This window comes from Sciurus carolinensis, chromosome 9 (assembly GCF_902686445.1).
Source record: "Sciurus carolinensis chromosome 9, mSciCar1.2, whole genome shotgun sequence".
Classification (NCBI taxonomy): Eukaryota; Metazoa; Chordata; class Mammalia; order Rodentia; family Sciuridae; genus Sciurus; species Sciurus carolinensis.
In genome coordinates, this window is record NC_062221.1 from 86,351,293 (window position 1) to 86,628,600 (window position 277,308).

The 277,308-nt window shown below is 38.8% G+C and overlaps 2 protein-coding genes and 1 pseudogene across 2 annotated transcripts; 1 reads left to right on the forward strand and 2 right to left on the reverse strand.

Annotated features, from left to right (window-relative positions):
• Positions 1–11,818: 11,818 nt before the first annotated feature.
• Positions 11,819–243,564, reverse strand: LOC124992739 (zinc finger CCHC domain-containing protein 14-like; annotated as a pseudogene).
• LOC124992780 (uncharacterized protein C6orf62 homolog) lies at positions 30,000–31,617 on the forward strand. The gene is made up of 2 exons (XM_047564031.1): positions 30,000–30,065; positions 30,869–31,617. Exons 1-2 carry the CDS (start codon positions 30,000–30,002, stop codon positions 31,574–31,576), a joined length of 774 nt encoding a protein of 257 aa, XP_047419987.1. The 3' UTR covers positions 31,577–31,617.
• Positions 35,889–129,486, reverse strand: LOC124992782 (serine/threonine-protein kinase PAK 2-like). Its single transcript, XM_047564032.1, has 12 exons — positions 129,430–129,486; positions 97,614–97,718; positions 88,490–88,597; positions 87,041–87,173; positions 56,111–56,174; positions 54,387–54,435; positions 53,806–53,918; positions 52,348–52,465; positions 47,280–47,379; positions 44,383–44,579; positions 36,533–36,670; positions 35,889–35,975 (listed from the first exon to the last, which is right to left on the reverse strand). Exons 1-12 carry the CDS (start codon positions 129,484–129,486, stop codon positions 35,889–35,891), a joined length of 1,269 nt encoding a protein of 422 aa, XP_047419988.1.
• Positions 243,565–277,308: the final 33,744 nt, after the last annotated feature.

Here is a 277,308-nt window from a genome sequence, read left to right on the forward strand (position 1 = left end):
TTACCCATTTTAGCATGAAAGGAGAACAGGGACATGAGAAAAGAGGAAACCAGAAATCTATAAAAGGTGCAGGACACCCCCACACCTTGGATATCAGCTAGGAACCCCTCCTCTCTGGAGAACTCTCTCACACATACTGTCTCTCAAGCTCATTGTTCTACTCTTACATAATACTTTTTACTCTTCCCTCAGTATTTCTTGGGTGTTTAATCTTCATCATTTTGGAGAAGGGGACCCGATCCTGATTTTCTAAGACTGATTTCAGATGAGGCTATACAGGAATGATCACAAGGATTAGATCCTCCACATCCCACAAGTTACTGAGGTTTGCTTTTGTTCATTCTGGAGAACAATAATGGGTACCCAGAAGCTAAATAAATGCAGTTAGAGCAGGGCAACATTCTATAAGTCTTGACTGATGGGATTCATGACCTAGGTGACTCCTAATCACCAGTCCTGCAGGTCAGGTAAGTTGGTTCTGCCAAAGCCATGTCTCACTGTCCTATAGGCTTGGAGCATGTCAGGAATGAGAACATGGTGCCCTGAATCTTGGTCTGCCTTTGGATGCTTGGAGATGGACAACAGGTTTAAATAACTTTTAGATTCTGACTAGAGCCATTTCCCAGTGAACCTTAAAGTTTTCTCCCCTGACTTCCTGCCCTGACTGATCTTATGGGGTATCCTATGGTGTCTGGTCTATGAAAAGGCACTGTTTAAAACCCCAGTGACCCACACCTCCTAAAGAACCAGACTGCATTCTCCCAAACTCATTTCTCCTGAGCAGTCCCCTCCCCTCTCCAGTGAAGTCACTGAGAGAGGGACATTTTACATGGAATTGTTTTTGAAGAAATGCTTGGTTCCCTTTGTTCACACAGTGAGCCTTCACAATCCTTCAGGGTATCACCCATTGTTTTTGTGCTCCCTGAGTTTCTTTGATTGCAAAAGGGAGGCATATTCTATCCCCTACTTCTGTAAGCTCCTCCAGGAAAGGGATGTTAAGCACCTAAAAACCATAGATCCCCTCCTTATCTTCCAGAGATTCCTTGGGCCCACAGAGCAGAGAAATATACCACAAGTAGGTCTCTATCTCCCCCTGGGTTATTACATTTGGAAGTTCATAGTGGCAGGAGAGGTCAGTCACCTCTCTAAGTCTGAACTCTCCAGGTTCTTTGCCATGTATTCATTCTGCCAATGGAGCCACCAATAGACTTGGCAGAACCATGTCATGACAGACAGGTTTGCTGGCCATCAGAAGCTCATAGGGAGATGTCCCTAAAGAAAAAAAAAAATGGAGTTTTCTCTGGCATGGATACCTGAGTTCTGTTTTCTCATACTCAGATGGTAAGTTCTTTCTCAACAGTTATGTTCCAACACTAGCCTACACATATGTACAAAAAATCAATTGGGATTTTCATGTTGTTCAGAGGGGATCCTTTTCCTCATAAAAGAGGGGTGGAAACTGCTGACCACCACAGGCTCTGGGAACTAGTTTCTCAAAAATGCCTCATTTTCTTCTGTTGCCAGGTCTGGAAAATGACATCATCGCTGTTGGAAAAAGATCTTTCGTAATTTTCTGCATCCAGTCTGGCCTGATTACCAACTGGGGGAATGAAAACTGGTCTCCCGGGCAGACAGAAACCAAAGAACCATACGTTAAAGGACTGATTTTACAACAGAAAAGCAAATGGTTATAGTGCCCTATGTAGGAGGCATTTTTCTCTCAACTCAGGACAGTAGGTTCTCTTACTTGTTACCTACTTGCAGATCTCTATCTCTCCAGGGTTCAACGAAATTCCACAGCTGGCAAAACATACAAGGCTTGCAGAGGACTGCTGTGAGACCTAAAGAAACAAAAAGGTGTCGCTTTCAAATTCGAGTCATTGTAGGACCTAAATGGCTGGCTATCTTATCTGCTCCTATGCTCTACTACCCTGGATTTGTAAAATGTCCTCCCTAAACACTACTGTAGAAGAAGGAAAAATGGAATGATCTCGTATATATAAGCCTCTTTACCTTGGGAATCTTTACCTAAGGATTTCAGGTCTCTCACAGTTTCAGATATATGGGCCAGCTCTATTATGAATCAAATGTGCACTCTGATCTGATGAAGATGTTCTTCATGCTCCCTTTCTCTGGTAACTATGACTGTGTCAGTTTTAGGAATTCCTGTTTGTTTTTTCTTCCCCCTTTATTTTCGAGCTCATGCTTGTATGGTGAATTCACATTTGATCCTGTGTGCCTAAATTAAATCATTTTTCTGATCAATCTTACTTTCTTCAACTATAGGTGTTTTGACTCACTTTCTTTGTTCAGAGATCAATTTTTCGAGGATTGACTCTCAACTACATTGCAAAATCTCCTTCATAAAGTCCTAAGAAGAACATAGACAAGGTGAGGTTAGGATGAAATCATCTGAAAGTCATTGAGGACAAATGGGCACCTGAACCCTTGATTTCAGTGTCCCTCATGGCTGTCAGAATTTATATCTGGTATATGCAACTGCACAGGCCCGCCTTAAATTTAAATCACAATGTAAAAATCTGATAGGCTGGCACATTCTAACAGGCTAAACTTTTTAGAAGTGTTAATAAATATCTGTTGCATTGCCTCCTACCTCTGGTGCACTTCTACAAAAAGCTACAAGATCTCTGTTTCCTGACTATTATTTAGATTGCACACCTGTCCTTTGAAGTGTGAATCTACACATGTGCATTTGTCCCTATATCATGTACATACATAGTATGAAAATTACCATATACATAATGGAGTGCTCATGAATCAGATGTTAAAAGGAAAAAGCCTTCAAATACCTTTCAGTTCACATGACTTAAAAAAAATTTCTGTTTAAACTCCATAAACTGATGAGCGGAAAGATGTCTTTAAAATTACTAACTCATAAGTTATTCAAATTATTCAGACCAGTAATAGATTGTTGATTTCTATAAAATGTCTACATAATATCCATTGCTTCTGAATTTTTAGTCAATAGGGAGAGAAGGCTAGTACTGTTGACTACACTTGTCTGGTATCTTCGTATTTATAGTTAAAACTGAGTTAGGTTTAACATCAATGCAATTAATCATAAATGTGTTTGTTACCCAAGAAATCTGATTAAATTGCAAAGTTATAATGCTAAACCCTCGACTGCTAAATAGAAATCATTCTTAAAGTCCTTAAGGTAAGTTATATAAATTCAGTAAATTCATAAATATTTCTTCGCAATATGAATGTTTAAAAGGGACAACAAGAAAAGGCTCTCGGTATATCAATATATTTTAGTAGTGAAAGTAGAAGAAAAAACATGTTTCTGGATTTGAAAGTGTTTTTGTGGTAAAGAAAAAAGTTGTAGAATGTCTAAGTAATTTGCAGAAGTTTGGTGGAACTTCATTTTCAAAAAAATTGCATAAAATCAAATACTATTGTACTGATATAAACCAAATTTTTTTCTATTTATTGAAGTAAAACAATTTCTTAATACATTAATCTGCTCTTATCTATCAAGATATTGTCTTGTGTGTTAAGTTTTTTAATTATTTTTGTTGAAGATGGACAAAATACCATTATATCACTTATTTATTTATTTATTTATTTATGTCGTGCTAAGGATCAAACCCAGGGCCGGGCAAATGCTAGGGATGTGCTCTAGCACTGATCCAAAACCCCATTCCTTTGTTTTATTATTTTGAGAAACTAGTCATAAGGAATTAGGTTTGTACAACTCTGGTAAAGGCCCACTGTGTTGAGAATATTGTACTACACTAGATTCTGAATTTTTCTTTAAAAGCTAATCTTGTTAAAGACAAGAACATCCGTGTAATTGTGGTGCTATTACTGGATTCATAGTATACTAGATGTATTTGTGATTTGAAGTACACAAATCATTTAAATACAAGGTTGAAAGGATCATTCCACCAAGTTGAATTTCTACAAACTGAACTGTAATGTAAAGTAATTATAAGTTGGTGTTTCTTGAATAACAGCTACTGTACAAACTCTATAGGTTCTAATCTTGCTAACATCATTTTATATTTTCGTTGAAACTTTATAACAATTTTCTGTTAATCTGTGAAATAGTAGAACTTTCAGTATGACAATCTGAGTTAATTTGAGATAATAGGCCATAATCGATATCAAAATGTATAAATGTCATTCTAGTGTCATGTACAAATACTTAAAACAAATAAAAAATTAATTTATAAAAAAGTCAAGAAAAAAATGGTGTAAGGCTCACTCTCAGTACTAACACTGCCCCAATTAAATAGAAGGGGTAAGATAAATGCAAAGTTAGACATTAAAGTTACCTCCCAATATGTCTACCTCAAGACAGGTAAAAATGAATTGTTGAATGTTCAAGACCAGAAAAGGAAAGGCCATATGTTTTCTCTGATATGTGGATGTTAATTCACAATATGGGTGAAGGCTTTGAAAGGATATAGTTACTTTTGAATAGGTAGGGGGAGTGAAGGAAGGGGAGGGATATGGCGATAGGAATGTTTATGGAATGAATCTGACATTATTACCCTTATACATGTATGACTACATAGAACATGCTACAAGACATGATGCCAATTATTTTTTATCCAGTCAGTCACTCTATGTAGTTGCATTGGGATGTTTAATCCATTTCCCTAACTGTAATGAAGGATAGGGTAGTAGTTACTATGGCCATTTTGTTAATTGTGTTCTATTTTGCTTCATTTTGCTTCATTTTTTTTCTTTTCCTCTGTGGTTTTTTCATTTATTTTTCATTGACTTTTTGTAGTGACAGGCCTTGATTCCTCTCTCATTTTCTTTTGTGTGTCTTCTACCAATATTATCCTTGGGGTCAGCATGAGACATACATAAAGCTTCTTACATTTATATCAATTTTATTAAAATGGTTATATACTAATTTTGTTTTGTAAATTCAAGAGTGAGGGTAAAATAAAGACAATTAAGTGCATTCAAAACCAGAGAGAATTTTTCATTCACAGTCTCACTGAGTGAATTACTAAATTTTAATAAGAAATAGAGGGGTGAGACAAGTTGGTGGAACAGACAGATCACTTCCCAGGATGCTCCACCATTGCAATAAACCCAGAGAATCAGTAGGCAGCTTCTCTGCAAAGGGGGTGAATGGACAAAAATTAGGAGGGTGTTTGCTAGAATTCAATACTGTACACTCAAAAAATTGGAGACTCAGAAGATCAAATAAATTAGGGAAGGAATTTTCAGTGTCACAGCTATGGAAGCTACAGCAGCAACCATTGGCCCAAGCCAGAATAGTAACTCCATGAACAGAGTAAATTGATAAGGGATTCAAAGTAACCTGCCTATTGGGGAGGACTGTGGCATATCGGAGTATGGAGAGTTTAGAGACCAAGGACACTGCCTGAGCCACTGCCCAATTACCTTCTGCAGGAAACAAAAAACTGCATCTCTCCAACAGTGCAGAGGGTAAAGGAAGAAACCATCTTGCAGCCTGAGGATGGCCCCCACAGCAGCTGAGGAAGACAATTTCTGGCAGACCAGAGTCAGGACCAATAAATTAGCCTGGCAAACCCCTGCTGCATGACAGAGAGTGGGGCTAAGTGACCACGAAACAAGTCAGCCTGGAGAAAGTTTTACATAGGAGACATCTGTTCCTAGAAACCCACCTGGTTTCCCTCTTCCCCTCAATGCAGCTGCTTGCAGGACCTGCTGAGAGAGAAGGGCCCAACTGGGAATTTGAAAGGACAGGGGAAGGAAACAACGAGTTTGGAGACTGGACCTGAGACGAGGAATCATGGGTTCTGCAGGAAATGAAGTGAACTGATTCTTTGCTCCTACATCACATGAGTGGAACCCAGTGGAGATCCCTGGGGTTCAGACTTCCAGCTAGGAACAGCAATTGCTGGGCCCTAGAGGTATGATGATTTGAAATCTCCTGGACAATTGGCATTCAGCAAACTGACTGAAGCCTACCTAAACCTAAAGTCCACCTCCAGGAGTTCCACCTGCAGGATGAGTCCTCTCACCCTAGCAACCCCACCCTGACTGGAGCAGACATCACACACTCCATGCTCCAGAGAGGGAAGAGGATCTTTTCATGTCCAAGAGAAAAAATTCCCCAACTTTTCACAGAGATTTATTTTCATATTTTTCCTCCCCCCTCACATTTCCACCATTATGGAAAATAATTATTTTTCATAGATCACTTTATTGATGACTAGGATGTCTGATTAGAATATTTCCATTTTCATTGTATATATTTTTTCTGTCAATTATGTTTCCCTCAATTTTCTTGATTGTCTCCTGCTTACACCTAAACTCTTGCTCCCTCTTCCACTCTTCCTTAATTTTCATGTCTATCTTCTCCTTACTCTTAATCATCACATCTTATACTACTTCTGTTCTCCCCTTGTCAACTGCTCAAAAATATAAACCATCTAGCATACTGACATTTTTGTTGTAGGCAACAACTGTACATACCTTTTCTGTTTATTGTGACAAAACTGTAAACATCTCCTCAGGAGATGATTTAGTTGAGGTTGCATATTGTGTGCATTGTATGAGGTTATTATTTGTCTCCCTTTAAGGTAAGGAACATGTGTCTCAAGGTAGAAACTCTACTGCTTCAGATCCATACTGTTGGATGATTAGACACCCAAACAACATGATAAAATAAGGAACAAATTGCCCCAAACAAACCAAGATGATCCAATAACGGAATCCGTTAATGCCACAGTGGAAGCTATATCAGAGAAGGAGTTAAGAATGTACATAGTAAAACTCATCTGCAAGGGAAAGCACAAAATAGGGTGTGACATTACACAGAAAATAAAGGAAATGACACATTACTTCAATAAAGAGATAGATATTCTGCAAAACAATCAAGCAGTAACACTTGAATGATGCAAAAATAAACCAAATTGAAAATTCACTGGAAAGCATGATCAACAGAGTAGACGACATGGAAGACAGATTTTTAGGCAATGAAGACATTTATCATCTTGAAAATCAAGTTATCCATGGAGAGGAAAATGTTGAGAGACCATGAACAGAACTTCCAAGGAATATTGGATAACGTGAAAATACCAAACTTAAGATTTAGCAGGATAGACGAGGGCATAGAGATTAAAACCAAAGGAATATACAAATGTTTCAATGAAATTATATCAGAAAACTTCTGAAACCTAAAGAATGAAATGGAAAATGAAATACACAAGTCTTGCAGGACGCCAACTGTACAAAACTACAGGAGACCCACTCAAAGCACATTATAAGGAGAATGCCTGACATAGAATATAAGGATAGAATCTTAAAGATTATCAGAGAAAAAAAATCATATTACATATAAGGGGAAACCAAATCAAACCTCAGGTCATTTCTCTACCCAGACACACAAAGGTAGGATGTCTTGATATGAAAAAGAAAAGAAAAGAAAAGAAAAGAAATGGATGACAACCAAGAATTTTGTATCCAGTAAAACTATACTTCAGATTTGAAAAGGAAATTAAAATCTTCCATGATTAAAAAAATGGTTAGGAGAATTCAGAACTGGAAATCCTGCACTATAGAACATTCCCAACAAATTATACCATGAAGATGAAATGGAAAAAGAAAAACTGAAAACCAACAAAGAAAAGAACTATAACAAAGGAATTATCAAGGAAAGAGAAATTAAGTCAAATTAAAAACTAGAAATAAACCAAAATGACAAGAAATACAACTTATATCTCAATAATCACCTTGAATGTTAATGACATAAACTCATCAATCAAAAGACATTGAATGAGAGATTGGATGAAAAACAAGACTCAGCAATATGATGTCTCCAAGCCACTCACTTCATAACCAAATACATCCACAGACTGAAGGTAAGAGCATGGGAAAAACTGTATCACTCAACTGGATTGTGTAAAGAAGCAGGAGTTTCTATCCTCATGTCAGATAGAGTGGACTTTAAGTCAAAGTCAATCAAAAGGGACAGAAAAGAACATTCCATACTGCATAAGGCATCCTCTATGTACATCAAACAAAACTTTCTCAGTTTCAAGAGTCAAATAGATGACAAACAGTAATACCAGGTGGATTTAACATACCTGTCTCACAACTGCATTGATCTTCCAAACAAAAATTAAATTCACAAAGTAGAGAACTAAATAATACAATCAATAATTGAGAGTTAGCAGACATATAAAGAATATTTCATCCATCAATGAGCAAATACACTTTCTTCTTGGCAGCCTATGGATCCTTCCCTAACATAGACCATATCTTATGCCACAAAGCAACTCTTAGTAAAAACAAAAGGAGTGGATTCTATCAGATCATAATGAAATTAATTTAGATATCAATGATAAAATAAAAAATAGAAGCTATACTAACACCTGGAGGCAAAATAATACACTATATCTAGGTGACTTTTGGTTTAGGAAACCAGGGTGAATGTTCTACAAATTGATATGAGGATGGTATCAAGATAGGTAGACATAAGAGTACAGGTAGGATGTTCTCCAGGGAGGGGAATGATGTGGGATTATGATGAGTTCAGAATTGGAAAATATGGAATCTGAATATCCACGTAACGAAATTTTTCTCTCTACAGGATCAGGAAAAGAATTGTGTTCTTTTGCTTCCATTAAAATAACAACAAGTAGTAGGGCGTGGTGGCATATGCCTAAAATTCCAACATCTTGGGGATGAGGCAGGAAGATCACAAGTTCAAAACCAACCTCAACAATTTGGTGAGGCTGTAAGCAACTTAGCCAGACACCATCTCTAAATAAAAATAACAAAAGGTCTGGTGATGTAGCTCAGTGTTTAAGTGACCCTCGGTTTAATCCGTAGTACCAAAATAAATAAATAAAATCACATCCTGGAATCCCTCATGGTCCACCTGCTATAGGCTTGTATTATATTGTGGTCTTAACAGCTAAGTGGCTTTTATGTATCTTCTCCTTGCACAAAGGTTACCGTTCAACACTTTCTTCAGTTTCACTTCCTGACTCCACTGCCCACTCCTTCAAAACTGCTTTGACAAGGGTCAGATGTGGCTTTCCTACTGACAATCAAATGGTCAATTTCTGTTCTCAATACCTCAAGCATTTGATGGAGTTGATCTACTCCTTAAGTCCACAAATTCACTGATCTAGCAGTACACAGCATAAGAACTGGGGAGTGAGAGAATAATCACACATATAATTTACATTAGTGTAATAAAGATGACACATAAATGAATAATGCAACCTTAGTTTTATGCACATATTAGATGGAAAGTTAAACCATTACAATGAATAGTTCAAAACAACAGTTACCAAAATCATGGCATTTTTCATCTTATTATTATTATACCAAAATCTAAAGCCTTTTCCCATACTTTGATCCTGTTGTCTTCTCAAACATTCCAAGATTTCAAAACAACCTGGTCAAGGGCAATGGCAGAGAAGAGAGTGAAGCTAGTTTTAAGACCCAGTCATCCATTATATCCCTCATTCCACAGCATCTGTGCTCACATTCTTTCTCACTCTGAACTTTAAATAAAAATTAAAACACAATTTCCTTTATATTAACACCCTTGAAATGAAACACTTAGGTATAAACCTAACAATGTCTATATAAGATCTACAATAGAATAACAAAAACTGAACAACAAAATCAAAGAAGTACTAAATAACTAGGGAGGTGTTCCATCTTCATGGAGAGGAAGACTCATTCTTTTCAAGATCTTAATTCTTCCCAATTTAATCTATAGACTCAATGCAATCCCAAATATGTTCTTAGTAATTCATATTGTGGATACTGACAAAGTGATTCTAAAGTCTTTATGAAAACACAAAATACAACAATGCAATATTGAGAAGAACAAAGCTGGAGGACTGATAGCACTTGACTTCAAGACTTACTATCCAGACACTAAAACAAAGACTTAAATAGAATTTTCTTCTTTTGCTATGAGACCCTTTTCAACAATTTCACTATGTTGAAATAGGATTTATTTAAAATATTTCTTTGTTTAAAAAACAAAAAAAATTTAAAAGTTTGGCTTTCAGCACATATCCAGGCCGCTGTGACGGCCTTCAGAAGTATTAAAATTGTAAACATCAATGAACACTCTAGTCTTTTGAACACGACAGGACAAACTCCAGTCTGTTGCTCTTTAAGGCAAAGTTGTTTCAGCTCTTGATAGTTGATGCTTTGTAGTGCTGGATTAAGAGATCCCTGAAGCCAATACCAACGGCTGTCATAAGAGACATCACTGTCACTTCCAGAACTCTATGTAACACTGTGTACTACGAATAGAGAAGAATACAGAGGTCTGTCAATTCTGCATTGCATAGAAATAAAACTCTACTAAAATAATACTACAAAACTCTACTAAAAGCCTTTCATAAAAAATGTAACAACATTCTGCTTTAGTTCCCTTGAAGTTAGAAAACTCATCTAAAAATTTGAAGCCTCATATCTCAATGCCTTAAATTCTAGGACATTTCTTTTGATTTACACCAATTTTGCATGAGGCTGATTGTCCCATTTTAATACAGATGGTCTGAATATTGTGACTTTTCTTCTCAATATTCAATTGGAAAATCCCTGGCAAGATTTTGCCAATCTACGTTAATATTGAAGGCTAAATAATGTCCCATGAGCAGAACATTCCCTTTATCCTTGTAGCCCCTAGATGCTTCCATTCTAGTGGACTGAGATGTAGACGTTTATAGCAAGGTCACTAATTCCTACTTAAACACAGGACTTCTTCCAGTCCCAGGCTGTGTCTGGTCTGTGCGCTCTCTGTCTCTCTGCCTTCTCCTGAAGTTTTCCAGGCAACTGTTAACGGAATTAGCTATCAGTACACAGCCTAATTAAAAAAAAAAAAAAAAAAAAAGTGACAGCAGAGCATGTCAGAGCTTTTGCTCATCAACCACAGGACTGTATTACTGTTGGAAGGCCTGTCTCAAGTGTGCACATCACCAGGAAGCCCTGGGGCCGGGACCTTGGGAGCCCTGTGAGACTGGACAGCCTGCCAGCTTCACTAAGGACGATCGAATGGAGTTGGTAGCAACCGAGCTGCTCTTCTGCTGCAGGAGGTGTTTGTGTGGGGAGCAGAATCGCAGTCACTCAATGGAGCAGTGGGGAGGGCCAGTCTCAAGCCTCCACAACGATTTCCTGGGACTTGGACCCTTAGAAATGAAGTTGAGAATGAACTGTTTCCACTTAGCATCGTTTAAATCTGTCTGCAGGAAAGGAGGACATACTGAGTCGTCCTTTGTGCTTGGGCAAGCGCCAGCTGGTGCCCACTCCCCACGTGGCCGGAGTCTGCACTGATAGGTCTCAGAGTCTGCAGAGGTCTATGTCAGTGACATTCTTCTGTAGTGCAACCCTTAGAAATCCCGGACATTAGGGCCTATCACTTTAGGAAAAAGCAGAACAAAACAAAGTTGACATTTTTCCTAACCCTGGGTGTTGAGTCCATCTGGAGGACGCCACTGGAGGACTGGGACCTGCAGTCTGATCAGATTGTGCGTAGCTGCCCTGGAACTGTGTGAGCCTGGAAGGATCAGTGATGCGATGTTCTTTGGGAGACAGGCGGTCTCTGCACTGCAGCCAGGGTGGGGGTGGCTAAGTCTGGAACACAGAGGTGCCCCTAGGCAAGTCCTGACATCAAGCTCTAGTTCAGGGTTTTGGCAATAAAGTGGGCTCTGATGCACTTCTACGCTAGATTTCTATCCCATCTAGTAAAGTAAAGCCCCTTTGGATCAAAACTATGAAGCTCAACAGCAACTTGACGTCTCAGTTTTGTATTTAACTTTTCTTATGTCTCCATGGCTTAATAATGTTCTGTTGCCAGAGAAAAGTATCAGTCTGTGGGATCCAGACTTTCTGCTGGAGGGGCATATTTCAACTTAAAAGTACCTTGCCTGTTGAAGTCCATGGACGGATGCTTGCAGTCCTGAGCATGGTGCCCTGTGGCCCCACAGTTATAACAGGAGAGATTCCCACTCTTTTTGTGATTGGAACGGTTGCTGCTTCCCAACAGTCCCTGGGTATGATGGACCCCCGCTGTCCCAGCCATGAAGTTCTGCACTGGTGGCACAGCAAACGTGGACTGCCCGGCCAGGACGTGGTCCCACTTCACGCTGCTGCTGTAGGGGGCGTGCACGATGGGGAAGGTGGAGCCATAGCCGCTGCTGCACATGGGGCTGAAGGGCAGGAAAGGGAAGGTGAACATGGAGGACCTGGAGAAGGGTGCTGGAAGTAGTTGGCTTGGCTGACAGTGAGGCCTCCAGAACCGCAGCTGCCGCTGCACCCACAGGTCATGCACAAGATGAAGCCAGGCGGGGACAGCGCAGGGGCTGGGGGCGCCGGGGGCTGCTGATGGTGGTGGTGGTGGTGGTGGCTCTGACTGGAGGCGGGAGTATTTCCCACAGAGCCACCGCCACTGTAGAAACTGCTTTAGAGGACAGAGGAGAGCGCGGGGCTGGAGCTGGGGGCAGGGCAGCTGGGGAGCGAGGCCATGTTGGCGAAGGACCTGGAGGGGTGGCTGCTGAGGAGGCAGTGTTGCTGTTGGCACAGAAGCTGCCCTGCAGGGGGCCCACGGGCACGCTGCTCTCTGCAGAGAAGGCAACTTTGGTGTTGGCTGTGTACAGAGCAGTCCGGGGGTTGATTATTGCAGGGGGCACACTGATCTGCACGTTGCTGGGGCTGGAGGTCTGCCCAGGGACAGCGGTGTCAGCAGCAACGGAGGAGGACAGCAGCAGCTTGATGGGCGGCCAAGCCACATGCAGGACAGTGCTGGGCATCCCAGAGGCGGCTGTGCTGGTCTCGACCGCCAGGGCTGACTGCTGCGCTGTCTTCAGTACCCTGTCCAGAGTGGCTGCCTGCACAACTTTGGCCCTGGGCCCGAAGGAGACAGTGGGCGGCACAGAGCTGCCCTCCGAGAGTCCCGAGAGGACCTGCACGGGCACGTGGGGCGTGGACGAGGGAAGGGCGTCCAGCACAGCACCGCCGAAGCTCTTGTCCACTTTAATGCCGCTCCTGGGGCCGGGCCCTTTGCCCCTTTCTTCCAAAGACAAGAGCTAGTGCACAGAGGACTAGAGGACCTTCCCATCGGCGCCTCCCCTGTTGGCTTTGTGCAAGGAACTCAGCATTCGGATGGGTGACAGGTGCGAGGCTGAGGGCAACAGCTGTGGGGGCAGAGGGTGGTGGCCCACAGGGCCACAGCCAGTCTCGTTCTGCACAGGCAAGACCTGAGCCGTGGGCCGGGCGGAGCTGGAGGGGAAGTGGCTCAGCAGCATCACGGGCTTCTCCTTATCAGAGCCCTCCAAGTGCACACCCACACCTGGAGACGGAAAAGAGCAGTCAGCGCCACTCGGCCCAGGGCGTGCGGGCAGCACAGCAGGAGTTGCACGGGCGCCTTATGTCTGTCTCTTTGGCACTGTCCGAGCTCTCTTCCCGCACCTGCACACCCATGGGGCTGGAGGAGGAGCTGGAATACTCAGCGGAGCTGCCCTCCAGGGGCATCTGGTGCAAGGGCTGCTCCACCTCCACCCGCAGCTCTGCGGAGAAGGCACAGGCCAAACTTCAGGCTGGCACCCACATCCACACGGGGGTTGGCAGGGGGCCGGTCAGCATCACCTGGAGGCGAGCCCTTCGGGACACCCCGAGGAGGCAGGGACTACCTCTGCCAGAGTCAGACAGTCTCACCTGCACCAACTGCCCAAGGCCTCACGGGGAGGCAGGCAGCACTCAGGTGGGCCTCCAGCTCCTCGCAGAGCATGGAAACACGTCTGCAGAGCGGGGCGCCGAACAGCACGGCACCCTCTCGTTGCCCAGGCCCTGAGAACAGCCCTGGCACCTGCGTGCTCTGCCTCTCTTCTCTTGCTACTTCTACTCTGTGAAGGAAAACCCGCCCCACCCTGTGAGACAAGGAACCACCACAACAGGCATCCAGCCCTCACAGAGGGCTGGCTCCTGTGGTCAGTGTGGACCCAGCACGGCCTAGCCTGCTTAGGCTCAGCAGGGTCACTTTTCGTGCTGTCAGCTTGGCAGCTCTGCATCTAATTCTTTTGCCCAAACTTCGGGTAAGGCCCACAGTCAGCTTCCCTCCAGCTCTCCTGCCTGCCTTCCTGGGCTACATCATGCAAGTCAAAACAGAGAAAGACCAGCATGACCATCAAATTGTAAATGGCAGGCGAGCATCTGGTGTGAGCACGCCTCGCCACCTGCACACCCACGACGGCCCAGCGCCAGGCCCTCCACACCTGCAGCATGGCCACCACGCCCAGCCTGCATGGGCCCCACGTGGCTGGTGGGGGCACTCAGGCCACTCCACTGCTGGTGACCAAGGTGGGGGCCCAGGATTTCAGGCACCGCCGCTCTGACTTCTCCTTTTCCAGCTCCAGTTGAGTCTTGAGTTTTTTCTTTGCTCCCATGGTGAGGGACTTGAATTTACTCAGGTCTTCTTTGGTAAGGCTCAAAAACTTGCACAGGAGAAACAGATCACAAAGTCGCTGAGAATCAGGACTGGAAACAAAGGCCTCGGGGCTGAAAGTGACATGTCTGGGGCCTTCTCCATGGTGAGCTGCTTAAAGACAGGGTAGTACTTGTGCAAGCGCAGCTTCCTAAGCCAATCCAAAATTCCGTTTTGCTCCTGGGGCTGCGGGGCCTGCAGACTGGAGGGCATCAGGATGGCAGGCGGGGCGTCCACCTGGGTCCGGAAGGCCAGCGCCGAGCCTGCGCCCCCGGCATGGGGGCTATGAGGCAAGGCCCCAGCAGCACTGGACTAGGGCGGCAGGTGGTGCTGGGCAACGCTCTGGGAGGATGGGATGCCGGCCACTCCACACTCTGGGCTGCCAGACACACCCATCATAGGCACCTACTTTCGGGAGGGAGGGGTTGCCAGGACTTGGACTTTGTATAACTCATTAGAACAAATTTTAAAATATCAACAGTAAAGGAAAGAGTCAATTCTAATTGAATTATTCTTATTTACCTTATTGTTTCTCCTCTTCCTGTAGAATTTATGTCCTACAACAGCAGGGATTTTTGTTGGTTCTCTGGGAAGCAATTTAAACACTGCCTAGCACAAGGCAGGTACAAAATTTTATATCGGCTTAATGAATACAAGAAACTATGGGTTTTGGGAAATTGTTCCGAAAATTATTCTAAATTAATAACCTAAAATCTATTATAATTGCTTACTTGAACTGGAATCTTTGGCAATGGAGCAAAAAGCATTCAGGAAAAAATATCTAAATCCATTTTCCTCTGTGGCTGGACTTTTTTTCTTAGTCTAATACTTTCAAGGGTCAATGTTATACACTCATCAGTACGTCCTTCCCTGTTACGGCCAAAAAATTTTCTACTGTTCATCAAATGACAGCTAATTGGGTGGATGCCACTTTTTGCTCTTCTCCAAAATACTGCTGTGGACTCTTGTTGTAAGTTTGTGTACACATGTGCTATTGTTCCCTTTTTTCTTTTGGCAGTGTTGTGGATTGAACCCAGGGCCTTGTGCAAGCTGGGCACTCTACCACTGAGTTACCTCTCCTTCTCCATGGACATATCCTTTTCCTTCTCTTGGATATATACCTAGTAGTGAAATAGCTAGGTCATGTGGTAATTGACATTCTAAGAATCTGTCAAATTGTTTCTAAAGCAGTTATTTTAAATTCACACCAGCAATAAATGAGAGATTCAATCGTTTTTTTCATTTTAATTTCCGTATTACTAGGAGTTGAACACAGGAGTGTTCTACTTCTAAGCTATATCCACAGCCTGCTTTCTTTTATTGTGAGAGGAGTTTTGTGAAGCTCCCCAGGCTGCCTTAAAACTTGCAAACCTCCTACCTCAGCCTCCCAAGTCCCTGGGATTACAGGTGTGCACCACTGAGCCTGGTCAACAATTTCAGTTTTCCCACATTCTCATCAGCACTGGTAATTGTCTGACATAAGGTGTAAAGTGGGGTTCTCTGGTTTTGGTTTATATTTCCTTAATTTCTAATGATGTGGGGCCAAATCAGACAGGACAATGGGTGAAGTTCTTCACCTCACCAGCTAGAGTGTTTACTTGTTCAAAGTCTACTCTGTTTGAGAATGGACTTGAAAATTATCAGTTACATATCTTTCTCAGAGTTGTGATCTTGCTTTTGTCTTTTCTGAACCTAGGAGGTCAGAGGCTGAAGTTCTAAGTTGATAACATGATTTCCACATCCATGGTACTTAAATGTGTAGGAAAATGTACCTTAAGGGTGCAGGAAAAGCATCTACGAATGGAGGTGTGGATCAGTGGTGGAGGTCGCCTGGCATGTGTCAGGCCCTGGGTTCGATGCTCAGCTACACATATAAGTAAATAAAATAAAAGATCCATTGACAACTAAAAAAATTTTTTAAATAAATGTATCAAACTACGGTACATCAACTATGTACAAAGGTGAGAATATTCTTACTTATACTCCAAACAAGAAACCATACTGCTTACTAATAAAAATCTACACTCTTTGGACCATACATTCTATACCTCAGAAGCAATGTGGTTTGTGGATTCAAAGTAAAGGCAGAGATTGGTTTTCTCAAATGATTCTAAATTCTTGACCAATGAAAAACAGAAGGAAGTTCTACGTACATCTTAAGGAAAAGTATTTTTCTTACATTAAAGTTGCCTTTAAATTGGTCTTACTCTTGAGGGACCTTCCTGAAGGTAGGAATGCTCTCCTTGGACCATCTCAAAAGCCATGATACCCAGAGACCAGATATCCACTTCAGGGCCATAACTTTTCCCTGTAACCATTTCTGGAGCCATCCAGCAAGGTGTTCAGCACAGAAGTGCATTTATTCTGTTCAGGGGATTTTTGAACACAAGAGCCAAATTCTGCTAAGACACAAAAACAGAACATCTAAAGTCAATAGCTTCTAGGAATGGTTTTATACTACAGCACACCTCAGAAGACATAGTTACATTGTGACTATTAAGCCCTTCTATTGTTTTTTTAAAAATAATTTAATAATAAAGTAAGGAGGACTGAGATTGAAATATTTTGATGAGGTTGCATACTGCCCCATTTTGCTTTTTCTTCCTACAACAGAGTGGGAATTATTAGGAGGACATTTATCCTGAATAATACATTTTCTCCTAAAAGTTATGTTAAAACTGAAAGACATCCAAACAGCAGGGAATAATCACCAAAGGTGGACAACAAACCTAAATGCACTGAATCAGGTAAAAGTCAAGACACTGAAACTTCCTTAAAAGAAAATAAAGAGAAACTAAAATCAGAAAGCATATAATTTACAGAGAGCTTAGAAGAAAAAAAACATATTTAAGTGCAGTTGCACTGACAAGGTACTCACCAGCCTTAATCTACTCCAACTAGCTCAAGTATAACTGTGGAACAGAAAGCCTTCTTTAGTACTTGATGCTAATTTTGTGTAAACTCAGGATGAGTATTTACAGTTTTCCCTTCTACTGTTAAAGCCATTCAATTTCTTAGTCATTACTGGCATCAGATCTGCAATCTTCAGAGAGTTTCTTATTTACATAGGAATGAATTACAGCTATGAACTGCTTCATTGGTTATACCTAAGTAGGATGTTTTGTAAACTATTGTTTTCAGAGTTCCTTCCATATTAGTACATTTATGTGCCTCAATTAAAAACTATACTACAGTATATAAATATACCATTTCTTTACTGTTTGACCTTTAAGGTAGTTTTAGTGTTTCTTTACCATGATGCAGACAATATCCTTTTACTAATTATGGTGCACATAAGTCGTCAATCTATACGAGTGAATATGGAAGAGAGTAATGTTAAGAAAAATAATAATAATAATAAAATAATAATAACATTTATAATATGGTGTCATATGACACCAGTGTTGGCACGTTGATCTTGATTCCTCCAGAACTGTAAGATATTAATCTCTGTTCTCAATCTACTACTCACTATAGAGTATAAATGACCCAATTTGAAATATTTTGTTAGAGAAGCACAGACTGAGGCATTTAGTTATCCAGCTCAAAGTTTTCAAATGTGATAATCTTTTTAAGGACCAAAACAAAAAATCATTAATTTTTTCTGTTGTCTATTTTTTTTCCATGATATAATTTTATTTGTTTTCTTCCTGTTAACTTTGGGGTATTTTTTTTTTATTGTCTGTTTTTTGTGTTTCTTTTTTTATTCTTTTTGTTTGTTTTTCGAGTTCCTGAAGGTGTATGTTTGCCAGACTTCCATTTCTATAATAAGAATCTGAGATAACTCATAAGAAAAGAAGGTTATTTTATCTCAGTTTTGGAGTTTCTTCTCATGATTGACCACATTATTTTAACCTGTGGTGAGAAAGGAACTCATGATGGAAATGCATGCAAGAGGAAAACTGCTCACCTCATAGCTGGGACTGAAAGACAGAATAGGCAGGGGCTGGAGTCCCACTACCCTCCTCATTCAAAGTCACCTCCCACTAAGACACGCCCATTACACGTTCCCACATCCCCCTGTAGTATCACACTGGGAACCCTGCCTTTAACCTATGGACCTTGGGAAATATGCAGGATCCAAATTACATCAAGGTCTAAAGTTAGGTTGATTATTTAAGATCTTTCTTCTTTTTAAATACAGGTATAAATCACTATAAGCTTCAATCGTAATACCCTATTTGCTGCATCCAATAAGATTTGGTAAGTTGTGTTTTCATTTTGTTCACCTAAAGTTATTTCCTAATTTCCCCTTTGATTTCTTCTTTGATCCATTGCTTGTTCAAAACTGTGTGGTTCCATTTTCACCTGTTGGAAAAATTTCCAGTTTTCCTTCTACCATTACTTTCTAATTTCATTCCATTAGAATTGGACAATAAACACTTGGTGTGATTTCAATCCTCTTGAATTAGTTTATACTTATTCAGTGACTTATTTAATATATAGATGTCTCTCCGGGAGAGTGTTCCATGTGCCCTTCAGAAGACTGTATATTCTATTGTAGTTGGATGCAAACGGCCTTGTATGTTTCCTAGGTCCATTTAATCTACAGTGTTATTCTAACCCTCTATATCTTTAATGATCATCTGTCTGTATGTTTTTTGCGTATTGAAAGTGGGGTATTAAAGTCCTAGTAATTAAAGTTACTAATGCGTTACTATTTCTCCCTTCAGTTCTCAAAATGATTTCTTTATGTATTCTGATGCTCTGATATTGGGTGCATGTATATTGTTAATTTTTTCCATATGTCCCATTAACTTATCCATTTATCATTATATAATATCCTTCCTTGACTCTTCACGGTTGTAAATTTATTTATTTATTTATTTTATTGTAAACAAATGGGTTACATGTTGTTTCTCTGTTTGTACATGGCATAAAGGCATACCATTTGTGTAATCATACATTTACATAGGGTAATGTTGTTTGATTCATTCTGTTATTTTTTCCCATCGTCCCCACCCCTCCCACCCTCTTTTCCCTCTATACAGTCTTTCCTTCCTCCATTCTTGCCCCCCTCCCTAACCCTAACTCTAACCCTAACATTAACCACTCCCACCCCCCATTATGTGTCATCATCCACTTATTAGCGATATAATTTGTCCTTTGGTTTTTTGAGATTGGCTTATCTCACTTAGCATGATATTCTCCAATTTCATCCATTTGCCTGAAAATGCCATAATTTTATCATTCTTTATGGCTGCATATTATTCCATTGTATATATATACCACAATTTCTTTATCCATTCATCAATTTAAGGACATCTAGGTTGGTTCCACAATCTGGCTATTGTGAACTGAGCAGCTATGAACATTGATGTGGCTGTATCTCTGTAATATGCTGATTTTAAGTCCTTTGGGTATAGGCCAAGGAGTGGGATAGCTGGGTCAAATGGTGGTTCCATTCCAAGTTTTCTAAAGAGTCTCCTAACTGCTTTCCAGAGTGGCTGCACTAATTTGCAGCCCCACCAGCAATGTATGAGTGTACCTTTCTCCCCACATCCTCGCCAACACCTGTTGTTGCTTGTATTCTTGATAATCGCCATTCTAATTGGGTGAGATGGAATCTTAGGGTGGTTTTGATTGCATTTCTCTTAATACTAGAGATGTTGAACATTTTTCCATATGTTTGTTGATTGCTTGTAGACCTTCTTCTGTGAAGTTTGTTGATTGCTTGTAGATCTTCTTCTGTGAAGTGTCTATTCATTTCCTTAGCCCATTTGTCGATTGGATTATTTGCATTCTTGGTGTAGTGTTTTTTGAGTTCTTTATAGATTCTGGAGATTAGTGCTCTATCTGAAGTATGATTGGCAAAGTTTTTCTCCCACTCTGTAGGTTCTTTCTTCGCATTGCTGATAGTTTCCTTTGCTGAGAGAAAGCTTTTTAGTTTGAATCTATCCCAGTTATTGATTCTTGCTTTTATTTCTTGTGCTATGGGAGTCCTGTTGAGGAAGTCTGGTCCTAAGCCGACATGTTGACGCTCTGGACCTACATTTTCTTCTATAAGATGCAAGATCTCTGGTCTGATTCCGAGGTCCTTAATCCATTTTGAGTTTTGTTTCGTGCATGGTGAGAGATATGGGCTTAGTTTCATTACGTTGCATATGGATTTCCAATTCTCCCAGCACCATTTGTTGAAGAGGCTATCTTTCCTCCATTGCATATGTTTTGGCCCCTTTGTCTAGTATGAGAAAATTGTATTTCTTTGGGTTTTTGTCCGTGTCCTCTATTCTGTACCATTGATCCACCTTTCTATTTTGGTACCAATACCATGCCGTTTTTGTTACTATTGCTTTGTAGTAGAGTTGAAGATCTGTTATTGTGATAACCCCTGTTTCCTTCTTTCTGCCAAGGGTTGCTTTAGCTATTCTGGGTTTTTTATTCTTCCAGATGAATTTCATAATTGCTTGCTCTATTTCTGTAAGGTACATCATTGGGATTTTAATTGGAATTGCATTGAATCTCTATAGCACTTTTGGTAATATGGTCATTTTGACAATATTAATTCTTCCTATCCAAGAACATGGGAGATCTTTCCATCTTCTAAGGTTTTCTTTAATTTCTTTCTTTAGTGTTCTGTAGTTCTCATTGTAGAGGTCTTTCACCTTTTTGTGAGATTGATTCCCAAGTATTTTATTTTTTTCGATGCTATTGTGAATGGGGTAGTTTTCCTAACATCTCTTTCTAAAGAGTCCCGTACAATAGCTCCGAGACCCAGAGACCCGCCATACACCTCTTCCTCCAGACAGCCACCCAGTATTCCGACGCAGTCACTAGGAGTCCAAGCAACTCACTTCACTTCTCCTACTCTCGCCAACCACCCACAGCCCTAGGCAGTCACTCGAGTCCAAGTGACCCGCCCTGTTCCTCCTCCTCCTCAGGGTAGCCCCCCGGTTGTTCAGTAGCGGTCGCTCAGAGACCAAGTGACCCACAGTGCTCCTCCTCCAGGCAGGCCACCGGTGTTCAGGAGTGGTCTCTTTGAGTCCAAACAACTCAACACTCGCCTTCTCCTCTAGCAACCACCTGTAGCTCTGATGCAGTCACTCCTAGACCAAGTGACCCACTGCGCTTCTCCTCTTCCTCTTGGCAACCCCCTGGTGTTCAGAAGCGATCGCTCTGAGTCCAAACAGCTCCCCACGCAGCTCCTCCTCAGGCAGCCGCCCGGAGCCCTAGTGGTTGCTCCGAGTCCAAGCGCTATGCTGAGCAGCCACCTCTAAGATGATCCCAGTTGTCCGTGTTTACCGCTCCAGCGGGGGTTGGGGGGGGCCTCTTGTCGAGCAACTCTACTTCACAAAGTTCCCTGCATTCCGGGGCTACTGCCCCATCCAGGACGACTCCCCAACGGGAGAGACTCACCCGGCAACTTTGAGTTGGTCCCAAGTCTCTCACTATCTCCTCTTTTGAATCCTGCGTCCTGGAGCAACAAGAAATGCAGTCGCCCTCTAGTCTGCCATCTTGAAAAACCAGTTGTAAATTTAAATTCTATGGGATATACAAGTGACCACCCAGCTTGCTTATGTTTAATATTTCCATGAAAAATTTTCTCATCCTTTCATTCTGTGTGTTCTTCAATATAAATTCAACTTCTGGTACATATCATGTTGAGGAATCTTCTTTTCATTATTTTTTCCAATCACTCTATGTATTTGCATTGGGATGTTTAATCCATTTCCCTATATGTAATATTGCATAGGGTAGTATTTACTATTGCCATTTTGTTAATTGTGCTCTATTTGGTTGCATTTTTTTCTTTTCCTCTGTGGTTTTTTTCCTTATGTTTTTTATTCATTTTTCATTGTTTTTTTTTGTAGTGACATGCCTTGATTCTTTTCTCATTTTCTTTTGTGTGTCTTCTACAGATATTATTTTGTGGTCGTCCTTTGACTTTCATTTACTTTCTTTCATTTAAAACAATGTTTTTAAATGGGTATGCACTCATTTTGTTCTGTAAATTCAAGAGTGAGGGTAAAATAAAGACAATTAAAAGCAATCAAAACCACAGAGAATATTGAATTCACTGTCTCACTAAATGAATTCCTAAATTTTTAATAAGAAATAGAGGTGTGAGAGAAGCTGTTGGAATAGAGAGATCACTTCTCTAGATGCTCAGTGGCATTAAACCAAGAACGGTAAACAGGCAGCTTCTCTGCAAGGGGGTGAATGTATAAAAATTAGGAGGAGTGTTTGCTGGAATTTAATACTGTATACTCAAAAGATATTGGAGACTCAGAGATTAAATATAATAGGGAAGGAAATCCCAGTGTCACAGCTATGGAAGCTACAGCAGCAAACATTGGCACAAGCCAGAATAGTAACTCTTTGAACACAGTAAATTGATAAGGGATTCAAAGTAACCTGCATATTGGGGAGGACTGTGGCATGTCTGGATATGCAGATTTAGAGACCAAAGACACTGCCTGGGGCACTGCACAATATCTTGTGCAGGAAGCAAAAAGCTCCATCTCTCCCAACAGGTTGCAGAGGGCAAAAGAAGGAACCATTTTGCAGCTGAGCATGGTCCCCACTGCATCTGTGGAAGCCAATTTCTTTTTCTTTAATTCATTTTTATTGTAAACAAATGGGATACATCTTGTTTCTCTGTTTGTACATGAAATAGAGGCATACCATTTGTGTAATCATATATTTACCTAGGATAATAGTTTTTGATTTATTCCGTTATTTCCCCCACATCTCTCTTATCCCTCTATAGAGTCCCTCCTTCCTCAATTCCAGCCCCCTTCCCACCCCCTATATGTGTCATCATCTGATTATCAGTGAGATCATTCATCCTTTGGTTTTATGAGATTGGCTTATCTCACTTAGCATGAAATTCTCCAACTGCATCCATTTGCCTGCAAATGCCATAATTTTATCATACTTTATGGCTGAGTAAGAATTCATGGTATATATATACCACAGTTTCTCTATCCATTCATCAATTGAAGGACATCTAGGTTGGTTCCACAATCTGGCCTTGTGAATTGAGCATCTATGAACATTGTTGTGGCTGTATCTCTGTAGTATGCTGATTTAAAGTCCTTTGGGTATAGGCCAAGGAGTGGGATAGCTGGGTCAAATGGTGGTTCCATTCCAAGTTTTCTAATGAATCTCCACACTGATTTCCAGAGTGGCTGCACTTCTTTTCAGTCCCACCAGCAATGTATGAGTGTCCCTTTTCCCCCACATCTTCTCCAACACCTATTGTTGCTTTTATCTAGATAATTTCCATTCTAATTGGGGACAGATGGAATTTTAGGGTAGTTTTGATTTGCATTTTTCTGATTACTAAAGATGTTGAACACTTTTTCATATATTCGTTGATTGCTTGTAGATCTTCTTCTGTGAAGTGTCTGTTCATTATCTTAGCCCATTTGTTGATTGGGTAATTTGTACTCTTGGTGTAGAGATTTTTGAATTCTTTATATATTCTGGAAATTAGTGCTCTATCTGAAGTATGAGTGGCAAAGATTTTCTCCCACGGTATAGGCTCTGTCTTTGTACTACTGATAGTTTCCTTTGCAGAGAGAAAGCTATTTAGTTTGAATCTGTCCCAGTCATTGATTGTTACTTTTATTTCTTGTGCTATGGGAGTCCTGTTAAGGAAGTCTGATCCTACACCAACAAGTTGAAGATTTGGACCTACTTTTTCTTCTGTAGAAGCAGGATCTCTGGTCTTATTTCAAGGTCCTTGATCCATTGTGAGTTGGTTTTCGTGCAAGGTGAAAGATAGGGGTTTATTTTCATTCTGCTGCATATGGATTTCCAGTTTTCCCAGCACCATTTGTTGAAGAGGCTATCTTTTCTCCATTGCTATTGTTGGAACATTTGTGTAGTATGAGAAAATTATATTTCATTGGGTTTGTGTCCATGTCCTCTATTCTGTACCATTGAACAACCTGTCTATTTTGGTGCCAATACCATGCCGCATTTGTTATTATTGCTTTGTAGTACAGTTGAAGTTCTGGTATTGCAATACCCGCTGCTTCACTCCTCCTGCTAAGGATTGCTTTAGCTATTCTGTGTTTCTTATTCTTCCAGATGAATTTCATGATTGCTTGCTCTATTTCTGTAAGGTCCGTCATTCGGATTTTAATTGGAATTTCATTGAATCTGTATAGTACTTTTGGTAGTATGGCCATTTTGACAATATTAGTTCTGCCTATCCAACAACATGGGAGATCTTTTCATCTTCTAAGATTTTCTTTATTTCCTTTCTGTAGTGTTCTGTAGTTCTTATTGGAGAGGACTTTCAACTCTTTGTTAGATTGATTTCCAAATATTTTATTTTTTTTGAAGCTATTGTGAATGGGGTAGTTTTCCTAACTTCTCCTTCTGAAGATTCATCACTTACGTATAAAAATGCATTGAATTTGTGAGCATTAATCTTATATCCTGCTACTTTACTGAATTCACTTATGAATTCTAAAAGTTTTCTGATGGAATTTTCTGATTCCTCAAAATATATAATCATGTCATCAGCAAACAGGGATAGTTTCAGTTCTTCTTTTCCTATTCGTATCCCTTTAATTTCCTTGGTCTGACTAATTTCTCTCGCTAGATTGTCAAGGACAATGTTGAATAGAACGGGTGAAAGAGGAAATCCCTGCCTTGTTCCAGTTTTTAGGGGGAATGTTTTCAGTTTTTCACCATTTAGAATAATATTGGCCATGGGCTTAGCATAGATGGCCTGTACAATGTTAAGGAATGTTCCCACTTTCCCTATTTTTTCTATTGTTTTGAGCATGAAGGGATGCTATATTTATCAAATGCTATTTCTGCATCTATCACAATGATCGTGTGATTCTTGACTTTAAGTCTATTGATATGGTGAATTACATTTATTGATTTCCAGATGTTGAACCAAACTTGCATCCCTGGGATAAAACGCACTTGATCGTGGTGCCCTATCTTTTTAATATATTTTTGTATGCAATTTGCTATGATTTTGTTGAGAATTTTTACACCAATGTTCATTAAGGTTATTGGTCTGCAATTTTCTTTCCTCAATGTCTCTCTCTGGTTTAGGTATCAGGGTGATATTGGCTTCATAGAATGAGTTTGGAAGGGTTCCCACATCTTCTATTTCATGAAATACTTTGAGAAGTATTTGAATGAGCTCTTCCTTAAAGGTTTTGTAGAACTCAGCTAAGAAGCCATCTGGTCCCGGTCTTTCCTTTGTTGATAGGGTTTTGATGACTTCTTCTATTTCATTATATGAAATTGATCTATTTAAATTGTGTATATCCTCCTCACTCAGTTTAGGTTCATTCATATGTCTCTAGAAACTTGTTGATGTCTTCAAGATTTTCTATTTTGTTGGAGTACAGATTTTTCAAATTAGCTTCTAATTATGTTTTGTATTTCAATTGTTTCTGTTGTGATATTTCCTTGTTCATTCCAAATTTTATTGAGTTTTTTCTCTCCTTCTCTTTGTTAGTGTGGCTATGGGTTTATCAATTTTGTTTATTTTTCAAAGAACCAACTATTTATTTAGTCAATTTTTTTGATTGTTTGTTTTGTTTCAATTTCATTGATTTCAGCTCTGATTTTAACTATTTCCTGACTTCTACTACTTTTGGTGTTGCTCTGTTCTTCTTTTACTAGGGCTTTGAGCCGTAGTGTTAGGTCGTTAATTTGTTCTTAAATTTGGCCTTTTCATGATATTCCATAGTTCTTGTACATTCTGTTCATGATTTCTTACCGTCATCTCTGTTTGGTCAACTTTGTTTTTAAGATTAAAGATTTTGTCTTCAATATATGAGGTTCTGCCTTCCAGGTGTTCTATCCTATTGGTTATGCTTTCGATGGTGTTTTTAATTTGGTTTATTTTTTCCTTCATTTCAAGGATTTCTGTTTGTTTTTTTTTTCAACATCTCTAATTCCTTATTGAAATGATCTTTTGCTTCCTGTATTTGCTCTTTTAACTATCCATTGGTGCGATCATTCAATGCCTACATTTGCCCTTTCATCTAATCCTTTAATACCTGCATTTGCTCTTTCATCTCCTCATTTGCTTCCCTGATCATTTTGATTATGTACATTCTGAACCCCCTTTCTGACATTTCTCTGCCATGCTGTCATTGGATATTATTGCTATACCATGTACGTTTGATTGGGACATTTTCTTCCCTTGTTTTCTCATATTATTCTGGTATCTACTCCTCTAGCAGTGAAACTCTGGGATATTGCAGATTTCCTCTGTTGAATAATATTGTCTCTGTAGATTTCCAATGACTCACCTCTTTGCCTTCAGTAGCCACTTGATAATGCAGTGCTCCACTAGGAAGCTGTCCTCCTATGGGTGGTCGCCTTCATGTGGGGTATATTTCCTGGTGGCTCTGAGTTGGTCCTGAGCCTCTCAATTCCTCCTCTTCTTGGCTCCTGGTCTTGTCAAAGGTCTTCTAGCCTCCTGTAGGTGTCTCAGGAAGGGAGTTACCCTTCCAATGATGATGGTCATGCGCTCAGGAGTAATTCAAAATGCCTGCACCAGCCTATAAAGAAGCTTCTGGCTAACTCCGTGATGGTGACAATCCTCGGTGTGGTAGTCCGGTGAGTTGTTCAGTGGTGGCATCTGTATTTGACCTTGTGGTTGGGAGGTTTGGCAACCCGCCGCCCTGATCCTCAAAGCAGGTGGGTTGGGTGCCCATCTGCTACCTCAACTATGCAAGCAGCCTGACTCGCCTGTCAGCTCGCTCTGCCACTATGATCAACCAGTGATGGCACTGACCTCTGAGGAAGCCAATATCTGAGAGACCCAAGTCAGGTTCAATATAGTAGCCCGGCAAACCCCTGCTGCATGACAAAGAGTGGGTCTAAGTGATTAAGAAACAATTAAGCCTCGAGAAAATTTTACACAGGAGAATGAACCTGAGAAAAGGAATCAGGTTCTGCAAGAAATGTAGTGAACTGACTATTAGCTTCTACATCAAATGCGTGGATAACAAGAAGGTCCCTGGGGTTTAGCCTTCCTGCATGGCCTAGCAATTGCTGTCAATATGCTGATATTCCAGAACGATTGGCTTTCAGCAAACTGACTGGAGCCCACCTAGGCCTAAAGTCCACCTACAGGAGTTCCACCTGCAGGATTAACTCTCTTACACTAGAAACCCCAGCCTGAGGGAAGCAAACATCACACTACATGGTATAGAGAAGGGAAGCTCAGGATCTTTTGATCTCCAATAGAAAAAATTCCCCAACTTTTCAGAGATTTATTTTCACATTTTTTTGTTTCCCCTTCACATTTCCACCAATATTGAAAATAACTATTTTTTATGGATCACTTGATTGATGACTAGGATGTCTGATTAGTATATTTCTCTTTCATTGTATATATTTTTCATTTTAATTATGTTTTCTTGATCTCTCATTTTTCTCCTGCTTACAGCTAAACTCTTGCTCCCTCTTCTACTCTTCTTTAATTTTCACTTCTATCTTCTCCTTAATCTTAATCATCACATCCTATACTACTTCTGTTCTCCCCTTTCTACCCTTCAAAAATATAAACCACCTACCATACTTACATTTTTATTGCAGGCAATAACTGTATCATTTTTGTTTATTGTGACAAAACTGTAAACACCTCCTCAGGAGATAATTTAGTTTGAGGTTGGATATTGTTTGATTGTTTGAGGCTATTATTTGTCTCTCCCTTCAAGGTGAGGAACATGTGTCTCAAGGTAGAAGCTCTAATGCCTCAGATCCATACTGCGGGATTGGTTGACACCCACACACCAGGAAAAATAAGGAACAAATTATCCTAAATAAACCAAGATGCTCCAATAATAGAACCACTAATTCCACAGTGGAGGCTATATCAGAGAAGGAGATAAGAATGTACATAGTAAAACTGATCTGCCAGGGAAAGGACAACTTAAGGAGTGACATTAGACAGAAGAGATAGGAAATGAAAGATCACTTCAATAAAGAGATAGAAATTCTGAAAAATATTCAAGCAGTAATCCTTGAAATGATGCAATCAATAAACCAAATTAAAAATTTAATGGAAAGCATGACAAACAGACTAGAGTACTTGGAAGACAGATTCTTAGGCAATGAAAACAAAAGTTATCATCCTGAAAATCAAGTTGAACATGGAGAGAAGATGTTGAGAGACCATGAACAGAACTTCCAAGAAATATCGGATAAGGTGAAAAGATCAAACTTAGGATTTAACAGGATAGATGAGGACATAGAAGTTAAAACAAAGGAATGCAGAAACTTTTCAATGAAATCATCTAAAAAAATTGTTGAAACCTAAAGAATGAAATGGAAAATCAAATTCAGGGGGCTTGCAGGATACCAAACGTACAAAACTACGGCAGCCCCACATCAAGGCACATTATAAGGAGAATGACTAACAGTATGAGGAGAGAATCTTAAAGACCATGAGAGATAAAAATTGCATTATATATAGACGGAAACCCATTGAAATCTCAGGTCATTTCTCAACCTAGACATTCAAAGATATTAGTTCTGTAATAATACAACACAAGTTTGTTCTTGCTGCTCTCCTCAAACGCGACTCTGCGTCGGACCGGGAGGCGCTCGACGCTGCCGCCGCTTCCGCAGCCACCGGTGGGGACAAGGCTCTGCCGCGGCGGACGCGCACCCGCCTTCCGGCACCCGCGCTCGGTCCGCTCGGCCTCTCCGGAGCCGCTGCGCCTATCTTGGACCGACTTGCGATCAGATGCTGGTACTGAAATAACTTTGCGGGGCTCGCTTCGCGGACAGACTTAGCGCAGGGCTCCCTCCTCTCCTCCACCGCCCTCCCTTCGCCGCCGGCGCGCCGAGCAGACTACGGGTCCCAGGCGGGGGCCGAGCGGCCGCAGCAGCGCGGGCGGCCGGGCCTCCGAGCGCTGCGCAGCGGGCCTGGAGGGGCGCAGCTGGCTGGTGGTATTTTCTTGACATGGCTCCCGCCCGCGCCACGAGCAGCGCCCCCGCCGCCGCCGCCGCCCCTCCGCCCGCAGGCTGCGGCTAGAGGCCGCGCCCGCCGAGCCGGCCAGCCCCCGCCGCGGGTAGGTCGCCCGCCGCGCCCTCGAGACATCCGCGACCCCGCCCTGCACACGCACACTGCCACCATGGTCTGCTGAGCGCCGGGCAGCCGGGACCGGGAGCGCGACCTTCGTGGGGGATGGGGGGCGGGCTGCCCCAGGAAGCCATTGGTATTAACTCGAGTATCTTCTTTTCTTCCCACTGACCCTCCCCACTTCCCCTCTCCCGCCTACTCTACCCGGGCGGGGAGTGTTTCCGCGATGAAATGAGTGCGAGCCCGAGCCATCCCGATCTCCCGTGGTGCGAGTGAGTCGCCGCCGCTGAAGGCAAGGGTGAGGGCGGGCCCGGGGTGGACGGCAGGTGGTCCCCGGCACCGCCGGGATTCGGGAGAGCGCGCCCACGGCCCCGGCCATGCGCTCGAGAAGATAAGCCGCACGCCCACCATCCCGCACGGGGCAGCGTCACGGGGCAGGCTCTCTCGGGGATGTGGGGCTCCTCGCAGGGCTGAACGCGTCGGGTCTAGCAGCAGAGCCGGGGCAGTTAATATCCTGTGACACCCCCTTTTCCCTCTGCCATCATGATTCTCCTTGGCAGCAGCATTAGCAGCCGCCTGAGGGTGAAAAGGTGGGTGATGGGGAAGTTGGTAATGACTCCGCTGTTTTTTCTCATGGCTCCTTTGGGCAACAGCTGTCCGCCCCCGGTATACACTGTAGTTGATTGCAGGGAAATTCTGTACCTCTCCCCTTCTTTCTCAACTGATTTTGCACTTTTCTCTTTGTTCACCACCAAGTGTAATCAATAACAAGCACTGACAATACATAGCAATAGTGAAATCTGAAATAACTAAGAACTAATTAGGTACTACAGCCATGGATCTGGCTGGGTAAAATCCAATTGGATATTTCAGTTTCATTCACCTACCCTGTTTTGGTGTTTGGTTTTTTTGGTTTTTGTTTTTTTGTATTTGAAAAACAAGGATCACACTTTCCCCTCCCCATTCCTTTTCTTAATCCCTTTTCTAAAAATGGGGAAAAATTCGAATGGGTTTCAAGGATTGGACTGGTGTCAGTTGTGTTTTATTGCACACCTAAATCCTGATAATAGGCTTTTCATTTCCCCTCAAAGCCTTTATTTTAGCAGTTAAGCCAAATGTGTTTTCCAGAAAGTTAGTTCAAGTACTTTCTCCTCTTTCTTTTCCTTCCTCCCCTTCCTTTTTCCCACCAATCCCCAAGCATTATTGTCCAGACATGACTGGACAGCAGCTTTTGTTTCTTGACCCTGTAATATGACAGTCTGCTAATATTGCCAGAGGGTGCAGTTTTGGGGTTACAGTCGTGATTTTAGCTATTCAATCATATTAGCAGGAAAAAAAATGACTTGTTTCTGTTGTACTTGAGTCTTAAGAAAAAGTGCCCATAGTTTAGTGACAATTTCCAAAGGCTTTAGTACCACCTGTATTTCAAAATTAGGGACCCAAACTCCCGGAACAAACAAGCGCTGAACAGACTTCGTGCTCAGCTTAGAAAGAAAAAAGAATCTCTAGCTGACCAGTTTGACTTCAAGATGTATATTGCCTTTGTGTTCAAGGAGAAGAAGAAAAAATCAGCACTTTTTGAAGTGTCTGAGATTATACCAGTCATGACAAATAATTATGAAGAAAATATCCTGAAAGGTGTGGGAGATTCCAGCTATTCCTTGGAAAGTTCCATAGAGCTTTTACAAAAGGATGTGGTACAGCTCCATGCTTCTCGATACCAGTCTATGAGAAGGGATGTAATTGGCTGTACTCAGGAGATGGATTTCATTCTTTGGCCTCGGAATGATATTGAGAAAATTGTCTGTCTCCTGTTTTCCAGGTGGAAGGAATCTGATGAGCCTTTTAGGCCTGTTCAGGCCAAATTTGAGTTTCATCACGGTGACTATGAGAAACAGTTTCTGCATGTACTGAGCCGCAAGGACAAGACTGGAATTGTTGTCAACAATCCCAACCAGTCAATGTTTCTCTTCATTGACAGACAGCACTTGCAGACTCCAAAAAACAAAGCTACAATCTTCAAGTTATGCAGCATCTGCCTCTACCTGCCACAGGAACAGCTCACCCATTGGGCAGTTGGCACCATAGAGGATCACCTCCGTCCTTACATGCCAGAATAGAGGGCTGACCAGCAAAATGGAGAAGATCAGAGAATGCAGCAGCAATTGTTTTTCTTGTTTTCTTACTTTATTCTTTCAGAGTTTGAAGAAAATGGACTCATGCACAGAACACTATGCATTTTGAAACTCATTCATCCTGGATTTTTTTTTTTTTTAAATCATTTGTATCTCTGAACTTAAAAAAAAATTAGATGTCTTCTGCACGGACTGTGTGAAAGAAGATGCTTTGCATACTTGCTGCACTGCATCAGCATCTTACTAAAAATGTGAAGTGAAGGACTGTTGTATACTGAAATGCTTATATGTATCTGAAAGCACAAGGTGATACTCATTTTTTATGGTCTTCCCATTTGTGCTGGTTTTGCCTCTTTGACATCTGTCATCAGTATTGAGAGGGTGAGAAGTGAATGTAACAGGTATAAGTAACATTTGAAAAAACTTAATAGCTTTGCTATGATCACAATTGTTCCACAGCACTGTCAGATTCATTCTAATGACCAGAGGTGGTGGTTTAAAAAAAATACAACCGTGGGAAAGAAATCTTAAATGAAAAAACATCTCATTATAGTCATTCTTGCCTCATTTTACTGGACCATGTTTATGTTTCTTGGTACTCATAAATATATGTATTTTTTCCCAGATCTCTTTCCCCAAGTTGCTGTTAAAAAGTATTCTGCTGAGTGTGGATGCATTTATACTCACTAAAGCAGATCTGGAGTCTGAAGTTGCTAAAAGCAGCTATAAAACTGAGAAATACATTCATAGCTGCAGAAACCGTGATAGGTAGAGGACTTTACTTTTGGTTTTTGTTTTGTTTTTTGATGTTAAAGAGAAAGAGATTTTAATTACAAAGAAAATTCCAATTGCGCAGAAATACTGGTTTCTACACCATCCTAAAGAAAAAGTTATGAGGGATTTTGGAATAAGAAAATATTTTTAAAGTTGGGATTTTAAATTGTAAAAATGACCAGAGTGTCAAAGTTCTAAAAGTAGAACTCATTTTGTGAAATGAACATGAGGAAAGACTAAAAAAAAAAAAATAATAATAATAATACAACACAAGATTTGAAAACAAAAAAGAAAGAATGATGAGTAAAGATTTTGTATGCAGCATAAATAACCTTCAGACATGAAAATCGAATAAAAATCTTCCATGATTAAACAAAAGTTAAAAGAATTCACAAGTAGAATTTCTGCACGATAGAACATTGTCAACAAAATATTCCATGAGAATGAAATGGAAAAAACAAATGAAAAGGAGCAAAGGAAAAATGTACAGCAAAGAATTATGAAGGAAGGAGAAACTAATTCAAATTAAAAACCAGAAATAAACTGAAATGAGCAGAAATACAACTTATATCTCAACAATAACCTTGAATGTTAATTACCTCCACTCCTTAATCAAAAGACATAGACTGACAGATTGGATGAAAAAGAAGACCCAATAAAAGGGACAAAAAGTCATTCCATACTGCATAAGGGGTCCTCTGTGTACATCAAACAAAACTTTCTCAGATGCAAGAATCAAATAGATGAGAAACAATAATACCTGGAGGATTGAACTTCCCTCTCTCACTACTGGACGGATCTTCAAACCAAAGACTTCTCCTGAGGGAAGTGAGTCCAGAGCTGGTATCACTTAATGACATATTTTTGTGACACAGTCTTTAAGGTGTTTTTCTGAAATGGCTTGCTTTTTCTCCTCATTCTTTTGATTTCTTTTTCATTTGAGGTGCTGGGTGTTGAACTAGGCATACACCAAACACTTCTGTAGTCCATGTTATTCTTTATTATACTTAGAAGTCAATAAAATAAAAAAAAAACAAGAATCTCATATTTCTGGCACTCATGCATTTTAACTTAAAAATATTAGTCTACTGCCTTCTGGTTTTCATTATTGACAGTTTTTGGGATTACTCCTGTTGCTGTGCTTTGAAATATACTGTTTTTTATTTCTAGCTGCCTTTAAGAGTCTTTCTTCTCATATAGTTTCAACTTGATTTGCTGAGGTATGACTTTTATCAGTTCAGCTGGAAGATATCCTTTAATTTTATAATCTGCTTGCCTATTAATACTGAAAATTTTTGCTTGTTTTATTCTATGATCTTCTCATGTTTGAATTTGTTACTTTTAATAGCATCACTCTACCGTGTTGATATGATTCTATATTATCCTCAGTACCATATTTAGTACTTTGAAAAATATTGACTTTTTGAAACACATTGTAAGAAGTTTCATTTGTTTGGTCTTCAATTCATTTCCTAATTCTTTCCTTGTCTTTCTGATTTGATCTTCATTCCACATTAGAGGATTTAAATTGCAGCACAATATGTTCTCTTGAATTTCCCAGGTACTTTCTGGCTTCAATTTGTAATTATGCCTGTTCAGTGCCGATAATATGTAATTACATTGTGTATTTTGAACTTTGAATTCTATAGCCATTTACTACTAATCATTACATGCTTAGTCTGCTAATTTAAATATAGGAGTCTTTGAGATCTAAATCTGTTGTAAATTCAGTGGAAAAATAAGAAATCCAGAATAAACAAAGCAATTCTTAGCAAGAAGTGTGAAGCAGGAGGCATCACAATACCAGACCTTTAATTATATTACAGAGCTATACTAACAAAAACAGCATAGTGTGGACAATAAAACAGACATGAAAACCAATGGTACAAAATAAACATATGCACATAAATACACTTAATTCATACAAGACAAAAGTGCAAAAATATTCAGTGGAGAAAACATACCCAATTCAATAAATGGTGCTGGGGAAATTGAAAATTTATATGTAATGAAATGAAAATTATCCCCTCTCTCACCGTACACAAACTCAACTCAATATGGATCAATGATTTATGTATTAGAATAGAGGCCCTTCGAATAAAAGAAAAAGTAGGTCCAAATCTTCATCATATTGGCTTAGAATTGGACTTCCTTCACAAGACTCAAAAGTAGAAGAAGTAAAATCAAGAATCAACAAACGGCATAGATTCTAACTAAAAAGCTTCTTCTCAGCAAAGGAAACAATCAATAGTGTGAAGAGAGAGCCTACAGAAAGTAAGGAAATCTTTGCCATCTGCACTCAGATAGAGTATTAATCTCTGGAACATATAAATAACTCAAAAAAACTTAACACCAATAAACCAAATAAGCCAATCAATAAATGGGCTAAGGAACTGAACAGATATTTCACAGAAAAGAAAAACAATCCATCAACAAATATATGAAAAGATGATTCAAAATCTCTAGCCATTAGAGAAGTGGAAATCAAAAGTACTCTAAGAATTCATCTCATTCCATTCAGACAGGTAATTGTCAAGAATACAAGCAAGAATAAATGTTGGTGTGGATGTAGGGCAAAGGGACACTCATACATTGCTGGTGGGACTGCAAACTGCTGAAACCATTATGGAAAGCAGTACGGAGAGTCCTTCAAAAACTTGGAATGGAAACACCATTTCGCCAATTATCCCACTCCTTAGTCTACACCCAAAGTACTTAAAATCAGCAAAGTAGAGTGATGCAGCCATATCAATGCTTATAGCTTCTCAACTCATAAAAACTACAATATGGAATTAACCTCAGTGCTCTTCAACAGATGAATGCATGAAGAAATGTGGTATATATACACCATAGATATTACTGAGCCTTAAAGAAGAATGAAATAATGATTTTACCAGTAATTGGATGGAGCTGGAGAATATCATGCTAAGAGAAATAAGTCAATCCACTAAACAAAAAGTGAAAACTTTTTTCTGATATGTGGATGCAAATTCACAATAACAGGGGTGACTAGCAAAGTATAGAGTTTCTTAGGTTTAGGCCAAGAGATTGAAAGGAGGGGCAGGCTTATGGGGATAGGAAGGATAGTTGAATGGTTCAGACATTACCACCCTGTGTGCATGTGGGACTACATGATGGATATGATGTTCATCATGTAGAACCAGAAACATGAGAAGTTATACTCCATTTACATATAATGTGTCAAAGTGCATTCTATTGTCATGTATAACTAATTAGAACAAATATAAGAGGAATAATAATTAGTGGCAGCCAGGGACTGGAGGAGGAGGAATGGGAGTTATTCCTTTATGGTGGCAGAGCTTCTGGTTGGAGTGACAAAACTGTTCTGGAAGAGAAGGTTGTACAGTATATTGAGTGTAATTAATGCCACTGGGTTGTCTACTTAACATGGTTAAAAAGGCAATTTTCATGTCACATGTCTTTTACAAGAATCATTTTATTAAATGTAGAAAGATTTCCATGCTAGCAAATGTAAAATTCAACATGAACCACGTCAATGATCTTAATGACGACTCCTCTTTTGTGCCTTAGCTGCCAGGATCAGTGGTGTCAATGAAGATAACGGCTTAGCCATTTTCAGGAAGGGGTGCTATCAGGAAATGGGGAAGAGCATGAAGGTTATCAAAAGAGAAACAAAACAATTCCTTTCTACTAAGCCCTGAAGTCTACTTATGAATACAAATTTCTTAAAAAATACATATGTTAATAACTGCCCAAACCACTCCTAATCAGTACATAACTTCCATAGTTGAACAGACAGTTGCTTAATTTTCCTAATTTCCAAACATCAACAGTAAAATAGCTCATAAATACACTCATTCCAAAATTGAATGAATACAATATCATAATATAAAAAAGTACAACTATATTAAACTTTTATGTACATATATATATATATGTATGTTACAGGTGGACACATTACATTATTTTAATTTTATGTGGTGCTGAGAGTCAAACCAATGGCCTCACATATGCTAGCAAGCGCTCTACCACTAAGCCACAAACCCAGCCCACAATATTAATGTAGTAGCTGCATTATTCAGTAGTTATCAATGAATAATGAAGTGTTATTAACACTATGAAAACTTTCTGTTGGGTATTAAAAAAATTCAACATTTTCCAAAATGACATCCATTCCAAATTTACCTGTAATAATTCTGTGGCTGATCCTCTTTTCTCCACATCCTCTTGTAAGCATGATGTTAAGAAATGATGAAATACTGTGGAAATTTTCTCTACATTTGGGAGTTCTGGCATTCCGTTTTCTCTTATAAGTTCGAAAGTCTAAAAATAGAACATCATCTGTGAGCTTTTTTTACGGGGAGTGGGTAATGTGGGGACGATGGCAGGGTTGCTTTATCAGTGAGCTACATCCCTAACACTTATTTTTTTTTTCATTTTTGAGACCTGGTCTCACCAAATTGTTGAGGCTGATTCCAACTTGTGATCTCCTTCTTTGGCCTCCTGAGTCACCATGATTACAGGTGTGCAACCATTGCATAAGGTAGTCCTGACAGTCTTAATGTAGCTCAACAAAGTTATAATGTACTCTATCAAGTTTATGGAACTGTTTTTTTTTGTTTTTTGTTTTTTGTTTTTGTTTTGTGTGTGTGTGTGTGTGTGTGTGAGTGTGTGTGTGGTGTTGGGATCAAATAATCCAGGGCCTTTGCATACTAGGCAAGCACTCTATCAGTGACCATCTCCAGCCCACCTTAATTCTTCAAAGAGAATCACTAAATACTAAAGTTAGGTAGTGATTATTGCTAACCTTTTGGAATTTGTAACCACTCTCCTTCACTTCCTTTGCTCTCTCGCTCGCACTCTCTAATTTTAGTGGGTTCTTAAAGAATTCAACCAGGCATGCTATAGGCAAGTAAGTGCTCTAACACTGAGCTGTACCCCAGCCCTCTCTTTAATTTACATTGAGATAGGGTATCTCTAATTTCCCCAGGCAGGTCTCTAACTTGAGATCTTCCTGCCTCTGCCTCTCCAGAACCTGAGATTACAGATGTGTGCCACCAGGCGGGGCAAGATCATCTTTTCTGTGTTGAACAATGAATGCAATGCATCTTGCTTAAGAAAACATAATCCACAACAAGTATAAAAACACCACCTATGGTACATAAAAATAAAAACAACAGGGAGGTCAATCCTTCTATAAATGTGTACAATCCTGTTAAACATTCCCAAGCTATTTAAAAGTCATATTTCAAAACAGTTGGATTTGCTGAAACTCTCTTGCTAAATTAGCTATATGCCAGCTTCATCATTCCTAGTAACAGATCCTAAAACGGCTAGATTGAACAGTGACTTAAAATATAGGTGTTTTCATAATTGAAACAACCCCTCTTCAGAAAATCTTTGTATTCTTTAATTTTTTAATATTATCCTTAAATTTCAACATATGAAATTATTTCTAATTAATTGACCCTTTTATAGTAAAAGTTTAAGTTTGGAAATGAAGCAGACAACACAGACCATCGCTGAGTTGCCATGTGAGACAGGAGAAACACTTTAATAAATCTCACTGACTTCCTTTAATATTGAAGACACAACTAGAGAGCCTTGCTAATGTATTTTCCAAATACCTACCTGATTTAAAATGTGGATCCTATACTGTTACCATATTAGACACTCATTTTCTTATTCTTGATATCCTGCATTTCTGTACAGTAGACTTCTCACAAATAATATATACATGTATACATATTTCTATATATAAATTCATTTTGTTGCTTTTCTGTGGTGCTGAGGATTGAGCACTGGGGATTCATGAATGCTACTCAAACACTCTACCACTGTGCCTCAACCTCAGCCTAACAAGATTGTAATTTTAAGAACACCAATATATTCCTTCATGGATGGTCCTTAAAACAGTGTTGTACCTAAAAACACTGTGAAACCCAAGGTCACCTAGATTTTCTCCTGCATTAATTTTATTCTAAGACCTCAAGCCTCAGACAGAAATTAATTTCACATTAAGGTCTCAAGACTGTTGGAAACCCCTATACCTCCATCTGAAGGGATAAGCATGGGAGTCCATAAAATACTCAAGCTCAGTATTATCACCCCAAGAGTCCACGCTTGGCTGCCCCTAATCTCCTACCACCTTGACATCTGACTCACTTTACTCTTTATTTTCATTTATGTTAATGATCATAAGCAGCCCAGGACTCCCAGTTCTCCCCCAGTATTTCCACCCTAATGCCCATATGGCTCTGAACATGCTCCTTACTTTCACCAGCTGTGCATTCAGGGGCAACATTTCTTCTCACCCAACTCTAGGTCTAGAGATAAAGCAAGTGTCATTTTGGCTTCTCATTGCTCTCTGAAGTCTTCACTCTTCTTTTTCTCTAATATGCAGTCTTTTGAAGACAAATCTACCTTTCCTTGTTTTCAATGCTTACTAAACCCCAGGTCATTCCCTCCTCACTCCTTTGAGATCACAGCTCTTTGCACTGTTACCTCTCACATTACTCCTGTCCTGATTGGTGGCTACATCAATAGCTGCACAGATGCCTGCTGCAGTTCATTGTCCTCTGCTCTCATGCTCTCAGGGCTTGCCTTTCTCACCTTATACACTATGTCCTTCCCTCTACCAGGACAGATACGAGCAACCACCACCCTTACTGTGTTTTTGCCTCTACCTCCTATCTTTTGTACTCCCAGTACTCCAAGGTCAGCAATCCTCCGACTCCACTGGAACCTAAAATCCCATAGGACATTCAGTGTTCATCCTTCCTTTCACATGTCCCTTCCATGACCCTCTCCCACTCACTTGACAGCATTTATCTGGCTAAGATGTGCTTACATGTGTGGACTTCTTTCCTGTATCCATCAGCTCAATGTAGTGGATAAACACCACTTATCTCCAATGGGTGGCATCACTTACCATTGACATCCACTAACCTCATATGGGCTCCTCGTGCCTTCAGCAGTCACACTACATCTCCCTACTCCACTCACTCTCCTACTCTCCATTCCTGTCCTAAGACACATGCACTCAGTTGTCATGTCTCCTTAGCTGCCTCTTGACTGTTGGGATTTCTCAGGCTTCCCTTGATTTTGGTGACTGTAGAGAGTTTTGAGGAGCACCAGTCAGGTACTACATAATCCTTTGTAGGATACCCCTCCAATACAATGCGTCTGACTTTGGTATGGTTATCTCACAATTATGGGCTTTTGAGAGGAAGGTCGCAGGATTAACAGTGCCACTTTCTTTACTTTCCTTTTCTTCTCTTGTAGTACTGGCGATTGATCCCAGGAGTGCTCTCCCACTGAGTTACAGCCCCTGTCCTTTTCATTTTAAACTTTGAGACAGGGTATCACTACATTGTGGAGTCTCGCCTCCAAATTGTGACCCTCTAGTCTTCACTAGCTTGACCACCATGACTGGCAACACCACTCTTTTCATTGCATCATATGAAGGGGACATATTAGCAACATGATTTATGACTGCTCAGGTTGACCTTATAACCTGACTAATGTCTTGATAAGTGTTTCCATTGGGAAGCGTCTCTTCTCTTTCCATACTCTGCTCACTGTAAGTCACTCTATTCAGTCCACACGTGAGTTATCCTCTACTTCCTGCAGGGTGGAGAATCCACAGAAATGTTAGAATTCCTCAGCATGGGTGATTGTTCTGTCTCTTTTCCCAAATGGATTTATTCAATCATTTTTATCAGCATGAACTCAAATATTTATTTTAAATTTCAAGTTATAATTCCTTACAACTGTGTATTGATGATCAAATTGCGTCTGCTTTGGTTAACCTACACTCTCACTTGCCCCATAAGATATACCTCCCTTGATCTAGCCTCTTTTTAAAATTTAAAAGTTTATTTTTAATTGAGTACTAATAATCATATATATTTATAGGGTACAATGTGATGTTTTGATATTTGTACACATTGCAGCATGGCTTTTTCATTTAATGATTTATTTTGGGGGGCTAGTAGATGAATTTAGGTCCTTACACACTATGTAAATCTCCACGACTGCGAAATTTCCAGCCCAGGAATTTCCTCTTTTTTGTTTTTTATTAATCTGTAGCTTTTAGTCACAGCTTTCAAATTTGCCATTTAATATATGCATCTTTCTATGCCCATACTCTTCCCTTCTATCATCAAGTGATACATCCTGTGACACAGGACAAAACCCCTAGGGTTCTTCCCTTGGCCCTGAAGATTTATTGTCATTTTACAAATGCATATCTCCTGTCTCCACCGTTATTATTTTTATGTAACTAATTTTAACTTTTAAAGATATTCACATAACAAAAATTCATATATTTATCCATATAGTTAGAAGTACATTCAACTTTCATATATTTGAGAAACCTGTTGTTTAGCTTTTGAAAGGTAGATTTCTGGGTTGACTTTTCTTTCAGAACTTCATTCCACATTTACTAAAACACTTGAAACTGTCTTCCAGCTCACTTGTTGTATTGCATTTAAAATTTTTTTCCTGTATCTTTCTGCTTCAATGTGGCTCATTTCTATTGCTACAATAATCTATCACTAATCCAACCAAAAATATTATAGTTTCCATAATGTGCTAGTCAGTTTTTTGTCAAAGGGAAAAAATGCCTGAGGACAAAGCTTAGAGGAACAGGTATTTTGCTCACAGTATCAGAGGTTTAGTCCATAGTACACGGATTCCATTGCTGTGGGCTCAATGTGAAACAGAACATCATGAGACAGGGCTTGAAGGAGGAGTGCTGTTCTGCTCAAGGTGGCCAGAAAGCACAGAGTGGGAGAACGGGAAAACAGAGAACAGGGAAAATGAGCCCTTGGAGGGCAGCCTCCAGGGTCCCATCTCATCCAGCCACACTCCTACAGGTACCACCCAGTGCATTCAAACTAGGAGAGACTGACTGGTGATGACTCTCCCAATGCTCTCATTTCACTTACAAATAGTCCTGCATTAACACAGGAGCTCTTCAGGGACACTTCATATCCAAATCACAACACAAAACTAACTTACATTTGGGTCTTTTAAAAATACGTCTTCCAAATATCTGACTCTTTAATACTTGGGCTATAATTATAAAAACTATTTTACTGACCTTGTGTGCTAATTCTTTTTTCTGTGTCACTTCTGGGTTGTTTCAGCTGAATATTTGCTCCTCAAGATGAACTTAGTTTTCCTACCACTTTGTCTTTCAAAACTTTGGATATCTGGGTGCTTGTTAGTCCTGGCCGCTTCTGGATCCCTATATATATTCTCTTATATTTTCCAGGCTGATCAAAGCTCCTTTTCTTTGAATGACTGACCTATATAACTTTGGAGGCCATACAGGAGGTAGAGTTTTTTTCTGGCTTGCTTCATCTTTGAACAGTCTTGATGATCTCCTCTTCATTTCTTCCCCTCGAGGTGATCTTAACAAATCTTGTGTTCTTCCCTGTTTCACATGCCTGGGCCTCAGCCAGGTCAGGCATGATTCTTACATGTCTTGTCTGCCTTCATCTTGTGGGTGTGTTCCATGAGAATCTGCTTTGTTTTGGGTCATGGCCCTTCATCTTCTGGACAGGCTCTGATACACGTGGGTCTTCTTAGATTCCTGGTATCTTGAGAGCACCTGATGCACAATACTCACCCTTCTCACACCAGATTCCTTTCTCACCCATGCCTGGACAACTGCCCTACCTGCAGGCCAAGGTGCTTTTCCAGATTGAGCCTGGGAATGCACAGTAAGCTCATACATGACCAGCCCATCTGTGTCAGATTCTGGATCTACTGATAGTTGATGACATGTGGGAATTAACTGGTTTCACAGGGGTACAACAAGACTTCTCTTGGAGACAGCAGAAGATGCTGAAGACTAGCCTCTTCTGACGCCTGAGTATAACCATGGTTATAGTTGTGGCCATATAAATATTACTGAGGTGTGTTCTGGGATTAACTTCTAAGCTATTAGGGTCTTATTTCTGATATTTGTGAGGTAAAACTGAAACAGTTTTTAATTTAAGGGTGATTAATCTCCCATCATGGAGACAAGGCTCTTGTGAGTCTTCTACTCAGTGTGTGTGAAAGGCTATGTTTTCCATGGTGGCTGATGGAAACAGACACTACCCCAGGGCCTGCACATGTGGCAGGCGCTTCTCTTTCCCATCTAGTTTCTCTGAGCTGGGGGTCTAACTATGTTACCCAGACTTGAGCTACATGATCCCTCAGACTTCCAACAGGCTGGGATGAGGGTGGGCACCATCTCACCCAGTCCTGGGGTTTGTTTCTAGTGATGGAGGTTGAACTGAGGGTTTTGTGCATGCTAGGCATGTACTCTACCACTGAACTGTACCTCAGCTCAGTCCTTTCCAACCTGATCAGATAATTATACATCAGAGTTCTTCTCACCAATTGGTTCTTCACACCATTCTCTGTTGAATGCTTAAGGGGGGGCCCTCCACAGGTCTTGGGACACTTCAGCTTTCCTCCTATCACAGCTTTTCCTCCAATGCCCCATCTCGCTTATATCTATCTGTACATGGCCTGGAAACCAGGGCAGTTGTAGGGTTGATTTCAGTTGCTACTCACTTTCAGACATCACTGTCCTTCATTCATTGTATTCTGCAATGTCTAGAAAACCACTGATTCATATAATGTATTTTCTAGGAGAAGATCAGGTAGTGGTGTTTATCTGGTCCCTGTTACATGATTTTGATAAGATGATGACCCCATTCCAAGTGTTCACCAAAATTACATCTAAATTGATCAAGGCTCAGTCTTCATCTTAATGGAAGTAACTGTAGTGTCTCCCAAGCAGATCTCTCCCTCACTTTTTGTCTGTGGATTTCAAGGTATATCTTTATCTAGTTTTACTCATATTTCCTACCATTCCTTCTTAGTCTCCTTGCAGGTCTACTTCATCAACTCTTAGATATGACCTGTGTCAGGGTGCCAGCTCTCTTTTTGTCTGTCTATACCCACTTGACCTTGTGTCCTGAATATTAACATCATAAAGACTGTCAAATTGTTTCTAAAGCACTTATTTAAATTCCCACCAGCAATATATGTGAGTTCCAACCTTGCTTTCTTTAATTTTATTTTTGTAATACTAGGAGTTGTACTCAGAAGTGTTCTTCTAAAAACTATATACACAGCCTGCTTTTTTTTATTTTGAGGAGTTTTGTGAGGATCCCCAGGCTGCCTTAAAACTTTCAATCCTCCTACCTCAGCCTGCCAAGTACCTGGGATTACAGGTGTGCACCACTGAACCTGGCCAACAATTCCAGTTGTCCCACATTCTCATCAGCACTGATTGTTGTCTGACATGAGGTGTAAAGTGGTGTTCTCTGGTTTTGGTTTATATTTCCTTAATAATTAATGATGTGAGGTCACAACACAGGTGGGATGATGGGCAAAGTTCTTCACCTCAACAGCTAGAGTATTTATATTTGTTTAAAGTCTACTCTGTTTGAGAATGGACATGAAATGTGTCAGTTATATACCTTTCTTAGAGGTGTCATCATGCTTTCCTCTGTTCTGGACATTAATTTTCAGAAGCTGAAGATGAAAGTTGATAACATGATTTCTATATCTAGGGCACAAAGATGTGTAGGAAAGGTACCTCTAACTTTGTAGTAAAAGCATCTATGGCTGGAGGTGTGGAGAAGTGGGACATGCTTGCCTGGCATGTGCCAGGCCCTGGGTTCCATACTCAGCAACACATATAAATAAATAAAATGAAAGATCCATTGACAACTAAACAACTTATTTTAAAACAAAGGTATCCAACTAGGGTACAACAACTATGTACAAAGTTGAGACTATTCTTCCATTTACTCCTACCAAGAAACCGTACTGCTTACTAAAAAAAATCTACACTCTTTAGCCTATACATTCAGCTTTATAAATAAAAAGTAATTTGATGTGTAGATTCAAAATAAGGGTAGATTAGGTTTTCTTAAGTTTTGATTATAAATTCTTGATCAATGAACAACAGAAGGAAGCTTTACAAACGTCTTAAGGAAAGGTTGGCATTAAAATGGTCTTACCCTTGAGGGGCCTTCCCGGAGGTATGGAGGCTCTCCTTCGACCATCTCAATAGCCATGATACCCAGAGACCAGATATCCACTTTAGGGCCATAACTTTTCCCTCTAACCACTTCTGGTGCCATCCAGCAAGGTGTTCCAAGCACAGAAGTGCGTTTATTCTGCTCAGGGGTGATGTGAGCACAGAAACCAAAGTCGGCTAAGATACAAAAATGAAATATCTAGAGTTAATAGTTCTAGGTATGGTTTTTATAAGAGAGCCCAGCTCAGGTGACATAATTACATTTTGACTATTAGGTGCTTTTATTGATTTTTTAAAAAATGAATTTAATAATAAAATAATCCAAACTGGGATTAAAATATATTGATGATGTTACAGACTTCCAATTTTGCTTTTCCTTCCTTCAATAAAGAGCAAATTATTAGGAGGGTTTTTATCCTGAAGAATATATTTTATTCAAAATGTTATATTAAAACTGAAAGAGATTCAAAAAGCAGGGGAAAATCACCAAAGGTGGACACCAAACCAAAATGAACTGAATCAGTCAAAGGTCAAGACACTGAAACTTCTTTAGAAGAAAATAAAGAGAAACTAGTATGATTAAGCATACAATTTAGCAGAGAGTATAGAAGAAAAAAGCCATATTTAAGTACAGTTGCACTGTCAAGGTACTTACCAGCATTAATCTACTTCCAACTATCTCAAGTATGACTGAGGAATAGAAAACCTCTGTTAGTACTTGAGATTGATTTTGTGCAGAGTCAGGATGTGTATTTACAGTCTTCCCTTCTCCTGTTAAAGCCATTCAATCACTTATGAACTACTGACATCAGGTCTGTAACCTTCAGCCTCTTTTGTATTTACATAGGAATGAATAATAGCTATGAACTGCTTGATTGCTTTTACCTAACTAGGATATTTTGTAAGGTATTGTTTTCAGAGATCCTTCCATATTAGTACATTTATGTGCCTCGCTTAAAAACGATATTAGAGTGTATAAATATACCAAAGTACCATTCCTTTACTGTTTGACATTTAAGATAGTTTTAGTTTTTCTGTACCATGTTGCAGAGAATATACTTTTACTAATTGTGTTGCATAAATGGATTAAGTTATAGGGGTGAATATGAGAAGACTAATGTTAGGAAAAATAAGGATTATAATGAAATGCATGTTTATAAAACCCCAGTACCATTCCAAGTACCTTGTTAAAATATCTAATCCTCATAATAACTATAAGAAATAGGTTATCCCCAGCACCGCAAAAAAATAAATAAATAAATAAGAGAAATAGGTAATTTTTTTCCTACAGGTTGTGGGAAATTTACATTTTCTTTGAATTGACACTTATACATTGAACCACATCTCCAGACTTTTAAAATTATTTTATTTATAGAAAGGGTCTGAGAGAGCTGATTTAGGACCTTGTTATGTTGCTGAAGCTGGCTTTGAACTTTCAATCCCCTGCCTCATCCTCCAGAGTTGCTGAAATTATAGGGGTGTGCCAGGCAAGCCAAACATGGGTGATTTCTTTTGAATTTATTCATTTCTGTGTCTGTGGATGGGTGGGTCTGTGTGTGTGTGTGTGTGTGTGTGTCTGTGTGTGTGTATGTGTTGGTGGTGAATTAATTCCAGGGTCTTCTGCATACTAGGTAAGTGCTTTACCATGATCTGTAACCTCAGCCTCACATACGGTTTTTTTTTTCTTGTTGTTGGTGGGGGGCTTTTTTCCAGGGATGGAACCCACGATTGCTTGACCACTGAGCAACATCTCCAGTGCTTTTTATATATTTTCAGATAGGGTCTCACTAAGTTGCTTAGGGCTTCACTAAGTTGCTGAGGATGGCTTTGAACTTGTGATCCTCCTGCTTCAGGCTCCAAAATCACTGGGATTATAGGCATGCCACACTGTGCCCAGCTCAAGTTATGCTCTCTATTTTTTTTTTAATATCTTTAGTTGTCAAAGGATGTTTTATTTTGTCTATTTTTTTTTATATGCAGGGTTGGGGATTGAACCCACGACCTCACCCATGCCAGGCAAGCTCTCTACCACTGAGCAACAATTCCAGGCCCTGCTTACTATTACAATTATTCTCATTGTCCATTATGGGAAAACAAGGCATATATAGTTTTAGTTAATTCACCGAAGATCATTTATATAGTAAACGTCCAAGTCATCAAAAAATATTATCCAAAAATGGATGTGATTATCTACTTACAACTTTCCCACTAAGAGAATTCAAAGATACAATCTTATATTTTGAGGACCTGATTGAATAACCTTTAGAAGTTGTAGTTTCATAGTTCTACTTGAGACCTACAGAGGGCAGGGCAGGAATTCAGAGATTATGAACACAGCAAAGAAGCTCAGGATGATTTTCATGACTCTATTGTGTCTCAAGGAGAAAAAACTTTGAAAAGTGGGATATGTCCCTTGTCATCTCTGACATCATGGTCATATAGCCTTCTCCTTGATGAGGCTATACTGTACAAATCTCAGATATTGATGAAGAGTACAATCAGAAAAACTAGTCTAACAGATGGCAGGAACAAATTCAAATTAGTCTCTTCAAAATGGCATCAATGCTATGAGAGTCTCAGGCATTGTTTTTTGACATTTTCATCTTTAATCTCCTTAAATATTCTGAAGTTGGTACTATTATCCTCCTCAGTGAATAAATGGGAAAAGAGACACAAAGAGATTAACTTGCCCAACATTATTCAGCAAAGAGTAGCAAATCTGCTGTTTAAACCCAGTCTAGTTCGCAGTTCATGGCCTTTACCACTTCATTCTTTCCCTTTCTTATATAAATTTTGAAAAATGGTAACAAAGAGATTTTACATTAAAAAGGGAGGAAAGTACAAAAAAGTAAATGCTTTTCTCCACTTGTTACTCACTAAGTTTCACTGATCCATCCATTCCCAAAAGGACATTGTCACTTTTGATGTCTCTGTGAATCACTTGATTAGCATGTAAAAACTCCAATGCCTGTAAGCACTGAACAAAAGAAAACACATATCAATGAACATTCCTGAAAAGTCCCAATACCTAGTTCCCAGAGGAGTTAGAGTAGTACTTATGGCTTGAGCACTACCTCTAGCCCTCACCCAAACCCCTGCAACACTGAACATTTATAAAGAAAAATCTCCTCTCAAATGCAAAGTGCTGAAAATATAATATGTTAATTAGTAGCAATATCCCTGCCATACTCTGATCTCATCTGGAGACCTTATTAGATAATTTCCCATCAGGACTTTTTTTCCTAGTGACTTTTTTGTTTGTTTGTTTTAGGTGAGACCTTTCTGTGTTGGCCAGAATGGCTGAGACTGCAGACATATGCCAATTCCTAGGTGGGGATCAAATCCAGGGCAATGTGTATGCTACACAAATGGTCTACAACTGAGTTACAGCCCCAGTCTGTGCCATGGATTTTTAAACTTAGTCTTCAGTACTCTCTTATAAAATGATGGATGAGTCCATACAACCTCTAGGCTTTTCAGGTTTAAATGCCTAACAGCACACAGTACTTGATAAATAAGCATAAATTCTTTAGAAATTACTTCAACAGTAGAAAATAAACTTGCAGTTATTTGCACTTGAACCCTAAGGTACTCAGAAGTCTAAACATATGAGTCCCTGAGAGAAGCAGGTATTAATGAGGGTGGTCTGGTTGCATTCAGTGAATTGTCAAGGTGATGAACCAACGTCCTCTTCATTTCTTCTCTGGTAGATTTTATGTTAACCTATATGCACAATCTGGCATCACTAATGAAATAGTATGTTAGTGGTAGTGCTCATTAGTAAAGAACTTGCCTAGTATATGTGAGACTCTATAGGCCTGATCCCCAGACCTGAAATGAAGAAAAGAAACAGACACACAAAAAAACACCACAATTAAAAGTAAATACATGGAATGATGTCATTGTCTCCATTTACAACAGAAAACATTTTCTTAAAGAAAGTAAGAATGAATTCTTCCTTTCCTTAACAACAAAAAGAAGATGAGATTTTAAAATTTTCTTTGCCCAATGGTTTCTGAATATGAACTCAAAGGATGATGTTACATTTGGGAATAGTTAGTTGTATTTTATTCTTATTACCATTAAGGAAGAACAACAAAGTCTGCATATTATTTCTAACTACTAAAAATCTCATTCAAAATATTATAATGTAAAATAGAAAATATCAAAGACACCGACAAATTTTTAGAGATTTATGATCCTCCCAAACTGAATCACGAAGATGTACACAATTTAAATACATCAATTGCAAGCACTGAATTAGAAGAAGTCATCAAAAGACTACCAACCAAGTAAAGGCTAGGAGCAGATGGATTCTCAGCCGAATTCTACAAGACCTTTAAAGAAGAACTAATACGAGTACTCCTCAAAGTATTGCAGGGAATACAAAGAGGGAACCCTTCCAAACTCATTCTATGAAGCTAGTGTCACTCTGATACCAAAACCAGACAAAGATGTATCACAATAGCTTCAGAAAAAAATACTTGGCAATCAATCTAACAAAAGAGGTGAAAGAGCTCTACAATGAAACTATACTACACTAAAGGAAGAATTTGTAGAAAACCTTAGAAGATTAAATATCTCCCATGTTCCTGGATAGGCAGACTTAATCTCCTCAAAATGGACATTCTACCAAAGGTGCAATGGGGATTCAATAAAATTCCAATTAAAATCACAATGACATTCCTCATAGAAATAGAAAGCAATCATGAACTTCATCTGGAAGAATAGGAAATCTCCAATAGTCAAAACAATCCTCAGCAGGAACAATGAAGCAGGAGGTATCACAATACCAGAACTTAAACTACACTACAGAGCAATAAACATAAATGGCATTTTATTGGCACTAAAATAGACAGGCAGTCCAATGGTATGGAACAGAAGACACAGAACCCACATGAATACAGTTACTTCATACTAGACAAAGGAGTCAAAAACATTCAATGGAGAAAAGATAGCCTGTTCAACAAATGGTGCTGGGAAAAATGGAAATCCATATTGCAGTAAAATGAAATTAAAACTCTACTTCTCACCCTGCACATAACTCAACTCAAAATGGATCGAAGACTTAGCAATTAGACCAGAGATCATGCACCAAATAGAAAACAAACTGAATAATCATCATGTTGCCTTAGGATCAGACTTCGTTAACAAGACTCCCAAAGCACAAGAAATCAAAGCAAGAATCAATAAATGGGATGGACTCAAACTGAAAAGCTTTTTCTCAGCAAGGGATTCAATCAATGACGTGAAAAGAGAGCCTAAGGAGTGGGAGAAAATCTTTTACACATGTGCTTCAGATACACAACTAATCTCCAAAACTTATAAAGAACTTACAAAACTTTACACCAAAAATACAAAGCACCCAATCAATAAATGGGCCAAGGAACTGGACAGACATTTACGGAAGAAGATATACAGGCAATTAATAAACATGAAAAAGTGTTCAACATCCCTAGTAATTAGAGAAATGAAAATTGAAACAACTCTAAGATTTTATCTTACTCCAATTACAATGGTTATTATCAAGAACACAAACAATATTAGATGTTGGCGTGGATGTGTGGGAAAAGACACACTTTTATATTGCTGGTGGAGTTGCAAATTGGTGCAGCCACTCTGGAAAGCAGTGTGGAGAATCCTCAGGAAACTTGGGATGGACCCACCTTTGAACTGATTTATCCAAATCCTCGGTTTGTACCCAAAGGACTTATCATTAGCATACTACAGTAACCCAGCCACATCAATGCTTTTAGCAGCTCAGTTCATAAGAGGTACATTGTGGAACCAACCTAGATACCCTTCAACAGATGAATGGATGAAGAACCTGTGGTATATATACACAGTGGAATATTATTCATCCATAAAGACCAATAATATGATGGCATTTGCAGATAAATAGATGGAATTGGAAAATATCATGCTAAGTGAAATAAGCCAATCCCAAAAAACCAAAAGCCAAATGTCTTCCATGATAAGTGGAAGATGATACATATTGGGGGTGGGGGATTTCGAGGCAGAGAAGAATGGAGGAACTTTATGCAGTGGGAAATGAGCGGGAGTGGGTATGTAAAATGGTGCAATGAGACAGAAGTCATTACCCTATGTACACCTGTGATTACACAAATAGTATGAACCTACATCATGCACAAACATAGAAACGAAATGATGTACCCCATTTGTGTACAATCAATCAATATGTACTCTGTAAAAATAAAAAAAAAGTAAGAGAAATTCTTCCCTTCCATAAGTACAAATATAAGATGAGTTTTTAAATTTTTCTGTCCCCTATGGCCTCTGAATGTAAACTAAAAGGATAAATAATAAATTTGGGAAAAGTTAGCTATATTTTTACTCTTATTAATATCAGAGTAGAAAAATAAACTCTGCTCATTAATTCTAAATCCTAAAAATCTCATTCGAAATATTCTACTGTAATACAAGGAAAAACAAAGATATAAATGGTATCATCATATCATTTTTACCAGGCGTTTACTAAGATTCTTGAAAAGAATGAAGTCACAGAAAATCCCTGGTACAAAAAGTAGAAATAAAATTGTCACCATTTAAATATTTTGGAACTTCAAAGAAGACACAAGTAAATGTCATTAGAACAATTAAAATGATTTCATATCAACTATGAAAAATTTGAGAAAAAAATTAAGAGTAAATAGATAAATTCTTGTAAAAATTTGGTTAGTTTTTAGGGTGTCAAACAACATTTGTTAAGGGATATAATATGCAGAACTATGAAAGAGTCCTGATTTCTTCTTTAACCATTTGGTGGAACACATCTCATAATTATATTTTTTCAGAACTTTGCCTTAATAAAAATAATTCACTACATATTATACAAATTTTATAATTCACTATGTATTATAGAACTGTCTCTCATAAACTTTCTATGTTTGTCATTCATGACAATGATCCCTGTGACTTCAGGAAAAGTCGTGTCAGGTTCCATGACAATTAGCAGACCATATAAAGTCTTCTTTGTAGAAAAGTTAAAGACACACAGATGAAACACTTGTTGTTGGTTAGGACTTGAGCAATTAGGAAAATTCTACTAACATAAGCAAACAATACATCAGGAATGCATTAAAAAATATAAAGAAAGCACCAATTTTTTCAACTTCAGTGAGCTCAATGAAGCCAGAATCAGATACAATCATATTAAAATTAAACATATGTCTTAGATTGTCCGTTTTAGTTCTAGTTTCCATTTGGGGAGTGGGAGAGGATCGGGGGTGAGAAGTGGGGTACTGGGGATATATCTAAGAGAGATTTACCACTGACTACACCTCCAGTCCTTTTTATTTTTTCTTTGGAGACAGGGTCTTACTAAGTTGCTTAGGCCCTTGCTAAGTTGCTGAGGCTGCACTTGAGTTGGTGATCCTCCTTCCTCAGCCTCCTGAGTCACTGGGATTATAGGCATGTACCACCACACCTGGTGAGGGGCATGTTTTTAATAGCATCCCCATTGATTCTCAATTTTCCCTGTCTGGATGGTAAACTATTGTGGTGTCTACAATGAGATTTACCTGTAAATTTAATTCTTCAAAGGCCTTAAACAGGCATGCTTGTAATCCCAGTCCCAACTCACATGGGGGTAGGAGGATTAAAAATTCCAGGTCAGCCTAGGCAACTTTGGAGATTGCCTTAGAATAAAAAAAAAAAGATGAAGATCAAAAGGACTGGGGATGTAGTTCAGTGGCAGAGAGCACCTGGTTTCAATTCCCAGTACCACAAAAAAAGAAAAAAGGGCCTATTCTTCATTCCCAAGTTATCCTACACATGAAATGCTAGAAATGGCATTTAAGATAAAACAATATGGAATTCCTTGCAGAAAATGTGTATGATAAATATTGCCTCTTCAGAAAACCTTTCTTCCACTCATCTCTTGCTCACACAACACCCTACTTTATCCAAAATAGAGCAAACGTACCTCTCTGCACACAGCAGCAATCTGTGCTTCATCCATACAAGTTTCTGTGACGACATCAGTAAGTGGCCCACCAGAAAGGTACTCCATGACTACAAGCAAATCATCTCCTAACAGGTAACTACAAATAGACCATGGAAAACATGTTCACATTTTAAGTTTTCTAAATATGTGGCACTCTATGTTCAACAGTTCAAATGTTAAGCAACATAAGAAGAACACTGGAGAACTGATAGTTGGAGACCTAAGAAGAAAACTGGAAAGTTACTATGTAACAGCACAAACAAGTACTCAGGGGTCATTGTGATATTCATTATGATTTTTATGTCACAGTTTTCCCATAATAATTGTCAATGTGTAGAAATAAGACTTTCCCATCCAAAATAATCCTATCACATGGGAATCATTGGTATTCTTTGGCAGATATGCTGACAGAGGCTGAAGATGTTAGCTAGCTCATATGAGGTCACATAATAAGTGACAGAATCAGCATCTGAAGTCAAGTTCTATGGATTCCAAATCCTATGGCTTGTCTTAACCACCATTCTATGCTGACTTGAAATATTATTTGAAAGGAAGAAAAATATACTTGAAAAGTTATTTCTATGAATGCAGATCCCAGATTTAGGGTTAAAGTATCATAATAGTTTATCATTTCTCCATCCTAAACAAATTTATATGTGGAAGAAAATCTCCTGTAACACCCTAATAAAACCACTAGTATCATTTTTTACTACTCAACATTCATTCAGAAATATGAAGAGTTTTTTAAAGAATTATATAACATACTTAGTTTTCCATTCTGTGTTTTGTTCTTTGTAAAGATCAATTTCTAAATTACATGCATTTTTCTTTGAGGAGGGGCACATACTGGGGACTGACTAGGGGGCATTTGAACACTGAGAAACATCCCCAGCTCTATTTTGAATTTTATTAAGAGACAGGGTCTCCCTGACTTGCTTAGCACCTTGCTTTTTTGCCAAGGCAGGCTTTGAATTCATGATCCTCTTGCCTCGGGTTTCCCTGCCACTTGTATTACAGGCATGAGCCACTGCACTCAGCCTACATGAGTTTTTGATACACATATACAATTTTCCCATGAAGAACAGCATTGAAATAAAAACTCTCCTAAAAGGTTCAGAATTGTGTGCTAGTCACCTCTCTGCTTAAGACATAAATCCCAGTGGACCATTCCTTAATGTTTCTGCTTCTGATCATTTGAAATGAATATTCACACCATCAGCAATGTCCTGCATTTAGCTGCTTTCTCATGTACCAAGTTATGTCCTTGTCACAAAAGCACCATCTCACTTGGAATATTCTGTTTTCATCTCTCCTCTTTCTCCCTTACGTTTACTTCTCAAAATTGACATTGTGAAGTAGCCAGCCTACATCAAACCAAGGGATTACGAATTTCCACATTTTTATCCCAGTGCTTAAAAGAACCTCACACATATTTACCTGTCTATGTATTGTACTGTATTTCGATGTCTCAGGTTCTTCATTATGAATAATTCATTAAGGACCAGATCCTTTCGTGGCTCCTTATTCAATTGTATCCACTTTATGGCAACCTATAATGGAAATAGAATTGAATAAAAATAATGGTTTCCCTCATTCTTTTAAAAGGTAGCCAACACCAACTAGTTAATAATTAATAGTAACACGTTATATGCAGTGAGACCAGAACTGACAAAAAAGGAGTACTTTTACATACACACTGACTATTTTTACACTACACACACCCTAAATATTTTCAGATTGATTTGCAGTGGATTAACCAATCTAGGTTCAGTCCAGTGCCAGGAACTCAGCCTCCTTTTACTGAAACCTGGGACAATATTTTTTAATACTTGCTTGTTCATGACATAATTCCTTCTTTGTTCCCCCTAAGGTGAGAATGGCTATAAAATTATTTTAATGTATTCCTACATCATATCCAACTTTAAAAATACATTTCTATTGCTCTTGGTTAGCTTTATCTAGTTTTTCTCCTAAACAGAAAGCTAATCTAATAACTGGAAGTATACAAAAGTTGCTACCTTCTTTCCCAAGGACACATCCACAGCAGTAAATACTGTACCAGATAGCCTAGGGGAGAAAGACACAATCAGGGTTAATGTTTATAAATCACTACCATTTATACTATCCAGTGACTTTACACTTCTCACAACTGAAAAAAGATCAAATAACACTTCAGATGTAGAGTCTTTGTTTGAAGAGTAAAATGACAGTTTCTTTCTTTCTTTAGACAGAGAGTAAGGAGGGCTTCCACAAGAGAGGGATCCCCAGCATTTAGAATCTTCAAAACAAAACCAGGAAAGAAAAACAGGAGGAAATCCTTGTGGCCAAAATATTTCAGGCCTAAAAAATTATAGGGAAAAAAGGTAAGAGAAAGAGTAACATATGCTCATGAATACAGAGCCCTGCTGAAGAAACAGAACTGCAAATAAGCCTGAGAATTCCGGGTACGCCCTTTCCTATGACTTTCTTCCTCCACCCAAGAGTAACCTGTATCTGGCGTTCATCCTGTGTTTCATGTGCATCCTTTATATGCACTGTTCTCTACTTTGAACTATGAAGTTTCAGTTTCGCTCTTTATTCTGCAATTTCCTTTGTGAATTGGCTATATGCCTGCCTGGGAATGGTGGAATAAGCCTGTAAGAGATCTGAGGAAGTAGCTCAGTGGTCAAGTGCCTCAGGGTTCAGTCTCCTGTAACTTAAATAATGAAATAAATAAACAATGAATTCATAAAGAAATAAAGGAATTCACCTGGATTTGTAATACCTGTCTCTCTATGTAGGTAATATTCATTCAGTCTAAATTATTCAATATATAACATCTATTACCATGTTCAAAATATTCAGGTAAGTTTCAATTTATTATTATTATTCAGTCTGCGCTGAACTGAATTTGTCAAAATGAAACTCATTAGGAAGTTTCAGAAATTCTCATTCTAAAATCCACTAATTCTTTCTAAATCCACAGAACATTTTCCAGAGATTAGTAACATTAGGACATCAAGATACTCATTTGATTTCAAGGAATAGAGGAAAGAGATTAGTTGGTAAACTTTGAAATCAAATTATGGAGCAAAATCAGACAGACAGACTCAAAGATCATACTCAATGATATGATTCAAAAACATTTTATGTATTTGTTTTTGTTTGTTTGTTTGTTTTGTTTTTTGTAGTGTGGTTGAACCCCTTGGCACCTTCCCACTGACCTAACTCCCCAGTCCCTTTTGATTTAAGGATCTAAACTAAATTGCTGAGGCTGCCTGAAAACTTGCAATTCTCCTAACTCAGCTCCTGACTTGCTGGGACTACAGGTGTGTTCTGCCATGCCCAGCTAACTGCAAGGGGTTCTGCTTTGCTTTGTTTTTCTTTGTGAAATGTCAGGGATGGAACATAGGACCTCACATATCCTAGGCAAGTGCTCCACACTCAACAATATACCCAGCCACAAATCAATGTTTTTATGGATTATAATCCTACAATGAAATTGAGTTTTAAATATGTTATGGGCAATTTCTCCATCTAAGAAACCCTTACCATCTATGATTTAAAAAGGTCAAAGAAGAAACATTGATGAACAGTCATTGCTAACGAGTAGGGATTTTTAATAATTGCTTTATATATTTAAACAAACTCCCCCAGGGTACCACTCACAGATTACAGTGAGTGCTCAATCTCAGGGGAAAAGAGAGATAATGCTGAATACCCATAAGTAGTGAATATTAGGACTATGATTATAAACACTTACCCTTCTCCAATTCTTTCAAATCCTGTATATTTTCTCATAGGGTCACCTATGGTCACAATAGTTCCTATTTTGAACAAAAATAACTTTGAAAACACAGTCAAACATTTCTAAAAAATTAATTTTGCTATCATAATTCCTTTTTAGTAAACTCTACTGATTTGAAAACAGTGGTTTTCAAACATATCAAGTTTCAATGATAATTTGTTTCAAAGAAAACACTGAAGAAACTTTTTAAAAGCAAATGATATCAGAAACAAGAAGACACATACTCTCCATGAAGTTAGGACACCTAACTACTCATTTTCTCAAATATCATGACATTTCCAAGCAAACAGTTCTTCTAGTCAGCCTGTGACTTCAGGGATTTCTTAATGACAATTCCACCAGGGTAGGTGGCACATGGCTGTAATCCCAATTGTTCAAGAGCTGAAGCCAAAGAATCACAAGCTTGACACCACTCTTGGAAACCCAGTGAGAACCTGTCTCAAAACAAAAAAGACAAAGGGCTGGGGGATAGCTCAGTGCCAAAGCACCCCTGGGTTCCTTCCCAGTACCAAAAATATACAGGAACTTGGCAACTCCTGGAAAACTGTTCACTCTACTTTTCTACTCCACTGCATGTGTTACACACTAGTGCTAAGTTATGAAACTCCTTACAATTAGTCATAAGAAATGAATGATATCCAAATGACTGATCCTAAAGGGCTTTTCTGGCTATTCCACTGTATCTTCTTTTAATATATTTAGGAAATCACTTACTACTCTATAGATGACTAATAAGATCTAATCATATATTTATTTTTGAATGTTCAAACCTATCACCAAGAAATGGAAATTAGGAGGTTGGATTTAAAATCAGAACTTAAATGCTTATGACCATTAAGTCCAAACATCAGAAAATCACATTAAATTTGCACTTACTAATGAGAAAAGAGGATAGGACATATGAAGGAAACTCAAATAATCTTATGTAGGTACTTAATCTCAACTTAGCTACTAAGGTTCAAGTCAAGATACTAAGGACCAAAGATATGGGATGTGATAAATAAGTTCACAAATGAATAGTCACAAATCCTATCCTAGTTGATATTTTCAAAGCAGCAGCCCTCCTAAGATAAGGACTATTTCATATAAACATCTATAGGATACCACAGTCAAAGCAGTTTTATATTTACAGTACTAAGGAAACAAGAACAAATCAATGTAGAACATGTAAATGCTTGGGACAAACCATCTATAATGTTTTTTTCCATGAGGTCTCTAGGTCATATTGTTCTTTATAAGTATACTTACTGTAGCCTTCTAAACAGACACTATTTTTACCCCCTTCTTGGTTCTGTTGAAATTATTTATAAAGATTGATTCAGGCCACCAATACTTAATGAAATCAAAGGGAGAAGGAAAAAGTGTTTTTCCTTGGAATATATTTTATGACTAAACGTTTCTATTTTAAAAAGCTATAGATTTGGCAAATATGTACAAACCTCCTTTGATGAGGTTTCAAACTATCTCCATCTTCATCTGCTTTTAGATTTGGCTTATAGGAAAGAAGGTCTCCCAAAGAAACTGACTTCCCTATCAATACATAATAAATATGTTCCCACTGCCATGACAAACAAGATGAATGTTAATTAGCCTTCACTGGTTTTGGGTAGTACTGCAGGTTGAGTCCAGGGCACTCTACCCCTGAACTGCCTCCGCAACCATGTTTACATTTTATTTTTTAGAAGGGTCTCAATCAGTTACCAAGACTGACCTTCAACTTGAAATCCTCTGCCTGAATCTCCTATACTGCTGTGATTATATACATGTGCCACCATGCCCAGCTCACTACATGTTAATTGGAGCAAATAGTCCTACAAGATATAAATTTTTCTTTCTGTCATGAGGCAAAATAAAAGCATATAACAATGCAACGGTGACTTTTTTTTTTTTTTTTTTTTGTGCTGGGGATAGAAACCAGGGCCTTGCACACCAGGGAACTGCTCTCCTAATGAATTGTATACCCAGACTTGAATCCAATGTATTAAGAAATGTTAATTCATGAAAAATGTGAAATGTATGTATCTTACTTAGTTTCTTCATAATCTCTTCATCTCTCAAATTTGTCTTCTGTTTCAGTTTGTCTGAAGCCTTGTCACCACTGTCAATAGGTGCAGGAATAGGGTCCTTAACATACCCTATGGAAATCTGCAGACATATAGTTCATTACTGAGTTTTAAGAAAAATAGTTTTCAGATCATCTTACTGGCACTCTATTCAGTTCCTTAATTTTTAACCAAAACTAATTGTCTCTCTTATTGTTCTAAAGAATGCAATAATTTCAGAGTACAGAAAACATGTGTTGAAAAAAAAACTGTGAAACATTTTTCTTTGCCATAGCATGAATGTATTTAAAAGTAGAACTAGCAGCAGGGTGCCAGTTGTAAGGGAAAACAAGCACAGTCCTGTGTGCTGTCATCAGGTTCCGCTGGCAGTCCTGGGAGCACTTGCTGTGCTCTGCACTGTGTCCACCACATCACAGTCCACAGCAAGTCCCCTCAGTAGTTCTCTCTCCCTGGCTCCATTTGACGTAATTACAATTAAAGTTAACCCTCAGTTGGTCAGGCAGGTCACCCTCAAGTGCCTTTTAAGTGATATCGAGGCATCGAGAAAAATAAAAATATGAGAAATGAAATACAAATCAGGAAAAGAGAGAAGAGCCAAGTTTTAAACATAATAGTTTTGCACAATATGAAACAAAAACAACAGAGAAATAGATGAATTCTCTGGAAATGAGGACGAAATATAGAAAGAAAAATCCAAGTGAGTTAAGTATTCTCATTTTAAAGAAGTCGTTAGATTTTTAATTTTCCAAAATGTATGATGAGTACTCTCAAGGTAAAAATCTTAATTTAATCTTAAATTAATTTTGTCATACTAAAATATCTTTTACTAGGGGTTTTGAAATCATCACTGAAAGTCAAACGCAAACAGCATTTGCATTTTGTACATATACATAAAGATGTTTTTTATTTTTTTGTTATTATTCTTATCTTGGTGCTGGGGATTGAACACAGGACCTCCAGCTTACTAAGCACATGCTAAGCACTACAACAATTACACTTCAAATCCCAACATTTTAATATTATGGAGTCAAATGGCTTTGTTTCCTCCTCCATCCCCTGTTCTGGGGATTGAATCCAAGGGTGCTTCACCACTGAGCTCCATCACCAGTGCCCAACACCAACCCACTCCCCTTCTTTTTTTTACAAATTTAGGGAAAAGAGTCTTGCTAAGATCCCAGATCCTGCCTCAAATTTGTGATCCTCCTACCTAAAGCTCTGGTGACACTAGAATTACAGGTGTGAGTCATTCTGACTGGCTTTACAAGTTGTGTTTTTGTTTTTTTGTTTTTTCTTTTCTAGTTCTGATTTTTGAGACATAAGTTGTGACCATTTAATGCAGGCTTGTCTCTAACTCATGGACTCAAGATATCCTTGTGCCTCAGTGTGCAGAGTAGCTGGAATTAAAGCATGTGACACCAAGCACAGTTTTATCTTTTTATTTATTTTATTTTTTTCATTTTTTTCAGTACTGGGGATTGAAACCTGGGACATTATGCCACTGAGCTACCTTCCTGGCGCTTTTTATTTTGAGACAGGGTCTTACTAAACTTCCTGTGTTGCTCTCCAATTCATGATCCTCCTGCCTCAGGCTCCTGGGCTGCGGAGATTATAGGTATATGTCACTATGCTCAGTCATCTTAAAGTGCTGTTTGATATATTGCAGTTCCTATCATGTGTAAAGTGTCTTGTCAATATAAGATTATACTGCCAAGCCTGGTGGCATGTGCCTGTAGTCCCACCTGCTCTGAAGGCAGAAGCAGGGGAATCAGTTGAGCCCAGTAATTTGAGACAATTCTGAACATCACAAGGATTCCCCACCACACAGTCAAAGAAAGAAAGGAAAAGAGATAAAAGTGATGTGTTCCAATAACTCAGAGGGAGAAAATGACCCAAAATTAAATATAGGGCTGCAGGCGTGCCTCAGTGCTACAGCTCTTAGCTAACATCTTCAAGGCCATAAGCTCTCTTCCTTATTCATATTACGCCACAGTAGAAATTTAAATTAATGTGCAAATTCATCAATGTAATGGAATGTACTTACATTTCTTATCAGAATTTGGGGATGAACCCAAGATATTCTACCACTCACCTATATCCCCAGACCCAGCCCTTTTGATTTTGAGAGAGAGTCTTGCTAAAATACCAAGACTGGCCTGAAACTTGTGATCCGGACAAATGAGAGGACTGGCACCACTAGTCACTGCATGGTCCCTTGTTGTGGGGGCTTGGCTTATCCACCCCACTGTACTCCTAATGCTCCACTCTGACTATTTCACAAAGGACTTCAAGTTAAAGTTTCCATTAATAAAAAGGAATCTGCTTGAAATCATTAACTACTGAACTAGTCTCAGTCCTCATTAATAACTGAAAGAAGAGACTGGACCAAGGTCAGCAAGAAAATGATTCAGTCTTTTCTCTTTGTCTACCCAGGGACACCTGGGTGTGCTCTGAAGCCCTGTGACCTGGATAGGTCCATAAACCTCTAGGTCCATAATGTTCCTCCTTATGTTCCAATTGCTTCAGCTTAAGGACCAGTCCCACCCCAGGGAATTCCCCCAGTACCTATGCAACTCACAGACAACCCTGTTCCAATGGCCACCCGCGATTCCTCACCTCCCCTAAGACTGCGGCCTCTCCGCTCCCTTGGGGGCCCTGAGATGGAGACTTGGGCCAAGGGAGGTTTGGGAGTCGCTGTGGAGAATGGATTGGTGAGCCCATGGTGTCCAGTGGTGTCCACTCCGTTCCCTCCTCTCTCTGGAAAACCAGGTCTTCTGACATGTACCTGGGGAACAACAGGTCAAATGCAAGGGGTCACTTTCCACCTTGGCCTGGGCTTCCTGACCATCCTCTCCACTCAGCTTGCAAAGCACAGAGACCAGGGGCTCTTAACCAGGAGCCCATCCACCATGCATTTTCCCTCTACCCCAATTCCCGGGGCAACAATCAACAGAAACAAAGTACAGTGAAATTCACAGGGGACACCAGGTCCCTCTGGAGAAAACCCCAAAAGAAAGGATCAATGTGTGTCAGGGCCTGGGAGCTGGGGTAGAGACCAGGGAAGAGACCCAGCCTCGGCCCTCCCTTCCAGCCCCAGCATCCCCACTTAAGCCCCTGGTTTACAAACTCACTTGGGTCCTAGAGGTGCACAGAGGGTGGTATACCAGTTCCTGGCCCAGCCCTGGTCAAACACGTTGTCATGCTAGAGGGAGATGGGGATGGGAAGAGGAGCTCAGAACCAGCAGGAAAGGACAAGGCCATCTTCCTGGACCCTCCCTAAGTTGCTCAATTAAACCTGGGTCTCAACACAGGCATGTGGAAGACTACAAGGACAGGGAAGCCCAAGAGAGACCCAGAACCTCCTGCCTTCCAGCATTCCTAGAAAGTGTGTCCTCCCTGACCCACGTGTGAGCAGCTCTCCCCAGATGAGTGCTAACAGAGCACAACTCTCCTGCCTCCTTGGGGCTCTCTCATCACCTTTTACCTCCCTCTGCCACATGCTTCTGGGTCTCCACTGAACACATCTGTCCTCCTGCCTCGTCCTTCCAGACCTTTTAAAATCTTCCTTGTGCAACCAAACAGATCCAAAGATTGTGTCTCCACATGCTCCCACTTCACTTTTTTACCTCTCAAATATTTTTGAAATGTCCCTTCATTGAATTGCACTATCAGAGAGAGCCCAGATGCCCAATTATATTTTCCTGCTGAAAACTCACATGGCCCAGGGAAATCTGGGCTAAAGGCCTTTAATACACAAAGCAGTAAAGGTCACACTCAAATGTCAAGTCTTCCCCTGGACACTGACTGGCTTCTCCCCTCCCTTTTTCCACTTTGTCCTTTCCCTGATTTCATTCATCAGATTCACCACCTCATCTTCCCAGGCAAGGGTCAGTCTCACCTCAATTTCAGGAGCTCAATAACCAGTAATAAAAAAATAAGTCCCAGTCACTGCACTGGGGGTTGAAGCACATTGCAAACAGCAGGCTGGCCTATATTTTGTATGGTAAGGACAACTGCAAAACTAGGCCTGGAGCACCACTGAGTGCTCAGGAAAGTGCAGAGAGAGAGGGGATCATGGGAAACATGCAGGCAACCCAGCCCACAGCACCCAGGTACATGCAGAGAAGAAGCCCTGAGCTTTAAGTGCTAAGACATGCAAGAGGACAATTTCAGCTACTTCTGGTTGCAGAGGCTGTGTCCTGGGCAGAAAGAGCAGTCTGAAGGATGTCTTCTGGCTTTGCCCAATGATGAAAGCCCCATCATGACAGCTAGGGCAGAGTCTGGGCTGATGTGGACCAAGGAATGAAGGATGGATCTGGTGAGCAGGATCAGCTCCACCAGGGAATAAGGCATAGAGGGTACAACAGGTGGAGTGGACACCTACGACATGAAGGGTGGGGATCACTTGGATTTAAGATGAGACACAAATATGTTTATATGACAAAAGGAGGAATGATAGTAACAGCACCACTTTTCGCACCATTCACTGTTTTCACACATAAATACATAAATACTGTTCTCATTCATACATGATTCCAGAAAGAGGTAAGCCACAAGCACTTAGGGAGAGAAACTGACAACAAATGATGAAAGAATTTTCTGGGGTAGAGAAAGTGTTCTAACCTTGATCAGGATGGAGAGCACAACGACAGAGTCCATTTGTTAAATTCCCTAAATGTAGACTAAATCGGGGGAATCTTACTGTTTGTATATTATTCCTCAATAAACAAATTTATAAAATAGTTTTACATTGGCTCCCATGTTTCCACTTCTTCCCTAGTGAATTCCATGATTGAATTTCTGGACATTTATAATCTTGACCCCACAGGTTCAACTCATTGCCCCTGCTGGCCACTGCTTGATTTCTAGCCCTTTCCCCATCCTCCTCTAAAGGTCTACATTAAGGGTTCTGTGACTCTTTGCAAAGGAGAGCCTCTCACAAACAAGGGCCTCCTGGCTTCTGCCTTTCCAAAATCGCATGTAGGATACACACAGTGGCATGTCCTATTCTGGAGAGCACGCCTCGCCACACTCAGTTTCTTCAACTCTGCTACACCACTCTCAAGAGAGTTCCTGGGTGTCTGCCAGTATTATTCTTATTGTAGGCTCTTATCAACACAGGAGCAAGACAGACATACCTCCGCAACATCCCTCAAATAACATGCAGCCTAGCACACAGTAGGCTCTCCTTGCAATGTACCCAAAGGGAAAATAGCCTCAGAGATCCAGGGGGAGGAGAGATCTGAGCTGCATCCTAAGAGGTAGGTTTGGAAGGACTCATGAGCACCATCAGGGCCGAGGGCAGTGGAGAAAGCACAGAAAGTGCCTGGTGGCAGGGGTGAAAGATGCCTCCTCATAGCACAAGCACTTGCTTCGTCTTACCTGGCCTTCGTAGGGACGCCTGGCGGTGCTCACCGCCACGACCTGGATGTACAACTGCAAGATGAACAGCAGCAGGAGGCCAAAGGCGGGAACAGCCACTACGAAGCTGTGCTAGGGTTAAGGAGCCAAGACACTGGACAATTCCGCTCTGGCCCCGCCTTTCACCTAGATCCCTCCTTCTCTGGTCTCGCCCAACATGGCCACGCCCACCCATGTTCCTCCCTGGACTGGACTTTTAGTCCAGAACACTCGAGGTGACCTCATTCCACTGTGACATCCACACTCCTATTCTGTACCAAAGTCATTACCTGTTGCGCAGGCCCTGCTCCATTCTTTACTCCACAGTCCATCCTACCCTTCCTCTCACCCGGACCCCTCTGTCCTTCAACATGTCCTTCACAGGTCCTACCAAGTGACTGCTCAAACCCCACCCCGTCAGCCCGCCCTCGGCTACCCGACTCCTCCCTCCTCACCAACCCTCCCTCCCCTCCGCCCCTGTTCTTCCAGTTTGGGGACTTGGTACTGTGTGGATACGCCATGGCCTTGTCCAGGGAGAAAGGTGTCAGTCTTCTCTGGGCCAGGAAAACCACACAACCTGCTAGCACGGTCCCCAAATACATGCAGCATGAGAGGAGGAGGAGTAGGAAACGCCTGATGTTCCTGTGGCCCACGCAGTTGTTTAGCCACCCGCAGTGCTGGTAAAACTCCTAGGGGAAAGGAAGCAGGATTCAGGGTCTATCTGGTCTGGACTCCATCACCACCATATCCTGAGGCCTCTCCAACCTGGCCCTGAGGCCGACTGCCCTTGGCCCAACACACTGGCTCCAGAGTCCAGGAAGAATCTGACATTTCCTTATGTAAATCACAGTTAGGACTCCATGTCTCCTCAGGTCAACTGTCATCAGAAAGTTCTTAGAGACAAGACCTGTGTGGTGTCACTTTGACCAGGACATAAAATAACACTGGGCCTCTATTTTCTCAGACCCTGGATAAGAATGAAAAGAACCCCTTGCCCAGGTCACCTTGTGCTTGTAAACCCATCCAGAGAGTGCACAGGAGAGAAGAGCACTCAGACCCCAGGAAGCCCTCCAACTTAGACACCCAGAAATGGACAGGCAAAGAGTCCCCCAACAGGGCAGCAGCCGGTCTAAAGGTCTAGGTATTTACTAGTATGAGCAAGACAGGGGATGGGACAGGCACTGCTCTCCTTCCCCTGACTCCACCAGGCACAGCACACATGTGGTGCCTTTCTATGTCAGCACCTGTGCAAGCAAGGCCTGCCTCTCAGGACAGGTGCAGACACAGAGGCCATGGCATATGTAAGGGACCAAGAGTGGCTGAGAGGCACTTTCAGCAGTCCAGGAAGAGGGACTCACTCCCCCCCCGGGTCCATGGTTGATGTGATGTTTCTGGTCCTGGCCAGGTGCCCCTGAAGGGGTGGTGAGTGGACAGGTGGTAGGAGTACTCACTTCCACGCAGATGTTACAGGATGTGCAGTGGAAGGTGCGGGGTGGGCGGTGGAAGCCACAGTGTGGACACCAGGTCATCTCATGGGCCCTTCCATTCAGCCACGCGACATAGGGGGTTTCCGGGTCCTGCTCCCAGGAACCTGGCACAGGAAGAGATTTGGGAAGTGGCAGGGGCCTCCATCCCTCTGCTGTTCAGGGTAACCCCATAACATCAGTTGCAACAAGCAGCAGGTAGGAGGTAGGTAGTGGAATTTCGGTCGGTCTCTGTTAAACAAGCTGACCACTCAGATTGGCAGGCAGTGAAACAGAAGTCATGGTCAGCCAGAAGAGCTCTATATGGACTCCAACCTCTGGAAAAGTGCTCAGTACTTGCACTGGAGTGTCAAATGGGAAGGATGAGTGAACTGTGTGGTTTGGAAGAGCCTGCTGGTCTCTCATGTCATCCTGCCCTGTCCTCCCTTCTTAAGCAACTGGAAAACCTCCAGGATTCTGTTTTCTCACACTTCAGAGGCTGGGGAAATGAAGTGCCAGGGCCTAATTGATGATGACATGGAGATAAGGGATTGTGAGGCCACAGGTGTGGTGACCAGTGTAGAATGAGCCCTGTCCACATCAGCCCATGAAGTGCCATCTCTTTCTCCCAGGGTTCTGAGGACTTACCATGATGGAGGATTCCTGGGTCTGACAAATTCAGGGTAACTAAGATGTAAATTGTTACCCCGAATAGCAGGACCGTTGTCACAGGAAACCCCCAATCTCCCTTCTGGGCCAGCCATCTGCACCTGAAAACAAAGCCAGACACAGTTCTAGTCCCCGGAAACCCAGAGTTACCCATGAGGACTACCTCACTTGTGAGAGGACTCACTTCAAGGACACATCTAAATATCCAGGTTATCCACCAAATGTCACCAGCATTACCAGACACCCACAGTTTCCTAAATGCATCAGCCACTCTAGATCTCTGAGCTCCTGACTATATATAAACCTCTTTTTCCTACTGACCCTCTCTCTCCCCTTCCCTGACTCTGCACTATCATTGTCAATTTTTCCCTCCATCTCTTTCTAAGTAACCTGATAACTTGCTTTGGAGACTCACGGGTAAATGAAGTGTAGTCCGCTTAACACCATAATTCCTACCATGAACATGGATGCCCACAGGCTTTCCAAAAGCCATGAGCCTCCCCTTCCAGTTTGTGGTAGGGGCATTACAATCCTTGACTGTGGCATGTCAATGCCTGCCATCACTCAAAGAAATGAGAGCCACAGAACTCTCTTCTGGCTTGACACCCTGGGTGCCATGACTACGGCTAGTGTGACATCAGTATTTCCAGAATGTGAGCTCTAGCTGCTTCCCAGGAATTCTGAGAGTAACTTCCCCCACCCACATACACACATGTTGTTGACTAGAATATCCTGGTCTTACAATATTGGTTTTTTTGAGCTTGAGATGATGTGGATATGGAAGTTTCCCCAAAGGCCTGGAGGCTTGGTCCTCAGTGTGGCAATGTTGAGGTGATAGGACCTGGAAGAGGTGGGGCCTAGTGTGAGGTAATTCAGTCACTGGGGATGAGGCCATAGGAAGGGAGTAATGTACTTAACCCGGGCCTCATTTGTTCCTGTGAGAGTTGGTTGTTATAAAAGAGCCAGACAGGTCCCTCTCCAGGATTTTGGCCATGCCATCTCTACCCCATGCAAATACTTCCACCTTGATGCCATTTACTGTGTTATGATGACCCACACCAAAGGTCATTCACCAGGGCTGCCAAATCTTGAACTCTGACCTAAATAAAATTTGCCTCTTTATAAAGTGTCCATTCCCTTGTTAGAGTAAGGAAAAGCAGGCTAATATAGAGATTAGATAATGTGGTGGCCAGAAGTTGGGTGAGCCTTATCACCCTTTCAGGCTCATGCTAATTGCAGTAGATAGTACTCATTGCCTATCCTTTCTCCACTTCTTCCCTTTTGTTGTAAAAGGGTTCCCATTTGGTAAAGGCGGTTGCAATCTACCCAAGCAAATCACTTCCCAGTTTCCCTCATTTCCAAGGTAGGATATCTGACACAACTCTGATTAGAGACTTGTGCAAATGTCTACTGATGAACTCTACAAAAGCTTGCATCTTTTCAATAAAAGGGAAGACGATGCAGTTGGGGGAGCTCTGTTCCCTTTCTTTCTGTCTTGAAGCTAGACTGCTGGCTGGGATGCCACCTTGGACCATTTAGGCAACAAGTCATGCTAGCCAGACACAACCTGAGCCCCTGTCTTATCCTCAACCGCCTCCCCCTGAACTTTATTGTATGAAAAAAACTGGGTTTTATTACACTGTTGTATCTTTGTGTATTCACAGCAACTGAAACCCTCTGTTTGGTGGATTCCTCCCACCATAAGTCTTTGAGAGGGGCAGAAACCGTTTTCCCCTCCCAATATGAGCTGAAAATGGCCATATACTTGTGGCTTCTCTCACAGAGATTACAGAGGCCTGTGGTCCAGGTGACAGCAGTTTCACTCCAGAACTGCTACCACTGATGACTGAGAAGTTTCTGCTGAGATGCAGCAACTGCATAGGTGTCCAGTGTCCATATGTCCAGTCCCTGCCCCTGCCTGTTTTCTGGACTGGAGATTGAACCCAGCAGCACTGAACTACATCCCCAGCACGTTTTATTTTGAGGCAGGTTGCACTATATTGCTGAATCTGTCTTGAACTTGCAATCCTCCTGTCTCATATACCAATAGTCAAGGACTACAGACAGGTAACACCTTGCCGGACCAAGGAAATGAAACTGATGAAAATAGGTCAGGGCTTGTGCCATTGAGATTGATGCAAATGGCCAGGTGTGCAGATAATGAGTGATTGGGTCAGGAAGATGGGGGATTCAATAGGAAGTAAAATGCTAGTACCTCCAGAGCACTTCGCCCTCCTCCAACCAGTTGCCAAGATTTCCTGCTCCCAGGAATTGCTCCTCCATACAAACAGCTGCTAATGAGCACCCACTGGTTAACTCCCTTCCTTCCTCTCTTGGCAGATATGAAAAATAGGGAGAGGCAACCCCTGGATGGCTCCTTTCCATCTTTTTACCCTTATAGGCAGGGAAGGAAATCAGGGACATGAGAATAAAGAAAACCTGAAATGTATAGAAGGTGCAGGACACCCCCCACCACCTTGAACATAAGCTTTTTAACCCCTCTACTCATAAAACTCATAGGGAAATGTCCCTAAAGAGAAATAATGGTGTTTACTCTGACATGGATGCCTGAGTTCTGTTTTCTCATACTTGAATGGGATAGGAGGTTCCTTCTCAACAGCTATCTTACAACAGTTTTCTTATATATCTTAGTGTATATACAAAAAAAAAAGGTTGGGATTTTCATTTGCATGTTGTTCAGAGGGGATCCTTGTCCTCATAAAAGAGGTGTAGAAAGTGCTGGCCACTAGAACTCTGGGAGCTAGATTCTCAAAATTGCCTCATTTTCTTTTTCTTTTTTTTTTATTATTTTATTGTAAACAAATGGGATACATGTTATTTCTCTGTTCGTACATGGCGTAAAGGCATACCATTTGTGTAATCATACATTTACATAGGGTAATGTTGTTTGATTAATTCTGTTATTTTCCCCCACCCCTCCCACCCCTCTTTTCCCTCTATACATTCCTTCCTTCCTCCATTCTTGCCCCCCTCCCTAACCCTAACTCTAACCCTAACACTAACCCCTCCCAATCCCCCATTATGTGTCATCATCCACTTATCAGCGAGATCATTAGTCCTTTGTTTTTTTGAGATTGGCTTATCTCACTTAGCATGATATTCTCCAATTTCATCCATTTGCCTGCAAATGCCATAATTTTATCATTCTTTATGGCTGAGTAATATTCCATTGTATATATATACCACAGTTTCTTTATCCATTCATCAACTGAAGGACATCTAGGTTGGTTCCACAATCTGGCTATTGTGAACTGAGCAGCTATGAACATTGATGTGGCTGTATCTCTGTAATATGCTGATTTTAAGTCCTTTGGGTATAGGCCAAGGAGTGGGACAGCTGGGTCAAATGGTGGTTCCATTCCAAGTTTTCTAAGGAGTCTCCACACTGCTTTCCAGAGTGGCTGCACTAATTTGCAGCCCCACCAGCAATGTATGAGTGTACCTTTCTCCCCACATCCTCGCCAACACCTGTTGTTGCTTGTATTCTTGATAATCGCCATTCTAATTGGGGTGAGATGGAATCTTAGGGTGGTTTTGATTTGCATTTCTCTTATTACTAGAGATGTTGAACATTTTTCCATATGTTTGTTGATTGCTTGTACGATCTTCTTCTGTGAAGTGTCTATTCATTTCCTTAGCCCATTTGTCGATTGGATTATTTGCATTCTTGGTGTAGAGTTTTTTGAGTTCTTTATAGATTCTGGAGATTAGTGCTCTATCTGAAGTATGATTGGCAAAGATTTTCTCCCACTCTGTAGGCTCTTTCTTCGCATTGCTGATAGTTTCCTTTGCTGAGAGAAAGCTTTTTAGTTTGAATCTATCCCAGTTATTGATTCTTGCTTTTATTTCTTGTGCTATGGGAGTCCTGTTGAGGAAGTCTGGTCCTAAGCCGACATGTTGAAGCTCTGGACCTACTTTTCTTCTATAAGATGCAAGGTCTCTGGTCTGATTCCGAGGTCCTTAATCCATTTTGAGTTTAGTTTCGTGCATGGTGAGAGATATGGGTTTAGTTTCATTCTGTTGCATATGGATTTCCAATTCTCCCAGCACCATTTGTTGAAGAGGCTATCTTTTCTCCATTGCATATTTTTGGCCCCTTTGTCTAGTATGAGAAAATTGTATTTATTTGGGTTTTTGTCCGTGTCCTCTATTCTGTACCATTGATCCACCTTTCTATTTTGGTACCAATACCATGCCGTTTTTGTTAGTATTGTTTTGTAGTAGAGTTGAAGACCTGGTATTGCGATACCCCCTGCTTCACTCTTTCTACTGAGGATTGCTTTAGCTATTCTAGGTTTCTTATTCTTCCAGATGAATTTCATAATTTCTTGCTCTATTTCTGTAAAATCATTGGGATTTTAATTGGAATTGCATTGAATCTGTATAGCACTTTTGGTAGTATGGCCATTTTGACAATATTAATTCTTCCTATCCAAGAACATGGGAGATCTTTCCATCTTCTGAGGTTTTCTTTAATTTCTTTCTTTAGTGTTCTGTACAAAAACATATGAAAAAGATAGTGCACCATGATCAAGTGGGTTTCATCCCAGGGATGCAAGGTTGGTTCAATATCAGGAAATCAATAAATGTAATTCACCATATCAACAGACTTAAAGTCAAGAATCACATTATTATTTTGATAGATGCAGAAAAAGCATTTGATAAAATACAGCACCCCTTCATGCTCAAAACACTAGAAAAAATAGGGATAGTGGGAACATTCCTTAACATTGTAAAGGCCATCTATGCTAAGCTCATGGCTAATATCATTCTAAATGGTGAAAAACTGAAAGCATTCCCCCTTAAAACTGGAACAAGGCAGGGATGCCCTCTTTCACCACTTCTTTTCAATATCGTCCTTGAAACTCTAGCCAGAGCAATTAGACAGACCAAAGAAATTAAAGGGATACGAATAGGAAGAGAAGAACTCAAACTATCCCTGTTTGCTGATGATATGATTATATACTTAGAGGAACCAGGAAATTCCACCAGAAAACTTTTAGATCTCATAAGTGAATTCAGTAAAGTAGTGGGATATAAGATCAATGCACATAAATCTAAGGCATTTTTATACATAAGCCATGAATCTTCAGAAAGAGAAAATAAGGAAAACTACCCCATTCACAATAGCTTCGAAAAAAATAAAATACTTGGGAATCAATCTCACAAAAGAGCCTCATTTTCTTATGCTGCCAGACCTGGGAAATGATCTCATCACAGTTGGAAAAAGGAGATCTTTCATAATTTTCCTTCATCCAATTTGGCCTTATTACCAACTGGGTGAATGAAAACTGGTCTCCTGGGCAGACAAAAACCAAAGAACCATATGTTAAGGGACTGATTTCACAACAGAAAAAAATGGTTAAAATGCCCTATGTATGAGGCATTTTTCACTGAAGCTAAGGACAGTAGATTCTCTTACTACTTAACTTCATCCAGAACTCTATCTCTCCAAGCTTTACTGAACATGCAGAGCAGGCAAAACTTACAAGACTTGCAGAGGACTTGTGTGAGACCTAAAGAAATTAAAAGGTTTTCTTTACGATTCAATCAATGTGGAACCTAAATGGCTGGCTTTCTTATCTGCTCCTATGCTCTACTACTCTGGATTTGTAAACTGTTCCTCCCTAAACACTATTGTAGAAGAAGAAAATATGGAATGATCTCATATATATAAGCCACTTTACCTTGGGAATCTTTACCTGAGGATTTCAGGACTCTCACAATTTTAGATATATGGGCCTACTCTCTTCTGAACCAAAAGTGTACACTTATCTGATAAAGTTGTTCTTCACGCTCCTTTTCTTTAGTAATTATGGCTGTATCATTTTTTAGGACTCCTTTTGATTTTTTCCCTAACGTTTTTGAGCTCATGGTTGCATGGGAATTCAAATTTGATCCTGTGTGCCTAAATTAATGTATTTTCTGATCAATCTTACTGTATCCAGCTACAGGTGTTTTGACTCACTTTGTTCAGAGGTCAATTTTTCAAGGATTGGCTCTCACATACATTGGAAAAACTCCTTCACAAAATCCTAAGAAGAACATAGACATGGTGTGGTTAAGAATAAATCGTCTGATAGCAAATGAGGACAAATGGGTACCTGAACCCTTAATTTCAGTGTCCTCCATGGCTGTCAGAATTTATATCTGGTATATGCAACTGCATAGGCCTGCCTTAAATTTAAACCATAATGTAAAAGTCTGATAGTCTTGCACTTTTTAACAGGTTAAATTTTATACAAGTGTCAATAAATCATCTGTTGCAGTGCCTCTTACCTGAGGTGCTCTTCTACAAAAGATAAAAGATCACTCTTTCCTGTCTGTTTTATTTACATATGCACACCTGTTGACTGAAGTGTGGAATCTACACATGTGCATTTGTCCCTGTATCATGTACATAGTATCAAAATTGGCATGTAGAGAATGGAGTGCTCAGGAATCAGATGTTACAAGAAAAATGGATCCAAATAGCTTTCAGTTCACATGCCTTCAATCCAAAGTTCTGTTTAAATTCTGTAAACAGATGAGAAGAATATATCTTTAAAATTACTAACTCATATGATTTTCTAAGTAGTCATACCACTAACAGAGTGTTGGTTTCTCTAAAATGTGTGCAATGTAATATCCATTGCTTCTGGGATTTTTTTCAACAGGGAAAGAGTAGGCTAATACTGTTAACTACACTTGTCTGGTATCTTGGCATTTATAGTTAAAAATGAGTAAATAGTTTTAACATCTGTAGGATTAATCATAAATTTGTTTGTTACCTAAGACATCTGATTAATTTGAAAAGTTGTGGTACTAAACCATCACAGCTAAATCGAAAATCAAGTACATTGCACTTCCTAAAATCTTTCAGGTAATTTGCACAAGTTTAGAAAATTCATAAATATTGTTTTAGAATATGAATTTTTAAAGGAGACATCAAGAAAAAGTTCTAGGTATGGACATATATTTTATCAGGAAAAGTCAAAGAAAAAAGAAATGTTTCAGGATAAGAAATTCTTTTTGTGTTAAGTAAAATGTCTAAGTAATTTGCAGAAGTTTTGTGGAAATTAAATTTCAAAATGTTTACATGTAAATAAGTTGGTTATATGTAATTAGCAATATAAGTAAAATTATTTAAGGCTCTTCCCTAGGGTCGAATATTAATGCACTGACATAAAAATTTTTTTTTCTATTTCGTGAAGTAAGAAAAGTTTCATAAAACAGTAAGCTGCTCTTCTCGACCTAGAGAATTTCTTGTGTTTGTAAAGTTTTCTTAATTTTTTTGTTGTAGATGGGCAAAATACCATTACATTGTATTATTTATTGATTGATTGATTGATTCATGTGGTGCTGAGGATCAAATCCACAGTCTCACATATGCTACATATATACTGTACCACTAAGCCAACACCCCAGTCCTTAGTTTATTATGTTGAGAGACTAGTTTTATGGAATAAGCTTTGTACAACTCTGGTAAAGAAACACTGAGTTTTAGAACATTGCACAACACTACAGCTTCTTAATTTTTCTTTAAAATGTAACTTGGTAAAGACAAGGACAACAGTGTAGTTGTGGAGTTATTACTTGCTTCATGGTACTCTAGACGTATTCATTCTTTAAGTATACAAATCTTTTACCTACAAGGTTGTGAACAACATCCCACCAAGATGATGTTCTTCAAACTAAAGTGTAGAGTAAAGATATGGAATTATAAAAGTATCTTTCATGGATAAAGTTACAATACAAACTCAATATGTTTTACTCTTGCTAATATTATTTTATATCTTCCTTAAAAATTTATATCTGTTTTCTGTTAATCCCTAACAAAAGCAGAACTTTCAATATAACAATCTGAGTTAATTTGAGATAATAGGCTATAATTGATATCGAAATATATAAATGCATTCTACTGTCATGTACAAATACTTAAAACATATAAAAATTAATATAAAAAAGGGCAATAAAAAATGTAAGGCTCACTCTCATTACTAACCCTGACTCCAATTAAATAGAAGGGGTAAGGTAAGTACAAAGTTAGGCACTAAAGTTAAATCCCTGTACTTCCTCCTCATGACAGGTAAAACTAGATTATTGGATGTTCAAGACTAGATAATCAAAGGCCATATGTTTTCTCTGATATATGGATACTAATTCACAATATGAGCGAAGTCTGTGGAAGGATAGAGCTACTTTAGGATAGATGAAGGGAGTGAAGGGAGGGGAGGAATTTGACAATAGGAATGATGGTAGAATGAATCTGACATCATTACCCTTGTACGTGTATGACTAGATAACACATGTCATGCTACATGATGTCCAACCAGAAGTATGAGAACTTATACTCTAACTATGAATGACTTGTCAAAATGCATTCTAGTGTCACGTATAACGATTTAGAATAAATCAAAAGTAAAACAGTGAATGGTGGAGGCCAGGGACTCAAAGAGAGGAATTGAGCAAATTTTAAATGTGGTGCATGATTTCTCTGAATTTCTTACACAAGAAAACTAATTAAAGGTGAAATTTATAATGAACAGTGAAGGCGGCTTTAATGTTTTGGAAAATTATCGGGGTGACCCCATTATAACACAATATAAATGGTATATTAGGGAGAGCATATCAAGGGAGTGGCTCAGCAATGATTTCTTAGAGATTAATATGGACGGAAGGAAACCAGAAGCAATTCATCAAGATAATGCGACAATGACCCTAAATGCTTTTCTGAGATCTTTAATGATGTCAACTCCACCACAGTCCCAGAATCCTAAGGCATAATAGGTCCAAGGAAGGGTCCAAGAAGACCAACAAATTCTTGGCGTTCAGGGTCTCACTGACTAGCACTGCCTCAAATCTCTTTTCTCTTTATTGTAATGCAATGCTACTATGCCAGCCCTGCCATAGCCCGAGCACATTTAGAAAATATTCAGAACCCTGCTACCAAATCTATAGATTGTAATCCTGAAAACATATGTATATGGCTAAATCTGCAGGCACAAGCATGGAAGAGGGGTAGAGACATGAATTCCCCATCTTTTGAAAAACCTCTCAAAGGGGCTTGGCACCTAGGTAGAAGATTTCCACAGAGGCTGGACTGTGTACACAGTTCCCACTAGGCTAATTTCCAAGGAGTGTTATGGGTTTAAAACCACTATAGTGAGATTCCATTAGGGTAATGCTTAGTGGAACCGTGGAAACAGGGCTCATCCAGAGGTCCCAAAACTGTAGAGCCACTAGCCTGTAACCCCAACCTGGGAGAGTCCCAGGCAGGTGATTTCAACCTAGGGAAACTACAGTCAGTGCTGACTCTAGGAAAACCTTGTCTTGAAATTTGGGGGCCCCAACACCCATCCCTGTGTCTTGAAGATGTGCTACAGAGTCCAAAATCTTATTCCCCAGCCTTACATTTTAATGCTGATTTTCCTCTTAAGTTTTGGATTATTGGTTCTGATACTTTCTTCTTGCCTCTATCTCCCCATTGCAACGGGAATGTCTATCACATGCCTGTACTACAACTGTGTTTGACAAGCACATAACCCTTGATTTTATAGTTTCATACCTGGAGGGAAATGGCCCTCAGGAAGGATCATACATTGAATCTAATTCACATAAGATGTAGAAGATATGACTTTGGATTCAGACTTTTTATGGTGAAAGGAGTCAAAAAGTTTTGGGGGCTACTGTAATAAAATGAATGCATTTTATGGAAGGACAGGAAAGTTAGGGATAAAGGGTGGAAAGGAATAGAGCTGGAATTACAGTGTTCCCGTAAGAATTCATGTTTTAATTTATTCTCCTGTGATCAATATTTAGAAATGGGACAAAACTTTCTCACTTCCACCTGAAAGCTCAGGAAATAATTGAAACAGTTATTCAAAAAATGGCATCAAGTCAAAAACTGTCTTCAGAGCACAGGGAGCAATTACGAATATGAAGAGAAAACATACAGAAGGGGACAAAGTCTTTCAAGGTATTCCTTTTGAAAGGATTAATAGAGATTAAGAACTAAAACCACAAAACCCAACATCAAAAAGAGAAATCATCCAAATAACAAATAAAGAAATGAATTCAACAGACATTTTTAAGAAGGAGAGATACAAAGAGCCAACAAATATATGAAAAAATATTCAAAATCATTAGCTATTAGGGATATGCAAATTAAAAGTACACTAAGATTTTACCTCACACAGAATGGCAGTCATCAAGATGCATAGTATAGTAAATTATAGAGAGAACATGGAGAAGAAAAGAACACTTTTACACTCTTGGTGGGACTGTAATTAGTACAACCTCTATGGATATCAGTATGGAGTTTCCTCAAAAGTAGAGGCATGGAACCACCTTATGATCCACCTATATAATACTCTTCGGGATTCATCTTAAAGAAGCAAAGTCATCATAGTATAGTGATGAATAAATAGCCATATTTATAGCACCACAGTTCATCATAACCAAACAATGAAACCAATCTAGGTGTGCATCAACAGATGAATAGATAAGGAAAATATGGTATATATACAATAGAATTACATTCAGCCATAAAGAAAACTGAAAAGATGAAATTTATATTATTTCCAGTAAATATAGATGGAACTTGAAATCCTTATGTTAAGCAAAATAAGCCAAGCCCAGAAGGTTAAAAGTCATGTGTTTGCAATCAAAGTGGAAGCTAGCAAGTCAAAAGGCAAAGAAAAGTGTAGGGAGGGCTGGAAAACTTATGAAAATCAAAGGGAGATCAGCAGAACAGAGGAAAGAGACCAAGGGGTGGAAAAGAGAAAGGAGGGGAGAGTGATGTGATGCAAAGTGTCGTTGTCCAAATTACATTGTTATATTTTGTGCATGTACAAATACAACAACAAATCCTGTCGTTATGTGGAACTACATAGCACCAATAAAACTTGTGGTTACATAAAACACTGTGGCTTCCAGGATGAGCACCCTTATAAAAGGCTTCAGTGATGAATAAAGCATTCTCCAATTTTTTTGCCTTGCACCTCAAAGGACACAGCAAGATGCCACTTTGGAAGCAAAGCAGCACTCAAATGACACCAGTGTTGGCACCTGAAATATTTTGTTATAGCAGCACAGACTGAGACACTTAGTTATTCCAGCTAAAAGTTTTAAACTGTGATCATCTTTTTATAGGACCAAACAAAATCAATAACTTTTATTCTATTATCTGTTTTATTTTTTCCCTGATTAATTCTATTTATTTTCTTCCTTCTGTTAACTTTGGGCTTATTTTGTTTTCTATTGTCTGTTTTTGTGTTTCTTTAATTGTTGTTTTTGTTTGTTTCTTGACTTCCTGAAAGAGCATGTGAGTCATATTTCCATTTCTATAATAAGAATCTGAGATAACTCAACTTGTACTGGGAGAAGGCTTATTCTAACTCAGATTTTGAAGTTCTTGCCATGATTGACCATGTTACTTTAACCTGAGGTGAGAAAGAAACTCAGGATGGAAATGCCTGTAGGAGCAAAACTGCTCACCTCATAGCTGGGAGTGAAAGACAGAATAGGCAGGGGCTGGAGTCCCACCATCCTCCTCATTCAAAGTCACCCCCCACAAAGACACACCCATTACAGATTCCCACATTCTCCAGTACTATCCCACTGGGAACCCTGCCTTTACCATATGGACGTTGGGGAAACATGCAGAATCCAAATTATATCAAGGTCTAAAGTTAAGCTGATTATTTAAGCTCTTTGTTCTTTTCTAGTACAAGTATTAATCACTATAATTTTTCAATTTAGTATCCCTTTTGCTGCAGCCGATAAGACTGGGTATTTGTATGTTCATTTTTATTCATTTGATGGTATTTTCTAATTTCCCCTTTGATTTCTTCTTTGATCCATTGATTGTTCAAAACTGTGTGGTTTCATTTTCAACTATTGGAAAAATTTCCAGTTTTCCTTCTACCACTACTTTCTAGTTTCATTGCATCAGAATTGGAAAATATATATTTGGTGTGATTTCAATCCTCTTGAATTAGTTTATACATATTCAGTGACTTATAAGATATAGAGATATATATCTATGCTGAAGAGTGTTCCATGTGTGCTGGAAGAAACTGTATTTTACTGTTGTTGGGTGGAAAGTGCCATGTATGTTTCCTAGGTCCATTTAATCTACAGTGTTCTTCAAGTCCTCGGTATCTTTAAAGATCTTCTGTCTCTATGTTTTCGCTCTACAGAAAGTGGAGTATTAAAGTCCCAATAATTAAAATTACTAAAATGTTACTATTTATCACTTCAGTTCCTCAAGATTTCTTTATGTATTCCGATGCTCTGATATTGGGTGTATGTATATTAATAATTTTTTCCATGTGCCCTATTAATTGACCATTTGTCTTTATATAATGTCCTCCTTTGACTCTTTTCACATTTTTAATGTAAATTCTATTTTATCGGATGTACATGTGACCACCCTGCTTCCTTATGGTTACTATGTCCATGAAGTATTTTCCCATCCTTACATCCTGTTTGTCCTTAAAAGGATATTGAAATTCCTGTCGATATTGTTTTGGAAGCTTGTTTTTCTTATTCTTCATCCAGTCATCCATTCTAAGTATTTGGATTGGCATGTTTAATTCATTTCCATTTAATGTAATTATGGATAGGGTAGTACTTCCTAATGCTCCATGGCATTAAACCAGGAAAAGCAGACAGTTGACTTCTCTGTAAGGGGGTTGAATGGATAAAAATTTGGATGATCTTTGCTGGAATTTAATATTGTACACTCAAAGAAATTGGAAACTCAGAAGATCAAATATATTGGGGAAGGAATTTCCAGTGTCACAGCTATGGAAGCTATAGCAGCAACCATTGGTACATGCCAGAATAGTAACTCCATGAAGAGAGTAAATTGATAAGGGATTCAAAGTAACCTGCATATTGGGGAGGACTGTGGCCTGACTGGATATGGACAGCTTAGAGATCAAAGAAGTGCCTGGGCCGCTGTGCAATATCTTGTGCAGGAAACAAAAAACTGCATCTCTCTCAACACTGTGCAGAAGGTAAAGGAAGGAACCATTTTGCAGCCTGAATATTGTCCCCACAGCAGCTGAGGAAGTCTATTTCTCATGGATGTGAGTCAGGCCAAAAAACCAGCCTGGCAAACCTAATGCTACATGACAGAGGTGGGATTAAGTGACCAGGAAAAAAGCAAGTATGGAGAGAGTTTCACACAAGAGACATGGAAACCCTCGTGGCTCCCTGCTCCCCTTCAATCCAGCTCCTTGCATGTCTGGCTGAGAAGAGCCAGACTGGGAATTGGTAAGGGCAGAGTTGGGAAAGAATGTGTTTGGATACTGAACCTGAGACCAGGAATCTTATGTTCAGCAGGAAATGTAGTGAACTAAGTATTTGTTCCTACATCACATGATCGGAACCCAAAGGAGGTCCCTGGGGTTCAACCTACCAGCTTGGACCAGCAATTGCTGGACCCTGCAGGTATGCTGATTTAAAATCTCCAAAACAATTGGCATTCAGAGAACTGGCTGGAGCCCACCTAGGTCTAATTCCCACCTCCAGGAGTTCCACCTGCAGGCTTAACCTCTCACCCTAGCACCCCATCCTGAGGGGAGCAAATATCACACACTCCATGCTACAGAGTAGGGAAGCTCAGGATCTTTTCATCTCCAACAGAAAAAATTCCCCAACTTTTCATGCAGATTTATTTTCTCATTTTTCCTTCCCCTCCCCCTCACATTTCTACCATTGCTGAAACTAATTATTTTTCACAGATCACTTTATTGATGACTAGGGTGTCTGATGAGAATATTTCCATTTTGCAGTCTATATATTTTACTCTCAATTATATGTTTTCCTCGATTCTCTTTGTTTTCTCCTGCTTACAGCGAAACTCTTGCTCCCTCTTGTACTCTTCTTTAATTTTTACTTCTGTATTTTCAATTCTCGTAATCATCACATCCTATAAGACTTCTTTCTCCTCTGGTCATCCCTTCAAAAATATAAACAATCTACCAATCATACATTTTTATTGTAGGCAGTAACTGTACATATCATTTTTGTTTATTGTGACAAAACTGTAAACATCTCCTCAGGAGATAGTTACTTTGCAGTTGTATATTGTTTGGATTATTTGAGGTTATTATTTGTATTTACCTTTGTGATGAGGAACTAGAAACTTCAGGGACAATAATCACTACTCTACTGCCTCAGATCCACATTGCTAGATGTGTAGACACCCAAACAACATGAAAAATGAGGGATATATTGTCCCCAAAAAACTAATATTCAACAATAATATAATCCACTAATTCCACAATGGAAACTATCAGAGAAGGACTTAAGAATGTGCTTACTAAGGGCTCGGGATATAGCTCAGTTGGTACAGTGCTTGCATTGCAAGCACAAGGCCCTGGGTTCAATTCCCAGCACCGCAAAAAAAAAAAAAAAAAAAAGTGCTTACTAAAACTGATCTGCCAGGGAACGGACAACTTCAGGAGTGACATTAGACAGAAAACACAGGAAATGAAAGATCACTTCAATAAAGTCAAAGAGATTGTGAAAAATAATCAAACAGAATCCCTTGAAATGATACAATCAATAAACCAAATAAAAACTTCAGTGGAAAGTATGACCAATAGACTAGACTGCTTGGAAGACAGACTGTAGGCAATGAAGACAAAACTTATCATCTTGAAAATCAAGTTGACCATGTAGAGAAGAAGTTGAGAGACCATGAACAGAACTTCCAAGATATATGGGATAATGTGAAAAGACGGAATTTAAGATTTTCTGGAGAGATGAGGGCATAGAGATAAAAGTCAAAGGAATACACAAACTTTTCAATGAAATCATCGGAAAACTTCCAAAACCTAAATAATGAAAAGGAAAATCAAATAGAGATGGCTTGCAAGACAGCAAATGTACAAAACTACAGGAGACCCACATCAAGGTACATTAAAATGAGAATGACTAACATAAAGAATAGGGATAGAATCCTAATGGCCATGAGAGAAAATCATCAAAATACATTTAGGGGGAAACCAATTCAAGCCCCAGCTCACTTCTCAACCCAGATCCTCAAAGCTTCCATGTCTTGGAATAATATATTTGAAGATCTGAAAAAAAAAACCTAAATGATAACCAGGAATTGTGTATCCAGCAAAATTAAGATTCAGATTTGAAAAAAATTTAAAATAATTCAGAACTAGAAAGCCTGCACTATACAACATTCTCAACAAAACTTTACACCAAAAATACAAAGGACTCAATCAATAAATGGTACAAGGAACTGAACAGACACTTTACAGAAGAAGATATAGAGACAATTAATAAAGATATGAAAAAGTATTCAACATCTCTAGTAATTAGAGAAATGCAAATTAAATCAAATCTAAGATTTCATCTTACTCAAATTAGAATGGCTACTATCAAGAACACAAACAATAATAGATGTTGGAATGGATATGGGTAAAATGGTACAATTTAATATTGCTCATACTCAAAGATTTGCAAATTGGTGCAGTCAGTCTGGAAATCAGTGTGGATAAGCCTCAGAAAACTTGGAAAGGACCCACATTTTGACCCATTTATCCCACTCCTCCATTTATACCCAAACAACTTATAATTAGCATACTAGAGTAATGCAGCCACATCAATGATTTTAGCAGCACAATTCCCAATAGCTAGATTGTGGAACCAACCTAGATGCCCTTCAACAGATGAATGGATAAAGAAACTGTGGTATATAGACACAGTGGATATTATTCATCCACAAAGACCAATAATACTATGGCATTAGGAGATAAATGGTCAGAATTGGAAAATATCATGCTAAGTGAAATAAGCCAATCCCCAAACAACAAAGTCGAATGTTTTCCCTGATAAGTGGAAGATGATATATAATGGGGGTGGGGGTGTGGGGGATGAGAGAAGTTGGAGGAACTTTAGATTGCACAGTGGGAAGTGAGAGGGAGGGGGTATAAAAAATAGTAGAGTGAGACAGATATCATTTCCCTATGTACATGTACGATTATACCAATGGTATGTGTCTACATTGTCCACAACCATACAAACGAAATAATGTACCCCATTTATGTACAATCAATCAATATGCACTCTGTAAAAATAAAGAAAAGAAAGTAAGAATAAATTCTTCCCTTCTTAAAATACAAAAATAAGAAAAACATTTTAAAATTTTCTTTCCCCTATGGTTTCTGAATGTAAACACAAAGGATAAATGATATATTTGGGAAAAGTTAGCTGTATTTTTATCCTTATTAACATCAGAGTAGAACAACAAAGTCTGCACAGTATTTCTAACTACTAAAAATCTCACTGAAAATATTCTTTTGAAAGATAAAGAAAAAATATATAAATAGTATCATCATATCATATTTCCCAGGCATTTAATCAGATTCTTGAAAAGAATAAAGTCACCGAAAATCACTGGTACAAAGAAGTAGAAATAAACTTGTCACAATTTAAATATTTAGGCACATCAATGAAGACACAAGTAAATACCATTAGAACCACTCCTAAAATTGATTTTAATCATCTATGAAAAAATGGAGAAACACAAATTAAGAATAAACAGAAAAATTCTTGTAAAATTTATTAGTATTTAGGGGTCAAACATACTTTGTTAAGGCATATAATATTCAGAACTACAAAAGACTTCTGATTTTTTCCTTTAACCATTAGGTGGAACACAACTCAGAATTATATTTTCTAAGAATGTTGCATAAATAAAAATAATTCACTATGTATTACACAAAGTTCATAATTCACTCTGTATTACAGAATAGTCTCATAAACTTTTCTAGTTTTGTCATTTATGACAATGATCCCTCTGACATCATGAAAAGTCATATCAGTTTCCATAACAATAAGCAAACCATTAACCTGAGTCTTCCATATAGAAAAAAATACAGACCCACAGATGAAACACTGCTTGTTAGCTAAGACTTGGGCAATTCGGAATATTCTACTAACATAAACAAACAGTACATCTAGAAATTCTTTAAAAAATATAAAGAAACAACCAATTTCTTCACCTTTTGTGAACTCAATAAAGCCAGAAGCAGACATAATCATGTTAAATTTAAACATTTGTCTCAGATTGTCTGAGATAGTTCTAGTTTCCAATTTGGGGAAGGGAGGGAAGGAGTGGTGAGGGAAGGGATACTGGGGATTTAACCCAGAGAGATTTTACCACTGACCTACATCTCCAGCTCTTTTTTACTATTTGAGATAGAGTCTCACTAAGTTGTTTAGGGCCTTGCTAAGTTGCTGAGGTAGGTCTTGAACTTGTGATCCTCCTGCCTCAGCCTCCTGAGTCACTGGGATTACAGGCATGTACCACCACACCTTGCTGAGGGGCATGTTTTTAATAGCACCCCCATTGATTCTTAATTTTCCCTGTCTGGATGGTAAACTATTGTGGTGACTACAATGAGATTTGCCTGTGAATATAGTTCTTCAAAGGTCTTAACCAGGCATGCTTGTAAACCCAGCTCCAACACAGGTGGAGGTAGGAGGATTACAAATTCCAGGAAAGTCTTGGCAACTTTGGAGACTGCTTCAAAATTTAAAAAATGAAAATAAAAAAAAAGACAAAAAGTGTGGGGAAGTAGCTCAGTGACAGAGAGCCCCTGGCTTCAATTCCCATACCACAAAAATTTAAAAAGGGCCTATTCTTCATTTGCAGGCAAATGGATGAAATTGGAGAATATCATGCTAAGTGAGATAAGCCAATCTCAAAAATAAAAAGGACAAATGATATCGCTAATAAGTGGATGATGACACATAATGGGGGGTGTGAGGGGTTAGTGTTAGGGTTAGAGTTAGGGTTAGGGAGGGGGGCAAGAATGGAGGAAGGAAGGACTGTATAGAGGGAAAAGAGGGGTGGGAGGGGTGGGGGGGAAGGGAAAAAAAATAACAAAATGAATCAAATAGCATTACCCTATGTAAATTTATGATTACACAAATGGTATGCTTTTACGCCATGTACAAACAGAGAAACAACATGTATCTCATTTGTTTACAATAAAATAATAAAATTAAAAAAAAGAAAAAGAAAAGAACTGAAAAAAAAAATAAAAAAAAAAATAAAGGGCCTATTCTTCATTCCCAAATTATCCTACACCTAAAGCACTCAAACTCTCATCTGAGATAATGCAATATGGGATACCTTGCAGAGAATGTGTACAATATAAATTGCCTGTGCAGAAAATTTTCTTTTATTCAACTCTTGTTAACCACATATCACCTTTCTTTAACCAAAACCGAGCAAAGGGACCTCTCTGCACACAGCAGCAATCTGTGCTTCATCCATACATGTTTGTCTTAAGACATCTGTAAGCGTTCCACCAGAAAGTTACTCCATTACTACAAATAAATCTTCTCCTAACCGGTAATTGAAAACAGACCATGAAAAACATATTCACATTTTTATTTTTCTAAACATGTGGCATTCAATGTTCAAGAGTTCAAATGAGTTATTATGAACACATAATAATTTATGAGTTATTATAAATTATTAACTGGTTGGTGTTGGTTACTTTCTAAGAGAATGAGCAAAACCATTGTTTTTATTCAATTCTATTTCCATTAAAGGTTGCCATCAAATGGATGAACCTAAAGAGAGAGTCAGGGAAGGAACTGATAGTTAATGAGATCTGGGTAATGAAGGAATTAAGACATCCAAATATAGTAAATTTCATAGGTAAATATGTTTGAGGTTCTTTTAAACACTGGGAAAAAATGTAGAAATTTGTAATCTCATGGTTTGATTGAGGCTGCCTACTTCAAAGTGTCAACACTGAGAAGTAAACTTAAGGGAGAAAGAGGTGAAAATAGCATATTCCAAATGAGATGGTGCTTTTGTGACAAGGACATTACTTGGTAAGTGAGAGAAGGTAGGTAAATGAAGGACATTGCTGATGGTGTGAATATTCATTTCAAATGATCAGAAGCAGAAACATGAAGGAATTGTCAACTGGGATTCATGTCTTAACACAGAGAGGTGACTGGCACACAATTCTGAAACTTTTAATTCAGTTTTTATTTCAAATGCTGTTCTTGGGCAAATTGTATATGTCTATGAAAAGTTCAACTTAGCTGAGTACAGTTGTGCATGCCTGTAATCCCAGGAACTGGGAAGGATGAGGCAAGAGGATCATCAATTCAAAGCCAGTGTCAGTAAAAAAGCAAGGTACTAGGCAAATCAGGGAGACCCTGTCTCTAAATAAAGTTCAAAATAGAGCTGGGGATGTTTCTCAGCGTGCGAATGCCCCTGGGGTTCAATCCCTAGTCTGAGCCCCTCTCAAACAAAAGCTCATGTAGTTTAGAAATTCATATTTACAAACCACAAAAGACACAATAGAAAAATAAGCATGTTATTCAATTTTTTAAAAAGTGTTCATATTTATGAACGAAAGTTGACTAGTAAAAGTGGTAGCTGTGGTTGTATTACAGGGTTACAGGTTATTTTCTTCTATACACATTCATTTAGGATGGTGAAATGATAATATATATTGAGACTTCAACCCTAATTGTGGGGCTGCATTCATAGAAATCAACTTTGAAGTACATTTTCCTTGGGTAGTTGGCACATGCCTGTAATCCCAATTATTCAGGCGCTGAAACAAAAGAATCACAAGCTTGACACCAGTCTTGGAAACTCAGTGAGACCCTGTCTCAAAACAAAAAAGAAAAAGGGCTGAGTGAAAACTTAGTGGTAAAGCACCCCCGGGTTCCATCCCCAGTACCAACAATAAACAAAAGCTTGGCGATTCCTGGAAAACTCTTCACTCTACTTTTCTACTCCTCTGCATGCATTACACACTAGTGCTAAGTTATGAAACTACCTACGATCAGTCCTAATAAATGAATGATATCCAAATGAATGATCCTAAAGGACTTTTCTGACTATTCCAGTGTATCTTCTTTTAATATATTTAGGAACCCACTTACTACTATATGGATGATTCTAATATGAACTAATCACATATCTATTCGAGGAAAGTTCAAAGTCACGACCAAGAATGGGAAAATTAGGAGGTTGGATTTAAAATCTTAACTTAAATGGTTATGACAATTAAGTCCAAAATAAGAAAATCACATTACATTTTCACTTACTCAAGATCAAAGAAGATAGGGACATATCAATAATCTCCAATACTAAACTCCAATAATCTTATGTAGGTAATCTCAACTTAGCTACTATGTTTCAAGTCAAGAAACTAACTAAAAAAGGAGTGGGATGTGAAAACTAAAGGTCACAAATGAATAGTCATAACTATTATTCTAGTTTATATTTTCAAAGCAGTAGCACTCCTAAGATAAGGACTACTTTATGTAAACATCTATAGGAAACCAAGGTAAAAGTGTTTTTTTTTTTTTTATATTTCAAAGTATTAAGGAATCAAGAACCAAACAATGTAGAACATGTAAGTGCTTGCAACAACCCATCTATAAAGTTTTTTCAAGAGTCTTCTAAGTCATATTGTTCTATATCACTATACTTACTGTAGGCTTCTAATCAGACACTATAGTTACCCCCTTCCTGGAACTGTTTACTCTACTTATAAAGCTTGATTCAGGTCACAGATTGTTAATGAAGTAAGAGGGAGAAGGAAAAAGTGTTTTTCCTTGGAATATATTTTATGACTACAGGTTTCCATTTTGAAAAGCTATAGGTTTGGACAAATATATACAAACCTCCTTCATGAGGTTTCAAAATACCTCCACATTCATCTGCTTTAGATTTGGCTTATAGGAAAGAAGGGCTCCCAAAGGGACTGACTTCCCTATCAATACATAATAAATATGTTCCCACTGCCATGACAAACAAGAAGAATATTCATTAGCCTTCACTGTTTTTGTGTAGAACTGGAGGTTGAATCCAGGGTTACTTTACTCCTGAGCTATCTCTCCAACCATGCTTATATTTTATTTTGAGAGAGGGTCTCACTAAATGACCCAGACTGACCTTAAACTTGAAGACCTCTGCCTCAATCATCTAAATGGCTGTGATTATACTCATGTGCCACCATGCCCAGCTCACTCCATATTAATTGAAGCAAATATTCCCATAAGAAAATTATTTTTCTTTCTACCTTAAGGCAAAATAAAAGGCATATAACAATCCGACTGGGAATTTTGTTTGTGTGTGTGTGTGTGTACTGGGGATAGAAACAAGGTCCTTGCACACAAGGCAAATGCTCTAATAATGAACTATATACCCAGAGTTGGATCCAATGTTTTTAGAAATGTTAATTCAGGAAAAAAGTGAAATATGGATATCTTCCTTAGTTTCTGCATGATCTCTTCATCTGTCAAATTTGTCTTCTTTTTCAGCTCTTCTGAAGACTTGGTACCACTGTCAACATGTGAATCACCAACAGGTGCAGGAATGGGGTCATTTACACACCCTGTGGTAATCTGCAGAGATATAGTTCATTACTGAGGTTTAAGTAAACAAGGTTTTCAGGTATTCTTTCTGGCACATTTTCAGTTCCCTAATTTTTAACCAAAACTAAGTTGTCTCTCTTCTTGTTCTACAGAATGCAATATTTTCAGAGTACAAAAAACATGTGTTGAAAAAAAGGTGAAACATTATTCTTTGCCATAGCATGAATGTATTTAGAAGTAAACTAGCAGCAGGGTGCAGTGGTGCATGCCTGTAATCCCAAGGACTTGAGAGGCTGAGACAGGAGAATTCCAAGTTGAAAGACAGCCTCAGCAAATTACTGAGGTACTAAGCAACTTTGGAAGACCAAGTCTCAAAATGAAAAAATAAAAAAAGTGACTGGGAATGTAGTTCAGTGCTTTAGTGTTCCTGGCTTCAATCCACAGTACCCCCTATAATCCAAAAAAATAAAACTAGAAAAAATAGCATGTCCATGAATAAAATGTATGTGTGTTCAGATCTAAAATAATGTAACAGTGACTAGGGTGGTAGCTCAGTTGTAGAATGCTTAGGTAGCACATGTGAGGTACTGGGTTCAATCCTCAGTACCACATAAAAATAAATAATGAAATAAAGGTATTGTGTCCATCTACAAATAAAAATATTCTTAAAATTGAAAAGAAGAAAAATAAGACTATGAGAATGTAGTAAAAAAGTAGCACACTTTAAATTGTTTTAATATGATAATATGCAAAAGACTATAAACCTTGATGTTGAAATAAACATTATTGACTTCCACAATAGATTTTACACAAAAATAAAAAGCCAGTTGTAAGGCATAAAAAAAAAATCACAGCTCTCCAGAAATCAGGGTCCACTGGCAGTCCTTGGAGCTCTGCCTGTGCCCTGCACTGTGTCCACCACATCAGAGTCCACAGCAAGTCCCCCAAGTAGTTCTCTCTCCCTGGCTCCATCTGAGGTCATTCCTACTAATATTCTCCCTTAGCTGCTGAGGAAGTTCACGCTCAACTATGTGTTGAAAGACTTCAAGGTTTTGAGAAAAATGTAAAAAATATAAAAATAAAATAGAAAATAGGGCACAACATAGAAAGAAATACCCAGTGAGTTAAGTTTTCTCATTTTTAAAGTAGAATTACAAATTTACTTTTCCAAAATATATGATGAGTACTCTCTAGGTAAAAATCTTAATTTTATCAAATTAATTTCTCATAAAATATCTTAAACTCGAGGGATTTTTGAAATCATTGGTGAAAGTCAAACACAAACAGCTGTTTTTAGAAACAGACATGCACACATGCACACACAGGGTCACGAGTCAATCACTCACTGATTCTGTATGAGGTGGTCCTGGGCCAATGACAAGAAGTGCAGCCTCTTCATCCCCATCATCCTCCTCTCTCACTGCAACTGATGTTTCTGGTCCCTTGGTGTTCAGCTGTGTTCATCACATGAGCAAGGAAGATTAAAAGGTTACAATGTAACCATTTCTTTGTTTTTTAATCTACTTTAAGAAGTTATTATTTCATGAGCTAATGTTTATGTTTAAACCTTACTGGTAACAGTATCATCAATTAAAGAGTTAAGGTGATTTTAAGAAATGAAGAGAAGTAAGTATATGAATTAAAGGTATTTGAAAAATATTCATGAGTACTATTTATATATACATTAAAGAGTTATTTACCTGTGATGGCAAAATTTATTTTAGAAAGCAAAATACAAGCAGATTTGTCTTGGGTAACCTAAATTAGTAGAAGAACTAAAAAAAAAATAAATTAACTTACTCTACTGATGATCCAGAAAGGAAACCATTCTTGTCTGAATATGAAAGAGAAAGAATGCTAACAATTCAAGAAAGAAAACTTTTATATGACAAAAAGAAAAATAATATAAAAGAAGAGCAAGTGAAATTTCTGAAAATGATTTCATTTTAAGTAGAATAACTTCTTTAGTAAAATGTCAGTAAAAGAAAATAATTGATATAAGACTCAGTGAATAACTCCCCAATGTTAATGAGTCCTCAAAATACATTTTAAAAATCCTGAATTGATGATTAAAATGGGTGAATTTTATTGTATGAAAAGTATACTTCAATAAATTTGTTAAAATGTAATGGAATTATACCTGTCAATCTGTATTAAATTAAAACATTTACTGTTTAAGACACTTTCTTCAGAGAATTGCCTACCAAGGAACAGGGGTATAATAAGTAACCAAAAAGACAACTGGGAAAAGCACAATTTTTGACAATGATTTGTTTCTAAAATGCAACTTACTTGCTAGTTCACCCAAAAGTTCTAGGTAAAAGTTTGCCCTTTTCTGAAGGGTATACCAGAATAAAATGTACAAGGACAAGATCGATATTACTTGCAAAGAAGTCTGCTTCTTCCTTGAACAAAGCCTTTATTTCTGTGATGATTTAAACATATTAAATATAATTGATTCAAACTACATACAATTTTCGTTTAATTTTATTATTTTTAAAAACCAGATATAAGACTTTAGAGACAGAGAAACCTATTAAATAAAACTAACAGCCATCCTGGGGATGTAATTGGCAAAATCTACACTGAGATAAACAGGAGACATGATCTTTTCATCTTTGAAGTACAATGCAAGGAAGAGAAAGCAGAAGAACCAGTGTGGGGAAGGAGAGTCTACCTCTCAAAAGACCTTCCTGAGGTGGTTCCACCACCTCTAAAATGGGGACTTAATTCTCATGCTGATTTAAATGAACTATTTTAAAAATCCATTATATATCATTTCTTACCCAATGATATTCTAATTATGAGGTATAAATCCTTTTAGATCTAATATTTATTTTTATGTATTTACATGTTTGACAGATTTCACTTTTTAGTAGAAAACTTTTTTATTCCAAGGTCTGTGTGTCTGTATAGAAAAACTTCCTTCTAGGCCACTGACAATGAACATATTTCTAGCATAAACATGTTCACAAATCCACACCTCTTCTGTCTCAACTGAAAATCATTTAAATCAGTGAAGAGAAAAAAACCCAAGTAAATAGAAGAGCAAATCCCACTGTCAAGTTTAATTACAAAGTATAAAAAATGGAAAAAAATAAAAAACTCCCAATTCCATTTCTAAGCAATCTCTGAGAATAATGAAATCCTCAGACTCCAAATGATGTTGAAGAACCACCCAAAAGTTTCCAAAAAGCAGAATCTCTGCAGGAAAAGGAGGGACAACAAATATGAGTTAGCATTTAGTTTTTTTTCCAGAAATAGTCTTTTTATCTTGCAGTGCTTCACAACTTTCTATGTGATTCCGTTTTTTACCAGTGTCTGATACCTTACCAGGAGGAGTACAAGTTGAGATAATTCTGCTTTACTTTGTTAGACTCACAGAACTTTAAGTCATTCAGCAGAAATCCAGGAATCTTTCTTTGCTCTCCTTTGGTGATATTGGAGGTATGTAAAATCAAGCCCACTGCTCTGGCATTTCCTGACAAAAAGAAATTCAGAAATGACTGGTGGTTTGATTGCTCTAACAAAATCACTTTTCAGAGATAAATATCAAAATACATGAAACAAACCAATATACATAATTTTAGTTTGACTAACTGATCTTCTTTTCTAGAGATCTACTTTCCTTGATTTGCTTTGCAAATGAACAGGAAAGGTCAAAACCCAGTAGTGGGAATGGAGTGCTGGGTTATTTTGGGGAGAGGGACAGAAGTGTAAAACCTGGATTTCCTCCTGTTCATTACCCACTTGAGTAGCTCCTGAATGTAAAAACTTAAGCTGAAAGCAAAAGTCAGGGTACAAGAAGAAACTAGATAAAGGATGCTTGCTTGTCTGGTTCTTCTGTAGTCTTTAGATGAATACAGAACATGGGAGGGCCATGCCATTCCACATTCACCTTTCAGGAAATAAATATGTGGGCTTCACAATTAGGAACAGAACTTTTAAGTGATTAAGATTTCACTCTTTTTTTTTTTTTGTACTAAGAATTGAACTCAAAGGCACTCAACAACAGAAGCACAACCCCAGCCTTTTTTGTATTTATTTAAGACAGGTGTTGTGGAGTTGCTTAGCACTTACCTTTTGCTGAGACTGGCATTCAATTTGCAATTCTCCTGCCTCAGCCTCCTGAGTCACAGGATGACAGGCACAGGCAACCATGCCCAGCCTGTTTCATACCTGAAAACTGATCTGACTATAGCCTTGTGTCTATATTGGAAAATAGGCCCAAAGAAAAATAACAAGTCAAAATACTAGACAAAATGATTTTAAAGGACAGAATTTTTTTTGTGGGTACATTTTTAGTACTGGGATTGAACTTAAGGACACTAGACCACTGTGTCCCATGTTGTATTTATTTAGTGACAGAGTTTCACTTAATTACTGAGCACCTCACATTTGTGGAGACCCACTTTGAACTCACAATCCTCCCATCTGAGTCTCCCTAGCCTCTGGGATTACAGGTGTGCACCACTGTGCCCAGAAAGAACAGATTATATAATAAAAGTGCATTTAAACAACATGATAGTAAGATTTAGTTCCCACCACCTTGACTGAAGCTCCTCAAATAAGAAAGCAGTCTCCTCTACCATGGCCCACCTGAGAGTCAGGTATGGTGACAAAGGCCTGTATTCTGACTGACTCGGGCTGAGGCAGGAGGGCCAGCCCCCTCAATTCACTACATCATTTTTCTCAAGAGATGAGAATGCATCTCAGTGTCAGAGCACTGCTTGACTTCAACCCCAAACCACAAAAAGTGAGAGGGATGAAGCAATGGGAGATGGACCCCAATTTCAAATGAGTAACAAGGAAAGAGGCTTTCTTAATACCAATGTTATTTCTGGGAGGTAATGTTATGGAGAGTTTAAGTTGATATTTGTGTAATTTTGTTTTCACTTGCAGATGATAAACATGGACTCCTTCTGTAGTAGAAAGGCCCTGCAAGGGTGACAATGTCTCACTGATAACACACCCACCATCATCTCACCATAGCAGAAGTAGAACAAAACACAATGAAGAGCACTAATCAAAAGACATGCCTCACATATTTCCTTTACTCCTGAAAACAACCCACTGTGTTAAGATACCAACTCTTCCTGGGCTCTGCATGTGGCTCATGTTAGAGCACTTGCCTAGCATGTGAAGGCCCTGGGTTTAATTCCCAGCACTAACAACAACAACAAATATCCTATCTCTGTTCTACAAATGCAGCTTAGAGAGACTAAGTTAGTACCCGCAGGACACTTAATCAGCACAGAGTAGAAGTAACTTTCTTAGGGAGTTTATGTGACTAGAGAACCTGCTGTTAACTTCTATACTATGCCACATCCTAAACAAGAAATAGCTATTCACAGTCTGCTCCGCTGTGCCCAGTAATACATGACAGTTTTTACCCCCACATCCACTCAAAATGATCCAGTAGTCCATTAAATGGTCATGCCCTATTTTAAGCAATTTCCTACTAATCACCCTGAAGTCGATTTTTATTTTCTTTTTACTATCTAAGTAATGGGACAAAGTCCCTAAATCAGTGCTATTCTATTGTTTCTCTAGGACACACTTGCTAAAAGTTACATTACCCGCTCAAAAGGTATACACACTAAACTAACATTTTCATTTGTAGTTTGGTACATATACATAAAGAGATTTTTAATTTTTTTGTTTTTATTCTTATTTTGGTGCTGGGTATTGAACCCAGGGCTTCCAAGTTGCTAAGCACATGCTAACAACGCCTCATGACCCCAAATTTTAATATCATGGAGTCAAATTGCTTGGTTTCCTTCCCCTTCCCCTGTCCTCGAGATTGAATCCATGGGGCTTTACCACTGAGCTGCATCACCAGTGCCAGGCCCATTCTTGACAAAATACGAGAAAACCATCTTGTTGGATCCCAATGCCTGTCTCAACTTTGAGATCTTCCTACCTGAGACTCTGGAGTCTCTTTGATTACAGGTGTGAGCCATGCTGCCTGGCTTCACAAGTTCTCTACTTTTTGTTGCACAACTCAGTTTGGAAAGCAGACAGCCCAGGGCTCTCATCCAGGAGCCTCATCCAGTCTGCAGTTTCCTGTGCCCCACATCTTGGGGCAAGAACTTAGAAAAGCAAGAAACAGTGATATTCCCAGAAACACCAGATTTCCATAAAGAAAACCCCAAAGGAAATGATCAATGTGTGTCAGGGCCTGGGAGCTGGGATAGGGACCAGGGAAGAAGACCCAGCTTCAGCCCTCCCAACCAGCCCCAGGGTCCCCACTTAAGTCCCTGGTTTACCAACTCACATGAGTCCGAGTGGTGCACAGAGGGTGGTATACCAGTTCCTGGCACAGCCCTGGTCAAACGGGTTGTCATGCTAGAGGGAGACAGGGATGGGATGAGGAGCTCAGAACCAGCAGGACTGGGCAAGGCCATCTCCCAGGGACCCTCCTAAGCAGGTCAGTTTAGCCTGGGCCTTAGCACAGGCGTGTGGCAAGACTGCAAGGGCAGGAGATCCCAAGAGAGTCCCAGGGCCTCCTGCCTTCCAGCATCCCTAGGACCCACTTGTGAGCAGCTCTGCCCAGATGAGTGCTAACAGAGCACACCTCTCCTGCCTCCTCAGGGCTCTCTCATCACCTTTTACCTCCCTCTGCCACATGCTTCTGTGTCTCCACTGACCACACCTGTCCTCCTGCCTCGTGCTTCCAGATACCTTTTAAAATCTGCCTTGTGCTGCTAAACTGATCCAAAGATGGTGTCTCCACCTGCTCCCACTTCACATTCTTACCTCTCTATTTTTTCTAAAGTGTCACTTCATTGAATTTCATTATCAGGGAGGGAAGTGTTTAGCAGGGATGCCTAATTATATTTTCAGTCTCAAAAATCACGTGGCCCAGGGAAATCTGGACTGAACGCCTTCAATACACAAAGCAGGAAAGGTCACACTCAAAGTCAAGTCCTCCCCTGGACACTAACTTGCTTCTTCTATCCATATTCCACGTTCTCTTTTCTCGGTTTTTATTCATCAGCCTTGACCTCTCCTCCTCTCAGAGCAGGATGAGTCTTGCCCCAACCTCAAGATCTTTAGCTACCAAGATGCAACCACATCAAAGTTCATAGCTGCTCAATTCACAATAGCTAGATTATGCTAACAAAGTAAAAGCCCTTTAATTGATGAATGAATAATGAACCTGTGGTATATATACACAGTGGAATATTACTTAGACAGAAAGAAGAATAAAATTATGACCTTTACTGGAAAATGGATGAAGTTGGGGAATATCATGCTAAGAGGATAAGCCAGGTCCCAAAACCCAAAACCAAATTTTTTCTTTGATAGGTGGATGATGATACATAATGTGGGATGGAGTGTTGGGGGTAAGAGAAGTATGGAGGAAATTTGGATGGTGAAGAGGAAAATGGGGCAGGAGGGGTGGGGGAAGGAAAGATAGTAAACTGAGATAGACATTATAGCCTTATGTCTTGGTATGATTACAAGAAAGGTGTGACTCTACATCATGTACAACCAGAGAAATTAAAATTTGTACCCCATTTGTATACAATGAATCAAAATACACATATAAAAACTTAAAAAAAGAAGAAACTACTATACTTCCACACCTTTAATCTCAGTGACTTGGGAGGCTGAGGGAGGAGTATCACAAGTTCAAGGACAGCCCTAACAATTTAGAATGGCCAAAGATAACTTAGTCAGTCCCTATCTCAAAACCAAATATCATAAGGAATGGGGATGTAGCTTCAGTGTAAAGCACCCCTGGGTTCAATCCCTACTAAAGAAAAAATAAACTAATTAATAGCAGAATATTTTTAAAAAGTTACAAATCTGTTAACTTTATAGACATAATTTTTGATTAGATGTGTATAACATATAAAAAATATTGGTTGGACAGAAGGTATAAAAAGGCTTAAAGGAATGATAATTAATAACTTTTTGAGAACTGAGCACTAAATTTGTATTCCTTCCTCTCCGCACAAGGAATCCTATAGGCATGAGTAGAATCCAACAGCACTTAAGCACCCAGACCAGCCTCTCTCCATGGCTCCTCTCCTTGGACTCCTGCTCTAATTCTGTGCCTCAAATGCCTCATACTGCATAGGACCAAAATCAAGTGGCATCTTCTTCTTGCCCCATCTTCTACCCAACTTCCTGCTGACTCTCCTTCTTCCTCTTATCTTGGGAGAATCCGGGCATCAGGATTCTCTCTGTACCTTTACCGCTTTCCTTCTATCAGAAATGATGATTCTTTTGTTTTTCGGTTCACTCATTTATTCAGATTTATTTTGTTTGAGTGCTGGGGATTGAAGAACCTTGGGCCTGGCACATGCGAAGCACGTGCTTGACCTCTCAGATACACCCCAGCCAGAAATAGTTCAGGGCATCAAAATTGCCACAGTCAATGGGTCATGGTGGCACCCATGTGTAATCCCAGCAACTGGGGACACTGAGGAAGGAGGATCAAAATTTCAAGATCAGCTTCAGCAACATAGTGAGACCCTGCTTCAAAATAAGAACATGAAGGGCCTGGGGATGTAGCTCAGTGGTAATGTGTCCCTGGGTTCCATACCCAGTAGCAAAGAAATAAAGTCCAGTCACTGCACTGGAGGTGGAAGCACACTGCAAACAGCAGGGCTGGCCTACATTTTGTGTGGTGTTGGCAACTCTAAAACTAGACCTTGAGAACCATGGAGTGCTCAGGAATGTGCAGAGAGAGGGGATCATGGGAACCATGCAGGGAACCCAGTCCACAGCACCCAGGTACAAGCAGAAGAGAAGCCCTGATCTTTAAGCGCTAAGACATGCAAGAGGACTATTTCAGCTACTTCTGGATGCAGAGGCTGTGTCCTGGGCAGAAAGAGCAGTCTGAAGGATGTCTGCTGGCTTTGCCCAATGATGAGACCAACTCCATGACAGCCAGGGCAGAGTCTGGGTTGATGTGGGTTAGGGAATGAAGGATGGATCTGGTGAGTAGGATCAGCTCCATTAGGGAATAAGGCATAGAGGGTACTACAGGTAGAGTGGACACCTCGGTCTTTAAGGGTGGGGGTCTCATGGATTTAAGATGAGACACAAACATGTGTAGAGGACCAAAAGAAGGAATGGTAGTAATAGAAGCAGCCACTTTCTGGTACCATTTACTGTTTTCATACATATATACACACAGACTGTTCTCATTCCTACAAAGTTCTGGAAAGTGAAAAACCACAAGGACTTAGGGAGAAAAAATGACAACAAATGATCAAAGGCTTTTCTGGGTTAGAGAATGTGGTTTAACCTTGATCATGATGGAGAATACACAACAGTATCCATTTGTCATATTCCGTAAATCGGGTGAATCTTACTGTTTGTAAATTATTCCTCAAAAAATGACTGCATAAAACAGTTCTACCATGGCTCCCAGGTTTCCACTTCTTCCCAAGTAAATGTGTTGTGCCCAAAGGCTTGAGACCCCACAAGGACCACCAGAGACCACGATCAATGCAAGCAGCAAAGAGTCATTTATTAGCGAGTTCGAACTCGGTCCTCTGCGTCCTTAATCAACGACGCTAGGAGAGAGGCCCCGAGCCCTCGTCAGCAGGGTTTTTATAAGGAAAAGCAAGCAGTTTTACAGTGTTCTTCTAATTGGCTAACATTCGAACAGCTAAACCTCCCCTGGTTGGGTCCGGTCAATCTATTTGATTTTCATTGGGTCCGGCCAGAACTGGACGGTCCTAGAGGAAGAAGGGAGGAGGGAAGGGGTGAACTATTCAGGAGCTGAGTCGGGGCTAGGCCCTGCTCTCGTCCTTGACGGATAAGGTCTCCAGGCAACTGCACATTCCTCGGACAAATATCTCTTAACAACCTTGGTAAGCACAGGGGCCCAGCAGTCCTGTTTGTAATGCATACTTGAACTTCTGGGCCATTCTAATCTCGACCCTCACAGGTTCAACCTCATTGCCCATGCCACCCAGTGCTTGAATTACAGCCCTTTCCTCATCATTCTCTTAACACCCTACTTTCTTGTTTCTGTGCATGTTTGCAAACTGTGCCTCTCACAAACAAAGCCCTCCTGGATTCTTTCTCTCCAAAATCACACCGAGGATACACAGAGTGTCATGTCCAACTCTACAGCTCAGTCATCATCAAACTCTCAGTTCCTTCCAGTCTGTGACTCCAATCTCCCCAAGTTCCTGGGTGTTTCCCAGCGATTTCTGATTGAAGGTTGCTTATCAACACAGGTGCAAGATGGATGTACCTCTATATCCATCCCTCAAATAACATGTAGCCTAGCACACTGTAGGCTTTCCATGCAATGCAGCCAGGAAAGAGAATGGCCTCAGAGATCCAGGAGGAGGAGAGATCTGAGCTGCATCTTAAGAGGTTGGTCTGGAAGGACTCATGAACACCATCAGGGCCAAGGGCAGTGGAGAAAGCACAGAAAGTGCCTAGTGGCAGGGCTGAAAGATGCCTCCTCACAGCACAAGATTTGGTTCTGCTCACCTGGCCTTCATAGGGCACCTGGCTGTGCTCACTGCCATAATCTGCATGAACAGCGGCATGATGAGCGTCAGCAGGAGGCCGAAGGTGGGTACAGCCACTACGAAGCTATACTAGGGTTAAGGAGCCAAGGCACTGGACAGTTCCGCCCTGGCCCGGCCTTATGTCTATACCCCTCCCTCTAGTTCAACCCCAGCTGGCCACGCCCACCCATCCTCCTCCATGGACTGGACTGTTAGTCCAGTACACCCAGGGTGACCTCACTCCACTGCACTGTCCTGGCGCCTGTTCCTTTTCAAGATTTATTATCACTCTCTGTGACCCTGCTCCATTCTTTACAGTCCATCCTACCCTGCCTCTCACCCAGACCCCTCTGGCCTTCAACATGTCCTTCACAGGTCCTACCACGTGACTGCTCAAGTCCCACTCCGTCTGCCCCACCCTCGGTTACCCTCCCCCACCCTCCCACCACCCCTGCTCTTCCAGTGTGTACACTTGGGTGTGTGTGGATACGCCATGGCCTTGTCCAGAGAGAAAGGTGTGAGTCTCCTACGGACCAGGAATACCACACAACCCGCCAGCACGGTTCCCATGTACAGACTCAAAGAGAGGAGGAGGAGCAGGAAACTCCTGATGTTCCTGTGGACCACATCGTTGTTCAGTCACCTGCATGCTGGTAAAACTCCTAGGGGAGAGGAAGCAGGACTGAGGGTCTATCTGCTGTGGACTCTGTCACCCCCAAATATTGAGGCCTCCCCAAACCCTGTACTGTAGGCTGCTTGCCCTTGTCCCAACACAAGGGCTCCCACCTCTAGAGATAAACTGGCATTTACATAGTTAAAGCACAGTTAGGACTTCATGTCTCCTCAGGTCACCTGTCATTAGCAAGCTCTCAGAGACAAGACCTGCCAGGTGTCACTCTGAGCACCATAAAGAATATCTCTGGGTCTTTTTGCTCAGGTACTGGATAAAATAAAAAGAACACCTTTACCCAGCTGCCTTGTGCACTTGTAAATGCAAGTGGCTTGTGCACAGGAGAGAAGAGCACTCAGAACACAGGAAATCCTCCTACTTGGACACCAAGAGGTGGACATGCAAAGAGACCCAGAACAGGGCAGCAGCCAGTCTAAAGGTCTAGGTATGTAGTATCAGCAAGCCAGGGGATGGCACTGTCCCTGATTTCCTACCCCTGACTCCACCAGGCCCAGCACACATGTGGTGCTTTTTGCATGTCAGCAACTGTGCAAGCAAGGCCTGCCTCTCAGGACAGGTGCAGACACAGAGGCCATGGCATATGTAATGGACCAAGAGTGGCTGAGAGGCACTTTTAGCAGTCCAGGAACATGGCCTCACCCACTCCTGGCCCATTTTTGATGTGAGGTTCCAAGTCCTGGCCAGGTGCCCCTGATGGGTTGGTAAGAGGACAGGTGGGAGGAGTACTCACTTCCACACAGATGTTACAGGAAGAGCAGTGGAAGGTGCAAGGTGGGCATTGGAAGCCACAGTGCTCTGGCTAGGGCCATTCCACAGTGAACCTTGAAGTTTTCACCTATGACTCCTGCCCTGACTGACCTTATCTGGTATCCTGTCTTGTCTGGTCTGTGATAAGGCTCTGTGCAAAACCCCAGTGATCCACACCTCCTAAAGAACCAAACTGCATTCTCCCAAAGTCATTCCTCCCAAGCAGTCCCCTCACCTCTCCCATGAAGTCATTGAGACAGGGACATTTTACATGGAGTGGTTCATGAAGAAATGCTTGGTTCCCTTTCATCAAATAGTAAGTCTTTACAAGCTTTAAGATATCTCCTCATTGTTGTTTGTGTGCTCCCTGAGTATCTTTGGCTACAAAAGGGAGGCATTTTCAATTCTGCCCTTATGTAAACTCCTCTAGGAAAAGGGTGTTAAGCATTTAAAAACCATAGATCCCCTTCTTACCCTCCAGAGATTCCCTGGGCCCACAGAGCAGAGAAATATACCAAAAGTAGGTCTCTATTTCCCCCTGGGTTATCACATTTGGAAATTCATAGTGGCAGGAGAGTTCAGTCACCTCTCTAAATCTGAATTCTCCAGGTTCTTTGCCATGTATTCATTCTGACAATGGTGCCACCAATAGACTTGGCAGAACCATGTGATGACAGACAGGTTTGCTGGCCATCAGAAGCTCATAGGGAGAGGTCCCTAAAGAAAAAAATGGAGTTTTCTCTGGCATGGATGCATGAGTTCTGTTTTCTTATACTCAGATGTTAAGTACTTTCTCAACAGTTATGTTCCAACACTAGCCTATACATATGTACAAAAAATAAATTGAGATTTTCATGTTGTTCAGAAGGGATCCTTGTCCTTATAAAAGAGGGGTGGAAACTGCTGACCACTACAGGCTCTGGGAACTAGATACTTAAAAATGCCTCATTTTCTTCTGCTGCCAGGCCTGGGAAATGACCTCATTGAAGTTGGGAAAAGGAGATCTTTCATAATTTTCTGCATCCAGTCTGGCCTGATGACCAACTGAGGGAATGAAAACTGGTCTCCCGGGCAGACATAAACCAAAGGACCATACGTTAAGGGACTGATTTTACAACAGGAAAACAAATGGTTAAAGTGCCCTATGTAGGAGGCATTTTTCTCTCAACTCAGGACAGTAGGTCCTCTTACTTCTTACCTACTTGCAGATCTCTATCTCTCCAAGGTTGACAGAACTTTAAGAGCAGGCAAAACATACAAGGCTTGCAGAGGACTGGTGTGAGACCTAAAGAAACAAAAAGGTCTCACTTTAAAATTCGAGTCATTGTAGGACCTAAGTGGCTGACTATCTTATCTGCTCTTATGCTCTACTACCCTGGATTTGTAAAATGTCCTTCCCTAAACACTGTTGTGGAAGAAGGAAAAATGGAATGACCTCGTATATACAAGCCTCTTTACCTGAATCTTTACCTAAGGATTTCAGGACTCTCACAGTTTCAGATATATGGGCTGACTCTATTCTGAATCAAATGTGCACTCTAATCTGATGAAGATGTTCTTCATGCTCCCTTTCTCTGGTAACAATGGTTGTGTCAGTTTTTGGGGTTTCCTTTTTGTTTTTTGTTTTTGTTTTTTTCTTTTTTTTTTTTTTTTGAGCTCATGCTTGTATGGTGAATTCACATTTCATCCTGTGTGCCTAAATTAAAACATTTTTCTCATCAATCTTACTTTCTTCAATATGGGGTTTTGACTCACTTTCTTTGTTCAGAGGTCAATTTTTCAAGGATTGGCTCTCAAATACATTGCAAACTCTCCTTCACAAAATCCTAAGAAGAACATACACATAGTGAGGTTAGGATTTAATCATCTGATAGCCATTGGGAACAAATGGGTATCTGAATCCTTGATTTTAGTGTCCCCCATGGTCGTCAGACTTTATACCTGGCATTTGCAACTAAACAGGCTTGCTGGAAATTTAAATCATAATATAAAATTCTGATAGGCTTCCACTTTCTAACAGGTTAAATCTTATAAAAGTTTGAATAAACATCTCTTACATTGCTTCCTACTTGTGGTGAACTTCTACAAAAAACTACAAGATCTCTGTTTCCTGGCTATTTTATTTAGCTGTGAACATCTGTCTATTATGCTAACTGATAAGTTTTTCTAAGTAGTTAGACCAGTATGAGAGTGTTGGTTTGTATAAAATGTCTACAATGTAATATCCATTGCTTATAGGGTTTTTCATCAATAGGGAGAGAAGGTTAACACTGTTAACAACACTTGTCTTGTATCTTGGTATTTATAGTTAAAACGGATTTAGGTTTAACATCAATGGGATAAATAATAAATGTGTTTTTTACCAAAGTGATCTGAGTAAATTGAAAGTTATAATGCTAAATCCTCAAATGCCTAATAGAAAATCAAATACATTTCACTTCTTAAAGTCCTTAGGTAATTTATACAAATTCAGAAAATTCATAAATATTGTTTGGAATATGAATGTTTAAATGGGACAACAAAAAAAGGCTCTATGTATGGTAATTTGTTTTAGTAGCGAAAGTAGAAGAAAAAAGAAGTGTTTCTGGATTAGAAAGGCTTTTTCATGGTAAAGAGAATAGTTGTAGATTAGTTGTAATTTGCAGAAGTTTTGTGGAACTTAATTTTCAAAAAAATTTCATATAATCAACTTGGTTATATAAAATTATCACAGTGAAAGTTATTTAAGGATTTTTCTTATGCTCAATTATTAATGTTTTGTTATAAACCAATATTTTTCAATTTATTGAAGTCACAACAATTTCATAATACATTAATCTGCTCTTAACTATCAAGATAACTTCTTGTGTTGGTACATTTTTAAAATTTTTTTGTTGAAGATGGACAAGATACCATTATATTCTTATTTATTCCTTTTTTATTTATTTTTGTAGTGCTGAGGATCAAACCAGTGCCGCACACATGCTAGGGATGTGCTCTAGCTCTGATCCAACACCCCAGTCCTAAGTTTTATTATTTTGAGAATCTAGTCTTAAGGAATGAGGTATGTACAACTCTGGCAAAGAACCACTGTGTATGGGAATATAATACTACACTAGATTCTGAATTATTCTTTCAAAGCTAATATTGTTAAAGACAAGAACATCAGTGTAATTGTGGTGCTATTACTGGATTCATGGTATAGATGTATTCAGGTTTTAAGTACAGAAATCATTTAAATACAAGGTTGAGAAGAACATTCCATCAAGCTGATATTCTTCAAACTGAAGCTTAATGTAAAGATATGGAATTATAAAACTTTTATTTCACGGATAACAACTACTATACAAACTCAATATTTTTTAATCTTACTAATATCATTTTATATTTTCTTGAAGCTTTATAACAGTTTTCTGTTACTCCCTGACAAAATTAGAACTTTCAGTATGACAATCTGAGTTAATTTGAGATAATAGGCCATAATTGATATCAAATATATAAATGCATTCTAGTTTCATGTAGAAATATGGACAAAAAATTTAAAAAAATTTAAAAAGCCAAGTGAAAAAACATGTAAGGTTTACTCTCAGTACTAACATGGATCCCAATTAAATAGAAGGGGTAAGATAAGTACAAAGTTAGACATTAAAGTTACAAAGCAGTATTTCTACCTCAAGACAGGTAAAATTGGATTGTTGCATATTCAAGACCAGAAAACAAAATGCCATATGTTTTCTCTGATATGTGGATGCTAATTTACAATAAGGGTGAAGTCTTTGTAGGATAGAACTACATTGGAATAGGTAGAGGGAGTGAAGGAAGGGGAGGGTTATAGTGATAGGAATGATTGTAGAATGAATCTGACATTATTACCCTTGTACATGAGTGACTATATTACCCATGTCATGCAATACAATGTCCAACCAGAAAAATGAGAAATTATACTCTAACTATGAATGACATGTCAAAATGCATTCTATGGTCATGTATAACTATTTAAAACAAATCAGAAGAAAAAGAATGAATGGTGGAAGCCAGGGGCTTGAAGAGGTTATCTAAGCAAATTTTAAATGTGTTGAAGGTTTTTCTTAATTACTTACAAAGGGAACCTAATTAAAGTTGAAATTTATAACAAACAGTGAAGCAGTCTTTAAAGATTTGGAATAGTATCAGCATGGAGTCATTATAAAGAAAAATAAAAGGTATATTTGGGAACAAATATCAAGGATGTGGCTAAGCAATGATTTGATAAGGAGATTCTTATGGACAGAAAGAAACCAGAAGCTATTCATCTGACATTGAGGGAGATGTAGATCAGCCAGGGCAAGATGGGGAGTGAGGAAGTCAGGTCAGGACCAGAACAAAAGAGCACAGATAGGGACTTCTGGTAAGGTCAACTTCCTGGTTGACATAGGTACTTGTGGACACAAGCAGGTGACTCAATCAGACAGACATACTTGTGCTCCTAAGCAAGGGATCCAATAGAAAAACTAACAGACACATGGACACTAGAGCACCAATCAATAATAGTGAGGAGCACGTGGACAGGGAGAAGATAAGGAAAGGAGAAAATTCCAGAGACCATAAAAAGAACAGGCCCAAACTCCCCCCACCGAATTCCCAGATCTAGGGCCCCTTCTCTTCTGAGAAGTCTGTCTCTGATGCTTTTGCAATAAACTTGCTGCTTGTTTAAAAAAAAAAAAAAAAAAAAAAAAAAGATAATGGGACAATGACCCTGAAGGTTATTCAACTCCACCACATTCCCAGAAATTTAAGGCAAGAACAGGTTCGAGGAAGGGTCCTAGAAGATCCACATTTTCTTGGTGTTTAGGGTCTCTCCGACTAGCACTGCCTCAAATCTCTTCTTTCTGTATTCTAATGCAATGCTACTATGACAGCTCTGCCATAGCCCAAGCAGTCGTAGGTATTATTCAGTACACTGCTATCAAATATACAGGTTGTAATCCTGAGAAACATATGTATAATGCTAAATCTGCTGGCACAAGTATGGAAAAGGTGTAGATACAAGAATACCCCATCATGGATTTAAAAAAAAAAACATTTTGTAGACCCTTGGTCAGAGAATTTCCACAGAGACTGGGCTGTGTACAGAGTCCCCACTAGGCTAATGACCTGGGTGGTTATTTGTTTAAAAACACCACATTGATATTCCATTAGGACAAAGCTTAGTGGAACCATGGAATTGGGCTTATCCAGAGGGCCCAGAGCTGTAGAGTCACCAGCATGTAACCCCATCCTGGGAGAGCACAAGGCACATGATTTCAACCTAGGATAGGTAGAGTCAGTGCTCTACCCAGGAAAGACATGAGGACATGATGTCCTGAAATTTGGAGGAACCAACCCCCATCCCAGTGTCTGGAAGGTTGGTTACAGAGTCCAAATAGTTATTCTCAAGCCTGAAACTTTAATGCTGATTTTCCTGTCAGGTTTTGGATCATTGAATCGGATACTTTCTTCTTCTCTCTATCTTCCAATTGGAAAGGAAATGTCTATCACATGCCTGTACTACCATTGTGCTTTGTAAGCACATAAAGCTTGATTTCATAGCCTCATACCTGAAGGGATATTGTCCTCAGGAAGAATCATACATTGAGTTTCATTCACATAAGATGCAGATGATATGACTTTAGAGTAAGACTTTTTATGCTAAAAGGTGTGAAAAGTTTTTGGGGTACTGGAATAAAATGAATGCATTTCATGTAAGGATATGAAAGTTGGGAATAAAGGGTGGGATGCTATATAGCTCAAAGGATGGTGTTCCCTTAAGAATTCATATTGAAACCTAATCTCCTATGCAGCAATATTTAGAAATGGGTCAAAAACTTGCTCAATACAAGACGAAAGCTCAGGAAATAATTTCAAGAGTTACTCAAGAAGAGGTCATCAAGTTAAAAATCTTCTTCAGAATGAAGGAAGCAATTACAAAATTGAGGAGACAGCCTACAGAAAGTCGTTTCTAGCTATCCCCTTTCAAAGGACTAATATAGATAAAGAACTGAAACAACAAAATGCAACATCAAAAAAGAAATCATCCAAATAATAAATAAACAAATGAATAAAACAGCCATTTTTTAAAAGAAGAAATACAAATAACCAAAAAATATATGGAAAAAAATATTCAATGTCATTAGCAATAAGAGATATGCAAACCAAAACTTCACTGAGATTTTACCTCACGTAGTGAGAACAGCAGTCATCAAGAATGTAAATCATAATAAAATGTAGAGAGAATCTAGAGAAGAAAAGAACACTTTTACACTCTTGATGGGACTGTAATTAGTAGGACCACTATGGAAATCAGCATGGAGTTTCCTCAAAAGTTTAGGCATAGAACCACCATATGATCCAGCTATATATTACCTCTTAGGATATATCCTAAAAGATTAAAGTCATCATACTGTAGGGATAAATGCATATCCATGTTTATGGCAGCACAATTCATCATAGCCAAACAATGAAACCAGCCCAGGTGTCCATCAACAGAGGAATGGATAAGGAAAATGTGGTATATACACATTAGGGTTTTATTCATCCATTAAGAAAATTGAAAAAATGAAGTTTATGTCTTTTCCAGTAAATATGGATGGAACTTGAAATCATTATATTTAGCAAAATAAGCCAAATGCAGAAGGTCAAAATTCATGTGTTTGCTCTCACACTGGAAGCTAGCAAGAAAAAAGGCAAAGAAAATTGTAGGGAGGGCAGAAAACCTAATGAAAATCAAAGGGAGATCAGCAGAATGGAGGAAAGAGACCAGGGGATGGGAAAGAGCAAAGGAGGGGAGAGTGATGTGATTTGCAGTGACTTTGTCCAAATTATATTGCTATATTGTGTGCATGTACAAATGGAACAACAAATCCCATCGTTACGTTGAACGTTGAACTGCAAAGCACCAATAAAAACTAGTGGGGAAATGCAGCCCTGTGGCTTCTGGGATGAACACCCATATAAAAGGCTTCAAGGCTGAAGAAAGCACTCTCTTGTTTATCTGCCTTGCACCTCATGACCACAGAGCAAGATGCCACTTTGGAAGCAAAAAGCAGCACTCACTTGACACCAGTGTTGGCACCTTGATCTTGATTCCTCCAGAACTGTAAGATATTAATTTCTCTTCTCAATCTACTACTCACTATGGTGTATAAATTACCTATCCTAAAACATGTTGTTATAACAACACCAACTGAGGCACTAAGTTAATCCAGCTAAAAGTTTTCATTCAATTATGATGATCTTTTTAAAGAAAAAACACAATCAATAAGTTTTTTTCTATTATCTATTTTACTTTTTCCCTGATCTAATTTTATTATTTTTTTTCTTCCCTCTGTTAACTTTGGGTTCTTTTTTTATTGTCTGTTTTTCTGTTTCTTTTGTTGTTCTTTTTGTTTGTTTCTCAGCATCCTGAAGGAGTATTTGAGTCAGATTTCCTTTTCTATAATAACAATCTGAGATAACTCAACTTGTACTGAGAGGAGGCTTATTGTGACTCAGTTTTGGAGGTTCCTGTTGATCATGTTACTTTCAACCTGTGGTGAGAAAGGAACTCATGATGGAAATGCCTGCAGGAGCGAAACTGCTCACCTCATAGCTGGGAAGTGAAAAATGAGGCAGGGGCTGGAGTCCCACCACCCTCCACATTCAAGTCACTCCCCACTAAGACACACCCATTACAGGTTCCCACATCCCCCAGTAGTATCACACTGGGAACCCTGCCTTTAACCTATGGACCTTGGGGAAACATGCAGGATCCAAATTACATCAAGGTCTAAAGTTAGGCTGATTATTTAAGATCTTTCTTCTTTTGAAGTAAAGATATTAGTCACTATAAGCTTCCATTTTTGTACCCCATTTGCTTCAGCCAATAAGATTGGGTATGTTGTATTTTCATTTTTGTCCACCTGACGGTATTTTCTCATTTCCCCTTTGATTTCTTTTTGATCCATTGCTTGTTCAACTGTGAGGTTTCATTTTCGCCTATTGGAAAAATTTCCAGTTTTCCTTCTAACATTACTTTCAAGTTTAATTGCATTAGAATTGAAAAATATATACTTGTTGTGATTTCAATCTTCTACATTTATACTTATTCAGTGACTCAAATGGATATATAGTTATATCTGTCCTAGAGATTGTTTCATGTGTGCTTGGGAAGAATGTATTCAAATGTTGCTGGTTGGAAAACGCCAAGTATGTTACTTAGGGTCATTTAATCCGTAGTGTTATTCTAGCCCTCTGTATATTTAATGATCTTCTATCTCTATGTTGTCTCCCTATTGAAAGTGGGGTATTAAAGTCCAAGTAAATAAAATTCCTAATGTGTTACTATTTATCCCTTCAGTTCCTTCAATGGTTTATGTATTCTGATTCTCTGTTAATGAGCCCATGCATATTGATAAGTTTTTTTCTTTGTGCCCAATTAATTGACCCATTTATCATTATATAATGTCCTTCTTTGACTCTTTTCACAGTTGTTGATTTATTCTATTTTATCAGATGTACATGTGACAACCTCACTTGCTTATGGTTACTATGTCCATGAAATATTTTCCCATCCTTACATTCTGTGAATCCTTAATTATAAATTGAATTTCCTGTAGATATTATTTTGAGGAATCTAGTTTTTCTTATTTTGTTTAATTTATTTCCACTTAGTGTAATTATGGATAGGGTAGTATTTACTAATGCTCCATGATATTAAATCAAGAAAAGCAGAGCTCCTCTGTTAGGGGGTAGAATGCATAAAACTTTGGATGGTCTTTGCTGGAATTTAATACTGTACACTCAAAGAAATTGGAAACTTAGTTGACCAAATATATTAGGGAAGGAATTCCCAGTGTCACAGCTATGGAAGCTATAGCAACAACCATTGGCACAAGCTGGAATAGTTACTCCATGAACAGGGTAAATTGATAAGGGATTCAAAGTAAACTGCATATTGGGGAGGACTGTGGCATGTCTGTGTAATGGAGAATTTAGAGGCCAAAGACACTGCCTGGGCTGCTGTACAATATCTTGTGCAGGAGACAAAACACTGCATCTCTCCCAACAGTGGGCAGAGGGCAAAGGAAAGAACCATTTTGCAGCCTGAGCATGGTCCCCACAGCAGCTGAGGAAGTCAATTTTTCAACAGACCTGAGTCAGGCCCAAAAAACTAGCCTGGCAAACCAATGGTACATGAGAGAGCATGGGCCTAAATGACCAGGAAAAAAGCAGGCAGGTTGTATATTGTTTGCATTATATGAGGTTATTATTTGTCTCTCCAATTATGGTGAGGAACATGTGTCTCAAGGTGAAAATTCTACTGCCTCAGATCCATATTACTGGGTGTGTAGACACCCAAATAACATGAAAAATAAGAAACAAACTGTCTCAAACAGACCAAGATTCTCCAATAAAAAAACTACTAATTCCAAAGTGGAAGCTCTGTCAGAGAAGAAGGAATTAAGAAAGTACTTACTAAACTGATCTGCCAGGAAAAGGACAATTTAAGGAGTGACATTAGACAGAGATCACAGGAAATGAACAATCACCTCAATAAAGACATAGAGATTCTGAAAAATAATCAATCAGTTACACTTGAAATGATGCAATCAATAAACCAAATTAAAAATTCAATGGAAAGAATGACCAACAGACTAGACCACTTTGGAATACAGATTTTTAGGCAATGAAGACAAAACTTATCTTGAAAAGCAAGTTGACCATGGAGAGAAGATGTTGAGAGACCATGAACAGAACTTCCAAGAAATATGACATAACTGAAAAGACCAAATTTAGTATTTAACAGGATAGATAAGGGCATAGAGATTAAAATCAAAGGAATGCACAAATTTTTCAATGAAATTATATCAGAACACTACTGAAACCTAAAAAATGAAAAGGAAAATTAAATAGAGGAAGCTTGCAGGACACCAAAAGTACTAAATTATATCCGCCCCACATCAAGTCACATTATAATAAGAGTGAGTAATATACAGAATAAGCATAGAATCTTAAAGGCCATGAGAAAATGATCAAATTACATATTGTGGGAAACAAATTCCAATCTCAGCTCATATCTCAACCCAAACACTCAATTCTTGGAGGTCCTGGAATGATATATTTCAAGCTCTGAATAAAAAGAAATGGATGGTAAGTAAGAATTCTGTATCCAGCAAAATTAAACTTTAGATTTGAAGATGAAATAAAAATTTTTCATGATTTAAAAAAAGTTAGAATTCACTACTAGAAATCCTGCACTATACAACATTCCCAACAAAATATTCCATGAAGCTGAAATAAAAAACAAAAAAGTGAAAACCAGCAAAGAAAAGAACCACACCAAAAGAATTATCAAGGAAATGAAAAATTAAGTTAAATTAAAAATCATAAATAAACCAAAATGAGCAGAAATACAACTTGTATCTCAATAGTAACCTTGAATGTTAATGGCCTAAATTCATCAATCAAAAGACATTGAATGATAGATTAGATGAAAAAAATAGACCCAACAATATATTGCCTCCAAATGACTCACTTCATAGGCAAATACATCCACAGACTGAAGGTAAGAGCATGGGGAAAAAAATGTATCATTCATATGGATTGTGTTTACGAGCAGGGGTTTCTATCCTCATATCAGAAAGAGTGAACATCAATCAAAGTTAATCAAAAGGGACAACAAAGTACATTCCATACTGCAAAAGGGATTATCTATCTATATCAAAAAACATTCTGAGTTTCAAGTATAAAATAGATGACAAACAACAACACTGGGTGGATTTAACATATCCCTCTCATTACTGGACGGATGTTCCAAACAAACACTAAATGCTGAAAGTACAGAACTAAATAATACAATCAATAATTTAGAGTTAACAGACATATATAGAATATTTCATCCATCAATGAGCAAATACACTTTCTTCTTGGCATCACAGGGATCCTTCTCTAAAATAGAACATATCTTTTGCCACAAAGCAACTTAGTAAAAACAAAAGGAATGGAGATATGACCCTGAATTCTATCAGATCATACTGAAGTTAATTTAGATATCAATGATAAAATAAAAATAAAAGCTACACTAACACCAGGAGGCAACATAATACACTAAATCTAGGATGATTTTGATTTAAGTAAGAAGGGTAAAAGTTCCAGAAATTGATTTGAGTTTGGTATCAAGACAGGCAGATTAAAGAGTACTGGTAGGATGTTCTCCAGGGAGGGGAATGAGGTGGGATTAAGATGAGTTCAGAATTGCAGAAGATTGAATCTGAATATCCACAGGACCAAATTTTCTCTCTCTACAGGATCAGTAAAAAAATTGTGTTCTTTTCATTTCTACTACAGGAAACAACAATACAAGTAGGAGGACATGGTGGCATATGCCTGAAATCCCACCAATTTAGGAGGTGAGGCAGGAAGATCACAAGTTCAAAATCAGTCTCAGGAATTTGATGGGGCTGTAAACAACTTAACCGGATCCCATTTCTAAATAAATAACAAAAGTCTGGCAATGTAGTTCAGTGTTTAAGTGCCCCTGGGTTTAATCCTGATTACCAAAATAAATAAATGAAATCACCTCCTGGAATCCCTCATGGTCCACCTGTTACAGGCTTGTATTTTATTGTGGTCTTCACAGCTAAGTGGCTTTTATGTATCTTCTCCTTGCACAAACTACTATTTAACACTTCTTCAGTTTCACTTCCTGACTCCACCACCCACTCCTTCAAAACTGCTTTGACAAGGGTTAGATGTGGCTTTCCTACTGACAAATCAAATGGTCAATTTCTGTTCTCAGTTCCTCAGGAGCATTTGATGGAGTCGATCTACTCCTTAAGTCCACAAGTTCACTGACTTAGCAGTATACAGCATAAGAACTATAGAGTGAGAGCATAACAACACATGTAATTTACATTAGTGTAATAAAGAGAACACTTTAATGAATAATGCAACCATGCATTTATGGGCATTTTAGATGGAAAGTTAAATTATTACAATGGATAGTTCAAAACCAAGTCACAAAAGGCATGGCATTTATCATCTTATTATTATTATACCAAAACCTAAAGCCTTTGCCTTTACTTTGATCCTGTTGTCTTCTCAAACATGCCAAGATTTCAAAACAAACTGGTCAAGGGCAATGGCAGAGAAGAGAGTGAAGCCACTGGGTTCTCCACTTAACATGGTTAAAATGGCAATTTTCATGTCACATGTCTTTTACAACAAGAAACACTTCATTAAATTTGAGAAACATTTTCATGTTAGAAAATGGATAAAAGGACATGAACCACGTCAGTGATGTTAATGGCGACTCCTCTTTTCTTTCTTAGCTGCCCGGATCAGTGTTGTCAATGTAGCCAATGGTTTGGCCAGTTTCAGGAAGGGGTGCTGTCAGGAAAAGGGGAGAGAGAAGAGCATGAAGATTCCCCATAGGAAAAAAAAAAAAAAAACTTTTCCTTTCAACTAAGCCTTGAAGACTACATATGAATACAATTTTCATAAAAATCACAAGTCAATACCTACACAGAACACTCCTGATCAATACATAAATTCCATAGTTGTACACAGAGTTGTTTAATTTTCCTAATTTCCAAACATAAACAGTGAAATAGTTCATAAATATACTCATGACAACATTGAATGGATACAATATTTCATATATACAATGACGTACTTCAAATGTATTAAACTTTTATGTGTATATATGTATATGTATATAAGTATACAGTTTAGTTGTAGGAGGACACAAGACCTTATTTTATTTTTAGTGGTGCTGAGGATCAAACACAGGGTCTCACATATGCTAGGCAAGAGCTCTACCACTAACCCACAACCTCTGCCCACAATACTAATCTTTCATTCCTGGCAGATGAAACCCTAAAATGTTGTTGCTGCCTTATTGGTAGTGATCAATGAATAATGAAATGTTATTACCACTGTTGGGTTTTCAAAGAGTCAACATTTTCCAAAATGACATCTTTTCCAAATTTACCTGCAACAATTCTGTGGCTGATGCCCTTATCTCCACATCCATTTCCAAACATCCATTTAAGAAATCGCAAAATATTTGGGAAAGTGTCTATGCATTAGGAAGTTCTGGAGTTCCATTTCTTGCAATCGGCTCTAAGGCCTAAAAATAGAACAACATCAGTGAACTTCTTTTGGGGGCAATGGCAGGGGATGGGTTAGTTAGGGAGTGATTGCAGGTTGCTTTATCAGTGAGCTACATCCCTAACAATTTTTAAAAAATTTTTGAGACTTGGTCTCACCAAATTGTTGACACTCGATCAAACTTGTGATCTTCCTTTTTGGCCTCCTCAGTCACCATGATTACAGGTGTGCAAACATTGCATAAGGTAGTCCTGACAGTCTAAATGTAGCTCAACAAATTTATAATGTACTCTATCATGTTTATGGAACTCTCCTGTGAGTGTGTGTGTGTGTGTGTGTGTGTGTGTGTGTGTGTGTGTGGTGCTGGGATCAAAACCATGGTCTTTTGCTTGTTCTACAAGTGAACATGTTCAGCCCATCTTAATTCTTCAGAGATAATCACTAAATACTAAAGTGAGGTCCTGATTATCTCTACCATTTTGAATTTTGTAACCACTCTCCTTCACTTCCTTTATTTTCTATCTCTCTGTCTCCCTTCCTCTCTTTCTCTCTCTCTCTCTCTCTTTTCAGTGGGCACTCCAGTAATTGAACCAGGCATATCTAGGCAAGTAAGTGCTCTAACACTGAGCTCTACCCCAGGCTTCTATTTAATTTATTTTGAGACAGTGTATCTCTAAGTAGCTCAGGCAGGCTTCAAACTTGAGATCTTCCTACCTCTGCCTCTCCAGAAACTGAGATTACAGGTGTGTGCCACAGGGCCTGGAATATTCATCTTTTCGGTGTTGAACTATGAATGCAATGCATCTTGATTAAGAAAACAAAATCAGCAACAACATAAAAAATGTCACCTATGGTACATAAAAATACAAAGAACAGTGTTGTCAATCCTTCTGTAAATTGTACAATCCTGGTAAACATTTGCAAGCTATTTAAGACTCACATTTCAAAACAATTGGATTTACTGAAACTCTGTTCCCAAACTAGCTATATGCCAGGTTCGTCATTCCTAATAACACATTATAAAATAAATAGAACAGTGACTTATATGTGTTTTTACAATTTAAAAAACCCCAATCAAAAAATGATTGTAATCTTTCAGTTTTGATTTTATATTTAAATTTCTGGGAATGAAATTATATCTAATTAATTGACTATTTTATAGTAGAAGTTTAAGTTTTTAAATGAAGCAGACAACACACACCATCACTGAGTTGCCATGTGAAACAGGAGGAACCCTTTAATCAATCTCACTGAACTCCTTTAACATTGTTGACACAACTAGAGAGCTTTGCAAATGTATTTTCCAAATGCCTACCTGATCTTAAAATGTGGATCCTATAATGCTACCATATTAGATGTTCATTTTATTATTAATATCCTTCATTTCTGTACAGAATACTTATCAAAAGTGATGTATATGTGTATATATATTTCTATATATAAAAACATTTTGTTGCTTTTGTGTGGTCCTGGGGATTAAGTGCTGGGGACTCATGAATGCTAGGAAAGGACTCTACCACTGAGCTACAACCCCAGACTAAGAAGAATGTAATTTTAAGAAGACCAATGTATTCTTTCATGGATGGTCCTTTAAACAGTGTTGTACATAAAACCACTGTGAAACCCAAGGTCACCTAGATTTTCTCCTGCATTAATTTTATTCTAAGACCTCAAGCCTCAGACAGCAATTAATTTCAGTTTAAAATCTCAAGACTGTTGGAAACCCCTATACCTCTATCAGAAGGCATAAGGATGGGAGCCCATAAAATACTCAAGCTCAGTATTACCACTCCAACTACCAAAAGTCCCCCCACCACTACCCCAATCTCCTCCCCACCTTGATATCTGATTCACTTTACTCTTTACTTTCATTTAGTTAATAATGATCATAAGCAGACCAGGACTCCCAGTCCTCCTCCAGTATTTCCACCCTAATGCTCCTATGGCTCTGAGCATGCTCCTTACTTTCACCAGCTGTGCTTTCAGGGGAAACATTTCTTCTCACCCAACTCTAGGTCTAGGGATTACACATGTGTCTTTTTGGCTTCTCGTTGCTCTCTGAAGTCTTCACCGTTTTTTTTTTTTTTGTTGTTGATGTTGTTGTTGTTTTTTCTCTAATATGCAGACTTTTGACAACAAATCTACCTTTCCTTGTTTTCAATGCTTACTAAACCCCAGGTCATTCCCTCCTCACTCCTTTGGGATCACAGTTCTTTGAGCTGTTACCTCTCACATTACTCCTGTCCTGATTGGTAGCTACTTCAATAGCAACACAGATGCCTGCTGCAGTTCCTTGTCCTCTGCTCTCATGCTCTCAGGAGCTTGCCTTTCTCTCCTTATACACTATGTCCTTCCCTCTATCAGGAGAGACACCAGCAACCACCACTCTTCTCTTGTTGTTCCCTCTACCTCCTATCTTTTGAAAACCCAGTACTCCAAGGTCAGCAATCCTCTGACTCCACTGGGACCTAGAATCCCATAGGACTTTCAGTGTTCATCATTCCTTTCACATGTCCCTTCCATGAACCTCTCCCACTCACTTGACAGCATTTATCTGGCTAAGATGTGCTTAAAACCATGGACTTCTTTCCTGTATCCATCAGCTCAATGTAGTGGATAAACACCACTTATCTCCAATGGATGGCATCACTTACCATAGACATCCACTAACCTCATATGGGCTCTTGGTGCCTTCAGCAGTCACACTACATCTCCCTACTCCACTCACTCTCCTACTCTCCATTCCTGTCCTAAGACACATGCACTCAGTTGTCATGTCTCCTTAGCTGCCTCTTGGCTCTTGAAATTTCTCAGACTTCCCTTGTTTTTGGTGACTGTAGAGACTTTTGAGGAGCACCAGTCAGGTACTATACAATCCTTTGTAGGATACCCCTCTAATACAATGTATCTGACTTTTTCATGGTTATCTCAAAATTATGGGTTTTTAAGAGGAAGGTGTCAGAGTTAACAGTGCCATTTTCTTTACTTTCTTTTTCTTCACTTGTACTGGCATTGATCCCAGGAGTCCTCTACCACTGAGTTACAGCCCCAGTCCTTTTTATTTTAAACTTTGAATCAGGGTATCACTACATTGTGGAGTCTAGCTTCCAAATTGTGACCCTCTTGCTTCTGCCCCTCACATAGCTTGGCCACCATGCCTGGCAACAATACTGCTTTCATTGCATCATATTTGGGGACATACTAGCAACATGATTTATAGCTGCTGATGTTGACCTTATCACCTAACTAAACTTTTGTTAAGTGTTTCCACTGGGAAGCATCTCTTCCCTTTCCATACTATGCAGTCCATACTTTAGTAATCCTCTACTTCCTGCAGGGTGGAGCATCCACATAAACTTTTAGAATTCTTCAGCTTGGGTGATTGACCTGTCTGTTCTCCCAAATGTATTTATTCAATCATTTATATCAGCATGGACTCACAAATATTTATTTTAAATTTCAAGTTACAATTCCTTACAACTGTATATTGATGTTCAAATTGTTCCTGCATTGGTTAAGCTGCTCTTTCAGTTGCCCCCTATGACATACCTTCCTCATCTGGCCTCTTTTAAAATTCACAAGTTCATTTTAAATTGAGCACTAAGAATTGTATCTATTTATGGGGGACAATGTGATGTTTTGATATTTGTATGCATTAGAGCATGGCTTTTTCATTTAATGATTATTTTTGTGGTGCCAAGGATTAAACTCAAGGCCTTACACACACTAACATAATAGGCAAGTCTCTACCACTGAGACATTTCCTGCCCAGCATTTCCCCCTCCCGTTTTTTAAATTAATTTTAGTTATTAGTCACAACTCTCTATTTACTATTTAATGTTTGAATCTTTCTAGGATCATACTCTACCCTTCTACCTTCAATTGATACAACCAGTGACACAGGACAAGACCCCTAGGGTTCTTCCCGTGGCCCTGAAGCTTTTTTTTGTCATTTCACAAATGCATATCTCTAGCCTCCACTGTAATTATTTTTATATAACTAATTTTAACTTTTAAAGATATTTACATAACAAAAATTCATGTATTTACCCATATAGTTAGAAGTACATTCAACTTTCACGTGTTTGATAAAGCTGTTATTTAGCTATGAAAAGGTAGATTTCTGGGTTCATTTTCTTCTTTCAAAACTTCATTCCACATTTACTAAAACACTTGAAGCTGTTTCCCAGCTCACGGATTGTATTGCATTTAAAATTATTTTTCACCTCTATCTTTATGCTTCACTATGGCTCCTTTCTGTTGCTACGATAATCTATCACCAATCCATCCTCAAATATTATTGTCCATAATGTGCTATTCAGTGTGGTGTCAATGGGACAAAAATTTCTGAAGAGAAAAACTTAGAGGAACAGGTATTTGGCTCACAGTATCAGAGGTTAAGTCCATGGTGCACACACTCCATTGCTGTGGGCTCAAGGTGAAGCAGAACATCATGACAGAGGGCATGATGAAGGAGTGCTGCTCTGCTCAAGGTGGCCAGAAAGTACAGAGTGGGAGAACTAGAAAACAGAGATCAGGGAAAATGAACCCTTGGAGGGCAGCCTCCAGGGTCCCATCTCATCCAGCCACACTCCTACAGGTACCACCCAGTGCATTCAAACTAGGAGAGTCTGACTGGTGATGACTCTCCCAATGCTCTCATTTCACTTAGAAATAGTCCTGCATTAACACAGGAGCTCTTCAGTGACACTTCATATCCAAACCACAACACAAAATTAGGTTAAATGTGGGTCTCTTCAAAATATGTCTACCAAATATTTGACTCTTTAATACCTGGGTTATAATTATAAAAATTATTTTACTGACTTTGTATGCTAATTCTCTTATCTGTGTCATTTCTGGATTGGCTTTAGCTGAATATTTGCTCCTCATGATGAACTTGGTTTTCCTACCCCTTTGCCTGTCTGTTAAAACTTTGGATATCTCAGTGCTTGTTGTTCCTGGTCACTTGTGGATTCCTATAAATATTCTCCTATGTATTCCAGGCAGATAAAGGCTTCTTTTATTTGAATGACTGACCTATATAACACTATGGGGGCCATACAGGAAGTAGAGCTTTTTTTCTGGCTCTCTTCATCTTTGAACAATCTTGATAATCTCCTCTTCTTTTCTTCACCTAGAGGTAATCCTCACAAATCTTGTGTTCTCCCCTGTTTCAGATGATTGGGCCTCAGACAGTTCAGGGAAGATTCTCACATGTCTTATCTGCCTTCATCTTGTGGGTATGCTCCATTGGAATCTGCTTTGTTTTGGGCCATGCCCCTTTATCTTCTGGACAGGCTCTGATACATGTGGATCTTTTTAGATTCCTGGTATCTTGAGAGCACCTGATGCACAATACTCACCCTTCTCATCCAGGATTCCTTTCTCACCGATGCCTGGACAACTGCCCTTCCTGAAAGCTAAGGTGCTTTTCCAGACTGAGCCTGGGAATGCACAGTCAAGCTCATACAAGACCAGCCCATCTTTGGTCAGATTCTGGATCTACTGATAGTTGATGACATATGGAATTTAGCTGATTTCACTGGTGTACAACTAGACTTATCTTGGAGACAGCAGAAGATGCTGAAGACCAGCCTCTTCTGAGGCCTAAGTATAATCATGGCTGTAGTTATGGCCATACAAATATGGTTGAGGTTTGTTCTTGGATGCACTTCTAAGCTATTTGGGTCTCATTTCTAATATTTGTGAGGTGGAAATGAAGCAGTGTTTAATTTAAGGGTGATTAATCTCCCATCATTGAGAGAAGGCTTTCGTGAGTTTTCTACTCAGTATCTTGTGAAAGACAATGTTTTCCATGGTGGCTATTAGGAAAGGCACTACACCAGGGCCTGCACATGTGGCACGTTCTTGTCTTTCCTATCTAGTTTTTCTGAGCTGGGGGTCGAAGCATGTTGCCCAGACTTGAGCTCAGCCTTCCAACTAGCTGGGACTATGGGGGGGCCCCATCTCCCCCAGACCTGAGTTTGCTTCCAGTGATGGAGCTTGAAATGAGAGCTCTGTGTGTGCTAAGATGTAATTGGCCACTGAAGTATACCTCAACCCAGTTCTTTCCAATCTGATCAGATAATTATACATCAGTTCTTCTCAAAATTGGTTCTTCACACCATTCTCATTGTATGCTTAAGGGGGGCCCTCCACAGGGCTTGGGAGGCTTCAGCATTCCTCCTATCACAGCATTTCCACCAATGCCCCATCTGGCTTATCACTATCTGTACATGGCCTGGAAACTAGGGCAGTTGTAGGGTTCACTTAAGTTGATTCTCACTTTCAGACATCACTGTCCTTCATTCATTGTCTGTTGCAGTGACTAGAAAACCACTGATTTATATAATGTGGATTTTAGGGGAAGTTCAGGCAAGGGGGATTTATCTGGTCTATGTTACATTATTTAGATGTGAAGAAGATATCCCCATTCATCAAGTTTTCACCAACATTACATCTAAATTCATCAAGGCTCAGTCTTCATCATAATGGAAGTAACTGTAGTGTCTGCCAAGCTGATCTGTGCCTCACTTTTTGTCTGTGGATTTCAAGGTATATCTTTATCTAGTTTTACTTATATTTCCTGTCATTTCTTGGTAGTCTCCTTGCAGGTCTGCTTCATCAACTCTTAGATATGACTAGTTTCAGAGTGCCAGCTCTCTTTTGTTTGTCTAAACCCACTTGACCTTGTGTCCTCATCTTGCCTTCCAGCTTTAGAAAACATCTGTAGCTAAGGAGCCTCAACTTAGTATCTAACCTGCATTCTAGACCTGCATACCCCACACCCTCACCAACATATCCACTTCACTGTCTCACTTGGTGTCCTAACTATAACGTGTCTAAATACATTAACATGTTGTACTCTAACCTCCCAATATCTCCACTTTTCAGCAGACCTTCCCATCTCAACTAAGGAAACGTCCATTTCATCCTTCCCCTTGCTTAGGTTAAACTCTTAGAACAATCACTACTCTTCTTTTACATAGACTCTCCTATAAAAATACATCCAGAATCTAATGATTTTTTTATCATCTCTAAGATTCCATCCTGATCTATATTACTGTTATTTCTGGCCTGACTTATTGCAACAGCTGCCTAATTGCTCTTCTTGCTCCTCCCTTTGCCTTCCTTGAGAAATTCTTCTTAACAAATTAACCAGTGTGTGCCTCTTAAATTTAAGTGAAAACACTTTATACCTCTTCTTAGAACATTTCAATGGTTTCCCCATATATAGAGTAAAATTCAGAATTCCCATCTTAGATAAAATTCAGAATCCTCACAAAGAACTACACAATGCCTAATTTCCCTGACCACCTGATGTGTATTGTTTGCTCAGTGCAATGTAACTATGCTGAAATCCTTAAAGGTCTTTGAGTGCACCTGGAACTTTCAGGCTTCAGGGGTTTTGTAATTGTTCTTTCTTCTCCCTGGCATGCTTTTCTCTAGGTAAATAAATTTCATAATTGCTTGCTCTATTTCTGTAAGGTACATCATTGGGATTTTAATTGGAATTGCATTGAATCTGTATAGCACTTTTGGTAGTATGGCCATTTTGACAATATTAATTCTTCCTATCCAAGAACATGGGAGATCTTTCTATCTTCTAAGGTTTTCTTGAATTTCTTTATTTAGTGTTCTGTAGTTCTCATTGTAGAGGTCTTTCACCTCTTTTGTGAGATTGATTCCCAAATACTTTATTTTTTTTGAAGCTATTGTGAATGGGGTAGTTTTCCTAATTTCTCTTTCTGAAGATTCATCGCTTATATATAAAAATGCCTTAGATTTATGTGCATTGATCTTATATCCCGCTACTTTACTGAATTCACTTCTTCAACTCTACTACAAAGCAATAGTAACAAAAACGGCATGGTATTGGTACCAAAATAGAAAGGTGGATCAATGGTACAGAATAGAGGACACGGACAAAAACCCAAATAAATACAATTTTCTCATACTAGACAAAGGGGCCAAAAATATGCAATGGAGAAAAGATAGCCTCTTCAACAAATGGTGCTGGGAGAATTGGAAATCCATATGCAACAGAATGAAACTAAACCCATATCTCTCACCATGCACGAAACTAAACTCAAAATGGATTAAGGATCTCGGAATCAGACCAGAGACCTTGCATCTTATAGAAGAAAAAGTAGGTCCAGAGCTCCAACATGTCGGCTTAGGACCAGACTTCCTCAACAGGACTCCCATAGCACAAGAAATAAAAGCAAGAATCAATAACTGGGATAGATTCAAACTAAAAAGCTTTCTCTCAGCAAAGGAAACTATCAGCAATGCAAAGAAAGAGCCTACAGAGTGGGAGAAAATCTTTGCCAATCATACTTCAGATAGAGCACTAATCTCCAGAATCTATAAAGAACTCAAAAAACTCTACACAAAGAATGTAAATAATCCAAATGACAAATGGGCTAAGGAAATGAATAGACACTTCACAGAAGAAGATATACAAGCAATCAACAAACATATGGAAAAATGTTCAACATCTCTAGTAATAAGAGAAATGCAAATCAAAACCACCCTAAGATTCCATCTCACCCCAATTAGAATGGCAATTATCAAGAATACAAGCAACAACAGGTGTTGGCGAGGATGTGGGGAGAAAGGTATACTCTTACATTGCTGGTGGGGCTGCAAATTAGTGCAGCCACTCTGGAAAGCAGTGTGGAGATTCCTTAGAAAACTTGGAATGGAAACACCATTTGACCCAGCTATCCCACTCCTTGGCCTATACCCAAAGGACTTAAAAACAGCATATTACAGAGATACAGCCACATCAATGTTCATAGCTGCTCAGTTCACAATAGCCAGATTGTAGAACCAACTTAGATGTCCTTCAATTGATGAATGGATAAAGAAAATGTGGTATATATATACAATGAAATATTACTCAGCCATAAAGAATGATAAAATTATGGCATTTGCAGGTAAATGGATGAAACTGGAGAAATCGCTGTCTTACATCCTGTGTCCACATGTCACCTCAGTGAAACCCTCCAAATAGACCCTTTTTAAATAGGCCTCTCTCTCTCTCTCTCTCTCTCTCTCTCTCTCTCTCTCTCTCTCTCTCACTCTCTCTCTCTCTCTCTCTCCTTACCAGGAAGAGCATTTAAAGCATTCGTTGTTTTATCCATTCATCTGTGTAAAGGCATCTGGGTTCGTTCCTTAGTTTAACTATTGTGAATCGAGCATGCATTCTTACCCTCTTGTATAACTCATTAGAACAAATTTTAAAATATCAAACATAAAAGAGTCAATTCCTAATGAATTATATATTTTATTTATTTATTTATTTTTATTATTATTGTATACAAATGGGATACATGTTGTTTTTCTATTTGTACATGGAGTCAAGGCATACCATTTGTGTAATCATATGTTTACATAGGGCAATGATGTTTGATTCATTATTTTTTTCCCTTCCCCCCCACCCCTCCCACCCCTTTTTACCCTCTTTACAGTCCTTCTTTCCTTCTTTCTTACCACACTCCTTATCCTCAACCCTAAACCTAACCCTAACCCTAATGCTAACCCCTCCCACCCCCATTATATGTCCTCATCTGCTTATCAGCGAGATCATTCGTCCTTTAGTTTTTTGAGATTGGCTTATCTCACTTAGCATGATATTCTCCAATTTCATCCATTTGCCTGCAAATGCCATAATTTTATCATTCTTCATTGTGGAGTAATAATCCATTGTATATATATGCCACAGTTTCTTTATCCATTCATCAACTGAAGGACATCTAGGTTGGTTCCACAATCTGGCTATGGTGAATTGAGCAGCAATGAACATTGATGTGGCTGTATCTCTGTAGTATGCTGATTTTAAGTCCTTTGGGTATAGGCCAAGGAGTGGGATAGCTGGGTCAAATGGTGGTTCCATTCCAAGCTTTCTGAGGAATCTCCATACTGCTTTCCAGAGTGGCTGCACTAATTTGCAACCCCACCAGCAATGTATGAGTGTTCCTTTTTCACCACATCCTCGCCAACACCTATTGTTGCTTGTGTTCTTGATAATCACCATTCTAATTGGGGTAGATGAAATCTTAGGGTAGTTTTGATTTGCATTTCCCTTATTACTAGGGATGTTGAACATTTTTTCATATATCTGTTGATTGCTTGTACATCTTCTTCTGTGAAGTGTCTGTTCATTTCCTTAGCCCATTTGTTGATTGGATTATTTGTATTCTTGGTGTAGAGTTTTTTGAGTTCTTTATAGATTCTGGAAATTAGCGCTCTATCTGAAGTATGGTTGGCAAAGATATTCTCCCACTCTGTAGGCTCTTTCTTCGCATTGCTGATAGTTTCCTTTGCTGAGAGAAAGCTTTTTAGTTTGAATCTATCCCAGTTGTTGATTCTTGCTTTTATTTCTTGTGCTATGGGAGTCCTGTTAAGGAAGTCTGATCCTACGCCAACAAGTTGAAGATTTGGACCTACTTTTTCTTCTATAAGATGCAGGGTCTCTGGTCTGATTCCGAGGTCCTTGATCCATTTTGAGTTGAGTTTTGTGCAGGGTGAGAGATAGGGGTTTAATTTCATTCTATTGCATATGGTTTTCCAGTTTTCCCAGCACCATTTGTTGAAGAGGTTATCTTTTCTCCATTGCATATTTTTGGACCCTTTGTCTAGTATGAGAAAATTGTATTTATTTGGGTTTGTGTCCATGTCCTCTATTCTGTACCATTGATCTACCTGTCTATTTTGGTACCAATACCATGCCGTTTTTGTTACTATTGCTTTGTAGTAGAGTTGAAGATCTGGTATTGCGATACCCCCTGTTTCGCTCTTGCTACTGAGGATTGCTTTAGCTATTCTAGGTTTTTTGTTCTTCCAGATGAATTTCATAATTGCTTGCTCTATTTCTTCAAGGTACATCATTGGGATTTTAATTGGAATTGCATTGAATCTGTATAGCACTTTAGGTAGTATGGCCATTTTGACAATATTAATTCTGCCTATCCCAGGAACATGGGAGATCTTTCCATCTTCTAAGGTTTTTTTAATTTCTTTCTTTAGTGTTTTGTAGTTCTCAGTGTAGAGGTCTTTCACCTCTTTTGTGAGATTGATTCCCAAGTATTTTATTTTTTTCGGTGCTATTGTGAATGGGATAGTTTTCCTGATTTTTCTTTCTGAAGATTCATCACTTATGTATAAAAATGCATTGGATTGATGAGCATTGATCTTGTAACTTGCTACTTTACTGAATTCACTTATGAGTTCTAAAAGTTTTCTGGTGGAATTTCCAGGTTCCTCTAAACATATAATCATGTCATCAGCGAACAGGGATAGTTTGAGTTCTTTTCCAATTCGTATCCCTTTAATTTCTTTGGTTTGTCTAATTGCTCTGGATAGAGTCTCAAGGACGATGTTGAATAGAAGTGGTGAAAGAGGGCATCCCTGCCTTGTTCGTTTTTAGGGGGAACGCTTTCAGTTTTTCACCATTTAGAATGATATTGGCCATGGGCTTAGCGTAGATGGCCTTTATAATGTTAAGGAATGTTCCCACTACCCCAATTTTTTCTAGTGTTTTGAGCATGAAGGGATGCTGTATTTTATCGAATGCTTTTTCTGCATCTATTGAAATAATCATGTGATTCTTAACTTTAAGTCTGTTGATATGGTGAATGACATTTATTGATTTCCGAATGTTGAACCAACTTGCATCCCTGGGATAAAACCCACTTGATCGTGGTGCACTATCTTTTTAATATATATTTGTATGCGATTTGCTAAAATTTTGTTGAGAATTTTTGCATCGATATTCATTAAGGATATTGGTCTGAAATTTTCTTTCTTCCATGTGTCTCTGTCTGGTTTAGGTTTCAGGGTGATATTGGCTTCACAGAACGAGTTTGGGAGGGTTCCCTCCTCTTCTATTTCATGGAATACTTTGAGGAGTATTGGAATGAGCTCTTCTTTAAAGGTTTTGTAGAACTCGGCTGAGAACCCATCTGGTCCCGGACTTTTCTTTGTTGGTAGGCTTTTGATGTCCTCTTATATTTCATTGCTTGAAATTGATTTATTTAAGTTGTGTATGTCCTCCTCGTTCAGTTTAGGTAATTCATATGTCTCTAGAAATTTGTTGATGTCTTCGAGGTTTTCTGTTTGTGGAGTATAGATTTTCAAAATAGCTTCTAATTATGTTTTGTATTTCACTCGTGTCTGTTGTGATGTTTCCTTGTTCATTCCGAATTTTAGTAATTTGAGTTTTCTCCCTCTTTCTCTTTGTTAGTGTGGCTAAGGGTTTATCAATTTTGTTTATTTTTTCAAAGAACCAACTATTTATTTTGTTAATTTTTCCAATTGTTTCTTTTGTTTCAATTTCATTGATTTCGGCTCTGATTTTAACTATCTCCTGTCTTCTACTACTTTTGGTATTGGTCTGCTCTTCTTTTTCTAGGGCTTTGAGCTGTAGTGTTAAGTCGTTTATTTGTTGATTTCTACTTCTTTTTTTGAATGCGCCCCATGAAATAAATCTTCCTCTAAGTACTGCTTTCATAGTGTCCCAGAGATTTTGATATGATGTGTCTTTGTTCTCGTTACTTCTAAGAATTTTTTATTTCCCTCCTGATGTCTTCTGTTATCCATTCATCATATAATAGTGTATTATTTAATCTCCAGGTATTGGAGAAGTTTCTGTTTTTTATTCTGTCATTTATTTCTAATTTCAATCCATTATGATCTGATAGAGTACAAGGTAGTATCTCTATCTTCTTGTATTTGCTAACAGTAGCTTTGTGGCATAAAATATGGTCTATTTTAGAGAAGGATCCATGTGCTGCTGAGAAGAAAGTGTATTCGTTCTTTGTTGGATGGTATATTCTATATATGTCGGTTAAGTCTAAATTGTTGATTGTGTTATTGAGATCTATGGTTTCTTTATTCAATTTTTGTTTGGAAGATCTATCCAGTGGTAAGAGCGGTGTGTTACAATCGCCTAGTATTATTGTGTTGTGGTCTATTTGATTTCTGGAATTGAGAAGGATTTGTTTGACGTACGTGGATGAGCCAATGTTCGGGGCATAGATATTTATGATTGTTATGTCTTGCTGATTTATGCTTCCCTTAAGCAGCATGTAATGTCCTTCTTCATCCCTTCTGACTAGTTTTGGCTTGAAGTCCACATTATCTGAAATGATGTTGGATACTCCAGCTTTTTTGCTGAGTCCATGTGCATGGTATGTTTTTCCCCATCCTTTCACCTTTAGTCTATGGGTATCTCTTTCTATGAGATGAGTCTCTTGCAGGCAGCATATTGTTGGATTTTCTTTTTAATCCAATCTGCCTGTCTATGTCTTTTGATTGATGAGTTCAGGCCATTAACATTCAGGGTTATTATTGTGATATGATTTGTATTCCCAGTCATTTGACTCATATTTGTTTTTGACATGATTTGGTTTCTCCTTTATTTGGCTATTCCTTTAGGCTAGCGCCTCCTGTTGCTGATTTGCATCGTTGTTTTTCATCTCTTCCTCATGGAATATTTTGCTGAGAATGTTCTGTAATGCTGGCTTTCTTTTTGTAAATTCCTTTAGCTTTTGTTTATCATGGAAGGATCTTATTTCATTGTCAAATTTGAAGGTAAGTTTTGCTGGGTATAAGATTCTTGGTTGGCATCCGTTTTCTTTCAGGGCTTGGTAAATGTTGTTCCAGGCCCTTCTAGCTTTTAGGGTCTGGATTGAAAAATCTGCTGATATTCTTATTGGTTTCCCTCTGAATGTAATTTGCTTCTTTTCTCTCGCAGGCCTTTAAAATTCTGTCTTATTTTGTATGTTAGGTATTTTCATAATAATGTGCCTTGGTGTGGGTCTGTTGTAATTTTGTGTATTTGGAGTCCTATAAGCCTCTTGTACTTGGTTTTCCATTTCATTCTTCAGATTTGGGAAATTTTCTGATATTATTTCATTGAATAGATTGTTCATTCCTTTGGTTTGTTTCTCTAAGCCTTCCTCAATCCCAATAATTCTTAAATTTGGCCTTTTCATGATATCCCATAATTCTTGTAGATTCTGTTCATGATTTCTTACCATCTTCTCTGTTTGGCCAACTTTGTTTTCAAGATTAAGTATTTTGTCTTCAATGTCTGAGGTTCTGTCTTCCAGGTGTTCTATCCTATTGCTTATACTTTCTATGGAGTTTTTAACTTGGTTTATTGTTTCCTTCATTTCAAGGATTTCAGTTTGTTGTTTTTTCAATATCTCTAACTCCTTATTGGTCTTTTAACTGTTGATTCGTGCGATCATTTAATGCCTGCATTTGCTCTTTCATCTCCTCCTTCAATGCCTGCATTTGCTCTTTCATCTCCTCATTTGCTTCCCTGATTGTTTTAATTATGTTCATTCTGAACTCCCTTTCTGACATTTCTTCTGCTGTGCTGTCATTGGGTTTTATTGATGTAGTATCTAGGTTTGTTTGGGACATTTACTTGCCTTGTTTTCTCATATTGGTCAGCTGTCAGTGGGACCTCGAGATATTGCAGATATCCTCTATTGGCTTATAGTGTCCCGGTAGATTTCCAGTGTATCACCTCCCAGCCTTCAGTAGCCTGAAGTCTTGGAGGAACTTGATAATGCAGTGCTTACTGAAGAAAGCTGCCCCTAGTCCCCTACTGGTTCCAGGGCTTGGAGCTGGCTCTGTGCAGAAAGGCTCTCACTGGGGGCCTGCACCGTGCGGCTGGCCAGTGTGAGGAGCCCACCGCCGGAGTGTGGAAGGCTACCTGGGGAAGACTCTAGTTGCCCTGCCCTGCTCTGATAAGCCACCTCTATCTGTGCCTTCCACCCAGGCCAAGTTTCACCCAGTGGGGGTGACTCACCCTGTGACTCTATTTTTGTCCAAGTCTCTCAATGCCTCCCCTTCTTGAGTCCTGGGTTCTGGAGCAACTGGAGATGCAGTCACCCTCTAGTCCACCATCTTGGATCGCCCCATGGAAAGAGCCTGCTGCCGGAGTGGGCAGAGCCACCTGGAGAATTCTCTGGCTGCCGTGCCCTGATCCCAGAGGCTGTTTGCAGATCGAAGCTCTCCGTTGGCTCAGGGACTTGTGGCTGGCTCTATGTAGAAAGGCTCTCACTGGGCGGTCTGCTCCGAGAAGGCAGCGTTGAAAGGCACCTCCCTCCACAGGGGGCCGGGATGCTTGGGGAAGACTCTGGCTGCCCTGTCCTGGTTCCTGAAGTTGCTTGCGGGCTGGAGCACACCACGGTGGCTCCGGGACTTGGAGCTTATTCTGATCAGAAAGGCTCTCAGTAGGGGGCCTGCTCTGAGAACCTAGAGAAGCTGGCTGTGTGGGAGGGGCCCACCGCTGGAGTGCGCAGGTCTGCCTGTGGCAGACTCTAGCTGCCCTGTCTTGCTCCGATAAGCCACCTCTATCTGGGCCTGCCACCCGGGCCGAGCTTTACCCAGTGGGCAGACTCGCCCGTGGCTCTATTTTAGTCCGAGTCTCTCAATGCCTCCCCTTCTTAACTCCTGGGATCTGGAGCAACTGGAGATGCATTCACCCTCTAGTCCGCCATCTTGGATCGCCCCGTGGAAAAGTGAATTATATTTTTTTAACTTATTGTTTCTCTCCATTCAATAGAATATAGGTTCTACAACAGCAGGAATTTTTGTTGGTTCTCTTGGAAACATCTTAAACACTGTCTGACAAAAGGAAGGTACAAAATTTAATATTGGCTTAATGAATATAAGAAACTAGAGGTTTTTAAAAATTGTTCTGAAATTTATTCTAAATAAATCACCTGAAAAGTATTATAACTGCTTACATGAACTAGAATCTTTGGCAATGGGGCAAAAAACATTGAGGAAAGAATATCCAATCCCTTTTCCTCTGATGTCTGGCCTATTTTTGCTTAGTCAAATACTTTCAAGGTCAATGTTACACACTCATCAGTACCTCCTTCCCTGTTATGGCTAAATAATATTCCACTTTTCATCAAATGACAGCTAATTGGGTGGTTGCCACTTTTTTTTCTTCTACATAATACTGCTATGAACAGTTGGTGCAAGTTTTGTGTGCACATGTGCTATTGCTGCTTTTTTCCTTTTGGCAGTGTTGTGGATTGAACCCAGGGCCTTGTGCATGCTGGGCACTCTATCATTGAGCTCCCTCTCCCGCTCCATGGACTTATACTTTTCATTCTCTTGGATATATACCTAGTAGTGAAAATGCTAGGTCATGTGGTAACTGAATATTACCATTCTAAGGATCTGTCAAAAATTGTTTCTAAAGCAGTTATTTTAAATTCCCACCAGAAATATATGAGAGTTCCAATCTTGTTTTTTCATTTTTATTTTTGTACTACTAGGGATTGTACTCAGAAGTGTTCTACCTCTAAGCTATATCCACAGCCTGCTTTCTTTTGAGAAGGAGTTTTGTGAAGCTCCCCAGGCTGCCTTAAAACTTGCAATCCTTCTACCTCAGGCTCCCGAATCCCTGGGATTATAGGCCTGTACCACTGAACCTGGACAGCAATAGCAATTGTCCCACATTCTCACCAGCACTGATTGTTGTCTGACATGAGGTATAAAGTGGTGTTCTCTGATTTTGGTTTATATTTCCTTAATAATTAATGATATGGGGTCACAACACAGGTGGGACGATGGGCAAAGATTTTCACCTCAACAGCTAGAGTATTTATATTTGCTTAAAGTCTACTCTGTTTGAGAATGGACTTGAAATATATCAGTTATATACCTTTCTCAGAGGTGTCATCTCACTTTCCTCTTTCCTGGACCTTGATGTTCAGAGGCTTAAGATAAAAGTTGATAATATGATTTCCATATCCAGGGTACATAAATATGTAGGAAAAGGTACCTCTAACTTTGTAGTGAAAACATCTATGGCTGGAGGCGTGGATCACTAGGATACTTGCCTGGCATGCGCGAGTCCCTGGGTTCCATACTCAGCCACACATATAAGTAAATAAATAAAAGATCTAATTACAACTAAGAAAAATATTTTAAAACACATGTATCCATCTAGGGTACATAAACTACAAACAAAGTTGAGATTATTCTTACTGATACTCCAAACAAGAAACCATACCACTTAATAATAAAAATCTACACTCTTGAGCATATACTTTCAGCTTGAAACTAAGAAGTAGTGTGATTTGTAGATTGAAAGTAAGGGCAGAGATTAGGTTTTCTAAATTTTCAATTCTATATTCTTCACCAATGAACAACAGAAGAAAGTTCTAACTATGTCTTAAAGAAAAGTATTTTTCTTACAGTAAAGTTGGCTTTAAAATGTTCTTACCCTTGAGGGATCTTCCTGGAGGTATGGAGGCTCTCCTTTGACCATCTCAATAACCATGATACCCAGAGACCAGATATCCACTTTAGGGCCATAACTTTTCCCTCTAACCACTTCTGGTGCCATCCAGCAAGGTGTTCCAAGCACAGAAGTGCATTTATTCTGCTCAGGGGTGAAGTGAGCACAAAAGCCAAAGTCAGCTAAGATACAAAAACAAAACATCTAGAATTAATAGTTCTAAGAATGATTTTATAAGAGAGCTCAACTCAGGTGACATAATTACATTTTAACTATTAGGTTCTTTTATTGTTTTTTTTTTTAATTTAATCATAAACTAATCCAAGCTAAGATTAAAATATATTGATGATGTTACATATTTCCACTTTTGCTTTTTCTTCCTACTATAGATTGCAAATTATTAAGAGGGTTTTTATCCTGAAGAATGTATTTTATCCAAAAAGTTATATTAATACTGAAAGAGATCCAAAAAGCCAGAGAGGAAAATCACCAAAAGTGCACAACAAACCAAAATGCAGTGAATCAGCCAAAGGTTAAGACACTGAAACTTCTTTAGAAGAAATTAAAGAGAAACTAGAATTACTAAGCACACAATTTAGCAGAGAGCTTAGTAGAAAAAAACATTAAGTACAGTTGCACTGTCAAGGTACTCACCAGCACTAATCTACTCCAACTATCTCAAGTATAACTGAGGAACAGAAATCCTACGTTAGTACTTGAGTTTGATTTTGTGCAGAGTCAGGATGTGTATTTACAGTCTTCTCTTCTAGTGTTAATGCCATTCAATGACTCTGCACTATGAGTGTCAACTTTTCCCTCAGTCCCTTTGAGGGAAACCTGATAGCTTGTACTGGAGTCTCATGGATATATGAAATGCAGGCCACTTAACATGAGGACTGCAGTCATATTCATTGAAGCCCACCATGATGCCATTCACAATGTTGTGATGACCCTCACCAAAGTTAAGTCACAGGGGATGCCAAATCCTGGAATCTGAGTGTGCCACCAAGTTCATGTTCTTCAAACTAAAGTGTAAAGGTATGGAATTATAAAAATAGGTTTCATGGATAAGAGCTACTCTACAAACTCAGGATGTCCTACTCTTGCTAATATTATTTTATATTTTCCTTGTAAGTTTCTAACAGTTTTCTGTTAATCTGTGAAAATGAAGAACTTCTAGTATGCCAATCTGAGTTAATTTGAGATAATAGGCCATAATCAATATCAAAATGTATAAATGCATTCTACTTCATGTACAACTAATTAAAACAAAAAAATTAATTAATAAAAAATTCAAGACAAAAAAGATGTAATGCTCACTGCCAGTACTAACACTGACCCCAATCAAATAGAAGGGGAGAGATAAGTACAAAGATAGAAAGTAAAATTACCACCCAGTACTTTTAACTCAAGACAGGTAAAACTGGATTGTTGGATGTTTAAGACTAGAAAATCAAATGTCATATGTTTTCTCTGATATGTGAGTGCTACTTCACAATAAGTTTTAAGGCTATGGAAGGATAGAACTACATTGGAATAGGTAGAGGAAGTGAAGGGAGGAGAAGGGTATAGTGATAGGAATGAACGTAGAATGAATCTGACTTTATTACCCCTGTACATGTATGACTACATAACCCATGTTTCCTACCTGGGGTCCATCCAAAAGAATGAGAAATTATACTCTAATTATGAATGTTATGTCTGAATGCTTATACTGTCATGTATAACTATTTAGAAGAAATCAAAAGAAAAACAATGAACATGGAAGTCAGAGGCTGGAGGAGGAACTAAGCAAATTTCAAATGTGCTACATGGTTTCTCTTAATTTCTTACACAGAAAATTACTTAAAGATGATATTTATAATCAACAGTGAAGCATACTTTAACAATTTGGAAAATTACTGAGTTGACCACATTATAACACAATATAAAAGGTATATTAGGGAGAGAATATCAAGGGTGTGGCTAAGCAATGATTCAATAAACAAAATTATATGGACAAAAGGAACCCAGAAGCTATTCATCAAGATAATGGGAGAATGTCCCTGAGGCTTTTCTGAGATGTTCAACCATATCAACTCCATCATGGTCCCAGAACATTAAGATATAACAGGTTCAAGGAAAGGTTCTAGAAGATTCACAAATTCTTGGTGTGCAGTGCTCACTGACTGGCACTGCCTCAGATCTCTTCTCTCTGTATTATAATGCAATGCTACTATGCTAGCCCTACCATAGCCCAAGCAGGCTCAGGTACTATTCAGGACATTGCTACCAAATATATAAGTTATAATCCTCAGAAACATATATAAGACTAAATCTGCAGGTACAAGCATGGAAGAGCGGTACATACTTGGATACCCATTCTAGAATTTTTAAAATAGTTTCCCAGAGCCTTGGCACCTAGGCAGAGAATTTCCACAGGGACTGAGCTGTGTACAAAGTCCCCACCAGGCAAATGACCAGGGGAATTACAGGTTTATTAATACCACAGAGAGATGCCTTTAGGGCAATGCTTATTGGAACCATGGAAAGAGGTGTTACCAGATATCCTACACATGTAGAGCCACCAGCATGTAATCCCAGCCTGGGAAAGCCCAAGGCACCTGCTCTCAACATAGGAAACCTATAATCAGAAATATACCCAGCATAGCCATGAGGACAGCGTGTCCTGATATGTGAAGGAACAAACTCCCATCACATTGTCTAGAAGGTGGGTTAAAGGGTCTAAAAACTTATTCTGAATCTTAAAACTTTAATGTGGATTTTCCTGTCAGGTTTTGGATTATTGGATCTGATACATTCTTCTTGCCTTTATCTCCCCATTGCAAAGGGAATGTCTATCATATGCCTGTACTACCACCGTGTTTAAGAAGCACATAACTCTTGATTTCATAGTCTCATTCCTGGAGGGAAATAGCCCTCAGGAAGGATCATACACTGAGTCTGAGTCACATAAGATGAAGATGATAGGACTTTGATTTCAGACTTTTTATGGTGAATGGAGTCGAAAGTTTTTGGGGCTACTGGAGTAAAATAAATGCATTTTACGTAAGGACATGAAAGTTACGGATAAAGGATAGGATGGTATATAGCTGGAATGATGCTGTTCCCTTAAGAATTCATGGTGTAACTTAATGTCCTATGAACAATATTTAGAAATGGGGCAAAAATTTGCTCAATACACGCTGAAAGCACAGGAAAACTGTCAAGAGTTATTCAAGAAGATGGCATCAAGTGAAAAATCATCATCAGAGCAACGAAGCAAGTAGGAACATGAATGTAGAACCTACAGAATGGGAGAAAGTTTTTTCTAGCTATTCATTCTGAGGGGATTAATGTAGATAAAGAACTAAAACAACAAAACCCAACATCAAAAGGAGAAATCATCCAAAAACAAATAAACAAATTAATTAAACAGACATTTTTCAAAAGAAGAATCACCAATAGCCAAAAAATATATGAAAAAATATTCAATGTTATTATCGATTAGGGATATGCAAATCAAAACTTCACTGAGATTTTACCTCACACAGTCAGAATGGCAGTCATCAAGAATGCAAATCATGAGAAATTGTAGACAGAATATGGAGAAAGAAAGAACACTTTTAGACTGTTGGTGTGACTGCAATCATTACAACTAGTATGGAAATCAGTATGGAGTTTCCTCAAAAGACTAGGCATGGAACCACCATATGATCCAGCTATATATCACTCCTTGGGATTTATCCCCAAGAATTAAAGTCATCATACTACAGGGATAAGTGCATATCCATCTTTATAGCAGCAAAATTCATCATAACCAAACAATGAAACCAGCCTAGGTGTCCATCAACAGATGAATGCTTAAGGAAAATGTGGTATATACACAATAGCGTTTTATTCAGCCATTATAAAAATTAAAAAGTGAAATTTATATTATTTACTGTAAATATGGATGGAACTTTAAATCAGCATATTAAGTAAAATAAACCAAACCATGAAGGTCAAATGTTGTGTTTGCTTTCAGAGAGGAAGCTAGGAAGAAAAAAGTCAAAAGTGTAGGGAGGGCTGGAAATCTAATAAAAATCAAAGGGAGATCAGCAGAAGAGAGGAAAGAGACCAAGGGTTGGAAAAGAGCAGAGGGGAGAGTGATGTGATGTGCAGTGACTTTGTCCAAATTATATTACTATATTGTGTGCATGTACAAATGGAACAACAAATCCCATCCTTATGTGGAACTGCAAAGCACCAGTAAAAACTAGTGGGGAAATAAAGCAGTGTGGCTTCTGGGATGAGCACCCTTATAAAAGACTTCAGGCCTGAAGGAAGCATTCTCTTCTTTTTCTGCCTTGCACCTCATAAGGACACAGCAAGATGCCACTTTGGAAGCAAAAGGGAGCACTCATATGACACCAGTGTTGGCACCTTGATCTTGATTCCTCCAGAACTGTAAGATGTTAATGTCTCTTCTCATCCTACTCCTCACCAAAGAGTATAAATGACCCATTTTGTATTGCATTGTTACAGAAGCACAGACTGAGGCACTTAGTTAATCCAGCTCAAAGTTTTCAAATGTGATAATATTTTGAAAGGAACAAAAAAAAATCAAATAATAAATTGTAGACAGTTTATGGAGAAGGAAAGGACACTTTTTTCTCTTATTTTTTTTTCCCTGACCTAATTTTATTTATTTTCTTCCTTCTGTTAACTTTGGGGTATTTTGTTTTTTATTGTCTATTTTATGTTTCTTTGTTGTTTTTTTTTTTTGTTGTTTTGTTTTTGTTTTTGTTTCTCGAGTTCCAGAAGGAGTATGTGAGTCAGATTTGTGTTTCTATACTAAGAATCTGAGATAACTCATAACTAAGGAAGTCTTATTTTAACTCCGTTTTGGAGTTTCTTGCCATTATTGACCATGTTATTTTCAACCTGTGCTGAGAAAGGAACTCATGATGGAACTGCATGCAATAGCAAACCTGCTCACCTCATAGCTGGGAATGAAAGACAGAATAGGCAGGGACTGCCTCATTCAAAGTTACCCCCTACTGAGACACGCCCATTACAGATTCCCACATCCCCTGTAGTATCAAACTGGGAACATTGCCTTTACCATAAGCACCTTGGGGAAACATGCAGAATCCAAATTACATCAAGGTCTATAATTAGTCTGATCATTTAAGGTCTTTCTTCCTTTCTAATACAGTTATTAATCAGTATAAGCTTCCATTTTAATACCCCTTTTACTGCAGTCAATAAGATTAGGTACATTGTATTTTCACTTTTGTTCATCTGATGGTATTTTCTAATTTCCCCTTTGATTTTGTCTTGGATTCATTGCTTGCTCAAGACTATGTGGTTTCATTTTTGCCTATTAAAAACATTTCCAGTTTTCCTTCTACCAACACTTTCTAATTTCATTCCATTAGAATTGGAAAAATATACTTGGTATGATCTCAGTCTTCTAAGTCTATTCTTATTCAGTGACTCAAATAGATATATAGGTGTATCTGTCCTAGAGAGTTTTCCATGTGCAATTGAGAAGACTGTATTTGACTGTTGCTGGGTGAAAAGTGCCAATTGTATATCTTAGGTCCTTTTAATCTGCCGTGTTATTCTAGCACTCTGTATCTTTAATGATCTTCTGTCTGTTGACAGTGGGGTATTAAAGTCCCAGTAATGAAAGTTACTAATATGTTACTCTTACTCCCTTCAGTTCTCTCAATGGTTTCTTTATGTATTATGATGCTCTGATATTGGGTGCATGTATATTGATAATTTTTTCCATTTGTTCCATTGATTGACCCATTTATCATTATATAATGTCCTTCTTTGACTCTTTTCACAGTTGTTAATTTAAATTCTATTTTATCGAATGTACATCTGACCACTGTGCTTGCTTATGTTTACTTTTTGCATGAAATATTTTCCCATTCTTTCATTCTGTGTGTCCTTCAATATAAATTGAATTTTTTTTTTTATTGTAAACAAATGGGATACATGTTGTTTCTCTGTCTGTACATGGCGTAAAGGCATACCATTTGTGTAATCATAAATTTACATAGGGTAATGTTGTTTGATTCATTCTGCCATTTTTTCCCTTCCCCCCCACCCCTCCCACCCCTCCCCTCCATCTATACAGTCCTTCCTTCCTCCATTCCTGCCACCCTCCCTAAACCCAACTCCAACCCCAACACTAACCCTTCCTACCCCTATTATGTGACATCATCCACTTATTAGCAATATCATTCTTCCTTTGGTTTTTTGAGATTGGCTTATAGATATCATGTTGAGGAGTCTTCTTTTCAGTATTTTTTCCAGTCAGTCACTATGTATTTGCTCTGGGAGGTTTAATCCATTTCCCTTAATGTAATCACGGATAGGGTAGTATTTACTATTGCCATTTTGTTAAATGTGCTCTATTTGGTTGCATTTTTCTTTCTTTTCTTCTGTGGTTTTTTCATCGATATTTTAGTAGTGACATGCCTTGATTCTTCTCTCAATTTCTTTTGTGTGTCTTCTACAGGTATTATCTTTGTGGTCACCATGTCACTTTCATTTAGCTTCTTACATTCATAAAATTTTTTTAAATGGGTACACACTCTTATTTTGTAAACAAGAGTGAGGGTAAAATAAAGACAATTAAAAGCAATCAAAACCAGAGAGAATTTTGAATTCACTGTCTCGCTGACTGAATTACTAAATTTTTAGTAAGAAATACAGGGGTGAGACAAGCTGTTGGAATAGGGAGTTTACTTCCCTAGATGGTCCGTGGCATTAAACCAAGAAAAGTAGACAAGCGGTGTCTCTACAGGGATGATAAATGTACAAAAAGCAGGAGGGTGTTTGCTGGAATTTAATATTGTATACTCAAAAGAGATTGAAGACTAAGAAGTTGAAATATATTAGAGAAGGAATTCCCAGTGTCACAGCTATGGCAGCTACAGCAGCAACCATTGGTACAAGCCAGAATTGTAACTCTGTGAGCAGAGTAAATTGATAAGGGATTCAAAGTAACCTGCATATTAGGAAGGACTGTGGCATATCTGGATATGGAGAGTTTAGAGACCAGAATCACTGCCTGGGCATCTGCACAATATCTTGTGCAGGAAACTAAAAACTGCACCTCTCCCAACAGGTTGCAGAGGGCAAAGGAAGGAACCATTTTACAGTCTGAGCATGGTCCCCACAGCAGCTGAGGCAGCCAGTTTCTGGCAGATCTCAGTCAGGGCCAATAAAGTAGCCTGGTACACCCATGCTGCATGACAGAGAGTGGGCCTAAGTGACCAAGAAACAAGTTCGCCTGGAGAAAGATTTACATAGGAGAATGAACCTGAGAAAAGGAATCAGGTTCTATAAGAAATGTTGTGAACTGATTATTTGCTCCTACCTCACATGTGTGGAAACTAAGAAGGTCCCTGGGGTTCAGCCTTCCAGAATGGTCCAGCAATATCTGGAAGTATGGTGATTTCAATATTTCTGAACAATTGGCTTTCAGCAAACTGACTTGAGCCCACCTAGGCCTAAAGCCCACCTCCAGGATTTACTCCTGCAGGATTAAACCTCTCACATAGCAACCCAACCCTGAGGGAAGCAAACATCACACTACATGCTGCAGAAAAGGGAAGCTTAGAATCTTTTGATCTCCAATAGAAAAAATTTCCCAACTTTTCATACAGATTTATTTTCACATTTTTCATCTCCCCTCATATTCCTCCATTATTTAAAATAATTATTTTTATGGATCACTTTAGTGATGACTAGGATGTCTCAATAGTATATTTCCATTTTCATTGTATATATTTTTTCTCTCAATTATGTGTTTCTCGATTCTCTTTTTTTTATCCTGCTTACAGCTAAACTCTTTCTCTCTCTTCCACTCTTCTTTAATTTTCACTTCTATCATCTCCTTACTCTTAATCATCACATCCTATACTACTTCTGTTCTCCCCTTGTCCACCCTTCCAAAATAGAAACCATCTGGCAAAGTTACATTTTTAAGTTAGGTAATTACTCTACATATCATTTTTGTTTATTGTGACAAAACTGTAAACATCTCTTCAGAAGATGATTTAGTTTGAGGTTGGATATTGTTGCATTCTTTGAGATTATTATTTGTCTCTCCCTTTAGGATGAGGAACATGAATCTTAAGGTAGAAGGCCTACCTCCTCAGATCCTGTACTGCTGGATTGGTTGACACCCAAACAACATGAAACAATAAGGAACATATTGTCCCAAACAAACCAAGATGCTCCATTAATAAAGTCCCCTAATTTAAAAGTGGATGCTATATCAGGGAAGGAGATAAGAATGTACATAATAAAACTGATCTGACAGGGAAAGGACAACTTAAGAATAGACATTAGCAAAAAATAAAGGAAATGAAAGATCACTTCAATAAAGAGATACAGTTTCTGAAAAATAATCAAGCAGTAAACCTTGAAAAGATGTAATCAATAAACCAAATTAAAAATTTAATGGAAAGCATGACAAACAGACTAGATGACTTGGAAGACAGATTCTTAGGCATTGCAGACAAAAGTTATCATCTTGAAAATCAAGTTGACAAAGAGAGATGATGTTGAGAGACCATGAACAGAAATTTCAAAAAATATGGGATGATGTGTAAAGATCAAACATAGGATTTAACAGGACAGATGAAGACATAGAGGTAAAAAACAAAGGAATGCACAAACTTTTCAATGAAATCATATCAAAGAATTGCTGAAACCTAAAGAATGAAATGGAAAACAAATACAGGGGGCTTGCAGTACACCAAATGTACAAAACTACAGCAGCCCCACATCAAGGCACATTATAAGGAGAATGACTAACATATAGCATGAGGAGAGAATCTTAAAGGCTATAAGAGAAAGCAATCATATTACATATAGGGAGAAACCAATTGAAATCTCAGGTCATTTCTCAACGTAGACATTCAAAGCAAGGAGGTTCTGGAATAATATATTTCAAAGTATGAATAAAAACAAAGAGATGGCAACCAATGATTTTGTACCCAGCAAAGATAAGCTTCAGATTTGAAAATGAAATACAAATCTTCCATGATAAAAAATGTTAAAAGAATTCACAACTAGAAACTCTGCTCTATAGAACATTCTCAACAAAATATTCCTTGAGGATGAAATGGAAAAAAACAAGTGAAAAGCAGCAAAGGAAAGAATTTCTCCAAAGAATTATCAAGGAAGAAGAAACTAATTCAATAAAAACCAGAAATAAACCCAAATGACCAGAAATACAACTTATATCTCAACAATAACCTTGAATGTTAATGGCATAAACTCATCAATCAAAAGACATAGACTGACAGATTGGATGTAAAAAGAAGACCCAACAATATGATGTCTCCAAGCCACTCTCTCCATAGGCAAATACATAGACTGAAGGTAAGACCATGGGAAACAAATGTGTCACTCATCTGGATTGTGTCAACAAGCACAGGTTTCTATCTTCATATCAGATAGAGTGGACTTTAAACCAAGGTTAATCAAAAGGGACTAAAAAGGACATTCTATACTGCATAAGGGATCTTATGAGCATCTATATACATCAAACAAACATTCTCAGTTTCAAGTATCAAATAGACGACAAAGAAAAATATTGGGTAGATTTAATATACCTCCCTCAATTGGATTGGTCTTCCAAACAAAAGCTAAATACAGAAAGTACAGAACTAAATAATCCAATAAATAATTTAAAGTCAACAGACATATATCGAATATTTCATCCATCAATGAACAAATACACTTTCTTCTTAGCATCACATGGATTCTTCCCTAGAATAGACCACATCTTATGCCACAAAGCAACTCAGTAAAAAATAAAAAGTAGTAGAGATATTACCATGAATTCTATCAGATCCTATGAGGCTGTTAGCAACTTAGCCAAACCCTGTCTCTAAATAAAAATAGCAAAAGGTCTGCGGAAGTAGCTCAGTGTTGAAGTGCCCCTGGGTTTAATCTCTAGTACCAAAAAAAAAAAAAAAAAAAGAATATAATCACTTCCTGGTGTTCCTCATGGTCCACCAGCTACAGGCTTGTATTTTTTGTGGTCTTCACAGCTAAGTGGCTCCTATGTATCTTCTCCTTGCATGAAGGTTACCGTTCAACACTTCTTTAGTTTCACTTCCTATCTCCACCTCCCATTCCATCAAAACTGCTTTGACAAGGTCAGATATGGCTTTCCTACTGAAAAAGCAAATGATAATTATCTTTTTTCAACTTAATACCTCAAGAGCATTTGATGGTGTTGATCTAATGCTTAAGTCCACAAAATGACTGACATAGCAGTATACACCATAAGAACTAGAAAATGAGAGAATAATCACACATGTAATTTACATTAGTGTAATAATGGTAACACTTAAATATATAATGCAGCCATGCATTTATGGGCATTTTATATGGAAAGTAAAACTATTACAATGGATAGTTCAAAACAACAGTCAAAAAAATCATGGCATTTTTTATCTTATTATTATCATACCAAAACCTAAGCCTCTACTTTTACTTTGATCCTGTTGTTTTCTCAAATGTCCCCAGATTATTACAGTAAAAGTCAGAATTCCCATCTTAGATAAAAAGTCAGGATCCTCACAAGGCATTACACAGTGCCCCATTTCCCTGGTGACCTTACTGCATATTGTTTGCTCAATGCACTGTAACCATGCTGAAATCCTTGAAGATCTTTTGGTGTACCAGAAAATGTTCTTCTCTAGGTAAATAAGCATCTCTCTCTTACATATTGTGTTCAAATGTCACCTCAGTGAAGCCCTACAAAAGTACCTTTTTAAAAGCAAACCCCTGACACCACACTCTCTCCCTCTCTCTCTCTCTCTCTCTCTCTCTCTCTCTCTCTCTCTCTCTCTCTCTCTCTCTCTCACCTTAACAGGAAGATTATTTAAAGCATCCATTGCTTTATCTATTCATCTGTGTAAGGGCATCTCTGTTGGCTCCTTTATATAATCATCTTGAATGAAGCATGCATTCTACTCTCATATATAAGTCATTAGAAAAAATTTAAAAATACAAAGGTAAAAGAGTCAATTCCTAATGAATTATTCTTATTTACCTTATTGTTTCTTCCCCTCCAATAGAATGTATGTCCTACAACAGCAGGAAGTTTTGTTGGCCTAGAATTTCAATTTTCCCACATTCTCACCAGCACTGGTTATTGTCTGCCATAAGGTCTAAAGGGGTGTTCTCTGGTTTTGGTTTATATTTCCTGAATGACTAATGATGAGGGACCAATGCAGAGATAGGACAATGGGTGAAGTTCTTCACCTGACCTGCTAGAGTATTTCCTTGTTCAGAGCCTACTCTGTTTGAGAATGGACTTGAGCATTATCAGTTATATACCTTTCTCACAGTTGTGACCTTGCTTTTCTCTTTTCTGAACCTTGGAGGTCAAAGCCTGAATTTCTAAGTTGATCACATGATTTCCACATCCAGGGTAATTAAATGTATAGGAAAATGTACCTTAAGTGTGTAGGAAAAGCATCTATGGATGGAGGTGTGGATAATGGTAGAAGCTTACCTGGCATGTGTCAGGCTCTGGGTTCTGTACCTAGCAACACATATAAATAAATAAAATAAGAGATCCATTGACAACTAAAAAAATATTTTAAAATAAATGTATCAAACTATGGTATATCACCTATGTACAAAGGTGAGAATATTCCTACTCATACTCCAAACAAGAAACCATACCACTAACTTATAAAAATCTACACTCTTTGTCCCACATGTTCAGCTCTATACCTCAGAAGCAATGTGATTTGTAGCTTCAAAGTAAGGGTAGAGATTAGGTTTTCTCAAATGACTCTAAATTCTTGACCAATGAACATCTAAAGTTAATAGCTTCTAGGAATGGTTTTACACTATAGCATACCTCAGAAGGTATAATTACATTTTGACTATTAGGCTCTTTTATTGTTTTTTAAAAATAATTTAATAATAAAGTAATTCAGACTGGGATTAAAATATTTTGATGATGTTGCATACTGCTCCTTTTTGTTTTTTCTTCCTACAACAGAGTGGGAATTATTAGGAGGACATTTATCCTGAATAATACTTTTTCTCCTAAAAGTTATAGTAAAACTGAGAGAGATCCAAAAAGCAGGGGAAAATCACCAAAGGTGGTCAACAAACCTAAATGCACTGAATCAGGCAAAAGTCAAGACGCTAAAACTTCTTTAGAACCAAATAAAGAGAAACTAGAATCAGTAAGCATACAATTTAGCAGAGAGCTTAGAAGAAAAAAAACATATTTAAGTGCAGTTGTACTGACAAGGTACTCACCAGCATTAATCTACTCCAACTATCTCAAGTATAACTGAGGAACAGAAAACCTACTTTAGTACTTGATGCTAATTTTGTGTAAAGTCAGGATGAGTATTTAAAGATATCCCTTCTACTGTTAAAGCCATTCAGTTAATTATTAATTACTGGCATTACATCTGTAAGCTTCACAATGTTTCTTATTTACATAGGAATGAATAATAGCTATGAACTGCTTCATAACTAAACCTAAGTAGGATATTTTGTAAACTATTGTTTTCAGAGTTCCTTCCATATTAGTACATTTATGTGCCTTGATTAAAAACTATATTACAGTAATAAAAATACCATTCCTTTACTGTTTAACATTTAATGTAGTTTTAGTGTTTCTTTACCATGATGCAGAGAATATCTTTTTACTAATTATGGTACAAATAAGTAATAATTATATAGGAGTGAATATGGAAAAGAGTACTGTTGAGAAAAATAATAATAATAATAAAAATAATAATAATATGTATAAATGCTGTTATATGACACCAGTGTTGGCACATTGATCTTGAGTCCTCCAGAATTGTAAGATATTAATTTCTGTTCTCAATCCACTAATCACTATAGAGTGTAAATGACCAATTTTGAAATGTTTTGTTATTAAAGCCCAGATTGAGGCATTTAGTTGATCCAGTTCAAAGTTTTCAAGTGTGATAATCTTTTTAAAGGAGAAAAAATAAATCATTAATTTTTTTCTCTTATCTGCTTTTTTTCCCCATGATCCAATATTTTTTATTTTCCACCTTCCATTAACATTGGGCTTATTTTGTTATTTTATTGTCTGTTTTTATGTTTCTTTTCTTATTGTTTTTGTTTGTTTTTCAAGTTCCTGAAAGTGTATGTGAGTCAGACTTCCATTTCTATAATAATAATCTGAATAACGCATAAGGAAAGAAGGTTTATTTTAACTCAGTTTTGGAGTTTCTTGCCATGACTGACCATGTTACTTTAACCTGTGGTGAGGAAGGAACTCATGATGGAAGTGCATGCAGGAGCAAAACTGCTCACCTCATAGCTGGGAGTGAAAGACAGAATAGGCAGGGGCTGGAGTCCCACCACCCTCCTCATTCAAAGTCACTCCCCCACTAAGACAAACCCATTACAGATTCCCACATCCCCCAGCAGTATCACACTGGGAACCCTGTCTTTAACATATGGACCTTGGGGAAACATGCAGGATCCAAATTACATCAAGGTCTAAAGTTAGGCTGATTATTTAAGATCTTTTTTCTTTTGAAGTACAGGTATTAGTCACTATAAGCTTCCATTTTTGTACCCCTTTTGCTTCAGCCAATAAGATTGGGTATGTTCTTTTTCAATTTTGTCCACCTGATGGTATTTTCTCATTTCCCCTTTGATTTCTTTTTGATTCATTGCTTGTTCAACTGTGTGGTTTCATTTTCACCTATTGGAAAATTTTTGAGTTTTCCTTCTACCATTTCTTTCAAGTTTAATTGAATTAGAATGGAACATACATACTTGGTGTGATTTCAAACTTCTAAGTTTATTCTTACTCAGTGACTGATTAGATATATACATATATCTGTCCTACAGAGTGTTCCATGAGCGTTTGGGAAGACTGTATTTAATTGTTGATGGTTGGAAAGTGCCACGTATGTTTCTTAGGTCCATTTAATCTGCAGTGTCATTCTAGTCCTCTGTGTCTTTAATGATGTTCTGTCTCTATGTTATCTCCCTATTGAAAGTGGGGTATTAAAGTCCCAGTAAATAAAATTATGTATGTGTTACTATTTATTCCTTCAGTTCCTTCAATGGTTTATGTATTCTGATGCTCTGTTATTGAGTGCATGTACATTGATACATTTTTTCATGTGCCCCTTTAATTGACTCATTTATCATTATATAATGTCCTTCTTTGACTCTATTCACAGTTGTTAATTAGAATTCTATTTTACCAAATGTACCTGGAACCACTGTGCTTGCTTATGGTTACTGTGTCAATGAAATATTTTCCCATCCTTACATTCTGTGTGTACTTAATTATAAATTGAACTTCCTGTAGATATTATCTTGAGGAATCTTGTTTTCCTTATTTTTTATCCAGTCATCCACTCTAAGTATTTGGATTGGGATGTTTAATTCACTTCCACTTAGTGTAATTGTGGCTAGGGTAGTATTTAATTATGGTCCATGACATTAAACCAAGAAAAGCAGAGCTCCTCCATTAGGGGATTGAATGGATAAAACTTTGGATGGTCTTTGCTGTAATTTAATACTGTACACTCAAAGAAATTGGAAACTCAGTTGATTAAATATATTAGGGAAGGAATTCCCAGTGTCACAGCTATGGAAGCTATAGCAGCAACCATTGGCACAAGCCGGAATAGTTACTCCATGAACAGTGTAAATTGATAAGGGATTCAAAGTAAACTACATATTGGGGAGGACTGTGGCATGGAGAATTTAGAGACCAAAGACACTTCCTGGGCCGCTGTACAATATCTTGTGAGGAAACAAAAAGCTGCCTCGCTCCCAACAGTGTGCAGAGAGCAAAGGAAAGGAACAATTTTGCAGCCTGAGCATGGTCCCCACAGCAGCTGAGGAAGCCAATTTCTCACAGAATTGAGTAAGGCCCTAAAACTACCCTGGTAAACACATGATACATGACGGAGTTGGGAATAAGTGACCTGGAACAAAGCAACCTGACTGTATATTGTTTGCTTTCATGAGGTTATTATTTGTCTCTTCCTTTATGGTAAGGAATGTATGTCTCAAGGTGAAAAGTCTACTTCCTCAAATCCACATTGCTGGGTGTGTAGACACTCAAACAACATAAAAAATAAGACACAAATTGTCCTAAACAAATGAAGATTCTCCAATAATAGAAACCATTAATTCCACCGTGGAAGCTCTATCAGAGAAGGAGTTACTAAAACTGATCTACCAGGGAAAGGACAATGTAGGTATGACATTAGACAGAGATCCCCAGAAACGAAAGATCACTTCAATAAAGAGAGATTCTGAAAAATAATCAAGCAGTAACCCTTGAAATGATGCAATCAATAAGCCAAATTAAAAATTCAATGGAAAGCATGACCAACAGATTAGACCACGTGGAAGACAGATTCTTAGGCAATGAAGACAAAACTTATCATCTTGAAAAGCAAGTTGAACATGGAGAGATGTTGAGAGACCATGAACAGAATTTCCAAGAAATATGAGATAACTTAAAAGACTAAATTTAATATTTAACCGGATAGATGAGGGCATAGAGACAAAAAGTAAAGGAATGCACAAACTTTTCAATGAAATTATATGAGAACATTACTGAAACCTAAAAAATGAAAAGGAAATTTACATAGAGAAGGCTTGCAGGACACCAAATGTACTAAACTGTAGCGGACCCACATCAAAGCACATTATAATGAGAGTGAGTAATATATGGAATAAGGATAGAATCTTAAAGGGCATGGGAAAATAATCAAATTACATATTGTGGGAAACCAATTCTAACTTCAGCTCATATCTAAACCCAGACTCTCAAATCTTGACGGTCTTAGAATGATATATGTCAAGTTCTGAACAAAAAGAAATGGATGGTAAGCAAGAATTTTGTATCCAGCAAAATTAAACTTTAGATTTGGAGATGAAATAAAAATCTTCTGTGATTTAAAAAAGTTAGAAGCATTCACAAAAGAAATCCTGCACTATAGAACATTCCCAAAAAAATATTTCATGAAGCTGAAATGAAAATTAAAAAAGTGAAAATCAGCAAAGTAAAGAACAACACCAAAGGAATTATCAAGGAAAGGATAAATGAAGTTAAATTAAAAGCAAGAAATAAATCAAAATGAACAGAAATACAAGTTGTATCTCAATAATAACCTTGAATGTAAATGGCCTAAACTCATCAATCAAAAGACATTGAATGACACATTGGATGAAAAAAATAGACACAAGAATATACTGTCTCTGACTCACTTCATAGGCATATACATCCACAGACTGAAAGTAAGATCATGGGGAAAAAATGTATCATTCATATGGATTGTGTAAACGAGCAGGGGTTTCTATCCTCATATCAGAGAGAGTGAAGTTTAAGTCAAAGTTAATCAAAAGGGACAGAAAGCACATTCCATACTGCATAAGGGATCATCTATCTACATCAAACAAATATACTCAGTTTCTAGTATCAAATAGATGACAAGCAAGAACACTGGGTGGATTTAATATACCCCTCTCATTACTGGACAAATCTTCCAAACAAATGCTAAATGAAGTGCTGCATCTATTTCCTGCCACTCTGACACTTGACACGGTCTGTTGGAGTAGAGGATCCAACACTTGACATGGTTCTTTTGATCATCCTACCTCTTGGGGGCCATAGGTGTGGCATGTCTCCATGTGTAGTTGCTTTTTAATATTAATAATCAATAATTAATAGAAACTTATTGGAAAAAACGTTGGAAAGGTTTTACTATATAGGGACACAAAATAGTGCACAATAAAAATTTAGCAGTAATACATAGATAAAATATATGAAAATAAAAAATTTTGGCTGTACTTGAGTTTAAAGGAGTCTGTGATTGGTTTAGTATAATAGTAGATGGACAAAGAGGCACTCCTCTGAGCTTGAATGTGGTGTTTAGGCTTTGTTGCTTTCCTAGTTTTAATAGATGCTTCTAGAGATACTTTACATAATAAAAACTTTTAGGTTAGTCATAAATATAATTTTTGCTTTTCCTATATTTAGTCTAATTCTTTGAGAATCAGAATAAGATTGTAACTGCCATTATATGAATTAGAATAGACTAAATATTACTATAATTTGATTTCCTTGCCCCTTAATAATAGTAAAAGTTTCTCACTGTTAAACACTGGAGTTCATGGTGGGGGTGGTTTCTCAGAAAATCTAGTAATGTGTTTGTACAGAAGGTTAAAGGCTAGCAGATCATCATGCCCTCAGTTTAGCTGGGAGACAAGGTTGTTTCAGTTTAGTTGGGAGACGAGGTTGTTTAATCTATATAGGAAAAAAGATTGTTTTGGTCTGGACTGTCATAAAGAGAGAATGTGTACTGGGTGGATTTAACATACACCTCTCATTCCTGGACAGATCTTACAAACAAGCGCTAAATGCAGAAAGTACAGAACTAAATAATATAATCAATAATTTAGAGTTAACAGACATACATAGAATATTTCGTACATCAATGAGCAAATACACTTTCTTCTAAGCATCACAGGGATCCTTCTATAAAATAGAACCTATCTTATGCCACATAGCAACTCAGTAAGAACAAAAGGAAAGGAGATATTCCCCTGAAATCTATCAGATCATACAGAAGTTAATTAAGGTATCAATGATAAAATAAAAATAGATACTACAGTAACACCAGGAGGCAACATGATACACTAAATCTAGGATGATTTTGATTTAAGTAAGAAGGGTAAAAGTTCCAGAAATTTATTTGAGGTTGGTATCAAGACAGGCAGATTAAAGAGTACTGGTAGGATGTTCTCCAGGGAGGGGAATAATGTGGGATTAAGATGAGTTCAGAATTGCAGAAGATTGGATCTGAATATCCACACGACCAAATTTCTCTCTCTACAGGATCAGTAAAAAATTGTATTCTTTTCATTTCCACTAAGGAAAGAACAATACAAGTAGGAGGGACATGGTGGCATATGCCTGTAATCCCACCAATTTAGGAGGTGAGGCAGGAAGATCACAAGATCAAAGTCAGCCTCAGCAATTTGGTGAGGCTGTAAACAACTTAGTCAGAAACCATCTCTAAATAAATAAGGAAAGTCTGGCGATGTAGCTCAGTGTTTACGTGCCCCTCAGTTTAATCCTGAGTACCAAAATAAATAAATAAATCACCTCCTGGAATCCCTCATGGTCCACCTGGTATAGGTGTGTATTTTATTGTGGTCTTCACAGTTAAGTGGCTTTTATGTATCTTCGCCTTGCACAAACTACTATTTAACACTTCTTCAGTTTCACTTCCTGACTCCACAACCCACTCCTTAAAATCTGCTTTAACAAGGGTCAGATGTGGTTTTCCTACTGACAAATCAAATGGTCAATTTGTGTTCTCAGTTCCTCAAGAGCATTTGATGGAGTCGATCTACTCCTTAAGTCCAAAAATTCACTAACTTAGCATTATAGAGCATAAGAAATAGAAAGTGAGAGCTCAATAACACATGTAATTTACGTTAGTGTAATAAAGAGAACACTTCAATGAATAAGGCAACCATGCATTTATGGGCATTCTAGATGGAAAGTTCAACTATTACAATGGATAGTTCAAAACAACAGTCACCAAAGGCATGGCATTTTTCATCTATTATTATTATACCAAAACCTAAAGTCTTTGCCTTTACTTTGATCCTGTTGTCTTCTCAAACATGCCAAGATTTCAAAACAAACTCGTCAAGGGCAATGGCAGAGAGGAGAGTGAAGCTAGTTTTAAGACCAAGTCACCCATTATTTCCATCATTTCACAGCATCTATGCTCACATTTTTTCTCACTCTGAACTCCACATAAAAATTAAAACACAATTCCATTCACTTTAGCACACTGAAAATGAAATACTGAGGTATAAACCTAACAAAGTCTATATAAGGTCTACAATAGAAAAATAAAATCTGATCAACCAAATCAAACAAGAACTAAATAACTAGGGAGATGTTCCATCTTCATGGAGAGGAAGACTCAATCTTTTCAAGATCTTAGTTCTTCTCAATGTAACTTAAAGACTCAATGCAATCCCAAATAAGTTCTTAGTAAGTAATATTGTGGATGCTGACAAAGTGATTCTATAATCTGTATGAAAATACAAAGGACTCATAATAAACATTGCAACATTGAGAAGAACAATTTTGGAGCACTGATATCACCTGTCTTCAAGAATTACTATCCAGCCACATCATCAAGAGAGAGCAGAAAAAGATAATATAAAGACAAATCATAGACTGGGTGACATTGATTTCAAATGACACAACTTAAACCCAAAATATACAACAACTTTGTAAAAATCACAATAAGAAAACTGTCTTCTTCTTCTCTAGTTCTCCTATTAGATTTTAAAATATACTGTATTTCTTTTAAACTGTCACACTCAATGGTCAAGTCCTGCCCTGGACACTGACTGGCTTTTCCTGTCCCTTATTCTACTTTCTCCTTCCTCGGTCTTTATTCATCAGCCTCGTCCCCTCATCATTTCATACCAGGATGAGTCTTGCCCCAACCTCAAGATCTTTAACTGCCAAGATGCAACCACATTAATGTTCATAGCTGCTCAAATCACAATAGCTAGAGTGTGCAACCAACCCAGATGCCCTTTAGTTGATGAATAGATAAAGAAACTGTGGTACATATACACAGTGGAATATTATTTAGCTATAAAGAATAAAATGTAGGCATTAGCTGGAAAATGGATGGAGTTGAGGAATATCATGCTAAGTGATAAGGGGGAAGCCCAAATATACAAAGCCAAAATGTTTTCTCTGATAGGTGGATGATGATACATAATGGGGTGGGGGAATGTTGGGGAGGCAAGAGAAGTATGGAGGAACTTTGAATAGTGAAGAGGAAAATGGAGCAGAAAGGGGTGGGGGAAGGATAGACAATAGACTGAGATAGACATTATAACCCTGGGTCTTGTTATGATTTACAGGAATGGTGTGAATCTAAACAGTGAACAACCATAGAAATGAAAAGTTGTACCCCAATTGTGTACAATGAGTCAAAATGCAGTGTGTAAAAATTAAAATAAAAATGAAATGTGTGCAGTCTAGCCTGCTCCCGCCTCTCAAAAAAGTGCTCTAAATAAGCCAAACCCACAGAACCAAACATCGCATGTTATCTCTGATAAGTGCATGAGGATACACAGCAGGGGCAGGGCAGTTTAAGGGAAGAATGGAGGAACATTGGACTGTGAAGAGGGAGATGAGGGGAGGGGAGTGGGTGTGGAAGGGAAAGATGGTGGAATGAGACAAACATCATTACCCTATATCATGTATGATTACAAGAATGGCGTGACCCTGCATCAACCAGAGAAAGGAAAATTTGTACTCCATTTGTGTACAATGAATTGAAATACATAAAAAAAAATTTTAAAAAAGAAGAAACTACTATACTTCCAGGACCAATGGCACACGTCTTACTCTCAGTAACTTGGGAGGCTCAGGTATGAGGATCACAAGTTCTAGGACAGCCTTAACAATTTAGCAAGGCCATCGATAACTTAGTGTGAGACCCTACCTCAAAACTAAATATCATAAGGAATGGGGATGTAGCTTCAGTGTAAAGCACCCCAGGTTCAATCCCACTAAAGAAAAAATAAACTAATTAATAGCGGAATATTTTTTAAAAGTTAAAAAACTTGGAATGGAACCACCATTTGATCCAGCTATCCCACTCCTTGGCCTATACCCAAAGGACTTAAAATCAGCATATTACAGAGATACAGCCACATCAATGTTCATAGTTGCTCAGTTCACAATAGCCAGATTGTGGAACCAACCTAGATGTCCTTCAATTGATGAATGGATAAAGAAAATGTGGTATATATATATATATATACAATGGAATATTACTCAGCCATAAAGAATGATAAAATTATGGCATTTGTAGGCAAATGGATGAAACTGGAGAATATCATGCTAAGTGAGATAAGCCAATCTCAAAAAACCAAAAGACGAATGATATAGCTAATAAGTGGATGATGACACATAATGGGGGGTGGGAGGGGTTAGTGTTAGGGTTAGGGTTAGGGTTAGGAATAGGGTTAGGGAGGGGGGCAAGAATGGAGAGGGGAAGGATTGTATGGAGGGAAGGGAGGGGTGGGAGGGGTGGGGGGAAGGGAAAAAATAACAGAATGAATCAAACAACATTACCCTATGTAAATTTATGATTACACAAATGGTATGCCTTTACACCATGTACAAACAGAGAAACAACATGTATCCTATTTGTTTACAATAAAAAAAAACTTAAAAAAACACTATTAATTCTATAGACATAATTTTTTATTAGATGTGTATATATATGTAAAATATTGGATGGACAGAAGGTATAAAAATACTCAAAGGAATGATAATAACTTTTTGAGAACTGAGCAGTAAATGTGAATTCCTTCCCCTCCATACATGGAACCCTATCAGGCATGAGTAGAATCCAACTGCACTGAAGCACCCACACCAGCCTCTCTCCAAGGATCCTCTCCTCAGATCCTACCCTAATTCTGTGCCTCAAATGCCCTCATACTGCATAGGACCAAAATTAAGTGGCATCTTCTTCTTGCCCCATCTTCTACTGAACTTCCTGCTGCCTCTCCTTCTTCCTCTTATCTTGGGGAATCAGGGCATCAGGATGTTCTCTGTTCCTTTATCAGTTTTCTTCTATCAGAAATGATGATTCTTTGTTTCTTTTGTTCATTGTGAGCTGGTGATAGAAGATCCAAGGGCCTTGCACATACTAAGAACATGCTTTACCACTCAGTTAGAGCCCAGCCAAAAACAGATTGGGCATCAAAACTTCCTCAGTCAAATGGGGCATGGTGGCACACACCTGAAATCCCAGCAACTCAGGACACTGAGGCAGGGGGAATCACAGGTTCAAGGTCAGCCTCAGCAACTTAGTGAGACCCTGTTTCAAAATAAGAACCTGAAGGACCTGGGGATGTAGCTCAGTGGTAAAGTGCCCCTGGGTTCCATAACAGTAGCAAATAAATAAAGCCCAGTCACTGCACTGGGGGTTGAAGCACACTGCAAACAGCAGGGCCAGCCTACTTTCAGTGTGGTGAGTGCATCTGCAACACGAGGACCTGAGCACCATGTGGAGTGGCCAGGGAAGTGCAGAGAGAGGGGATCATGGAAAGCATGTGGGCAACCCAGCCCATAGCACCCAGGTTCATGCAGAGAAGTAGTGAGCGTTAAGCACTAAGACATGCAAGAGAGGAATTTCAGCTACGTCTAGTTGCAGAGGCTGTGTCCTGTGCAGAAAGAACAGCCTGGAGGATGTCTGCTGGCTTTGCCTAATGATGAGAGCACCACCATGACAGTCAGGATGGTGTCTGTGCTGATGTGGGCCAGGGAATGAAGGATGGAGCTGGTGGATATGATCGGTTTCTTCATGGAATAAGGAATAGAGAGTAAAACAGGCGTTGTGGACACCCAGGACATTAAGGGTGGGAGTCACTTGGATTTCACAGGAGACAAAACACTTGCAGATAACCACAGAAAAGAATGGTAGTATCAGAACCCCTTTTGATAAAACAGTCACTGTTTTCATAAATACATGCATACATACATGCATACTGTTTTGATTCACACATGATTCTGGAAAAATAAAAACCACGAGGACTTAGGGAGAGAAAATGACAAAAAAATGATGAAAGGCTTTTCTGGGGTAGAGAAAGAGGTCTAATCTTGATCATGATTGAGAATACAAAGGAGAGTGTCCATTTGTCAAATTCCCTAACAGTGACTAAATCAGGTGAATCTTACTGTTTGTACATTATTTCTCTATAAAGGACTTTATAAAAATTTCTACAATGGCTTCTAGTTTTCCACTTCTTCCCTAGTAAATTCCATGCTTGGATGGAATGAGGTTCAACCTCATTGCCCATGCCACCCAGTGTTTGATTTAGAGCCCTTTCCTCATCCTCCTCTAACAGCCTACTTTCAGGCTTCTGTGCCTCTTTGCAAAGGTGTGCCTCTCACAAGCAAGGCCCTCCTGGCTTCTGCCTCTCCAAAATCACACGTAGGACACACACAGTGGCATGTCCTATTCTCCAACACAGTTTCTTCCAATCTGCTACACCACTCTCAAGACAGTTCCTGGGAGTCCACCAGTGTTTTTCTGATGGCAGATTTTTATCAACACAGGTGCAAGATGGACTTACCTCCCTAACATCCCTCAAATAACATGCAGCCTAGAACACAGTAGACTCTCTATGCAATGTCCCCAGGATGGAGAATGGCCTCAGAGATCCAGGGGGAGGAGAGATCGGAGCTGCATCTTCAGAGGTAGGTCTGGAAGGACTCATGAGCACCATGAGGGCCAAGGGCAGTGGAGAAAGCACAGAAAGTGCCTAGTGGCAGGGGTAAAAGTTGCCTCCTAACAGTACAAGCATTTGGTTCGATTTACCTGGTCTTCGTAGGATGCTCCTGGCGGTACTCACCGCCACGACCTGGAAGAACAGCTACAGGAGGAGCAGGAACTGGAACCAAATGTGGGTACAGCCACTACGAAGCTGTGCTAGGGTTAAGGAGCCAAGGCACTGGACAGTTTCGCCCCAGCCCCGCCTTTCGACATGACACCTCCCTCCCTGGTTCGCCCCAACTGGCCCCGCCCACCCATGTTCCTCCCTGATCTGGACTGTTAGTCCAGTACCCCCGAGGTGACCTCACTACACCCTGCTGTCCTCGTGAGTGTCCGTTTTCAACGTTCATGATCACTCTCCGTGGCCCTGCTCTATTCTTTACTCCAGAGTCTCTCCTAACCTGCGTCTCACCTGGACCCCTCTGGACTTCAACATGTCCTTCACAGGGCCTACCAAGTGACTGCTCAAGTCCCACCCAGTCAGCCCGCCCTTGGCTACCCCACTCCTCCCTCTTCACCAACCCTTCCTCCCCACCACCCCTGTTCTTCCAATTTGGGCACTTGGCACTTTGTGGTTACGCCATGGCCTTGTCCAGGGTGAAAGGTGTCAGTCTCCTCTGGACCAGGAACAGCACACACCTCGCCAGCATGGTTCCCAAGTACACGCTCAAAGAGAGGAGGAGGAGGAGGAGGAAACGTCTGACGTTCCTGTGACCCACGCAGTAGTTCAGTCACCTGCAGTGCTGGTAAAACTTCTAGTGGAGAGGAAGCAGGATCCAGGGTCTATCTGATCTGGACTCCACCACCACTGTATCCTGAGGCCTTCCCCAACCCTGCCCTCTAGCCACATGCCCTTGGCACAGAACCCCTCCTGCCTCCAGAGAGAAACAGGCATTTCCTTAATTAAAGCACAGTTAGGACTCCATGTCTCCTCAGGTCACCTGTCATCAGTAAGTTCTTAGAGACAAGACCTTTGTGGTGTCACTTTGAGCAGGATATAGAATGACACTGGGCCTCTGTTTTCTCAGATACTGGATAAGAATGAAAAGATCACCCTTCCCCAGCCGTCTTGCACAGTTTTAAACCCAAGCAGGGTGTGCACAGGATAGAAGAGCACTCAGAACCCAGGAAACCCTCCTACTTGGACACCCAGAGTGGACAGGCAGAGAAGCCCAGAACAGGACTGCACCAGTCTAAAGGACTTGGTAAGCAATATCGGGAAGCCAGAGGATGGGACAGGACTGCTCTCCTGCCCCTGACTCCAGCAGTCCCAGCACACATGTGGTGCCTTTTCTATGTCAGCACCTGTGCAAGCAAGGCCAGCCTCTCAGGACAGGTGCAGACATGGAGGTCATGGCATATGTAAGGGACCAAGAGTGAATGAGAGGCACTTTCAGCAGTCTAGGAAGATGGCCTCACCCACCCCTGGCCCATTTTTAATGTGAGGTTCCTGGTCCTGGCCAGGTGCCTCTAATGGGTTGGTGAGTAGACAGTCGGGGGGAGTACTCACTTCCACACAGATGTTACATGAAGAGCAGTGGAAGGTGTGAGGTGTGTGGTGGAAGCTACAGTGTTAGCAAAACATCATTTCATTGTCCCCGAGATTCATCCACGTGACATAGGGGTCTTGGAGTCCTTTCCTAAGGAACCTGTCACCAAAAGATTTTGGGAAGTGAGAGGAATCCCCTCCATCCCTCTGCTGCTCAGGGCAGCATCATAGCGTAAGTTGAAACAAGAAGCAGGTAGGAGGTAGGCAGTGGAATTCTGGTTGACTTCTGTTGATCAAGGTGACCACTTGGATGCACGGGCAGTCAAAGAGAAGGCACTGTTAAGACAGAAGAGCTCTATATGGACTCTACCCTCTGGAAAAGTGGTCACTGCCTGCACTGGAGAGTCAAATGGGAAGGATGAGTGAACTGTGTGGTTTGGAAGAGCCTGCTGGTCTCTCTTGTCATCCTGCCCTGTCCTCCCTTGTAAAGCAACTAGAAAGCCTGCAGGATTTTGTTTTCTCACACCTCAGAGGCTTCGGAAATGAAGTACCAGGGCCTAATTGATGATGACATGGAGCAAAGGGATCCTGAGGTCACAGGTGTGGTGACCACTGTAGAATGAGGCCTGTAGACATCAGCCCATGAAGTGCCATCTCTTTCTCCCAGGGTTCTAAGGACTTATCATGATGGAGGATTCCAGGATCGGTCAAATTCAGGGTAACTAGGGTGCAAATTGTTACCCCGAATAGCAGAACCGTTGCCAGGGAAAATCCCCAGTCTCCTTTCTGGGCCAGCCATCTGCACCTGAGAACAAAGCCAGACAGAGTTCTAGTCCAGGGCAACCCAGAGTTACCCATGAGGCCTGCCTCACCTGTGAGAGGACTCACCTCAAAGACACAACAAAATACCCAGGCTATCTACCAAATGTCACCAGCATTACCAGCCACTCACAATTTCATTAATGCATCAGCCACTCTCAATCTCTGATCTACTAACTGTATATATACTTCTTTTTCCTGCTGACCCTCTCTCTCCACTTCCCTACCTCTGCACTATGAGTGTCAATTTTTCCCTTCATCACTTTAAGGGAAATCTGATAGTGTGCATTGGAGACTCTCAGGAAGGCAAATGCATGACACTTAATGTCATTAAGCCAGCAATATTCATGGAACTCCATAAGCTTTGACAATTCCAGGAACATCTCCTTCCTGTTCGGGGAGGGGCATGAAAACTTTTCAATGGCAGGATGATGCCCGTCATGTCACCAAAAAATGAGAGCCAGAGATCTCTCTTTTGGATTGACACCCTGAGTGCCATGAATATGTCAAGTGTAACATCACAGAGGTTCTGGAATATGGGCTCCAACTGCTCGCAGTGACTAATGACAGCAACCTTCTCACATCCCCACCTACACACATGTTGTAGACTGGGATATCCTGTTCTAACAATATTGGCTTTTTGGAGCTTGTGATGACATGGATGTGGTTTGTCCCACAAAGTACTGGAGGCTTGGTGGCAGTGTGGCAATAATGAGGTGGTAGGACCTGTAATAGGTGGGGCCTAGTGTGAGGTAATTCAGTCACTGAGGATGAGATCATAGGAAGGGAGTCATGTACTTAACCTGGGCCTCATTTCTACCTGTGAGAGTCGGTTGTTATAAAAAGAGCAAGGCAGGTCCCACTTCAGGATTCTGGCAATGAACTCTCTGCCTCATGCATGTCCTCCCACCATGATGCCATTCACCATGTTGTGATGAGCTTCACCAAAGGTCAGTCACTAATCCAACTCTGACCTAAATTAAACTCATCTCTATTAAGTATCTATTTTGAGATACTTTATTAGAGGAAGAGAAGCAGGCTAATACAGAGACCATATAATATGGTGGGCAGAAGTTGGGTGATCATTATCACCCTTTCAGGCCCAGAGCTAATGAAAGCAGACTGTGCTTCTTCTTATCCTGTCTGCACTTCTTCCCTTTTGTTGTAACAGAGTTCCAGTTGGGGGAAGGAGGTAGCCTTCTCCTTCCTCTCCAAGTAAATCCTTCTCAGTTTCCCTCAATTCCAGGGTAGGTTTTCTGACACAATTCTGGTTGATGAGTCCTTTGCAAATGTCTACTGACGACTCCTACAAAAGCTTGCATCTTTTCAATAAAAGGGAAGATGATGCAGTTGGCAGAGCTCTGTCCCTCTTCTTTCTGTCTTGAAGCTAGACTGCTGGCTGGGATGCCACCTTGGACCTTTTAGGCAACAAGTCATGCTAGCCTGATACAACCTGAGCCCCTTTATTATCCCTCAACTGCTTCCCACTGATCTTAATTCTACGTAAAAATAACTGGTTTTTATTACACTGACGTGTCATTGTGTTGTCACAATGAAACCCTCTGGTGGATTCTTCCTACCATAACTCTTCATGAGGGTAGAAACCATTTTCTCTTCCCAATATGAGCTAAAAATGACCAAATACTTGTGGCTTCTCTGACAGGTTACAGAGGCCTGTGGTCCAGGTGACACCAATTTTACTCTAGAACTGCTACCACTGACTGAATGAGAAGTCTCTGCTGAGATGCACCAACTGCATAAATGTCCAGTGTCCATATGTCCAACCTCCACTCCTCCCCTTTTTTTGGAGTGGAAATTGAACCCAGAGGTACTGTGCTACAACCCCAGCACTTTTAATTTTGAGGGAGGTTGCACTATGTTTCTGAAGCTGGCTTTGAACTTGCAATCCTCCTTTTTCACTCAACCAAGCCCCAAGTTCTATAGGCATGTGCCACCAAGCCTGGCCAGGAAAATTAAACAGATTAAAAATACATCAGCCCTTGTGCCACTGAAATTAGGACAAAAGGCCAGTACTGTACAAAATGAAAGATTGGGTCAGGAAGATAGAGGTGGTTCAAAATGGAAATAAAATGCTAATACCTCCAGAGCATGTCCCTGTCTACAACCAGTGACCTAGTTTTCCTACCCTCAGGAATTTCTCTTCCCAGTAAAGCACTTTTAATAAGTACCCACTGGTTAGCTCACTTCCTGTCTTTATGGGCAGATATGGAAAATAGAAAGAGGTATCCCTATCTTTTTACCCATGTATGCAGGAATGGAGGACAGGGGCATGGGAAAAGAGGAAACCAGAAATCTATAAAAGGTGCAGGATACCCCCACATCTTGTACATCAGCTTGGAAACTCCTCTCTGTAGAACTCTTTCATACATAATATCTGTCAAGCTCTTAGTACTCTTTTCTCCTCATCCATTTCCAAACATCCATTTAAGAAATCATGAAATATTGGGGAAAGAGTCTTGCATTCAGAAGTTCTGGAGTTCCATTTCTTGTAATCAGATTTAAGGCCTAAACATAGAACTACATCTGTGACCTTCTTTTTGGCCCAATGGCAGGGGGAGGGATTAGTTAGGGAGTGATGAGAGGGTTGCTTTATCCTGAACTACATCGCTAACATTTTATTTTTAATTTTTGAGAGTGGGTCTCAACAAATTGTTGAGGCTCGGTTAAAACTTGTGATCCTCCTTCTTTGACCTCCTCAGTCACCACGATTACAGGTGTGCAAACATTGCATAAAGTAGTCCTCACAGTCTAAATGTAGCTCAACAAAGTTATACTGTACTCTATCAAGTTTATGGAACTCTCCTTCCAGTGTGCGTGTGTGTGTGTGTGTGTGTGTGTGTGTGTGTGTGTGTGTGTGTGTGTGTATGTGTAGTGACGGGATCAAATCCGGGGCCTTTTGATGCTGGGCAAGCACTCTATCAGAGGACATCTTCAGTCCTTCTTAATTCTTCAGAGATAATCACTAAATTTTAAAGTGAGCTCCTGAGTATCTCTAACTTTTTGAATTTTGTAACCACTCTCCTTCACTTTATTTTCTCTCTCTCTCTCCCTTCCTCTCTTTCTCTCTCTCTCTCTCCAGTGGGTGCTATAGGATTTGAACCAGTCATACTCTAGGCAAGTGAGTGCTCTACCACTGAGCTGTACCCCAGCCCTCTCTTTAATTTACATTGAGATAGGGTATCTCTAAGTTGCCCAGCCAGGTCTCTAATTTGAGATCTTCCTGCCTCTGCCTCTCCAGAAGCTGAGATTACAGGTGTGTGCCACCAGGTGGGGCAAGATCATCTTTTCTGTGTTGAACAATGAATGCAATACATCTTGCTTAAGAAAACAAAATCAGCAACAAGTATAAAAACGCCACCTATGGTACATAAAAACAAAAAGAACAGGGAGTTCAATCCTTCTATAAATGTGTACAATCCTGTTAAACATTCCCAAGCTATTTAAAAGAAATATTTCAAAACAATTGGATTTGCTGAAACTCTCTTGCTAAATTAGCTATATGCCAGTTTCATCATTCCTAGTAACAGATCCTAAAATGACTAGATTGAACAGTGACTTATAAGTGTTTTCATAATTTAAACAACTGCATTCAGAAAATGATTGTAATCTTTCACTTTTGATTTTATACGTAAATTTCTGGAAATGAAATTATATCCAATTAATTGACTATTTTATAGTAGAAGTTTAAGTTTTGAAATGAAGCAGACAACACAGAACATTGCTGAGCTGCCATGTGAGACAGGAGGAACACTATAATAAATCTCACTGACCTCCTCTAATATTGAAGACACAACTAGAGAACCTTGCAAATGAATTCTCCAAATGCCTACCTGATCTTCAAATGTGGATCCTATACTGTTACCATATTAGACACTCATTTTATTATTGATATTTGGCATTTCTGTACAGTATTCATAGCACAAATGATATACATGCATATATATATTATATATATATATATAATGTCCATATATAAATATATTTTGTTGCTTTTCTGTGGTGCTGAGGATTGAGTGCTGGGGATTCATGAATGCTACATGAATCCTACCCTGAGCTACCCTTGAGTTCCAACCCCAGCCTAATAAGATTGTAATTTTAAGAAGACCAATACCTATGTTTCCCTCAATTTTCTTGATTTTCTCCTGCTTACACCTAAACTCTTGCTCCCTCTTCCACTTTTCTTTAATTTTCACTTCTATCTTCTGCTTACTCTTAATCATCACATCCTATACTACTTCTGTTCTCCCCTTGTCAACCGCTCAAATATATAAACCGTCTAGCAAACTTACATTTTTATTGTAGGCAATAACTGTACATATCATTTTTGTTTATTGTGACAAAACTGTAAACATCTCCTCAGAAGATGATTTAGTTGAGGTTGTATATTGTTTGCATTGTATGAGGTTATTATTTGTCTCTCCCTTTATGGTAAGGAACGTGTGTCTCAAAGTAAAAACTCTACTGCTTCACAACCACACTGCTGGATGCATAGACACCCAAAAACATGAAAAAATAAGGAACAAATTGCCCCAAACAAACCAAGATGATCCGATAATGGAATCCATTAATGCCACAGTGGAAGCTAATTCAGAGAAGGAGTTAACAATGTACATACTAAAAGCAATCTGCCAGGGAAAGCACAACTTAAGGAGTGATATTAGATAAAAAATAAAAGAAATGAAACATCACTTCAATAAAAAGATAGAGATTCTGAAAAACAATGAAGCAGCAACACTTGAATGATACAATCAATAAACCAAATTAAAAATTCACTGGAAAGTGTGATCAATGGACTAGATGAATTGGAAGACAGATTTTTAGGCAATGAAGACAAAACTTATCATCTTGAAAAGCAAGTTGACCATGGAGAGAATATGTTGAGAGACCATGAACAGAACTTCCAAGAAACACAAGATAACATAAAAATACAAAACTTAAGATTTAGCAGGATAGATGAGGGCATAGAGGTTGAAACCAAAGGAATACACAAACGTTTCAATGAAATTATATCAGAAAACTTATGAAACCTAAAGAATAAAATGGAAAATCAAATACAGGAGGCTTGCAAGACACCAACGGTACAAAACTACAGCAGACCCTCTCAAACCACATTAAGGAGAATGACTGACATAGAATATAAGGATAGAACCTTAAAGATCATGAGAGAAAAAAATCATATTACCTATAAGGGGAAACAAAATCAAACCTCAGATCATTTCTCTACCCAGACACACAAAGGTAGGATGTCCTGATATGAAAAACAAAGAAAGAAAGAAATGGATGACAACCAACAATTTGTATCTAGCAAAATTAACCTTCAGATTTGAAGATGAAATTCCATGATTAAAAAAAATGTTAGGAGAATTCAGAGCTAGAAAGCGTGCACTTATAGAAAATTCCCAACAAAATATTCCATGAAGATGAAATGGAAAAAAAAAGTGAAAACCAACAAAGAATAGAACTATACGAAAGGAATTATCAAGGAAAGAGAAATTAAGTCAAAAATTAGAAATAAATCAAAATGACAAGAAATACAACTTATATCTCAATAATAACCTTGAATGTTAATGGCCTGAACTCATCTATCAAAAGACATTGAATGACAGATCAGATGAAAAACAAGACCTAGCAATATGATGTCTCCAAGTCACTCACATCATAAGCAAATACACCCACAGACTAAAGGTAAGAGCATGGGAAAAATTGTATCACTCATATGGAGTGTGTAAACAAGCAGGGGTTGTTTCTATCCTCATATCAGATAAAGTGGACTTTAAGCCAAAGTCAATCAAAAGGGACAAAAACAGACATTCCATACTTCATAAGGCATCCTCTATATACATCAAACAAATCTTTCTCAGTTTTAAGAGTCAAATAGATGACAAACAGTAATACCAGGTGAATTTAACATACCTCTCTCACTACTGCATTGATCTTCCAAACAAAAGCTAAATGCAGAAAGTATAAAAGTAAATAATGCAATCAATAATTGAGAGTTAACTGACATATATAGAATATTTCATCCATCAATGAGCAAATACACTTTCTTCTTGGCAGCCTATGGATCCTTGCATAACATAGACCATATCTTATGCCACAAAACAACTCTTAGTAAAAACAAAAGGAGTGGAGATCTTACCCTGAATTCTATCATATCACAATGAAATTAATTTAGATATCAGTGATAAAATAAAAATAGAAGCTACACTGAAACCTGGAGGCAACATAATACACTATACCTAGGTGTCTTTTGGTTTTGGAAACCAGGGTGAATGTTCTTGAAATTGATTTGAAGATGGTATCAAGATAGATAGATTTAAGAGTACAGGTAGGATGTTCCCCAGGGAGGTGAATGATGTGAGATTATGATGATATCAGAATTGCAAAAGATGGAGTCTGAATATCCACATGAACAAATTTTCTATCTCTATAGGATCCGGAAAAGAATGGTGTTCTTTTGATTTCCACTAAAATTAACAACAATTATGAGAGCATGGTGGCATATGCCTATAATCCCAACATCTTGGGGATGAGGCAGGAAGATCCCAAGTTCAAAACCAACCTCAGCAATTTGGTGAGGCTGTAAGGAACTTAGCCAGACACCGTCTCTAAATAAAAATAACAGAAGGGCTGGTGACGTAGCTCAGTGTTTAAGTGCCCCTGGATTTAATCCATAGTGCCAAAATAAATAAATAAAATCATATCCTGGAATCCCTTATGGTCCACCTGCTACAGGCTTGTATTATATTGTGGTCTTCACAGCTAAGTGGCTTTTATGTATCTTCTCCTTGCAAAAAGGTTACCATTCAACACTTCTTCAGTTTCACTTCCTGACTCCACTGCCCACTCCTTCAAAACTGCTTTGACAAGGTCAGATGTGGCTTTCCTACTGACAATCAAATGGTCAATTCTGTTCTCAATGCCTCAAGAGCATTGATGGAGTCGATCTACTCCTTAAGTCCACAAATTCACTGACTTAGCAGGATACAGTATACGAACTACGGAGTGAGAGAATAACCACACATATAATTTACATTAGTGTAATAAAGATGATACACAAATGAATAATGCAGCCTTGCTTTTATGGGCATTTTAGATGGAAAATTAGACTATTACAATACTTCAAAACAACAGTCACCAAAATCATGGCATTTTTCTTCTTATTATTAATATACCAAAATCTAAAGACTTTTCCCATACTTTGATCCTGTTTTCTTCTCAAACATGCCAAGATTTCAAAATAAACTGGTCAAGGGCAATGGCAGAGAAGAGAGTGAAGCTAGATTTAAGACCCAGTCATCCATTATATCCCTCATTCCACAGCATCTGTGCTCACATTCTTTCTCACTCTGAACTTCAAATAAAAATTTTAAAAGTTCCCTTTATATTAACACCTTCAAAATGAAACACTCAGGTATAAACCTAACAAAGTTTATATAAGATCTACAATAGAATAACAAAATCTCATCAACAAAATCAAAGAAGTACTAAATAACTAGGGAGGTGTTCCATCTCCAATGGAGAGGAAGAATCATCCTTTTTAAGATCTTAGTTCTTCCCAATTTAATCTATAGACTCAGTGCAATCCCAAAAAAGTTCTTAGTAAGTTGTATTTTGGACATTGACAAACTGATTCTAAAGTCTGTATGAAAGCACTAAATACTCATAATAAATAATGCAATATTGAGAAGAACAAAGCTGGAGGACTGATAGCACTTGACTTCAAGACTTACTATCCAGCCACATCATCAAGAGAATAGAGCACTGGAAAATCAAGACACAAATGAATCAGTGAAATGGAGAGATGCTTCAGAAGTATACCTATATAAATGTAGTTACGTAGTCATTGACACAGGAGCAATGCAACACAATGAAGAAAAGATAGTTTTTTCAATACATTGTACTGGAACCACTGGACATTCACATGCTAAAAAATGAATCTAGACATAGATTTTTTGATCTTCCCAAAAATCAATTCAAAATGGATCCCAGGGGGAGTTTCAAGATGGGGGACTAGGGGGCAGCTGCATTTCACGTTGCTCCAGGACGCAAGATTCAAAAGAGGAGATAGTGAGAGACTTGGGACCAAGTCAAAGCTGCTGGGTGAGTCTCTCCCATTGAGGAGGCGTCCCGGATGGGGCGGTAGCCCCGGAACGCAGGGAACTTTGTGAAGTAGAGTTGCCCGGCGAATCCCCCCCACAGGAGCGGTAAATACGGACAACTGGGATCATCATAGAGGAGGCGGCTCAGTACAGCGCTTGGACTCGGAGCAACCACTGGGGCTCCGGGCGGCTGCCTGAGGAGGAGCTGCGTAGCGAGCTGTTTAGACCCAGAATGACCGCTTCCAAACACCGGGAAGGTTGCCCGGAGGAAGAGGAGAAGTGCGGCGAGTCGCTTGGTCTAGGAGTGACTGCATCAGAGCCACAGGCGGTTGCCAGAGAAGGAGCTGTGTGGCGAGCTGTTTGAACTCAGAACAACCGCTCCTGAACACCGGGGGGTTGCCCGGAGGAAGAGGAGAAGCACGGCGGGTTGCTTGGTCTAGGAGTGACTGCATCAGAGCCACAGGCGGTTGCCAGAGGAGGAGGCGAATGGTGAGTTGATTGGACTAAAAGCGACCGCTCCTGAACACCAGTGGCCTGCCTGGAGGAGGAGCATGGTGGGTCACTTGGTTTCAGAGCCACCGCTCCTGAACACCCGGGGGGCTACCATGAGGAGGAGGAGGAGGAACAGGGCAGGTAACTTGGTCTTGGAGTGGCTGCCTAGGGCTATGGGTGGTTGGCGGGAGGAGGAGATGTGAAGTGAATTGCTTGGGCTCCTAGTGACTGCATTGGAAACCCGGCCGCTGTCCGGAGGAGGAGGTGTGTGGAGGGTCTCTGGGTATCGGAGCTATTGTACAGGGCTCCAGGTGGCGGCTCAGAGGAGGGGCCGCATAGCCAGGCGATTAGGTGCAGAGCAGGGTCCCAGGAACTAGGTGGCTTCTTGCTGGAAGAGGCGCACAGAGACACACCTAGGGGCAGAGCGAAGTTTCCAGGACTGCAGGCAGATTCTCTGAGGAGGGGCAGCCTAAGGAGACTCGCCTGTGAAGAGTGAGGCTCCCACGCCCAGGAGGTAGGTCCGGGCCCCTGGGAACATTGCAGAGGAAGACAGCCCAGCCCAGGTGGTAGTTGTAGATTGAGGGGAACCTCTAGGAGGGGAACTGACCAGTGAGACGTCCCCACCGAGTGAGTCTTCCCTGCTGGGTGAGGTTTTCCCACAGGGACAGTAAAACCAGAGACACAGGCACAAACAGGACTTGCCTCAGCCCGCAGCCTACTTTTATGTTGGATGACGATTGGTCAACAAGTGGAGGCACCTCTGCCCACTAGCAGGGAATATACGCCACCTGAGGCTCACCACCCCTAGAGAGGCAGCTTCTTCGTGGAGCTCCGCATTATCAACTTCCTCCAAGACTTCAGGCTACTGAAGGATAAGAGGGGATATACTAGCAATCTTCAGGGACATCATAAGTCGATAGAGGAAATCTGCAATATCTTAATGACCCACTGATTCCTGAACAATATGAAAAAACAAGGGAAGAAAATGCCCCAAACAAATCTAGATGTTACATCAATAAAATCCAATGACAGCATGGCAAAAGAAATGACAGAAAGGGAGTTCAGAATGTACATAATTAAAATGATTAGGGAAGCAAACGATGAGATGAAAGAGCAAATGCAGGCATTGAATGATCGCACCAATCGACAGTTAACACAGCAAATTCAGGAAGCAAAAGATCATTTCAATAAAGTGTTAGAGATATTGAAGAAAAACCAAACAGAAATCCTTGAAATGAAGGAAACAATAAACCAAATTAAGAACTCCATAGAAAGCATAACCAATAGGATAGAACACCTGGAAGACAGAACTTCAGATATTGAAGACAAAATATTTAACCTCGAAAGCAAAGTTGAACAGAGAAGATGGTGAGAAATCATGAACAGAATCTGCAAGAACTATGTGATATCATGAAAAGGCCAAATTTGAGAATTATTGGGATTGAGGAAGGCTTAGAGAAACAAACCAAAGGAATGAACAATCTATTCAATGAAATAATATCAGAAAATTTCCCAAATCTGAAGAATGAAATGGAAAATCAAGTCCAAGAGGCTTATAGGACTCCAAATACACAAAATTACACCAGACCCACACCAAGGCACATTATAATGAAAATACCTAACATACAAAATAAAGACAGAGTTTTAAAGGCTGTGAGAGAAAAGAACCAAATTACATTCAGGGGGAAACCAATATGGATATCAGCAGATTTTTCAATGCAGACCCTAAAAGCTAGAAGGGCCTGGAACAACATTTTTCAAGCTCTGAAAGAAAATGGATGTCAACCAAGAATCTTATACCCAGCAAAACTTACCTTCAGATGTGATGATGAAATAAAATCATTCCATGATAAACAAAATCTAAAAGAATTTACAAAAAGAAAGCCAGCATTACAGAACACTCTCAGCAAAATATTTCATGAGGAAGAGATAAAAAACAAAGAAGGATATCAGCAAAGGGAGGAATTACCATAAAGGAACTGTCAAATAAAGAGGAACCAAGATATGTCAAAAAAGATATAAATAAATAAAATTTTAAATATGAACCAAATGACCAGGAATACAAATCATATCTCAATAATAACCCTGAATATTAATGGCCTGAATTCATGAATCAAAAGACATAGACTGGCAGATTGATTAAAAAGAGAGATCCAACAATATGTTGACTGCAAGAGACTCACCTCATAGAAAGAGATACCCATAGACTAAAAGTGAAAGGATGGGGAAAAACATACCATGCCCATGGACTCAGCAAAAAAGCTGGAGTATCCATCCTCATTTCAGATAATGTGGACTTCAAGCCAAAGATAGTCAGAAGGGATAAAGAAGGACATTTCATATTGCTTAAGGGAAGCATAAATCAGCAACATATAACAATCATAAACATCTATGCCCCAAACAGTGGCTCATCCATGTATGTTAAACAAATCCTTCTCAATTTTAGAAACCAAATAGACCATAACACAATAATACTAGGTGATTTTTACATGCCTCTCTCACCACTGGACAGATCTTCCAAACAAAAATTGAAAAAAGAAACCATAGATCTCAATAACACAATCAATAATTTAGACCTAACAGACATTTATAGAATATACCATCCAACCAAGAGCGAATATACTTTCTTCTCAGCAGCACATGGATCCTTCTCTAAAATAGACCATATATTATGCCACAAAGCTAATGTCAGCAAATAGAAGAAGATAGAGAGCACTACCTTGTATTCTATCAGATCATAATGGATAGAAGTTAGAAATAAATGAAAGAGTAAAAAACAGAAACTACTCCAACACCTGGAGATTAAACAATATGCTACTATATGATGAATGGATAACAGAAGATATTAGGAAGGAAATTAAAAAATTCTTAGAGGTAAACGAGAACAAAGAAATATCATATCAAAACTTCTGGTACACTATGAAAGCAGTACTTAGAGGAAGATTTATTTCATGGAGCACATTTAATAAAAGAAGTAAAACTCAAAAAATAAACGACCTAACACTACAGCTCAAAGCCCTAGAAAAAGTAGAACAGACCAACACCAAAAGTAGTAGAAGACAGGAAATAGTTAAACTCAGAGCTGAAATCAACGAAATAGAAACAAAAGAAACAATACAAAAAATTGACAAAATAAATAGTTGGTTCTTCGAAAAAATAAACAAAATTGATAAACCTTTAGCCACACTAACAAAGAGAAGACGAAGAGAAAACCCAAATCACTAAAATTCGGAATGAACAAGGAAATATCACAACAGACACGACTGAAATACAAAACATAATTAGAAGCTGTTTTGAAAATCTATACTCCAACAAAATAGAAAATTTCGAAGACATCAAGAGGTTTCTAGAGACATATGAATTGCCTAAACTGAACGAGGAGGACATACACAATTTAAATAGACCAATTTCAAGTAATGAAATAGAAGAAGTCATCAATAGCCTACCAACAAAGAAAAGTCCAGGACCAGATGGGTTCTCAGCCGAGTTCTACAAAACCTTTAAAGAAGAGCTCATTCCAATACTTCTCAAAGTACTCCATAAACTAGAAGAGGAGAGAACACTCCCGAACTCATTCTATGAAGCCAATATTACCCTGATACCTAAACCAGACAGAGACACATCGAGGAAAGAAAATTTCAGTCCAATATCCTTAATGAACATAGACGCAAAAATTCTAAACAAAATTTTAGCAAATCGCATACAAAAACATATTAAAAAGATAGTGCACCATGATAAGTGGGTTTCATCCCAGGGATGCGAGGTTGGTTCAACATCAGGAAATCAATAAATGTCATTCACTATATCAATAGACTTAAAGTCAAGAATCACATGATTATTTTGATAGATGCAGAAAAAGCATTTGATAAAATACAGTATCCCTTCATGCTCAAAACACTAGAAAATATAGGGATAGTTGGAACATTCCTTAACATAGTAGAGGCCATCTACGCTAAGCCCATGGCTAATATCATTGTAAATGGTGAAAAACTGAAAGCATTCCCTCTAAAAACTGGAACAAGGCAGGGATGCCCTCTTTCACCACTTCTATTCAATATCATCCATGAAACTCTAGCCAGAGCAATTAGATAGACCAAAGAAATTAAAGGGATACGAATAGGAAAGGAAGAACTCAAACTATCCCTATTTGCTGATGATATGATTGAATATTTAGAGGAACCAGGAAATTCCACCAGAAAACTTTTAAACTCATATGTGAATTCAGTAAAGTAGCGGGATATAAGATCAATGCACATAAATCTAAGGCATTTTTATACATAAGCCATGAATCTTCAGAAAGAGAAATCAGGAAAACTACCCCATTCAATATAGCCTCGAAAAAAATAAAATACTTGGGAATCAATCTCACAAAAGAGCTGAAAGACCTCTACAATGAGAACTACAGAACACTAAAGAAAGAAATTAAAGAAAACCTTAGAAGATGGAAAGATCTCCCATGTTCTTGGATAGGAAGAATTAATATTGTCAAAATGGCCATACTACCAATAGTGCTATACAGATTCAATGCAATTCCAATTAAAATCCCAATGATGTACCTTACAGAAATAGAGCAAGAAATTATGAAATTCATCTGGAAGAATAAAAAACCCAGAATAGCTAAAGCAATCCTTGGCAGAAAGAAGTGAAGCAGGGGGTATCGCAATACCAGATCTTCAACTCTACTACAAAGCAATAGTAACAAAACGGCATGGTATTGGTACCAAAATAGAAAGGTGGATCAATGGTACAGAATAGAGGACACGGACACAAACCCAAATAAATACAATTTTCTCATACTAGACAAAGGGGCCAAAAATATGCAATGGAGAAAAGATAGCCTCTTCAACAAATGGTGCTGGGAGAATTGGAAATCCATATGCAACAGAATGAAACTAAACCCATATCTCTCACCATGCACGAAACTAAAAATGGATTAAGAATCTCGGAATCAGACCAGAGACCTTGCATCTTATAGAAGAAAAAGTAGGTCCAGAGCTTCAACATGTCGGCTTAGGACCAAACTTCCTCAACAGGACTCCCATAGCACAACAAATAAAAGCAAGAATCAATAACTGGGATAGATTCAAACTAAAAAGCTTTCTCTCAGCAAAGGAAACTATCAGCAATGCGAAGAAAGTGCCTACAGAGTGGGAGAAAATCTTTGCCAATCATACTTCAGATAGAGCGCTAATCTCCAGAATCTATAAAGAACTCAAAAATCTGTACACCAAGAATACAAATAATCCAATCAACAAATGGGCTAAGGAAATGAATAGACACTTCACAGAAGAAGATCTACAAGCAATCAACAAACATATGGAAAAATGTTCAACATCTCTAGTAATAAGAGAAATGCAAATCAAAACCACCCTAAGATTCCATCTCACCCCAATTAGAATGGCGATTATCAAGAATGCAAGCAACAACAGGTGTTGGCGAGGATATTGGGAGAAATGTACACTCATAACGTTGCTGGTGGGGCTGCAAATTAGTGCAGCCACTCTGGAAAGCAGTGTGGAGACTCCTTAGAAAACTTGGAATGGAACCACCATTTGACCCAACTATCCCACTCCTTGGCCTATACCCAAAGGACTTAAAATCAGCATATTACAGAGATACAGCCACATCAATGTTCATAGCTGCTCAGTTCACAATAGTCCAGATTGTGGAACCAACCTAGATGTCCTTCAATTGATGAATGGATAAAGAAAATGTGGTATATATATACAATGGAATATTACTCAGCCATAAAGAATGATAAAATTATGGCATTTGCAGGCAAATGGATGAAACTGGAGAATATCATGCTAGTGAGATAAGCCAATCTCAAAAATGCCAATGGACGAATGATATCACTAATAACAGGATGATGACACATAATGGGGGGTGGGAGGGGTTAGTCTTAGGGTTAGAGTTAGGGTTAGGGAGGGGATCAAGAATGGAGGAAGGAAGGACTGTATAGAGGGAAAAGAGGGGTGGGAGGGGTGGGGGGAAGGGAAAAAAATAACAGAATGAATCAAACAACATTACCCTATGTAAATTTATGATTACACAAATGGTATGCCTTTACGCCATGTACAAACAGAGAAACATCATGTATCCCATTTGTTTACAATAAAAAAAGAAAAAAAATTAGCTTAAAAAAAATGGATCCCAGGCATATGTAAAATATTATAAAACTCTTAGAAGATAACCTAAGAGAAAAATGAGAAAACCTTGGGTTTGACAATGACTTTCTATGGAATTCAGCTAAAGCACACATGTAAAAGATTTATTAAGCTAGATTTCATTGCAATGTAAAATTTCTGCTCCAGAAAAGGTAATGTAGACATAAAGACCAGTCATACACTGGGTGAGATTATTTTCCAAAGATAGAGCTTTTACCTAAAATATACAACACACTTGTAAAAATCACAGTATGAAAACTGTCTGCTTCTGTATTTCTCCTTTTTATTAGATTTTCAAGTATTCTCTATTTCTTTTAACCTATGTTTAAGTTTATACCCTTTAAATTATAATATGCATTTGTTAACTTCCATACTACTCCTCCACAGATTTAAGAAAACTTCATCTCCAATAATGTTATCATTTTCTATGCATAAATAGTATTTTCATTTTATCCTTTTTTCTTTCTAAATTAAATGTTGCCATTCTTTTGTAAGTATTCTTTAATTATTTACTTGTTATGCAGATATATCTTCCTATTATATGTAAATATAATAATTCACATATATAATATGTGAATATAATAATTTACCTTTGAAATTTCATCTTCCTTCTATCCACAGTGCGTATTTGGAAGTCTCTTAAAAAGTTTTGGTACTTTTATTTTTTGTACTCTAGTATCATTTAAGTACAGGATGGTGCAGATTTTCCTGAGGGAAAAGCAGATCCAGATCTGGTATCCTTAATATCATATTTTTGGCGACACATTCTTTAACCTGTTTTTCTGAAATGGCTTGATTTTTCTCTTCATTTTTTTGCTTTTTTTTTTTCCTTTGAGGTGCTGGATGTTGAACTAGGCACACACTCTAACATAAACACTCCTGCAGTCCACCTTATTCTTTATTATACTTATATGTCAATACAATTAAAAACAACACAGGAATCTCATATTTCTTGCACTAATGCTTTAGAAGTTAAATATATTATGCCACTGCCTTCTGGTTTCCATTAGTGACATTTTTTGGGGGGATAACTCCTACTGCTCTCCTTTTGAAATATTCTTTTCATGTCTAGTTGATTTTAAGATTTTTTTCTTACTTCCTATATAGTTTCTACTTGATTTGCTGAGTTATGTATTATTTTATCAGTTCAGCTTGAAGATATTGTTCTTTAATTTTATAATCCACTTGCCTAATTCATACTGGAAACTCTTTGCTTGTTCTACTCTATGATCTTCTCATGCTTCAATTTGGTACTTTTAATAAAATCTGTCTACCAAGTTTTATATGTTTTATATTATCTTCACTACCATATTTAGTATTCTAGTATTTAGTATTGACTTTCTGAACCATATAAAAGAAAGTTTCACTAATTCTTTTACCTGATTTGATCTTAATTCCACACTGGAGGATTTAAATTGCAGCAGATATTGTTCTCTTGAATTTCCCAGGTACTTTCTGGTTTTGATTTGTAATTATGCCTCTGCTGTGTTGATAATATGCAATTACATTGTATACTTTGAACTTTGAATTCTATCGCCATTTAGAACTAATCATTACATGCTTAATCTGGTAATTTAAATATGAGAGTCTTTGAGATCTAAATATGTTGTGAAATTTACTGGAAAAATAAGATATCTGGAATGGCCAAAGCCATACTTAGCATAATAGGTGAAGCAGGAGGCATCACAATACCAGACCTTAAATTATATTACAGAGCTATAGTAACAAAAACAGCATAGTGTTGACACTAAAACAGACATAAACACCAATAGTACAGAATAGAAGACACAGAGACATATGCACATAAATACACTTATCTCATACTAGACAAAAGTGCAAAAAACATTCACTGGTGAAAACAGCCTATTCAATAAATGTCGCTAGGAAAATTGAAAATCCATATGTAACAAAATGAAAATTATCCCCTCTCTCTCACTGAGCACAAATCTCAACTCAATGTGGATCAAAGAATTAGGCACTAGAACAGAGGCCCTTCTTCTAATAAAAGACTAAGTAGGCCCAAATCTTCACCATATTGGCTTAGGATTGGATTTTCTTAACAAGACTCCAAAAGCACAAGAAGTAAATTCAAGAATCAACAAATGGTTAGGATTCTAACTAAATAATTTCTTCTCAGCAAAGGAAACAATAATGTGAAGAGAGAACCTACAGAAAGCAAGGAAATCTTTGCCATCTGCTTGACAGAGTATTAAACTCCAGGATATACAAAGAACTCAAAAATGGAAATACAAAATAAGCCAATCAATAAATGGGCTAAGGAACTGAATAGATATTTCACAGAAAAAGAAAAACAATCCATCAACAAATAGATGAAAACATGTTCAACATCTGTAGCAATTTGAGAATTGCCAATCAAAACTACTCTAAGAATTCATCTCATTCCTTTCAGACTGACAATTGTGAAGAATACAAGCAAGAATAAATGTTGGCGAGGATGTAATGAAAAAGGGACACTCATACTTTGCTGGTGATACTGCAAATTGGTGCAACCATTATGGAAAGCAGTATGGAGAGTCCTCCAAAAACTTGGAATGGAAACACCATTTTTCTCAGTTATCCCACTCCTTCGTCTATTCCCAAAGTAATTAAAATCAGCAAAGTAGAGTGATGCAGCCACATCAATGCTTACAGCAGCTCAACTCACAATAACTACACTATGGAACTAACCTCAGTGTTCTTCAAGAGATGAATGCATAAAAAAATGTATATATACAAATTGGAATATTACTCAACTTTAAAGAAGAATGAAATGATGCCTTTTGATAGTAAATGGATCAAGATGGAGAATATCATGCTTAGAGAAATAAGCCAATCCACACAACAAAATACTGAATGTTTTCTCTGATACATGGATGATAATTTGCAATAACAAGGGTGGCTATCGAAGTATAGAGTTTCTTTGGTTGCCTCAAAGGAGATTGAAAGGAGGGGCAGGCTTAAGGAGACAGGAGGAATAGTTAAATGGTTCAGACATTACCTCCCTATATGCATATGGGACTACATGATGGATATGATGTACATAGTGTACGACCAAAAACATGAGATGTTATACTCTATATACATATGATGTGTCAAAGTGCATTCTATTGCCATGTATAACTATTTAGAAAAAATATAAGAGGAATAAAAATTAGGGGCACCCAGGGACTGGAAGAGGAGGAATGAGAGCTTTTACTTTATGGTGGCAGAGCTTCTGCTTGGAGTGACAAAACTGTTCTGGAAGAGAAGGATGTACAATATATTGAGTGTAATTAATGCCACTGGTTTGTCCACTTAACATGTTTAAAATGGAAATTTTCATGTCACATGTCTTTTACAACAAGAATCATTTATTAAATGTAAGAAACATTTTCATGTTAGAAAATGTAAAAAAGGATATGAACCAGGTCAGTGATGATTATGGCAACTCCTCTTTTCTTTCTTAGCTGCCCCAAAAAATGGTGTCAATGTAGATAATGGTTTGGCCAGTTTCAGGAACAGGTACTGTCAGAAAAAGGGGAGAGAGAAGAGCATGAAATTTATTAATAGGGAAACAAAACATTTCCTTGCAACTAAGCCTTGAAGACTACTTATGAATACAATTTTCTTAAAAAACACATATGTTTATATCTGCCCAAAACACTCCTAATGAGTACATACCTTCCATGGTTGAACACAGAGTTGTTTAATTTTCCTAATTCCCAAATATCAACAGGGAAAGAGATCCTAAATACACTCATATCAACTTTGAATGGATAGAGTATTTCATTATAACAAAAACGTATTTCAACTATATTAAACATTTATGTATATATTGTAGTTGTAGGAGGACACAATACCTTATTTTATTTTTAGTGGTGCTGAGTATCGAAAACAGGGACTAACATATGCTAGGCAAGAGCTCTACCACTAACCCACAACCGCAGCCCACAATACTAATCTTTCATTCCTGGCAGATGAAACCCTAAAATGTAGTTGCTGCTTTATTGGTAGTGATGAATGAATAATGAAATGTTATTAACACTGATGTTCATTCAAAAAGACTCAACATTTTCCAAAATGACATCTTTTACAAATTTACCTGTAACAATTCTTTGACTGATCCCCTTATCGCCACATCCATTTCCAAACATCCATTTAAGAAATCGCAGAATATTGGGGAAAGTGTCTCTGCATTTGGAAGTTCTGGAGTTCCATTTCTTGCAATCAGCTCTAAGGCCTAAAAATAGAACAATATCTGTGACCTTCTTTTGGGGGTAATGGCAGGGGGAGGGGTTAGTTAGGTGTTGATGGCAGGTTTGCTTGAGTGAGTTATATCCCTAACACTTTTTTAAATAGTTTTGAGACTGGGTCTCACCAAATTGTTGAGGCTGGGTCAAACTAGTGATTTTCGTTCTTTGGCCTCCTCAGTCACCATGAATACAGGTGTGGCAACATTGCATAAGGTAGTCCTGACAGTCTGAATGCAGCTCAACAAAGTTATAATGTACTCTATCAAGTTTATGGATCTCTCCTGCCAGTGTGTGTGTGTGTGTGTGTGTGTGTGTGTGTGTGTGTGTGTGTGTGTGTAGTGATGGGATCAAATCCAGGGCCTTTTGCATGCTGGGCAAGCACTCTATCAGAGGACATCTTCAGTCCTTCTTAATTCTTCAGAGATAATCACTAAATACTAAAGTGAGCTCCTGATTATCTCTACCTTTTTGAATTTTGTAACCGCTCGCCTTTCAATTCCTTTATTTTCTCCCTCTCTCTCTCTCTCCCTTCCTCTCTTTCTCTTCTCTCTCTATTCAGTGGGAGCTGCAGGAATTGAACCAGGCATACTCTAGGCAAGTATGTGCTCCACCACTGAGCTGTACCCCAGTCCTCTCTTTCATTTACATTGAGACAGGGTATCTCTAAGTTGCCCAGGCAGGCCTCAAACTTGAGATCTTCCTGCCTCAGCCTCTCCAGAAGCTGAGATTACAGGTGTGTGCCACTAGGCCTGGAAAGTTCATCTTTTCTGTGTTGATCTATGAATGCACTAAATCTCTCATAAGAAAACAAAAAGCAACAAATGAAAAACGCAACCTATGGTATATAAAAATACAAAGAACACTGATGTCATTCCTTCTATAAAGGTGTACAATTCTGGTAAACATTCGCAAACTGTTTAAAACTCACATTTCCAAACAATTGGTTTTATTGAAACTCTTTTCCTTAACTAGTTATATGCCAGCTTCATCATCCCTAATAACACATCATAAAATGGATAAATTGAACAGTGACTTATAAGTGTTTTCATAATTTAAACAACCCCATTCAGAAAATGAATGTAATCTTTCACTTTTGATTTTATATGTAAATTTCTGGAAATGAAATTATATCTAATTAATTGACTACTTTATAGTAGAAGTTTAAGTTTTGAAATGAAGCAGACAACACAGACCATCACTGAGTTGCCATGTGAGACAGAAGGAACACCATAATAAATCTCACTGACCTCCTTTAATATTTAAGACACAACCTGAGAGCCTAGCAAATGTATTTTCCAAATGCCTACCTGATCTTCAAATGTGGATCCTATACTGTTACCATATTAGATACTCATTTTCTTATTAATATCCTGCATTTCTGTACAGAATACTTATCACAAATGATGTATATGTAAATATATTTCTATATATAAAAACATTTTGTGCTTTTGTGTGGTGCTGGGAATTGAGTCCTGGGGACTTATGAAGGCTGGGAAAGGACCCAACCACTGAACTACAACCGTAACCTAAGAATAATGTAATTTTAAGAAGACCACTGTATTCTTTCATGGATGTTCCTTGAAACAGTGTTGTACCTAAAAACACTGAGAAACCCAGATCACCTAGATTTTCTCCTGCATTAATTTTATTCTAAGACCTCAAGACTCAGAAAGAAATTAATTTCAGATTAGGATCTCAAGTCTGTTGGAAACCCCTATATCTCCATCAGAAGGGATAAGGATGGGAGCCCATAAAATATTCAAGCTCAGTATTACCACCCCAACCACCAAGAGTCCCTCCTCCCCTGCCCCCATCTGCTCCCCACCTTGACATCTGACTCAATTTACTCTTTACTTTCATTTATGTTAATGATCATAAGCAGCCCAGGACTCACAGTCCTCCCCCTGTATTTCCACCCTAATGCCCATGTGGCTCTGAACATTCTCCTTACTTTCACCAGTTGTGTTTTCAGGGGAACATTTCTTCTCTCCCAACCGTAGGTCTAGAGATGAAGAAAGTGTTCTTTTGGCCTCTCATGGCTCTCTGAAGTCTTCACCCTTCTATTTCTCTAATATGCAGGCTTTTGAGAACAAATCTACCTTTCCTTGTTTTCAATGCTTACTAATCACCAGGTAATTCCCTCCTCACTTTCTCGGAATCACAGATCTTTGCACTGTTACCTCTCACATTACTCCTGTCCTGATTGGTGGCTACATCAATAGCTACACAGATGCCTGCTGCAGTTCCTTGTCCTCTGCTCTCATGCTCTCAGGGCTTGCCTTTCTCACCTTATACACTATGTCCTTCCCTCTACCAGGACAGATACCAGCAACCACCACCCTCACCTTTTGGTTGCTTCTACCTCCTATCTTTTGTATTCCCAGTACTCCAAGGTCAGCAATCCTCTGACTCCACTGGGACCTAGAATCCCATAGGACTTTCAGTGTCCATCGTTCCTTTCATGTGTCACCTCCATGACCCTCTCCCACTCAATTGACAGCATTGTTCTGGCTAAGATGTGCTTAAAACTGTGGACTTCTTTCCTGTATCCATCAGCTCAATGTAGTGGATAAACACCACTTATCTCCAATGGGTGGCATCACTTACCATTGACATCCACTAACCTCATATGGACTCTTGGTGCCTTCAGCAGTCACACTACATCTCCCTACTCCACTCACTCTCCTACTCTCCATTCCTGTCCTAAGACACATGCACTCAGTTCTCATGTCTCCTTAGCTGCCTCTTGGCTCTTGCAATTTCTCAGACTTCCCTTGTTTTTGGTGACTGTAGAGAGTTTTGAGGAGCACCAGTCAGGTGCTATATAATCCTTTGTAGGATACCCCTCTAATATAATGTATCTGACTTTTTCATGGTTATCTCAGAATTATGGGTTTTTGAGAGGAATGTCTCAGAGTTAGCACTGCCAATTTCTTTATTTTATCTTCTCTTGCAGTACTGGGGATTGATCCCTGGAGGTCTCTCCCACTGAGTTACAGCCCCAGTCCTTTTTATTTTATAGTTTGAGACAGGGTATCACTACATTGTGGAGTCTAGCCTCCAAATTGTGACCCTCTTGCCTCCACCCCTCACATAGCTTGGCCACCATGCCTGGCAACACTACCTTTTTCATTGCATCATATTGGGGACATAATTACAACATGACACATGACTGCTGAGGTTGACCTTATCACCTGACCAAGGTCTTGTTAAGTGTTTCCACTGGGAAGCATCTCTTCCCTTTCCATACTCTGTTCACTGGAAGTCACTCTATTCAGTCCATATTTGAGTTGTCCTTTACTTCCTAAAGGGTGGAGCATCCACATAAACTTTGAGGATTGTTCATCATGGGTTATTGATTTCTCTCTTCTCCCAACTGTATTTATTCAAACATTTATATCAGCATGGACTCACAAATATTTATTTTAAATTTCGAGTTATAATTCCTTAAAACTGTATTTTGAAGTTCAAATTGTCCCTGCTTTGGTTAAGCAGCTCTTTCAGGTGACCCTATGACATACCTCCCTCAGTCTGGCCTCTTTTTAAAATTTGCAAGTTTATTTTAAATTGATTACTAATAATTGTATCTATTTATGGGGTAAAATGTGATGTTTTGATATTGTATGCATTACAGCATGGCTTTCTTATTTAATGATTTTTTTTTTATGTTGTCAGGGATTGAACTCAGGGCCTTACACACACTAACACACTAGGCAATCTCTACCACTGAGACATTTGGAGCCCAGCATTCCCTTCACCCCCTTTTTATTTTATTAATCTTTAAAAAATAGTCACAACTCTCTCATTTACTATTTAATGTTTGAATTTTTCAATGATCATACTCTACCCTTCTACTGTCAAGTGATACACCCTGTGACACAGGACAAGACCCCTAGGATTTTTCCCTTGGCTCTGAATTTTGTTTGTCATTTCACAAATGCATATCTCCACCGTCACTGTTATTATTCTTATATAACCAGTTTTAATTTTTAAAGATATTTACATAACAAAAATTCATATATTTACCCATATGGTTAGAAGTACATTCAACTTTCATGTGTTTGAGAAAGGTGTTAGTTAGCTATCAAAATGTAGAATTCTTGGTTGATTTTTTTTCAGAACTTCTTTCCACATTTACTAAAACACTTGAAACTGTCTCCCAGCTCACTGATTGTATTGCATTTAAAGTTATTTTTCACCTCTTTTTGCTTCACTATGGCTCTTTCCTATTGCTACGATAATCTATTACTAATCCATTCTCAAATATAATACTTTCCATAATGTGCTATTCAGTGTGGTGTCAATGGGACAAAAATTCCTGAAGAGAAAAACAGGAACAGGTATTGGGCTCACAGTTTCAGAGGTTTAGTCCATGGTGCATGGATTCCTTTGCTGTGACTCAAGGTGAAGCAGAACATCATGGCAGAGGGCATGATGGAGGAGTGCTCCTCTGCTCCAGGTGGCCACAACCCACAGAGTGGGAGAAAGCGAAAACGGGGAGCATGGAAAACGAACCCTTGGAGGGCAGCTCCCAGGGTCCCATCTCATCCAGTCACAGGGTAACAGTAAAATAAACAATAATTGATATAAAACTCAGTGAATTACTCTCCAATGGTAAGGAGTCCTGAAAATACATTTAAAAACTGCTGAATTGATCATTAAATGGGCGAATTTTTTTGTATGAAAATTATACTTCAATACAGTTGTTAAAATGTAAAGGAAACTATACCTGCCAATCTGTATAAAATTAAAACATTGACTGTTTAAGATACTTTTTTCAGAGATTTCCCTACCAAGGAAAAGGAGGATAATGAGCAACCAAATATGGCAACTAGGTAAAGCACTATTTTTGGCATGTGATTTCTTTCCTATTCCTAAGGGTATACCAGATTAAAGTATAAAAGATCAAGATCAATATTACTTGCAAAGAAGTGGGCTTCTTCCTTGAACAAAGCCTTTATTTCATTGATGATGTAAACACATTAAACATAATTGATTCCAACCACATATGATTTTAACTTAATTAAATTATTTTTAAAAACCAGATATATGACTTTAGAGACAGAGAAACATAGTAAATTAAAATAACAGCCTTCCTGGGCACAGAATTGGCAAAATCTACACTAGGATAAACAGGGCACATGATCTTGAATCTTTCAAGTACAATGCAAGGAAGAGAAACAGAAGAAACCGTGTGGGGAAGGAGAGTCTAAATCTCAAAAGACCTTCCAGAGATGGCTGAACCAACTGTAACACGTGAACTTGATTTCAATGCTGATTTAAACAAACTATTTTAAAATCCATTATATTCCAATCCTTAACCAATGATATTCTAATTATGAGGTATAAATGCTTTCAGTTTTAATGTTTATTTTTATGTATTTACATGATTGACAGATTTCACTTTTTGAGTAGAAAACTTCTTTCATTGCAAGGTCTGTGCATCTATATAGAAAAACTTCCTTCTAGGCCACTGATAATGAATATATCCCTAGCATAAACATGTTTACAAATCTACACCTTTTCCATCTAAACTGTAAATCATTTAAGTCAGTGAGGAGAAAAAGTCCCAAGTAAATGTAACAACAAATTCCATTGTCATGTTTAATTATAATGTATAAAAAATGGGGAAAAAATGGAAAACTTCCAATTCCATTTCTAAGCAATCTATGAGATTAATGAAATACTCAGATTCCAAATGATAGTGAAGAGTCACCCAAACATTTCACAAAAAGCAGAATCTCTGCAGGACAGAGGAAGGACAAGAAGTATGTTAGCCTTGAATACTTTCCAGAAACAATCTTTTTATCTAGCAGTGCTTCACAACTTTCTATGTGAGTCAGTCTTTTACCACTGTCTGATATCTTACCAGGAAGAGTACAATTGAGATAATTCGGCTTTGCTCTGTTGGACCCACAGAATTTTAAGACACTAAGCAGAAATCCCGGAGTCTTTCTTTGCCCTCCTTTGGTGATACTGGAGGTGTGTAACAATGGAGCCCCCTTCTCTGGCATACCCTGACAAAAAGAAATTCAGAAATGACTGGTGGTTTGATTGCTCTAACAAAATCACTTTTCAGAGATAAATATCAAAATACATAAAACAAACCAATACACATAATTTTAGATTTGATTAACTGATCTACTTTCCTAGAGATTTGCTTTCCTAGATCTGCTTTGCAAATGAACAGGCAACATCAATACAGGGTAGTGGGAATGGAGTGCTGGGTTTGTTTGGGGAGAGGGACAGAAGTGTAAAACTTGCATTTCCTCCTATTCATTACCCACTGGAGTACTCCTAATTTAAAACCTTAAGCCAAAAGCAAAACTCAGATTACAGGAAATCAGATAAAGGATGCTTGTCTGGTTCTAGTCTAGAATTTCCACGAATATAGAACACAGGATTTCACCTTCATCCTTTCAGGACATAAAAATTTGGGGCTTCAAAAATAGGAACAGATCTTATATAGTGTTAAATATTTAACTTTTTTTGGGGGGGGGTAGAAAGTATTGAACTCACAGGCACTCAGCAAATGAATGACAGGTCAGTCCTTTATGTATTTTATTTAGAGACAGGTGTTGTGGAGTTGCTTAGCACCAAGGTTTTGTTGAGACTTGCTTTCAATTTGCCATTCTCCTGCCTCAACCTCCTGAGTTATTGGGATGACAGTCATAGGCAGCCATGCCCAGCCCTGTTTTATACCTGAAAATGAATCTAACCCTAACTTTGTGCCTATATGTGGAAATAGATCCCCAAAAAGATAATAAGTCCCAATACTGGACAAAATGTTTTTAAAGAACAGGTTTTTTTTGGTCGGGGTTACATTTTTAGTAGTGGGATTGAATTTAAGGGCACTGGACCATTGTGTCCCATGTTTTATTTTATTTGGAGACAGGGTCTCACTGAGTTGCATAGCACCTTGTGTTTTTTGAGACCCTGTTTGAACTCTCAGACCTCCTCTGCCTCTGGGATTACAGGCATGAACCACTGTGCCCAGAAAGAACAGATTTAATAGAAAATGTGACTTTAAACAACAAGAAATGATCTTCAGTTCCCACCACCTTGATTGAAGCTCCTCAAATAAGAAAGCAGTCTCCTCTACCAATGACAGCCAGGTATGGTGACACAGGCCTGTAGTCTGACTGACTGTGGCTGAGGCAGGAGGTCCAGCTCCCTCCTTTTACTAAAACTTTTGTCTCAAGAGATGGGAATGCACCTCAGTGTCAGAGCCCTGCTTGGGCTTCAACTCCAGGAACCACAAAAATTGGTAAGGCTGAAGCAAAGGGAGATGGAATCCAATTTCAAACTAGTACCATGGGAAGAGGATTTCTTAATACCATTGCATTTCTGGGTGGTAATATTATGGATAGTTTAAGTTGTTATGTGTGTAATTTTGTTTTCACATGCAGATGATAAACATGGACTCCTTCTGTAGTAGAAAGACCCTGCAAGGGTGACAATGTCTCACTGATAACACACCCACCATCATCTCACTGGTCCCAGAAGTGGAACAAAACATAATGAAGAGCACTAATCATAAGACATGCCTCCCATATTTCCTTTACTCCTGAAAACAACCCTCTGTGTTAAGATACCATCTCTGCCTGGGCTGGGGATGTGGCTCATGGTACAGCACTTGCCTTAGCATGTGGAGGCCCTGGTTCAATCCCCAGCACAAACAACAACAACAAAAGATATTATCTCTGCTTTACACATGAAGCTTGGAGAGACTAAGTTAGTACCCTCAGGACACTTAACCAGCACAGAGCAGAACTAAGTTTCCTACGGAGTTTATGTGACTAGAAAACCTGCTATTATCTTCTATGCTATGCCATCACCAAAACAAGAAATAGCTATTCACAGTCTGCTCCACTGTGCCCAGCGATACATTACAGTTTTTCCCCAAAAATCCATTCAAAATGATCTAGTAGTCCATTAAATGGTCATGCCATATTTTAAGCAGTTTCCTACCAATCACCCTTAAGTTGATTTTTAGCTCCTTTTTGCTATCTAAATAATGGGACAAAGTCCTTAATCTGTGCTGTTCTACTGTTTCCCTAGGACACACTTGCTAAATGTTACATTTCTGGCTCGAAATGTATACACACTAAACTAACATTTTCATTTGTTGCTTGGTATATAAACATAAAGAGTTTTAAAACATTTTTGTTTTCATTCTTTTTATGGTGCTGGGAATTGAACCCAGTTCCTTCAGCTTGCTAAGCACATGCTAACCACTACACAAATTACACCTAATGTCCCAAAATTTTAATTTTATGGAGTCAAATTGCTTGGTTTCCTCTCCCATGTCCTGCTGTGGAGATTGAATCCATAGGGCTTTAACACTGAGCTGCATCACCAGTGCCCCCAGCTTTTTTTACAAAATTGGAGACAAGAGTCTTGCTAAGATCCCAATGCCTGTCTCAAATTTGTGATCGTCCTACCTCAGCCTCTGGAGTCTCTGTGATTACAGGTGTGAGTCTTGCAGCCTGGCTTCACAAGTTGTCCTACTTTTTGTTCTACCTCAGCTTGGGAAGCAGAGAGCCCAGAGCTCTCATCCAGGAGCCTCATCCAGTCTGCAGTTTCCTGTGCCCCACATCTTGGCGCAAGAACCTACAAAAGCAAGAAACAGTGAAATTCCCAGAGACCCCAAGGTTTTAGTGGAGAAAACCCCAAAGGAAAGGATCAATGTGTGTTAGGGCCAGGGAGCTGGGTAGGGACCAGGGAAGAAGACCTAGCATCACCTCTCCCGACCAAATCCAGGGTTCCCACTTAAGCCCCAGGTTAACCCACTCACTTGGGTCCAAGTGGTGCACAGAGGGTGTATACCAGTTCCAGGCCCATCCCTGGTCAAACAGGTTGTCCTGCTACAGGGAGATGGGTGTAGATGTTCAGAGACAGGTTTGCTGAGGGTGAGGACGAACGATGCCTACCCTTCTTAGCCTTACCCAGCGCGCTTACCCAGGCATCGGAGATCCAGCTCTGAAGGCACAGATCTAATTTTACTTAGGGTTGCACAGGACATATATAGACACATCATCCAATCAGGTTAACATGCTTATTAAAGTGTAACAGAGTCAGCCTATAGGTGAATATACGTTGAGGATCCAGGTAGTGTAAACAAACCAAGCATGCCTAAGCAATTCTGTCCAGCAACAGGTCTGAGACAATGGACTGGGGGAATGGCAAGCTCCTGCACACAGCATGAGGCAAGGCAGCTCAGGCAGCTCACATCACAGCTTTCTGTGATGCATGTCAGAACGAGGCCTCCCCTCAGCTCAAACTCAGCCACAACAGCTGCAAAGACCTTCATTCCATGGCGAGTCTTTAGCATGAACTCAGTTTCTCTGTCCAGACTGTTTGGCTTACTTAGACCATGGTGTCAGTGACTGCTGCCAGATAAGCTTGAGGAATGTTCCCTACAGATGGGATGGGAAGAGGAGCTCAGGACCAGCAAGACTGGGCAAGGCCATCTCCCAGGACCCTCCCTAAGATGGTCAGTTAAGCCTGGGCCTCATCACAGGCCTGTGGCAAAACTCCAAGGACAGGGGAGCGCAAGAGAGACCCAGGGGCTTCTGCCTTCCAGCACGCCTAGGAAGAGTGACCTCCCTCAACCCACTTGTGAGCAGCTCTCCCCAGAGGAGAGCTCACACTGCAAACCTCTCCTGTCTCCTCAGGGCTCTCTCATCACCTTCTACCTCCCTCTGCCACCTCCTTCTGTGTCTCCATTGGCCACAGCTGTCTTCCTGCCTCATCCTTCTGGACACCCATTAAGATCTTCTTTGTGCTGCTAAACTGATCCAATGATGGTGTCACCACCTGCTCCCACTTCACTTTCTTCCTCTCTGATTTTTCTCAAATGTCACTTCACTGAATTTCACTCTTAGGGAGGGCAGAGGAGCAGGAATGACCAATTACATTTTCCTACTCAAAACTCACATAGCCCAGGGAAACCTGGGCTGAAGGCTTTTAATCCATAAGCAGAAAAGCTCCCACTGAAAGTCAAGTTCTCCCCTGGAGGCTGACTGGCTTCTCTCCTCCCTTTTTCCTCTTTGTCCTTCCCCTGATTTCATTCATCAGACTCCATAACTATCGTCCCCCCCCTCTGCCCAAGGGCAGGTTCAGTCTCACCCTCACCTCAGGCGCTTTAGCTAGAAAATATTCTGCTACAATGGGAAGTGGCCCACAGCACCCCTATCCACCCTCACCTCTCCCAATGCCCATGCAAGAACACTTTGAACTTCAGCCCAACCTTCAAATTATTTAGCTGCTAAGATGCAATCACATCAATGTTCAGAGCTGCTCAATTCACAAGAGCTAGATTGTGCTACCAACCCAGATGCCCTTCAATTAATGAATGAATAAACTGTAGTATATACACACAGTGGAATATTACTCAACTATAAAGAAGAATAGAATTATGGCCTTTGCTAGTAAATGGATGGAGTTGGAGAATATCATGATAAGTGTAAAAACCAAGCACAAAAACCCAAAGGCCAAATGTTTTCTTTGATAGGTGGATGATGATAAATAATGGGGGGTAGTGACAGGGAGGGGCAAGAGAAGAATGGAGAAACTTTGGAATATGAAGAGGAAAATGGGTGGGAAAGGTTGGGGAAGGGACAGATAGTAGACTGAGACACACCTTATAATCCTATGTCTTGATATGATTACAGGAATGGTGTGAATCTACAGTGTGTACAACCATAGAAATGAAAAGTTGTACCCCCAGTGCGTAAGATGAACTAGAATGCTCTGTGTAAAAATATCAATTTTAAAAAATGCAGGCTGCAGGCTAGCCCACCACCCCCCATAAAAAAGAAGAAGTGTGCTTTAAACAAGCCAATCCCAAAGAACCAAAGTTCACATGTTTTCTCTGATAACTGGATGATGAAACATAGCAGGGGCAGGGCAGTTTAAGGGAAGAATGGAGGAACACTGGATTGTGTAGAGGGAAAGGAGGGGAGGGGAGAGGGTGTGGAAGGGAAAGGTGGTGGAAAAAGAGAATCATCATTACCCTATATTCATGTATGATTATGTGAGTGGTGTGACTCTTCAGCGTGTACAACCAGAGAAATGAAAATTTGTACTCCATTTGTGCACAATGAGTCAACATACAAAATAAAAATTGAATGAAACAAGACACTACAATACTGTCAGGTGCAATGGCACACACCTTTAATCCCAATGACTTAGAAGCCTGAGGTAGGAGGATCACAAGTTCAAGGTCAGCCTTAAAGATTAGCAAGGCCTTCAGGAAATTGGTGAGACCCTACCTCAAAACAAAATATCATAAGGAATGGGGATGTAGCTTCAGTGTAAAGACTCCTGGGTTTAATCCCTCTAAAGAAAAAGTAAATTAATTAATTGCAGAATATTTTTAAAACTTTACATAACTGCTAATATTATAGAAATAATTTTTGATTAGATGTGTATAAAGGATATAATTTATGGATTAGACGGAAGGTATAGAAAAATGCTTGAAGGAATGATAATAACTTTTCTGGAACTGAGCTCTGAATTTGACTTCCTTCCTCTCCCCACATGGAACCCTCTCAGGCATGAGTAGAATCCAAGAGTTTGGAAGTAGCCAGTCCAGACTCTATCACTGGCTCCTCTCCTGGGGTTCCTGCTCTAATTCTGTGTCTCAAATGCCCTCATACTGCATAGGACCAAAATCAAGGGGCATCATCTGCTTGCCCCATCTTCTACCCAACTTCCTGCTGCCTCTCCTTCTTCCTCTTATCTTGGGGGAATCAAGGCATCAGGATTCTCTCTGTTCCTTTATCTCTTTTCATCTATTGCAAATATTGAATTCTCTTGTTTGTTGGGGACTCATCAGATTTCTTTTCTTTGTGTGCTGGGATTGAAGAACCTAGGGCCTTGCACATGTGAAGCTCATGCTCTACCACACAGATACAATCCCAGGCAGAAATGGTTCAGGAAATCAAAAATACCTCAGTCAAATGGGGCAAGGCAGCACCTACCTGTCATCCTAGCAACTCAGGACATTGAGGCAGGAGGATCACAATTTCAAGACGAGCCTCAGCAACTTAGTGAGACCCTGCTTCAAAATAAGAACTTGAAAGGCCTGGGGTTATAGCTTAGTGGTAAAGTGCCCCTGGGTTCAATACCCAATTGCAAAGAAATAAAGCCCAGTCACTGCACTGGTGATTGATAGCACACTGCAAAGAGCAGGGCCAGCCTACTTTCAGTGTGCTTACTGCATCTGCAACACAAGGACCTGAGCACCATGTGGAGGCCAGGGAAGTGCAGAGAGAGGGGATCATGGGAAACATGCAGGCAACCCAGCCCATAGCACCCAGGTACATGCAGAGGAGAAGCCCTGAGCTTTAAGCACTAAGACATGCAAGAGGGCTATTTCAGCTACTTCCAGAAAGAGCAGTCTGGAGGATGTCTTCTGACGTTGCCCAATAATATGAGCAACAGAATGACAATCAGGGCAAGTCTGGGCTGATATGGGCCAGGGAATGATGGATGGACCATGTGAGCAGGATCAACTATATCAGGGAATAAGGCATAGAGGATACAACAGGTGGAGTTGACACCTAGGACATTAAGGTGCGGGTCACTTGGATTTAAGATGAGACACAAGCATGTGTAGATGACCAAAAGAGGGAAGTCACTTCTTGGTATCATTCACTGTTTTCATACATACATACACACAGACTGTTCTCATTCCTACATGATTCCGGAAAGAGAAAAACCACAAGGACTTAGGGAGAGAAACTGACAACAAAGGATGAAAGGCTCTTCTTGGGTAGAGAAAGTGGTCTAACCTCGATCATGGTGGAGAATACACGACAGTGTCCATTTGTCAAATTCCCTAACTGTAGCCTAAATTGGGTGAATCCTACTGTTTGTACATTATTCCTCAATAAACGACTTCATAAAAAAGTTCTACAATAGCTCCTAGGTTTCCACTTCTTCCCAAGTAAATTCCATGCTTGAATTTCTGGGGCTTTCTAATCTTGACCCCCCATGGTTTCACCTCATTGCCCATGCCACCCTGTGCTTGAATGGGAGCCTCTTTCTCATCATCCTCTTAACACTCTACCTTCAAGTTTCTGTGCCTTTTTGCGAACAGTATGTGTGACAAACAAGGCCCTCCTGACTTTTTTCTCTACAAAATCACACCTACGACATACAGAGTGACACGTCCAACTCTCAGTTCCTTCCAGTTTCCTATGTCACCCTCAGCAAGTTCCTGGGTGTCTGCAACCATTTTCTGATTGAAGTTTGCTTATCAACACAGGAGCAAGATGGATGTACCTTTATATTTCCATCCCTCAAATAACATGCAGCCTAGCACACAGTAGGCTCTTTATGCAATGCACCCAGGAAGGAGAATGACCTCAGAGGACCAGGGGTAGGAAAGATCTGAGCTGCATCTTATGAGGTAGGTCTGGAAGGACTCATGAGCACCATCAGGACCAAGGGCAGTGGAGAAAGCACAGAAAGTACCTGGTGGCAGAAGAGAAAGAGGCCTCCTCAAGCACAAGCATTTGGTTCTGCTTACCTGGCCTTCATAGGGGCGCCTAGCAGTAATCACTGCCACGACCTGAAAGACCAGCTGCAGGATGAACGGCAGCAGGAGGCCAAAGGGGGTACAGCCAATACAAAGCTGGGCTAGGGTTAAGGAGCCAAGGCACTGGACGGTTCCACCCTGTCTCAGCCTTTCCATTCTACTCCTAACTCCCTGGTCCTGCCCTAGTTGGCCCCACCCACACATCTTCTTCCCGGGACTGGGACTGTTAGTCCAGTACACCCAAGGTGACCTCTCTCCACCACGCTGTCCTCGTGGACTGTCCGTTTTCAACGTTCATTATCACTCTCTGTGGCCCTGCTCCATTCTTTACACCACAGTCCATCCTACCCTGCCTCACACCCAGACCCCTCTGGCCTTCAACATGTCCTTCCCAGGTCCTTCAAGTGAGGCTGACGCCCCGCCCAGTCGACCCAGTCTTCAGTTATCCTCCCCCACTCTCCCATCACCCATGATCTTCCAGTGAGGGAGGGCACTTGGCACTGTGAGGATACGACATGGCCTTGTGCAGTGACAAGAGTGTGAGTCTCCTATGGACCAGGAAAGCACACAGCTGCCAGTATGGTGCCCAGGGACAGGAACAGAGAGAGGAGCAGGTGCAGGAAACTCTGGATATTTCTGGGGCCCTACGCAGTTGTTCACCCACATGCAGTGCTGGTAAGACTTCTAGGGGAGAGGAAGCAGGACAGAGGGTCTATCTTCCCTGGAATTCATCACCCCCAAATCCTTAAACCTCCCACAAAGGGGACTTCTAGGCCACCTGCCCTTGTCCCAACACAACGGCTCCAGCCCCCAGGGAGAAACTGGCATTTCCATAGTTAAAGCAGAGTTAGGACTTCATGGCTGCTCAAGTCACCTGACATCAGCAAGCTCTTAGAGACAAGACCTTCCTGGTGTCACTTTGAGCAGGATATAGAATATCTCTGGGGACTATTTTCTGAGATCCTGGAAAAGGTTGAAAAGAACACTTTTGCCCAATCAGCTTTCTGTACTTGTAAACCCATGCAGGATGTGCACAGGAGAGAAGAGCACTCAGAACATGGGAAACCCTCCGACTTGGACACCCAGAAGTGGACAGGCAAAGATCCCCAGAACAGGACAGCAGCCAGTCTAAAGGTTTTGGCACGTAGTAACTGCAACCCAGGGGCTGGGATAGGCACTGCTCTCCTGCCCCTGACTCCACCAGGCCCAGCACACATGTGGTGCCTTTTGCATATCAGCACCTGTGCAAGTAAGGCCAGCCTCTCAGGACAGGTGCAGACACAGAGGCCATGGCATATGTAAGGGACCAATAGTGGCTGAGCGTGGACAAGGTGGAGGAGTAGTCACTTCCACACAGATGTTACAGGAAGAACAGTGGAAGGTGCGAGGTGGGTGGTGGAAGCCACAGTATTTACACCAGGTCATTTCATGTGCCCTGCCATTCAGCTGTGTGACATAGGGGGTCAAGGGGTCCTGCTCCAAGGAACCTGGATCCAGAAGAGATTTGGGAAGTGAAGGAGGACTCCATCCCTCTGGTGCTCAGGGCAGCCAAATAGCATCAGTTGCAAACAAGAAGCAGGTCGGAGGTAGACAGTGGAATTCCACTCAGGCTCTGTTGAACAAGCTGACCTCTCAGATGGGCAGGCAGGCAAAGAGAAGGCGCTGTCAAGCCAAAAGATCTCCATATGGACTCTATCCTCTGGAAAACTGCTCAGTGTTTGCACTGGAGTGTCAAATGAGAAGGATGAATGAACTGTGGGGTTTGGAAGAACCTGCTCGCCTCTCTTGTCAGCCTGCCCCATCCTCCCTTCTAAAGCAACTGGAAAACCTCCAGGATTCTGTTTTCTCACACCTCAGAGGCTTGCAAAATGAAGTGCCAGGGTCTAATTGATGATGACATAGAGAGAAGGGATCCTGAGGCCACAGGTGTGGTGACCACTGTAGAATGAGCCCTGTAGACATCAGCCCATGAAGTGCCATCTCTTTCTCCCGGGGTTCTGACGACTTACCATGATGGAGGATTCCTGAGTCGGAAAAATTCAGGGTAACCACAGTGTAAATTGTCACCCCGAAGAGGAGATACGTTGTAAGTGGAAAACACAGGTCTTGATTCTGGGCCAGCCATCTGGCTCTGAAACCACAGCTAGATTCAGTTCTACTGGGGCAACCCAGAGTTCCCCATGAGGCCTGCCGCACCTGTGAAAGGACTCACCTCAAGGACACATCTAAATATCCAGGCTATCCACCAAATGCCACCAGCACTACCAGCCACCCACAGTTTCCTTAATGCATCAGTCACTCTAGACCTAGAGCTTCTAACTATATATATATATATATATATATACTTCTTTTTCCTACTGACCCTCTCTCTCCCCTTCCCTGCCTCTGCACTATCAGTGTCAACTTTTCCCTCAATCCCTTTGAGGGAAACCTGATAGCGTGCATTGGAGACTCATGGATATATAAAATGCAGGCCATTTAAAATGATGACTGCAGCCATATTCATTGAGGACCCATAGGATTTCAAAAAGCCACAGACATCTCATTCATGTTTGGGGTGGGGGCATGGAAACACTTGAGTCTGACTTGGTGACACCAGGCTTTTCTCAAACAAATGAGCACCACTGATCTCTCTTCTGGGTTGACACCCTGAGTGCCATGACTATGACAAGTGTAACATCACAGAGGTTTTAGAATGTGGGCTCCAGCTACTTCCAGTGACGTCTGAGAGCAAACTTCCCCCATCCCCACCTACACACATGTTGTAGACTCTGACATGCTGCTCTAACAATGTTGGCTATTTGGAGCTTCTGATGATGTGGATGTGGTTTTTTCCCCAGGGACTAGAGGCTTAGTCCTCAGTGTGGCAATGTTGAGGTGGTAGGATGTGTAAGAGGCGGAGCCTAGTGTGAGGTAATTCAGTCACTAGGGATGAGGCCATAGGAAGGGAGTAATATACTTCACCTGGGCCTCATTTTTTCCTGTGAGAGTCGGTTGTTATAAAAAGAGCAAGACCAGTTTGTCCCCAGTATTGTGGCCATGCAAACTCTACCTCATGCATTTCCTGCCACCATGATGCCATGCACAATGTTATGATGACCCTCACCAAAGTTCAGTCACAGGTGATGACAAATCCTGGAATCTGAGTATGCCACCAAGTTAATGTTCTTCAAACTAAAGTGTAAATTTATAGCATTATAAAAAATGTTTCATGGATAACAGCTACTCTACAAACTCAATATGTCCTACTCTTGCTAATATTATTTTATATTTTCCTTGAAATTTTATAACAGTTTTCAGTTAATATGTGAAAAAGTAGGACTTTCAATATGCCAATCTGAGTTAATTTGAGATAATAGACCATAATCAATATCAAAATGTATACATGCATTCTACTATCATGTACAACTTATTAAAGCAAAGAAAAAAATTAATTAAAAAAGAGTCAAGACAAAAATGATGTAAGGCTCACTCTCAGTACTAACACTGACCCCAATTAAATAGAAGGGGTAAGATAAGTATAAAGATAGAAATTAAAATTACCACCCAGTACTTCTAACTCAAGACAGGTAAAACTGGATTTTTGGATGTTCAAGACCAGAAAATCAAAGACCTTGTATTTTCTCTGATATGTGCATGCTACTTCCCAATAAGTTTAAGTCTATGGAAGGATAGAACTACACTGGAATAGGTAGAGGGAGTGAAAGAGGGGAAGGGTATGGTGATAGGAATGATTGTAGAATGAATCTGACATTATTACCCTTGTACATGTATGACTACCTAACCCATGTCATCCTACATGATGTCCATCCAAAAGAATGAGAAATTACACTCTATGTGTGATATATCTAAATGCATTATTCTGTCATGTATAACTAGAACAAATCAGAAGAAAAACAATGAACGGTGGAAGACAGAGGCTGGAGGAGGAACTAAGCAAATTTCAAATGTGGTACATGATTTCTCTTAATTGCTTACACAGGGAAACTACTTAAAGATGATATTTATAATCAACAGTGAAGCAGTCTAAAATGTTTTGGGAAATTATCAGGGAGACCCCATTATAAAACAGTATAAAAATTATATTAGGGAAAGAATATCATGGGTGTGGCTAAGCAATGATTTCTAAACAGATTAATATGGACAGAAGGAAACCAGAAGCTATTCATCAAGATAATGGGAGAATGACCCTGAGTCTTGTCTGAGATCTTTAATGATGTCAACTCCACCACTGTCCCAGAACATTAAGACATAACAGGTTCAAGGAAGTGTTCTAGAAGAATCATGAATACTTGGTGTGCAGTGTTTCACTGACTGGCACTGCCTCAGATCTCTTCTCTCTGTATTCTAATGCAATGCTACTATGCTAGCCCTGCCATAGCCCACGCAGTCTTGGGTATTATTCAGGACTCTACTACAAAAATATAGGTAATAATCCTCAGAAACTTAGGTATAGGACTAAATCTGCCAGCACAAGGATGGAAGATGGGTACAGACACAAATACCCATCCTAGATTTTTTAGAACATGTTTCAATGGGCCTTGGCACATAGGTAGAGAATTTCCACAGAGGCTGAGCTGTGTACAAAGTCCCCACTAGGGTAATGGCCAGGCAGGTTACAGGTTTATTAACACCACAGAGAGATTCCATTAGGGCAATGCTTAGTGGAACCATGGAAACAAGTCATATCCAGAGACCCTAGACATGTAGAGCCAGCAGCATGTAAACACAGCCTGGGAGAGCCCAAGGCAGGTGACTTCAACCTAGGAAACCTATAATCTGTGCTGTACCCAGCATAGACATAAGGACAGCATGTCCTGAAATTTGGAGGAACCAACCCGCATCCCAGTGTCTAGAAGGTGGGTTAAAGAGTCTAAAAACTTATTCTCAAGCTTAAACTTTAATGCTGATTTTCCTGTCACGTTTTGGATTATTGGATCTGATACTTTCTTCTTGCCTTATCTCTCCTTTGGAAAGGGAATGTCTATCACATGCCTGTACTACCATTGTGATGAGAAGCACATAACTCTTGATTTCATAGTCTCATACCTGGAGGGAAAAGGCCCTCAGAACAGATCATACATTGAGTCTGATTCACATAAGATGAAGATGATATGACTTTGAATTCAGACTTCTTAAGGTGAAAGGACTCAAAAGTTTTTGAGGCTAATGGAATAAATGAATGCATTTTATATAAAGACATGAAAGTTGGCGAGAAAGGATGGGATGGTATATAGCTGGAATGATGCTCTTCCCTTAATGATTCATGGTGTACCTTAATCTCCTATGAACAATATTTAGAAATGGGGCAAAAACTTGCTCAATACAAGCTGAACGCAGAGGAAAAAATGTCAAGAGTTATACAAGAAGATGGCATCAAGTTAAAAATCATCTTCAGAGCAAGGAAGCAAGTAAGAACATGAAGATAGAACCTACAGAATGGGAGAAATTATTTTCTAGCTATTCCTTATGAGAGGACTAACATAGAAAAGAACTAAAACAACAAAACTCAACATCAAAAGAAGAAATCATCCAAATCACAAATAAACAAATTAATTAAACAGACATTTTTCAAAAGAAGAATTACCAATAATCAACAAATATATGAAAAAACATTCAATGTCATTGTCGATTAGGGATGGGCAAATCAAAACATCACTGAGATTTTACCTTACACAGTCAGAATGGTACTCATCAAAAATGCAAACCATAATAAATTGTAAACAGTATATGGAGAAGAAAAGCACATTTTTACAACTTTGGTGCGACAGCAATCATAACAACCAGTATGGAAATCAGTATGGAGTTTCCTCAAAGGACTAGGCATGGAACCACCATATGATCCAGCTATATATAACTCCTTGGGATTTATCCTCAAGAATTAAAGTCATTATACTATAGGGATGAGTGCATAGCCATGTATATAGCAGCACATTTCATCATAGCCAAACAATGAAACCAGCCTAGGTGTCTATGAACAGATGAATGCATAAGGAAAATGTGATATATACACACTAGATTTTTTATTTAGCTATTGCAAAAATTGAAAAAGTGAAATTTATGTCATTTGCAGTAAATATGGATGGAACATGAATCAGCATATTAAGAAAAATAAACCAAACCAAGAAGGTCAAATGTCATGTTTGCTTTCACAGAGAAAGCTAGGAAGAAAAAAGGCAAAATTGTAGGGAGGGCTGGAAATCTAAGGAAAATCAAAGGGAGATCAGCATAATACAGTAAAGGGACCAGGGGTGGAAAAGAGCAAAGGAGGGGAGAGTGGTGTGATGTGCAGTGACTTTGTCCAAATTATATTGCTATATTGTGTGCATGTACTATATTGTGTGCATGTACAAATGTAACAACAAATCCCATCTTTATGTGGGTCCGCAAAGCACCAATAAAATCTAGTGGGGAAATAAAGCACTGTGGCTTCTGGGATGAGCAGCCTTATAAAAGGCTGCAGGGCTGTAGAAAGCATTGTCTTGTTTTTCTGCCTTGCACCTCATAAGGACACAGCAAGATGCCACTTTGGATGCACTCACATGAAACCAGTGTTGGCACCTTGATCTTGATTCCTCCAGAACTGTAAGATATTAATTTCTGTTCTCAATCTACTACTCACTATAGAGTATAAATGACCAATTTTGAAATATATTGTTATAGAAGCACAGACTGGGTCACTTAGTTAAACCAGCTCAAAGTTTTCAAATGTGATAATATTTTTAAAGAACCAAATATAAATCAATAATTTTTCCTGTTATATGTTTTTTTTCCCTGATCTAATTTTATTTATTTTCTTCCTTCTTGTAACTTTGGTGCATTTTGTTTTTTATTATTTGTTTTTATGTTTCTTTCGTTGTTGTTTTTGTTTCTTGAGTTCCAGAAGGATTATGTGAGTCAGATTTCCATTTCTATACTAAGAATCTAAGATAACTCAAAATGAAAGAAGGCTTAACTCAGTCTTGGAGTTTCTTGTCATGATTGACCATGTTACTTTCAACCTGTATTGAGAAAGGAACTCATGATGGAAGTGTATGCAGGTGCAAACTGTTCACCTCATAGCTGGGAGTGAAAGAAGAGGCAGGGGCTGGAGTCCCACCACCCTCCTCATTCAAAGTCACCCCCACTAAGACACACCCATGACAGATTCCCACATCCCCTGTAGTATCAAACTGGGAACCCTCCTTTATCATATGGACCTTGGGGAAACACACAAGAACCTAATTACATCAAGATCTAAAATTAGTCTGATTATTAAGATCTTTCTTCTTTTCTAATACAGGTATTAATCAGTATAAGTTTCCATTTTAATACCCCTTTTGCAGCAGCCAATAAAATTGGGTACATTGTATTTTCATTTTCATTCATCTGATGATATTTTATAATTTCCCTTTGATTTCTTCTTTGATTAATTGCTTGTTTAAGACTGTGTGGTTTCATTTTCGCCTACTAGAAATTTTCCAGTTTTCCTTCTATCATTACTTTCTAATTTCATTCCATTAGAATTGGACAATATATACTTGGTGCGATTTCAATCTTCTAAGTTTTTTCTTATTCAGTGACACAAACAGATATATAGGTATATCTGTCCTAGAGAGTGTTCCATGTGCAATTGAGAAGACTGTATTCAACTGTTGCTCTATTTAGTTGCATTTTTTTTCTTTTTCTCTGTGGTAATTTTCATTCATTTTTCATTGACTTTTTTTTTTGTAGTGACATTCCTGGATTCTCTCATTTTCTTTTGTGTGTCTTCTACAGATATTATCTTTGTGATCACCATGTCACTTTCATTTAGCTTGTTACATTTATAACAATTTTTTTAAATGGTATACACACATTTTGTAAATTCAAGAGTGAGCGTAAAATAAAGACAATTAAAAGCAATCAAAACCACAGAGAATTTTGAATTCACAGTCTTGCTGACTGAATTACTACATTTTTATACGAAGTAGAGGGGTGAGACAAGGTGTTGGAACAGAGACATCACTTCCCTAGATGCTCCATGGCATTAAACCAAGAAAGGTAGACGGCTTCTCTGCAAGGAGGCTGAACGTTCAAAAATTAGGATGGTGTTTGCTGGAATTTAATACTGTACAGTCAAAAGAGATTGGAGACTCAGAAGATTAAATATATGAGGGAAGGAATTCCCAGTGTCACAGCTATGGAAGCTACAGAAGCAAACAAAGGCACAAGCCAGAATAGTAACTCTGTGAACACAGTAAATTGATAAGGGATTCAAAGTAACCTGCATATTGGGGAGGACTGTGGCATGTCTGGATATGCAGATTTAGAGACCAAAGACACTGCCTGGGCCACTGCACAATATCTTGTGCAGGAAACAAAAAACTGCATCTCTCCCAACAGTGTGCAGAGGGCAAAGGAAGGAACCATTTTGCAGCCTGAGCATGGTCCCCACAGCAGCTGAGGAAGCCAATTTCTCACAGACCTGAGTGAGTCCCCAAAAACGAGCCTGGCAAACACATGCTGCATGACTGAGGTGGAACTAAGTACCAGGAACAAAGCAAGTATGGAGAGAGATTTACACAGGAGACATCTGGTCATGGAAACCCACCTGCCTTCCCCAACCCCCTCAATCCAGCTGCAGGCAGGACTGTCTGGTAAAGAGCCAGACTGGGAATTTGAAAGGACAGGGGCAGAAAACAATGAGTTTGGAGACTGAACCTGAGAAAAAGAATCAGGTTCTGCAAGAAATGTAGTGAACTGATTATTTGTTCCTACATCAAGTGCTCGGAAAACAAGAAGGTCCCTGGGGTTCAGCCTTCCAGCAAGCACCAGCAATTGCTGGAGGTATGCTGTTTGAATATTCCAGAACAATTGGCTTTCAGCAAACTGAGTGGAACCCACCTAGGCCTAAAGTCCACCTGCAAGAATTCCACCTCCAGGATTAACCCTCTCAGCCTAGTAACCCTACCCTGGGAGGAGGAAACATCACACTACATGCTGCAGAGAAGTGAAGCTCAGGATCTTATGATCTCCAAAGGAAAAATTTCCCCAAGTTTTCATAGGCATTATTTTCTCATTTTTCACTCCCCTCACATTCCACCATTATTGAAAATAATTATTTTTTATGGATCTCCTTATTGATGACTAGAATGTCTGATTAGTATATTTCCATTTTCATTTTGTATATTTTTCTCTTAATTATGTTTTCCTCAATTCTCTTTTTTTCTCCTGCTTACAACTAATCTCTTGCTCTTTCTTCCACTCTTCTTTAATTTTCACTTCTATCATCTCCTTACTCTTAATCATCACATCCTATACTACTTCTGTTCTCCCCTTATCCACCCTTCAAAACTATAAACCATGTAGTAAACTTACATTTTTATTTTAGCCAGTTACTGTACATATCATTTTTGTTATACACTCATCAGTACCTCCTTCTGTGTTACGGCCAAATAATATTACTTATCGTGTTTAATATTTCACTTCTTTTTGTTTTTGGGGACAAAGTATTGAACTCACAAGAACTCAGCAACTGCACCACAGCTCAAGCCTTTTTTGTATTTTTTGGAGACAGGTTTTGTGGAGTTGCTTAGCACCTAGTTTTGCTGAGACTGACTTTCAAGTTGCCATTCTCCTGCCCAGCCTCCTGATTTACCAGGGAAAGGAAAATTTAAGGATTTACATTAGACAGAAGAGATAGGAAATGAAAGATCACCTTGAAAAAGAGATAGAGATTCTGAAAAAATAATCAAGCGGTAACACTTGAGAAGATGCAATCAACAAACCGAATTAAAAATTCAGTGGAAAGCACAAAAAACAGACTAGACTACTTGGAAGACAGATTCTTAGGCAATGAAGACAAAAGTTATCATCTTGAAAATCAAGTTGACCAAGGAGAGATGTCTAGAGACCATGAATAGAACTTCCAAGAAATATGGGATAAGGTGAAAAGATCAAACTTAAGATTTATCAGGATAGATGATGGCATAGAGGTTAAAATCAAAGGAATGCACAAAATTTTCAATGAAATCATATCAAAAAATTGCTGAAACCTAAAGAATGAAATGGAAAATCAAATACAGGTGGCTTGCAGCATGCCAAATGTACAAAACTCCAGCAGCCACACATCAAGGCACAGTTTAAGGAGAATGACTAACAAACAGTATGTGGAGAGAATTTTAAAGGCCATGAGAGAAAAAAATTGCATTACATATAGGGGGAAACCAATTGAAATCTCAGGTCATTTCTCAACCCAGACATTCATAGTTAGGAGGTTCTGGAAAAATGTATTTCGATATCTGAAAAAAAAAAAAAAAAGAAAAGAAAAAGGATGACAACCAATGATTTGGTTTCCAGCAAAATTAAGCTTCAGATTTGAAAATGAAATACAAATCTACCATGATAAAAGTTAAAAGAATTCACAAGTAGAATGTCTGTACTATATAACATTCTCAACAAAATATTCCATGAGGATGAAATGGAAAAAACAAGTGAAAAGGAGCAAAGGAAAGATGGACACCAAAGAATTATCAAGGAAGGAGAAACTAATACAAATTAAAAACCAGAAATAAACCGAAATGATCAGAAATACAACTTATATCTCAACAATAACCTTGAATGTTAATTGCCTACACTCCTCAATCAAAAGACAAAGACTGACAGATTGGATGAAAAAACAAGACCCCACATTATGATGTCTCCAAGCCACTCTATTCATAGGCAAATACATCCACAGACTGAAGGTAAGCACATGGGAAAAAAATGTATCAATCATCTCGATTGTGTCAACAAGCAGGGGTTTCTATCTTCATATCAGATAGAGTGGACTTTCAGCCAAAGTTAATCAAAAGGGACAAAAAAGGACATTCTATACTGCATAAGGCATCTTATGTGCATCTATATACATCAAACAAACATTCTCAGTCTCGAGTATCAAATAGATGACAAACAATAATACAAGGTGGATTTAACATACCTCCCTCACTACTGGATTGATCTTCCAAACAAAAGCTAAATGCAGAAAGTATAGAACTAAGTAATCCAATCAATAATTTAGACTCAACAGACATATATAGAATATTTCATCCGTCAATGAGCAAATACACTTTCATCTTGGCAGCACATGGTTTCTTCCCTAGAATAGACCACATCCTATGCCACAAAGCAACTCAGTAAAAAAAAGGAATGGAGATATTACCCTGAATTCTATCAGATCATAATGAAATTAATTTAGATATCAATAATAAAATAAAAAATAGAAGCTACACTAACACCTGGAGACTCCATAATAAACTATACTGGGATGACTTTTGGTTTAGGTGATGGGTAAAAGTTCTACAAATTGATTTGAGGATGGTACAAAGATAGGTAGACTAAAGAGTACTGGTAGGATATTCCCCAGGGAGGGGAATGATGTAGAATTTTGATGAGTTCCGAAGTGCAAAAGATGGAATGTGATTATTCATGAGATAAAATTTTCTCTCTCTACAGGATCAAATTGTGTTGTTTTGATTTCCATTAAAATAAACAAATAAGTAGTGGGGCATGGTGGCATATGCCTGTAATCCCAGCAACTTGGGAGGTGAGGCAAGAAGATCACAATTTCAAAGAAAGCCTCAGCAATTTAATGAGGCTGTAAGCAACTTAGCCAAACCCTGTCTCTAATTAAAAACAGTAAAAGGTCTGGTGACGTTGCTCAGTGTTTATGTGCCCCTTGGTTTTATCCCTAGTTCCAAAATAAATGAATAAAACCACCTCCTGGAATCCCTCAAGGTCCATGTGCTTGTATTTTTTTGTGATCTTCAGTTAAGTGACTTTTATGTATCTTCTCCTTGCACAAAGGTTAGTGTTCAACACTTCTTCAGTTTCACTTCCTATCTCCACCTCCCATTCCATCAAAACTGCTTTGACAAGGTTGTATATGGCTTTCCTACTGAAAAAGCAAATGATCAATTTCTTTCACCCCAAATAGAATGGCGATTATCAAGAATACAATCAGCAACAGGTGTTGGCGAGGATGTGGCGGAAAAGGTACACTCATACATTGTTGGTGTAGCTGCAAATTAGTGCAGCCACTCTGGAAAGCAGCGTGGAGATTCCTTAGAAAACTTGGAATGGAAACATCATTTGATCCAGCCATACAACTCCTTGGCCTATACTCAAAGGACTTAAAATCAGCATACCACAGAGATAGAACCACATCAATGTTCATAGCAGTTCAATTCATAATAGCCAGATTGTGGAACCAACCTAGATGCCCTTAAATTAATGAATGGATAAATAAACTATTGTATATATACACGATGGGATATTACTCAGCCATAAAAAATAATAAAATTATGGCATTTGCAGGAAAATGGATGCAGTTGAGGATATCAAGCTAAGTGAGATAAGGCAGTCTCAAAAATCCAAGGAACAAATGATCTCACTGATAAGCGGATGATGAGAGATAATGGGGTTGAGAGGGAGGCAAGAATGGAGGAAGGAGGGACTGTATAGAGGTTATAAGAGGGGTGGGAGGGGTGGGGGGGAAGAAAAAAAATAACAGAATGAGTCAAACACCATTACCCTATGTAAATGTATGATTACACAAATGGTATGCCTCTACTTCAAGTACAGAGAAACAAGATGTATCCCAGTTGTTTACAATAAAAATAAATTTAAAAAAAGAAATAATTCCCCAACTTTTAATAGAGATTTAGTTTGACATTTTTTCATCCCCCTCTCTTTTCCACCATTATTGAAAATAATTATTTTTTATGGATCACTTTATTGATGACTAGGATGCCTGATTAGTATATTTCCGTTTTCATTGTATATTTTTTCTCTCAATTATGTTTTCCTCAATTCTCTTTTTTCTCTCCTGCTTACATTTAAATTATTACTCCCTCTTGTACTCTTCATTAATTTTCACTTTAATTTTCTCCTTATACTTAATCATCACATCCTATACTATTTCTGTTCTCCCCTTATCCACCCCTTGAAAATATAAAGCATCAAAATACACAAAATACACTATCTCTAGGTGACGTTTGCTTTAGGTACCCAGGGTCAGTGTTCTCCAAATTGATTTGAGGATGGTATCAAGATAGGTAGACATAAGAGTACAGATAGGATGTTCCCCAGGGAAGGGAATGATGTGGGGTTATGATGAGTTCAGAATTGCAAAAGATGGAGTCTGAATATCAACATGAACAAATTTTCTCTCTCTAGAGGATCAGGAAAAGAATTGTGTTGATTTCCACTAAAATAAACAACAAAACATGTAGTGGGGCATGATGGCACATGCCTGTCATCCCAGCAACTTGGGAGGTGAGGAAGGAAGATCATAGGTTCAAAGCCAGCCTCAGCAATTGGGGCTGTAACAACTTAACCAGACTCAATCTCCAAAAAAATTAGCAAAAGTTCTAGGGGTGTAGCTCAGTGTTTAAGTGCCCCTGGGTTTAATCCCTAGTACCAAAATAAATAAATAAAATCACCTCCTGGAATCCCTCATGGTCCACCTGCTACAGGATTGTACTTTTTTGTGTTCTTCACACTTACCTGGCTTCTATGTATCATCTCTTTGCACAAAGGTTACTGTTCACCACTCCTTCAGTCTCACTTCCTAACTCCACCACCAACTCCATCAAATCAACTTTGACAAGGGCAGATGTGCCTTCCCTACTGAAAAAGCAAATGGACAATTTCTTTTCTCAACTTAATGCTTTAAGAGAATTTGGTGGACATGATCTACTACTTAAGTCCACAAATTGACTGACTTAGCAGTATACAGCATAAGAACTAGAGAGTAAGTGCATAATCAAATGTGTAATTTACATTAGTGTAATAAAGGTAACACTTAAATGAATAATGTAACCATGCATTTATGGGCATCTTAGATTAAAGGATAAAAATATTACATGGATAGTTCAAAACGACGGTTATCAAAATCATGGAATTTTTCATCTTATTATTATTATATTCCAAACTAAATCCTTTCCTTGTACTTTGATCCTTTTGTCTTGTCAAACGGACTAAGATTTCAAAACAAACTGGTCAAGGGTAGTGGCAGAGAAGAGAGTGAAACTAGCTTCAAAGACCAAGTCATCCATTATTTCCATCATGCCACAGCTTTTGTGCGCACAGTATTCATCACCATGAACTTCATATAAAAATTAAAACACAATCCCATTTTTATTAGCACCCTCAAAGTGAAACACTTAGGTATAAGTCTAACAAAGTGAAACACTTAGGTATAAGCCTTACATAGTCTTTGTAAAATCTACAATCAGAAAAACAGAATCTAATCAACAAAATCAAACAAGAACTAAATAAATGGAGAGAAGTTCCATCTTCATGGAGAGGAAGACCCAAACTTTTCAAGATCTTAGTTCTTTCGAATTTAACCTATAGATTCAATGCAAACCCAAATAAGTTCTTAGTAAGTTATATTGTGGATATTGACAAACAGATTCTGTAATTTGTATGAAAACACAAAAAACCATAATAAACTATGCAATATTGAGAAGAACATAGTTGGAGGACCGACAGCACCTGACTTCAAGACTTACTATCCAGTCACATCATCAAGAGAACAGAGCACTGCAGAATCAAGAGCCAAATGAATCCATGAAGCAGAGAGACACTTCAGAAATATACCTAAATAAATGTAGTTACAAAGTCCCTGACACAGGAGCAATGCAACTCAATGAAGAACAGATAGTTTTTTCAATATATGGTGCTGGAATTACTGGATATTCATATGCTAAAAAAAATGAATCTAGACATAGATTTTTCAACCCTCCCAAGAATCAACTCACAATGGAAGCCAGGCACATATGCAAAATTATAAAACTCTGAGAAGACAACCTAAGAGAAACATGAGATGGCCTTGGGTTTGACAAAGACTTTCTACATAATTCAACAAAAGCACACATGTAAAAGAATTATTAAGCTAGATTTCATTGGAATTGAACATTTCTGCTCCAGAAAAGATAATGCAGAGATAAAACCAAGCCATAGACTGGGTGAGATTGTTCTCAAAAGATACAGTTTTTACCCAAAATATACAGCAAACTTGTAAAAGTCACAATAGGAAAACTGTCTGCTTTCTGTTTTTCCTTTCTATTAGATTTTCAAATGTTCTCTATTTCTTTTAACCTATGTTTAAGTTTATACAGTTACAATTATAACATGCATTTGTTACTTCCATACTACTCCTCCACAGTTTTAAGAAAACTTTATCTCCAATACTGATGTTATCATTTTCTATCCATAGTTTAACAGTATTTTCATTTTATCTGTTTCTCTCCAAATTAAATGTTGCTATTCTTGTGTACGTTTTTCTAAAATATTTACCTATTCTTCAGATATAGCTTCCTCCTACATTTGAATTTCTCCTTGAAGTTTCATATTCCTTCTATCCACAGTATATTTTCAGAAGTCTCTTTTTTGTGGGGGTGTAAAGCAAGTTTCATTGAAGGAGAGGACAGACAAAGACTCTCCAGAGGGGAAGCAGATCCAGAGCTTGAATCCCTTAATGACATATTTTTGGTGACAAGTTCTTTAATGTGTTTTTCTGAACTGTCTTGATTTTTCTCCTCATTCTTTTGCTTTGTTTGTTTTTCTTTGAGGTGCTGGGTGTTGAACTAGGCACACATTCTGTCAAAAACACTAGCACAGTTCAACTTATTCTTCATTATACTTATACATCAAGAATAAAAAAATACAGGAATCTCATATTTCTTGCACTAATGCTTTATAACTTAAAAATATTAGTCTCCTGCCTTCTGCTTTCCATTATTGATATTTTCCGGGATTACTCCTATTGCTTTTCTTTGAAATATTCTGCTTTTTATCTCTACCTGCTTTTAACCTTCTTTTCTTAGTCCTCATGGTCTATAGTATCAACTTGATTTTGTTGAAGTATGAATTATTGTATCAGTTCAGCTTGAAGATAGTGTGCTTAAATTTGATAATCCAGTAGCCTACTTAATACTGCAAAATCTTTTCTTGTTCTACTGGATGATATTCTCATGCTTGAATTTTGTACTTTTTAATACCATCTGTCTACCATGTTTTATACACTTCTAATTTATCTTCAGTACCATATTTAGAACTCTAAATAATTTTGACATTCTGAAGCATATTTTAGGAAGGGTATTAGTTTGTTCTTCAATTCATTTATAATCCATCAGCAATTATATGAAAACATGTTCAACATCTTCTGCAATTCCTTCTTTTCCTGTTTGATTAGATCTTCATTCCACATTGGAGGGTTTAAATTGTAACAGAATAAGTTCTCATGCAATGCAGCCAAAAAGGAGAATGGCCTCAGAGATCCAGGGGGAGAAAAGATCTGAGCTGCATCTTAAGAGGTGGGTCTGGACTGAATACCTTCATCAGGGCCAAGGGCAGTGGAGAAAGCACAGAAAGTGCCTAGTGGCAGGGGTGAAAGATGCCTCCTCACAGCACAAGATTTGGTTGGGCTTACCTGGCCTTCATAGGGTGCCCGGCGGTGCTCACTGCCATGATCTGCATGAACAGCGGCAGGATGAGCAGCAGCAGGAGGCCAAAGTGGGCACAGCCACTAAGAAGCTATCCTAGGGTTAAGGAGCCAAGACACTGGACAGTTTAGCCCTGGCCCTGCCTTTTGTCTAGACCCCTCCCTCTGGTCCCACCCCACCTGACCCCACAAACCTATCTTCCTCCATGGACTGGACTGTTAGTCCAGTACACCCAGGGTGACCTCACTCCACTGCACTGTCCTGGCTCCTGTTCCTTTTCAAGATTCATTATCACTCTCTGTCTCCCTGCTCCATTCCTTACTCTCCAGTCCATCCTGACCTGCCTCTCACCCAGACCCCTCTGGCCTTCAACATGTCCTTCACAGATCCTACCACGTGACTGCTCAAGTCCCACTCCGTCAGCCCCGCCGTCGGTTACCCTCCCCCACCCTCCCACCACCCCTGCTCTTAGAGTGTGTGCACTTGGGAGTGTGTGGATACGCCATGGCCTTGTCCAGAGAGAAAGGTGTGAGTCTCCTATGGACCAGAAAAACCACACAACCCGCCAGCGAGGTTCCCATGTACAAACTCAAAGAGAGCAGGAGGAGCAGGAAACTCCTGATGTTCCTGTGGACCACATCGCTGTTCAGTCACCTACATGCTGGTAAAACTCCTAGGGTAGAGGAAGCAGGACTGAGGGTCTATCTGCTGTGGACTCTGTCACCCCAAAATATTGAGGCCTCCCCAAACCCTGCCCTCTAGGCTGCCTGCCTTTGTCCCAACACAAGGGCTCCCACCTCTAGGGATAAATTGGCATTTACATAGTTAAAGCACAGTTAGGACTTCATGTCTCCTCAGGTTACCTGTCATTAGCAAGCTCTCAGAGACAAGACCTGCCGGGTGTCACTCTGAGCATCATATAGAATATCTCTGGTACTTTTTGCTCAGGTACTGGATAAAATAAAAAGAACACCTTTACACAGCTGCCTTGTGCACTTGTAAACGCAAGTGGCTTGTGCACAGGAGAGAAGATCACTCAGAACACAGGAAATCTTCCTACTTGGACACCAAGAGGTGAACATGCAAAGAGACCCAGAACAGGGCAGCAGCCAGTCTAAAGGTCTAGGTATGTAGTATCAGCATGCCAGGGGATGGCAAGGTCACTGATCTCCTACCCCTGACTCCACCAGGCCCAGCACACATGTGATGCCTTTTGCATATCAGCACCTAAGCAAGCAAGGCCTTCCTCTCAGGACAGGGGCAGACACAGAGGTCATGGCATATGTAAGGGACAAAGAGTGGCTGAGAGGTACTTTGAGCAGTCCAGGAACATGGCCTCACCCACTCCTGGCCCATTTTTGTTGTGATATTCCAAGTCCTGGCCAGGTGCCCCTAACGGGTTGGTAAGTGGACAGGTGGGAGGAGTACTCACTTCCATACAGATGTTACAGGAAGAGCAGTGGAAGGTGCAAGGTGGGCTTTGAAAGTCACAGTGTTCTGGCTAGGGCCATTCCACAGTGAACCTTGAAGTTTTCACCCATGACTGCTGCCCTGACAGACCTTAACAAGTATCCTGTCGTGTCTGGTCTGTAATAATGCTCTGTGCAAAACCCAAGTGATCCACACCTCCTATAGAACCAAACTGCATTCTCCCAAAGTCATTCCGCCCAAGCAGTCCCCTCACCTCTCCCATGAAGTCATTGAGACAGGGACATTTTACATGGGGTGGTTCATGAAGAAATGCTTGGTTCCCTTTCATCAAACAGTAAGTCTTTACAAACTTTAAGATATCTCCTCATTGTTGTTTGTGGGCTCCCTAAGTATCTTTGACTACAAAAGGAGGCATTTTCAATTCTCCCCTTCTGTAAACTCCTCCAGGAAAAGGGTGTTAAGCATTTAAAAACCATAGATCCCCTCCTTACCCTCCAGAGGTTCCTTGGGCTCACAGAGCAGAGAAATATACCACACGTAGGTCTCTATTTCCCCCTGGGTTATCTCATTTGGATGTTCATAGTGGCAGGAGAGGTCAGTCACCTCTCTAAGTCTGAATTCTCCAGGTTTTTTCCCATGTATTCATTCTGCCAATGGTGCCGCCAATAGAGTTGGCAGAACCATGTGATGACAGACAAGTTTGCTGGCCATCAGAAGCTCACAGGGACATGTCCCTAAAGAGAAAAATGGAGTCTTTTCTTGCATGGATGCATGAGTTCTGTTTTCTTATACTCAGATAGTAAGTTCTTTCTCAACAGTTATGTTCCAACACTAGCCTATACATATGTACAAAAAATAAATTGAGATTTTCATGTTGTTCAGAAGGGATCCTTGACCTCATAAAAGAGGGGTTGAAACTGCTGACCACTACAGGCTCTGGGAGCTAAATTCTCAAAAATGCCTCATTTTCTTCTGCTGCCAGGCCTGGGAAATGACCTCACTGCAGTTGGGAAAAGGAGATCTTTCATAATTTTCTGTATCCAGTCTGGCCTGATTACCAACTGGGGGAATGAAAACTGGTCTCCTGGGCAGACATAAACCAAAGAACCATATGTTAAGGGACTGATTTTACAACAGGAAAACAAATGGTTAAAGTGCCCTATGTAGGAGGCATTTTTCCCTCAACGCAGGACAGTAGGTTCTCTTACTTCTTACGTACTAGCAGATCTCTATCTCTCCAAGGTTGACAGAACTTTAAGAGCAGGCAAAACATACAAGGCTTGCAGAGGACTGGTGTGAGACTTAAAGAAACAAAAAGGTGTCACTTTAAAATTCGACTCATTGTATGACCTAAATGGCTGGCTATCTTATCTGCTCCTATGCTCTACTAACCTGGATTTGTAAAATGTCCTTCTCTAAACACTACTGTAGAAGAAGGAAAAATGGAAGGATCCTGTATATAAAGAGGCTTGTAAAGCCTCTTTACCTTGGGAATGTTTACCTAAGGATTTCAGGTCTCTCATAGTTTCAGATATAAGGGCCGAATCTATTCTGAACCAAATGTGCACTCTGATCTGATGAAGATGTTCTTCATGCTCCCTTTCTCTGGTAACTATGGCTGTGTCAGTTTTTTTTTTTTTTTTTCCCCTTTTTTTTTTGAGCTCATGCTTGTATAGTGAATTTACATTAGATCCTATGTGCCTAAATTAAAACATTTTTCTCATCAGTCTATCTTCAACTATGGGGTTTTGACTCACTTTCTTTGTTCAGAGGTCAATTTCTCAAGAATTGGCTCTCAAATACATTGCAAACTCTCCTTCACAAAATCCTAAGAAGAACATAGACATAGTGAGGTTAGGATTTAATCATCTGATAGCCATTGGGAACAAATGGGTATCTGAATCCTTGATTTCAGTGTCCCCCATGGCCGTCAGACTTTATACCTGGCATTTGCAACTAAACAGGCCTGCCAGAAATTTAAATCATAATATGAAAATCTGATAGACTTGCACTTTCTAACACGTTAAATCTTATAGAAGTTTGAGTAAACATCTGTTGCATTGCCTCCTACTTGTGGTGTTCTTCTACAAAAACCTACAAGATCTCTGTTTCTTGGCTGTTTTATTTAGTTGTGCACACCTGTCTATTAGAGTGTGGAATCTACATATATGCCATTCTCCCTGTGTCACGTACATATATCAAAATTACCCTATATATAATGAAGTGCTCATGGATCACATGTTAGAAGAAAAAGAATCCAAATACATTTCAGTTCACCTGACTAAAAGAAAAAGTTCAGTTTAAATTGTGTAAGCAGAGGATAAGAAAGTTGTCTTTAAAATTACTAACTCAAGTTTTTCTAAGTAGTTAGACCAGTATGAGAGTGTTGGTTTGTATAAAATGTCTACAATGTAATATCCATTGCTTATAGGGTTTTTCATCAATAGGGAGAGCAGGTTAATACTGTTAACTACACTTGTCTGGTATCTTGGTATTTATAGTTAAAATGGATTTAGGTTTAATATCAATGGGATAAATCATAAATGTGTTTTTTACCAAAGAGATCTGAGTAAATTGAAAGTTATAATGCTATATCCTCAAATTCTAAATAGAAAATCAAATACATTTCACTTCTTAAATTCCTTAAGGTAATTTATACAAATTCAGAAAATTCATAAATATTGTTTGGAATATGAATGTTTAAATGGGACAACAAAAAAAGGCTCTATGTATGGTAATTTGTTTTAGTAGTGAAACTAGAAGAATAAAGAAGTGTTTCTGGATTAGAAAGTCTTTTTCATGGTAAATAGAATAGTTGTAATTTGCAGAAGTTTTGTGGAACTTAATTTTGAAAAAAATTTCATATAATCAACTTGGTTACATAAATTTATCACAATCAGTTAAAGTTATTTAAGAATTTTTCTTATACTCAATTATTAATGTATTGATATAAACCAATTTGTTTCAATTTGTTGAAGGAACAATTTTCTAATACATTAATCTGCTCTTAACTATCAAGATAACTTCCTGTGTTGGTAAATTTTTAAAATTTTTTTGTTGAAGATAGACAAGATACCATTATATCATTATTTATTCCTTTTTAATTTATTTTTGTAGTGCTAAGGATCAAACCAGGGCCACACACATGCTAAGGATGTGCTCTAGCACTAATCCAACACTCCAGTCCTAAATTTTATTATTTGAGAATCTAGTCATAAGGAAATTGGTATGTACAACACTGGTAAAGAATCACTGTGAATGGGAAGATTAGACTACACTAGATTCTGAATTTTTCTTTAAAAGCTAATATTGTTGAAGAAAAGAATATCAGTGTAATTGTGGTGCTATTACTGGATTCAGGGTATAGATGTATTCATGTTTTAAGTACAGAAATCATTTACACAAGGTTGAGAAGAACATTCCATTATGCTGATATTCTTCAAACTGAAGTAATGTAAAAGTATGGAATTATAAAACTTATGTTTCATGGATAACAACTACTATACAATCTCAATTTGTTTTAATCTTACTTATATCATTTTATATTTTCCTTGAAACTTTTTATCAGTTTTCAGTTACTCCCTGACAAATTAGAACTTTCAGTATGACAATCTGAATTAATTTGAGATAATAGGCCATAATTGATATCAAAATATATAAATGCATTCTAGTTTCATGTAGAAACTCTTTAAACAAATAAAAATATTTTTTTGAAAAGCCAAAGGGGGAAAAAAATCATGTAAGGCTCACTCTCAGTACTAAACTGTTCCCAATTAAATAGAAGGGGTAAGATAAGTACAAAGTTAAACATTAAAGTTACAAAGCATTATTTCTACCTCAAGACAGGTAATACTGGATTATTCCCTATTCAAGACCAGAAAACAAAATGCCTTACGTTTTCTCTGATATGTGGATGTTAATTCACAATAAGGGTGAAGTCTTTGAAAGGATAGAGCTACATTGGAATAGGTAGAGGGAGTGAAGTTAGGGGAGTGAAGTTATAGTGATAGGAAAGATTGTAGAATGAATCTGACATTATTACCCTTGTACATGAGTGACTATATTACCCATGTCATGCAACACGATGTCCAACCAGAAGAATTGAGAAATTATACTCTAACTATGAATGACATGTCAAAATTCATTCATGTGTCATGTATAACTATTTAGAACAAATCAGAAGAAAAACAAAGAATGGTGGAAGCTAGGGGCTCAAAGAGGTTAACTAAGGAAATTATTAATAGGCTGCAAGATTTTTCTTAATTTCTTACAAAGGGAACCTAATTAAAGTTGAAATTTATAACAAACAGTGAAGCAGTCTTTAAAGATTTGGAATAGTATCATCATGGAGTTGTTATAAAGAAAAAAAAGGTATATTTGGGAGAGAATATCAAGGATGTGGCTAAGGAATGATTTGATAAGGAGATTCTTATGGACAGAAAGAAACCAGAAGCTATTCATCAAGATAATGGGACAATGACCCTGAAGGCTATTCTGAGGTCTTTAATGATATCAACTCCACCACATTTCCAGAAATTTAAGGCAAGAACATGTTCAAGGAAGGGTCCTAGAAGATCCACAATTTCTTGGTGTTTAGGGTCTCTCCAACTAGCACTGCCTAAGCTCTCTTCTCTCTGTTTTCTAATGCAATGCTACTATGCCAGCCCTGCCATAGCCCAAGGAGTCGTAGGTATTATTCAGTACACTGCTATCAAATATATAGGTTGTCATTGTTAAGGTGTATACATGGGAGGTTCCCAACCACAATTACCCTATCACATAGTAATTATTGGTCTTCTTTTGCAGATACGGAGATAGAGGCTTGAAAGTTAAGTAGCTCATCTAAGGTGACATAAGTGAAAGAATCAGCATCTGAAGTCAAGTTCGATGTATTCCAAAAATATGGCTGATAATAACCAGCATTCCTAACTGATATAAAATATTATTTGAAAAAAAGAAAAGTGTACCAGAAAAGTTTATTTCTATAAATGTAGTCCCCATTTTTAGAGCTAAAGTCTCAAAATATTTTATATTCTCCATCCTAAACAATTTGATAAGTGGAAGAAAATAACGCATTACCCTTTAATATGTTATTAATGATATTAATATGCTAGCATCATTAATTACTGGTCAACTTTTGTTCATAAATATGAACACTTTTTACAAACATTGAATAATATACTTATTTTCCATTCTGTCTTTCATTGTTTGTAATATCAACTTCCAAATTACATGAGTTTTGTTTGAGTAGGGCGCATACCAGAGATTGAACTCGGGAGAATTGGAACACTGAGATACATCCCCAGCTCCATTTTAAATTTCATTTAGAGACAGAGTCTCCCTGATTTGCTTAGCACCATGCTTTCTTGTTGAAGCTGGCTTTGAATTCATGATCCTATTGCCTCAGCCTTCCCAGCCACTGGGATTACTGGTATGAATCACTGCACTCAGCCTAAAGGATCTTTTGATAGACATATACAATTTGCCCATGAAGAACAGCATTTGAAATAAAACTGACCTAAATGTTTCAGAATTGTGTGCTAGTCACCTCTCTGGGTTAAGACATGAATCCCAGTTGACCATTCCTTCATGTTTCTGCTTCTGATCATTTGAAATGAATATTCACACCATCAACAATGTCCTTCATTTATCTATCTTCTCTCACTTACCAAGTAATGTCCTTGTCACAAAAGCACCTTCTCACCTGGAATATGCTATTTTCACCTCTCCTCTTTCTCCCTTAAGTTTACTCCTCAATATTGGCACTTTGAAGTAGCCAGCCTCAATCAAACTATGAGATTACAAATTTCCACATTTTTATCCCAGTGTTTAAAAGAACTTCAAACATATTTACCTGTCTATGAAATTTACTCTATTTGGATTCCTTAATTCCTCATCACCCAGATCTCATTAACGATCAGTTCCTTCCATGGCTCTCTCTGTAAGTTCATCCATTTGATGGCAACCTATAATGCAAATAGAATGGAATAAAAACAATGGTTTTGCTCATTCTCTTAGAGAATAACCAACACTGCCCAGTTAATAATTTATAGTAACATATGTTATATGTAGTGAGAGCATAACTGACAAAAAAGAAGTATTTTTACATACACACTATTTTTACACCACACACACCCTAAATATTTTTGAGATTGATTTGAAGTGGATTTACCATTCTAGGATCAATCCAGTGCCAGGAACTCATCCTCCTTTTAGTGCATCATGGGAAAATATTTTTATAAATATTTGCTCGTTCATGACATAATTCCTTCTTTGTTCACCCTAAAGTGAGAATGGCTATAAAATTATGTAGATGAATTCCTACAACATATACAACTTTAAAAATATATTTCTATTGGTCATGGTTAGCTTTATCTAGGTTTTCTCCTAACTGAAAGTAGCTATAATGTCTAGATACAAAAATGTTGCTACCTTCTTTCCCAGAGACCCATCAGTAGCAGCAAAAATTCTGCCAGAAGCCTAAGGTTTAAGACACAATCAGAGTTAAAATTTATAAATCACTGTCATTTATAATATCTAAAGACTTTTCTCGTCTCACAACTGAAAAAGGATCAAATAACACTTAAGATTTAGAATCTTTGTTTGAAGAGTAAAATGACAGTTTATTTCTTTCTTTGAACAGAGAGGAAGTAGGGCTTCCACAAGAGACGGGTCCTCAGAATTTAGATTCTTAGAAATAAAACTAGGAAAGGAAAAGAGGAGGATATTCTTGTGGCTGAAACTTTTACTTGAGATAATTCAAACCTACAAAAATATTGAGAAAAAAGATAAAAGAAAGAATAACATACACTAAGGAATACAGAGTCTTGCTGAAGAAACAGAACTGCAAATAAGCCCAAGGATTCAGGGTACGCCCTTTCCTATGACATTCTTCCTCCATGCAAGGTAACCTGCATCTGGTGTTCATCCTGTTTCATGTGCATCCTTTACAAGCACTTTTCTATAGTTGTAGTGATGAAGTTTCTGTATTACTCTGCAATTTGCTTTATTAATTTGCAATATACCTGGCTAAGCATGGTGACACATGCCTGTAAACTGTCCTTGGAAGCATCACAGTGGTAAGGTGCCTCTGGGTTCAGGCCCCAGTAACATAAATAATCTAATTAATTAATTAATTAATTAATCAATTCACCTGGATTTGTGATACTTGCCTCTATATATAGGTATTATTCATTCATTCTTATTTATTCAATATATGACATCTATTACCATGTTCAAAATATTAATATAATTTTCAATTTTTTATTCTTATTCAATCCATTTTGAACTTGATTTAGTTGTTAAAATGAAATTCATCAGAAATTTCAAAAACTTCATTCTAAATTTCACTAATTCTTTCTAAATTTACAGAACATTTTCTAGAACTTAGTAACATTAAAAATTCAAGATGTTCATTTGATCTCAAGCAATAGAAGAAAGAGCATTGTTATTGTGCTTCAAAAATAAATTATGGAGCAAAATCAGACAGATTCAAAGATCATAATCATATGATTCAAAACCACTTTATATATTTATTTGTTTTTGAGTACAGGGGTTTGAACCAAGAGGCAACTTACCACTGACCTAACTCCCCAGTCCTTTTGATTTAAGGATCTAAACTAAATTGCTGAGGGTGCCTGAAAACTTGCAATTCTCCTAACTCAGCCTCCTGACTTGGTGGGATTACAGATGTCTTCCACCATGCCCAGCTAAATGCATGGGGTTTTTCTTTGCTTTGTTTATCTTTTTGAAATGCCATGTTTTGAACACAGGATCTCACATATCCTAGAAAAATACTTCACAATGAACTATATATCCAGCCCCAAATCAATGTTTCCATGTATTATATAATCCTACAATGAAATTGACTTGCCTAGCATGTGGAGGCCCTGCGTTCAATTCCCAGAACTAACAACAGCAACACAAGATAGTATCTCTTCTCTACAAATGAAGCTTAGAGACACCTAACCAGCACAGATTAGAACTAAGTTTCTTAGGGAGTTTACATGACTAGAGGACCAACTGTTAACTTCTATGCTATGCCATCTCCAAAACAAGAAATAAATATTCACAGTGTGTTCCACTATGCCCAGGGATACATTATGGGTTTCCCCCTATCCATTCAGAATGACCTAGCGGACCATTAAACGATCATGCCATATTTTAAGCAATTTCCTCCCAATGACTTCAATAAAGAGATAGAGATTCTGAAAATCAAGCCATAACACTGGAACGATGCAATCAATAAACCAAATTAAAAATGCACTGGAAAGCATGACCAACAGACTAGACGACTTGGCAGACAGATTCTTAGGCAATGAAGACAAAACTTATCTTACAATGCAAGTTGACCATGGAGAGAAGATGTTGAGAGACCATGAACAGAACTTCCAAGAAATATTGGATAACGTGTAAATACAAAACTTAAGATTTAGCAGGATAGATGAGGGCATAGAGGTTGAAACCAAAGGAATACACAAACTACACAAATGTTTCAATGAAATTATATCAGAAAAGTTCTGAAACCTAAAGAATGAAATGGAAAATAAAATACACAAGGCTTGCAGAGTGCCAACTGTACAAAATTACAGCAGACCCACTCAAAGCACATTATAAGGAGATTGCCTGACATAGAATATAAGGATAGAATCTTAAAGATTATGAGAGAAAAAAAATCATATTACATATAAGGGGAAACAAAATCAAACCTCAGGTCATTTTTCTACCCAGACACACAAAGGTAGGAGGTCCTGATACGAAAAAAAAAAAAGAAAAGAAAAAAAAAAGAAATGGATGACAACCGAGAATTTTGTTTCCAGCAAAATTAACCTTCAGATTTGAAGATGAAATAAAAATTTTCCATGATTAAAAAAATGTTAGGAGAATTCAAAACTAGAAAGCATGCACTATAGAACATTCCCAACAAAATATTCCATGAAGGTCAAATGGGAAAAAAAAGTGAAAACCAACAAAGAAAAAACTATACCAAAGGAATTATCAAGGAAGAGAAAGAAAGTCAAATTAAAAACTAGAAATAAACCAAAATGACAAGAAATACAACTTATATCTCAATAATCACCTTGAATGTTAATGACCTAAACTCATCAGTCAAAAGACATTGAATGACAGATTGGATGAAAAACAAGACTGAACATTATGATGTCTCGAAGTCACTCACTTCATAAGCAAATACATCCAGAGAGTGAAGGTAAGAGCATGGGAAAAATTGTATCACCCAACTGCATTGTGTAAAGAAACAGGGGTTTCTATCTTCATATCAGATAGAGTGGACTTTAAGTCAAAGTCAATCAAAAGGGACTAAAAAGGACATTCCATATTGCATAAGGCATCCTCTATATACATCAAACAAAACTTTCTCAGTTTCAAGAGTCAAATAGGCAACAAACAGTTAAACCAGATGGATTTAACATACCTCTCTCATTACTGCATTGATCTTCCAAACAAAAGCTAAATGCAGAAAGTATAGAACTAAATAATACAATCAAAAATTGAGAGTTAACAGATATGTATAGAATATTTCATCCATCATTGAGCAAATACAATTTCATCTTGGCAGCCTGTGGATCCTTCCCTAACATAGACCATATCTTATGCCACAAAGCAACTCTTAGTAAAACCAAAGGAGTGGAGATATTACCTTGAATTTTATCAGATCATAATGAAATTAATTTAGATATCAATCATACAATAAAAAATAGAAGGTACACTAACACCTGGAGGCAAAGTAATACACTATATCTAAGTGACTTTTGGTTTAGGAAACCAGGGTGCATGTTCTCCAAATTGATTTGGGGATGGTATCAAGATAGGTAGACATAAGAGAACAGGTAGGATGTTCTCCAGGGAGGGGAATGATGGGGGATTAAGATGAGTTCAGAATTGCACAAGATGGAGTCTGAATATCCACAAAACAAAATTTTATCTCTCTCCAGGATCAGTAAAAGAATTGTGTTCTTTGATTTCCATTAAAATAACAACAAGTAGCAGGGCATAGTGGCATATGCCTATAATCCCAAGAACGTGGGGATGAGGCAGGAAGATCACAAGTTCAAAACCAACCTCAACAATTTGGTGAGACTGTAAGCAACTTAGCCAGACACCGTCACTAAATAAAAATAACAAAAGGTCTGGTGATGTAGCTCAGTGTTTAAGTGCCCCTAGGTTTAATCTATGGTGCCAAAATAAATATATAAAATCACCTCCTGGAATCCCTCATGGTCCACCTGTTACAGGCTTGTATTATATTGTGGTCTTCAAACCTAAGTGGCTTTTTTGTATCTTCTCCTTGCATAAAGGTTACCTTTCAACACTTCTTCAGTTTCACTTCCTGAATCCACCACCCACTCGTTCAAAACTGCATTGACAAGGTCAGATGTGGCTTTCCTACTGACAAATCAATTTCTATTCTCAATGCCTCAAAAACATTTGATGGAGTCGATCTACTCCTTAAGTCCACAAATTCACTGACCTAGCAGTATACAGCATATAAACTAGGGAGTGAGGGAATAATCCCACGTATAATTTACATTAGTGTAATAAAGATGACACATAAATGAATAAGGCAACCTTAGTTTTATGGGCATATTACATGGAAAGTTAAACCATTACAATGAATAAATAGTTCAAAACAACAGTCACCAAAATCATGGCATTTTTCATCTTATTATTATTATACCAAAAACTAAAGCCTTTTCCCATACTTTGATCCTGTTGTCTTCTCAAACATGCCAAGAATTCAAAACAACCTGGTCAAGGGCAATGGCAGAGAAGAGAGTGAAGCTAGTTTTAAGACCAAGTCATCCATTATATCCCTCATTCCACAGCATCTGTGCTCACATTCTTTCTCACTCTGAACTTCAAATAAAAATTAAAACACAATTCCCTTTATATTAACACCTTCAAAATGAAACACTCAGGTATAAACCTAACAAAGTCTATATAAGATCACAATAGAATAACAAAATCTGATCAACAAAATCAAAGACGTACTAAATAACTAGGAAGATAGTCCATCTTCATGGAGAGGAAGACTCATTCTTTCAAGATCTTAGTTCTTCCCAATTTAATCTATAGACTCAGTGCAATCCCAAATATGTCCTTAGTAAGTCATATTGTGGATAATGACAAAGTGATTCTAAAGGCTTTATGAAAACACAAAATACTTCTAATAAACCATGAAATATTGAGAAGAACAAAGCTGGAGGACTGATCACACTTGACTTCAAGACTTACCATCCAGCCACATCATCAAGAGAATAGAGCACTGGAAAATCAAGATACAAATGAATCCATGAAATGGAGAGATGCTTCAGAAATATATCTATGTAAATGTAGTTACCTAGTCATTGACACAGGAGCAATGCAACACAATGAAGTAAAGAGATGTTTTTAATACATGGTGCTGGAACCACTGGACATTCATATGCTAAAAAATGAATCCAGACTTAGATTTTTTGACCCTCCCAAAAGTCAACTCAAAATGGATCCCAGGCATATGTACAAAATTATAAAACTCTTAGAAGATAACCTGAGAGAAAAATGAGATGACCTTGAGTTTGACAATGACTTTCTATGTAATTCAACAAAAGTACACATGTAAAAGATTTATTAAGGGGCCAAGATGGCGGACTAGAGGGCGGCTGCATTTCACGCTGCTCCAGGACGCAAGATTCAAAAGAGGAGATAGTGAGAGACTTGGGACCAACTCAAAGCTGCCGGGTGAGTCTCTCCTGTTGGGGAGGCGTCCCGGATGGGGCGGTAGCCCCGGAACGCAGGGAATTTGTGAAGTGGAGTTGCTCGGCGAGACGCCCCTCCCCCCACTGGAGCGGTAAACACGGACAACTGGGATCATTGTAGAGGAGGCGGCTCAGCATAGCGCTTGGACTCGAGCAGCCGCTGGGGCTCCGGGTGGCTGCCTGGGGAGGAGCTGCGTGGCGAGCTGTTTGGACCCAGAGTGACCGCTTCCAAACACCGGGGGGTTGCCCTGAGGAGGAGGAGAGGCCCGGCGGGTCGCTTGGGTCTAGGAGTGACTGCATCAGAGCCACGGGCGGTTGCCAGAGGAGGAGCTGCGTGGTGAGCTGTTTGAACTCAGAGTGGGCGCTCCTGAGCGCCGGGGGACTGCCCGGAGGAAGAGGAGGAGCGCGGCGGGACGCTTGGTCTGGGAGTGACTGCATCAGAACCACAGGCGGTTGCCAGAAGAGGAGCTGCGTGGTAAACTGTTTGAACCCAGAGCGAGCGCTCCTGAGTGCCGGGAGGTTGCCCGGAGGAGGAGGAGGAGCGCGGCGTGTTGCTTGACCTGGGAGTGGCTGCATCAGAGCTGCGGGCGGTTGCCAAAGGAGGAGCTGCGTGACGAGCTGTTTGAACTCGGAGCAGCTGCTCCAGAACACTGGTGGCCTGCCTGGAGGAGGAGAGCAGTGGGACGCTTAGCCTGGGAGTGACTGCATCAGAACCACAGGCGGTTGCCAGAGGAGGAGGCGAGTGGTGAGCTGATTGGACTAAAAGCAACTGCTCCTGAACACCGGTGGCCTGCCTGGAGGAGGAGCGTGGTGAGTCACCTGGTCTCGGAGCAACCGTTCCTGAACACCTGGGGGGCTACCCCAAGGAGGAGGAGGAGGAACAGGGCGGGTCACTTGGACTTGGAGTGACTGCCTAGGGCTACAGGTGGTTGGCGGGAGGAGGAGACCCGAAGTGAGTTGTTTGGATTCCTAGTGACTGCGTCGGAAACCGGGCGGCTGTCCGGAGGAGGAGGTGTGTGGCGGGTCTCTGTGTCTCCGAGCTATTGTACGGGGCTCCAGGTGGTGGCTCAGGGGAGGGGCTGCATAGCCAGGCGATTGGTGCAGAGCAGGGTCCCAGGAGCTAGGTGGCTTCTTGCTGGAAGAGCCGCACAGAGACACGCCTAGGGGCGGAGCGAAGTTTCCAGGGCTGCGGGCAGATTCTCTGGGAGAGGCAGCCTAAGGAGACTCGCCTGCGAAGGGTGAGGCTCCCAGGCCCAGGACGTAGGTCCGGGCCCCTGGGATCGTTGCAGAAGAAGACAGCCCAGCCCAGGAGGTAGTTGTAGATTGAGGGGAACCTCTAGGAGGGCAACTGACTAGCGAGACGTCCCCACCGAGTGACTCTTCCCGGCCGGGGGAGGTTTTCCCACAGGGACGGTAAAGCCAGAGACATAGGCACAAACAGGCCTTGCCTCAGCCCACAGTCTACTTCCCCATTGGATGACCATTGGTCAACAAGTGGAGGCACCTCCGCCCACTAGCAGGGAATATACGCCACCTGAGGGTTACCACACCTAGAGGGGCAGCTTCTTCGTGGAGCTCTGCATTATCAACCTCCTCCAAGACTTCAGGCTACTGAAGGATAAGAGGGGATATACTAGCAATCTTCAGGGACATTATAAGTCAATAGAGGAAATCTGCAATATCTTAATGACCCACTGATCCCTGAACAATATGAGAAAACAAGGGAAGAAAATGCCCCAAACAAATCTAGATGTTACATCAATAAAATCCAACGACAGCATGGCAGAAGAAATGACAGAAAGGGAGTTCAGAATGTACATAATTAAAATGATTAGGGAAGCAAACGATGAGATGAAAGAGCAAATGCAGGCATTGAACGATCGCACCAATCGACAGTTAACAGAGCAAATTCAGGAAGCAAAAGATCATTTCAATAAAGAGTTAGAGATATTGAAAAAAAACCAAACAGAAATCCTTGAAATGAAGGAAACAATAAACCAAATTAAGAACTCCATAGAAAGCATAACCAATAGGATAGAACAGCTGGAAGACAGAACTTCAGATATTGAAGACAAAATATTTAACCTCGAAAACAAAGTTGAACAAACAGAGAAGATGGTGAGAAATCATGAACAGAATCTGCAAGAACTATGTGATATCATGAAAAGGCCAAATTTGAGAATTATTGGGATTGAGGAAGGTTTAGAGAAAGAAACCAAAGGAATGAACAATCTATTTGAAGAAATAATATCAGAAAATTTCCCAAATCTGAAGAATGAAATGGAAAATCAAGTCCAAGAGGCTTATAGGACTCCAAATACACAAAATTACAACAGACCCACACCAAGGCACATTATAATGAAAATACCTAACATACAAAATAAAGACAGAATTTTAAAGGCTGTGAGAGAAAAGAACCAAATTACATTCAGGGGGAAGCCAATACGGATATCAGCAGATTTTTCAATCCAGACCCTAAAAGCTAGAAGGGCCTGGAACAACATTTTTCAAGCTCTGAAAGAAAATGGATGCCAACCAAGAATCTTATACCCAGCAAAACTTACCTTCAAATTTGACGATGAAATAAGATCATTCCACGATAAACAAAAGCTAAAAGAATTTACAAAAAGAAAGCCAGCATTACAGAACATTCTCAGCAAAATATTTCATGAGGAAGAGATAAAAAACAAAGAAGCAAATCGGCAAAGGGAGGGATTATCCTAAAGGAACTGTCAAATAAAGGAGGAACCAAGATGTGTCAAAAATTTTAAATATGAACCAAATGACTGGGAATACAAATCATATCTCAATAATAACCCTGAATGTTAATGGCCTGAATTCATCAATCAAAAGACATAGACTGGCAGATTGGATTAAAAAGAAAGATCCAACAATATGTTGCCTGCAAGAGACTCACCTCATAGAAAGAGATACCCATAGACTAAAGGTGAAAGGATGGGGAAAAACATACCATGCACATGGGCTCAGCAAAAAAGCTGCAGTATCCATCCTCATTTCAGATAATGTGGACTTCAAGCCAATGTTAGTTAGAAGGGATAAAGAAGGACATTTCATACTGCTTAAGGGAAGCATAAATCAGCAAGATATAACAATCATAAACATCTATGCCCCAAACATTGGCTCATCCATGTATGTTAAACAAATCCTTCTCAATTTTAGAAACCAAATAGACCATAACACAATAATACTAGGTGATTTTAACACGCCTCTTTCACCACTGGACAGATTTTCCAAACAAAAATTGAACAAAGAAACCATAGATCTCAATAACACAATCAATAATTTAGACTTAACAGACATTTATAGAATATACCATCCAACCAAGAGCGAATACACTTTCTTCTCAGCAGCACATGGATCCTTCTCTAAAATAGAGCATATATTATGCCACAAAGCTAATGTCAGCAAATACAAGAAGATAGAGACACTACCTTGTATTCTATCAGATCATAATGGATTGAAGTTACAAATTAATGAAAGAGTAAAAAACAGAAACTACTCCAACACTTGGAGATTAAACAATATGCTACTATATGATGAATGGATAACAGAAGATATTAGGAAGGAAATTAAAAAATTCTTGAAGGTAAACGAGAATAAAGAAACAACATATCAAAATCTCTGGGACACTATGAAAGCGGTACTTAGAGGAAGATTTATTTCATGGAGCGCATTTAATAAAAGAAGTAAAACTCAAAAAATAAATGACCTAACACTACAGCTCAAAGCCCTAGAAAAAGAAGAACAGAGCAACACCAAAAGTAGTAGAAGACAGGAAATAGTCAAACTGAGAGCTGAAATCAACGAAATTGAAACGAAAGAAACAATACAAAAAATTGACAAAATAAATAGTTGGTTCTTCGAAAAAATAAACAAAATTGATAAACCTTTAGCCACACTAACAAAGAGAAGACGAGAGAAAACCCAAATCACTAAAATTCGGAATGAACAAGGAAATATCACAACAGACACGACCGAAATACAAAACATAATTAGAAGCTATTTTGAAAACCTATACTCCAACAAAATAGAAAATTTCGAAGACATCAAGAGGTTTCTAGAGACATATGAATTGCCTAAACTGAACGAGGAGGACATACACAATTTAAATAGACCAATTTCAAGTAATGAAATAGAAGAAGTCATCAAAAGCCTACCAACAAAGAAAAGTCCAGGACCAGATGGGTTCTCAGCCGAGTTCTACAAAACTTTTAAAGAAGAACTCATTCCAATACTTCTCAAAGTATTCCAGAAAATAGAAGAGGAGGGAACTCTCCCAAACTCATTCTATGAAGCAAATATTACCCTGATTCCTAAACCAGACAGAGACACATCGAGGAAAGAAAATTTCAGACCAATATCCTTAATGAACATCGACGCAAAAATTCTAAACAAAATTTTAGCAAATCGCATACAAAAACATATTAAAAAGATAGTGCACCATGATCAAGTGGGTTTCATCCCAGGGATGCAAGGTTGGTTCAACATCAGAAAATCAATAAATGTCATTCACCATATCAATAGACTTAAAGTCAAGAATCACATGATTATTTCGATAGATGCAGAAAAAGCATTTGATAAAATACAGCACCCCTTTATGCTCAAAACACTAGAAAAAATAGGGATAGTGGGAACATTCCTTAACATTGTAAAGGCCATCTATGCTAAACCCATTGCTAATATCATTCTAAATGGTGAAAAACTGAAAGCATTCCCTCTAAAAACTGGAACAAGGCAGGGATGCCCTCTTTCACCACTTCTATTCAATATCGTCCTTGAAACTCTAGCCAGAGCAATTAGACAGACCAAAGAAATTAAAGGGATACGAATAGGAAAAGAAGAACTCAAACTATCCCTATTTGCTGATGATATGATGGTATACTTAGAGGAACCAGGAAATTCCACCAGAAAACTTTTAGATCTCATAAATGAATTCAGTAAAGTAGCGGGATATAAGATCAATGCACATAAATCTAAGGCATTTTTATATATAAGCGATGAATCTTCAGAAAGAGAAATTAGGAAAACTACCCCATTCACAATAGCTTCGAAAAAAATAAAGTATTTGGGAATCAATCTCACAAAAGAGGTGAAAGACCTCTACAATGAGAACTACAGAACACTAAAGAAAGAAATTCAAGAAAACCTTAGAAGATGGAAAGATCTCCCATGTTCTTGGATAGGAAGAATTAATATTGTCAAAATGGCCATACTACCAAAAGTGCTATACAGATTCAATGCAATTCCAATTAAAATCCCAATGATGTACCTTACAGAAATAGAGCAAGCAATTATGAAATTCATCTGGAAGAATAAAAAACCCAGAATAGCTAAAGCAATCCTTGGCAGAAAGAGTGAAGCAGGGGGTATCGCAATACCAGATCTTCAACTCTAGTACAAAGCAATAGTAACAAAAACGGCATGGTATTGGTACCAAAATAGAAAGGTGGATCAATGGTACAGAATAGAGGACACGGACAAAAACCCAAATAAATACAATTTTCTCATACTAGACAAAGGGGCCAAAAATATGCAATGGAGAAAAGATAGCCTCTTCAACAACTGGTGCTGGGAGAATTGGAAATCCATATGCAACAGAATGAAACTAAACCCATATCTCTCACCATGCACGAAACTAAACTCAAAATGGATTAAGGATCTCGGAATCAGACCAGAGACCTTGCATCTTATAGAAGAAAAAGTAGGTCCAGAGCTTCAACATGTCGGCTTAGGACCAGACTTCCTCAACAGGACTCCCATAGCACAAGAAATAAAAGCAAGAATTAATAACTGGGATAGATTCAAACTAAATAGCTTTCTCTCAGCAAAGGAAACTATGAGCAATGCGAAGAAAGTGCCTACAGAGTGGGAGAAAATCTTTGCCAATCATACTTCAGATAGAGCACTAATCTCCAGAATCTATAAAGAACTCAAAAAACTCTACACCAAGAATGTAAATAATCCAATCGACAAATGGGTTAACGAAATGAATAGACACTTCACAGAAGAAGATATACAAGCAATCAACAAACATATGGAAAAATGTTCAACATCTCTAGTAATAAGAGAAGTGCAAATCAAAACCACCCTAAGATTCCATCTCACCCCAATTAGAATGGCAATTATCAAGAATACAACCAACAACAGGTGTTGGCGAGGATGTGGGGAGAAAGGTACACTCTTACATTGCTGGTGGGGCTGCAAATTAGTGCAGCCACTCTGGAAAGCAGTGTGGAGATTCCTTAGAAAACTTGGAATGGAAACACCATTTGACCCAGCTATCCCACTCCTTGGCCTATACCCAAAGGACTTAAAATCAGCATATTACAGAGATACAGCCACATCAATGTTCATAGCTGCTCAGTTCACAATAGCCAGATTGTGGAACCAACCTAGATGTCCTTCAATTGATGAATGGATAAAGAAAATGTGGTATATATATACAATGGAATATTACTCAGCCATAAAGAACGATAAAATTATGGCATTTGCAGGCAAATGGATGAAACTGGAGAATATCATGCTAAGTGAGATAAGCCAATCTCAAAAAACCAAAGGAAGAATGATATCGCTAATAAGTGGATGATGACACATAATGGGGGGTGGGGAGGGTTAGTGTTGGGGTTGGAGTTGGGTTTAGGGAGGGGGGCAGGAATGGAGGAAGGAAGGACTGTATAGATGGAGGGGAAGGGTGGGAGGGGAGGGGGGGAAGGGGAAAAAATGGCAGAATGAATCAAACAACATTACCCTATGTAGATTTATGATTACACAAATGGTATGCCTTTACGCCATGTACAGACAGAGAAACAACATGTATCCCATTTGTTTACAATTTTATAATAAAAAAAAAAGATAACAGAAAAAAAAAAAAAGATTTATTAAGCTAGATTTCATTGGAATTTAAAATTTGTGCTCCAGAAAAGATAATGTAGAGATAAAGACCATACATACACTGGTTAAGATTATTTTCTAAAGATACTGCTTTTACCCAACATATACAACAAACTTGTAAAAGTCACAATAAGAAAACTGTCTGCTTCTCTATTTCTCATTTTTATTAGATTTTCAAATATTCTCTATTTCTTTTAACCTGTTTAAGTTTATACACTTAAAATTATAACAAGCATTTGTTACTTCCATACTACTCCTCCACAGATTTAAGAAAACTTCATCTCCAATAATGATGTTATAGTTATGCATAGTTAAACAGTATTTTCATTTTATCCTTTTTTCTCTCCAAATTAAATGTTGCTATTCTATTGTAAGTATTCTTTAAATATTTACCTGTTATGCAGATATATCTTCCTCTTATATGTGAATTTGCCTTTGAAATTTCATCTTCCTTCTATTCACAGTACAAATTCAGAAGTCTCTTAAAGATTTTTTTTTAATTTTTTTGGTAATCTACTATCATTTAAGTATAGGATAGACAAAGATTTTCCTGAAGCAGATCCAAATCTGGTATCACTTAATGACATATTTTTGGTGACACATTCTTTAACCTTTTTTTTTTAAATGGCTTGATTTTTCTCTTTATTTTTTGCTTTGTTTTTCTTTGAGGTGCTGGGTGTTGAACTAGGCACAAACTCTAACATAAACACTCCTGCATTCCACCTTATCCTTTATTATACTTATATGTCAAGACAATTTAAAAAAAAACACAGGAATCTCATATTTCTGTTACTAAAGCTTTATAATAACTTAAATATATTAGTCTACTGCCTTCTGGTTTCCATTAGTGATATTTTTTAATGGGAATAACTCCCATTGCTGTCCTTTGCAATATAGTTCTTTTAATGTCTAGTTGATTTTAAGATTTTTTTCTTAGTTCCTATATAGTTTCAACATGATTTGCTGAGTTATGAATTATTTTATCAGTTCAGCTTGAAGATATTGTTCTTTAATTTTATAATATACTTGCCTAATTCATACTGGAAACTCTGTGCTTATTCTACACTATGATCTTCTCATGCTTGAATTTGGTACTTTTAATAACATCTGTCTACCATGATTTATATGCTTTTATATTGTCTTCAGTACCATATTTAGTATTCTAAATAATCTTAACTTTCTGAACCATATTTTAGGAAGTTTCCCTAATTCATTCTTTTCCTGATTTGATCTTCATTCCGTGCTGGAGGATTTAAATTGCAGGAGAATATGTTCTCTTTAATTTCCCAGGTACTTTCTGGTTTTGATTGGCAATTATGCCTCTGCTGTGTTGATAATATGCAATTACACGTACACTTTGAACTCTGAATTCTATAGCCACTTAGAACTGATTATTACACGCTTAATCTGGTAATTTAAACAGTAGAGTCTTTGACATCTAAATCTGTTGTGAAATTTACTAGAAAAATAAGATATCCAGAATGGCCAAAGCCATACTTAGCAAGATAGGTGAAGCAGGAGGCATCACAACACCAGACCTTATATTATAAAACAGAGCTATACTAACAAAAACAGCATAGTGCTGACAATAAAACAGACATGAAAATCAATGGTACAGAATAGAAGACACAGAAATATATGCACATAAATACACTCATCTCATACTAGACAAAAGTTCAAAAAATATTCACTAGAGAAAATAGTGTATTCAATAAATGGTGTTAGGAAATTTGAAAATCCATATGTAACAAAATGAAAATTATACCCTATCTCTCACCATGCACAAGTCTCAACTCAATGGGGATCAAAGATTTAGGCATAGAACAGAGGCCCTTCTTCTAATAAAAGAAAAAAACAGGCCCAAATCTTCACCATATTGGCTTAGGATTGGATTTCCTTAACAAGTCTCCAAAAGCACAAGACATAAAATCAAGTATCAACAAAAGGTTAGGATTCTAACTAAATAATTTCTTCTCAGCAAAGGAAACAATCAACAATATGAAGAGATAGCCTACAGAAAGCAAGGAAATCTTTGTCATATGCACCACAGATAAAGTATTATACTCCAGGATATATAGAGAGCTCAAAAAAACTTAATATATATATATATATATATATATATATATATATATATATATGCCAATCAATAAATGGGCTAAGGAACTGAACAGGTATTTCACAGACAAGAAAAACAATTCATCAACAAATATACGAAAAGATGTTCAAAATCTATAGCAATTAGAAAATTGCCAATCAAAACTACTCTAAGAATTCATCTCATTCCAGTCAGACAGGCAATTGTGAAGAATATAAGCAAGAATAAATGCTGGTGAGGATGTAGGGAAAAAGGGACACTCATACATTGCTAGTGGGACTCCCAATTGGTACAACCATATGGAAAGCAGTATGGAGAGTCTTCCAAAAACTTGGAATGGAAACACCATTTTTCCCAGGTATCCCATTCCTTGGTCTCTACACAAAGAGCTTAAAATGAGCAAAGTACAGTGATGCAGCCACAGCAATGCTTATAGCAACTCAACTCACAGTAACTACACTATGGAACTAACCTCAGTGTTCTTCAAGACATGAATGCCTAAAGAAATGGATATATACACAATGGAATATTACTCAACTTTAAAGAGGAATGAAATGATGTTTTTTACCAGTAAATGAATGGACCTGGAGAATATCATACTATGGGAAATAAACCAATCCACAACAAAAAACTGAATGTTTTCTCTGATATATGGATGCTAATTTGCAAAAATAGGGGTGGTTATCAAAGTATAGAGTTTCTTTGGTTGTGTCAAAGGAGATTCAAAGGAGGGGCAGACCCATGGGGAGAGGAAGAATAGGTGAATGGTTTGGAGATTACCTCCCTATATGCATATCGGACCAAATGACTGATAAGATGTACATCATGTACAACCAGAAACATGAGAAGTTATACTCCATTTACATATGATGTGTCAATGTGCATTCTATTGTCATGTATAACTAATTAGAACAAATATAAGAGGAATAAAAATTAGTGGCAGCCAGGGAATGGAGGAGGAGGAAGGGGAGTTTTTACTTTATGGTGACAGAGCTTCTGCTTACAGTAACAAAACTGTTCTGGAAAGAGAAGTTTGTACAATATTTTGAGTGTAATTAATGCCACTGGGTTCTCCACTTAACATGGTTAAAATGGCAATTTTCGTGTCACATGTCTTTTACAAAAAGAAACACTTCATTAAATTTAAGAAACATTTTCATGTTTGAAAATGGAGAAAAGGACATGAACCACGTCAGTGATATTAATGGCGACTCCTCTTTTCTTTCTTAGCTGCCCGGATCAGTGTTGTCAATGTAGACAATGGTTTGGCCAGTTTCAGGAAGGGTGCTGTCAGAAAAAGGGGAGAGAGAAGAGCATGAAGTTTACTAATAGAAAAATAAAACTTTTTCCTTTCAACTAAGCCCTGAGGACTACTTATGAATACAATTTTCTTAAAAATCACATGTCAATACCTGCCCAAAACACTCCTAATCAGGTCCATAGTTGTACACAGAGTTGTTTAATTTCCCTAATTTCCAACATCAACAGTGAAATAGCTCATTAATACACTCATGCCAACATTGAATGGATACAATATTTCATAATATACAAAAACGTACTTCAACTGTATTGAACTTTTATGTGTATATATGTATATGTATATATGTATACATTTTAGTTGTAGGAGGACACAAGACCTTATTTTATTATTAGTGGTGCTGAGGATCAAACACAGGGTCTCACATATGCTAGGTAGGAGCTCTACCACTAACCCACAACCCCAGCCCACAACACTAATCTTTCATTCCTGGCAGATGAAACCCTAAAATGTTGCTGCTGCCTTATTGGTAGTGATCAATGAATAATGAAATGTTATTATCACTGTTGGTTATTCAAAAAGAGTCAACATTTTCCAAAATGACATCTTTTCCAAATTTACCTGCAGGAATTCTTTGGTTGATCCCCTTATCTCCACATCCATTTCCAAACATCCATTTAAGAAATCCCAAAATATTGGGGAAAGTGTCTCTGCATTTCGAATTTCTGGAGTTCCATTTCTTGCCATCAGCTCTAAGGCCTAAAAATAGAACAACATCGGTGACCTTCTTTTGGGGGCAATGGCAGGGGAGGGGTTAGTTAGGGGGTGATTGCAGGTTTGCTTTATCAGTGAGTTACATTCCTAACACTTTTTTAAAAAGTTTTGAGACTTGGTTTCACCAAATTGTTGAGGCTCCATCAAACTTGTGATCTTCCTTTTTGGCCTCCTCAGTCAGCATGATTACAGGTGTGCAAACATTGCATAAGGTAGTCCTGACAGTCTTAATGTAGCTCAACAAATTTATAAAGTACTCTATCAAGTTTATGGACCTCTCCTGTGAGTGTGTGTGTGTGTGTGTGTGTGTGTGTGTGTGTGTGTGTGGTGCTGGGATCAAATCCATGGTCTTTTGCAGGCTGGGGAAGCACTCTACAAGTGAACGTGTTCAGCCCATCTTAATTCTTCAGCGATAATCACTAAATACTAAAATGAGGTCCTGATTATCTCTACCATTTTGAATTTTTTAACCGCTCTCTTTAATTCCTTTATTTTCTCTCTCTCTCTCCCTTCCTCTCTTTCTCTCTTTTCAGTGGGTGCTGCAGTAATTAACCAGGCATATCTAGGCAAGTAAGTACTTGCTCTACCACCGAGCTCTACCCCAGGCCTCTATTTAATTTATTTTGAGACAGAGTATCTCTAAGTAGCTCAAGAAGGCTTCCAACTTGAGATCTTCCTGCATCTGCCTTTCCAGAAGATGAGATTACAGGTGTGTGCCACAAGGCCTGGAATATTCATCTTTTTGGTGTTGAACTATGAATGCAATGCATCTTGCTTAAAAAATAAAATCAGCAACAACATGAAAAACGCCACCTATGGTACATAAAATTACAAAAAGCAGTGTTGTCAATCCTTCTATAAATGTGTAAACTTCTGGTAAACATTCGGAAGCTATTTAAAATTCACATTTCAAAACAATTGGATTTACTGAAACTCTGTTCCTTAACTAGCTATATGCCAGCTTCATCATTCCTAATAACACATTATAAAATGGATAAATTGAACAGTGACTTATATGTGTTTTCACAATTTATAAAAACCCCAATCATAAAATGATTATAATCTTTCACTTTTATTTTATATTTAAATTTCTGGGAATGAAATTATATCTTATTAATTGACTATTTTATAGTAGAAGTTTAAGTTTTGAAATGAAGCAGAAAACACACACCATCACTGAGTTGCCATGTGAAACAGGAGGAACCCTTTAATAAATTTCACTGAACTCCTTTCATATTGTAGACACAACTGGAGAGCTTTGTAAATGTATTTTCCAAATGCCTACCTGACCTTAAAATGTCGATCCCATACTTTTACCATATTAGACATTCATTTTATTATTAATATCCTTCATTTCTGTACAGAATGCTTAACAAAAATGATGCATATGTGTATATATATTTCTATATATAAAAACATTTTGTTGCTTTTGTGTGGTCCTGGGGATTGAGTGCTGGGGACTCATGAATGCTAGGCAAGGACTCTACCACTGAGCTACAACCCCAGACTAAGAAGAATGTAATTTTAAGAAGACCACTGTATTCTTTCATGGATGGTCCTTTAAACAGTGTTGTACCTAAAACCACTGTGAAACCCAAGGTCACATAGATTTCCTCCTGCATTAATATTATTCTAAGACCTCATGTCTCAGACAGCAATTAATATCAGTTTAAAATCTCAAGACTGTTGGAAACCCCTATACCTCCATCAGAAGGGATAGGATGGGAGCCCATAAAATACTCAAGCTCAGTATTACCACCCCAACCACAAAAGGTCCCCCCACCGCTACCCCCAATCTACTCCCCACCTTGATATCTGACTCACCTTACTCTTTACTTTCATTTATGTAATGATCATAAGTAGCCCAGGACTCCCAGTTCCCCCAAGTATTTCCACCCCAATGTCCATATGGCTCTGAACATGCTCCTTACTTTCACCAACTGTGCTTTCAGGGGCAACATTTCTTCTCACCCAAAAAGTGTCCTTTGGCTTCTCATTGCTCTCTGAAGTCTTCGCCTTTTTTTTTTTTATTATTAATATTCAGGCTTTTGACAACAAATCTACCTTTCCTTATTTTCAATGCTTACTAAACCCCAGGTCTTTCCCTACTCACTCCTTTGGGATCACAGTACTTTGAGCTGTTACCTCTCACATTACTCCTGTCCTGATTGGTGGCTACATCAATAGCTACACAGATGCCTGCTGCAGTTCCTTGTCCTCTGCTCTCATGGTCTCAAGAGCTTGCCTTTCTCACCTTATACACTATGTCCTTCCCTCTACCAGGAGAGACACCAGCAACCAGCACTCTTCTCTTGTTTTTCCCTCTACCTCCTATCTTTTGTACTCCCAGTACTCCAAGGTCAGCAATCCTCTGACTCCACTGGGTCCTAAAATCCCATAGGATTTTCAGTGTTCATCATTCCTTTCACATGTCCCTTCCATGACCCTCTCCCACTCACTTTCACAGCATTTATCTGGCTAAGATGTGCTTACAAGTGTGGACTTCTTTCCTATATCCATCAGCTCAATGTAGTGGATAAACACCACTTATCTGCGATGGCTGACATCACTTACCATTGACATCCACTAACCTCATATGGGCTCTTGGTGCCATCAGTTGTCACACTACATCTCCCTACTCCACTCACTCTCCTACTCTCCATTCCTGTCCTAAGACACATGCACTCAGTTCTCATGTCTCCTTAGCTGCCTCTTGACTCCTGAAATTTCTCAGACTTCCCTTGTTTTTGGTGACTGTAGAGACTTTTGAGGAGCACCAGTCAGATACTATACAATCCTTTGTCGGATACCCCTTTAATACAATGTATCTGATTTTTTCATGGTTATCTCAAAATTATGGTTTTTAAGAGGAAGATGTCCAGTTAACAGTGCCACTTTCTTTACTTTCTTTTTTTTCACTTTCTGTACTGGGGATTGATCCAAGGAGTGCTCTACCACTGAGTTATAGCCCCAGTCCTTTTTATTTTAAACTTTGAGACAGGGTATCACTACATTGTGGAGTCTAGCTTCCAAATTGTGACCCTCTTGCCTCTGCCCCTCACATAGCTTGGCCACCATGCCTGGCAACACTACTGCTTTCATTGCATCATGTTTGGGGATATACTAGCAACATGATTTATGACTGCTGATGTTGACCTTATCACCTAATTAAACTTTTGTTAAGTGTTTCCACTGGGAAGCATCTCTTCCCTTTCCATACTATGCAGTCCATACTTTAGTAATCCTCTACTTCCTGCAGGGTGGAGCATCCACATAAACTTTTAGAATTCTTCAGCTTGGGTGATTGACCTGTCTGTTCTCCCAAATGTATTTATTCAATCATTTATATCAGCATGGACTCACAAATATTTATTTTAAATTTCATGTTACAATTCCTTACAACTGTATATTGATGTTCAAATTGTTCCTGCATTGGTTAAACTGCTCTTTCAGTTGCCCGCTGTGATATACCTTCCTCAATCTGGCCTCTTTTTAAAATTCACAAGTTTATTTTAAATTGAGCACTAATAATTGTATCTATTTATGGGAAACAATGTGATGTTTTGATATTTGTATGCATTACAGCATGGCTTTTTCATTTAATGATTATTTTTGTGGTGCCAAGGATTAAATGCAGGGTCTTACACACACTAACATAATAGGAAAGTCTCTACCACTGAGACATTTCCTACCCAGCATTCCTCCCTCCCATTTTTACTAACTCATAAGTTTTTCAAACTATTCAGACCAGTAATAGATTGTTGATTTATATAAAATGTCTACATAATATCCATTGCTTCTGGATTTTTCGTCAATAGGGAGAGAAGGCTAGTACTGTTGACTACGCTTGTCTGGTATCTTCGTATTTATAGTTAAAACTGAATTAGGTTTAACATCAATGCAATTAATCATAAATGTGTTTGTTACCCAAGAAATCTGATTAAATTGCAAAGTTATAATGCTAAACCCTCGACTGCTAAATAGAAATCATTCTTAAAGTCCTTAAGGTAATTTATATAAATTCAGTAAATTCATAAATATTTCTTCACAATATGAATGTTTAAAAGGGACAACAAGAAAAGGCTCTCAGTATATCAATATATTTTAGTAGTGAAAGTAGAAGAAAAAACATGTTTCTGGATTTGAAAGTGTTTTTGTGGTAAAGAAAAAAGTTGTAGAATGTCTAAGTAATTTGCAGAAGTTTGGTGGAACTTCATTTTCAAAAAAATTGCATAAAATCAAATACTATTGTACTGATATAAACCAAATTTTTTTTCTATTTTTTGAAGTAGAACAATTTCTTAATACATTAATCTGCTCTTATCTATCAAGATATTGTCTTGTGTGTTAAGTTTTTTAATTATTTTTGTTGAAGATGGACAAAATACCATTATATCACTTATTTATTTATTTATTTATGTCGTGCTAAGGATCAAACCCAGGACCGGGCAAATGCTAGGGATGTGCTCTAGCACTGATCCAAAACCCCATTCCTTTGTTTTATTATTTTGAGAAACTAGTCATAAGGAATTAGGTTTGTACAACTCTGGTAAAGGCCCACTGTGTTTGAGAATATTGTACTACACTAGATTCTGAATTTTTCTTTAAAAAAAGCTAATCTTGTTAAAGACAAGAACATCGTGTAATTGTGGTGATATTACTGGATTCATAGTATACTAGATGTATTTGTGATTTGAAGTACACAAATCATTTAAATACAAGGTTGAAAGGATCATTCCACCAAGTTGAATTTCTACAAACTGAACTATAATGTAAAGTAATTATAAGTTGGTGTTTCTTGGATAACAGCTACTGTACAAACTCTATAGGTTCTAATCTTGCTAACATCATTTTATATTTTCGTTGAAACTTTAAAACAATTTTCTGTTAATCTGTGTAATAGTAGAACTTTCAGTACGACAATCTGAGTTAATTTGAGATAATAGGCCATAATCGATATCAAAATGTATAAATGTCATTCTAGTGTCATGTACAAATACTTAAAACAAATAAAAAATTAATTTATAAAAATGTCAAGAAAAAATGGTGTAAGGCTCACTCTCAGTACCAACACTGCCCCAATTAAATAGAAGGGGTAAGATAAATGCAAAGTTAGACATTAAAGTTACCTCCCAATATGTCTACCTCAAGACAGGTAAAAATGAATTGTTGAATGTTCAAGACCAGAAAAGGAAAGGTCATATGTTTTCTCTGATATGTGGATGTTAATTCACAATATGGGTGAAGGCTTTGAAAGGATATAGTTACTTTTGAATAGGTAGGGGGAGTGAAGGAAGGGGAGGGATATGGCGCTAGGAATGTTTATGGAATGAATCTGACATTATTACCCTTATACATGTATGATTACATAGAACATGCTACAAGACATGATGCCAATTATTTTTTATCCAGTCAGTCACTCTATGTAGTTGCATTGGGATGTTTAATCCATTTCCCTAACTGTAATGAAGGATAGGGTAGTAGTTACTATGGCCATTTTGTTAATTGTGTTCTATTTTGCTTCATTTTGCTTCATTTTTTTTCTTTTCCTCTGTGGTTTTTTCATTTATTTTTCATTGACTTTTTTGTAGTGACAGGCCTTGATTCCTCTCTCATTTTCTTTTGTGTGTCTTCTACCAATATTATCCTTGGGGTCAGCATGAGACATACATAAAGCTTCTTACATTTATATCAATTTTATTAAAATGGTTATATACTAATTTTGTTTTGTAAATTCAAGAGTGAGGGTAAAATAAAGACAATTAAGTGCATTCAAAACCAGAGAGAATTTTTCATTCACAGTCTCACTGAGTGAATTACTAAATTTTTAATAAGAAATAGAGGGGTGAGACAAGTTGGTGGAACAGACAGATCACTTCCCAGGATGCTCCACCATTGCAATAAACCCAGAGAATCAGTAGGCAGCTTCTCTGCAAAGGGGGTGAATGGACAAAAATTAGGAGGGTGTTTGCTAGAATTCAATACTGTACACTCAAAAAATTGGAGACTCAGAAGATCAAATAAATTAGGGAAGGAATTTTCAGTGTCACAGCTATGGAAGCTACAGCAGCAACCATTGGCCCAAGCCAGAATAGTAACCCCATGAACAGAGTAAATTGATAAGGATTCAAAGTAACCTGCCTATTGGGGAGGACTGTGTCATATCGGAGTATGGAGAGTTTAGAGACCAAGGACACTGCCTGAGCCACTGCCCAATTACCTTCTGCAGGAAACAAAAAACTGCATCTCTCCAACAGTGCAGAGGGTAAAGGAAGAAACCATCTTGCAGCCTGAGGATGGCCCCCACAGCAGCTGAGGAAGACAATTTCTGGCAGACCAGAGTCAGGACCAATAAATTAGCCTGGCAAACCCCTGCTGCATGACAGAGAGTGGGGCTAAGTGACCACGAAACAAGTCAGCCTGGAGAAAGTTTTACATAGGAGACATCTGTTCCTAGAACCCCATCTGGTTTCCCTCTTCCCCTCAATGCAGCTGCTTGCAGGACCTGCTGAGAGAGAAGAGCCCAACTGGGAATTTGAAAGGACATGGGAAGGAAACAACGAGTTTGGAGACTGGACCTGAGACGAGGAATCATGGGTTCTGCAGGAAATGAAGTGAACTGATTCTTTGCTCCTACATCACATGAGTGGAACCCAATGGAGATCCCTGGGGTTCAGACTTCCACCTAGGAACAGCAATTGCTGGGCCCTAGAGGTATGATGATTTGAAATCTCCTGGACAATTGGCATTCAGCAAACTGACTGAAGCCTACCTAAACCTAAAGTCCACCTCCAGGAGTTCCACCTGCAGGATGAGTCCTCTCACCCTAGCAACCCCACCCTGACTGGAGCAAACATCACACACTCCATGCTCCAGAGAGGGAAGAGGATCTTTTCATGTGCAAGAGAAAAAATTCCCCAACTTGTCACAGAGATTTATTTTCATATTTTTCCTCCCCCCTCACATTTCCACCATTATGGAAAATAATTATTTTTCATAGATCACTTTATTGATGACTAGGATGTCTGATTAGAATATTTCCATTTTCATTGTATATATTTTTTTCTGTCAATTATGTTTCCCTCAATTTTCTTGATTGTCTCCTGCTTACACCTAAACTCTTGCTCCCTCTTCCACTCTTCCTTAATTTTCACGTCTATCTTCTCCTTACTCTTAATCATCACATCTTATACTACTTCTGTTCTCCCCTTGTCAACTGCTCAAAAATATAAACCATCTAGCATACTGACATTTTTGTTGTAGGCAACAACTGTACATACCTTTTCTGTTTATTGTGACAAAACTGTAAACATCTCCTCAGGAGATGATTTAGTTGAGGTTGGATATTTTGTGCATTGTTTGAGGTTATTATTTGTCTCCCTTTAAGGTAAGGAACAAGTGTCTCAAGGTAGAAACTCTACTGCTTCAGATCCATACTGTTGGATGATTAGACACCCAAACAACATGATAAAATAAGGAACAAATTGCCCCAAACAAACCAAGATGATCCAATAACGGAATCCGTTAATGCCACAGTGGAAGCTATATCAGAGAAGGAGTTAAGAATGTACATAGTAAAACTCATCTGCAAGGGAAAGCACAAAATAGGGTGTGACATTACACAGAAAATAAAGGAAATGACACATTACTTCAATAAAGAGATAGATATTCTGCAAAACAAGTCAAATTAAAACACTTGAATGATGCAAAAATAAACCAACTTGAAAATTCACTGGAAAGCATGATCAACAGAGTAGACAACGTGGAAGACAGACTTTTTAGGCAATGAAGACATTTATCATCTTGAAAATCAAGTTATCCATGGAGAGAAAATGTTGAGAGACCATGAACAGAACTTCCAAGGAATATTGGATAACGTGAAAATACCAAACTTAAGATTTAGCAGGATAGAAAACTTCTGAAACCTAAAGAATGAAATGGAAAATGAAATACACAAGTCTTGGAGGACACCAAATGTACAAAACTACAGGAGACCCACTCAAAGCACATTATAAGGAGAATGCCTGACATAGAATATAAGGATAGAATCCTAAAGATTATCAGAGAAAAAAAATCATATTACATATAAGGGGAAACCAAATCAAACCTCAGGTCATTTCTCTACCCAGACACACAAAGGTAGGATGTCCTGATATGAAAAAAAAAAAGAAAAGAAAAAAAGAAAAAAAGAAAAGAAATGGATGACAATCAAGAATTTTGTATCCAGTAAAATTATCCTTAAGATTTGAAAAGGAAATAAAAATCTTCCATGATTAAAAAAATTGTTAGGAGAATTCAGAAGTGGAAATCCTGCACTATAGAACATTCCCAACAAATTATACCATGAAGATGAAATGGAAAAAGAAAAACTGAAAACCAACAAAGAAAAGAAGTATAACAAAGGAATTATCAAGGAAAGAGAAATTAAGTCAAATTAACAATCAGAAATAAACCAAAATGACAAGAAACACAACTTATATCTCAATAATCACCTTGAATGTTAGTGACATAAACTCATCAATCAAAAGACATTGAATGAGAGATTGGATGAAAAACAAGACTCAGCAATATGATGTCTCCAAGCCACTCACTTCATAACCAAATACATCCACAGACTGAAGGTAAGAGCATGGGAAAAACTGTATCACTCAACTGGATTGTGTAAAGAAGCAGGAGTTTCTATCCTCATGTCAGATAGAGTGGACTTTAAGTCAAAGTCTATCAAAAGGGACAGAAAAGAACATTCCATACTGCATAAGGCATCCTCTATGTACATCAAACAAAACTTTCTCAGTTTCAAGAGTCAAATAGATGACAAACAGTAATACCAGGTGGATTTAACATACCTGTCTCACAACTGCATTGATCTTCCAAACAAAAATTAAATTCACAAAGTAGAGAACTAAATAATACAATCAATAACTGAGAGTTAGCAGACATATAAAGAATATTTCATCCATCAATGAGCAAATACACTTTCTTCTTGGCAGCCTATGGATCCTTCCCTAACATAGACCATATCTTATGCCACAAAGCAACTCTTAGAAAAACAAAAGAAGTGGATTCTATCAGATCATAATGAAATTAATTTAGTTATCAATGATAAAATAAAAAATAGAAGCTATACTAACACCTGGAGGCAAAATAATACACTATATCTAGGTGACTTTTGGTTTGCGAAACCAGGGTGAATGTTCTACAAATTGATATGAGGATGGTATCAAGATAGGTAGACCTAAGAGTACAGGTAGGATGTTCTCCAGGGAGGGGAATGATGTGGGATTATGATGAGTTCAGAATTGGAAAATATGGAATCTGAATATCCACGTAACGAAATTTTTCTCTCTACAGGATCAGGAAAAGAATTGTGTTCTTTTGCTTCCATTAAAATAACAACAAGTAGTAGGGTGTGGTGGCATATGCCTAAAATTCCAACATCTTGGGGATGAGGCAGGAAGATCACAAGTTCAAAACCAACCTCAACAATTTGGTGAGGCTGTAAGCAACTTAGCCAGACACCATCTCTAAATAAAAATAACAAAAGGTCTGGTGATGTAGCTCAGTGTTTAAGTGCCCCTCGGTTTAATCCATAGTACCAAAATAAATAAATAAAATCACATCCTGGAATCCCTCATGGTCCACCTGCTATAGGCTTGTATTATATTGTGGTCTTAACAGCTAAGTGGCTTTTATGTATCTTCTCCTTGCACAAAGGTTACCGTTCAACACTTTCTTCAGTTTCACTTCCTGACTCCACTGCCCACTCCTTCAAAACTGCTTTGACAAGGTCAGATGTGGCTTTCCTACTGACAATCAAATGGCCAATTTCTGTTCTCAGTACCTCAAGCATTTGATGGAGTTGATCTACTCTTTAAGTCCACAAATTCACTGATCTAGCAGTACACAGCATAAGAACTGGGGAGTGAGAGAATAATCACACATATAATTTACATTAGTGTAATAAAGATGACACATAAATGAATAATGCAACCTTAGTTTTATGCACATATTAGATGGAAAGTTAAACCATTACAATGAATAGTTCAAAACAACAGTTACCAAAATCATGGCATTTTTCATCTTATTATTGTTATACCAAAATCTAAAGCCTTTTCCCATACTTTGATCCTGTTGTCGCCTCAAACATTCCAAGATTTCAAAACAACCTGGTCAAGGGCAATGGCAGAAAAGAGAGTGAAGCTAGTTTTAAGTCCCAGTCATCCATTATATCCCTCATTCCACAGCATCTGTGCTCACATTCTTTCTCACTCTGAACTATAAATAAAAATTAAAACACAATTTCCTTTATATTAACACCCTTGAAATGAAACACTTAAGTATAAACCTAACAATGTCTATATAAGATCTACAATAGAATAACAAAAACTGAACAACAAAATCAAAGAAGTACTAAATAACTAGGGAGGTGTTCCATCTTCATGGAGCGGAAGACTCATTCTTTTCAAGATCTTAATTCTTCCCAATTTAATCTATAGACTCAATGCAATCCCAAATATCTTCTTAGTAATTCATATTGTGGATACTGACAAAGTCATTCTAAAGTCTTTATGAAAACACAAAATACAACAATGCAATATTGAGAAGAACAAAGTTGGAGGACTGATAGCACTTGACTTCAAGACTTACTATCCAGACACTAAAACAAAGACTTAAATAGAATTTTCTTCTTTTGCTATGAGACCCTTTTCAACAATTTCACTATGTTGAAATAGGATTTATTTAAAATATTTCTTTGTTTAAAAAACAAAAAAAAATTTAAATTTTGGCTTTCAGCACATATCCAGGCCGCTGTGACGGCCCTCAGAAGTATTAAAATTGTAAACATCAATGAACACTCTAGTCTTTTTGAACACGACAGGACAAACTCCAGTTTGTTGCTCTTTAATGCAAAGTTGTTTCAGCTCTTGATAGTTGACGCTTTGTAGTGTTGGATTAAGAGATCCGTGAAGCCAATCCCAATGGCTGTCATAAGAGACATCACTGTCACTTCCAGAACTCTATGTAACACTGTGTACCACGAATAGAGAAGAATACAGAGGTCTGTCAATTCTGCATTGCATAGAAATAAACTCTACTAAAATAATACTACAAACCTCTACCAAAAGCCTTTCATAAAAAATGTAACAACATTCTGCTTTAGTTCCCTTGAAGTTAGAAAACTCATCTAAAAATTTGAAGCCTCATATCTCAATACCTTAAATTCTAGGACATTTCTTTTGATTTACACCAATTTTGCATGAGGCTGATTGTCCCATTTTAATACAGAATGGTCTGAATATTGTGACTTTTCTTCTCAATATTCAATTGGAAAATCCCTGGCAAGATTTTGCCAATCTATGTTAATATTGAAGGCTAAATAATGTCCCATGAGTAGAACATTTGCTTTATCCTTGTAGCCCCTAGATGCTTCCATTCCAGTGGACTGAGATGTAGACGTTTATAGCAAGGTCACTAATTCCTACTTAAACACAGGACTTCTTCCAGTCCCAGGCTGTGTCTGCTCTGTGCGCTCTCTGTCTCTCTGCCTTCTCCTGAAGTTTTCCAGGCAACTGTTAACGGAATTAGCTATCAGTACACAGCCTAATTAAAAAAAAAAAAGTGACAGGAGAGCATGTCAGAGGTTTTGCTCATCAACCACAGGACTGTATTACTGTTGGAAGGCCTGTCTCAAGTGTGCACATCACCAGGAAGTTCTGGGGCCGGGACCTTGGGAGCCCTGTGAGACTGGACAGTCTGCCAGCTTCACTAAGGAAGATCGAATGGAGTCGGGAGCAACCAAGCTGCAGGGGGCCACGGGCACGCTGCTCTCTGCAGAGAAAGCAACTTTGGTGTTGGCTGTGTACAGAGCAGTCAGGGGGTTGATTATTGCAGGGGGCACAATGATCTGCACGTTGCTGGGACTGGAGGTCTGCCCAGGGACAGCGGTGTCAGCAGCAACAGGAGGAGGACAGCACCAGCTTGATGGTCGGCCAAGCCACAATCAGGACAGTGCTGGGCATCCCGGAGGCGGCTGTGCTGGTCTCGACCGCCAGGGCTGACTGCTGCACTGTCTTCAGTACCCTGTCCAGAGTGGCTGCCTGCACAACTTTGGCCCTGGGCCCGGAAGGAGACAGTGGGCGGCACAGAGCTGCCCTCCGAGAGTCCCGAGAGGACCTGCACGGGCACGTGGGGCGTGGACGAGGGAAGGGTGTCCAGCACAGCACCGCCGAAGCTCTTGTCCACTTTAATGCCGCTCCTGGGGCCGGGCCCTTTGACCCTTACTTCCAAAGACAAGAGCTAGTGCACAGAGGACTAGAGGACCTTCCCATCGGCGCCTCCCCTGTTGGTTTTGTGCAAGGAACTCAGCATTTGGATGGGTGACAGGTGGGAGGCTGCGGGCAACAGCTGTGGGGGCAGAGGGTGGTGGCCCGCAGGGCCACAGCCAGTCTCGTTCTGCACAGGCAAGACCTGAGCCATGGGTCAGGGGGAGCTGGAGGGGAAGTGGCTCAGCAGCATCACGGGCTTCTCCTTATCAGAGCCCTCCAAGTTCACACCCACACCTGGGGACGGAAAAGAACAGTCAGCGCCACTCGGCCCAGGGTGTGCGGGCAGCACAGCAGGAGTTGCACGGGCGCCTTATGTCTGTCTCCTTGGCACTGTCCGAGCTCTCTTCCTGCACCTGCACACCCATAGGGCTGGAGGAGGAGCTGGAATACTCAGAGGAGCTGCCCTCCTGGGGCATCTGGTGCGAGGGCTGCTCCACCTCCACCCGCAGCTCTGAGGAGAAGGCACAGGCCAAACTTCAGGCTGGCACCCACATCCACACCGGGGTTGGCAGGGGGCTGGTCAGCATCACCTGGAGGCGAGTCCTTCAGGACACCCCGAGGAAGCAGGGACTACCTCTGCCAGAGTCAGACAGTCTCACCTGCACCAACTGCCCAAGGCCTCACGGGGAGGCAGGCAGCACTCACGTGGGTGTCCAGCTCCTCGCAGAGCATGGAAACACGTCTGCAGAGCGGGGCGCCGAACAGCACGGCGCCCTCTCGTTGCCCAGGCCCTGAGAACAGCCCTGGCACCTGCGTGCTCTGCCTCTCTTCTCTTGCTACTTCTACTCTGTGAAGGAAAACCCTCCCCACCCTGTGAGACAAGGAACCACCACAACAGGCATCCAGCCCTCACAGAGGGCTGGCTCCTGTGGTCAGTGTGGACCCAGCACGGCCTAGCCTGCTTAGGCTCAGCAGGGTCACTTTTCATGCTGTCAGCTTGGCAGCTCTGCATCTAATTCTTTTGCCCAAACTTCGGGCAAGGCCCACAGTCAGCTTCCCTCCAGCTCTCCTGCCTGCCTTCCTGGGCTACATCATGCAAGTCAAAACAGAGAAAGACCGGCATGACCATCAAATTGTAAATGGCAGGCGAGCATCTGGTGTGAGCACGCCTCGCCACCTGCACACCCACGACGGCCCAGCGCCAGGCCCTCCACACCTGCAGCATGGCCACCACGCCCAGCCTGCATGGGCCCCACGTGGCTGGTGGGGGGCACTCGGGCCACTCCACTGCTGGTGACCAAGGTGGGGGCCCAGGAGTTCAGGCACCGCCCCTCTGACTTCTCCTTTTCCAGCTCCAGTTGAGTCTTGAGTTTTTTCTTTGCTCCCATGGTGAGGGACTTGAATTTACTCAGGTCTTCTTTGGTAAGGCTCAAAAACTTGCACAGGAGAAACAGATCACAAAGTCGCTGAGAATCAGGACTGGAAACAAAGGCCTCGGGGCTGAAAGTGACATGTCTGGGGCCTTCTCCATGGTGAGCTGCTTAAAGACAGGGTAGTACTTGTGCAAGCGCAGCTTCCTAAGCCAATCCAAAATTCCATTTTGCTCCTGGGGCTGCGGGGCCTGCAGACTGGAGGGCATCAGGATGGCAGGCGGGGCGTCCACCTGGGTCCGGAAGGCCAGCGCCGAGCCTGCGCCCCCGGCATGGGGGCTATGAGGCAAGGCCACAGCTGCACTGGACTAGGGCTGCAGGTGGTGCTGGGCAGTGCTCTAGGAGGACTGGATGCCGGCCACTCCACACTCTGGGCTGCCAGACACACCCATCATAGGCACCTACTTTCGGGAGGGAGGGGTTGCCAGGACTTGGACTTTGAAGCTGTAGGGTGGGAGATGAAGTGCTGAAGAACTTCTTAACGTGGTCATTTTTCAGTATGTGAGAAGGCAATGAAGCCAAGTACCTCAGGCCTGCTTCCAGATCCATGTGGTTCCTCTCCACGTAGAACGGATCTGGGCCAGTCAGGCAAGGAATGGGTTTGTCCAAGTTCTCTTCAGGGCAGAGCTGAGATAACTTTGAAATAAATTCAGTCACTTCTGAGGAAGATTTGGTTACTGATGTTATTGAAGAATCAGACCACAAGACCTCAAAGGAACAGTCAACATTTCTGTCACTGTGTGTGTGTGACAATCCCTTCAGGTCTATCTTTTCAACACTCACTTTGCCGTGCTTCCCCACGGGCCTCTTGGGCAGCGACTCCTTCATGGAATGTGCTTAGGTGTGCAGTGCCTTCTCCAGGCCATCGCTGACACCCTGGAGCGGAGCCTCTTTTCGCAGAGCCATCTTGTGGCAGGCGGGACAAGTGGGCAGAGCCCCGCCTGGACCTGGAGTGCTCTGGCTTCCAGGACCCCCTCCACTGCCGCTGCTGCTCAGGCTGCTCTGGATCTGCGTGAGTTCCTGCCCCAGGACCTGCTTCTGATGGAAACTGAAGGCCGGGTGATTAGAGGCCATGGTGAAGAGCAGCAGGAACTCATCGCCAGTGCGGCCCTGGTTAAGCTGCAGCCCATAGTTGTGGATGATGAGTCCATGTGCGTGAGCCTGCGGTAGAGCACGCCCGCCGCCTAGCGCTGCTCCGAGTCCAGCAGCGCCAGCGACACCAGCAGCTTGCTGCGCACCACCTCGTCCCTCAGGTTGACAAGGCTGCCCAGGTCGGCCTGGTTGTTGGCCTTGATCTCGGAGTCACGCAGCAAGTGGCAGTCCTTGCACGCCAGGTCCTCCAGGCATGAGCCCAGGAAGCGCAGCTCCAGCGGGATGTACAGGTCCAGCAGGGCGCACAGGAACTCCACATGCTGCGGCGAGGCAGCTCCAAGAACCAGCGGTACACGCTGTCCCTCTGCAGTGGGCAGCACTTCTCCACCATGCTGCCTCCTGCGCAGCGCTGTGACCTGGGGCAGGGGGCCGCGAGGGGTGGCTGGAGGGTGCAGGGGGCCCAGGCCAGGGGGCGCCGGGGCCAGGGCTGGCGCTGGAGCAGTGTTATGCTAGCCCTCTGTACCTTTAATGATCTTCTGTCTGTATGTTTTCTCCCTATTGAAAGTGGGTGTTAAAGTTCCGGTAATTAAAGTTACAAATGTGTTACTATTTCTCCCTTCAGTTCTCTCAATGGTTTCTTTATGTATTCTGATGCTCTGATATTGGGTGCATGTATACTGTTAATTTTTTCCATTTCTCCTATTGATTGACCCATTTTTCATTGTATAATTTCCTTCTTTGACTCTTTTCACAGTTGTTAATTTAAATTCTATTTTATCGAATGTACATGTGACCACCATGCTTGCTTATGTTTACTTTTTGCATGAAATATTTTCCCAACCTTTCATTCTGTGTGTCCTTCAATATAAATTGAATTTCTTGTAGATATCATGTTGAGGAGTCTTCTTTTCATTATTTTTTCCAGTCAGTCACTCTAGGCATTTCCTTTGGGATATTTAATCCATTTCCTTAGTGTAATTACGGATAGTGTAGTTTTTACTATTGCCATTTTGTTAATTGTGCTCTATTTGGTTGCAATTTTTTTTCTTTTCCTCTGTGGTTTTTTCATTCATTTTTCATTGATTTTTTTTGTAGTGACATGCCTTGATTCTTCTCTCATTTTCTTTTGTGCATCTTCTACAGATATTATCTTTGTACTTACCATGTCACTTTCATTTAGCTTCTTACATTCATAACAATTTTTTTAAATGGTATACACTCATTTGTTTTGCAACTTCAAGAGTGAGGGTAAAATAAAGAAAATTAAAAGCAATCAAAATCAGAGAGAATTTTGAATCCACTGTCTCGCTGTCTGAATTATTACATTTTTAAAAAGAAATAGAGGGGTGAGACAAGCTGTTGCAATAGAGAGTTCACTTCCCTAGATGGTCCATGGCATTAAACCAAGAAAGGTAGACAGGCAGTTTCTCTACAAGGGGGACGAACATATGAAAATTAGGAGGGGGTTTGCAGGAATTTAATAGTGTACATTCAAAAGAGATTGGAGACTAAGAAGATTAAATATGTTAGAGAAGAAATTCCCAGTGTCACAGCTACGGAAGCTACAGCAGAAACCATTGCCACAAGCCAGAATAGTAACTCCATGATCACAGTAAATTGATAAGGGATTCAAAGTAACATGCATATTGGGGCGGACTGTGGCATGTCTGGGTATGCAGAGTTTAGAGACCAAAGACACTGCCTGGGCTACTGCACAATATCTTGTGCAGGAAACAAAAAACTGCATCTCTCCCAACAGTGTGCAGAGGGCAAAGGAAGGAACCATTTTGCAGCCTGAGCATGGTCCCCACAGCAGCTGAGGAAGCCAATTTCTGGCAGACCTGAGTCAGGGCCAATAAAGTAGCGTGGCACACTCTTGCTGCATGACAGAGAGTGGGCTTAAGTGAACAAGAAACAATTAGGCCTGGAGAAAGTATTGCACAGGAGAATGAACCTTAGAAAAGGAATCAGGTTCTGCAAGAAATGTTGTGAACTGATTATTTGCTCCTACCTCACATGTGTGGAAACTAAGAAGGTCCCTGGGGTTTAGCCTTCCAGAATGGTCCAGCAATATCTGGACGTATTGTGATTTAAATATTTCTGAACAATTGACTTTCAGAAAACTGGCTGGAGCCCAATTAGGCCTAAAGCCCACCTCCAGGAGTTCCACCTGCAGGATTAAACCTCTCACCCTAGCAACATCACCCTGAGGGGAGCAAACATCATACTACATGCTGCAGAGAAAGGAAGCTCAGGATCTTTGATCCCCAACAGAAAAAATTCCCCAACTTTTCATAGAGATTTATTTTCACATTTTTCATCCCCCCTCACATTCCACCATTATTTAAAATAATTATTTTTTATGGATCACTTTATTGATGACTAGGATGTCTCATTAGTATATTTCCGTTTTCATTGTATATATTTTTTCTCTCAAATATGTTTTCCTCAATTCTCTCTTCTTTTCTCCTGCTTACAGTCAAACTCTTTCTCTCTCTTCCCCTCTTCTTTAATTTTCACTTCTATCATCTCCTTACTCTTAATCATCACATCCTACACTACTTCTTTTCTCCCCTTGTCCACCCTTCCAGAATATAAATCATCTGGCAAAGTTACATTTTTAATTTAGGCAATGACTGTACACATCATTTTTGTTTATTGTGACAAAACTGTAAACATCTCCTCAAGAGATGATTTAGTTTGAGGTTGGATATTGTTTGCAGTGTTTGTGGTTATTAACTGACTGTCCCTTTAAGATGAGGAAAATGAATCTTCAGGTAGAAGCCCCACCTCCTCAAATCCATAGTGCTGGATTGCTTGACAACCAAATAACATGAATCAATAAGGAACATACTGCCCCAAGCAAACCAAGATGCTCCATTAATAAAATCCCCTAATTTAACAGTGGAAGCTATATCAGAGAAGGAGATAAGAATGTACACAGTAAAACTGATCTGACAGGGAAAGGATAACTTAAAGATTCACATTCGACAAAAAGTAAAGGAAATGAAAGATCCCTTCAATAAAGAGATACAGTTACTGAACAATAATCAAGCAGTAACCCTTGAAAAGATGTAATCAGTAAACCAAATTAAAAATTTAATGGAAAGCATGACAAACAGACTAGACTACTTGAAAGACAGATTCTTAGTCAATAAAGACAAAAGTTATCATCTTGAAAATCAAGTTGACAATGGAGAGAAGATGGTGAGAGACTATGAAGAGAACTTCCAAAAAATATGCGATAAGCTGTGAAGATCAAACTTAGGATTGAACAGGATAGATGAGGGCATAGAGTTTAAAACCAAAGGAATGCATAAACTTTTCAATAAAATCATATCAAAAAATTGCTGAAACCTAAAGAATGAAATGGAAAATCAAATACAGGAGGCTTGCAGTACACCAAAGGTACAAAACTACAGCATCCCCACATCAAGGCACATTATAAGGAGAATGACTAATATAAAGTATGAGGAGAGAATCTTAAAGGATATGAGAGAAAAAAACCACATTACATATAGAAGGAAACCAATTGAAATCTCAGGACATTTCTCTACCTAGACATTCAAAGCTAGGAGGTTCTGGAATAATATATTTCAAAGTACGAATTAAAAAAAAAAAAGAATGGCAACCAAAGATTTTGTATCCAACAAAGATAAGCTTCAGATTTGAAAATGAAATACAAAACTTCCATGATTAAAAAGTGTTAAAAGAATTCACAACTAGAAACTCTGCTCTATAGAACATTCTCAAAAAAATATTCCTTTAGGATGAAATGGAAATAACAAGTGAAAAGCAGCAAAGGAAAGAACTTCACCAAAAAATTATCAAGGAAGGAGAAATTAATTCAAATCAAAAACGAGAAATAAACCAAAATGACCAGAAATACAACTTATATCTCAACAATAACCTTGAATGTTAATTGCCTACACTCCTCAATCAAAAGACAAAGACTAGGGCTGGGAATATAGCTCAGTTGGTAGAGTGTTTGCCTCGCAAACACAAGGCCCTGAGTTCAATCCCCACTACTGCAAAAAAAAAAAAAAAAAAAAAAAAAAAGACAAAGACTGACTGATTTGATGAAAAAACAAGACTCCACAATATGATGTCTCCAGGCCACTCTATTCATAGGCAAATACATCCACAGACTAAAGGTAAGCACATGGGAAAAAAATGCATCACTCACCTAGATTGTGTCAATAAGCAGGGGTTTCTATCTTCATATCAGATAGAGTGGACTTTCAGCCAAAGTTAAACAAAAGGGACAAAAAAGGACATTCCATATTGCTTAAGGGATCTTATGTGCATTCATATACATCAAACAAACATTCTCAGTTTCAAGCATCAAATAGATGACAAAGAAAAATATTGGGTAGAGTTAACATACCTCCCTCACTACTGGATTGATCTTCTAAACAAAAGCTTAAAGCAGAAAGTACAGAACTAAATAATCCAATCAATAATTTAGATTCAACAGACATATATAGAATATTTCATCCGTCAGTGAGCAAATACACTTTCATCTTGGCAGCACATGGTTTCTTCCCTAGAATAGACCATATCTTATGCCACAAACAACTCAGTAAAAAAGGAATGGAGATATTATCCTGAATTCTATCAGATCATAATGAAGTTAATTTAGATATCAATAATAAAATAAAAAATAGAAGCTACACTAACATCTGGAGACTCCATAATAAACTATACTGGGATAACTTTTGGTTTATGTGACAGGGGTAAAAGTTCCACAAATTGTTTGAGGACGGTATAAAGATAGGTAGACTAAAGAGTACTGGTAGGATATTCCCCAGGGAGGAGAATGATGCGGAATTTTGATGAGTTCAGAATTGCAAAAGTTGGAATCTGAATATTCATGAGATAAAATTTTCTCTCTCTACAGGATCAAATTTTGTTGTTTTGATTTCCATTAAAATAAACAAACAAGTAGTGGGGCATGGTGGTATATGCCCATAATCCCAGCAACTTGGGAGGTGAGGCAAGAAGATCACAATTTCAAAGAAAGTCTCAGCATTTTATTGAGGCTGTAAGCAACTTAGCCAAACCCTGTCTCTAAATGAAAATAGCAAAGGTCTGGTGACTTTGCTCAGTGAACATGTGCCCCTGGGTTTTATCCCTAGTTCCAAAATAAATTAATAAGACCACCTCCTGGAATCCCTCATGGTCCACCTGCTACAGGCTTGTATTTTTTTGTGATCTTCACAGTTAAGTGACTTTTATGTATCTTCTCCTTGCACAAAGGTTACCATTCAACACTTCTTCAGTTTCACTTCCTATCTCCACCTCCCATTCCATCAAAACTGCTTTGAAAAGGTCAGATATGGCTTTCCTACTGAAAAAGCAAATGATCAATTTCTTTTCTCAACTTAATTCCTCAAGAGCATTTGATAGCATTGATCTACTCCTTAAGTCCACAAAATGACTGACATAGCAGTATAGAGCATAAGAACTAGAGAATGAGAGAACAATCACACATGCAATTAACATTACTGTAATAAAGATAACACTTAAATAAATAATGCAGCCATACATTTATGGGCATTTTAGATGGAAAGTTAAACTATTACAATGGAGTGTTCAAAACAACAGTCACCAAAATCTTGGCATTTCCTATCTTATTATAATTATACCAAAACCTAAGCTTTTACCATTACTCTGATCCTGTTGTCTTCTCAAACATACCAAGATAATTACAGTAAAAGTCAGAATTCCCATCTTAGATAAAAAGTCAGAATCCTCACAATGTACTACATAGCAACTCATTTCCCTGATGAACTTATTGCATATTGTTTGCTCATTGCACTGTAACTATGCTGAAATCCTTGAAGGTCTTTCAGTGTACCAGGAAATGTTCTTCTCTAAGTAAATAAGCATCTCTCTCTTACATCCTGTGTCCACATGTCACCATAGTGAAGCTGTCCAAATGCACCCTTTTAAAAGCAAGCTCCTGACACTCTGTCTCTCTCTCTCTCTCTCTCTCTCTCTCTCTCTCTCTCTCTCTGTCTTCTAACCAGGAAGAGTATTTGAAGCATCAATTGCTCTATCTTTTCATCTGTGTAAAGAAATCTCTGTTAGTTCCTTTGTTTAACAATCTTAAGTGGAGCATGCATTCTACAGCGTGTATAACTCAGTAGAACTAATTTTAAAATATCAACGGTAAAGGAAAGAGTAAATTGAAATGAATTATTCTTATTTACCTGATGGTTTCTCCCCTTCCAATAGAATGTATGTCCTACACCAACAGGAATTTTTGATGGTTTTCTAGGCATCAACTTAAACAGTGCCTAGCACAAGGCAGGTACAAAATTTAATACTAGCTTAATGAATACAAAACACTATAGGTTTTTGGAAATTGTTCTGAAAATTATTCTAAATTAATCACCAGAAAATTATTATAATTGCTTATTTGAACTGGAATCTTTGGCAATGGGGAAAAAGCATTCAGGACAAAATAACTAAATCCATTTTCCTCTGTTGTCTGACCTTTTTTTGTTTAGCCTAAAACATTCAAGGGTTGTACACTCATCAGTACCTCCTTCCCTGTTATGGCCAATTAATATTCCACTGTTCATCAAATGACAGCTATTGGGTGGTTGCCACTTTTTGCTCTTCTCTAAAATACTGCTATGGACACTTGCTGTAAGTTTTGTGTGCACATGTGCTATTGTTCCCTTTTTTCTTTTGGCAGTGTTGTGAATTGAACCCAGGGCCTTGTGCAAGCTGGGCACTCTACCACTGAGTTACCTCTCCTACTCCATGGACACATCCTTTTCCTACTCTTGGGTACATACCTAGTAGTGAAATAGCTAGGCCATGTGGTAACTGAATATTAAATTTCTAAGGGTCTGTCAAATTGTTTCTATAGCAGTTATTTTAAATTCACACCAGGCACATATGAGAAGTTCAATCTTATATTTTTCATTTTTATTTTTGTAGTACTAGGAGTTGAACTCAGGAGTGTTCTACCTCTAAGCTACATCCATAGCCTGCTTTCTTTTATTGTGAGAAGGAGTTTTGTGAAGCTCCCCAGGCTGCCTTACATCTTGCAATCCTCTTACCTCAGCCTCCCAAGTCCCTGGGATTACAGGTGTGCACCACTGAGCCTGGCCAACAATTTCAATTTTCCCACATTCTCACCAGCACTGGTTATTGTCTGACATAAGGTCTAAAGTAGGGTTCTCTGGTTTTGGTTTTTATTTCCTGAATGACTAATGATGAAGGACCAATGCAGAGACAGGACAATGGGTGAAGTTCTTCACCTCACCTGCTAGAGTATTTACTGGTTCAAAGTCAACTCTGTTTGAGAATGAACTTGAAAATTATCAGTTATATACCTTTCTCACAGTTGTGACCTTGCTTCTCTCTTTTCTGGACCTTGAAACTCAGAGGCAGAAGTTCTAAGTTGATAATATGATTTCCTCATCCAGGGTACTTAAATATATAGGAAAATGTACATTAAGTGTGTAGGAAAACATCTACGGATGGAGGTGTGGATCAGTGATAGAAGCTTGCCTGGCATGTGTCAGACCCTGGGTTCGATACTCAGCAACACATATAAATAAATAAAATAAAAGATCCATTGACAACTAAAAAACTATGTAAGAAAATGTATCATACTGTGGTACATCACTATGTAGAAAGGTGAGAATATTCTTACTTATACTTCAAACAAGAAACCATACCATTTACTAATAAAATTCTATACTCTTTGGCCCACATGTTCAGCTCTATACCTCAGAAGCAATGTGGTTTGTGGATTCAAAGTAAAGGCAGAGATTGGTTTTCTCAAATGATTCTAAATTCTTGACCAATGAAGAACAGAAGGAAGTTCTATGTACATCTTAAGGAAAAGTATTTTTCTTACATTAAAGTTGCCTTTAAATTGGTCTTACTCTTGAGGGACCTTCCTGGAGGTAGGGACGCTCTCCTTGGACCATCTCAAAAGCCATGATACCCAGATACCAGATATCCACTTCAGGGCCATAACTTTTCCCTGTAACCATTTCTGGAGCCATCCAGCAAGGTGTTCAGCACAGAAGTGCATTTATTCTGTTCAGAGGATTTTTGAACACAAGAGCCAAATTCTGCTAAGACACAAAAACAGAACATCTAAAGTCAATAGCTTCTAGGAATGGTTTTATACTACAGCACACCTCAGAAGACATAGTTACATTGTGACTATTAAGCCCTTCTATTGTTTTTTTTAAAATAATTTAATAATAAAGTAAGTAGGACTGAGATTGAAATATTTTGATGAGGTTGCATACTGCCCCCTTTTGCTTTTTCTTCCTACATCAGAGTGGGAATTATTAGGAGGACATTTATCCTGAATAATACTTTTTTTCTCCTAAAACTTATAGTAAAACTGACAGAGATCCAAAAAGCAGGGAAAAATCACCAAAGGTGGACAACAAACCTAAATGCACTGAATCAGGCAAAGGTCAAGACACTGAAACTTCTTTAGAAGCAAATAAAGAGAAACTAAAATCAGAAAGCAAACAATTTAGCAGAGAGATTAGAAGAAACAAACATATTTAAGTGCAGTTGTACTGACAAGGTACTCACCAGCATTAATCTACTCCAACTATCTCAAGAGATAACAGAGGAATAGAAAAACTTCTTTAGTACTTGATGCTAATTTTGTGTAAAGTCAGGATGAGTATTTACAGTCTTCCCTTCTACTGTTAAAGCCATTCAATTTCTTATTCATTACTGGCAGAAGATCTGCAATCTTCAGAGAGTTTCTTATTTACATAGGAATGAATGACAGCTATGAACTGCTTCATTGGTTATACCTAAGTAGGATGTTTTGTAAACTATTGTTTTCAGAGTTCCTTCCATATTAGTACATTTATGTGCCTCAATTAAAAACTATACTACAGTACATAAATATACCATTTTTTTACTGTTTGACCTTTAAGGTAGTTTTAGTGTTTCTTTACCATGATGCAGACAATATCCTTTTACTAATTATGGTGCACATAAGTCGTCAGTCTATACGAGTGTATATGGAAGAGAGTAATGTTAAGAAAAATATTAATAATAATAAAAATAATAATAACATTTATAATATGGTGTCATATGACACCAGTGTTGGCACGTTGATCTTGATTTTTCCAGAACTGTAAGATATTAATCTCTGTTCTCAATCTACTACTCACTATAGAGTATAAATGACCCATTTTGTGTCGGGGTACCTGGGACCCCTGGCCCTAGGTGTGGCTAAGATGGCGCCTGGCAGTGAGCCAGAGCAGTTAACTTTTGCACAAACATCTGACATCATTTTAAGGAAGTCTTTATGACTGGTTCTCTAGTCTCATGCACAACGCATGATCTCGGTATGCCCTGCTTGGCTTTCTGTATCTGTCCATGCTTTTCCCTCGTGTGCTCTCCTTTGATTGGTGGTTTTACCTATATAAGGTCTGTAACTTCCCTGCTGGGGAGAAAAATAGGATAAGAAAAAGAAACAATAAAAGCAGAAGGACAGCGCGCAATAAAGCATTGAAACTTCAACCAGGTGTCGTGTTTCTCTGCGGGCAGGGAACGCAACAAGTGGTGCCGAAACCCGGGAACAAGTAAGTAAATCATAATTAAAAAGATATAAAGGCATCAAAGGGAGGCAGTCTCGACGTTCGCGGTTGAGCGACTTAATGGGACACGCGAAAGGCGGTCCACCAAAAGAAAAAAGAAATAAATATTAGAAAGTACTAACCAAAGTAGCACGCGAAAGGCGGCTACACCCTGGACTAAGCGAAAAGCGGTCCACATTAAAAGTATTAAAGTGAAAGTAGCACGCGAAAGGCGGCTACACCCTGGACTAAGCGAAAAGCGGTCCACATTAAAGGTATTAAAGTGAAAGTAGCACGCAAAAGGCGGCTACACCCTGGACTAAGCGAAAGGCGGTCCACATTAAAGGTATTAAAGTGAAAGTAGCACGCGAAAGGCGGCTACACCCTGGACTAAGCGAAAGGCGGTCCACATTGGAGATATTAAAGTGAAAGTGGTGCGCGAAAGGCGGCCATCAATCAACCCAGACCAAGCGGAAGGCGGTCCAGTGAACTGAAACTGGTATGCGAAAAGTGATCGCAGTAAATTAATCATGGCTTCTGAGGTGTCTAGAGTTCGCATGGAAGGCCTATTAAAGGCTTTATTAAAGGCTAATGGAGCACCTTTAAAGGTTTCCTCAGCTAGGAAGTTTTTAAAAACTGTAGAAGATAAAGCCCCTTGGTTTTTAAATGTGGGATTGTTGGATCAAGAGAAACTATCACAAGAGACAGAAAAAGGCCCCCCTCCTGATCCCTTCCACGCAGCTCCATGGCCACCTAGGGAGGGAACACCCGTGTCCTTGAAACAGTCCTCCCCCTAGGCAGAGATCTCAGCAGCTCCATTCCTCAAAAGTAGTAAGAAATAATGTTTTGTGATTTTCTGCATTCAAACCTAACCTGATTTCTCAACCAGGAAGAAAAAGGGTTAAAAAGTCCTGGGTAATCCTCCCTCCCCCCTGCCTGGCCTTGCTGAAGCCTGCATTGGAATGTAAACTGCAGCAGTCTCAGCGGGAAAGGGGGGTAACCTGAAGATAAGAAAAAAAAAAAAAAAAAAAGGTGTCCGTTTTAAACTTCTGGGCTGCTACACAGAACTAACTCATTTTCCAGGATTCTTGTTTTGTTTTGTTTTTCTTTAATGCTGTATTTTTGAGCTCATAATTTTGATCCTGCATACCTAGGTTAATGATTTTTTTTTCTTTTTGATCAGTTCTATTTTTTATTCAACTAGAGTTTTTGAACATCTGTTACATTGCAATGGAGATTCACCTATAAAGTTACAAGGCCTTTGATTTTGTGTTATGTGTATGTTGTGCTGTCTAATGTCATGTTTTGTCTGTATCAAAACTGAGCACTCCTAAAATTAAAATTTAAAAATGGATCCAAATACTTTTATTCACGTGATTTAAAAAGGTTCAATTTAAATTGAGTAAACTAATAAAAGTGAAATGTCTTTAAAAATAACTTGCAAGTCTCTAGGTGACCAAATTAATGGAATGTTGATGTTAAACAATGTCTAATATCAATTGTTTCTAGGACTTTTCTTCAACAGGAAAGAGACAGCAAATACTGTTCAGGACACTTGTCTAATATCTTGACTAAAAACAAGGTTACTAAGAGTTATGTCTTAACAAGTACAATTCTATATACAAAGGGTTCTAAAGGTTTCAACTGTGTTTCAGTTAGAGTACTATAAACAACAAAGTATTTTATCTTGTTAAAATGGTGTAATTTATCTAAATTCAAAAATTTCATAAGAGTTGTTTCAGAATGTGAACAAAAGGGGGTCAACACATAAAAAAATAAAATAAAAAATAAAAGGTTCTAAAAATACAACTATATTTAGTAAGAAGAAAATCTTTCTGGATAAAAAAGTGTTATATAATGAAATACATGAGGGTCTAAGTAAATGCTAAAAAAGTCTGTGTGTAAGTGAAGGGCAAGTTTCAACAAGTCTGTGTGTAACTAAGTTGGTTGTATGTATGTAAAACAGCTAAAGTTATTTAAGGTTTTTCCTAAGGTGAAATACTAATGTTCTGATATAAGCCAAAGTTTAATCTATATGGTAAAATGACATGGTAAAATAACAAGGATTTCTTAGAAACACTAATTTACTCTTAACTTTGTGTCTATTAAGTTTTATTCTTTAAAACAATTAGTCTTAAAAATTGGGGTTTATACAATTATGGTTAAACAACTGTTAAGAGTATTGTACTATGTTACAGAGTCTAAATTTTTCTTTAAAAACTAAATTTAGTAAGATTAAAGTGTCAAGGTAATTGTGAAATGGTCACTCCTTGTATATTAAATGTATTCATATTTTCCAAGTATACAAGTTTTAAAGCAGGGTATTTATCAAGCTGCTATTCTCCAAACTTCTCTCTCAATGTTGGAATGCTTCTAGGTTCTCATGAGCAGTCTTAATGCCTATTCCTACCAGCTAAAATATTACAATCATATCCCAAAGCTGTTGCTCAAGTAATATTTAAGGGAATAGAATCTTGCATTACTGTCTTTGGAATCCATCCTTCTATCATTATAACCCCTTATTCCACTCAGCAAATTAAATGGCTAAACAATAATGATGATGATTGGTCAGTATTATATTGTTCCACCTCAGCTCAGTTTGATAACCATTATCCCCAACATCCTTGGATTCAGTTTTGTAAAGTTACTCCCATAATTTTTCCAAAAGTGACTAGTGCCCAACCTATTAAAAATTGTATAACTATATTTACTGATGGATCTAATAATGGAGTAGGCGCTGCACTTGTTCATGATCAACTTCATACTATAATAGTTCAATCCAACTCGGCACAAGTTACTGAGCTCGCAGCTGTGGTGTTGGCTTTTAAAATAACAGATAATCAGCTGTTTAATCTCCTATCTGATAGTTCATATGTTGTTAATGCTTTAAGTGTTCTTGAAACTGTGCCATGTATTTCTTCTTTATCCACTGTGGCTTCCTATTTCACTACACTGCAAAACCTTATTCTGCAGCGTAAACATCCATTCTATATAGGACATATTAGGGCTCATTCTAATTTACCGGGACCTTTGGCTAGAACAAATGATTTGGTGGATATGGCTACCAAATCTGTTTTTGTTTTTTCCATAGAGGAACAAGCAAAACTCTTTCATGAGAAATTCCATGTAAATTCCACTACCTTGAGTAGAAAATTTTCCTATCTCTAAATGTGTGGCTCGGCAAATAGTAAAAATTGTCAACACTGTGCTCCTTTGATCCCAGTACAATCTTTTGGAGTCAATCCCAGGGGATTGTTACCTAATCATGTTTGGCAAATGGATGTAACTCATATTCCTGAATTCGGTACTGTAAAGTATGTACATGTGTCAGTAGACACTGCTTCAGGGGTCATCATGGCTTCCGCTCACTCTGGAGAAAAAGTAAAAGATGTCATTCAACACTGCCTACAAGCGTTTACTTGCTGGGGCATACCTAAAGTTATAAAAACAGATAATGGTCCTGCTTATACCTCCAAAAGCTTCCAGCTATTTCTACAAACATTTAATATTCAATTGATTACTGGTATTCCCTATAATCCACAAGGACAAGGTATAGTCGAGAGGACGCATCTCACCTTAAAAAATTGTCTTAAAACAAAAAGGGGGAATAGGAGCCTCCTTTAAATCTTCCAAGGACAAAATTAATCTGGTTCTTTTTATTTTAAATTTTTTGACTATAGACAATTATGGACACTCTGCGGCTGATCGCCATAGCAACCCTTCCCCTGTCCCTCAAACATGGGCCAAGTGGAAAGACATATTGACAGGTTGCTGGAAAGGACCAGATCCAGTATTACGTTGGGTCCGAGGGTCTGTTTGTATTTTTCCACAGGATCAACAAACTCCGATCTGGGTTCCTGAAAGACTGACCAGACCTATACAACATGGAAGTGATACTACTCCTCCTCACGATAGTGAGCCTTCCCATAACTGCAAAGACAGAAGCGGACAGCCAGACCCAGAACCTGTGGGCAATAGTTAAAGCTTGGCCATATCCTTTACCGTTAACTAATACTTCCTCTCTACTCCCTCCATTGTTCACCACCAATGCGGCTACAGGATTACCCACTACACTTTATGATCCAGAGACTCAACCATATAATTCTTCCGCTATCTCCCTCCCTGGAGCCTTATGCTTTGATATACCTGAGGATAATGCTATTAGTAATAATAACTCTAGCCCTTGTATTGTTCTCCAAAAGCAGGTACAGGGTCTCTTTTATAAGAGTATGGAATCCCCTTATGCTCCGCTCCAGGGTTATGCTACGCTTGGTCTTCAGTATGTCAATAATAATTTAATAACCATATCAAGGACATAGTGGAAAGGGGAAGTTACTTTGATCACAGGATTTGTACCTTACAAATTACCTCTTCCCACTAATGGGTTTAAAAATCCCAGAAATTTTTCCTCCATGTAATCCAAAATTTCCCACACCTCCCATTTGGACAGGTTGTCAAAATGCCAAGCGAGCGACCCCGGTTCAACATGGATTTTTCTTCACACCAAATTTTACTTCCCAGCGTACCACTGATAATTTTGCTGATCATGACGCCAACTTGGGCATGGAGCGCGTTAATCCTTTTGATAGCTGGTTGCTATTCACCTCGACTTCAGGATATACTAACTTACAACCTTTTTTTGCTCTTAAAGGAGGATCTTTTAGACAATGCGAATGGAACTCTTTGGCGTGGAGTGGAAAAAATGCTGGAGCTGAGACTACTACTAACTGTACTAGAGACATTACATTCTCATCCACTCCAGCCTGTGTGTTCCCTCCTTTTATGTTTCTACTAACCAATATTTCCAATAACACAACCCTTGATTGCTCTCAATCTAGTTGCTACCTTTCTCAATGTTGGAATGCTACCAATTTCTCCCGCGCAGTCTTAATGCGCATCCCAACCTTCCTACCTATCCCAGTCTCTGTTACAGATGCAGAATTACCAGTGCTACAATCAAGAAATAAAAGACAATTTGGCATCGCGGCAGCTGTGGATTGACAACTACTATACAGACAGCAACTGCAGTCAACCGTTTAGCTGAAAACACAGCTACTGCCTTACAAACTCAAGAGACTTTAAACCAACATTTAAGGGCAGGCTTACTCCTGGTGAATCAAAGAGTGGACCTATTACAAGAACAAGTGGACATATTACAAGAACTTTTGGGACTGGGATGTGTTTACTCTTTAAGAGCTGTTTGTGTTACCCCTATTGTATATGATAATTTCAGCACTGCAGCTAAGTTATCTAGTAATTTGTCACTTTACCTTACTTCTACTTGGTCATCTCAATTTGATAATCTTACCTCACAACTTAGAGCCAAAATTGTCAAAGTTAATTCTACTGGGGTACATATTGCTTCTGTATCTGAGATGGCTAAATGGTTTTCTTCTGCTTTCAATTTTGTAAAACAGTGGGCAAGTCTGGGCACTTTGGGACTGCTTCTCCTCATTGGTATCCTTTTCCTCACTCGTCTGTTTGTGCATCTACGAGCCAGCCAACACAGGGATCGGATTATCTTTCATCAGGCCATGACCGCCCTAGAGGCCGGCAGCTCCCCACAAGTGTGGCTCTTGATGCTGGACTGGTAGTCAAAGACGGGTAATGAAGGAGGTGGCTATGTACCAACCTAAGACAGGAGCTGCAGCATGCTCTGCAGACTCTGATGACGGGTAAGGACATATGCTGACCACTCAACCTAAGACAGGCACGGTCCCGAGCTTTAATTTTATAATAAAAAAGGGGGAACTGTCGGGGTACCCGGGACCCCTGGCCCTAGGTGTGGCTAAGATGGCGCCTGGCAGTGAGCCAGAGCAGTTAACTTTTGCACAAACATCTGACATCATTTTAAGGAAGAATTTATGACTGGTTCTCTAGTCTCATGCACAATGCATGATCTCGGTATGCCCTGCTTGGCTCTCTGTATCTTTTCCCTCGTGTGCTCTCCTTTGATTGGTGGTTTTACCTATATAAGGTCTGTAACAATCCTGCTGGGGAGAAAAATAGGATAAGAAAAAGAAACAATAAAAGCAGAAGGACAGCGCGCAATAAAGCATTGAAATTTCAACCAGGTGTCGTGTTTCTCTGCGGGCAGGGAACGCAACAATTTTGAAATATTTTGTTAGAGAAGCACAGACTGAGGCATTCAGTTAAATGCCTCAAAGTTTTCAAATGTGATAATCTTTTTAAGGACCAAAACAAAAAATCATTAATTTTTTCTGTTGTCTATTTTTTTTCCATGATATAATTTTATTTGTTTTCTTCCTGTTAACTTTGGGGTATTTTGTTTTTATTGTCTGTTTTTTGTCTTTCTTTTTTGTTCTTTTTGTTTGTTTTTCGAGTTCCTGAAGGTGTATGTTTGCCAGACTTCCATTTCTATAATAAGAATCTGAGATAACTCATAAGAAAAGGTTATTTTATCTCAGTTTTGAGTTTCTTCTCATGATTGACCATGTTACTTTAACCTGTGGTGAGAAAGGAACTCATGATGGAAGTGCATGGACTTCCACATGATGGAAGTGCGTGGACAGATATAGAGAGCCAAGCAGGACATACCGAGATCATGCATTGTGCATGAGACTAGAGAACCAGTCATGCAAGAGGAAAACTGCTCACCTCATAGCTGGGAGTGAAAGACAGAATAGGCAGGGCCTGGAGTCCCACCGCCCTCCTCATTCAAAGTCACCTCCCACTAAGACACACCCATTACACGTTCCCACATCCCCCAGTAGTATCACATTGGGAATCCTGCCTTTAACCTATGGACCTTGGGGAAACATGCAGGATCCAAATTACATCAAGGTCTAAAGGTAGGTTGATTATTTAAGGTCTTTCTTCTTTTTAAATACAGGTATAAATCACTATAAGCTTCAATCGTAATACCTTTTTTGCTGCATCCAACAAGATTTGGTAAGTTGTGTTTTCATTTTGTTCACCTAAAGTTATTTCCTAATTTCCCCTTTGATTTCTTCCTTGATCCATTGCTTGTTCAAAACTGTGTGGTTCCATTTTCACCTATTGGAAAAATTTCCAGTTTTCCTTCTACCATTACTTTCTAATTTCATTCCATTAGAATTGGACAATATATACTTGGTGTGATTTCAATCCTCTTGAATTAGTTTATACTTATTCAGTGACTTATTTAATATATAGATGTCTCTCCGGGAGAGTGTTCCATGTGCCCTTGAGAAGACTGTATATTCTATTGTAGTGGGTGCAAAGGGCCTTGTATGTTTCCTAGGTCCATTTAATCTACAGTGTTATTCTAGCCCTCTATACCTTTAATGATCATCTGTCTGTATGTTGTATCCCTATTGAAAGTGGGGTATTAAAGTCCTAGTATTTAAAGTTACTAATGTGTTACTATTTCTCCCTTCACTTCTCAAAATGATTTCTTTATGTATTCTGATGCTCTGATATTGGGTGCATGTATATTGTTAATTTTTTCCATATGTCCCATTAACTGATCCATTTATCATTATATAATATCCTTCTTGACTCTTCACAGTTGTAAGTTAATTAATTTATTTTTTTATTGTAAACAAATGGGATACATGTTGTTTCTCTCTTTGTACATGGCGTAAAGGCATACCATTTGTGTATTCATACATTTACATAGGGTAATGTTGTTTGATTCATTCTGTTATTTTTTCCCATCGCCCCACCCCTCCCACCCCTCTTTTCCCTCTATACAGTCCTTACTTCCTCCATTCTTGCCCCCTCCCTAACCCTAACTCTAATCCTAACACTAACCCCTCCCACCCCCCACTGTGTCATTATCCACTTATTAGCGAGATCATTCGTCCTTTGGTTTTTTGAGATTGGCTTATCTCACTTAGCATGATATTCTCCAATTTCATCCATTTGCCTGCAAATGCCATAATTTTATCATTCTTTATGGCTGAGTAATATTCCATCTGTATATATATACCACAGTTTCTTTATCCATTCATCAATTGAAGGACATCTAGGTTGGTTCCACAATCGGGCTATTGTGAACTGAGCAGCTATGAACATTGATGTGGCTGTATCTCTGTAATATGCTGATTTTAAGTCCTTTGGGTATAGGCCAAGGAGTGGGATAGCTGGGTCAAATGGTGGTTCCATTCCAAGTTTTCTAAGGAGTCTCCACACTGCTTTCCAGAGTGGCTGCACTAATTTGCAGCCCCACCAGCAATGTATGAGTGTACCTTTCTCCCCACATCCTCGCCAACACCTGTTGTTGCTGGTATTCTTGATAATCGCCATTCTAATTGGGGTGAGATGGAATCTTAGGGTGGTTTTGATTTGCATTTCTCTTATTACTAGAGATGTTGAACATTTTTCCATATGTTTGTTGATTGCTTGTACATCTTCTTCTGTGAAGTGTCTATTCATTTCCTTAGCCCATTTGTGGATTGGATTATTTGCATTCTTGGTGTAGAGTTTTTGTGTTCTCTATAGATTCTGGAGATTAGTGCTCTATCTGAAGTATGATTGGCAAAGATTTTCTCCCACTCTGTAGGCTCTTTCTTTGCATTGCTGATAGTTTCCTTTGCTGAGAGAAAGCTTTTTAGTTTGAATCTATCCCATTTATTGATTCTTGCTTTTATTTCTTGTGCTATGGGAGTCCTGTTGAGGAAGTCTGGTCCTTAGCCGACATGTTGAAGCTCTGGACCTATTTTTTCTTCTATAAGATGCAAGGTCTCTGGTCTGATTCCTAGATCCTTAATCCATTTTGAGTTTAGTTTCGTGCATGGTGAGAGATATGGGTTTAGTTTCATTCTGTTGCATATGGATTTCCAATTCTCCCAGCACCATTTGTTGAAGAGGCTATCTTTTCTCCATTGCATATTTTTGGCCCCTTTGTCTAGTATGAGAAAATTGTATTTATTTGGGTTTGTGTCCATGTCCTCTATTCTGTACCATTGATCCACCTTTCTATTTTGGTACCAATACCATGCCGTTTTGTTACTATTGCTTTGTAGTAGAGTTGAAGATCTGGTATTGCGATACCCCTGCTTCACTCTTTCTGCCAAGGATTGCTTTAGCTATTCTGGGTTTTTTATTCTTCCAGATGAATTTCATAATTGCTTGCTCTATTTCTGTAAGGTACATCATTGGGATTTTAATTGGAATTGCATTGAATCTGTATAGCACTTTTGGTAGTATGGCCATTTCGACAATATTAATTCTTCCTATCCAAGAACATGGGAGATCTTTCCATCTTCTAAGGTTTTCTTTAATTTCTTTCTTTAGTGTTCTGTAGTTCTCATTGTAGAGGTCTTTCACCTCTTTTGTGAGATTGATTCCCAAGTATTTTATTTTTTTCGATGCTATTGTGAATGGGGTAGTTTCCTAATTTCTCTTTCTAAAGATTCATCACTTATGTATAAAAATGCCTTAGATTTATGTGCATTGATCTTATATCCCGCTACTTTACTGAATTCACTTATGAGATCTAAAAGTTTTCTGGTGGAATTTCCTGGTTCCTCTAAGTATATAATCATATCATCAGCAAATAGGGATAGTTTGAGTTCTTCTTTTCCTATTCGTATCCCTTGAATTTCTTTGGTCTGTCTAATTGCTCTGGCTAGAGTTTCAAGGACGATATTGAAAAGAAGTGGTGAAAGAGGGCATCCCTGCCTTGTTCCAGTTTTTAGGGGAATGCTTTCAGTTTTTCACCATTTAGAATGATATTAGCCATGGGCTTAGCATAGATGGCCTTTACAATGTTAAGGGATGTTCCCACTATCCCTATTTTTTCTAGTGTTTTGAGCATGAAGGGGTGCTGTATTTTATCAAATGCTTTTTCTGCATCTATTGAAATAATCATGTGATTCTTGACTTTAAGTCTATTGATATGGTGAATGACATTTATTGATTTCCTGATGTTGAACCAACCTTGCATCCCTGGGATGAAACCCACTTGATCATGGTGCACTATCTTTTTAATATGTTTTGTATGCAATTTGCTAAAATTTTGTTGAGAATTTTTGTGTCGATGTTCATTAAGGATATTGGTCTGAAATTTTCTTTCCTCGATGTGTCTCTGTCTGGTTTAGGTATCAGGGTAATATTGGCTTCATAGAATGAGTTTGGGAGGGTTCCCTCCTCCTCTATTTAAGGACTACTTTGAGAAGTATTGGAATAAGATCTTCTTTAAATGTTTTGTAGAACCTGGCTGAGAACCTATCTGGTCCTGGACTTTTCTTTGTTGGTAGGCTTTTGATGACTTCTTCTATTTCATTACTTGAAATTGGTCTATTTAAATTGTGTATGTCCTCCTCGTTCAGTTTAGGCAATTCATATGTCTCTAGAAACCTTTAATGTCTTCGAAATTTTCTATTTTGTTGGAGTATAGATTTTCAAATAGCTTCTAATTATGTTTTGTATTTCAGTCATGTCTGTTGTGATATTTCCTTGTTCATTCCGAATTTTAGTGATTTAGGTTTTCTCTCGTCTTCTCTTTGTTAGTGTGGCTAAAGTTTTATCAATTTTGTTCATTTTTTAAAAGAACCAACAATTTATTTTGTCAATTTTTTGTATTGTTTCTTTTGTTTCAATTTCGTTGATTTCAGCTCTGAGTTCAACTATTTCCTGTCTTCTACTACATTTGGTGTTGGTCTGTTCTTCTTTTTCTAGGGCTTTGAGCTGTAGTGTTAGGTCATTTACTTGTTGAGTTTTACTTCTTTTATTAAATGCGCTCCATGAAATAAATTTTCCTCTAAGTACTGCTTTCATAGTGTCCCAGAGATTTTGATATGATGTTTCTTTGTTCTCATTTACCTCTAAGAATTTTTTAATTTCCTTCCTAATATCTTCTGTATCCATTCATCATATAATAGCATATTGTTTAATCTCCAGGTGTTGGAGTAGTTTCTGTTTTTTACTCTTTCATTTATTTCTAACTTCAATCCATTATGATCTGATAGAATACAAGGTAGTGTCTCTGTCTTCTTGTATTTGCTAATATTAGCTTTGTGGCATAATATATGGTCTATTTTAGAGAAGGATCCATGTGCTGCTGAGAAGAAAGTGTATTCGCTCTTGGTTGGATGGTATATTCTATAAATGTCTGTTAAGTCTAAATTGCTGATTGTGTTATTGAGATCTATGGTTTCTTTGTCCAATTTTTGTTTAGAAGATCTGTCCAGTGGTGAGAGAGGCGTGTTAAAATCACCTAGTATTATTGTGTTACTGTCTATTTGGTTTCTAAAATTGAGAAGGATTTGTTTGACATACATGGATGAGCCACTGTTTGGGGCATAGATGTTTATGATTGTTATGTCTTGTTGATTTATGCTTCACTTAAGCAGTATGAAATGTCCTTCTTTATCCCTTCTGACTAACTTTGGCTTGAAGTCCACATTATCTGAAATGAGGATGGATACTCCAGCTTTTTTGCTGAGTCCATGTGCATGGTATGTTTTTCCCCATCCTTTCACCTTTAGTCTATGGGTATCTCTTTCTATGAGGTGAGTCTCTTGCAGGCAACATATTGTTGGATCTTTCTTTTTAATCCAATCTGCCAGTCTATGTCTTTTGATTGATGAATTCAGGCCATTGACATTCAGGGTTATTATTGAGATATGATTTGTATTCCCGGACATTTGGTTCATTTTTTAAATTATATTTATTTATTTATTTTGACACATCTTGGTTCCTCCTTTATTTGACAGTTCCTTTAGGATAATTCCTCCCTTTGCTGATTTGCTTCTTTGTTTTTTATCTCTTCCTCATGGTACATTTTGCTGAGAATGTTCTGTCATGCTGGCTTTCTTTTTGTAAATTCTTTTAGTTTTTTTTTTATCATGGAATGATTTTATTTCATCGTCAAATTTGAAGGTAAGTTTTGCTGGGTATAAGATTCTTGGTTGGCATCCATTTTCTTTCAGAGCTTGAAAAATGTTGTTCCAGGCCCTTCTAGCTTTTAGGGTCTGGATTGAAAAATCTGCTGATATCCGTATTGGTTACCCTCTGAATGTAATTTGGTTCTTTTCTCTCACAGCCTTTAAAATTCTGTCATTATTTTGTATGTTAGGTATTTTCATTATAATGTGCCTTGGTGTGGGTCTGTTGTAATTTTGTGTATTTGGAGTCCCATAGGCCTCTTGAACTTGATTTTCCATTTCATTCTTCAGATTTGGGAAATATCTGATATTATTTCATTGAATAGACTGTTTATTCCTTTGGTTTGTTTCTCTAAGCCTTCCTCAATCCCAATAATTCTCAAATTTGGCCTTTTCATGATATCCCATAGTTCTTGGAGATTCTGTTCATGATTTCTTACCATCTCCTCTGTTTGTTCAACTTTGTTTTCGAGGTTAAATATTTTGTCTTCAGTATCTGAAGTTCTGTATTCCAGGTGTTCTATCCTATTGGTTATGCTTTCTATGGAGTTCTTAATTTGGTTTATTGTTTCCTTCATTTCAAGGATTTCTGTTTGGTTTTTTTTCAATATCTCTAACTCTTTATTGAAATGATCTTTTGCTTCCCGTATTTCCTCTTTTAACTGTCAATTGGTGCTATCATTCAATGCCTGCATTTGCTCTTTCATCTCATCATTCAATGCCTGCATTTGCTCTTTCATCTCATCGTTTTCTTCTCTGATCATTTTAATTATGTACATTCTGAACTCCCTTTCTGTCATTTCTTCTGCCATGTTGTTGTTGGATTTTATTGATGTAACATCTAGATTTGTTTGGGGCATTTTCTTCCCTTGTTTTCTCATATTGTTCAGGAATCAGTGGGTCATTAAGATATTGCAGATTTCCTCTATTGACTTATAATGTCCCTGAAGATTGCTAGTATATCCCCTCTTATCCTACAGTAGCCTGCAGTCTTGGAGGAAGTTGATAATGCGGTGCTCCACAAGGAAGCTGCCTCTCTAGGGTTGGTGACCCTCAGGTGGGGTATATTCCCTGATAGTGGGCAGAGGTGCCTCCACTTGTTGACCAATGGTCATCCAAAGGGGAACTAGGCTGCAGGGTTAGGCAAGGCCTGTTTGTGCCTGTGTCTCTGGTTTTACCGTCCTTGTGGGAAAACCTCACCCGGCAGGGAAGACTCACCCGGTGGGGAGGTCTCGCTGGTCAGTTCCCCTCCTAGAGGTTCCCCTCAATCTACAACTACCGCCTGGGCTGGGCTGTCTTCCTCTGCAACGTTCCCAGGGGCCGGATCTACCTCCTGGGCCTGGGAGCCTCACCCTTCGCAGACGAGTCTCCTTAGGCTGCCTCTCCTCAGAGAATCTGCCCGCAGTCCTGGAACTTCGCTCCGCCCCTAGGCGTGTCTCTGTGAGGCTCTTCCACCAAGAAGTCACCTAGATCCTGGGACCCGACTCTGCACCTAATCGCCTGGCTATGCAGCCCCTCCTCTAGCCGCCACCTGGAGCCCCATACAATAGCTCCAAGACCCAGAGACCCACCATACACCTCTTCCTCCGGACAGCCGCCCAGTATTCCGACGCAGTCACTAGGAGTCCAAGCAACTCACTTCACGTCTCCTCCTCCCGCCAACCGCCCGTAGCCCTAGGCAGTCACTCAGAGTCCAAGTGACCCGCCCTGTTCCTACTCCTCCTCAGGGTAGCCCCCCGGTTGTTCAGTAGCAGTGGCTCGGAGACCAAGTGACCCACCGTGCTCCTCCTCCAGGCAGGCCACCGGTGTTCAGGAGCGGTCGCTTTGAGTCCAAACAACTCACCACTCACCTTCTCCTCTGGCAACCGCCTGTAGTTCTGATGCAGTCACTCCTAGACCAAGCGACCCGCCGCACTTCTCCTCTTCCTCTGGGCAACCCCCCGGTGTTCAAAAGCAATCGCTCTGAGTCCAAACAGATCGCTACGCAGCTCCTCCTCAGGCAGCCGCCTGGAGCCCTAGTAGTTGCTCCGAGTCCAAGCCCTGTGCTGAGCAGCCACCTCTACGATGATCCCAGTTGTCCGTGTTTACAGCTCCAGCAGGGGGGGAGGGGGGAGGGGCCTCTCGCCGAGCAACTCTACTTCACAAAGTTGCCTGAATTCCGGGGGCTGCCGCCCCATCCAGGACGCCTCCCCAATGGGAGAGACTCACCCGGCGCTTTGAGTTGGTCCCAAGTCTCTCACTATCTCCTCTTTTGAATCATGTGTCCTGGAGCAACATGAAATGCAGTCGCTCTCTAGTCCACCATCTTGAAAAACCAGTTGTAAATTTAAATTCTATGGGATATACAAGTGACCACCCAGCTTGCTCATGTTTAATATTTCCATGAAATATTTTCTCATCCTTTCATTCTGTGTGTCCTTCAATATAAATTCAACTTCTGGTACATATCATGTTGAGGAATCTTCTTTTCATTATTTTTTCCAATCACTCTATGTATTTGCATTGGGATGTTTAATCCATTTCCCTTAATGTAATATTGCATAGGGTAGTATTTACTATTGCCATTTTGTTAATTGTGCTCTATTTGGTTGCATTTTTTTCTTTTCCTCTGTGGTTTTTTTCTTATGTTTTTTATTCATTTTTCATTGTTTTTTTTGTAGTGACATGCCTTGATTCTTTTCTCATTTTCTTTTGTGCGTCTTCTACAGATATTATTTTGTGGTCGCCCTTTGACTTTCATTTACTTTCTTTCATTTAAAACAATGTTTTTAAATGGGTATGCACTCATTTTGTTCTGTAAATTCAAGAGTGAGGGTAAAATAAAGACAATTAAAAGCAATCAAAAGCACAGAGAATATTGAATTCACTGTCTCACTAAATGAATTCCTGAATTTTTAGTAAGAAATAGAGGGATGAGACAAGCTGTTGGAATAGAGATCACTTCCTCTAGATGTTCTGTGGTATTAAACCAAAAATCGTAGACAGGAGCTTCTCTGCAAGGGGGGTAGGTGAATGTACAAAAATTAGGAGGGTGTTTGCTGGAATATATTACTATACACTCAAAAGAGATTGGGACTCAGAAGATTAAATATATTAGGGAAGGAAATCCCAGTGAAGTATAAATCATCAAGACAAAACCATCATAAATATCTATGCCCCAAACAGTGGCTCATCCATGTACAACAAAAAAATCCTTCTCAATTCCAGGAATCACATAGACCACAACACAATAATACTAGGTGATTTTAATACACCTCTCTCACCACTGAACAGATCCTCCAAACAAAAATTGAACAAAGAAACCATAGATCTCTATAAAACAATCAATAATTTAGACTTAACTGACATATATAGAATATACCATCCAAAAAAGTGTAGATACACTTTCTTCTCAGCAGCACATGGATCCTTCTCTCAAATAGACCATATTTTATGTTACAAAGCTAATGTTAGCAAATACAAGAAGAAAGAGATAATACCTTATATTCTACCAGATCATAATGGATTGAACTTAGAAGTAAATGACAGAAACAATTAGAAGTAAAAAACAGAAACTACTCCCAAACCTGGAGATTAAATAATACGCTATTGTATGATGAATGGGTAACAGAAGACATCTGGGGGGGGATTAAAAAATTCTTTAGCTAAACAAGAACAAAGTTACATCATATCAAATTCTCTGGGACAATATGAAAGAAGTACATAGAGGAAAATTTATTTCATGGAGTGCATTCAATAAAGGAAGAAAAAAGTCAACAAATGAACAACCTAACACTACAGCTCAAAGTCCTAGAAAAAGAACAGAGCAACACCAAAAGTAGTAGAAGGCAAGAAATAGTTAAAATCAGAACTGAAATCAATGAAATTGAAACAAAAGAAACAATCGAAAAAATTGACTAAATAAATACTTGGTTTTTTGAAAAAATATACAAAATTGATAAACCCTATGCCACACTAACAAGAAGTAGAGAGAAAACTCAAATTACTAAAATTTGGAACGAACAAGGAAATATCACATCAGACACTAGTGAAATACAAAACTTAATTAGAAGTTATTTTGAAAATCTGTACTCCAACAAAATAGAATATCTTGAAGACATCAACGAGTTTCTAGAGACATATGATTTACCTAAACTGAACCAGGAGGACATACACAATTTAAACAGATCAATTTCAAGTAATGAAATAGAAGAAGTCATCAAAAGCCAGTCAATCAAGAAAAGTTCGGGGCTAGGTGGGTTCTCAGCCGAGTTCTACAAAACCTTTAAAGAAGAGCTCACTCCAATACGTCTCAAAGTATTTCATGAAATAGAAGAGAAGGGAACCCTCCCAAACTCATTCTATGAAGCCAATATCTCCCTGATACCTAAACCAGACAGAGAGACATCAAGGAAAGAAAATTTCAGACCAATATCCTTAATGAACATTGATGTAAAAATTCTCAACAAAATCTTACCAAATTGCATACAAAAACATATTAAAAAGATAGTGCACCACAAACAAGTGGGTTTTATCCCAGGGATGCAAGGTTGTTTCAACATATGGAAATCAAAAAACGTCATTTACCATATCAACAGACTTAAAGTCAAGAATCACATGATTATTGTGATAGATGCAGAAAACGAATTTGATAAAATACAGCATCCCTTCATGCTCAAAACACTTGAAAAAAATAGGGATAGTGGGAACATTCCTTAACATTTTAAAGGATATCTGTGCTAAGCCAGTGGCTAATATCATTCTAAATGGTGAAAAACTGAAAGCATTCCCCCTAAAAACTGAAACAAGGCAGAGATGCCCTCTTTCACCACTTCTATTCAACATTGTCCTTGAAACTCTAGCCAGAGCAATTAGACAGACCAAGGAAGTTAAAGGGATATGAATAGGAAAAGAAGAACTAAAACTATCACTATTTGCTGAAGACATGATTATATATTTAGAGGAAGCAGAAAATACGACAAGAAAAATTTTAGAATTCATAAGTGAATTCAGTAAAGTAGTAGGATATATGATCAATGCTCACAAATCTAATCATTTTTATACATAAGTGATGAATCTTCAGAAAGAGATGTTAGGAAAACCACCACATCCACAATAGCTTCAAAAGAAAGAAAATACTTAGGAATCAATCTAACAAAAGAGGTGAAAGTCCTCTACAATGAGAACTACAAACAGTAAAGAAATAAATAAAAGAAAACCTTAGAAGATGGAAATATCTCCCGTGTTCTTGGATAGGCAGAACTAATATTGTCAAAATGGCCATACTACCAAAAGTGCTATACAGATTCAGTGCAATTCCAATTAAAATACCAAGGATATACATTATAGAAATAGAGCAAGCAATCATGAAATTCATCTGGAAGAATACGAAATCCAGAATAGCTAAAGTAATCCTTAGCAGGAAGAGTGAAGCAGCGGGTATCGCAATAGCAGAACTTCAACTGTACTACAAAGCAACAGTAACAAAAGCGGTATGTTATTGGTACCAAAATATACAGGTAGATCAGTGGTACAGAATATAAAACATGGACACAAACCCAAATAAATACAATTTTCTCATACTAGACAAAGGTGCCAAAAATATGCAATGGAGAAAAGATAGCCTCTTCAACAAATGGTGCTGGGAAAACTGGAAATCCATATGCAGCAGAAAGAAAATAAACCCCTATCCCTCACCCTTCTAAAAAATCAACTCAAAATGGATGAAGAACCTTGGAATCACACCAGAGACCCCACATCTTATAGAAGAAAAAGTAGGTCCAAATCTTCAACATGTCGTCATAGGATCTGACTTCCTTAACACGACTCCCATAGCACAAGAAATAAAAGCAAGAATCAATGACTGAGATAGATTCAAACTAAAAAGGTTTCTCTCAGCAAAGGAAACTATCAGCAATGTGAAGAGAGAGCCTACAGAGTGGGAGAAAATCTTTGCCACTCATACATCAGATAGAGCCCTAATTTCCAGAATATATAAAGAACTCAAAAAACTTCACACCAAGAATACAAATAACCCAATCAACAAATGGGCTAAGAAAATGAACAGACACTTCACAGAAGAAGATCTACAAGCAATCAACAAACATATGAAAAAATGTTCAACATCTCTAGTAATAAGAGAAATGCAAATCAAAACTACCCTAAGATTCCATCTCATACCAATTAGAATGGCAATTATCTAGAATACAAGCAAAATAGGTGTTGGAAAGAATGTGGGGAAAAAGGGACACTCACACATTGCTGGTGGGGCTGCAAATTAATGCAGCCACTCTGGAAAGCACTGTGGAGATTCCTTAGAAAACTTCGAATGGAAACATCATTTGATACAGGTATACAACTCCTTGGCCTATATCCAAAGTTCTTAAAATCAGCATACCACAGCATAGAGCCATATCAATGTTCATAGCAATTCAATTCACAATAGCCAGATTGTGGAACCAACTTAGATGCCCTTAATTTAATGAATGGACAAAGAAACTGTGGTGTATATACACAATGCAATATTACTCAGCCATAAAAAATAATAAAATTATGGCATTTGCAGGCAACTGGATAAAAAGGAGAATATCATGCTAAGTGAGATAAGCGAATGTCAGAAAACCAAAGGACAAATGATCTCGTTGATAAGCGGATGATGACACATAATGGGGGGTGAGAAGGGGGCACGAATGGAGGAAGGAGGGACTGTATAGAGGGATTAGATTGGTGGAATGGGTGGGGGGAAGAAAAAAAATAACAGAATGAGTCAAACACTATTACCCTATGTAAATGTATGATTACACAAATGGTATGCCTCTACTTCATGTACAGAGAAACAAGATGTATCCCATTTGTTTACAATAAAAATAAACTTAAAAAAAGAAAAAAATTTCCCAACTTTTAATAGAGATTTATGTTGAAATTTTTTCATTCCCCCTCATTTCCACCATTATTGAAAATAATTATTTTTTATGGATCACTTTATTGATGACTGGGATGTCTGATTAGTATATTTCTGTTTGCATTGTATATATATTTTTTTCTCAATGATGTTTTTCTCAATTCTCTTTTTTTCTCCTGCTTATAGCTAAACTCCTATGCCCTCTTGTACTCTTCATTAATTTTCACTTTGATTTTCTCCTTATACTTAATCATCACATCATATACTATTTCTGTTCTCCACTTATCGACCCCTTGAAAATATAAACCATCTAGCAAACATACATTTTTATTTTAGACAATAACTCTACATGTCACTTTTGTTTATTGTGACAAAACTGTAACACCTCCTCAGGAGATAATTTAGTTTGAGGTTGGATATTGTTTGCATTGTTTGAGGCTATTATTTGTCTCTCCCTTTAAGGTGAGGAACATGCGTCTCAAGGTAGAAGCTCTACTACCTCAGATCCATACCATTGGATTGGTTGACACCCAAACAACATGAAAAATAAGGAACAAATTATCCTAAATAAACCAAGATGCTCCAATAATAGAACCACTAATTCCACAGTGGAAGCTCTATCAGAGAAGGAGATAAGAATGTACATAGGAAAACTGATCTGCCAGGGAAAGGACAACTTAAGAAGTGACATTAGACAGAGATCACAGGCAATGAAAGATCACTTCAATAAAGAGAGATTCTGAAAAATAATCAAGCAGTAACCCTTGAAATGATGCAATCAATAAAACAAATTAAAAATTCAATGGAAAGTATGACAAAAAGACTAGACAACTTAGAAGACAGATTTTTAGGCAATAAAGACAAAAGTTTTCATCTTGAAAACAAGTTGAACATGGAGAGAAGATGTTGAGAGACCATGAACAGAATTTCCAAGAGATATGGAATAAAGTGAAAAGATCAAAATTAGGATTTAACAGGATAGATGACAGGCATAAAGTTAAAAGCAAAGAAATGCACAATTTTTTCATTGAAATCATATCAAAAAATTGCTGAAACCTAAAGAACGAAATAGAAAATCAAATATAGGAGGCTTGCAGGACCCCAAATGTACAAAACTACAGCAACCCCACATCAAGCCACATTGTATTGACAATGACTAACATACAGTATGAGGAGAGAATCTTAAAGACCAGGACAGAAAAAAATTGCATTATATATAGTGGGAAACAATTGAAATCTCAGGTCATTTCTCAACCCAGACATTCAAAGCTAGGAGGTTCTGGAATAATATATTTCAAGATATGAAAAAAAAAATGAGGATGACCAATGATTTTGTGTTCAGAAAAATTAAGCTTCAGATTTGAAAATGAAATAAAAAATCTTCCATGATTAAACAAAAGTTAAAAGAATTCACAACTAGAAACTGTGCCCTATAGAGCATTATCACAAAAAATTGCATGGTGGTGAAATGGAAAAAAACAAGTTTAAAGGATCAAAGGAAAGATGTACACCAAAGAATTATCATGGAAGGAGAAACTAATTCAACTTAAAAACCAGAAATAAAAAAGTGACCAGAATAACAACCTACATTTCAATATTAACCTTGAATGTTAATTACCTACAGTCCTCAATCAAAAGACATCAACCGACAGATTGGATGAAAAAAGAAGACACAATAATTTACTGTCTGCAAGCCACTCACTTCATAGGCAAACACATCCACAGACTGAAGGTAAGAGCATGGGAAAAGTTGTATCACTCACATGGATTGTGTATGTGAGTAGGGGTTTCTAGCCTCATGTCAGATAGAGTGAACTTTAAACCAAAGTTAATCAGAATGGACAAAAAATATTCCGTATTGCATAAGGTACATATTCTATGTACCTCAAAAAAAACCTTCTCAGATTCAAGAGTCAAATAGATGACAAACAATAATACTGGATGCATTGAACATCCCTCTTTCACTTCTGGAATGATCTTCCAAACAAAAGCTAAATGCAGAAGGTATTGAACTATATAATATAATCAATAATTGAGAGTTAACAGACATATACAATATGTCATCCATCAACGAGCAAACATACTTTCTTCCTGGAAGCACATGGATTCTTCTCTACAATAGACCATATCTTATGCCACAAAGCAACTCTTAGTAAAAACAAAAGGAATGGAGATATTACCCTGAATTCTATCAGATCATAATGAAGATAATTTAAATATCAATGATAAAATAAAATGTAGAAGTGACTCTAAATCCTGGAGGCAACAAAATACACCATCTCTAGGTGTTGTTTGGTTTAGGTACCCAGGGTCAATGTTCTACAAATTGATCTGAGGATGGTATCAAGATGGGTAGACATAAGATTACAGGTAGGATGTTCCCCAGGGTGGGGAATGATGTGGGATTATGATGAGTTCAGAATTGCAAAAGATGGAGTCTGAATAGCCACATGAACAAATTTTCTCCCTCTACAGGATCAGGAAATGAATTGTGTTGATTTCCACTAAAAGAAACAACAGAACAAGGAGTGGGGCATGATGGCACATGCCTGTAATCCCAGCAACTTGGGAGGTGAGGCAGAAAGATCACAGGTTCAAAGCCAGCCTCAGCAATCGGGGCTGTAAACAATTTAACCAGACTCATTCTCCAAAAATAATAGCAAATGTTCTAGGGGTTTATCTCAGTGTTTAAGTGCCCCTGGGCTTAATCCCTAGTACCAAAATAAATAAACAAAATCACCTCCTGGAATCCCTCATGGTTCACCTGCTACAGGATTGTACTTTTTGGGTTCTTCACACTTACCTGGCTTCTATGTATCATCTCCTTCCACCACTTCTTCAGTCTCACTTCCTAACTCCTCCACCAACTCTATCAAATCTACATTGACAAGGTCAAATGTGCCTTCCCTACGGAAAAAGCAAATGAACAATTTCTGTTCTCCATGCCTTAAAAGAATTTGATGGAGATGATCTACTACTTAAGTCCACAAATTGACTGACTTAGCAGTATACAGCATAAGAACTAGAGAGTGAGTGCATAATCAAATGTGTAATTTACATTAGTGTAATAAAGATAACACTTAAATGAATAATGTAACCATGCATTTATGGGCATTTTAAATTGAAGGTTAAAATATTACATGGATAGTTCAAATCGAGAGTTATCAAATTCATGGCATTTTTCATCTTATTATTATTATACTCCAAACTAAATCCTTTCATTGTACTTTGGTCCTTTTGTCTTGTCAAACGTACTAAGATTTCAAAACAAACTGGTCAAGGGTAGTGGCAGAGAAGAGAGTGAAACTAGCTTCGAAGACCTAGTCATCCATTATTTCCATCATGCCACAGCTTTTGTGCTGACAGTATTTATCACCCTGAACTTCATATAAAAATTAAAACACAATCCCATTTTTATTAGCACCCTCAAAATGAAACACTTAGGTATAAGCCTAACATAGTCTTTGTAAAATCTACAACAGAAAAACAGAATCTGATCAACAAAATCAAACAAGAACTAAATAAATGGAGAGAAGTTCCATCTTCATGGAGAGGAAGACCCAAACTTTTCAAGATCTTAGTTCTTTCAAATTTAACCTATAGACTCAATGCAAACCCAAATAAGTTCTTAGTAAGTTATATTGTGGATATTGACAAACAGATTCTATAATCTGTATGAAAACACAAAAACCCACAATAAACTATGCAATATTGAGAAGAACATAGTTGGAGGACCGACAGCACCTGACTTCAAGACTTACTATCCAGTCACATCATCAAGAGAATACAGCACTGCAGAATCAAGAGCCAAATGAATCCATGAAGCAGAGAGACACTTCAGAAATATACCTAAATAAATGTAGTTACAAAGTCCCTGACACAGGAGCAATGCAACTCAATGAAGAACAGATAGTTTTTTCAATATATGGTGCTGGAATTACTGGATATTCACATGCTAAAAAAAATGAATCTAGACATAGATTTTTCAACCCTCCCAAGAATCAACTCAAAATGGAAGCCAGGCACATATGCAAAATTATAAAACTCTCAGAAGACAACCTAAGAGAAACATGAGATGGCCTTGGGTTTGACAAAGACTTTCTACATAATTCAACAAAAGCACACTTGTAAAAGAATTATTAAGCTAGATTTCATTGGAATTGAACATTTCTGCTCCAGAAAAGACAATGTAGAGATAAAACCAAGCCATAGACAGGGTGAGATTGTTCTCAAAAGGTACAGTTTTTACCCAAAATATGCAGCAAATATGTAAAGTCACAATAGGAATACCATATGCTTTTCTGTTTCTCCTTTCTATTAGGTTTTCAAATGTTCTCTATTTCTTTTAACCTATGTTTAAGTTTATACACTTACAATTATAACATGCATTTGTTACTTCCATACTACTCCTCCACAGATTTAAGAAAACTTTATCTCCAATACTGATGTTATCATTGTCTATCCATAGTCTAATAGTATTTTCGTTTTATCCTTTCTCTCTCCCAATTAAATGTTGCTATTCTTTGGTAAGTATTCTTTAAATATTTACCTGTTTTTCAGATATAGCTTCCTCCTAGATGTGAATTTCTCTTTGAAGGTTCATATTCCTTCTATCCACAGTACATTTTCAGAAGTCTCTTAATGATTTCTTTTGGTGGGGTGTATAGCAAGTTTCATTGAAGGAGAGGACAGACAAAGACTCTCCAGAGGGGAAGCAGATCCAGAGCACAAATCCCTTCATGACATATTTTTGGTGACAAGTTCTTAAATGTATTTTCCTGAAATGGCTTGATTTTTCTCCTCATTCTTTTGCTTTGTTTGTTTTTCTTTGAGGTACTGGGTGTTGAACTAGGCACACATTCTGTCAAAAACACTAGCACAGTCCAACTTATTCTTCATTATACTTATACATCAAGAATAAAAAAATACAGGAATCTCATATTTTTTGCACTAATACTTCATAACTTAAAAATATCAGTCTCCTGCCTTCTGCTTTCCATTATTGATATTTTCCGGGTATTACTCCTATTGCTTTTCTTTGAAATATTCTGCTTCTTATCTCTACCTGCTTTTAACCTTCTTTTCTTAGTCTTCATAGTCTATAGTATCAACTTGAATTTGTTGAAGTATGAATTATTGTATCAGTTCAGCTTGAAGATAGTGTACTTAAATTTGATAATCCAGTAGCCTACTTAATACTGCAAAATCTTTTCTTGTTCTACTGGATGATCTCATCCTTGAATTTTGTACTTTTAATACCATCTGTCTACCATGTTTTACACACTTTTAATTTATCTTCAGTACCATATTTAGTACTTTAAATAATTTTGACATTCTGAACCATATTTTAGGAAGTGTATTAGTTTGTTCTTCAATTCATTTACAATCCATCAGCAATTATATGAAAACATGTCCAACATCTTCTGCAATTCTTTCTTTTCCTGTCTGATTGCATCTTCATTCCACATTGGAGGGTTTAAATTGTAACAGAATAAGTTTTCATTAATTTCCCATGTACTTTCCACTTTCTATTTGTAATTATTTCTATTCTGTTTTGATAATGTGTAATTACATTTCATCTTTTGAACACTGAATTCTATAACCATTTAGAAATAATCATTCTATGTGTTATCTGGTCACTTAAATAATATGAGAGTCTATTATTTTTAATTTATTTTGATTTATTGTACACAAATGGGGTACAATTGTGGTTTTCCTGGTTGTACATGAAGTAGAGTCACAGCATTTGTGTAATCATATATATAAATAGTGTAATGATGTTTGTCTCATTCTGTTATTTTTCCTGCCCACATCCCCTCCTATCCTTCTTTTTC

Coding starts and splice junctions, on each gene's coding strand:
- LOC124992782 (XM_047564032.1), bottom strand. CDS start 129,486: ATGGTTATTGAGATGGTCAAAGGAGAGCCTCCATACCTCCAGGAAGAT. Junction 88,598..97,613: donor AGGTGCCCTATGAAGGCCAG/GTGAGCAGAACC, acceptor TGATGAACACAG/CTGAACACCAAGGGACCAGA. Junction 52,466..53,805: donor ACAGTACAATACATAGACAG/GTAAATATGTGT, acceptor GTCTATTTGTAG/TTACCTGTTAGGAGATGATT.
- LOC124992780 (XM_047564031.1), top strand. CDS start 30,000: ATGATTCTCCTTGGCAGCAGCATTAGCAGCCGCCTGAGGGTGAAAAGG. Junction 30,066..30,868: donor GGTGGGTGATGGGGAAGTTG/GTAATGACTCCG, acceptor CAAAGGCTTTAG/TACCACCTGTATTTCAAAAT.